At 41.3% G+C, this 277,500-nt stretch overlaps 8 protein-coding genes across 11 annotated transcripts in view; 5 read left to right on the forward strand and 3 right to left on the reverse strand.

Moving 5' to 3' along the window:
- Positions 1-26,824: 26,824 nt before the first annotated feature.
- Positions 26,825-48,126, reverse strand: zbtb10 (zinc finger and BTB domain containing 10). 2 transcript variants are annotated; one of them, XM_034124727.1, is made up of 5 exons: positions 47,197-48,125; positions 39,876-40,905; positions 35,379-35,444; positions 31,325-31,500; positions 26,825-29,869 (listed from the first exon to the last, which is right to left on the reverse strand). In XM_034124727.1, the coding sequence occupies exons 1-5, from the start codon at positions 47,866-47,868 to the stop codon at positions 29,588-29,590; spliced, it is 2,226 nt and encodes a 741-aa protein (XP_033980618.1). In that variant the 5' UTR covers positions 47,869-48,125; the 3' UTR covers positions 26,825-29,587. The 2 variants fall into 2 exon arrangements, with proteins under 2 accessions (XP_033980618.1, XP_033980619.1); XM_034124728.1 differs by lacking the exon at positions 35,379-35,444 and having other exon boundaries at positions 47,197-48,126.
- Positions 48,127-50,229: 2,103 nt separating this feature from the next.
- On the forward strand, positions 50,230-68,409 carry tpd52 (tumor protein D52). The gene is given in 7 exon segments (XM_034124485.1): positions 50,230-50,384; positions 61,343-61,470; positions 62,276-62,424; positions 62,936-63,037; positions 65,535-65,586; positions 66,137-66,224; positions 66,227-68,409. Coding segments are annotated over 7 exon segments (576 nt in total). The 5' UTR covers positions 50,230-50,365; the 3' UTR covers positions 66,265-68,409.
- An 11,762-nt stretch (positions 68,410-80,171) lies between these two features.
- On the reverse strand, positions 80,172-121,948 carry znf704 (zinc finger protein 704). Of its 2 annotated transcripts, none has more exons than XM_034124487.1 (9): positions 121,201-121,948; positions 116,126-116,313; positions 88,114-88,220; positions 86,444-86,718; positions 83,021-83,121; positions 82,028-82,322; positions 81,293-81,427; positions 81,115-81,206; positions 80,172-80,452 (listed from the first exon to the last, which is right to left on the reverse strand). In XM_034124487.1, exons 1-9 carry the CDS (start codon positions 121,459-121,461, stop codon positions 80,338-80,340), a joined length of 1,569 nt encoding a protein of 522 aa, XP_033980378.1. In that variant the 5' UTR covers positions 121,462-121,948; the 3' UTR covers positions 80,172-80,337. The 2 variants fall into 2 exon arrangements, with proteins under 2 accessions (XP_033980378.1, XP_033980377.1); XM_034124486.1 differs by having other exon boundaries at positions 86,444-86,721; positions 121,201-121,947.
- Positions 121,949-124,034: 2,086 nt separating this feature from the next.
- Positions 124,035-175,320, reverse strand: pag1 (phosphoprotein membrane anchor with glycosphingolipid microdomains 1). Of its 2 annotated transcripts, none has more exons than XM_034124561.1 (9): positions 175,101-175,320; positions 140,553-140,588; positions 138,828-139,059; positions 137,177-137,234; positions 134,740-134,836; positions 134,220-134,389; positions 133,149-133,580; positions 126,565-126,624; positions 124,035-126,277 (listed from the first exon to the last, which is right to left on the reverse strand). In XM_034124561.1, the coding sequence occupies exons 3-9, from the start codon at positions 139,013-139,015 to the stop codon at positions 125,927-125,929; spliced, it is 1,356 nt and encodes a 451-aa protein (XP_033980452.1). In that variant the 5' UTR covers positions 139,016-139,059; positions 140,553-140,588; positions 175,101-175,320; the 3' UTR covers positions 124,035-125,926. The 2 variants fall into 2 exon arrangements, with proteins under 2 accessions (XP_033980452.1, XP_033980454.1); XM_034124563.1 differs by lacking the exon at positions 175,101-175,320 and adding an exon at positions 143,045-143,326.
- A 6,964-nt stretch (positions 175,321-182,284) lies between these two features.
- Positions 182,285-185,293, forward strand: mrpl53 (mitochondrial ribosomal protein L53). The gene is made up of 3 exons (XM_034124564.1): positions 182,285-182,436; positions 183,796-183,908; positions 185,094-185,293. The coding sequence occupies exons 1-3, from the start codon at positions 182,342-182,344 to the stop codon at positions 185,213-185,215; spliced, it is 330 nt and encodes a 109-aa protein (XP_033980455.1). The 5' UTR covers positions 182,285-182,341; the 3' UTR covers positions 185,216-185,293.
- Positions 185,294-186,620: 1,327 nt separating this feature from the next.
- Positions 186,621-188,198, forward strand: fabp4a (fatty acid binding protein 4a). Its single transcript, XM_034124186.1, has 4 exons — positions 186,621-186,771; positions 186,949-187,124; positions 187,210-187,311; positions 187,918-188,198. Exons 1-4 carry the CDS (start codon positions 186,699-186,701, stop codon positions 187,969-187,971), a joined length of 405 nt encoding a protein of 134 aa, XP_033980077.1. The 5' UTR covers positions 186,621-186,698; the 3' UTR covers positions 187,972-188,198.
- A 16,592-nt stretch (positions 188,199-204,790) lies between these two features.
- fam8a1a (family with sequence similarity 8 member A1a) lies at positions 204,791-208,711 on the forward strand. Its single transcript, XM_034125359.1, has 5 exons — positions 204,791-205,491; positions 205,765-205,885; positions 206,096-206,219; positions 207,217-207,356; positions 207,464-208,711. The coding sequence occupies exons 1-5, from the start codon at positions 205,086-205,088 to the stop codon at positions 207,603-207,605; spliced, it is 933 nt and encodes a 310-aa protein (XP_033981250.1). The 5' UTR covers positions 204,791-205,085; the 3' UTR covers positions 207,606-208,711.
- A 16,539-nt stretch (positions 208,712-225,250) lies between these two features.
- atxn1a (ataxin 1a) overlaps positions 225,251-277,500 on the forward strand; it is an 84,807-nt gene continuing 32,557 nt past the window's right edge. Inside the window, exons 1-2 of the mRNA XM_034124556.1 lie at positions 225,251-225,351; positions 251,384-251,568. The gene's annotated coding sequence lies outside the window, so the exon portion shown is untranslated. The remainder of the gene's footprint in view (positions 225,352-251,383; positions 251,569-277,500) is intronic.

A 277,500-nucleotide genomic window follows, 5' to 3' on the forward strand; every position in this document is an offset into this window, starting at 1 on the left:
ATATGTGCACATTGCTTTTATAAAGAAACAATGCAATGGAGGAGAAAAGAGTAAAAATTCAGGCATGTGTTTTCCTTTTATGATGCAATGTGCTGTATACCACCTACGAGTATGATTAACAATATAAATGTTAATCCATCATCAGTGGATTGTTTGGTGAATGTTAACAGAAACATGTGTTTAAAATAGCGTTGTGTGAAATGTATTATATGGCCATATTTCAGAATGCAACATAACATTTTGTATGGCTGGTCCTATACTTGTTGTGCTATTTGAACATGTTATGCCCTGCCTGGTCTTATCACAAGCTACAAATATAAAATATATATTAGTTAATTGATTCATTATTGTTCGAATATTATTCTTATTACAGCATATTCAACAATATAATCATACGTTTGCATGAACTTTAATTGTAGTTTTTATGGTTCTTTTACAGTGTTTTTCATATCACTGAAAGCATAATATTGTTGTTTGATTGTATTTCTTTATAGACACAGTATCCTTTCTAACATTTGATCTGTATACAGTATGACATTTATTATATTAAAATGTGTGCACACAACCCCTATCTGTCGGTCTGTAAAGCCCCCTGAGACAAATGTGTCATTTGTGATATTCGGCTAAATAAATACAATTTCATTCATTGATTGTTATTTTTCCATGGTTATGTTCTCTGTTCATTCATCTCTCAAAGTTAGGCAATAATAATTGGTAGATTTTTATGGGTGCATTGTCATTTCAATTATTTTATGAATAAATACATGTTTCATTGATATCATATCAGCCTAACCTTTCTGTCATTAAAAAACATGTCTTGACCTAAAAAGGTTTTGCTACATTAAATGATTCTCACAACATGTAAACCAGCTTATGATATTAAAAAAATTGATGAAAAGAGTGTTTAATTTGCAGATGACATCACAACCAAGTCAAATCCAGGTTTGTGGGAAGTCACACACTCACCGGGTTAACGTGTTGTCATTACATCACTCAGAGGCCAACTCAAAACATTAATTAGACAGACTTCCCCGGCTTGTTTGCTTTTGGACTTGTGAGTGACGTGTGTAAGCATTTGTGTGCATGCATGCACGTGTGTATTTGTGCATGCTCTTCTGTGCTTTGTGTGTGGTGGCTAGGATTTCAGTTTGGGTTCGCTCACCAAGTTTGGGCTTCGCTGTTTGTGTGTGTGTGTTTTGTCACAGGGTGGTTAGCGCAGGGCTGATTGCTGTTTATTTGGTCTGTGGGTTGACACAGAGCCTAACAGTCAGGAGCTACTGACAGCTCTGTTTTCATTGGGTCCCTGCGGCCGGACCAACACTAACACTCGGGTCCCGCTCTTCCCTCTGTCCCCCGCACCCCGAGACCCCCACACCAAGCTTCCTGTCTGTGATTCGAAATAACATACAGTAAATCAATATGACTACAACAAGAGATTTTCCTAATTAAAGCCAAAAAATACTGAGAGAGATCTGTTTCAATTAGAAGCTTAAACTGAATAATTTCAGGGATTAAATGTAAAGCTGCTTAGGTAATTGTGTGTAAAACTTTCAGAATAACTTCACAACTACAATTTGATTTGTGCACATTTACTTAAGGTTAACATAAATGGATTGCTGTATATTAGTCAAGTGCAGTGAATGATTGACACTGAAACCAGTTTTTATATCGAAGAAAGAAACTGGGAACAAGCTCTATGTTAATTGACTGTATTCAAATAATAAGCTAGATGATAAAATATTGCAAGATAATAAATAAATAAGATACAAAAAAGATGTTGATTAAAAAAGTCACTTTCAAAAAGCATGTGCCTATAGAGTAAAACAACTAACCAGGTTTGAAAATAAATAAAATGTTCTTCAACTATTTCTTTTTACAGTCTACAAGTGCTGAATTGACCATCGGACCCCTCCCCCCACGACTTGTCGGCCCCTGCACACACTGATGTAAGATAAACACACACACACTCACACATGCTGACATGCTCAAGATGGTAAATGGTACATGAACACTTAGTCAACCATGAAATGTGACCCTGTCTTGGCCTACACACACACACACACACACACACACACACACACACACACACACACACACACACACACACACACACACACACACACACACACACACACACACACACACACACACACACACACACACACACACACACACACACACACACACACACACACACACACACACACACACACACACACACACACCAGTAAAGAGGTCACCGCTTGGCGCTTTACCATCTGGTGGTCAGACCCCCACCACACACACACACTCACACATAATGATATAATAATAACCTGTACTCTCCTCAGCACTGGACTACCAAGGCTGTCTCCTCACCCAGCACTACTACTGACCCTGTTACACACACACACACACACACACACACACACACACAACACACACACACACACACACACACCACACACACACACACACACACACACACACACACACACACACACACACACACACACACACACCCACCCACCCACAGCTGACATCTCCCTTAGCTGAGGAGAGTATTTGGGGAGGAGGGGAGCGGGTGCGGAGATGGGACGGCTGTGAGTGTGTGTGTGTGTGTGTCCCTGCAGTAACGGCTGCTCCCGGCCGTCCACACAGCTGTCTGCAGGACACACTCACACACACTGAGCGGCTGTGAGAGATCCCCCCCACGACTGCTTCCCAGGCCTGTGACGGAGAGAAAGGAAAAGGAGGGGAAATGACTGGAAAGGATTCCACATGACCGTAAACACACACACAAACACACAGACACACTTACACAGCAACAACGACACGTACAACGTTATGCATACATGTACACACACGTTATCTTGCACTGACAAAACTGATCAACGTTGTACTCCACCTGCTCCTGAATGAGCATGCAAAGTTGTTTTTTTAACAAAGTTTTATAAAGTTTTAATAAAGTTTTAATAAAGTTTTAAAAAGTTTGGTATTTGGTCTTTGATATACCTGAGAAACAACGCCAGAACTTATTGTGTGTTAAAACAGCAAAACAAATCTTGTTTAATTACTTTTAGGATTTATTTTTCAGGTTTGGGTCATTATTTCATATTGGTGGCATATCTTGAAACACTACGAAATCTGTATAATGTACGTATGTTGGCAACTCATATCCTTAATGAGTATGTATTTTGAGAGTTTGATGGGCACTGTTGATATTATTTGTTATATTTGTCTTGTTTTTCGTTGGTCTGAAAATACTTCTTGTATTAATGTTACTGTCAGCTTGACCTTTGTCTTTCAGATAACTCTGTCTAACCTGGAAGTTTGTTTAAAACATGTCTCATCATCCATGTTGTACTTTAAAAAGGCAACTTTCCACTGGAGACAACTGTTGGCAGGTAAAGGGAGGAGGTTTGAAGCTGATCTTCCAACTATTTGAATGGTAGGTAACAACCAATTTCAGCTGTTAGGGTTAGGGTTAGGGTTAAACGTGTATTTAGTGCAATTAATGGCAACACAAACAGTACTGAAAAACATTCCTTACAAATGTCATTGATATGTGATTTTGATGTGGTTGTTTTCTTGCTAATATGGTCTTGTTAAAACTGAGCAAGCAATAATGTAAACCATAGGCCGACGCCACACATAAACATTAAAAGAAACCAGTTTTATTTTAACCATCTGGTTTCAGCAGTTTGATTGAATATCTGTATTTGTGCCCTGCTGATATAGTTTTTGTCTGGAGCATGTCGCCAGGATTCACACATTGCACAATTAACCAGGAAAGCAATCATTCTCTCATCTGATCCATTAGCTTTTGTACTCTCTAATTAAGTAGTTACATTTATCTAAAGTGATCAAAACCTTTTGCATATATAATATCGATTTAAAAAATACTCAGTGACAAACTGGGTATATGTCGTTTAGTTATGAGGAACTGTCTGTTTGAGTGTTCTCTGTTTGGACTTGTAATACCTTTCTCAGCAATACCATAAGATTCAATAACACTTAATAATAAATAAATGTCAGCGGCCTCTCGCCCACTCTGTCACCAGGAAATTGTTCATAGCTAACAGGAAACAGGACCACAGTCTCAACAGGAAGAAATGAGCCGCCACTTTTGGTGAAACCGAACCTCATGGGTAGTAATACTTTTAAGAAGCATGTTTCCATTTAACACATTTCATTTCGTAACAGATGTAAAGACGTGTGAAATGGCAACATCAGTGAGTGTTGTCCTAACAAGAAAAACAGATTTGTTCTGTAAATGGTCACATCCCTTTAAAGAGTGTAGGTTTCTCTTCTGGAGATGTTTTGATTACAAAAACGGTGCTATTTTAGTTATTTGTTGAGGGCCTCATGGTATTTCGGACGTGCCATGTGAAAACACGCAGCGGACTCAGGATTATTCCCCATGTTTATGTTTGTATCGGGCACTTTACGCCGTGTTTGTTATCCCTACAGATGGAAATAGACAGAGGCTGGAGTTTCACAGGCACAGGAAAGGCTTTGTTGGCAGCCAGGGCACTGAGCTGTCGCTGAATGTGAAAGAATCTGGAAATCTGCATTCATATAAACTGTAGCCTCAGACTTGCATGGTGATGAGGTTCAGTGGAGAGATATTGGATGCATTCAGTGGGTTTTAATGAGAGACTACTGTAAAAAACAAAGCAAGACGGAGAGAAATAATTAAAGTCACTTGATAGGATGAGGCTCCATGAAAATCAAAGTTGTGACATCCCTTCCATGAGTCCAGACCCCAGATTTAATGCCTGGTGTTCACCGCACATACTTGCTTTGTAGCGTTTTAGCGATTCTCATGAATATTTGGGAGCATATTGTTTAGGCGACAGCGGGTTGCTCCCTGTGTATGTTTGCGTGAGTGCGGTGGTGTGTGTGAGTGAGTACTGTTGTGGTTATTGATGCATACTTCTTATGAGGCACGGCATTACGAGCTGGGCAGAAGTTAAGAGGCTGGTGGTGTGTTTGTTGTGTGCGTCGAGAGTGTGGGAGCGAGACAGAGAGGAGAGACAAAGACACTGAGACAGAAGGAAAACCAGAGAGCGAGAAACACAGAGAGCTAAATTAAAGGTTAGAAGAGAGAAACAAAGAGAGAGACACTCAGGCTAAAACATAACGACTGCATGTGTGTGATTAAGTCAAACAACAGAGGCGTGTGTGTGTGTGTGTGTGTGTGTGTGTGTGTGTGTGTGTGTGTGTGTGTGTGTGTGTGTGTGTGTGTGTGTGTGATCTGGTGGCAACATTGAGTGAACATGGACCGCAGGGAGTCATAAACATAACAACAAGAAACCATGATCATCTGTTGGTGTTGTACATCAGCAACCCTGTCTCCAAAACATTGTGTTTAATTACAACCGTCATGCAACAGATTACATTGACAAAACAATGCTGACTAAATTTTACGTTTTATATTAAGAAAATGAGAAATTATATGTATCCTGCCAAAATACAGGATCTTGTAATGTGATATAGCAGCTGGTAAGAACTTCGCCATTGTTCAACTTCTTTTAAATGTTATTATAAGCTTAGGAAAAGATCATGGTCTAAGTTAAGTAGTCAGAAAAGTGTTAAGAGACGAGACGCATTTCAAAACATTTAAACTTAAGCTTCAATCCTTCCTTAACCCTAACCAAAGCGTTCTGGTGTGATATTACAGTATGCATGTATTTCTTGGGTCGCAGAGGCAGAAACCCTACAGGACATGTATAGTCACATGGGGAGAACATGCTGACTCCAAGGGCCCCAGATGGGATTTGTTGCTTGAGATTTGATCGAGAACCTTGTTTATTTGAAATCTCGATTGATAAATTAACCGAATCTCAAAATAATAGCTTGCTGCTCAGACTCACAACATTGCAGGATGTAAACTAACAGCATTGTACTCATACTGCGTCCGGTAATAAACGACTATTTTGACCATTTATACAATGTAATTGTACTGTGATATTGTTATTAGACTATTATTTGAATAAAGTGGAAATTCAACTTAGTCACAGATTTACCATAACTGGTGTGTGTGTGTGTGTGTGTGTGTGTGTGTGTGTGTGTGTGTGTGTGTGTGTGTGTGTGTGTGTGTGTGTGTGTGTCATGGGTGTGGCAGCAGCTGGATGCTCATACAGGTCTGATGTGTCCCTCATGTCCTTCTGAAGCTGTCGTCATGCTTCCTGTATTTTGGCCACAAGTGCATGATGTCACTTTCTGTGCTTGATAACATGTGTGTGTGTGTGTGTGTGTGTGTGTGTGTGTGTGTGTGTGTGGTGTGTGTGTGGTGTGTGTGTGTGTGTGTGTGTGTGTGTGTGTGTGTGTGTGTGTGTGTGTGTGTGTGTGTGTGTGTGTGTGTGTGTGTGTGTGTGTGTGTGTGTGAGAGAGGGTGTGGACCATGTTGGGGGATCCAGCTGCAGGGCTCCTGACTGTCTGTTCTAGATTAATGTTACCAATACATTCACTAAACAAAGGACCGACATCATTACAAGAGTATTTTCCTTAGTAACCTTTCTTACTCACTGAGGCATTGTTTCACAGGCATTAGGAGATCATTATAATCTTATATGTGAGACTTACCTGGGAAACTGGTATCTGATGTGGTTATTTCCCTCAGTTTGTTAGATTCTTTTTGTATAATTATCTATTTAAACATGTTTTTACATGTATGTCATCGTTTATTATAAGAACCATCGCAGGTTGGTTTGAGTTTAGGTGGAAGATTAGCTATCAAAGGTAAATGTTAAAGGGTTAAGAGGGTATTGTGCATAATTAACTTATCTAATATCAGAGTACACATTAGCCAATATTTGGCAGGTAAAGCCCTAATATAAAGAGCTAATAAATAAATACATGGTTGTGATTGAATATACAAATGTACTTATGTTCTCTATAGCTTTGTTTCAAAGAAAAAGCATATATTGAAATATCCATAATGCATAATGAAAATGTGCTAATTGAAAACGCATAAGAGGTGCATCTTAAATGAAATATATCAGAGCATCAAAAAGTCATTCCACATCATAAGAAAAAGAAAGAGCCGAGTAGAAAACAGGAAGGAAATGACCAAGATCTGATCATAAAGAAAATATGTCATTATTGGAAAAGGATTATTGGAGAACAGTTTCACAAGTATGAAGTCTGTGCAATGTGATTGTCAATGATCATTTTTATTTTCAAGACAATCATCCGACATCCTCAACAGTTTTTCCAAGTATTTCTCTTCCCTTCATCTCTCCATTATTTCTTGTTGTTGTGACCTCGTTTCAGAGACCATGGTTGGCGGCCTGGCTGCTGGGACACGTGGTTCATTGACTGGGAAAGTCTGGCAACACACTGTGCCTTTCCTCTCCTCTTCCAACATTTATTATCTGGACTGGGAGACTCCCAGGACCCTGGAGCCTGTGCTCACATGAACACTGACACACACACACACACACACACACACACACACACACACACACACACACACACACACACACACACACACACACACACACACACACACACACACACACACACACACACACACACACACACACACACACACACACACAGGACTATAAGCAACATTCAGTGTGAGAACTTCAGTAAGGTCTCTTCTCCCGAGTCACACAGATGTTCCTCTTGGCACCTCAGCAGGTTGTGGTGGGGCGGCTCAGGGGCCGTTTCTGGGGTCTGGGGGGCTGCTGAGGGCCAAACAGGGCCCCAGAGTCCCAGAGCCTGGATGAGAGCTTCCTTTGTGGGACACAAAGCATTGTCTGTGCTGGGAAAGGCCATGGGGATGGGAACACCGCCCAGAGCTGGACACTGAGCAGCGATCCGAGCTCTGTGTGAGTGTGTGAGTGTGTGAGTGTGTGAGTGTGTGTGTGTGTGAGTGAGTGTGTGTGAGTGTGTGTGTGTGAGAGAGAGAGAGAGACAGAGATACAAGGAGATTGAGTGTGGTAGAGAGGAAGAGAAAGTGTATTCCCACATAAGACACATCGTGTGTGTGTGTGTGTGTGTGTGTGTGTGTGTGTGTGTGTGTGTGTGTGTGTGTGTGTGTGTGTGTGTGTGTGTGTGTGTGTGTGTGTGTGTGTGTGTGTGTGTGTCACAGACACACTATAGGCGGTTTGTGTTCAATTAAAACACGTACAGTGAGGTTGTGTGAAACCGGTGTAAGGGAACTTTTTTCTCAACAACCAGCTGAGAAGATGACGGCGCTGAGTCACAATTGCTCCTTTTTCCTTCTGAGCCGTTTAATCCACCCTCTGGCATTTTGTTGTCAGGCTTGTACAACATTCATTCATTTAAAGACTTAGTTAAATTGGGATAAACGTTTTTCCGAGCTAGAAAACTTGCAAACTGAGAGGATCAAAGGACATTTGTAACATCGACAAAGACATTCCTGTACACCAATGACGAACTTGGAGAGATTAACTTCACCCATGAAAGAAAATGAATCTAGAGAGAACATTTTTATTCTACAAGTTTGTCAGCTGGTAAAGTAGGTAAAGGAAGGTGCAGATCAGTACAGGCAATCATTAATAATTAATTAAAACGACATTTTATTGATGACCTTAAAGGTAACCTCTTATTATCTTAACACTGCTATTTAATAAGAATCCCTGTTCTTATTACTGCACAATGAGCCTAAACACATTTATTTAGATAATGGTAGTAACTTAAATGTTTTAGAGAAACAACATCGTCAAATTATCCCTCGGTTAAAGCTGTTACCATGGCAACAGACAGTCTAACAAACAGCCCCACCCATCTTTACTTTCAAATATGATAAGATATGGGGCTGATGAAGGACCAGGAAACATGGCCGCTATTTTAAGACTTCAGGGACTGTCGCTTGTGAAGTTAGCAAAAGTTGGTTTGAGCCAAAAGAGTGAAGCTTGCATGTGTGTGTGTGAGCGTGAGTAACGGGGTGGAGTGGGGGGTTTTTAGGGATGGTGGGAATGGATGAGGAATGTCAGAAAGCCAAAGAAGGGGAAAGAATGAAAACAAAAAAGCAAAGAAGTGGTTTATGCCCGCAAAACAAAGATGGAGAGAGGTTTTTTTTATAATTGGCCTTTTCCTTCGGGTCCCAGACTCACTGGCTGAGAGGAGGAGACAGGAGGACAGGGGACAGGGACACACACTCAAACACACTCTCTCGCTCACACACACACACACACACACACACACACACACACACACACACACACACACACACACACACACACACACACACACACACACACACACACACACACACACACACACACACACACACACACACACACACACACACACACACACACACACCAAAGTGCTGAGGACTCCAGGAAGATATTAGGAAACTGAGGTGATGTGGGAACCTCCATCAACCATCACAGTCTAATTACTGTCGCCACAGCTCTGCCAAGCACATTACACCAAAACAAGACACACACACACACACGCACATGCACATGCACACGCGCACGCACACGCACACGCACACGCACACACACACACACACACACACACGATCACTCAAAATGCATACAGTCGCAAGCTATTACAAAAAACTTCTGAAAACACACACACAATGCTGTACTTCAGCACATGTGAACATCAGAGCAGGTTGGCCCCGGGCCCTGAAGCTCTCTGTGGGTAGCTGTGTTTTACATAAGACAAGCGTGACCCTAAGACACCGTGGAGAATGCGTGTGTGTGTGTGTGTGTGTGTGTGTGTGTGTGTGTGTGTGTGTGTGTGTGTGTGTGTGTGTGTGTGTGTGTGTGTGTGTGTGTGTGTGTGTGTGTGTGTGTGTGTGTGTGTGTGTGTGTGTGTGTGTGTGTGTGTGTTTTGCAAACCACCCTGGAAAGCCCCGCTCCTTTAAAGCCATGTGGGTCTGCAAACCCTGCAGAGCTGCCGTCTCATCGTTGATTTAGCTATTTTTAGGACCCCGTTTATTTCAGCGTTTAAGAAAGCAGGAAACCTGAGAGAGTATGTGCGGAGCTTTACTTTCTCACAGGGAGGTTAAAGAAAATGGAATGTTTTGGTTGTGTTCCTGGTGTTGGTTTTGAACAGTTTCCAGTTACGAGGCACATGTACATCAGAATTTACTGTAAGAGAGAAAAGGCATCAACTATTTTTAGTAAAAAACCTGTAAAATGAATGCATGCAGATGTTTAAATAATAAGGCAGCCATTGTTCTATACCTTTCTTTATTCCTAAATTCCTTAAACAGTGGCATTATTCCTATTGATGAAGACATACAAATATGTTCAGTTATAAAAGCAAGACCTAACTTGGAACTGCAGTTATTAGTCAAGGTTACTTAAAAAGGAGCAAAGGACACAATTCTTTGGGGACTATTTTCTTGCGGCAGAATAATAACGTTCCCTGCTGTAGTGAGTAGGCTACATTCAGCCTAATGGTTTCTGTTGGATTGACTCAACACATGTTCATTGCAATGAGGAAAATGTTCACCCAGTGCAACAATGTAGCACAATGCTGTGTTAAAAAAAAATATGGACTAGAGACGACAACGAATGATGTCAATGTGTTTTAAAGGCTTGGTACATTTTATTTTAGGGTTTACTTATTGGAAAAATAGACAAACAACTGGCGGTATGCCTACATTCTCTCCGGCTCTCTCTCTCTCTCTCTCTGTCGCACACACACACACACACACACACACACACACACACACACACACACACACACACACACACACACACACACACACACACACACACACACACACACACACACACACACACACACACACACACACACACACACACACACACACACACAGTCAGTAGACAGTAGTACAGTGGATCTTGTCACTGGGAGGCTGCAGTAGCTCCGGTGGCGGTGTCTGCTTTCCACATGATGAGAGTGTAATCCTTGCAGGTTCCTGCCTGCTGCTTTGTTTTCCCCGCTGTCTGACTCATCCCTCCAACCTGTGGGAAGGAGGGAGAGATGGACTATGTCACTGTCATAACATGGGATTACTGTCTACAATACACTTTCTCAAAGGGATGGGAAAGATGCCCTGCAGTTTCTGTCCTGTCCTCTCAGATTGCTCTTTTGTTTAGGGGCCATTATCACCTTTCCTTTTCCTTTTCCTCCTTCTCTATCCTCTCCTGTCTTCCACAGTTTCCTGGTTTACATTCATATTGTAAATTATAAAGAATAATATATTTTCAGCAAGTAAGAATTTTACGTCTTAATCAGCATTTACCCTGTTTTTTCAATAATCTCCTTTTGTTACCTTGCCAGACTTAGTAGAGATGTAAAGATTATCACATCCTTTAATGTTATAAAAAAAGTCAAGATCACATATTTAAGTTTCTTGGGTGTGCTGTAGTCATACCGGGGACTCAAAGCTTGTGTGACTTATGTAGTTGTTTTTATGTAATGTTATGTTTAACCCTTTTAACTGCTATATGTTGTTAAGAACTCTGGAGATTTCTGACAAGGCATATTATTTTGAAAAAGATTTAGTTGAATGAGAAATGGAGAAAGATAGAGAAGAGAAACCCTCAAAGGATCACATGTTAAATTACATTTAATCTTTGAGCAGGAACAGCCAATCAGAGAATTCTCAAATTCTAGCTTCTTCTACCAAACTATACTTTTTTTGTAATGCTTTAACAACGAATTTATTGATTATAACCAAGTACCATTTGTACAAAATGTCCAAAACATATCTCAGTGTGTGTTTGCTCACCTGTTTATTTGATTTCTTGTTTAATTGCTTTTTTCTTCAACTTAAATTAAACATGTGATATATTTTTAGCAGTTTCACAATAATGGCCTTGATCTTAACTCTCCGAGTGTGCCTATGATTATAAATCAATTTATACAGGTCACCAAGATCAGCCCGTTCCTTGGCTCCCACCGCTCCTGCTTTCTCATTATCTGTGTGAATCCCAGGTCTTATCAGCCAGCACCTGCGCTGCTGCTCAGTAAATCCAGCTGGATCAGAGCTGAACACTGAGGGATTACCCCACAGTTTAGCACTGAAACATTGAGACCTGGACGCCTTCCTGAAGCTGCCTCCACACACGCCAATAAACCCGTTTTGAACCTGCCAGGTTTGACGCGCGGTGTGGCTTGTGTTTTTATTTAATGTTTTATCAAAAGGGTGAAAAAAGCCTGCAGTCATACATCCAGTCCTCACTTGAGTTTCAATAAATTGGCACCTCTAAAATAACTAATTCAAACTGAATCAAACTGATTCAAGATCCTACATGCAATCTAAGTGGAGTTGAGGCGAGGGTTTGCCCTTTGGGTGGAGTACTAACATCAAAAGCTTCACACATATTGCTCTACCGTGTGCCAAAATAGCTTAACAAAGTACACAGAAGAGCTTATAACTCATTTCATACAGCACCAACACCCTGCCGTCCACCTGGCAGGAAACACAATGCCAATAACAAAACATCACCTGCACCTGCGCTGATTATCCAACCAACTTTGTTTCAAAATCCTCCACAACGGATCGGAAGGAGAAGTGAAAAGAGTGTGCCGTGTCAAGCCTGAGTTTGACGTGTGTGTTTGAACTTGGGGGTTTGAAATAGTTTTTCGCCCGAGGAGTGGAGATGTGGCCACCTAAACAAGGTTGGTAAGAAAAACAAATGAAGGTCGGAGTATTTTCATCTGGAAAGAAAAGCAGGAAGCTTCAAATACAGAATGCCAACAGTTCAAAGAGCTGCAGGGAAGGTGGAGAGGGTACACACACACACACGCACACACACACACACACATATACACACACACGCACACACACGCACACACGCACACACACACACACACACACACACACACACACACACACACGCACACGCACACGCACACACACACACACACACTGACACACACACACACCCACACGCACACACACACACACACACACACACAGTATGTCATTGAATTTAAACAAACAGGGGGCCTCATGGACCCGCACAAGGCCATGCTCATGGTTACTGAGGCTACCAGTTGCCTTGCACACACACACACACAGGTTCACATCTTTGCAAGGGTTGGAGCTACTCATTGTTGTGTCACATTCACACACACACTCTGCCAAACACACACATGGCCCCTCGTTGCCTCTCCTGTTTCAGCCGCATGCAAGCAGCAATGCAAGCAGCCACACAGGAGAGGCCTTGTGTGCGAGGGGTCGTAACAACTGCGGCAGTAGCTGCAGGGTGACCTTTAACCCTTGACAGCATGGGAAAGTGGGCGCACTCAGCTGTCAGGACCCCAGTGGGCCAGTTACCCCCCTCACTAATGGTTAATTGATGATTAGACATCAATGAGAAGACACCCACAAGGTTCAGCGAGGAATGCGTAAATGCACGTAAATGGGCAAAGTGGTCACAAACACAGGATGCTAACAAACACACGAACAAACACGCTTCATAATATCATTGTACTGACTTTTGCTGTATAAATGAGTTAGTGTTGAAAAAGACAAAGAGACAAAAAGGGAAAAAGACTCCACTCATTAGTCTAATTGATCTTCCTCTAAACCCCTCCTCCGAAGAGCAACGGTAACCAGGCCTGTAAGCGTAAGCAAGGAGGGCATCAAAAGAGTGTGGGGCTGTTTTCCTTTCCAAAAGACAAAAACACAAAAGCAAAAGTGAAAGGACATGGGTTAAGCATCATCCTAACCTCTTGTAATGTTAGTAGAAACTGCAACAACAACTCTCTAATTATTTCAAGGCTCTCTATCTCCCCCTTTTCTCCAATCTGTCTTCACCCTGCAAAAATAAAGTAAAACAGTTTACATTGACGGCTTCTCAGACACTTCTGGGTAAACCAACCATCCGGCATGTCATGTAACATACCTATCATCATTTTACCAGACCTTTGCTTTTTTAAACAAGGCTAGAAACATTAAAAAAGTTAGTTCAATTAGCTAGCTAGCTAATGCTGATGAAAATCGCCTCTTAGCAAAGTAGGTATCACCAGTTAGAAATGGCAATCTAGTTATCTACCACTGTTATGATTGAAAATGTACAGATTTAGCAACAGTGTGGATAAACAAGCACACTTTTCCATGCACATACAAACATTTAACTAAATACTTAATATAAAAAGTACACACAAACCCACAGTACCACACAAATAAAAACACATACTGTACACACTCACTCAGAACAAACATATTACATTTAAGCCAAACCATGATGTGTTATTAAACCTAACCACGTAGTTTTGTGTTTTACAGTACCATGTGTTTTAAAATGATGGCCATAATCCGGGAGTATGCAGTAAAGACAGCATTGCAATATCACATTTGTATGCGTCTACACACACACACCACATCAGTTCTTCCAGCATTCTCAAACCTAAAAATATTCCTGCCCGTGTCTCTTGGTTCTCACAGTGCTCAGTCACTGCAGGAATGCTAAGTATCCAGGAACCCCCTCGGCCGAGCAGCCAGTGGTTAGGCCCGTGATTTAAAACAGCCCGGGTCGTTCCCATGTCACACGCTGAGAAAGAGAGCATGTGGAGGTACAATATGTGCCACAGGCCCGAGTATTTGTTTTTTAGGTGGAGCAGAGCCGGTCACCTTGGGTAGCTCCAAACCACTTCAAGGGACCGTAATTGTGTGTTTTATGTTTTAGTCCATTAACTACAAATTGTGAGCATTACTGCAAACCGTTTTCCAAAGCCTAGCCTAGGTTTTTGGAGTGACAAATGGGTTTTTCCAACCATCCACTCAGCCACAAGCTTCACTTCATGTCAGCACTATTTACTGCCAGCTTTCAGAAGTGTCAGGCTTAGAAATCAAAACACCAGCAAACACCAGAAAACGGATTATTATACTGTTAACTCTGTTATTTTAATAAGAAATTAAAATGTTAAACAAATAAAATCTCATAATGGCATCAACATGGATGGACAATTTAAAAGAAGTGGTCATATTCAGCATGACGCCTCACATTGGTTTGTGAATGACGAAAAAAGGTGGAGCAAATTTCAACAGAAAATACATTTAAAGGCGACACAAATGTTAAAAGTATTTTTCATGAACTAAAAACACACTGTGAGACAGTCAAAGATGGAAACACTGACAAAACTCAAACGGGACAACGCAGTGGTAGCGAGCTGTCAATCACAGAGTTTGTCTTCACTCTCATCAGGCTGGTTATGATGGGTCAATGAACACACTGCCCTTAAGGATCATCCTCCGATTGTTATAATCCCTCAGACAGCTGCGACCCCGAGACTCACAGATGCCTAGGCGAGAGGAGCAGAGACTGATAAGGAATAGTGTGTGTGTGTTACTGATATGCATGTGAACGTGTACATGTCAGGTGTGTGTGTGTGTGTGTGTGTGTGTGTGTGTGTGTGTGTGTGTGTGTGTGTGTGTGTGTGTGTGTGTGTGTGTGTGTGTGTGTGTGTGTGTGTGTGTGTGTGTGTGTGTGTGTGTGTGTGTGTGTGTGTGTGTGCGTGTGTGTGTGGCGTAAAGGGTTTCGTGCTCTACATCCTTTCCTTGTCAGGTTGGCAGCTGACTGTGATTAATATTTCACAGCTAACAAATGGAGAGCACAGACAGGCCCATGTGCGTGCGTGTGTGTGTACGTGTGTGTGTGTGTGTGTGTGTGTGTGTGTGTGTGTGTGTGTGTGTGTGTGTGTGTGTGTGTGTGTGTGTGTGTGTGTGTGTGCAACCTAGCCATGACAGCAGTATAATTGACACAATTACCCACCCTCCCTAAACATCACACACACCCTGTCAGACACAAGCAAGCGCACCCACACACACACAGACACACACACACACACACACAGACAGCGCTCTACACCTTTCACTGTGTATGTTCACATGTCAAAACTAATAAATGTTCAAACGATCACATGCAGAGGAGTGACCACATTACCCCACCCGCAGTGCCCAGACCAAAGAAAGACACACACACGCACACACACATATTATTTCCTAATGCCATGGTGCTTTAATAAAAATATTGTTCAAAAACAGTGCCGTAAATGTGGTTGTAACACTTGCTTTATAGTAAGCTGAATTGTGCATTAAAGGACAGGACAAAAAGTTCATTTATGATTTAGAAATGACCAAGGATAAGAAGAATGTTATTATCAAATATACACAGTGTGTGTAAACTCAGTTGTAATGCGATGGTATGATGTAACTTTGATATATGCACTGTTGCACTGTTGGTGGAGCCTGTGACCTAAGATTTTCATCGACATAACTAAACTGTAGCTATGTACGTATGACAAATAAAAGCCTTGAACCTTGAACCTTTACAAGTACAGAGTGGAGTTTTTGGCTATTAGCAGCACCTTTATATCAATATTGCATGTGGGTTCCCATAGAGATTTCATTTTTTTTGCATACCCACAAGGACACACATGCACTTGGGGACAATACCTTTCCTGACAAAGGCCCTGACACACCAAACAAACATTAAAAAACTAGTTTTGACAGAGCTAACTCTTGTGTTGGCTCATGTTTGATCATGTTGCACTTGAACACATCACAAACACAATAGCTTATTACCAACTAACATGTAAATTCTGCGGCTTTTTTATTTGTGTGATATTGGTGGCGGACACTTTCGTCAGTGCTGAAAAGTGCTTAAATAGAATTAACTTGTTAAATCCAATCTTGAAGGAGTTTCATTTTTAGGTCTCTTTCTTCTCAAGTAATCTCTTTCTAAGAAGAGGGGCGTCACATGTTTCAAACAGCAGATAGCACATTTTGGAATGAAATGAATGCCAAAGTTAAAACAGTTATCGCTGTTGTTCTACTGTACGTGAAAACATCAAAAATAAAATCTGTATCGCATGTGAAAGTTCTCCCTGATAAATCAGCTTTGATGAGGTCTTTGAAGTGGAGGAGTCGTGGTAATAATGGTGATGATGGTAATTGATAACGGTGACGGGATGGTAAATGGCTGTTCATCGGGGGATAGGAAGTGCTGAATGGAAGCCAGACTGGATGCTGCCCAGCCTCGGGCTGTGTGATAAAAAAAGGGAGGGGTTGAAACGGCGACGATAAGAAAAAGTGGCAATTGTGTGTGTGGTTGTTTTTGTGTCTGCCACTTTGTTTGTGTGAGAGTGTGTGTATGTTTGTACGCCGATAGGAAAGTAGGTGTACACTTCCAGTACTTGATGTTGATGATTAATGTTCTTATGTGTGTACAGGCTGTGGAAACACATTTCCTCGTAGTATAACAATGTATGTGTGATATGTCTTCTGTGTTTTATGCAAGTTAGCGTGTGTCTGTGTGTGTGTGTGTGTGTGTGTGTGTGTGTGTGTGTGTGTGTGTGTGTGTGTGTGTGTGTGTGTGTGTGCGTGCATGCGTGCGTGCGTGCGTGCGTGCAAGTGTGTGTGAGTGAGTGGGACTTAAGGGCTGTAGCAGGTGGTTGAATGGCAGAAAACCAACACACACACTGTCACTCTGAATATAAGGGGGGAAGTCGGGATTAGGGGGAGAACAGAAAAACAGTGTGAGAGAGAGGAATAAGGGCAAGATTATTATAATTTTTTAAACATGTTTGATGCATGGATGGTCAAGAAAGTCGTGAATAATCTTAATAATTGATTAATCTTAACTAATGCCTTACGATATAATACAATTATTGTTTATGCCTTAACAATGCCCCAAAGATATCTCTTCATAATGTGTTTATGGGTTCTTTTTAAACATGACTTTCTTTGACATCTTTGGCAAACAGCAGTATAAGATTATGTTTGTTATGTTTGTATTTTGTGAACATTTCATTTAAATTATTAGTTTACACTTTCAACTTACATGTATTTTTTCTAACTATTTTTTTGTGTATTCTTCCTAATTACCATCAATGTCAGAAGACAGACAGCGTCACATGTTGTTTGGGTTATCAATCCATTTGAAACTAATTAGAATTTGTGAATTTAAGATGTATAAAAAAAAAATGACTTGACATTTAACTTTTTCTGTTTAGAGGAGGAATTGTTTCTGCTTGGATGGAAGTTCACATTCTCTTAAAAAATAAAGATAAACAAAAGAAGTACAAAAAAGGGAGAGGCGACGACAAATAGAAGGGAAACACGACTGGGCAGCTTTATAGCCATGTGTGCGTGTGCGTGTGTGTGTGTGTGTGTGTGTGTGTGTGTGTGTGTGTGTGTGTGTGTGTGTGTGTGTGTGTGTGTGTGTGAAAGAGAGAGATAGAGAGAGAGAGAGAGAGAGAGAGAGAGAGAGAGAGAGAGAGGAGAGAGAGAGAGAGAGAGAGAGAGAGAGAGAGAGAGAGAGAGAGAGAGAGACTGTGCTGCAAGCTAATGGAGCTGGCAGGGCGGAATCAATTACTGACCAGCAAGGATTTTCCCACCAGCTCGGACTGGTGGGAAAACAGGAGCTCCTCAACATGCATCTGTACGTGTGTGTGTGTGTGCGTGCGTGCGTGCGTGCGTGCGTGTGGGTGGGTGTGGGTGTGTGTGTGTGTGGGGTGGGTGTGGGGTGTGGGTGTGGGTGTGTGGGTGTGTGTGTGTCTGAGCATGTTGAGTTGCATGTGTACGTGCGTCTGCTTACGTCATCTTGGTTGCTATCAGTGCACGTCTGCATATGCAAAAATGTAGGAGTGCTTATGTTTACTTCTGTATGTGTGTGTGTGTGTGTGTGTGATTGTGGGTTAGGACAGCTGGCATGGAGGAGACACTGGGAAATGTGCCAGCGGGCCTTCAGAAGAGAAACAAGTTGACTTATGAACGAGTGACTCAGTGTTCAGTATAAACCTTGTTATGTTTTCTGTTTTCTCTGTCTCGACCAGGGAAAAAAACAAACATCATTACATGTGGCTTTTGATTTCATCCGACATTTAACTACTGAAAACCCTCCTGTCATTGTGATTGTCTGGCTGACTTAAACACATAAAGTGTTTTTCAGAACAGCTTATCAACAAAAATGTCTGAATTTGCGTGAGAAAAAGTTTATGTCCATGAAGACTTTTTTTCGGACAGTCTGTGCTTTCTTTTAAAACTAGTCAGGAATAGGTGTGTGTGTGTGTGTGTGTGTGTGTGTGTGTGTGTGTGTGTGTGTGTGTGTGTGTGTGTGTGTGTGTGTCAGCTCTGTGTCTGCCTGTTGTTGGCTGTTCATTTGTCTTATTGTTCTGTTCAATAATCGACTCCACAGGAAGCAGTGCCATGCAGGATAACACTGACCTGAATGAAGGGCTGGGTGACCCAGGGGATAGTGACACACACACACACACACACACACACACACACACACACACACACACACACACACACACACACACACACACACACACACACACACACACACACACACACACACACACACACACAATTGGGAGCCAATAGGGCTGTGCAGCAGTCTCTTGGGTGGGTCTTTTAAAAAACAATCAAGCAGACATCTTGGCTCTTGTCATTGTTGGGTGCTACAGTAACGTCGCCTCTGTGACCAAATACATCTGAAAATAAAATCGTTATACACACTCGCAGGCGCGCACACAATTGTCTTCTGTAACAATTGAAACCATGTGCATGTGTGGGGAGGTGGAGTGGATTGATAAATTATTAACAAGACCAACAACACGACACCTTCAGCCACAGCATGCACACACAGACAGACAGACAGACAGACAGGCACGCACGCACGCACACACGCACACACACACAAACACACCCACACAAACACACACACACACACACACACACACACACACACACACACACACACACACACACACCGTAAATGAGCATTCCTCCTGCCTGGTCTACCACATGCTTTTCAGACAGTACACAAAACACACAAACACACACTTGCATGAATACAACAATAGTATGTGGTGAATGCACACCATTGATTACATGAACACTTTAACATTAAAACTGTATCATTTGCATAATCAGAGGCAAGCACACAAAAAACACACATTTATTTCGACAGAATCACTCCCACATGCTTTCAGCCACTCCCTCTCTCTCTCTCTCTCTCTCACGCTCACTCACACACACACTCCCGGCCTGCCTGATCCCTTGTGATGTTTTCTTTAACGCACTCAAACACAGACACACTCTCACACACACAGCGCTCCCACACTCGCTCACATCTGTTTGGATTTGTTTTCTGTCTGAAGCACCCCCCCCCCCCCCCTCCCCACCTCCTTCACTCAACAACGTTGTTCTTGTCGGTGCATTGGTAGATATTCTTAACATGCTCTCATCATTTGGTCACCTGTTCTTTCAAATTGGCTGTTTCTCCTGCACTTACATTGATATCTTAAAATGGACCTATCATGCTATATTTGAATAATATAGTGTAGGACCATACCTATATAAGGCATATTTATACTTTTTTTTTTTCAAAATACCAAACTGATCATGCATTTTAGCCATGCCTCATTTTGCTCAATTTGACATTTTTTAGCTCTGTTTGTGTAAGGGCAGAACAGCACCATCTACTGGCCTGGCATATGTACTACAGCGTCTCCAGCGCTTTCGAACGGCAATGGCCGTGGCTGTCTCCTCCTGATTGGTGGAGTTGGCCCAATAGCCCTAGTGCCACTGTCCTGACGTCAGGACAGTGTTCAAATCTGGATCAGTTTTTATCAGATCCGTTGCAGTCCCTTTTTTAGAGATTTGGGTATGGAGGAAAATAGAGAGGGTTGTGTTTTCTGACACTTGGTGAGTTCCCTGGAACACCGGGGACACATATTCATGTATAAAAGACGTACAAAAGTGCATTTTGCATGATAGGTCCCCTTTAAAATGGTTGACTATAAACCACCTGGGCCAGTGGCGTAACTATTGACGGTGCAGCCGGTGCAACGCACCGTGGCCCAGAGCCGGCCAGGGGCCCATGCAAAAAAAAAAAAAATTACATTTTTTTTTTGGGGCCCCAATGGCATTGACCGGTTCACCCAGTCTTCAAAGTAACCAAGCAGCCTAAATTAATTTGTAATTTGTCTGTCCAATGACCTTGCACCCTTTCATCTCATGTGATACCTTGCGTGATGAGCGAACCGTTTAATCAACCTGTACTGTACTGTAGCTAGCAGCAGCAAGTTCGGCAGCATTATACAAAATGTAATAGCTTGCATTTATAATGTACAGCAAACCAGTTCCCCCAAGGGCCCCAACCGATAGGGGACTCTATGACGCTATTGAGACCCCCGACGACAAGATCAAAAGCTATATTATAGCAACCGGTCTATGTAGGCCTACCGGCCCATTCCCCAGAGACAAACATCAAGGAAAGAGGTTTAAGCCTCTTCTTAGTTCGCTGTGCCGTTGTCAGGCTGTGGTGGTTTGAGACCAGGGCAGGCTGTTGTTGATAGCCTATACATGTGGCGCTTGGTTGTGTATATCCGTGCGTGTGAGCGCATCAGCGTGCACTTATGTTTGGGGCGATGGGGGGGGGGGCCCAAAACAATATTTGCAGCGGGGCCAATCACAACCTTGTTACGTCACTGACCTGGGCCCTGGTTATAATTGTAATATATAATTAAAACTGGCGATAATAAGCAATGTTGCCCACTAAATTGTTCAAACATGAGAACATTTTGGACAAGGTGGAGGCCATAACTTCTAGTGTATCGATGTGTCTTAAACTATATTGTTTGTTTTATGCTTTGGGAACATTTAGATTATTATTGCATTTATATTATAGGAACATAGCAAGTAACCCAAACAAAAACGTTGGCAGGTGTTCGTGGCAAATTAATAGATTAAGAATTGTGGATAATAACCAACATCAACATTTTAAATCCAAAAATAATAATCTATTCTGCACTAGCTTGATGTGTTTTAAAATATTAAATGAAAAAAAGACATCAATGTCTGTTGCATTTTTGTACCCATGTTGCAGTTTGATTTTACAATAACAAATGAATTATAATAAAATAAGAGAAAATACTATCTTTATAGATAGTAACCGAAATAAAATGAAGCAACAACAAATATTTAGTTTTGTGCAATTATTTTGTATTGATGCTTGAATAATAAAATTAACTTTGTTTATAAAGGTCGCCGTGAAAATGATGCCAAAGTTTAGTCATTCTTAAAAATAATGTATTTAACTGTAAAAAGACAATTATACACAAACAGCAATGATATCGTAAAGATGCAGATTACAAATAACTGTCCGTATTCATGAAGGATCTTTACTAACAAGACATTTCTAACTATTCGGAAAGTGACAGTTAACTCCTCTTTCTCCCTTCTTTGCTCTTAGCTTGCTGGAAGGAAGTGTCATGTCTCATCCAAAACCACACACACATATACAGTATATGGTACACACAAACAAACAAACATTCACACACACACACACACACACACACACACACACACACACACACACACACACACACACACACACACACATCACCAGTGTTCCATAAGCAGACGTCTGAATGGTAGCTATAAGGTGTGTGTGTGTGTGTGTGTGTGTGTGTGTGTGTGTGTGTGTGTGTGTGTGTGTGTGTGTGTGTGTGTGTGGCTGCTGCCGTCAAGCTCCTGGCGTTGACACAGTAAACTGATACTAAAGGGTCTGAGAGGGGAAATGTCTCCCCGCCAGCCACACACACACACACACACACACACACACACACACACACACACACACACACGCACACACACACACACACGCACACACGCACACACACACACACACACACACACACGTATATACACTCACACACACACTCTAGAGGGAGAGGAGAGCACTGGAGGAGCGGCACTCACACGGAGATTGAGTTACAGCTGAATTAGATCTGAGCTGTGGGAACCAGCACCTTCCCCTAGACACACACACACACACACACACACACACACACACACACACACACACACACACACACACACACACACACACACACACACACACACACACACACACACACACACACACACACACACACGCTGTCACTTCTTGACACCATAGACACGCTGGGACACACGCTGAGATGATGCAGTATGTGTATACATTCTCACACACACACACCCCTTATAAACAAACAAACGGTCATGAACAGATGCAGGAAAAGCCTCAGAAAACACACACACACACACACACACACACACACACACACACACACACACACACACACACACACACACACACACACACACACGAATATGACATCAAAGAAATAATCCCACAAATAAATAGCAAGTATGAACACGACATGATAGAGTGTGTTTGTGTGTGTGGCTGGATTAACAGACATAATCATAAACACTGATACTGTAAACAGAACACACACACTCACACACATTTGTGTCACCCATTGACAACAGAGCGAGGGAAGCCCGAGGCGGCAAGTTAATATCTGGTGCAAACACTGCGATGTGTGTGTGTGTGTGTGTGTCTGTGTGTGTGTGTGTGTGTGTGTGTGTGTGTGTGTGTGTGTGTGTGTGTGTGTGTATTGATCGTGTTGGCCTTGACTTGGGGATGGTGGCCCTAAATAAAGCGAGACTGAAAAGAAAGACGACAGAAGAGAGGCCACCACACCGAAAGCCAGTAAACTCTCCACATCTTAATTGCCCTTCCGTTTTCACATGGTAATGCCTTTTCCTTATATGTGCGAGTGTGTGTGTGTATGTGTGTGTGAGTGTGTTTATTTGTGTGCCCCTGCCAGGTTCACACAGCGAAGCCCGCCAGTGTGCCATAAACACACACTCTGTGCCCCTCGCTCCATTGTACACACAGCCGGATGGAGGGATGGATGGAGCGTTTCCACCCCCACATACACCCGTTTTGTTTCATCAACCGACGTTTCCCATCACCCCCTCCTGATCTGCCACTGCTTCGTGGAGTGTTCTGGCATTTTAGACCTCTCTGAGTCAATCTTTTCTCTTGATTCATATGCAGCAATTCTTATGAACTTACAAACAGTCTGAGTGATGTTATGTTTTAACAAACTGAGAGGAATGAAAGCAAAGCTTGGACAGTCCTTGTACTTTTTCTGGGTCAGTGTCAAGCTATGAAATGCTTTTCCTTTTTTTTTGTATTCACACTAAGCATACAGTATAATACTGGGATGTTCTCAACAGTACTTTTTTCCTGCACCCTGCCAGAACACCATTAGAGAAATCTTTATCTTTTATTTATATACTTGAAACATTCTTTTTTAGATACACTGCTCCATTATTTCACTTTGCGTTTTATTATGTTCAACAAGTGATTCTGTATTCGAAGTATGTATGTAACAAGAAACACCATTTTAAAAAGAAGAAATGCACTCGTTTTATAATTCTAGTTTTCTGATTAACAGAAGACATTATGCAACTGTAAAGTAACCTTTACACTACAGCATGTGTCAAATCAATGTAGTTCCCCTTCAAAGGTGGAACACCGATGAAAGATTACTCAGAAACCATCCATCGCTGTGTCACATCAAAGTCAGCTGTCAAGAGCAGTATTAAGCCGCCCCGCCGAGAACACTTTGAGTTTGGGATCTAGATTTGTCTGAACACCAGAGCAGGTCACAGAGGAGATCATCGTGATCAGAGAATAATCTTCTCCATTAATGTTTCCTCTCCCTTTGACCTCTAACCTCTCAGGGCCTTGATATGATGTGAAGGTAAAAATCTCACACACACCCACCCAATGGGGCGCAATTAGGTTCCCCTGTCGACAACTGCAGCTGTGACCACATGATTACCTGTTTTTCCATCATAGGTTCTATAATGTCTCACACGCACTCACGCACGCACACACACACACACACACACACACACACACACACACGGGCGCACACACACATAAATAACCCCCCCTGAACTTCCCCTTGCCACAACCAACACACACACCTACGCTGTGCCGCCATCCGTTTAGCCCCGTCCCCGTGGGCGAGAGCTCCAGGAGCACCAGGGGAGTGAAAGGGGAGTGCAAACAAACTCTCCCCAGGTCCGGGGCTCCGGTTTCAGCCTTCCGTCCGCCGTGGCTGGGGGGCCATGGGAACACGAAGCGCCAGGGGCCCTGTGTCAATAAGGAGCAGTGGTTCAACACAATGGGGGCCTGCCTGCAGACAACACCGCTGACAGACACCCACACAAAAGGGCCTGTGAATGGGAAGGAGGCTCATGCACACGCACACGCACACGCACACACAGACACACACAAGAAAGAATAGAGCAGTGTGTGGTTGCCCACAAGGCCAGTGTTTGATGACTGCTTCTGTGTGTGTACACACACTCCAACACACATGCCCACGCAGACATAAACACTGTGATAATGCCTGAAGTCTGTACAAGGTTTAAACTTACAGCACTGTGTGAACCACAGAGAAACAGTGTGACAAACACACATCAGTAGATTTGACTTTAAATGCATTCTTGGCATTTGTTCTATGGAATTTGTTGCATTCAGTCGTTCCGATAAAATAAGATGGATTGTCACAGAAAAGTGTACCATCAGATACTGATATCGCACTGTGTTTGCTCCTGACTTATTCTGCTCTGCGTGCATGCTTTGAAACAGGAATACCTTATCTGATTTCATGCCATAAATGTGTTTACACGACTACTGGCACAAAGGTTTTAGTGTGTGCCTCTAATGTCAGAACAAAATGGGATGACAAAAATAAAACATTAAAACAAGTTGTATAGCCTTGTGATTTGTGTTATATGTGGCTGTCTCTCCTCTAGCTTATTGTACTCTGCACCAACCAAAAGTATTTGTATTTGTTGTCTAAGCAAGGATTAAATTACTGCTTGTTATTGAGGATTAACACGTTTAAACAAATCACTTTTTGTATTACTAGCATTTAGAAAACATTGCTACAAAATATGTCCAGAGGAATAATTTAAACCCTGCAACCCCAGTGTTAGCAGACCTGTACTTCTTCATTGCATGGATCAGTTGTTCCATCAGTGTTCTCAGTGAATAACTGGGACAGTGCAGGAGCTTTGTGGACTGTGAAGGAAGGATGCAAAGAGAAGTGCTGCCACCTGGTGTCGGCCCAGACAGAAAGTAAAACTGTGTTTTATTCCCGAGTCGGAACAGCAGGTGGCAGCAAATGAAATCCAGAAATGAACTGAGATCACATTCCTTGTAAGGAGGAAGGAGAAAACTCGGAATTAATGTTAATCAGTAAGTGATGTATTTTTAGATGCATGTAACTTTGCAGCGGTCAGTAAATCTCTGAAAACGTCTCGTCAGCAGACTCCCTCTTACTGTGTGCCGTGTGTCACCCTGTTGTTATCCTTTAACCACAGGTGTGTCAGTGTGCAAACTCTTAGTTTACAGTGAAGGACACACTTACCATTAACTTCCTTAAAAGGGGGGTTTCTAAATCTGGCAGAGCTAGTGTTACAGCTGCCAATATTCATGACTGTTGTGTACGTGTAGTATTTAACAGTGCAATATCTTTCTGACCAAACTATATCACTGAAACGTTTTGTTGAAAGGTTATGACATTTAGGTCAATTATGAGCATGAGAGAATTGATGCAAAACCACCATGATACATATCTGCTTATAACCTAATACAAATAATCTGAAAAAAAGTGTAGTCCATGTTGATCACCAAGATTATCACAATGCAAAATGTGGTAAACTGGAGATATTTTTTGTATGCAGAGAGAATTGAGTTTCACTTTGTGCCTGAGCAAATGAGAAAAACTAAGTATAATCTCCTGAGCATGGTCAGATACTTCACAAGGCTGTTATAACAATAACATAATAGTGTTGGATGACATGAAATACAGGCATGTTTTAGGCTGCCTGGTTCCACCTTGTACTAGTTCGGTGAGTTGTGGACTTAATATAATAAAGGTAATGTAACAAAGTGGTAGAAAGTGTGGCTGCTCTGGGTCTTAAATGGAGAAAGAAGTTTGTTTAGACCCATCATCAAAACAGCAAGGTCAAATAATTGCACACAAAGGGTTAAAGCAATATCAAAGTTTTATTCTTAAAATGTAGTATAGAGAGGAACAGTAGTACAATTCAGACAGAAAAAAGGAGAATGTAGTTCCATCTTTGATAAAAACGTAAAAAGAGTAACCTGAATTTGCCGTGTTCGGAGGGCACTGAGGCGCGGCCCGAGTTTTGCATCACTGTTAAAGTTCGAGAGAAATTGAAAAATACAACCTTTAGCAACAGCGTAAAAAAATACAGCTGGGGAAAAAAAACCTCTGCTTAACATCTTTAGTGTTTTTGCTTTTGTTTTCAATGTTTGTTTTTTTGTCCATATAACAAATACAGCATAAAATCTAAAATGATACATCGTTTTGAGTTTCATTCGTTACAGTAAAATCAGTAGAATGGTAAATAGTATCAAAAGAACGAACAAGACAACAGGTTGGTGTGATGAGCAAGCACACGGCGTGAACAGAGAGCGAGCGGCGGAGAAAGGTTCACGGAAATAAAACCGCCACGCAGGGAGGTTCGGAGCTGACCATGTGTTCCATTAAGTAAATCCACTAGTTAAATAATATATTCTTCATATATATATATATTTATCTCATATAATCTCCACATATAGATATATATATATATCCAATATAACTCCTCCCACAGTGATTTGAAGGTAAAAGTGACACGAAGAGGATGAATATCTCTAGGACTTAAAATATATCTTCTTGCACTGAGTAAAGGGAAGTTACACATCTTCTGTATCATTAGCACTTCAGTACATGTTGTAAAATCCACTGCATATGAACAGATAACTGCTGATCCAAGGTTTTAACCCGCAAACAATCCGTGTTTCTTTAGAAAATATGTGCTTAATGAAACAACAAAAGAAGGAAAGGAAACATCTGTGGAAAACAAAATATGCATCTAGGGTAAAGTGAATGATTCTGTAGCATAAAAACATTGAAAAATCTCAACAATTACAGACACGAGCAAGCATTTTCTACACTAAGCAAGTTTTCACCTGGCTTCTCTCATACATTATAGTTCAACAATAATTAAAAACAATTTTGGTTGGACAAATAGAAATTAACAGTCTTGATTGCATTTTGGAGTCAATGTATATATATATATAATATTAAATAACAAAACAAAAATATCTAATAAAAAAAACGTTGCGCATTGGAAGAAGACACAACAGTTTATAAAGTTCCATTCAGACCCGCTTTTTGGGAAGCGAAGAAGCATAAAAAGAAAATTATATTCAGGAACACAAAATAAGTGCATGTCTATGAGGCGCCATAGAGCTTCACTTTTTGTGGAACAAAGTGTTTTTCTACCTGGCAGACCTAAAGAAATAAACAAACTAACATCAAATTAAACCCATGACATTTTTGTATACTTTTAACACATGGAAAATGGAGTTCTTTCAGACATCACACATGATTTTCTACACACTTCGTTCCCCTCACAACCAACGTTCAAGTGATTTCAAAATATATATATATATAAACTGTATTTACTTTATAACTCAGTACCAAATATAAACAAACGTATACAGGTATTGATGTTGATTAGGTCCTCGATTACAAGTACTGCCGGTAGTTCTATAAAATGGTATGTGTGTGTGTGTCTCTTTGTGTGTGCATTAAATAAAAAGCTTAAAAACATGGCAAAGCATACCTGATAGTCGCCGTAGCACAACAGTGTTCTATAGATTAAGCTGATTACATATATGTATAACTGAGTCAGTTTAAGCTTTATGATTATAAACATCATATATAGCCAGTAGGTCCAGTATTCTGCGACAAGCATTACAGCACCAAACGTTTCGTCATTTGGCAAAATTCAAGCTTTAAGTGAAAGTCAAATGCTTTTGTTTAATAATAAAGTGTTACTGTGACGCCGTGATTTGTATAAAGCTAGCAATAACATTTCCCCTTGTACTTTTTTTTCATTCATCTCCCCCCCCCCCCCCAACCTCACGTTGTCTTTTCTTTTTCTTTTTCTTAAGCGTATTCAGTAGTTTTTGCGTCCTGCTAAATCTTGGTGTGCGGTCTGTTTGGCACAATACCACAGCTCTCTTAAATTAATTATAAATATGGCTGTAATACATTAGAGTCACAAAACAGATTTTTTGGTTCCAAGATTTTTGCAGGGAAAGAAAATAAAAAATGTAAAGAATATAATAATATTTAGCGCATCTAAACAAGATCTACAGAGCAAGTTAAACATCTTCCTGTGGACAATAATGCTCTTCTTCTGTCTACAAGCACCGAGCGATATACTTTCAGATTGTGCAGAGAGCCACAGCCACAGCCACAGCCACTCTCTCTGCTCGCAGACAAGAACAGAAATAAAAAATTATCGATAAGACCATAATAACCTCTCTTCATAAATTAAATAATTAACATTTCGCTTTTTTAAATGATTGGCCTACCCCATCTCAAAACTACATCATTACCCTGCCCAAATGCCCCCAACCCAAAACAGGAAATAGAAATACATCACCAAAAACCTGATTTATCATATTATTCGTCGATAGAATCTTTCTCCTGTGGGCTCTCGGCCCAGAGTTGGACACAATTTAACAATAATAAAATCTGTACATCTTGGAGTTCCCACTCTACGAAAGCTTTTCAATTGTTTAAATCCATCTTTTTGTCGTATACTTGCACAATTAAGTAACCTCAAGGTTTGATAGCACTTTGGAGTTGATTGTTTACCAGCTAGTTTACATATATATTATAAACATCAACTTATTTTTAGTTTTGTTTCTCAAGCTTGTTTACATTTTTAGTCCTCTTCCGGGGCAGTGCCAGCGTTGCCCTCACCCCAATTTGATTGGTCGTTGTCGGTGGGCTCCTCCCCATCCAGGTCCTCTCCTTCCTCGCCCTCGAAGTCTTCGTCGCGGGGGAACTCCATGCCCTCCATGCCCTCCTGCGTGGCCTGGTGCGAGTCGGCGCAGTCGGCACAGACGCCGTAGCGCCGCGAGCCGTGACGGATCCCGACGCTCGCCGCCAGCATGAAGATCTTCTTACACACCATGCACTTGTACTTTTTGTCCTTCTTGTGCACCTGTAGGAGAGAAGGGAGCGGGACAGAGAGGGTTGGGGAAAGGAGGTGAGACATTTGAGTTTTTATCACTTTAAAAAAGAAGGTACTTAAAAAGATATGCGAAAAGTCCACAGAATTCCTTTTTAACCACAACAATTATTTGGTATTTACATATCTGTTCATAGAACATTGCTAGTATTTCTGGATCATAATTATGTAATGTTTCATTTCCTCCACTCCTCTAGTGTTAGACAAACAAATACGACAAAGGGAAGGTTCCATTTAAAATACTAATATATATATATATATATATATATATATATATATATATATATATATATATATATATATATATTTTTGAATACTCCTTTTATTGTCATTTTAATACTCTTTTTATTGTCATCGTCAAATACTAAAATATTTTTTGTTTACACGAGTGATTGTGTAGATCAGGGGTGTCAAACTCAAGGCCCGGGGGCCAAATCCGGCCCGCGACTTCATTTTATGTGGCCCCACAAGAGCTTGCAAAGAATATAATATGTTTATTATACGGTTACATGCTACTTTACAGAAGCACGTTGCCCTTAAACGACATGTCCCACAATGCATCTCAAATTTGACTTTTTCTCAGAATTTGACTTTTTTTTTCTTCAAATATGTCTTTTTTCTTAGAATTAGCCTTTTTCTCTTTTTTTTCAAAATGTCACTTCTCTTTTTCAAAATGTCACAATCAATGTTTTTCCAGAATGTGGCTTTTCTTTTAAAATCATATTGTGACATTCTTACTGAAGAGACTTGCAATTATTTGCTCTAGACTTCTGCTTTCAGACGTAGTTAATTATGAAGTTATATTAATTAATGATATAGTCTTAAAGTTACAACCGGCCCTTTGAGTGCAACCATAATGCTGATGTGGCCCGTGATGAAATTGAGTTTGACACCCCTGGTGTAGATGATTTTTCATTGAAGGACACTTTTTGGGGAAAAATAAATACGAATAAATGCATTACCCAAAAAAGTGTTTTTCCCAAATAATAAATGTGGAGCATGATGACGGTTGCAAGTTTGATATTTTTCTACATAGCCAATGTGTTTTGAAAATGTCCCATTAAGCTTATTTTAACATTCAACAGATTACGTTATTATTTTATGCAGAAAACTGCTGCATACAGGCTGTTCTGCCGGTACAACTGGTTTTTGCCTCCTGATTTATAAACACGTAATGTCATATCTTAGACATACTGTAGGTCTCACATCCATTTGTTGTTAAGACATTTTGTGACTCTAAGATACTCCATATATTAGAAAACCAGTATCATTGCATTCAACTTCTCACTCCCTGGAGCCTGACACAAAACATGAGGCGGGGTGCAAAGATGCGAGGGTGGCCTAAGCTCTGTAGCGTTTGGCAGAAAATGGTGGCTGCGCCTCACACGGCGGTGTAAAAGAGAGGGTCCGTTGCATATGTGGACTCACCAGGGAATGTCTCTTGACGTGCTCGCGGCGGGTGAACAGCTTGCCGCAGATGTCACAGCTGAAGGAGCGCACGCCCGAGTGGATGATCAGGTGTCTCTTCAGCGTGCGCCGGTGCTTGGCGATGTAGTTACAGTGGGGGCACTTGAGCTTATTGAGGGCTAGGTGTGAGGACTCGCCTGCGAAGAGAGAGAAAGAAACAAAAACATTCAGACAAAGTGATTTAGAGACTTCATGTCTAAGGATTTTTGATTTAGTGTACATCTTAAAAACGGACAATCAAAAGAAAACATGCTTATATAGACAAAAACGGTTCAATTGCCACACCCACTGAGAGAAAGTATTTGTTCTGCCCTCTTTTTTCTCCTCTTAAAAAAACAATACCCCATTTTACTCCTACACAATAGACTGCTTGGTCACCATATGTATTGAGACCACCATGTCTTCTCTCAACTGACACGTGTTTCTTTACTAAATAAAAAAATATATAAGAAACTCAACCATTGTTAGCTCTTTCAGTTAGATGTATTTCATTGGAAGAACAAACCGGAGATGGAAGAAGACAATCATCATAAAAGCTACATCTGCATCTATAGATCTTCTAATGAGGGAGGGGTGTGTCAGGAACCAATATCCTGTTTATCAAATCACAGAGTTAAGATGCGGTAACCATTACGGAGAATAGGACACCACAAAGGGATGTATCACAAAAAGCCTCTTTAGAAAAAGTTTGCTCAACTGTAGATTCAACAGAATACTGCACAGCTCTGTCACTGTTGCTAAGTAACTGTTCGTAACGATGCTGGAGGTCTCCTTGAGGCAGTGTTACAAAGGATGCAGACACGCATTAGCAGTGAATGTAAAGCAGGTCTGTTGTTGTTCTACATGGACGTAATAATGTCGTTTGGTAGAAGATATTAAAGAATTCATCATTACCAAACCAGTGGTTGTGATGGTAACTGTTTTTAAAAGAGGTTCAACTAATAACGTATTGCCTCATTAAGAATCAGCTTTTTTTATATTATCCATAATGCTGATTATCTAGTGCATTCTGGATGTTCAGTAATATGGGGGAGCACCCGTAACATCAAACCCAATAAAATACAACACCTTTATTTATCAACCATGAAGATCGGCTTCAATAAGATTTAAAGACGAGAGAAACAAGGTATCACATGTTTGTTTTGGTTTTTTTTTCATGTCTAAATGAGACATCAATTTGTCCTCACACAAACACAGATGTTTATGCTAAACAAACTCCTGAGGACAGCTGGGCTGACAAATAAATAAGCAACCTATTGATTCTGAAGAGCCTCCTAACAGAGTGGTAGTGCTTCAGTGTAGAAAATGGGGTGGGGGGGGGGGGGGGGCTTTTGTTTGAGCCAGGGTGAACACAACAGAGGCGTTGTCAGGGCAGGTTGCTAGGGAGAGGAAGGCGGAGGAGGGTTGATGAGAAGCAGGTCACCTGAGTATTTTCCGTGTATGTGTTCTGGATAGAATTATATTTCATAATAATAATAATAATAATAATAATAATAATTAGTAATTGCACTGTGGCTTCGTTTTTTGAGTTTTAGATAGTTTTTTAAGCTTGTTTTTATATTCTAATCTCTTGCATTTTTAATGTCCGTTTTTAAATATCATTTTTTATAAATATCTTGCTGCCCTCAATGTGAAATGCATAAATAAAAATGCCTCGACTTACTTTTAACCTTTAGAGGTTAAGAATACAATAGAATTTTCTTAAGTGTATTTTCCTTTTTACTTTAAGGCCAATAGGCGCTTTCACACCAGAGTACTTTTCCCCCCGAACTAGGCCGATAGGAGGGGAGGGGAGGGGAGGGGGGGATTTGGTTTCACACCAAAAAGGATCTGGAACTAGTCCCTAGTTCGCGCGAACCTTTTCACCTCCAGATAGTCCCTGCTAGAGAGGTGGTACTTTCCTGAGGAGGAAATGGTTCGTGGGTGTGTCGGCCACACTAACAATTTCTGATTGGCTGGGCGAATTGCAAACCACGCCCCGTAAAACTCAGAAAAGTTTTGTGAACCCAAAGCAGAAGAAGAAGTGACGTCAGCGGCTTCATTTGCCTAATCCTCCCTCAGGGACCTCCGGTGAGAACGCGATCTACTAGGACAGTTCGAGGGACCCCGTTTACACGAGGACGATACGGGTTGTATCTGCATAGTTTCTCTTGCGTATAGCCCTTTCGTTTACACGAGGCCGTAACAAAACGATAGAAACGGACCCCGCAAACGATAACGGGTCCCAAGGGGGATAGATCTGCAAACGGAATGCTCTGGGGGGGCAAACGGCTCCGTCTGTACGCCTCTATACGATCATTTTCTGATAACGATGAAATGGAGAATAAACAGAAGGGCAACCATGGCAACCATGCTCCGGGGTCTTCTTCGCTGCTTTTGGTGTATTTTGTGGCGGCAGCAGCGCCACTTACAGGCCCGGCATATGTACTACAGCGTTTCCAGCGTTTCCAGCGGTCTCGTGTGAACGGACACGTTAAATGAATCGAATGCGTGTGAACGGAAGATTTTTTTGAAAACGCATACGTTGCGTAAACGGAAACGTTCCCGTGTAAATGGGGTCTTAAAGAGTTCCGGGGGAACAAGTACCGGGGACAAGTACTGGCTAAGTACTTGGTGTGAAAGCGGCTAATCACCCAGATACTCTTCTACCACAATTAATAATAATTTCTCTTTCATTCCCTATGCATTGTGGGAAGCAAGTGTCCAACAGCACTGCTGTGTGTTTTTTTTTTAAAGCATACATTAACTTTTCGACACTGCAATCTTAACACACTGCATACTCGCATACATACTTATTATCAGTGCGATGTATGGCATTAGGCTGCATAGCTTTGTGTACTTTAGACCAGGGGTTTTCAAAGTGTGGGAAGGTGAGCCTCCCCTCAGAGAACATAAGAACAGCCGCGCCCCCCCTCCCAATTATTATTGCTATTATTATAATTATTATTATTATTGTTGTTGCTATAATGCAGGGGTATTATTATCCAGTGGAATGCCCTTACCTACTGGCCTAGTTAAATCAAATTGGTTACTTATTTTTGTCTGGGCAGTGTAGTTTTACACACCATCTTATTTGACTTTCTCAGGGCAGACCCCCACAAAGAAAAAAATATATGTACACACGTAAGGTCATCATCTTAACAGTTTTTTATGCTCGAGTCATCCGTGAGCAGAGCATCAAGTTGCCTATTACAGCTGAATGCTGCGATTACCATCTTGTTCAGCAAAACGCCTCACAAACGTATTAAGATCCAAAGCTTTAGTGCGTTTTGATTCAATGCTGAGCACAGCCAAACTTGACAGTCTCTTCTCTGTCATTGTAGACCCCAAATACCTTATTCCTTCCGTGTACTTGGGTCCGAATGCTTCTCGTTTTCTGCCGCCCGTTCAATTGAAATCGCCGCCAATCACATTTCCTCGCTCGCGCCAGGGTTACAAGGCTCGCGTCTTGTGCTGCATTGACTTGCACTCGGACATCAGGGATTTTCTCTGATAAATGTCCGATGAGCCACAACTTTTATTTCAAAAACAAAGCTGCCAACTGGGGTGGCCAGACGCTGTCTCCTCTCTCACTTTAGGTAACTTCACTAAAAATCGATCCATGTTGCCGCTCGCATAAAGTTAGCTGAAGTTAACGAGCTAGATTTCACTGTTTCTCTTAATTTTTTTCTCACGCTGCGCCTCCCCTGAAGCTCTCTGGCGCCCCCCAGGGGAGGCGCGCCTCACACTTTGAAAACCGCTGCTTTAGACAACGGCCGGCTACTCCACCACCAGTTTGAAACTAATTAGTATTTTCTGACCTAAATGAATACAATTGACTTCATTCGTACCTGTACAGTTTGTAAAGACATGAGCATGTCATTTTGACACAACAATTAAATAGAAATAACTATTGACTCGACTGCCCACACTCAATTAGGAAGATGCATTTAAGTTAAACATTTCAAGTTGCGTTGAAACTGTTTTTTTAGTTTAGTTTTTTTAAAGTGGTAGTCTAGCGAGTGCGGCGTCTTACCATTCTCCCAGGACTCCCCTTGCTGTAAGTCCTGGATGATGCTATACTGGATCTGATTGGCCAGCTCTGGGAAAGGGGGAGGGGGGGGACAAGAGAAGCGAGAGGGGGAAAGAGAGATGAGAGGTGGGTGAGAGCCTGCATGGGGGGGTTGCACACCTCACAACGCCTTGTGTACACAACTAACCAAACCCCCCACGTGAAACAAAGGAAGTTTCAGTTAACCACATAGGTCAGCACACACAAACACACAGGTCCCTACTATATGTAAAACAGTGTGCTCCCCTGGCCAGAGTACAAACTGATGGTGTAACCAGGGCTCCAGCGGGGAGGGGGTTAGTGAGAGTCTGGCCCTCACACCGGCTCAGCTTACACCCAGCTTTTGAAAGCACTTGTGTGAGAGCACCTGTGTGTGTCCTGTTCCTCCAGCATTTAGAGCCCATTAAAGTGTGTGTCAGTGTGTGTGTGTGTGTCCATTCTACCCAGGTCAATATTTGGAATAGTGAGGACAGTCCCAGTGCATTAGAGTGGATTAGGGAGGGTGGGGAGTGCCCCTGGTAGCTTTGCACCTCGTAGGGATTTGGTAAGTTATTGTGCATTTGTGTGCACGCTTCAACAGCGACTAGTGTGTATGCAAATGCATTTCACCTGCTCTGTGTGCAGCACGCACCCTTTACAACAATCCAACAGTGTTGTTTGGAGAAGACCCAAGAATTTATTGGCTATGAGCTGTGAGGCTCAGCGATGCAAGAGCAGACAGCGATGGCAAAGTACTTATATCCTTCCAACCAGCCTTCACTTTCAGCTGCTATTTTCCACACAACACTAGCTTTCATGTCAATCTGTAAACGATCTACCTCCAATGGTTTCAGACATTTTCCCTGCAGAAAGCAGCATGTATTTCATGGTTGAAGTCTCTTAAACGAGATCATTGTGCTTTTTCTCCCAAATGTTTCAGTTATAAACTGAACATGTTTGGGTTTAGGACAGCAGTTGAATGTAGAAAAACAAACAAACATACAACTCGGACTCAAGAGATTTTTTTTGCCATTTGCCAAGACTATATCCAATTAAGAAACAGCCACCTTATAAAAGAGAAAAATACAAAATACAAATTATTTTAAAGGGAAGATACGCAACAGCAGAGAGATTACCACCATTTGGGCGACTGCGTTTCCATTCTTGGCGCATGACCACACAGATCAAACTGAGGCTAAATGAAACCCAAATGGGTTACATCACTGCGGCAAACTGGGACAGCTAATATTGGTGGATGACTGCTCCTATGGCTCGGTCAAAAATATGCAAGCCAGCCAAGACTAAACGCACAAGAGGGCTGTCTAGTTTTAGATCGAGCATCTCACAACCAGAAGATGATGTTTTGCTATTTAATCATGTGCGCACGCACAACAGTAAACCCTTCGAGTCGCTTCTGCATCATTGCTTTATGGAATAATCTAATAACCCACAGCAGATAAGGCTAACCGTTGGACACGTACTCATTTTTGCTTTGTAAAGCAATATTTCGGTAAAGCGTAACTAATATTTTACATATCATGTGGCACAGATATCTAGAGCGAGTCACATCAAATGAGCACTGTGCAAAACACAAGACTAATCAAGCCTAGAGAGCACAGAGAGGCTGTGGGAACAAAATGAAAGATTTAGCCAATTAATTTATCTCCATAAATGGTAGTCATCGTGTGCGTTCCAGGAGATGTGGAGTAAAACATTGCATTACTATAGTTGGGTGCCCTGACACTACACACACAGTTTACTCCATGACACAGCAGCTTTTCTACCTAGAAATACTACAAAACAAAATGTAGAATATTCTTCACACATACACACACACATAACTGGATCCCTCTCACTCCTACAAAACCACACATGTCCTAGAACCTGAAGGCAGGGCTGGAAAGCTTTAACGCAGAAAAGAAAGACTACATTATTAAAACATTCATACAAATTAATAAGCAGCTTACACATCACACATGGACACGCAAACTATAAATTAAAAACTGTCAACTTAAAAGCTTGACTAAATAGTAAATAGGTCGGCATATTACATATTTGTTCTGATAGTTTCCTCCATCTCACCTTGTCTTAACAAATCGAGAGTAAAAGTGTTAAAGAATTCACTTTCAAAAAGCCAGTCAGTCAGAAATGTGGACAAAAAATGGAAAGAGAAACTGAAAAAAAAACTAGTAACACTTTGCAAAGCCTTTTGTGAACATTCCTTTTAAAAAGGGGAACCTAAAAGCTATATACACAATAGATAGTAGACGGCCCTGAAATAATGTACTTTTTTTGATAAGGTCCAAAAGGGCAAAGGGTCCTCCTGTCACTCTGACATTACACTGCATCAGCAGAATGTGTTTCTGCATCAAATCCTTGATTTTAAGCCCTTATAGAGACTAAATATGCGCAGATCTATTTTGAAACTCTTAACATAGAGTACACTGTATGAATGAATGGTCTGCTGAGCACAAAACTATCATTTAAGGGTAAACAGTTTCCTTGAAACCTTTTACTGTGACTAACAGCCTACTTGAAGTCCTAACCATATCTTTATTTGGAAACATGGTATACATTAAGGAGAGACGTGGAGCTAAACAGCAAAGACACATGAGGAGGAGAAGGTACGCGAGTTAGCACACATGCAGACAAACAGTCTTTAAGTGAGCGTCTCTTTAGGCTATTACAACACCATGGATCACTTTGTGCACACATTAAAAAGAACCATAGGAGGAGTTGGAGGCACTAACAGCCTTCAAGTGCATTTAGGGAGGCCTGGGGGGGGAGAAATGTTTCCCCTGCTTTCTTCATGTCCCTGCATTAGGGAGTCTCTCTCTTTCTCTCATACAAAATGTAGATCTCTCACACTTTCTACACACACCACCTCCCCTCCCCCCGATCCATACCACTTCACTTAATATGTGATATCATTATGGAGCGCCATGCTTAATGGGGCCAACCGAAGGAGAAGGCAGCAGCTATGAGAAGAGATTACTATAAGATAAGAGCGCTACACTGTATGTGGATAGTGATGCATAGATTAAGGTAAAAAAAAAAACAAGGTATCAAAAGGTCAACAGAAAGGGAGAAGATAAACAGGTGCAAAAGTTTTATCAAGAAAGATATTGAGTTTATTGCCAACCACATCATATAAGGTGGTATTTTGAGGATAGTTCCATCCCCTAATCCCGTTAAATATCTACTTTTTGTGATTTTATAGATAAACATTACCCATCTGAACCATAACATAGCTTCAACATCATTGAATTGTACTTAATCTTATCAAATCTTCTTTTCAGCAGCGATGTGGCAACACACCTCTGAGACAAAGCACTCCAGGTGGGCGTCACGTTGCTAAGCCCCCTGCTCTGGGGTGATTAAAGGATCATGGGGGGGGGAGTTACTCAAGTCTTGGCTCTGCACAGCAGGTTAAAAGCTAGATAAGCAACTGTCCTGTTAGGGGTCACGGCAGGGAATGGATGGAAGGGTGAAAATCTATACTTTTGGTGTTGTGATCAATTCTTTGATCATGAAAACTAGTGATCACGCCTGTGTGACCGACGGGTGGCCACAGATTAGCTTTTAGCACGAAATCGATCAAGATGAGTGTGACATGATCACATACGACCCTTACTGGTGATTGATCTTACATATTCAAAGTCATTCAAAGGTGTGATCTTTAAGAGCATAATTATACTACATTTTCCAGGCTTGCAAAAAGAGGATCAAATACTAAAGCCATATGAACTTCAGGGTTAACCTCTTCAGCCCTACTGACCCCCCTCGCCCCCGTAGGTTAATCATTAAATCGCAGGAATTTTTCAAAACCTACCGAATTCCATTTTAAATACAGAATTCAACCAAAGATAGTTTATGTGAGCATCATTTAGCTTCAAGTGAATGTTGGGACAAGGAGAAACTGAATGTCACGGTAATCTTAGTGTTTAGAGGTTAAACTGGTGGTGGGGGGAGGGGGCAGGCAGAAGCATCAAGCTAGTTAGTGATGCTAGCTGACCCAACTGGTTACATTTTCCAACAAGCTTATATTGGTTGATTCCAATTTTTTAGCTGAGTATTTATATAATCTGTCCCTCACAACTTTGTTTTTAAATTTGTTTAGTGTTCCCCAAGCCATTGTCATAAATGTATGAAGTATTGTAGATTCTCTAAACAATGTCCAAACACAATGAATAGACGTGCAAATAAAAGAGAAAGTGAAGCATTCAAATGATGTTTTTCAGGTCAGCCTTCTATCTTTGAAGTACTTAGTTCAGCCCTACAAATGATAATGTCACATTCTGCATGCACCTCCCTACCTTAGAAAGGGAGCTTGTTCCTTTTACCTACAGTGAGTATACAGTGTGACTGAGAGCAATAAGAAATTCATGAGATAACGGTGAAATCTATTTATATATCATAGGGGTAAGGACTGGCCGTTGTGAGGATATGAAGTGTGTTTAGAGCTACAAATGTGTCTCATACCGGCATTCTCGGAGAGGGAGGAGAAGTCCTCTCTCGGGAAGGAGGCAGAGGGCTGGAGGAACATCCCCTCTTCAAATCCCTCTTCAGGCTCTGGAGGAAAGTTGTACACAAAACGGCGTGTGGTGGTCTGTTTTTTCCTCCGCCCGCTTCCTGCCGCTGAATCCGGGGCTTCTCGTTTGATTGATGCGGAGGCTCCTGCAGCGCCACCTGTGACCGGCTCGTTCCAGATGAAGACCTGTCCTCTGGCCGACCGTGGGTCATTGGTCTCTCCTGAATCAGACGAGTTGTCGTTGCGGTGGCTCCAGTTACCAGAGGCTCCGGGGGTCACCAGGGCACAGCCCTCACTCCCAACCACGGTCACCTCTATGTCACTGGACTCCTCCTTTACCCTGCCACCTGTGTCTTCTTCTTCTTCCATTGATTCCTTTCCTTGATTGTTGCTGGCCTTGATCGACAGCTTTGACAGGATGCTTGTGGCCCAGAAGTTGCTCGGCTTGCGGTCCAGGCTTCTCTGTCCGTCTTTGGACACCGTCTGCCTCTTGTTGTAGTCCACCACCACTGAATCAGGAGCCTCCTGCTTGATGCTGATATTCAGGGCATCCTTTATAAAAGCCCTGCATGAATGTACGACCTCTGTCATCTGGAGGTAACTGGCGACAGACATCACCTCAATGGCATTTTGGCTTGTGAGCAGCAGATTCCCAGAGTAGAGAAAGTCCAGGATGACGGAGAAGCCCTGCACGGCAGCAACATCCAGGTGCGTGGTCAAGGCCTGGTCCTGGGCCTCGCTCTTGGTCAGACAGTAGAGGGTTTTGAAGTAGCGGCTGCCCGCAACCAGGATGTTCTTGTGTGCGCGGAACACCTGGCCCGAGACGTTTATGTTTACGTCGCAGAGGATGCCACTTTTGCGTTGCTTGTCCAGCTCCTGGAGCAGCTGGTAACAGTAGGAGTTCTCGTTGGGCTTGAGGCGGTAGTCGTCCTCTGAGCAGCGATTGGAGGGGCTGCCGTTGTCCGAGGGCCTCATTGTCTCCTATTAACATGAAAGAGAAGGAAAAAAGAAAAGAAAAACATATTTAAAACGTGTTCTCACAAATGAGCAAAAGCAAGCACAAACAAACAAACTTGTCCTTGCTGAAATTCTGTCTGTACTATAAACAGGCACAGTCACACACCCTCGGGGCTCGCGGTGTGGCACCTGCCCAGGGTGGGAAACAGGTTCGACAGGCTCTTGTTACGGGGGGGTTGGGGGGGGGGTGGGAAAGAGGCAATGAAAGGTGTGTTGCCGTTTGGCTGGGTAGTATTACCTAGCCCTATAAGCAATTTAATATCAAGTCCTAACCAAAAAATAACGCAATGCCAGATAATATTATAATAAGACTGTAATTGAACGTATAAAAAGGGAAAAGTATTTTCCTTTTGTAGTAAAACTTAGGCTGAGAGAGCACGGATATTTTGATAGGAGGGTAAAAATATTCAGTAAATCAAATGTTTAAAACAACAGTGAAAACTTAAAAAGACAACATACTGTAGTTTTAGGTAGATGGAATATTTTATTCCATTTATGCTTTAATAAAAAACACCTCAACAAGATACCACTTTTGCACCTGCTTTTGTTTAGAAGTCCAAGGCAAAACCAAAATGACATCACCAAGCAAAGTGAAAAGCAAGAGACATCATCGTTCACACATCTCGAAGATCACTCTCCATTAGAATTCCCCTTGAAAATCAACTTTTAATAATTGTATTTCATTAAAAGCAAAAGTGAAGAGTATTATAAATGTTTCAGAAGCATAACCTCCATTTGTAGTAACACTGGAGTTAGATATTTATTTTGTCATCGTAAATGAATACTTCAACGCTGCTTCCAACTCCAGTAGATGTGTAAGAAGACTTTACACACTTTCACCTTCTATATCTTTCTCTTCAATTTGTAAGCTAGATGTAAAACAGGCCATTATTAGTCCTGAAGGAAGGGCCGCCCAGTGTGTAAAGCAGGACACGACGTGGCTGTAGGATGGGAGGGGAACTGGCAGAAGCATAGAACTGCCCTGTAACAGCCCCCCTCCCCCCTCATAGCAGGGCAAAGGGCCAGACTGGTACGGAGCAGAGAAGAGGGGAGTATTTACATGTGTATGCATACTTGTACATATGCACACATACATAATAAACAGCCAAAATATATGCAAACAAAAATCCATATACACCATCCATGTGTAGAACTCTACATTATAGTTTCATACTTCAACACACACACGCAGCAGCATACATCTACGACTCATTTTAGAATTGCACAGCAGATGTCCTAATCCAGAATAATTCACATTGCTCGAGCCTTGCATTTTTGCCCCCGCCTACCACCGTCTCTGCTGCGCACACATGCATGTACACTCACACACAACTACACAGAAACCAAGCTGCCTACACATACACACAGCTGGGGTTTCAGCTCGAGTAATTCAGATTAAATCCATTTCTCTGAGGTCCCCACCCAGCCCCCAGCCCCCACCCCTACTCCCTCCACACTGCAGTGCTTGTCCAGGGCAGCCTGGGCACACAGGATAGTATAGGGGGGCTTATCATCCTCTGCCACAGCTGGAGGGGAGAGATGAAGAGATAGGATGGACTAAAATCAGAGGCAGAATGAGGGAGGGATTGGGAGGGGGGAAAGTGGACATACTTTGCTGGCTAGAAGAAATGAAGGACAGAAATAATAAAAGGACACGAGAGCAGAATTGTAGAATTCTGGCAATGAGTTGATAGAAATAAGTGTGTAAAGAAGATGAGAAATGGTGGCGGTCGTAACGTAAAAGAAAAAGAGCCTGATAACAGGCACAAAGAAAAGCGAGTAAGAGCATGAGGCAGAGATTGAGAGAGCGAGACCTTGAGCCTCGAGAAAAAAGGGCGGAGGAGAAAATGTGGAGCAGAGGGGGACGGAAAACCAGTGCGCTAGAGAGAAGGAGTTGGGTCACCCCATTTTAGCCTTCACAATAGCCCGTGTTCTCCCCGAGGCTCATTGTCCACTCACTGTAGGCCTTTGTGAAAGGTTTCGGCACTCACTCTCTTATTACACAGCAGCTCCCACTCGCAGGCATAGAAAGGAGCCAGAGAGCGTGTGGGTGAGGCGAAGAGGATGGGGAGAGAGGAGAACAATTATTCCATGATATACACATCAAAGCCTCTGGAGAGGCATGGTCATCATGCTGAGTACTGTGGTGGAATAGATTGGTGTGGGGAAGGGCAGGAGTGCTATCACAACAAGAGGTGTTGGATGAGCATCCAATCTAGAATGAATTTAGTTTTTGCTGCTTCGTTTTCGTCCAGTGCTTTTTCTTTTTCATTTGTTGCGAAAAAAAGAGCTCTCCAATTTGCTGAGCAAACCGGCAAATAAAGTTAGAAGATGGGGAGGGTTGAATAGAAGGAAAAAAAAGAGACTATATTTTAGAAATGCAATAAATAAACAAGCGCTTCTCAGACTCCAGAGTACCTTGGAATTTACAGATGTGTTTTATCTTTCCAACTTACTGGCCATCCCACCCCCAAACCCCATGATTCCCCACAGCTTTTATCCATTACACATAGCAAGGCATTGGGCCAGAGAGGTAAGACTCTGCCTGGCAGTTCTGATAGGAGTTGTGTGTCTGTGTTGGAGTCAGTCTAGGACAGCCTGGTACTGGATAAGTTGCTCCATACTGGCCTCATCAGCAGCAGCAGCATCATCATCATCATCCTTTCTCCAGATGTGCCACGTGTGAGCAGGGAGCTTAGAGAACCAGCAGACCGACCCTGCAGAGCAGATGCTGGAGGCAAAACCAGCCTGAGCCAAGAGAGAATGTGGGGACAATATCAACCTCCCCCATTGTGACGTGGCTAGGTTTTTATTTGAGCCAGAATTGGTAGCGGTGGAAGAATGAGAGTGCAAAAAGAATCCAAGAGGGCTCTGGGAAAGAAAAATCCTTTGATCTAGATACATGGACGGTTAAAAATCTACCGTGAATGGCCAATAATAACTGATTTACAGGTGGATTAAACATATCAAGATGGTCATAAAGTCAAGCTTATTGAAGGGCTTGCCTCAGCCAGAGTATTTACAGATCATGTGATACAGCACTGTGCCCATTCAACATAATGAACCACCGGAGCCAGTTTTTGTTTACCTTACATGTTTGCCTCCATCCCCTCATTTGTCTACCCCCAACCACCATCAAGCCAGTCCCATGACCAGCCCAGCCCTGAGGCCATCTCCGCCGGTCTTTCCCCAACTCATCTACTGTATCCTTCCCTAACCCCCCGACCCACCCCTCCTCACCCAAACCAGTCTGTCCCCAGATGCTAGAACAATACTGCAGTGTGTGTTCGGGCCCAAGGTGTGGGAGGGCTGCACTGAGTGTCTCCCGGCCTCCTAACAATGCTCAGACAGAAGAGGCAGAGATGGGGGGGGGGGGAGAAAACGAGGGGAGGGTAGAGTCACTGGCAGTTTCAACATGAAGAATTTCCCCTCTGGCTCCACCCCACCCCATTCCCTTGACCTGTGGCCCCCAATAAACATCCCATCTATCTGTTGAACTCAACACTGCAAAGGGTGGGTCCCCTTTCCTGTTCGGGGTGACTCACTCTTAACAATGAGTCTGATGTTATCTCAACTAAAATGAGAGGTTGTAATGACTTGTGTAGACATTTTTGAATTCCCCCCTGGGATCAACACTTATCTTACACCCCATTTAGACCAACACAGTGATGCAGGTAAAACATTTGTTTGGCCGTCAAACTGAATGAGGCTACGCTGATCAATAGACATGGCTTCAGGAGCCTCATCCTGGTCTGGGTTGACTGTAAGGGTTTGGTTAACAAACATCTTAGAATTGGACATTTAATTTGTTATTGACATTCTCACAAAGAATGATAAAGGGAGACAAGAAAGCAATAGTTGAGTAAGAAACAAAGAGGGGATTTATGGAAAGGCTGTGTGTGGAGAGAACTCCACAAGAAAATATGATTGTAGATTATTGTCTCTGTAGATGGTGGCGACAGGGGATTACTCTGCAACAACCAATGTGGGTTTAACAGAGACAGACACACAAACACACCCTTTTACCAATTTTTGAACAAAAGGAACAAACAGTTACTAGAGAATAAATGCAACTCTTTAAGGTCCCGGATCCGTGATCTCATATTTGATTTACGGGGAAATGCATTACTTTTGTCTTAACCTTTTACCAGTGAACATAGGGAATAATCTGAGCACAAGACAGTGTCGAGAGAACAGCCCCCTTTTACAAGGAGACCCACATTTACCACAGCTGCCCTGGTGTGCTAGGGGTAATCGAGTTAGGTTTAACGAATGCAGCAGAGGCCTGACTAACGTCAGGAATGGGTGAATAGAACAAAACGTTGCCTTATAACACCATAATTCCTCTTTAATGTACTGCCGCACAATGCTACCTTACTAAACACACAGCTGCTATTATTTTCAACAGTACTGTATAAGAGGAGGAGTATGGCTTTACTCAAAAGTCAGTCATTAGAAAAAAAATCTAATCTGAGGAACCCTAAAATATAATTCAATAAAAATCGGAATGAAATTATCTCATATAATGTGGCCTGGGGACTGCATCGTCCCAGCTCTATTCTACTTGAGGAAATGACCTGGATAACCTCTCAGTGCAGTGTCAGGGGTCCTTGTTGCTAGGGAAACGCCACACCAAGCCCCTAATCCACACTTACTGCCCTCCTTACCAATTAGAGATGTGTACAAGTTAGTGGATCACTTTAAGTCATTCTGATTAGTGATAGCGTGTGCAAAACAAGGAACTAAATGTAGTAGTACAATCCGCTCTGCTCACAAATCAGAGTCAAACAGCCCCCCGCTCTTAATTCCCCTGACAGCTCAAACCAATGTCAGGATAGGCAATCGGATGTGGAAATATAGAAGAAACAGAAAGTGATAATACGTTCCAGAATAAGGATTGATGGGAGAAATGCCCTTTGACACCAGATTGTTCGGGCAAATATGCACTCCCAGTTTTTATGAGGTCTCTTAAGGAGTACCATAGAATGTTGGCTACACGGCAATACAAATAATTAACCAATAAAAAGACGTCATGCACATCAATAAAGACATAGTTCACCAAAATGGTGCAGTTGATTTTGATTCTAAGCAAACAAATACTGTCACTAAGTTTATACCTACCTTAAGCTTAGGCTAACCATGTGGTCTTTATATGCCAATTAAGTAAAGAGGGCCACTTTTCCAATACAGTTTTAAGTCTTGTGCATATGTGATGGTGTCTTAATCATAAGATATGCCCCAAAGGTATAACATTAATGCCCATTAATTCACAAATATGTGGATGACAGGGTCAGGTGATGCCATGTCATTCTATTTACTGACATCTATTTTACCCATTCAAGTCTATTCATAAAGGGCCATGCAAGCTGTCAGGCTCCAGGCTACATGATTTACTCTCCTGCTCTTGTCCAGCCCTGCAAGTGACACCATCTATGGATTTTGGGGGGTCATTTTAGCACAATGCCTCTAATTTAGCTCCCCAAAGGGAGGAGGAGGAAGAAGAAGAAATGCGCCAGAGGTCACCCGGGACTGCGAGCCAGCAGAACTGCTTGATGAGAGGCGGAGAGGAGGGGGGTTGGGTAGGGGTGCGGTTCCCCAAAGGCTGCTAGGGTCGAGCCCTTGCCATTTTGTGACCTTTAGCAAGCTAGCAATCAAGGCAGCTGCTGATGAAACAAAAGGGTTTGTTGTACAGTGTGTACAACAAAAACATAAGCGTATAATACCACCAACACTCTCCATTAGCTGTTGCTGACTCTTTAGTGATTTCGAAATGACTCAAAGTTGTTGTTGTGTGACTTGTTATTAATTCTCCATTCTAAGGAAACAGCCTCCAGTGTAGCAGGTGTCAGTGGAGCAGGTTTGTGCGTGTCACTTGACTGATGAGTAGGCAGACACTGACATCCGTGTCACTCACGCTAAAAAGGTGTTTGTGTGTTTCGCCATTCATTAGTAGTCGACATTAACTTCTCCAGGGGCTTTCCACTACAGTGTCTGCCCCTCTACCTCCGGCTGCACAGCGAAGCTTCAAGCGGCTAACCGGCTAGGCTAGTGGTTAGCTCAGGTTAGCAGGCTGACGCTAGCTAATCAGCCGGGAGAAGGGATTGTGAAGCTTAAGTAGTTTCGCCTTCGTTTTGTTTCAGAAGTTGTGAACACTGACGCTAAATACTGTCAAACAACACTTTTTAAGACATATGTTATGAACAATGTATGACAGGTATTTGTTGTCACGCTAAGTCGTCACGGAGCTAACGTTACCTGTTTGGTGGGGTCATTCCTGCCGTGCTCAGAAGACAGGTGATGTCTCAGCAGCAAGGCCCTCTTGTAGTTGCGACTGCCTTTCACAAGCTCGTCGCTGTTTTTAGTGGCAATGTTGTGACACCAAGAACAAGACATGACTCCAGTCTCCTGGCAACATTTTAGCCATGGAAATTCTTGCAACCACGAAGCATGGAATACCGAGTGTTTCTGAAGCAACTTCTGCGGTCTCATCTCTACTCCTGATTTCCTGGAGCCCGGCTCGCCTCCGGTCGCACAGCTTCCCGACTCCGTGCCTTCGTCGTTGTTACCGGCACCGTTCGCCTCTGTCGAGCTGTTCCCCTGCCTGGACCCGTCCTCCGCTTTCACGGAGCAGACACGGTCGTCCACGGCTGCCCAGCTGCCCTCTTCCGGGTCCTCTTCCTCCTCCGCCTCGGGTTCCGTGCTATCGCTGACAGACCCAGCGCCCTCCACTCTCTTCTGCGATGATCCTTTAGCCCCGAGATCCCTGTCCTCCTCTTTATCCGGCCTGTTCCCGTTAAAATGTCGGTCTTGACAGGTCGGGGCCTCCCAGCTGTTACAGTTCCCCCCACCGATACCGCTGGACGCCGTTAACCCAGCTAATCCACTTCCTCGGAAAGCCAGCGACCTGCGGTTTCTCTCACCGGACATTTTTCTTAATATATATTACAATCTTCCCCTTCTCAACAGTATCCCCCTTACGCAAAATATATAGTTGTAAACGATGTATTTTCCGAAAGAGATGGACCGTCGTCGTTTCTTTTCCCCGCTTTGGCCCTCCCGGTGAGAGTATGTAGGTTATGCGGAAATAAATAAAGGTTTTAAACGCATAATGAATTTCAGGGTTCTCGCTGCGTCCGCGCAGGCCCCGCAGAGGTCGAATGGCAACGACTTTCCTCCCCACAATGCACCTCGACCAGAGAAAGGGGGGTTGGCAGAGGGAGGGGGCGGCTTTTAAAGGAAGATGGGGATCTGTTGATCAGCAAGGGGTCTTTGTGTTTAAAGGCTGCACCCATTTCCCGCATGCTTTTAATCTTTTGACTTTGCTTGTCTACTCAGCCCATGAATGCTGACTTGTGTGCCCCACTTACCCCTATGCTTAACGGGGTTACCATGATATTCCTATACTATTCCTATGGGAATACTACAATAACTTTTAGTGTGTCTTTTTCTACTTTGTTGATTTTTGACTGCAATCATAAACAAGATAAAGCATCAACTAAATATATATCAATATACATTTCGATAAAGTAGTTCATGCATATGTGCGAATTTATTGTGATAATTAGTTACAAATACAAATGCTTATTAATGTCCCATTACATCTAGTAATACAATTGTCAAGAATACTACTAAGTGTATGTCACTATGATATCATAATTAAAAAAATGTATTAAACCAATATTCATTTGTTAAATAATGAATAAATAGACAGTCATGATAATATATTGAAAACATGTGACTGTAATAAAGTCATGTGGTGTGTGAGCATGTACATGATGTAGTAGAAACCTCAAGAGACCAGTTAGATATTACAGCTTAGAGTACATTTTGTCATATCAACATGTATCTCAAGTTTCTGTTCCCTGTCATCGGGATCAGGTCCAGCAGGTGGCACTCTTTCATGTGGACACCTCTGTGTGTGTGTGCGTGTGTGTGTGTGTGTGTGTGTGTGTGTGTGTGTGTGTGTGTGTGTGTGTGTGTGTGTGTGTGTGTGTGTGTGTGTGTGTGTGTGTGGGGGGGGGGGGGGGCGGTGTGTGTGTGTGTTTGTAATTCTTGACATAGTTGAGTGTCTAGTTTCAATGCTGTCCAATTAAGGGCTTTACACGCAGTGTGTGAACAAGAGTTGGATTTAACCCAGGTTTTGATTACCAAAAGGTGGGGGTTGCAGCCCACTGTAATGGTTACATTCCCAAGGGTGTAATAAGGCATGTCATGTACAATTAGTATATTTATTTCTTGCTCCAGCTGATACAAGTATTGGCTTTTAACTTGTCATAAGCACAAGAATGAATTTGACAAATTGAGTTTCCATGCTCTGAATGCAACAGTGTCAAACTATTCTCATTTGAAATAAACAAGTAACCCTTGTGATAAGTTTCTGCAACTCTAATGTATTTAGCTCGGTAATACTTCAATTACAATTCTATTATTATTTTTTAAATCACGTTGATTTTGCCTCAATTGCAGGAACAAACTTAATTTTCCAGTTCAGTGTAGTCTCTTTAAGTTATTGCCTTCAAGTTAATGTCTCCATTAAGATGGTCATTTAACATCTTGCCAAGGACAACAGTTGAAAATTAGCCTGCTGGCTAATACTGGCTCATTTACAGCAATGTGGATTAATGTGCACTGTCCTTTAAATAAATAAACAAATAAACAAACAAACAAACAAGATTGACATAGCCACAAGTTTCACTTCAACCCAGTGTCATTGACAATTGCCATAACAATAAATAATTATTAATATATTTGGATTGCAAGCATTGAAATGTCATTAACAAAAATGTATCCAATAACAGTAATTCAACAAAATAATTAGGTATGTAAAAGCTAGATACATATTTATTTGAAAAAGTATCTACAAAAAAAAACGTTATTTTATATAATGTATATATATATATATATATATATATGTTTATATGTAAGCACGTTATTGTAACTTGCACTTTATAAGTATCTTAGATGTACTTTTTATTTTTGTATGATGTTCAATTTGTACACATCTTAATTGTGTTGTTGGAGGGAGCCTGAAATACTAGATATCCATTGCCTGTACATTCAATGTAATTGTTGTGCATATGATCAAATGTACTTCAAAACCATAACCATTCCATATATAAAAACATTTAACTGAGGTATGACAGGTATGCACGTTTAAGTTTGAGTAATACAGTAAAATAAATATCTATATAAAGAAATAATGACGTGTCGCTGTCATACAGCTCTGCCTTGTTGATGGTGTAAAACTTGATCCACGTGCTCGCCTCTGTTTACACTGCTGCGTGATGACGTCACACGGAACCCCACCCCTCACGGCGAGCTGCCTGGCAACATGAGAGAGAGAGCAGGGAGGTCTGCAGCCGATAAGTGAACAACCTGCTCACTCTGGACTCAAAAACTACCAGAAACCACTCCCAGCCGTACAATGGAGGATGCAGAGACAGGTAATGCATTTGCTAAAATATCTCTCAGTAACTATGTTGTCATCTGAAAAAGGTTCCGGTAAACTTTTGTCTTATATGAAAGTTAGCAACTAGCTAACTTTGCGCAGTTACAGTTGGTGCGCTGAGAACATATGCTACTGTTCACTTCAAACTCAAATAAAAATGCATTTCCGTGACAATGTTTGGACTGAAGAAAATAAATATGTTGCATCAATAGAATGACAACGATAACCAGGGATATCACGGAAGTAGAATATTACACAGCATTTGTTTAGGTTACTTCAGTGAAATAAACGAGGAAGTTGTTATTTCCATTAAGGTAAATACTTTTTGGGCCTACTTTTATATACACTAAATGGTGAATTGGGCGTAGTTTTGATACAATCAAAAGTATTCGGTTGAAGATTGTTCTTAGAGTTGATAACACATGTAAGATCTTAAACTTTTACAAGTAGGTTACACCCATTTGAAAGCTTACTACATGTTCTCTAAATCTCCCCACCTTGGTTATACCTGTTCTAGTCAAGCCAAACTGTCTAGAATTTCGAACTTTTTTGAAAATAGCAATGATTGCATAAAGTTGTTTGAAAGTAGCATATTCCCGTCAGTCAATGTTGGAAGGCTGTGAGGCTTAGGGAGGTCAAACAGGCCTAAGCACACGTGTGGGACTGCCAAGCATTTTTAATAAAAAAATAAAAGATGAGGGGAGTGCATGATTCACAGATATGCTGTGACTGCATTGGAGCATTCCTGCGTCCTTTCCTCTCCAACACCTACTGGGACATTTCCAACCCTGCTAGGCAGCCATCTGCTCTGTTATACCTTGGCACAAAACTTAACCATCCTCCAGGTTTGTCTACTTGCATATGATACTCTGTAGTTCAAGAAATTAGACATTTGCAACAAATAGAGCTTTGGTAAGATTCAGTTAATTTGATCATAATCCCTCTTCTCCTGTACTTCCTTTGCTCATACCATGACCTTGTAGTTATTGTGGAAAGAGAGGAGTGACAGAGGTCTATTTGTTCATCCCAAGGGGGTGCCAGGTAAACAAGGCATAGCCTCGACCTCATTTCCCTTCAGCAGAAACATTCTTCAACCCCCTGGAGAAATGTAATTTCCTGATGTCTGCATGCTGTATTTCGTCTTTTTTTCTTTACCTCAAGGTGAAGAATATTGTAAGCACCAAGGAAAGGCTCAGCATATTTGAGATATTGACAGATGTTACCTTCTACTGGTTGATGATGAGGTGCTTTTTAATATCAGACTTAATCAGATGTGTTAGTCTCTGTGCGTGAGCTAGTGGTGACCATAGTAAGAGAAATACTTTGCATTACCATTTCCCTGAAGTAGCTCATAATGTTTTTTATTTTGTTTAGAGGTGTTTCCATCAATGTATTTTTTATAAAATAGTTTCTGAGTCAGTTCAGGATAAGGAGTACTTGTTTGGCTGCTTGTCTTGTGACCATGGTTCCTCTTTGTTAGTGTATGTTTCCTCTGCTCTTCCTATGCGTGCAAAGTTTCCCCTCAACACATTACATTATTTTCCACCGTGTGTGTGTGCATCTTTTCTTTTTGTTTCTCTTAAAGTTGGCATATGTGGCAGTTTTGGCTGTCTTTTATGTAGCAGAAGTACACTTTCCTCCTTCCTTTTTGTCATTGTATTCCTTTTCAATATAATAGGAACTGATTAAGTTCTGCTTTTTATAGTCCTACTCTCATGGCAACAGGAGGTGAAGTTCACTGTATTGTAACACATTTATGCAGGTCTCTATGGTAGCTGGCCTGGCAACATCTGCACCTGCGTCCTTGTTAATGTTTTTCCTTGAAACTGTCACCTGAGAGAAATTCAACCTGCTCAGTTACCAGTAAAAAAAAAGGCACTTGAATGCATTACAGATCTTGTTTTTGTATCTGTTTTTGTTAATTCAGTGTATTACAAACGGTGTTAAGGGGTTCTTCTCCCAAACATTTGTCAGTATTTCAAGTGGCACATAACAACAGCTGATAAGGACGAAAAGGAGCTAGGTTAGCCGGTTTAGGAAGAAAGGAGGTCAGTGCGGATACTGAGTTTGTCTGACTCGCTCTGTCATGTGTCTGCTCTCCTCTGACGGTGTCACCTCTTTCTTTTCCCTGCAATTGAATGGATTTTCTAGTCGTAACTTCAGATCATATAGGTCCTTTTTTTTGCTTGTGTTGGAATTTCTCTGCTTAAGTTGTAGCTGTATAGCACAGTTGAATTTGAGATTGTCTTAAGGAATAGCGTATTTGCTATGGGATATCTTTTCGAAAACGGCATTGATTTTTTTTGTCATTGGTGATGTCTGTATAATTACTGCATTTTTTCTTATACAGAATACCTTATACCTTTTTATATATCAACTATGTTAATTCTGAGGACTTTATGCCAGTGTTCTTGAAATTCCCGTCAAGTTTTTATTCCCTTAAACCTTCAACAGAATATCTCACGCTATACTATTTTCTAGCTTGTCAAGAAAGTCATGATCTGTAGGATCCTGGCTGTAGCATGTGTCTGGTATTTCCTGGCTCCTTGATAGAAGCATTTGCTCTTTTCTCAAATGAGATGTCCAAAAGGCAGACAGCCAGGCTTACCATTCTATCTTGTTTTTCAAAATTAGTAGTCTAATGAGATTGATCATGTGCAGTGGCCAACATTTTTGCCTTATTACATTTCAGTAAGGCACAACTGGATGCTTTCAATTGTGAGGAAGTCTGTGTCATGGATAATATTCCTCCAACCATGTCGGCCTACAGCTGATTTGTTTGTGTTAGCGATGCGTTTCGCTAGAAGAAAATCATATTTTCCTAGATATCTTGAGAATTTGGTCACAATACTGACCAAAAATCAAGTTAGTCAAATGGATGTTTATCCTCTGTCCTGTTTTTAGACATTTTTTAAACATTCTGAAAAGTGCTTTTGCATTTTTACATGATGGAACATGTTGAAACATCATAGCTGTAGTAATACAATAATGTTCATTCAATAAATACTGTTCATGTCAGCATTATAGATCAAAGACAACTCGGCAGCTATCTTTATTTTGTATTTGTTCCATTGTGAGCCATCATTGAACTAAAACATACTCAGCTCTTAGCCTAACCAGAAAACCTACAGTTTGTCAGCAGATCTTTACATTTCCTCTCAAAGATGAAAGGGAAATCCCCGTGTCTGTTTCAAAACTTTGATCTTTGAGATGATAGTTCTTTGAATCAAAGTTGAGCTGAATGTGGTGTATGATTAAAATGTTCCCTATGTTCTATGAGCTATTTATAACCGCCCTTTAAAACTTCAGCACTATGCCTAGCTTACTACTGAGAGAGTGATGAACATCACAGCTATTACAAGACAAGTTGAGGCAAAGATAACTCTTTATAACCAGTGGGCTACACATCATATTTGTGTTAATCATTTCATGCAATAAAATGCAGTCTTAAATAGTATTTGTTACACAACTTGAAGAGAAAACTATAGTAATGGTTCACTCATATAATGCAATTACATTCCTTATCATTTCACTTCTTTTTTATGGAGAATGTTTCATTAACCTGTGAGATTTGGCCGAGCAGAGGTCTCACCTGTCTGGTAGCTCTGGCAGCTCTGGCATCAGACGCAGTATCTTCCAACATGACACTGTAGAGAGAAACTTTGGCCCTCACTGTCAAATGGAGCACAGTGGGTGTAGATTATACATTAACAACTATATACCTTAACTAGGGATGTCCCGATCAGCTTTTTTTGCTCCCGATCCGATTCCGATCATTTGATTTTGACAATCTGCCGATACCGATTTTTCCCGATCCGATCTTTATGCAATGCATTAAGAGAAAAACAAGGTAACAGATAACGGCTGGTCATCCAACGCGATGAATTCAGCTATCTTGGCTGTTATTATTGTTGGCCTTTTCACTGTTCTGGGGCAGTTTCTCTGTCCTTTTTAAAAGTCTCTGAAAGTGTCGGTTGTTTCAGTGCCGTTACCTGAGTGGCCGCTGTGTACTCGTTGTGTTGTTGTTGGTGTTTGTTTCTCAGGTGGCATATTAGATTGGTCGTGTTGAACGTAGCTCTGTTCTTTCCACCACGCGGAACCTCCGCCTTGCAAACATTGCATCTGGCTGTTACACTGCCTTCGCTTTCAATTTTATAATACTTCCAAACTCCTGACATTTTCTCTGGCCCGACTCCCGAGTCACCAGCTGAACGTAGCCTCTTGTTAGCTTACTGCTACTATTAGACACTGCGCCCTGCCCACTCTGTTGCCAGATTTGAGAGAAATAAGCAACCAGGTCTATGAAAACAAGCCCAAAAGAAGCAACACATACATGATGTTGTGTAATTTTAAACCAAAACTAAGGCCTCAGGATGACTTTAAGACGTGAACATGGTCATTTTTGTTTTGTAACATTAAATAAAAATAATAAAAATATTTTATTAAAAAAAATATATATATATATATATATTCCCGATCTCCGATTTTTTTCTCCCGATTCCGATCTTTTGAAAATCACGTGATCGGCTCCGATCCCCGATCACGTGATCGGATCGGGACATCTCTAACCTTAACAGAAGATTTCATTTGTCATTTGGTCCCATTTTTAAAACATTTTTCCATTCAGTGAGGACTTGACATTTTTAAACAAGACCTAAAAATACAAATCTCTGTAATGTTGTCTGTAAACCACCACAGTTTCCAGGGCTTCTGTTCTGCTTTTACTTCTTAACTCGGTTGTTTTTAAGGGAATATTCTTTTAAACAAGGGAGTAGAAATCTCTAATCTAAATAAACCATAATTGGGTAGAATCTACCTTTTGTATTTCCTTTTTTTATTTTATTAAAAATCGTATTAATAGTTTTTGAAAGTGTCCTGAACATGATTAGGGGACTATGCACATGGTATAAGAATAACGCTTAACTAAGGAAAAACGTTTTTTCTTAAATATGTTGGATTTCAATATGTCAGATCTTGTTTTAAGAATGATCCTGACTTAAAAGTTTAACATTTTTAGAGATAAGCTTGCTAACTTTCTTGCCAAGATTTATAAGAGGAGAGTCAATATGAAGTTAAAGCTAGCAGCCGGCTAGCTTAGCTTAGCTTGTTGACGTAGTGCCAGTGTTAAACCATCTTCCATTTACTGTACAGGTCAGTGTCTGTGTTCCCTCTGTGGTGTAGCTACTCTTTCTCCCCCCTTAATGTTTTTTCCCATGATGCACATGTCATGTGAACTTTGTGGGCTCTCTCCCTGGATCCTCAGTCAGCCATGTCTCATGATTCTTGTTTTAGGCCAATCATGTGACAGTGTATGCCATGAATAGTGAGGTAATGGATCTCATGCGGTGCTTCATTAACCAATTGAAAATGGCTGTTTGTGCCTGGTTACAGTCCGTGTGGATGGGTACCCATGTGTTGTTTTTGATGCTATTTTCTTATTTGGTTTATAAATCAAATATATTAAAGAATCCGTTCCAAGAACTTGCTAAAGTTGGATCTAACTTCAAAGATTGTTTTAAAGCAAATTTATGATTGAGAGAGACAGTATTTTTATTTATATGGGTTCATTCATGCAATACCAGACATTTTTCTTTTTAACAATGTCACATGAGTCCAGTGTAAGGACTGTTTAGGAGGGCTGACGTTTGGAATTAATGTTAAGTATTGATTAAGTATTTATTGTGATATAAAACATGTATTTATTTACCATTAAAAACATTGTTTGGAAAAACACAAAAAAGCCATAAAAAAAATGTAAACTAGCACCAATCCTGATTGATTACCTTGAGTGTATGGAAATTATAATAAAGCTTAATTTATAAAAATGATAGATATTACACACAAAAAAACAAATGTTGCTGCCGTTATATTTTCATTCTGAATATTGCATGTTTAAGATGTGTAAACATATTTTTGTGTGAAAAGAGGGCCTATGGGTTAGGGTGCTCTCTTGGTTGTGTTGTACATGTCCGTGTGAGACCATCTGAGAAACAAGAAGAGAGGAACGATGCTGGGGAATATTCACTGTTCTTGGTGCGGGCCTATTTGAGTGCATGCGTGCATGTTGATACTTGATCGTTTGCTTTGAGAGACTGTATGTGTGTCACTTCCTGGGCTGACCTTGCTGAATGGACGCAATGAAGCCTGACTCTGCAGATCAGGGCACAGCACAGTTACATTAGTTAGCCTTGCATGACCCAAATGATCTGGAAAGTACAGAAAAAACATATATTTTTTTGATTAAATCATGCTTTCTACTAGAAACTTCACACAGCTTCACTATACTATCACCCTCAGGGTACTGTTGTGCTCAGAATGTCTTTATCTCCCTCTTAACCTCAAGCTACAATACAGTCTTGATAACATCTACATCCTTTGTCATAAAGTTGGTGCTGGAATGCCACCAGGCTGCTTTTCTACTCCTCTGCAGCCTTTAGGGTACTAGCAGGTGTGTGCACACAATTGCTGGCTTTTGACACTCCCTGAATGTCTTTGAATGCAACGAGACATGACCTATTTGTGCACATTTACTATCTTCGTGCAGCATGAATTCCTTCACAGCTATCTCTCCTTTAGACACATATACGTATGACATGGCACTCTCAGATTTTGCATGGGGGAAAATGTGATTTAATGTATTATGTGGTTTGCTGGTTATAACCTGTGTTGTTTGAGTAAGAAATAATGGCAGTTAAATTATAATGGAGGTTAATTGAATAGAGTTGGTTTAATTTTAGTGAAATAATTATGAGCTACAGTATTTTGAAGATTGAAAAGACTTTTTTTAAATGAAAATCATAGTTGCTGACCTAATATATTTACACACATATAAAGCCACATATACATGTTCTCTTTAGTCCACATAGAGCACTTTTCCTCAAGTAGCGTACACACAATACCAAGTGTAGCCTCTGGCATGCTCTCCCCTCCATTAGCACTGACTAGCATTACTGCTGCTCCAAACCGGACCGGCCAACCCGGATTAGCGCTTTGCCGTAATCTGGGACACTGCAGATTACGCTTTTCATCTAATGCCCACCACACAACATGTGACCAGCCCACACAAATGGGACCTCTTTTATTCCCTCCTTGGATGACAGGCTTGTTGACAGAAAGTGAGTGAGGGAGGGAATCGACAGAGAGACCTGAGAGTTATTGAAACCCGGAGTGTAACGCAATATCTCTGCAGCTCTGCTAACAGTGGCTAACATCTGAAAACGACGCTGATTGTGCAAAAGGATGTTTGAAGGATGGATTGAGCATTGACCTTTGGGATTACGGTGCAGAGGAAGGGTGTGTGTGGAGAGAGTGTGTGTGTTTAACAGCAGCTTGAAGACACAGGTAACTTATTAACAGCAAGGAAGGAGCAGGGAGTTCACTACGCCTCAGCCTGCTGCAGAATGGAAATCCAGCTTCACTGTGCTCTCAACACCTGAAAGCCAATAAAAAACGTGTTCACACACTTGGATATTGCGTTCCCTCACACACACCACAAGAGTGCAGGACGCTGTAAACAGGGAGTGAGCACGCGCCGGGATCACATGCAGACAATCAGCACTCTGCTGGCTCTGCTGTGGTAGTGGTGGGGGTGGCGGTAGGGAGGTGGAAGTCACTCCGACCAACAAACACTCCAGGCTGTAAACATGGAGCCCCTGGAGGAGTACCACTCGCCCTTTGACTTTGAACAAGGAGTGAACGCCAGCTACCTGTACCTCTCGCCGGCCTACAGCAACACGCCGCCCAGCTCGCCAGCTGTCAGGACCAGAGGTAATCACAAGGAGATGGAGAGGCCGGCGGGCGGAGGATGTGAGGACTTTATATGTGTGTGTGTTTGTGTGTGTGTGCTGGACAAACACTGGTTTGGTTAATTGGTTGCGAAGCATTTTGGGGAACAGAAAGCTGTGTGTGTGATATTTTTGCTTTCTTCCAATTACCGTTTATCTCGTTTAGTTTTAAGACTTCCAGACTGTTTTATTAAAAATAATTAAATTAAATGATTTGAACTTATTTCAATTGGTTGTTGTTGTATGGATCTGATTATTTCATTACACAACTCTCGCTCCAAGGCTGTCTCAACACCTTGTACTGTTTCTTTAATTTGATTTAAAAATGACTTATTATTGTTTGTGAAACCTAGAAACAAGGATAATTTAATGTCATTACAGTTCATCAGAAACATCTTTATGACAAATAGGATGTGTCATTTAGTTTGAAGTGTTTTTGCCACACATTCAATTTTTTATTTTTTTTTGTAATTGACTATGGAGGTACAATGTAGGAGATCTGATCAGGGACATGTTTATATTTTATATTTTACTAACTTAACTCTTTCAATCTTTTCATACTTTACTTGAATAGTAAGACCACTTTAATGAACAGAAACACAGAATGTTAACGAGGGTGAAAAAAAATTGACATTTATTTGCACTGCTTATTAGTGTCAAAAGTCACTTGATCACAATTGCAAACTACTAATTACGATTAGACCCAAGAGCTTGTAACTTGCATGTGCTGACAGTTTGTCAAATCTTTCTTTCAGACATGTTTCAGCTTTATAACTTTACATTTATTTCTCATTAGTTGTTATGCATCTGATATCTACAGAGAATTAGGTGGTCATTGGTTAGAGCATATTAGTGTAGGGGCAGCATGTGTTTGAGTCTGCAGTTTGTTAAAGGAGCCAAACTTCTGCCTTCACCCACATACAAACTCCCCTCTTCCTCTCTCATCGTGCGTCTGCTTTGATCCCAAACTCTCTGCGCTAACTGATGGACACACACCTACACGGCGTACATTTGCTGCTCAGCTACCTCCACACTCGCACATACAGATCTTGCATTGCTGCCTGAAGAAATATATTTCAACATTGTAAATGGGAGGTATTCAGAAAGGTGTTTTTTAGTAAAAGAGGACAGAGGGAAAGTGAATTACATCATTCAGTCACTGTAGTGTGCATCTGTACATTAGGTGTGTGTGTAAAGCCTCTGCTGTATCATCAGTGATGGGAGGAGAGGGCAAATGTAAGACGTGAGAAAGAGATATGAAGGCTTGAGGTAGGGCTGCTCGATTATGGCAAAAATCATAATCTCGATTATTTGGGTCAATAATTGATATCACGATTATTAAAAACGATTATCCATTTACTTTGAAAACACCCATTTATTGAAAAAAAAAATGTGAACAGTATGTTTTTAACAGTTGATTACCCTGAACTTTAAGTATAATTCAACTGAAAAACCAAAAAAAAAAAAAAAAAAAATCGTTTTATTTAGATTATGTTGTTTTCATAATCGTTGCAAGCCAAAATCGTAATTGCGATTAAAATACGATTAATTGAGCAGCCCTACAGTAGCTTGAGGGCAGATGATGTGTGATGCTTCAGAGGAACAGCGGGGGGTGGGTTGGGGGTTTTCATCCCTCTGTTAATTAAACAGTAAAGCCCATCTCTATTTCCTCTGTAAACGATTTACTGATTTGTAGTCAGGTCCCATGCATGTTTTAACTTGTAAATGTTTTCCCTTGAGACATATTTAATCATCTCTTCGTATTCCCACGGTATTAATTAATGTTAGAACGAGTAATGGCACAGCCCAGTCCTAAGATCCTGTTTGCTGTGAGGAAATGTCTCTGTATTCTTTGTTGGAATATCATTTAGCTTCTGGTATTTCTGTCTCAGTTGTAATATTTAAGAACTGGGTGGTTTGAGGAGTGATATCAAATAGAGAAAGGGTGTTTCCAATGAGGAGTGAGATGGAGGATTGGAGGAGATTATATAGGGTTTTGTTAAGGGGGGAGAAAAGTAATAAACAGTCAAGGATCATAGGATGGAAAGAGCACACTGACATTTGTAATCATGGAGGGTTGTGAAAAACATCCTTACATCCTAATATTTTGTTACTGCTGTTTATCTTATACGTCTCCTTGTATGAAGATGTTGTTACCTTAACCCATTTCCTCTCTTATTGCTAACCTTTGCTAACCATCGGCTGGCTAGTAGCCTAACATATTTTACAGACATACACGAGAGTTTTATCAATCTTCTTTCTAACTCTTGGCAAGAAAGTGAACAAGCATACAGCTAAAATGACCAGAAAAATATGTTTTTGTAGGTAACTGACAAATTAAACCATGTTATTTAGCGCCCTACAGTATTCAAAGGAGCAACCCAAATGTTCTTTTTAGTATAGTGTTACTTGTGGTTTCAAAAGTTAAATAACAATAACAAGGCCAAGGGTTTAATGAAATGTACTTTCAAGTCTATTTTGGCCTTACTTCAGGCTGTACTGCATCTGGTAATAGCACAGTATAGTCCCAGTTCTTTTCTCTAGCAGGTCCTTTTTTCACAATGATTTATTCAACTCCACGGTTTCCCCTTTATCTTATACACCTTCCTATTTCTGTCTTTGTTTCTGTGTGTTGCCTTCAACAGTGAATTAAAAAAAATATGAAGAAAGAGAAAATGGACTCCAGAGAGGCATGTTTGTGTATTCCCCGCTCATCTCTGACCCATTATATCCTCACCTGGCAATAGATCTGAACCGTCTCTGCTCTCTCCCGCTGTCTGAGCCCAGGATGGCTCCATCTAGAAAAGTCTTTGTATTATTGATGCAAAGCGGCTCCTACTGGGCATCTACATGAAGGATGAGTGTTCACTGTATACTGTATGTGTGAGGAGTGAACATATGACTGTGTGAGAGGGAGGAGGTGTGGCTGTGCAGTAGAAGTTAAACCTGTTCCCTCTTTGATACCACCCATCATCAAACAGCAACTGTAGCATCCTTTACTTTCCTTAAGCTTATTTTCTCCTCCTCGTCCTCCAGGGGAACAGCATGTCAGCTGAGCAGGGTTTGACAACCAACATCAGCCCCCACCACCTGTTCGCTGTCATGTTGCCAAGAGACTCGCCAGAGAGAGTTACGGATGGATCTAATATCTTCTTATTTGACCTCCCAGGTTCCCAGCTACATCCAGTCTCCGTCCCTGAGGTGGGAGAAGATGCAGTGACGTCTGTCGGCCCCTCTTCCCCTCCCCCAGGCATGACAGAAGAGGAGCAGCAGGAGCTACAAGAAGAGTTGGTCAAGGTCAGGAGGGATCAGGGATTACAGAAGTCTTGGTTCATGGAGTCAAGATCAGGTGTTGGACCCGATCCAGATAGTGGAGAGGAGTTTTAAAAGCAGGCTCCATTATGTTCACCACAGCCTTCCATAGCAACAAGATGCTTATTTCAGTTCCCTGGAGCGGCTCAAACCACTTACCTTGCTTCAGATGATTGATGTGTAATTCCCATGACAGCCAATGTTTCCAGCAGCTCTTTTGTAATGGTGGCATCTTGTTTGCTGTGATTCAACAGGAAGGAGAAAATGGAGTACATAAGTTAAACTCTCTTAAATCAAAGAACCTGAGCTGTATGTGCCTTTTTTTTTAAAAGAGCTGCCACATTTTGAGCAGCTTCAACTTACTGGGAAACAAACTAACTTGATGCTTCCTGACCGATCAATCAATTATTTGATCCATGAAATGTCAGAAAAAAAACAAATCCCAGCAACCAAGTTGACATCTTACAATGTCATGTTTTATTAGACTAACAGTCCAAATCAAATAATCTACAATGTTAAACATGAAAAAGGAGAACATTTACAAATTGAGGAAGCTGAATTCATTTAAATCTTAATTTTAATTGTGTATCCAAATAGTTGCTTATTTATCTCAACATATTGTCTCTATTTGGAAATAAACAGTTGATAATATTTCACCTTCACTCTCTTTATTTGGTTAAATGAATATAGACAAGGTTAAACATACCGTGTACATCTAAACTTCAAAAAGGTATACGTTAATGTCTCCGTGTGTGTGTGTGTGTGTGTGTGTGTGTGTGTGTGTGTGCAGGTTGAGGATGAGATCCAGACTCTGTCCCAGGTGCTGGCAGCTAAGGAGAAGCAGCTGGCGGACATTAAGAGGCAGCTGGGCATCACACCTCTCAACGAGCTGAAACAGAACTTCACCAAAACCTGGCAGGATGTCACCACCTCCATCGCGTGAGTGCCCACCCACCACACCACAGCATGCTGCCGTCTGACCTTACAGCACACTAATATTTCACTAGATACATTTCACATGGTACCGAGCTCTTCCCTTTAGAATATAGGCAATAGCATCTCTCATGAGATAGCTCTGGTAGTAGCTTGTCCTCTGACCTCATGACACACAGCTCTATTATACAGCATTTCTTCAACATATACATCTTCTTTGATCATGTTTTATTCATTTCCGCACTGAATGTCTTGAATACATGGTTTTAATCTGTCAGCGCTGTTGAGAGGAGGCTCTTTCTCCTCTGAACAATAACGAAAAGGATGTCAGTGCTTTTGACAAGCTGCCTGTAGCACATGTGAAACCGTTTGATGGGTTTCAAATGAGAGGAAACGGAAAAAAGACATTGAGGTTTAGTTCACATCTTGACGCTTCTTTTCAGTCTTTGATCTCTGTGTCTCTTCTAATCACTTTCACATCTTCTCGTTTTGCTTCCCATTCTCTCCTCTCTCTCAGCTATAAGAGGACCTCTGAAACTCTGTCCCAGGCGGGTCTGAAGGCCACGGCGGCGTTCTCCAACATGGGCTCAGCCATCACCCGGAAGCTGGAGGATGTCAGGTGAGTCAGACAGGAGACTTCAGAGAGAATATAAAAGGGAATAAAATGTGTAAAGCACCATATCTCTGAGGGACAGCAGTATCTTTGATGAATCGCCCAGGGATCTCAAAGTGCTGGTTAGATGGACTGTTAGAATCAGCCTTAATATACTAACGTCTTCTTTAGTTTCTTTCCTATAGTCCAGCGGGATTGCAAGTGGGCCGCCAAATAATTTGCAAAACATTATGATTTGTGTGGAAACAATTCATTATTAAGATTTTCTTTTATCCTTTCTCTTTCTTGATCCTCCTTAGCAACGGTCATTACAGTCCTTGACAGCGGTCTGTTCTACTGGATTAACAACGTGTCACGTGTTCTAAATTGACCAATCAGAACTTTATTTAGCCTCCGTATTGTTTATGGTTGAATGTAGGCCGCGAACATTTTTTTTTATTCGTAAATTGGCCCTGAGTTGAAAAAGGTTGGGAACCGCTGTAGTCCAATTAGTTTGCACATTTCTTTCAGCATGTCATCAACCAAATTCTACCGACTAGCCTGAAATAGAGTCATATCTACGCATAAATGTAGAGGTTATTAGGTGTGTTTGTGCATACAGTACATAGCCAATGTATGGGGATAGATTAAATAGATACACTTTCTGTCCTTAAATCCTACTTTCAAACTACCTTCTTCAATATCTACCAATAAACATGATATTTTCTGGTAAAACAAGGCTTAAAAAAACAGCAACAGATTGCTCCATTAGAGATAGAGCTCCAGATATAGCCTTCACCCCCCAATCCTAATCTGTCTTCTCCCCTGTCATCCTCCTTCTCTGGGGATTACTGAGCTGCAAATAAGATTATTAGCCCCTCAAAGCAGCAGTGTGCGGAGAAATGCAGCCTCACGGATGAGCCTCCACACAGAGACCGTTTTGGGGGGTGGGGTAGTGAGGATCGACCTGACAGGGGTCAAAGAGGGGGGATGTGTGAGTGTGTAAGGGAGAGTGTGTGTGTTTGTCGACAAGATATCCCCCCTGTAATACACAGGATTAGCACACACCCACTGTGTTAATACACAATCAATCTTAATGGGATAAAGCAGGATTTATAGGATTAATGCACTTAGAATACTCACTGATTGAACATATAGAAGATGAATGTTCTGCATGTTGTGTTTGAACATGCAAGCCTGTCTTTCTCTCATTGTGTACTATTTTAAAATGACTACTAACGCCCCCTTTCTTCTCCATTATGCTGTCGGATAGTATGCGCTCATTGCAACACTCAGCTAGTATGCCTGTCATGAGGTAAGAGGAAGTTTGTGTTGATGTGACAGGCACACAGTGGAGCCCTCTGAACTATAACTGTTGAATTAAATATGATCCAGGAAAAGGCTGCACTGTGTGTTTTTGCAGGACTACAGGAAATAGACACTTGTTTGGCTTTGGATCAGTATTTCCATTTTATAAAAAGGTCCTAAGTATGTAAGTTGAGTTTGTCAAAGACGACCAATGCTAATATCTACCATGAGCTATCTAGCTGCAGCTTTTATAATCTTAGCTAGACAGACCTCTCTTTTGTCCAGTTGACAGCAGCCTTGCAAAAATGTTGTCAAAAATATGGAGATAAAAGGTATCTTTGAAACCCAAGGCAGCATCCGTTAGCTGCTTGTTTAGACGTCCGCATTCAGGAAGACGCTCGGTCCAGTGTACTATATATTCCTTTCTGACCAAATTTTGAACTCAAAATTCCAGATATGAGTGAATTTGATGAAGTGTAGGTCTAAATGTGTCAGATTAGAGTGTACATCATTTTCATATTCAATGAATTTATGGATTACCTGAACAATTGATTAAATAATGAATTGTTTAGTCTATAAAATGTATTTCAAACTATTTAAGGAGTGTCTTCAAATAGTTTGTTTTGTCTGACCAACAAATACATTTAGTTTTCTGTCAAAGAAGACTAAACATGTTCATATTTGAGAGGTTATAAACACTGAATCTAGTCAGTTATCCATATAGTAGCTGATAGCCTAACGATAGACAAATGTATAATTCATTTCAGCACTATGCGAGATTAAACAAAGTAATCCAATCATGCAAAGCATTCTGACCACAAAAATATCACAGAACATTAGCATCCATCATGTTTCTACAGCTCTCCCTCTAAGGTCTGCCTAGATTTATTAAAGTTGTATGAAACAACATTTCAAATGCTACAAATCGATATTTATGTTGACTACTCTCATGGTTGTGTTTTCATGGAAATCAACACCTCTTGGCATCTTTCCGTAGAGCACAAATGGGTCACTTTAAAATCCTACATTGTCTGTATTTAGTATCAGATTACATGACCTCTAAAGGTGTGTTATCCTGCTCCTTCTTCCTTCTGAAGAGGTGACTTGTTCATATTTTTGCTGAAATTGTATTGATTGAGAATATAAGCATGTCAGATTTATCCAAATACTGTAGGTTGGTCTGTGATTTTGTGGTTTTGTGTCTTTTATTTGACAGGAATGCAGCACCAACCTTCAAGTCCTTTGAGGAGAAAGTGGAGACTTTGAAGGTAACATTTTCTTTTTTTCAGACACGCCTTACAAAACATTGGCAGCTGAACTAATGACTATAAGGACTTATAGTATTTAACGGGAATGTAAACAGGACATTTCACTAATTTAGTTTCATTATATTTGTGTGGAAATGTGTGTTGCCTTTTAGCAGCTTAATGAAGTCTTATAGACATGGTCAGATGCTTTGTATATTAACTGAAAACATAACCATTTCAATCAGTATGTAATAAATCTATGAATAGCTTTATCTAATAATCCCAAAGTGGAATCCAGCAAACTGAAACACTTATACAGCAATATTTAGCTAGCGTTAGCCACTTTAAGCTACTGTTTTAGACCCCCAAATGACGCTAAGGCAGCAGAATACCTCAGTCTATTAAACTACATGATTGTAAAAGGATTATGTTATTATTTTTATTTAAATCGATGTATTTCAATCTTAGCCCCCAGATAAGGCTACTTAGTGACAACAATTTGTTTGTGTGTATGTATTACTTTGAGTTACTGAATAATTCTTCCTTGTTTTTCCTCCTCCCTCTTCCGCAGACTAAGATCAGTCCCCCAGCCTCCTCCAGTAGCCAAGGCGAGCAGGAGGGCCCCTCCAATGAGTCTGTGCTCGGTGTGCCTGAAGGCTCGCCCCCCCAGGAGACTCCAATGAACTGAGACCTGCCTGACCTCCCAGCCACCCCTCCTCACTTGACCCCATCACCCCTGGACCGACAACACTCGCCCCCTAAACTCTTTGTGTGCCAGTCTCCCTTTTATTGGAAACAAGTGACTTACCACAGCCTGTGATCTAATTGTCTGATCTCTTTGTTTGACACGTGCGCTCTCTTGTTATCTTGTGTGGAAACTGAAAGCATGGGATGGGTGCAGGCATGGGGTCTCGTGTCGACCAGACGTATTTGAGTCTAATCTGGCTCGCTGTGGGAGAAATACTCCCTGCTGTAGGACTTCTCCTTTTCTCCCTATTTATCTGCCTTTGTCTTACCAGCAACACTCAAATGCCAAACATGTTTGTTTTTCTTTGTCAAATTAACACTGTTTAACATGTTTTTGAGTGTAAAAAACACAAATATAGAAATATTACAAAATTGACAAGAGAAAGATTTATTCCAAAAAAGACATTATTATAAGCACTTGTTTTGTCTGACTCCATTTTGTGGCTGTTTTTGGTTTACCATGGGTTACCATTTTGGGGCCTAGATCATTTCCATTTTCTTTGTTAAACTTAGGACAACGCACAATCATAAATTAGTCTAACACTAGTGTCATATAGGTACCTTTTGTATACTTTACCCCACAGTACTGAGCCAACAATACTGTGTGTCACGACTGCAGCCACCAACTACAAAGCTGGTATTTCAAAACACACTTCAGAATTAAAACCTTTCCTTTTTCCATTGTTAAGAGTCCGTCAGAAAATGGTCTCCACGCTCATATAGTTACAGGAAAACAGCCAAGATCAGCAAAACAGCAGCAGAGCAAACACAGTCGAGGTTCAGCCTTGACCCGAGGTGAGAGTGAAATAAATGTGTCTCTTCCAGAGCCAGAGTCAATATTTAAACACTAGTCCATTGTTTCTGCCTGGGAGGCAACACCTAGTCTCTCCCCTTTCTGTCGATAAGCAAGGCAGAGACTCCTGTGGCAGTTTTATTGTTTACTTTTATAGAAGTATTGAACTAAATGTCGCTTAGTGTTCAAGTTTGACATTGTTATTTTAGCCATGGTAGCAGAATGGCTCTATAAATGGTAATGCAGGCTGTTTGGTTAGTCCAACACTGAAATATCTTAATGATTGGAGGAATGTCATAAAATATTTTACTAAGTCATTCATGCCCTTTTGGGGGTCCCTTAACTTTTAGTTCTTGCACCATCACACTCTCCAATCCTTTGGTTCATGACAAGTCATTGTATGCAAATTAGCAAGCTAACGTTGCTATTTAGCCAACCTGACCTGCTAGCATGGCTGAAATCTTGTTACCCCATTTTATTTTTAGATAAATGTTCAAATTCTGCTTTTGTTTCAGAGTCTGAAAACTATACAGGATTAAAAACAGTATTTTTTGAAAATGCTGCTTTCAAACAGACCAAAAAACCTTTTCTAATTGTTTCAATATGGTTATATCAGCAGTAGCCTTAATCACATAACATTTTTCTTGAGTTGGCTTTAAATCTCATACTGCTTTAGATGATTAAATATTATAATCTATTTCACTAAATAGTTACACTCAAAATAGTTTTTTAATATGCACAAGGCTTTTGATGAAGGTAAAATAAAACTTGAAAGGCAAACGGAGCCGGTCTGAACACAGCCAAGGTTTCCTCTGATATACAGATGGAGGACACAAACATTTCTAACACTTCTCCTGTTACGATGGGGCAGGACCAGCCTGGTACAAATCTTCCCCTGCTGTTGTTCAATCGCAAAACATGAATGTGAATCAACTCTCCCATTTAATCATTAGTGTAGCAGTTGGCATAAGAAACTAGATCAGTGTCCCAGGAAAACGCCAAATACGGGCCGAGGGATTTCTGCTGTTAAGATCTTGTTTTCGCCAACCATCACACAAATGTGTTTGCTATTCTGAGTGGACAGTAATGGATTTTTAACAGTACAGTATCTCCTGTCCTCATGTAACATCCCTTTCAAGCCATGACCTGGTTCCCTGAGAGATTCAGTTACAGCCTTTTATCTCAGGCATGAGGGTTTTATTTGCATTTAGTCATACAAACAGTGACGCACATGATTTGTTTGTTCTTTAATTGGAACCATGGAGTGAAAACATGCACTCTAATTAAAAATACCTCTGAAGAAACCTTGTTCTGAGTCTTTGTAACAATAAAGGTGCAAATGGGGATTTATTTACATGCAAGGGAAGTTCCTCAAATGCAACATGCCACTGCTTTTGAAGGATGTGACATTCTTTTTAACAAATCAGTGTGTCTATCAGGAAACACATCAGAATGAATTCACAGAAGGTCCAAACATGTGACTGTATGCCTTTGAGGACAAAACAAACCTCTACAGCTGCAGAGCCACATTTGAACACAAGAGGGCAGCCAAGAACAAAGACAACCCCAGATGCCTTTATTTTTCTCCATCCAAAACCACACCAGATTGACTCCATGCTGCTGAACTGACTCATAGTCATAATAACTGCTCAATATTATATTTAGTAGATATTTGATAAACTTTAACTTTGGTTGTTGCTCAATAAGTCATTAACACGTTAATAAAGAAACATTCAGGGGTTTTAACGACTTATATCAGCGTATTGTAAAAGAAAAGTGAGTAGGGAAAATGTCCTATTTAGAGTGGCTTAAAAAAAAAGTCAGTGTCCAGTGGGTTGCTGAAGTATTTCCTTATTCAACAAGTAATATTTCATCTGTCAAGTAAACAATTATAAAAGACCTCATATCTTGGTTGTGGAGGCAGGTGGACCCACATGCATAGGCAACAGGAAGGAAGAAGGAAAATAATGATGTATGTACTACACTCGGAAAAAGGCAAAATAGTTACAGCTGGCTCGAAAGATGAAGAGGAACACTTTGACCACGAAATGAAACAGAGGACACCTGCTAAATATACTGGGACAGGAGGGTGAGAGGGGCAGGTGAGAGCTGGAACTCATCAGGGCGGAGCACGCAATCACAAAGGCGGTAGAAAGGTCAAAAGGCAGGAGGTAAAACAAGACCTGACATATAACGAGAGGAAAAAGTAAAACAGGAAACAAACTAAGCCAATGACAATTTACCCATTATCATTATCTTCAGTTCAATATTTGTTAAATATTGGGAAATGTCTCCCTTTTCATCCAGAACTACATTGAGACAATACTTAAATGTCTTCTATTATTTTAGACAAAAGCTAAATCACAAGAAATCTGATATTGTACTTTAAAAGAAATATTGCATATGCACTTTTTTTTACTTTTGAGAGAATTTTTTCGCATAATGTTAAGGAGCAAAGCGCTCTTTGAACTCAGCAGAGAAGAGAGAAGACACAGTGACAGTGGATACCAAACAGCTGCCAAAGAATCTTTATTCAGTTATAACCAGATGCCTCCAGTCTTCCAGTCACACAGAGATAACTCTGGAAAAGGTCTTCACTGTAAACAGAGTCAAAAACAACAACAGCAATTTGTCAGAAAACACTATTAATAACAAGAACAATGGCAGTTTCTACACACACACACACATATCGGATAAGAAAAGAATAACTGGTACGGGAGGTAACAGTCAGTGTGTTTTCGAAAAATCTTAATATAATCATAGAATCCATTTCAATATATCGTGGAAAAGAATATAAGAAAACATCATTGTTGCAATAGAGTATATTTGTGATATAACAGATATATATTGCAGGTGCTTGTGTGGTGTGTAAACAATAAAGTCCCATGAATGTGTGACAACTGTCAGTGTAGTATGATGGAGCAGGCCTTGTTTTAAATGTGCAGAGAGAGAACATTCAGTTCAAACATGGCTTAGTTTGTTTGTGAGTTTAGAAGGCAAAACAACTTGAACAAAATATAAAAAGTATCCTGAAAGACTTCCCAACATCCCTGGCAGTGAGGGTATATCATTCTTACGTCTGCTATATGAAGCTACAACAAGCGCACAGCTAGCTTAGCTTAGCACAATTACTTGAATCAAGGGGAAACCTAACCTTTTCTAACCAGCCCCTTCAGAGCTCACAAATAAATACATTATATTTCACAAAACGTGAGTGTTGTTTTAGGGGGGTTAGTGTCTGACTTTAGCATGCCCAGGAATGTTTAACTTCAAGTGTTTGTGCTTGGTTAAGCTAATCATGCTACTAGTGATAGCATCACGGTCATATTCAGAAAAATAGACAAGAAACACAGTTCAGCTTAAATGAGGTGAAAGGTAGATTTGGTTACAGACCAGTTGTACAGACAGAGCCAGACTAGCTGACACCATTTTAAATCTTTATGCTAACCAGAATGTAGCGTCATATTTTAAGATTTAAACATGAGAGTGGAATAAATCTTAACAACTAACACATCAATACAAATAGACTTAAAATAACGTTTTAGAAGTGCTGGCAAGCCATTTTTTGTTACCTTCTGACAGAGCCAGGCTAGCTGTTTTCCCCAGTTTCCATTCTCCATGCTAGGCTTAGCTCATATAGCTATAGCATACGAGAGCGGAATCAATCTTTTTGATGGAACTCTCGGCAAGAATGCCATATTTCCAAAATGAAACACTATTAAACACGCTTCCTGTATACATAACTCTCTTTATCTTGTGTTTCCAGATCAAAAACACTTGATTAAATCTGGTCCATATGGGCCTCTTTCTTTCTCCGTGCCCGCCACATTTCTTTGAACCTCCTGCGCCCTCAAAGCAAAGGGAAGCTATTAATTTCATGGACAGCAGCGATTCTTATCAACTGAGGTCTGAGGTCACAGATGGAGCCTTCGCACATTTGCTGTTTTTCATCGCCCTCATCAATTATTCAATGTCTTGGACACAGACGGACACTCTGGCTCTTCTGCACCTCAACCTGCTGCTCGAATGCCTCAGCAGAGCAGACAGACAAAGTCATTAATGCCATACACATCTCTACAATCATTGCATCATGTGAAATGTCAGTGAACTTCAACCAGATGCAATGTGAATCCATGTTTCGCATCATAAACTCCTCACATTTCATTTTGGTCATCTGATGGAGGGCAAAGCTCTGCAGACGCAAGCGTTTATGATAATGAAGCACACACACTTGGACTGGTCTGAAAAAAGCAGCATGGGGAGGTTTTATTATGTCAATGTACTAGTTGATAATGCATGAGGTATGACAGCTTGCACATTGAAACGTGCATTTATGGCCGCAGGAATGGCTTGATCTCAGAGTAGAGGTGAACACACACATGCTCCGTAATCTTCTATTCTTACACACACACAAACAAACGGACAAACAGTGGAGGTGTTAGTGCTACATTGAGCAGATGGGATATTCCTTGGGCGGTCATGTGAAACACACACTTCATCATCTCTTGCTGTACACACACACACACATTTGATGCCATGAGTTTGACCCAGCAGCCTCTCAGCAGTGAGTTCTTCACATCATCACAGGATTAGACCTAAAGCTACGGGGACATATGTTGAGCAACAGGAGCACATATTGCCCGATGACATGATCTAACATAGTTGGCTTTCACACCTCTTTCCCTCATATTGTGTATCTGTGTATGTGTGTGTGTGTGTGTGTGTGTGTGTGTGTGTGTGTGTGTGTGTGTGTGTGTGTGTGTGTGTGCGCACCTTGGTTAGCTTATGCATGAGTGCAGTAACAGAAGTTCTTCCCAAAAGGTATTTATGAAAAATAAAACATAGGCGACAATGTTTGCAGCTGAGATATTTAGTTGCATATCGAAATGCTTGCTTTATAAATTCCACTTGATAAATGATGCAGGGTGACATTAATGTTGCAGTTGGAAGGTGGATTAGAAAAGGAAAGAGCCGTGCTAATTTAGAAAAACATCCGGCATCTTCAAGCTTTTTTAGCGCTGAATGATAAATGTTGTCTCATTCATCCTGCAGCCATGAATACATACTGTTACTCTTGATGACCCAGAGGAAATACACTCTTCTAGCTCATCCCGTAGTCATTTTCTCCACATAAATATAAAACAAGCAGAGTGGTGAGGAGAGGCTTTGGGAGACAAGTAATTCATATCAGAGTTGACAGTGTTTGAAGTATCAGAGCACTCTTGTGTCATTAATAATTTTGCAGCCTTCAGCAAAATGCAATTTTCTCCGAACTTGTTTTTTTAGGATGAGATGTTTGAGGTAATTGATACTAATTGGAGGAGACGCATTCAGTGAGATCAGACCAGAATATATTGCTTTTGTTTTGTATGAAAGAGTCAGCCCGCACATCTGCAAACAGTTTTTAATACTTTCTCTTCTTGTCTTGCACTGACCCGGACCCCACATAAAAAGGCTAACTTTTATAGGAATAATTGACATTTTGGGAAACATGCTTATTTGTTATCTTGCTGAGAGTTTAACACAATGATAGGTTTGATTATTGTTTGACTCAGAACATTAACTTGATTGAGGCGCCGCCAACATCCCCGAGCTAAGAAATTGTTCCGCAAAAAACCCTGCACATAAAAGCAAATTGTAGTTTTTACAATTGTTTTTTTGCACTGATTACCCAAACAAGATATTTTGTGTGAATAACATGCATTTAAGGTTTTGTATGGAGAGTTTCCCTATTTTCGCTAGTCTTTATGCTAAGCTAAACAGCTGATGGCTGTGGTTTTCTATTTGGCAAAGTGGTATCAATCTTCTTATTTATCTCTCAGCAAGTTGCATGCTAAAAATGTGCTTATATATCTCGATGGTGAAATATTCCTTTGACATTTCCTCAATACTTTTGATGCACCAAAAGCTGACACTGCCTATGAAAGGACATCCTGAGCTTCACCTCAGCAAAGAAATAGTGGGCTACCCCCCAAAGAAAACAACCTGTTAATGTCTGATAATGTAGTGTCAACATTTTACAACCAACTGTGTCACCAAATGTGCGGTCCATGAACAGATCTGGAGAATGTGTTGCATCTACAATTTAAGTGTACAGTCTGGAAACACTTATAAAACATTTACATTTAGAGGCTTCAAGAGGATATAAAACGCAACATACTGTGCCGGCCACATCAGGGTGGAGAGCAGCCTCAAGTCTTGAACAAGCCTGTGGTTACCTCCAAGCGGGGATAGGCCACAACAAGGTTAACATATTATACATGTGGTTTAAGAAATACACTTCTTATTGTATAAGTACCACATGGTTTTGGCCTCATCCGATTAGACACAGATGGAAAATATCATCTTTTTAAAGCTCCCGGTGTGTTTTCAGCAGAGGGTTTGGGATGCAGCTGGAGGAAGAACAACTGAGACCTCACACTTCAGACCTCTTCATAACTCCAGCTGGATCTGTTCCCCTCTCTCAAAGCGAGGCTTTAGTGCGCAGCCTCCTCTAGTGATCCGTCTTCCAGAAGCATCCGCCTCTACTCTCCCGGGACCGGCTAACTGTTAATACACACACACGAGGATGGAGAGAGCTTCACTGTGACTGTAACAAATTGACCCATGCCAGCAGGGAATCACAGGTACTTCTGACTCTTTTGAACAAATGAGAAAACACGAGATGTTTCTCTCTGTATCGTAAGTTTGTAAAAGCAAAATCTAGTTTGCTGATGAAATTAAATTAAAGAACATTGAGGCAAGCCCGGCTGCTCCCAACCCATCATGTACGCCGAAGCACAAATAGAGCCCATTTATATAAAGACATGTATTTGCATGCACATGCAGTATTACAAATACAGTTAGACCAGAGTATGTAGTATATATCCTGTTTGAAAAAAGAGAGTAAAAATCCAGTGCGACAGTCATCGAGTTATTAAGGTCTACATGATTGTAATAAGTACAAAACAGCCAATGAGATGATGCAGTTTAAAGAGTATTCTGTTCAAACTGAAAGAGCTGTAAAATATTCTTAAATGTTGATATTCTGAATAATACGAATTCAGGCTGAGAAAGCAGGTTACTTTGGAAATCCTTAAAAACGGATCATCTCACTGACTGTTTCACAGGCTGTTTGCTAAGTGAGGCGTCCTTGATTTCCTAAACATTTCTACTACAACAGCAATTGTTCACATCGACATACACTAACCTACAAGCCCTTGTAAGTAAGGGAGAGAGGAAGTGTTGTTAGGGAAAACAAAGAGAAGTAGTAACAAGTGAAAAAAAACATCATACATTTGGATCCAAAAATACAAGTAACAGCAAATAGTAGAAAAGTCATATTTGCAACAACTTTCTAGATCCGAGGCCAAAGGGGCCCCTGAACGCAACTCACAGGACATTTCTTTGTATCACAAATCTTTGAATTATAGGTATAGAAAGCAGACCAGCCAGCACCAGAAACATCCATCATCGTCGCTGTGGCCCTAGAGACACTTTAAAATCACACCTCCACACAGTTTCTAAACACCTGGAGAGGTCCACTCTAGAAACTCTACGCTCATCAAGGCACATTCAGGACTCCTATATTCCTCCAGAGATGACCCTAATGGGGTCAAAGCAGCTCCTGGAAACACAACCCAAGGACTTCTTATTCATGTTTGAGGGGAAGCCCCCAAAGAAACGGTGTTTACAGAAGCATCCACTGTTCAACCCTCCTCCTCATTCACAATCCTGAATGAAAGATGGAGGGTCCCTCCTCTTTTTATTGACAGCACCACCGGCCTACCCGCATGGTTGCCATAGAAACTAACAGTTAATGGGATGTTTGACTTCACACTGCTACTAAATCCATACTCAGGGTCATGCAAGGCAACGCTTTGACTGCTCAGGTGAACTCCACTCATTTCTTTAATAACAAAGTACAATTGAATACTAATCCAGTCATTCTCACATAGCGTCTGACTGCCAGCTGCTGCAGATACTGTTGGGTGGTGTTTTTCTGCAGAACACAGGAGGGTCTGTGTGCAGGCGCTGCAGGGCAACAGATAACAACTCTGTGGGCATCTGCAGACATGTTTTATCGGCCGCTACAAGTGCATGGCTAATCTGCAACCGCAGAGCTGAGGGGGCCACCTGACTGAAGGGAAACCCTTCACTCTAATTTCAACTAGCAAATACAAATGGAAATGAGAAGATTTTTTTAGTATTCAATTCAGGGATGTCACATCAATATACTGATACTATAGCTTGGATATACTGTGCTGCAGCTTCATCTGTATATATTGTAGATTATATTGAGCTATACTTGGATGATATAAGGTGTAATAAGTGTCAGCCTCCTGTCAAAAACAAGTCTCGTCATGTATGAAATATTGATCTCAGTAAGGATCAGCTGCATACATCATGAATGCTTATAAAACTGTCAACATATGAACTGCAGTTAAAGCCATCACTGCTCAGAAGCTACGCTGGACAATAACATGCATGGACATATCGTGTGTGTGTGTGTGTATCGGGACATAAACATTGAGGGTCCCTCATAACTCACAAGAGTTGATTTTTATGTCGTCCGTAAGCAGAATAATGCTATCTTGTTTTATTCAGTCTATAAATCATGGCAGAACGCTCAGCCCTTTATTAGGCGGCAGAGGAGGGGGTAAACACAGCAGAGAACAAAAGCCAGAGCAGCGGCTCAATATGAAGGGAGACACAAAAGAAGTGCTCATAAGTATTCATATCACTCGCACTAGAGCAACAAGACCGCCTATTGTGGCTCTTTGATGCCACAGTTTTAATTCTGCTGTGCGAACACATGTTTATGTAATGCTGTGTTTAGATGCTCTCTCCCAGGTTGCAAGCTCACTTCTACTCTAATGTGAATAAGTTAGATGATCAGATCAGAAGCATGACGCCATATGGCCTGTTTGGCATCATTAGGGTAAAATATAAGAGTCATTATCCTTCTTCGTTTTGCCCAAAAGGAAGTCAATTATCCAATATCTAAAACATTTCACAACATGTTCATCTGTCTGGTGCAAATGGACAGTGATGTCAGTTCAAATGACCATTTCCTGCTTTTATGAGCAGTTTTTACGAGTTTGTGTTGCTCTTAAAAGCTATATTGCCATGTTTAATGTTTGTGGGAAGTTCAGTTTGTATATTAGCTGATGAAACCATTTCAACTTTGGGCCTATTAACTCACTCCTTCTGAAGCTTTCGACAGTGTCAGATGCTTTTCATCACTAGAGCGTATGCTTAGTTCTTATCAAATCAAAGAAACATGCACAATTTTAACAATTCCTTGACAAATGATGCCATGAATGAAGACTGTATGATATGGGCGAAAGCTAAATGGACCTAAGGCTGATGTTTGTCGTTTGGGGAAGAGCAATTTTTGAAGCAATATAATAAAATAAATTACCATTTTCATGTTCTTTGCTCTTACCTACATGACTGAGGTCAACAAATAGGGAAAGAGCAATGAGCACTGGTCACCAAAATAAAAGCATGAACACTGATGAAGACGCAGGTGAGAAAAAACAGAGGGTTGGGGGCGACCCTCCCACTAAATGGTGTCTGGACACTTTGTAGGCTTGAGGCATGGTGTTTTTATTTTCATGTTCTACAGTATAACATTGTGTACAACAAATGGAGTTAGTATGACCAGAGGACAACATGGGAGAAACAGAATGGGATATAGCACCTCCATTTCTCCACGTCCGTGTCCACAGCACCAAAATGCAAAAGGTATGCAAAGACAGACCTGGGCTGAGAATCTGTGAACGAACCCTCAATGCGGCGGCCATCTTTGAGCCATTGGTGATGAATGGACCCAAAGATGTTCTCAGTACAACAATGGACAGTCCAAAAACAAATCCCATAGTTTCAACAGAGATGGTAAGGTTTGAGAAATATGGCAGTAACTCTCTTTTGGAGGGTTTGGATTGACCCCAAACAAGGGTGTGAGATTAGCTTATATTGTCCAACTCTTACTACAAGCCATGAGATGGTGACAGCATATTTTAAAGTGAGCTGCCTAGAGATGCGGCCATTACAAATATCCAGCCTGAACCTCTGGATAACTGCTGTCGGGACTTGTTCCTGGACAGAATCTGATTGGCTGCCAGATTTTTCCACAGTTCAATGGAGGAGACGGTCCTAACACAAACATGAAGCACCACCGTGATGGAGAAAGAGCAGTGGGAAGTGCATGGAGTTAAAACAAAAAAACCGACATCAGCCACATCCAGCCAATGGCGGCCTCACCAACAAAAAACATCTTTAAACTCAAAAGCGTTGGTTTGTCAGCTGACAGAAACGCCACGGGCCGTTTGACAAAGGTGTGTGGAGCTCCTTGGGAGGAGCGAGAGTAACGCTGGAGGGTGGGGGGGGGGTGGGGGGGGGGGGGGGGGGGGGGGGGGGGGGGGGGGGGGGGGACAGGGCACAGTGCTCCAGTGGCAGCTACTTTGCCTGGGGCTCCTTCACATCCATACACAGGAGTGTGTCACTGCACACATGAGTGCAAACACACCCGAGATGTCAATCAAACTAATTGCAAGCGGGCCTGCATGGCAGCCAGAGAGGTGAATTGGAAATAAGATTTTAATCAACTGTGGATTTCGACCGCTTAGCAGCAGCGGCAGCAGGGGGGGGGGGGCTACAGGCTGCAGGTGGGTCACCCTGCCTGGGCTTCCCCCTAACGATAAAAAAAAACATGAAAACAAAATTCATAAACAGTATATGTAATCATTTATATATATATATGGAAAAAATATAAAACAAACAGCGAAACCAATGTCTTGTTTTGCTTTTGAAAATGTCAACATGTTTTTTCTTTTATATATAGATTTGTCTTTTCTTAAACGATAATACGTTCACAAAATACAATGGCAAAGCAGTTTGGAGATAATCTAAATATGTCTAACTGAAACATCAATGTAATAATAACATAGAAGAAGCACAATGATTTTTTTCAAGAGTGACTTAAGGCTATCCCTAAATTCAAAACAATAGTAGCCAGACAGGTTGACCGGCACATTTCCTCACATTGTCATACTTGAACCTGTCTTGTTCATAAGGTGGCAAATGTAATGACCGAGGTAACGGGTCATACACATGGAGCTTAGAGAAAATACAAGAATGACATGTATACATGAACACACAAAAACAAATAGAGACCAAATAGAAACGGCTGAGCAAACATAACAGAGCTACCATTTTACCATCAGGTGGGAAAAGACTGCACTGTGAAATGGGCGAGCGAGCGAGTTTATAGCTGGTGTTGGTTTCCAATCATTCTGGGGGAAAAAAGAATCTGTGTGTGACAGAACTGCCAATAAAGATTTGAGCATGCATTTGAGAAAATATTCAATAATGAAGAGAGTAAATGCAGAATCAGTATCACATATATAGTATATGTGTCTGTTCGTAGAAACAACATTTCAATCTATTTCAGTACACTGTAATAAAGTAGAGCGCGGCCCCGGGTGAAAAAGAGTTGGTCCATTATCACTACAGAGTGAACATCTGTAAACCTTTTTGGGCTTTGACAATTTATTTCCTGCCTGAGCCAACAAGGAGGCGGAAACTCAAATGAACACATTCAAAAGACAAATCAGACATTTTTACCTTTCCCACTCTCGACTTCTCAGTAACAATATTACGTGGCGGACTCTCCTAACAGCTGGAGTCAAAGCTTTGCTTGCATGTTGCCAAGTGAATAAAGTGTGCAGTGCACATTGAACAACAAGGAGTGACCTTATAAATAATTTCTCCAAAACTCTTAGAGCAAATAATGGGGGTAACCATATTCTGTGTGATCAAATGTTTGCTTTTAGTTGCTCTTATTTTCTTTTAGAAGTTGTAAATGAAAAGGGCTCGTGGAAGATAGTAACATTTTCACCTCAATAGCACCAAGTGCCCCGTGTCACACATACAGTGCAAGTGCCTCACTTTTGGTTTTCAGCCCTCCCCCTTTGGTTAACAGATGATCAAGATGCGCCTCTGCGGCGTCCGTAAACACAAAGATATGTTGTTTCCTTTAGGAAGGTGTAAAGGTTGGCTGAGGAGGAGGGCAGTCTGTCTCTCTGTGTGTGGTCAAAGGTGTTTATCTGTTTGTGGCCTCGCACGCTGACTCCATGCTTCCAGTGCTGTCAGGAAGCTTTTTTTAACACACTTTCTGCAGGTGGTAGGTAAACAGTCTTGGTTTTGCCCAAAAAAAGACATCAACAACAATAAACATGGTGAACACCTCAACAAAAACAAAGAAACAGAGAATAAGATACAGGAGTTTTTGGTTGCCAAGTGAAAGAGAGAAGCTATTGAGACTGTGCTGTTCTGTATAACTCCATGTGTCAGCTGCTGGTTGTTGCTTTCTTTAGAATCACATCCCTGATAAAGCAAAGGAAATGAATCAACTGGATCAAAAGTGACATAGAAAACTGATTGAGTGTGAATACCTGTGTTTGTTTGTGTGTGTGTGAACGCATGGTCCATCTGCTTTCCCTGACTGTCAATCCTATCTTTTTTTGCATTGCTCATTCACCATGTGTGTGTCTCTCTTCCTCTCTTCCTCTCCACATGTCAGCCGGCCCTCTCGGCTCGGTCGTACATTCCCAGCGGCTGTCAGGAGCGAAGAGCAGGTGAGGAGCCGGTAGAGAGGCTGGGATGTCGGTGATAAAAGATCCCCTCAAAAGGTCCAGAAATAAAAGAAGACACGAACAAGTCTAAGGGAGAACAAAAACTGCGAGCTTTACCGCCATGCTTTCACGTTCTTCAAAAATGGCAGCAAAGAGGCCCAATCTTCTTTTGGATAAAAAAGTGAAGATTCTTTTCTTTTACTAAAACACACTCCTTCTTTGACTTTCCATTTAAAAACCAGAGCTTTACAAAACATAGAAAGATGCAACACTGAACCCAACATAAAAAACAGGAAACATCGTTAGATTTATATTTTCTTTAAACTGTTTAGCTGCATTGGGGTTTCCCAAAACTGGGAATGGTGGGAATGGCGAGGACGGAAATGTGAAAGGTGACTCCGCTTTGGTCCCTTCCCCAGCTGGAGTTCAGTTGAGCTTAGGGGGGAGGGGGGGGGCGGGGTGGGGCACAGGGGCAGAGCCAGAGTTTGACGGACAGTTGCGATTTTGAGCTGAAGAAAACCAAATGCATGCAAAACGATGCCCCTCCCCCTTTTCTCTGGCCAAAGGCAGCCGTGCACGTTGGCGTGGCGCTTTGCTGTTGGTGAGGAACGTTCAGTCGGTGAATCTCTGGCAGGCTTTCTTCCAGCGGCAGGCGGTGCACCACATGTCGCGGTTCTCCATCCCGTACACCTTACGGCACTTCTTCCCCTCACCGCGCACCTTCCGACTGAGAGGGAGAAGTGGATACATTATAAATCATCATCTGTTTAAATGATCAAGTGCACTATCATTCAAAAGACCAGTGGTAAAAAAAACATTCCTTTTTAAAACATTGAAATCAAATTGTTAGAATACTAAAATACACTCTTTTGTGCTTTTTCGTTAAGAGCAACATGAGATGATCACTCCCTTTGTACAGAGCCAGGCTAACTGTGTCCATCTGTTTCAAGTCTTTATGCTAAGCTAAGCTAACCAGTTGCTTGCTGCATGAGAGTTGTCATCACACTTCTTATGTGACTCAAGAAAGCATATAATAGTTGCATTTCTCAAAATGTCAAACTATTCTCCTATGTTTTGCCTTTTCTAATTGCAGCTAAACGCCCGTCAACAAACAACAAGGTTGTGATGTGTTAAAAAGGAAACAACACATAAATCATACAATCTAGAGTGGATTTGGATCAGAGGCTGAACCGAGCTGATTCATCAAGACTTCTTTTTAATTAAGAGTCATTGAGCTGAGAGTAAATATGTTAGATTATTTTCACTCAGTAAGGTTGAAATAGAGAATTAGCTTAGGTATGCGTTGTCTATGGTCATATTTATTATGAGCTTTCGGATTGTTTGGCTTTAAAGCTAAAAAAGGAAATGTCAGGTAAGAGGATCGGGTACCTGAGAGCGGTGGTGGCTCTGGGCGGGGACGAGAGGACGGCGATGGTTTGGGAGCGCTGTTCACCGAAGCCCTGGCTCTTACTGGGGGACACCTGGAGGGGGCAGAAAAAAATGATGTATTATAAGAGTCCAAATGTAACTGTGCATGTGGCTGAGAATAAATGTTTAAGTTACTCACCGTGGAGCCGGTGAAAGTGACGGGCGGTGACTGCCAGGAGATGCTGAAGTTGGAGCTGTTGGTGGGGGTGAAGCTGGTGCAGGCCGACCCGCTGGAGTTACTGTTGCTGGACGGGATGGACACTGGAGCTGTGGCCTGAGGGGGGAGGACAAAGGAGGAAATGGTGAGATTTTCTACCTAAAACGATCTATTAGCAGCATTTTATATGGCCTATCAGAAGCCTTCCTCATTCTCAATGTCATGATCTGTCTGTTTTATTTTGAAAAGTCTTCCCCCCCTGTGTTAGGTCTGTTTCTACTGTCTCTGTGTTCTCCCTCCCCCTGTTTGATTACCTGATTCTGTTCCCCTGGCGATGCTCCTGCCCAGCTGTGTCCTTGTGATTATTTCTGCATGTATTTAAGTTCTGTTTGTCTGTCAGTGTTTGTCGGATCCTTGTTTGTTGTATGTCATTTTTGGAGAGTTTTGTTCTGTTTTTGTCTATTGAAGAGATTAGTTACGTTTGGCTTCCCTTACCCTGCACTCTTCTTCAGGATTGATTTATAAAAAAAATATTTACTTTTGCCAAGATACTTTGTGTCCTGCACTTGGGTCCTACCTGCTCTGCTCCCAACCCTGATCTTGTTGTGCCCTTTCACGATCAACTAATTGTGAGCGTTTTAACCCAGATCCATGTTAAAATTCTATATTGTCATTGTCACATCTCTTGGTGTGATACTCCCTCTGCTCTCCACTCACCTGGTAGGCGTGGTCCGTGTGGATGAGGTAGAGAGCACTGGGCGCAGAGCGGCTGAGGGGGGTGGTTCCTCCGGGGTGAGGCTCCTTGGCGTCAGAGGACTGCGGAGGTCTGTGGGAGTCCGACAGCTGGTTGAATGACGGGAGAGGAGAGGGGGGAGGAGGAACAGGGGAGAGGATGGACGGGGACACGGGGGACAGGCTGCTCAGCCCGTCCGCCACCGAGTCCGTGTTGAGCTTGATCTCCGAGTAGTAGAAGTCCTCTTCTCCGTCACTGCAGTCCGAGTCACAGTTACGCCTGCAGACAGAGAGAGGGAGGGTGGGGGGTGGAGAGGGGCAATGAAACATATTGATAAAACAAGACAGTTTTATTTGTAAAGGACGTTTAATACAAAGAGGCAGACTCAAGGTGCTATACAGAGAGAAAACAACGACGTTTCACTGGCAATGGTTGCAGCTTTCCAAAGTTAAATTAAAGCAGAATATCCTTTGAATGCTAATAACTGCTCATGTCCAACACAACTTGTCAAAGCATCACACAACCGCTGAGCTCTCTTCAACATTAATGTCAGTTTTCCAAAAACACAATCATCTGCAGTTAATGAGTGTAGATCCTCAGTTTAATTGAATGTCAGTGTAAATGTGTGATTCCTCCGATATCATTGTTCTCCGCCTCCACCCTCACTCCCAGAGCTCAAAGTGTTACCGTGGTGATAATCCATCAGCCATTAATCTGCTGTTTTGACAATGAAGCTGGCTTGGGTAGTGGAGTGTAGTTTAGGGAGGCAATGTGTGTGTGTGTGTGTGTGTGTGTGTGTGTGTGTGTGTGTGTGTGTGTGTGTGTGTGTGTGTGTGTGTGTGTGTGTGTGTGTGTGTGTGTGTGTGTGTGTGTGTGTGTGTGTGTGTGTGTGGTGTGTGTGTGTGTGTGTGTGTGTGTGTGTGTGTGTGTGTGTGTGTGTGTGTGTGTGTGTGTGTGTGTGTGTGTGTGTGTCTCACCCCAGGTGGATGGTGCGGATGTGTCTCTGGATGCCCGCGGCGGTACTCAGCACTTTGCCACAGTTCTTCCACAGGCACTTGAACATCACCTTCATTGAGTTCTGAAACAGGAAACAGTACAGTTACAGTGAAAAACACAGCAGCTCATAAAGGGGTACGTGTTGACAGAAATATGTGGTGCGTAGAGCAACAGTTGCTAACTTACACAGTATAACATCTGGGTTTGTATGTGGCTATACTATTGACTTTATAACAACATTCCTATCATCTCAAGGAGTCAAACATGTGCAGATTGACTCCTTGACTTGAGGATATTTTCTCCTGATATATGCATATACTCACTCAATCATTTAATTAAATCTATGTATACACTACAGGAGGTGTGATAGAGGTGGTATTTCCCTCCAGGGTTGGTCAACCACCCTAAAGTACATCATTATAATTATATTTCCTCCTCATTATCAGGCATATAGGAAAAAAGCTTCTCAAGTAACTGCATAACAGCATTGCTGAAAATACATTTGTCTCACCTACTGGAGGTTATAAGCAGTCAGTTAATTATTATATAAGATCTTTAAAATGGCAGCATCTGTGACACGTGACATATGATGAAAACTATGGCTATCATAGTCGGTGTTATCCTGTCATACGCTAATGTACAGTTAATGAAATGTATGACTGTAGCTCCATCAAAAAGCTTTAAGTGACACATATCAGCTCAATTGCATTTTATCCAAGCTTAAACTGATTGTTCTATTATTAAAAAAAGTGGATTCTTTTTTTGTTATGCTGTCAAACTTCACTTTAGTAAAAGCAGTACATTTTGACTTGATACTAACACAAATAAATACAAATAAAACTGTTCTCCTTCATCTTGGTTATAGATGTATTTTTTCTTTGTGTGGAGCTAGTCTGAAAACACATTTTTCTAGGAGCTGAGTAAGGAAGAAAGACAGTAGATTTCTCTCTGGTTGTGAGCTGGCGGGCTACCGTATCATTTTCTCTGTGTACTGTAATTACAGCGCAGGCGTCCTAAGAGACTGTATATTGTTTTGAATGGAGTGATAAGCCCCATGTGCTTCTCCCTCCTGCCTCCCCGCTCTGAGCCATTATAAATGGTCTCATAGGCCTGTCCATCAAACTATTGTTAAGGAGGCTGATTTCATTTGGACAATATGTTTTTTTTCTTTCTTAAATTTTCCTCCTCTTTTCAGAAACACACGCATATCAACAATTCTCTGTCTCCCCCTCCTCCCCCCCCCCCCCCATGTGCATTGTTTTGTCTCCGGGTAACAAAGTCTGTTATTGTGTGGTGGTGAGTGTGAGTTATTCCCTTTAAAAGAAGCATTTCATAGTTAATTAAATAGTGACATCCAAATGTGTTGCCTTGCCAAGAGAGAAGAGAGAGCACCAGAGGAGTGTGTTGATCATTTAATGTGAAACCTTGGCATTGCACAAAGAGCATGTGTGTGTGTGTGTGTGTGTGTGCGTGTGTTTATGTAAGTCATCGACATCGTTATCCAATTATTAAGAAATCTTTTTTTGTCTCATTCTCAGTTCAGTTATTCCTATTAGTCCCCTTTAATTCTTTATCCATAACCTTTCTTTGGCTCTGATTTGCTCTCCTTTCCACTTTGAAATGTCTCTCTCTCTCTCTCTCTCTCTCTCTCTCTCTCTCTCTCTCTCTCTCTCTCGTTGGTCGTCTTTGTGATAAGTCCCCAATTACTACAGTACGATGTTGAGCTCACCCCAGGGTCTATATCGATTTTTAGTCAAGACGTGAGGACAGCAGGATCTTTGTGTTTGCTGTGGCGGGTATTAAAATCATTACTGCCGTTATGGAGCGGCTGCACGTGAAGGCTAAGAAGTCATTATGAAGGGCAAATGTCCAGAGAGGACACACACTCACACACACTGACAGTACGAGGAGAGAGGGCGGTCGAAACATGGGCGAGAGCAGGAGAGGAAGTGGGGGAAGGAAGGAGGAGTGAGAAGGAAAGGAGGGATAGATAGATGGATGATACTGACAGAAAACGACCAACCGGCAAGTAGGAGTGCTGAGAAGCAGAGAGAGAGATAAAGAGGGAGAGCAAAGCAATATACATCTGAAAAAATAATGAGTGACACTGAGCTGTCAGTGGTGTGTAGAAATGAGACGAGGCAAAATGATGAGTGAGAAAAAAAACAATGTGTGTGTGTGTGTTGTGTTTAGGGGCAACAAGGACGAAACCACCGCTGGAGCAGAAAGGCTGAGCGTCCTTTCCTGTCCCATTTTCATCTCTGCCAATCAGTCAGAGAGTCTAACCTCAGAGGTTATTATCAGTGTGTGGAAGGAGGGAATCAAGCAGCTAGTGTACATCTGACATCTTCTTATTTAGAGATCTGCCTGCTATCAGGAGAGCTGCTGCCTTTCTCTTCTAAACCCCTTAATATGTGACTCCGCTCTGAAAGAAAAGGAAATTCTTGCAGTACTCTTGCGACTTTTTATAATCCTTCTAAGGCGCATAAGGTCATGATCACAGAGCAATTTCTTATTTCCTAGAAACTACGAGGGCTCAGGAATTGACTGGGCAATTTAATTGGAGCTTTCGGGCCTGAGAGGAAATGGCTTTTCAAAATAACTCTTTGAAAAGCTGCTTAGACCTTGTCCATAACAAGATGGCTTTATCTTAAAATGCATCTTTCTCTCTGCTTTGGCCTTTCTTCCACAATAAACTATTACTCACACTGAATCTTTCAATCCCCAGACTAAATAATAAAGAAACACTGGTTTTGGTGAGTACAGAGGGACAGAGCTTATCTGCTTAACATAGGATGGGGCTGTTATGAAGTTATGAAGAACTTTCGGTTGGATTGAACTCACTGTGATCATTTGATACGTAAACATAGTTGATCAATCTGTGTCTGTTGACTAATTGTACAACTATGTTTCGTGTGGAGTGTTTCAGAAAAGACTAAACTAAGCTTATAACAGTGATTTGTTTGACGTCTCACTGCTTCAGTGCTGGTTAATACGTGGCATTCAAACTGATTCAATTCTTATTTTGTAACAGAAACAAAAAAACATGTCAATAAGCAGAACTAAATCCAGATTTTGGCTGTGAATAGGCGACAAAACAACGTTTTAACCAGCTGAGTTTTGGTGGAGAAAGCTGTTCCGCTTTATACCAGACGATGGCCATCATGACCAATTTAATGTTTGTCAAACAAAAGAAGAGATGAAACTGTTTTCTTACTGTCTGATGTTTCAAATGTTCTTAAATATGAGCAATAAACACATTTCTTCTTGTGTTTGCCTATTTGTTTTTTAATAGTAAAAATGCCTTTATCTATTTGTCGATGGAGATTAGTTTTTAGCGCTAAGAAAGAGAACTGGCCTTTTCTTCCCAGCCTTTTAACTTAGATGTTGTCTGCAGTATTCACCTTGCGCTTGCGAGGGATGGGCTCATCGAAGAGCAGGCTGCTGCCGTCCTGATCGTCCAGGCTGGGGTCTTCAGGCCCCGCGGGGCCGTTCCCCACACCCCCCAGGCTGGGCACACGGAAAGGCTTGAAGCTGTCTGCGGAGAGCGGGGGTGAGGGTGTGGAGGGGTTGGACTGGTCACTGGGGGCAGACCAGCTCCAGTAGCCCCCAGAGGAGCTGTTACTGGAGGGGGTGAAGGGGCCAGCGGAGCCGTTGTCTTTCCACGAACCACTCAGACCTTCTAAACAGAGGGGGGGGGGGGGGGACAGGGGGGGGGGGACAGGAAGTAATGTAAATCCTGAGAGGAAATCAAACAGCAAATCTAACTGCTTTATTCATATTTGTAGATGATACATTCACAGAACCTGTGTGATAGACTGTCAGTGATCAAGTCATTCAATTAAGTTCAGACAGCTTTATTTGCACTTCACACAAAGAGCCTACCAGAACTCCTGCTGTGTGCGACACTAGAAAAAAAGAAAAGTTACTTGGTTCCGCCGAGACACTTCCAAGGTCTTGTTTTTCCAGATCAAAGACATTTTTCTTTTGAATATCAGCAACAAAATACATTTCACTTTGTAAAGGTTGAGGCTGGGGGAAACTTTAAAGTGTGTACTTTAGTGTGTGTGAGAAAGTTAGGTGTTTGTTTAGATGGATGTTAGTCAAAGAGAATAAGAGTATATAGTTTGATAGGCTTGGTGAAGATAAGAATGCTTCTCTGATCTGCTCTTTTTTCTTTTGTTATTTTTATATTAGAAAACATCTTTCAATGAGAGTTAGAAGGCAACTGAACAATCACACTGTATGTTGGATTATGGGTGAACCATGATGCTAGGCATGGTACACGATACATGAGAACTAACTGTGTGTACCGATGTAAATGCACATTGTATGATATCTAGCTTGTATACATTGGTGTGACATGTGTATGACTACATTAAGATAAAAGAGTACAGTTGGTATTTAAAATCCACTTTGTGCATGATGTATGTGATGTACATTTAACATCTGACTGCCTGTGTGTGTGTGTGTGTGTGTGTGTGGTGTGTGTGTGTGTGTGTGTGTGTGTGTGTGTGTGTGTGTGTGTGTGTGTGTGTGTGTGTGTGTGTGCGCGTGTGCGTGTGCGTGTGTGTGTGTGTGTGACTGTGACTGTGATAACATGTGCATGGTGGTTGGAGGGTTGGCTGCATGGTTGAATGTTCAGTGGTTACACAGACTAACTGAGCGGTTGCATGTGATTGCAGTTAAGGGGCACTTTGGATTCCCGCCACCGTGTAGGGTGGCAGAGATCCAGATTCTTTGTGCTTTTTTTGTACATTTCCACAACTCATTGATGAGAGAATCCTATGGCACAGCAGGTGGCAGTCATTTATCAATCTAAGCGTCTACTCTACATGCATTCACATGATAACAGCTGTGGGGGAATGAGAAGTCAGCGTACGGCAAAACATGCTAATAAAAGAATTTGGCTGCGCTACTTTTTTCATGGGGTCATAAAGGTCTGGTACGAAAGAAATGACACATCAAAGCCAAAGATGTATTTGAAGCTGTGAAGTTTAAATCATATTGTATTCGTCAAAACTCAAAAAGATGTCTCCCACTTATTGGGCGAGTTAACAGCTGAGAAACTCACCGTTGACTTTGAAAGGCGGACTCCTGACCAGCGGGCTGGTGGAGAGACTCGTCAACACCATGGCAGCGGTCACCTTGTCCATGTCCACCTCCTCCTCCTCCGACCGTCTGTGAACACAGGAGAAAAAGAGTTAGATATTACTGAGCATCTTCTGCCACCAACCTCAGAGTCAATTGAAGCAACTTTGTACTACTGGCGGATAAATAGCAGCTATTTTTCCTTATCGCACTAATACATAATAACCATAACCTATTTTATTGTGCATGCCCAATATAAATGATGTAGCTAAAGAACACGGTGTGTGTCTTCTTTTCCCTCCAGATGTTTTCAGACAAAGCCAGGCCACTCTGCTTTGCATTTTGGTGCGATGACTGTCTCGGCTGCTAATTGCATTTACGTTTTTTTTTCAGTTAGTTGTGTTGCCTCAGAGGAGCACTGTAACTCTGCAGTTAAAGTTAAGGACAGACTCAAAGTTAGCATTAATCAATAATTTCCTTGTGAATACATTTTACATTTTAACACTAATGGGAGAGCTATTAAAAGTGTATTAACTTGCATTTACGTTTTTTTTCTTATTTGATTTTCTTTGAGGGAGACTGGCGCAATTGACCAGACACTATTGGTCAAATCAACAGCCAACAGCTGAAATGCTGCTGTATACAAATATATTTTTGAAACTAATCTAGACTGATGTGGGTCTTACTTTCAAACCCTAAAGCCTGTGCAATTAACACAAGCTCAGTGGCTGTACAGTACACACAGCAGCCAATCCATACAACAGGCTAAACACACACTGCACACATATTTGTCTCTTCTAATTGGCAAGAGGCAAACGTGCACTAGAAGTAGGTGTCTTAATCCTCCCGCATGTATTCCTCAGAGAGGCAATCCCTGTGTGTGTGTGTGTGTGTGTGTGTTTCCTGAGTAAGTAAGACTTTGATAGTGTGTAAAGCCACATGATCAAAGTCAGTATGTTACAATGATGAAATCTCCTGCTGCCTTGGAAAAACATGACATCAGCCATCATTTATTTTTCAGACTTATTCTGCATCTTAATTGGTATAAATCCAGTACAGGCAACACATATATTGAAATAAACAACCTATTTTTGACTTTCATAATACCTGCCAAACCAAAATAAAAGAACTTTTAGAAGTGATTGAATAAAGGATTGTACAAGTTATGTGAAATCTGTGAGATGATGCAACAGTCAGCACTTGTGTCTGTGTACAGTTCAGGGCACACTGTTCATATTCATGCATTTTCTCTGCTATCTGATCTCAGTTTCATGCACAGGCGAGCAAAAAGAAATCCAGCCCAAATGATAATTCAATCCTTAGAGTTCAGTACAAAATCTACATTAGATAATGTTCCTCTTACATGTGGGCTATTTATCAGTGTAGATTGTTTTGGTGTTAGTTGCCAACAGTGGTAAATATCGTCTAGCTTGTCTCTATATAATTGCATAACATGGATATTGGCTTGTGGTGCAACTCACATTTAAACAATCTAGATGGATACATATCACTACAGGTAAGAGGAAAAATCTGGATTTTCTTTTTGAAGTTAATTGTCCCTTTCAATGTAACTAAATTAAAAGTAATACAATTATATAAAAACTAGGAAAGTGGCCAGAAAAGTAACCAGTGATGAGGACCACAGGTTTTGTCACAATAGGGCTTCAGTTGTGATCACTACAGTCACTGCATCAGTACTGTAATGCAGTAAAAACAACATATGACCGCATGCTAAAACATGCAAAAGGCTTCAGAGTCATGTTCAGTTTAATTTCTGGTAAACCATCCCACTGTAAAGCATGAAAGACATGTAATGACTTTCACTTGGTCAACAATTCGCACCCTTACAGGATGTGACCAAAGCAAACAGTACGACCACAAGCTACAGGAGAGGCTTTACAACAGCAACAGTGTTAAACGTGGTGAGAGGCCGGAAGTGACTCTCCATGTTTATTTTTAGAACGGCTTTCAGGCACAGATGCTCCCCGTCCAAGATGACCGGGGTTAAGCAAATCTGAGGGGAGAGAAAGAAAATCCCCAAATCCACATGTGACACTAAAATAACACAGATGTGTTTAAGATGGCTTGGAGGACTCAAAGCTGACAAGCGTTATTACACAAACCAGTGACTAATGAGGCATTTCTGACTCGAAGAGGACACATGATTACGTTTTCTGTGGAGATGAAGATAAAACTAATTGTACTGCCGTATTTTTTATGAAACAGGTTTCGTCTAAAACAAACTGAATTTAGCCATGCTCCTATGAGAAACCTCCCTTTTAACAAAGTCTCTTAAGCAAAAGGACGGATTTTTTTTTTCTCTCTCTTTAACCGCTCCTTGGCACAAGTTGACACCCCTTTTAGATGTTGATACATACTTACTTGTTATTTTCACCACAAATGATTTGTTCTTATTGTGAAAATGTTCATTGTTTGTTTTTTAATGAGTAGCTTGCAGAGCTGACATGTTGAAAGCTCGGCCAAACAGCCAGTCGCCTTTAATTAAATGGAGACTGTTTGTGAGACAATATTTATTACAAATGGGTTTATCTGTGGTCTTGACATTTGAAGTAACCCAGTTACGTTGCAGCTCAATGGAGCAGTTAGTTGTGTTGCCTCAGAGGAGCACTGTAACTCTGCAGTTAAAGTTAAGAACAGACTCAAAGTTAGCATTAATCAATAATTTCCTTGTGAATACATTTTACATTTTAACACTAATGGGAGAGCTATTAAAAGTGTATTAACTTAGGAGGGAGAGGAGTGTTTTCCCAATGGTTTTGAGAGCGAACAAAGAAAGAGCCCCCGCCTCCATTAGCTGATGTGTAATTTATTACCCTTTCCACTGTTGAATATGATGTCATTACAGCCTCTACATAAATCAAGAAACGAAGCTGCACACAAAACTGCCACTTTCACACATAACCCCCCACCCAACGTCGCCGTAAAAACCACTTCCTGGTCACCTTGGGAGGCCGTCATGTGACTTTAGATATTATCTCCATGGCAACAGTGACTGACAATAATTACTGGGTGCTTTGTCTGTCTGGAAATATGAAATAGTAAATCTTAGAAAAACACATTAGGAGGAATAGCAATTAAGATGTGATGTATGAGAGGGAGAGGAAGATAGAGTGGGAAGGGGTATTCCCCCAAATCACATTTCACATTAGTGGTCTTCTTATCAAAGTTAGTTTGGGCCAAGTGCTTATTAGAGCTAATTACCACACGCCAAGAGTGTGTGTGTGTGTGTGTGTGTGTGTGTGTGTGTGTGTGTGTGTGTGTGTGTGTGTGTGTGTGTGTGTGTGTGTGTGTGTGTGTTGGAGAGACGCATGATAAGAGGCATGATACACGCGACACAGGGGACATAGGGACAGCTAATGGATGGGTAAGTGAATTCTGATAAATGAGTTTCATATGTTAGCTTGTTTGTGTGTCGCTGCATGTGACACAGCGTGTGTGTGTTTTGATATTCTTACTTCACTAACTAGCAATAAAACATCTTCCAATAGCGGACCCCTGAGGCTTTGTAAATGCAACATGATCGTGTTTGTTTAGCTCCATCAGAAGAAAGCCAGAGAGCAAGCGAAGAGCTTGTTTGCTAATGCACATTACATGAAACAGATCCATATCGTTTTATCTTGCTGCTGGCTATTCATAAATGGATCATTAGTTTATCTTCAAAGGCCAAACTAAATATTATTGTAGATGTATTCTCATTTTAAAATTGAAACCTAAAAAGGCCAATTACCTTTCTTCTTTATTTATCATATATTTTGTTCAAGCATCAACAATGTACACCTGGCATTCACAGAGCATTCAATTATATCAACTTTTTCAATAAATACAGCAATAATGCACCATCCACACTTTTATGGAGATACACATGGTGCTATGGACATTTGGAAAATAGGTTTTCAATTAAAAACGTTAATACAAATATTAAAAGGCAATTATAGCTGCAATTGATGTATAACTTTCCCTGTTGATTAATCAGCCTATTATTTCTCCTTTAATTTATTCATTTTTTTGACTTAGATACGAAATGAATGCAAGCAAAGGTGGGACTGAGCAGGTAAACATGGGCTTTTCTCAATTACTGTAACTATGTAGAAGCTACAACTTAGTACCTTTAGTGATAAAATCATGAACACATTTTGAACACAGCAAAATACAAAACTACAGGAGTTAAGATTAGATAGACGAATAGGGATTCATTCATGTGGGGGAATATGAAGATACAAGTAAAACAACAGCTCCCTCTTCAGGGGTTCTGATGAGCTTAGTGGGAGATATGGATGTTTGCCAGCCTGCCAACGAAGGTGTGTGTGTGTGTGTGTGTGTGTGTGTGTGTGTGTGTGTGTGTGTGTGTGTGTGTGTGTGTGTGTGTGTGTTGTGTGTGTGTGTTGAGGGGGGGGGGGGGGCAGATGTGCTCCATTTTCTTTTAGGTACCACAAGTGAATTTAACAAAACAAAGAGCCTGCATGTGATCGAGAAAGACAGAAGGACGGCAGGGTGTGTGTGTGATTGTCTGTGTGTGTGTGTGTGTGTGTGTCTGTGTGTGTGTGTGTGTGTGTGTGTGATTGTCTGTGTGTGTGTGAGTGTGTGTATGTGGTAAAGTCTTCACCACCATTATAGGGGACAAGCAGGTTCAAGTTTCAAACTAAACACTGGGCAGGCAGTGAGACAATAACAGGGGTTCAAGTTACTGTGGTTGGTTTGACAGGTAGATGTGAGCCAATGAAATGTTGGACTGTTTCTTTATTTTTCATCACATTTTAACTTCAGTTAAAAAAAAGAAACAAGGTGAAATGATAACTTCTTTAAAAGAAAGAAAATGGAAACCTCTTTCTTTACAAATGTTTTTTCTGGATGGTAAATACATACATAACTTCTGTCTCTGTTTCTAAGACATGAGAGGCGCCAACTCATATCCTTACCCAGGAATACAACACTTAAAGTCCCACATTGACTATTTCCAAATATAAATGCCTAAAAAAAGAATTTAAAGATTCCCTAGACTACAGTGAAGTGAAACCACAGCACATATCTTGCCAGTACAATAACTTAAAACTACTTTCCTGGAAAACATTTGGCTGAAGACACCTTTCATCATACCTCCACTTAAAGCAAATGAGCGAACTCCTGTTACATTCTTGACAAGTTTAGATACAACACAGTTGATGATTCACATGGAGCCAGACACAATGCAATAAACTGTTTTCATTGTGTACTCTTTCTAACAAACTCCTGCTTCAAACTTAATGGGCCAAGGTTACACTTCATGCACACACATGCACAACTCCCTTGCAGCTATAGTAAGTCACCCAAAACGTATCAATCAGTTTGAATGAAGGCAGCAGAAAGGTGTGGTGCAGGAATTTCCCTGAAACAAGAGTCCAGCGCTGCACCCCCCTCTCTCCCACACTCCTCTATCTGTACTCCGTCCTCGCGCTCCTCTTCCTCCCTTCAGGCCTGCTGGACTGACTTTAAACTCTCTCTGCCTCTCTCCCCCTTGCCTCCCACACTTTGAGCTTCTTCCACTTGTGTTGCTGCAGAACCACACTGTGAGCAAAGTGAGCATGAAAGACAGAAAAGGGGAGTGTTGTGTCGGTTTGTGTGTGTGTGTGTGTGTGTGTGTGTGTGTGTGTGTGTGTGTGTGTGTGTGTGTGTGTGTGTGTGTGTTGGCCTGTCTCTTTGATGCTGAGTGGATGCTCGTTTATTACAGCCACTGGACTATGACGCCTATTTCCTCCTCAATAAGCTACTATAGTATAAATCATAAATCTCCTCCTGTATCATGTGCTTATCTGATCTCTTCCTCTCTCCCACACACTCAACACACACACGAAAGGCATCTGCATATGACACGCGGCGAACATGCATGAAGGGCACAGCTTTTGATTGGCAGATGTGTGAGAGGGGACACACAGGAATATTCTTTGACATGCTTGTGTGCATCACTCAGGCTCTAGAGATGTTACAGATAACAGCCCCTTTGTTGGAAAACACACATCATAAAAAAACAGCCTTTCTATAAAACTGGAGAAATACACAAAAGGCATATTATAGTGTTGTCTTTTTAATTTCCTGTGGATTGTGAATGTGTGAAGTCGAGGCCTACACCTATGACCGATGGAGTGTATGTGAGGTTTGCACAGGTGCTGATGACAGCCTCAGGCATTGTGTTTGAATCATTGTAAAGTCAGGCACATGGGTTATAAGAAAGGTACCTTTTATGGTAACATTAGGAGATTATTAATATATACATTTAAAATAAATAATCTGGCTTTGGTGCGCTGGTGCCAATAGCCAAATCCTTATTTTCAAACTAAGAAAAAATGGCTGCTGTTAGTATAAACTGGCACTATATACAGTAGCATGATACACTGCTGGGAAATGCAGTGCCTTTATCCGGCCTTTATCCACAATGAGTATCTCAACTGTTTATAAAATGCTAAAAAGTGTTGTACATATACATGTACTTTTCTTCTAGCGACACCAAGAGGATGCTATAAGCTTAACTAAGATGGTGAACATGGTAAACCTTATACTGTACCTGCCAAACAGCAGCTAGCAAGCAGCTAGCATGAGGGTCAAAGCACCACTTTGAATAGGGCTGAACAATTTGGAAAATCTAACTGATGACATGTCATTGCAATTGGATCCTCATTCTATTAAGAATGACCATGCTGTCATATTTAACAGGTGAGGAATTGTACCAGGATGTAAAATATGAAACATCCCTGCAGCACCATAGCACTTCAGAAAGTTATTTTCCCTTTAACAAATATCGCTTCTCCTGTAATTTGGTTATCTGACTTGTCCATGTTGCGATTTGAGAACATTTCTGGTTAATTGTTAAGCCCCACTGCTGGCATGGCTGTTCCTCAACTGCACATCTGCATCTAAGTGACAAACCTCCATCTGATTCACGGCAACTTGAGATTTACAATGAAATGTAGCATGGATTCGTTTTCCTCCACAGCTGAAAAATAAATAAAAAATCTCCCCCTTTTCTTAGAAATGTCCAGATACCCACATTTACCAAACACAACACATAAGTTGGAGAATCTATTTGACAATGCCGGGCACGTTTGTCGGACATAATTGGAGCAAGATAAGTTCTCTTTTAGTGTGAAATCTCACTTTATTTTATTTGAAAAATGCAGTTATTCAGTAGATAAACCTCATTCATGATTGACTAAAAGTGTTCTAATGTTGGACACACAGATGGTCATGGTTGTTTGGCTGACATTGTTACAAACATGAAGCAGTGGACAGTTGGAGAAAACTATTTGATATATTGCCAGAAAAGTTTTAAATAAAGTAACCATTAAGATGGAAGATTATGTGTTTTCTAATGATTTGCCTACATTTCTTCCTCCTCTAAAATGATGGCAAATGCAAAGGTCTAACAGAGTAACATCTCAATGTAAACAATTGGGCTTTACACGATATTAACTACACAAACAAGATGAAACTAGCTGCCTTCTTGGTGTCTCCTCTGTTTAGAAATGAAAACAACAACATAACAAAGAAGAAAACGCCATGGAGAGTTCACTTTCTTTGAAGACTGTGTTAATGAAGACATCATCATTAGTGGTTGCTAAATCTTAAAGCTACAAGATCAAAGGCCTAAACAGGACCGCGTTCAAGAAATTGCTTTGTACAATTAATATGAATCAAACCTAGAGAACAGAGACTATTGTGCCGACATTATAAGAAACAAGGCATTAGTCAAATGTTCTTATTGAACTAACAAGAGGCCACGCAAAGGGTTTTTTGTTTTCATTTTAGGGTCCATGAAATATCCAATAGTTACAATTATTTCCCATCTTGTTACTGTTCTGTAAAAAACAAGTCAACATGTGAACCACCCACCCATTTTAAAAGCCAAGAACATCCTGTGCATGATCCACTTTTGTCAGCAGTACAGAGGTCATGTATAAGGTAGGTCATATAGTATAGAATAGAGAAGATGATGAAGACAACAATAATTGCTGAGAGCACTGTGTCTAATCATCGGCATTTGCTCCAAGCTAATTAGCCGATTATGCATTAGCATGTTTAGCTGTCTGTCTACAAACACACACAGTCACAAACACGGCTATTTACAGATACATATTTAAGCTTGAGTAATTGACAGTACGTGCAGACGAAAACAGATACACAGTGTCTTCTAGTTCCCTTTTTTAGGGCGACAAACAGACTCTCAGACAGGCACACCATTCTTAGTGAACGCCCTCTGGTAAGAGAAAAACAGGGCGTGGCGTACATTTGCCGGGCATGGAGCCAGAGACCCTATGTGTGGCGCATGTGTGTTTTACTTCTTCATGTGTCTGCAGACAGACAGACACAGCTGTACAGTATCTGCACATATATCCACGTTTTACCCAGCCTTTGTCCTGACCTGAATCTAATGAGTGGAGGAGATACGCTGGAAATGGATGAATAAGTTGACTCTGACCTTCTGACACACTCTCTCTCTCTTACCATTTTCTCAGCTCTCATTCATCTACCATGTGTGTTTTTCAGACTCTCTCTCTTTCAGTAACGTAGATCTCCAGTATCAGCCCCCCCTCTGTGTTGCTCTTAGCCTAGTTTCCACACACACACACACACACACACACACAACACACACACACACAACACACACACACACCACACACACACACACACACACACACACACACACCACACACACACACACACACCACACACCACACACACACACACACAACACACAACCACACACACACACCACACACACAGCCACACACACACACACACCCACACAACCACACACAACAACAACACATCACACACCACACACACACAACACACACACACAGCACACACACACACACACACACACACACACCACACACACCACACACACACACACACACACACAACACACACCACACACCACACACACACACACACACCCACACACCAACACACACACACACACACTTCCGATTGTGTGAACCAAAATCAAAACAATAACAACCCTCAACATCTGCAGATGCTGTGGGCTCACGTGACCGAAGCCACCGGCTCCCATTGTTTACAGGGGGGGACGGGAGAGAAGGGGGGGGGGGGCTGGGGGGTGTAGGTGACAAATCTGTAGTTCAGGCAAACTGCTGCCTTGTTGATATTAAGGGCTCTATGATGGTGGGGGTCTGTTGTTTGTTGTGTGAAACAATACTTCCACTTAGATGAACAATTAGCTAAACAAATGCCAATTTAAATGTGTTTGAAAAGCCTGTAGGTTAAGTTCCCTCCCCCATTGTTGATTGAAATGTAATGTGTTTACCATCATATGAACCATAAAATCTGTGAACTGCTCTAAAATACTCACAGGCAAAGTCACCAAGTCCTTGGGGATACGATGCTATTTGTTAAAACTAAGCATCCTTAGGGTGTTCTGCGTATACATGTATGTTGTGGATCGCAAAACCTTTTATAAGGGAAGCTACACAAGAATCTTTATTACTTTATTCTCATAAAAAAATACTAAACATCACAGAGGGGCTGTTTGAAAGATTTGACTCCAAGCTTGCCAACCTCTACATACAAAATGTCAATATTGCATCAGTTTCTACCTTTTCTCTCACTGTTCTAATAAAAAAACATAAAAAGAGGGAATCAACACTGATTTGTTTATGACACTGTGTCCAGCTTTAGTATGAATGTATAACCTTTGAAGTTGATCATTAACGGATCCTGACAAATGTGAGCCAGACTGCGTAGTGACATGTCTATTGTTTGGATGCAAGGCTGGTTAAGGTGCCGTTTACACGAGGACAAAACGGCTTGTATCTGCATAGTTTCTCTTGCGTATAGCCCTATTATTTACATGAGGCCGATAGAAACGGACCACACAAACGATAACGGGTCCCAAGGTGGATAGATTTGCAAACGAAACTCTCTGGGGGGTCAAACGAGTCCGTGTAATCGCCTCTATACGAATATTTCCTGAAAAAATAACGATAGCCCCACCTCTCCTGCTCACTGCTGTAGCATGGCCAGTAGCCATCTGTAACGATCAACTATCAATAATAGCTGTGTTAATTAAACGCACAAGGGGTTCTTGAATGAAATAATATTATAAAAGGCAAACCAGAATTGTTAACACCCAATATACTCCTTAAACAAAATAAACAGAGTCAGATTTCATGCATTGATCCATTATATTGACAATTTTCCAGCCAAACAACACAAACAAAATTAAACAGTCCGCTCTGCGATACACCAAAATTGTTTTTACTGCCTAATCCAGGCCATTATTGTTCATTGCTCCTGCGCCCGTCGGCGGCAAAAAGAGAAATGTTTGTAGGCCTATTCAGGCTATAATCCACACAAAAAAAGGAAACACGAGGACCGGCGTGTCCCAGAGGAGCGATCTCACCCGGTGTTTGTAGAGAATATCTCTCTTTCTGAGCGCGTCCTCTCCACGGAGACGTGCTTCTTGGTCGGTCGATGCAATATCCACAGATTCGGTTTCTTTCAGTTAACTTCCCCTTTGCATTTATCCATATATTTACATGCTGAGGAAATGACTATATCCCGCTGAATACCAGCAATCGCCACACACACTTCCTCCTGTCAGTAGCTACTGCTAGTGCTACTGCTACTGACCATGCTACAGATGTTAGTGCAAAATCTACAGCTCCTCTACCACAACCATCAGCAACAAGTGGACATGGAGAATTACATGAACTACATGTTGCTAAATCCACCGCGGGGCATAAACAGAAGGGTAGCCATGGCAACATTGCTGCGGGGCTGCTCCGGAGTCTTCTTCGCTGCTTTTGCTGTATTTTGTGGCGGAAGTTACAGCGCCACTTACAGTCCCGGCATATGTACTACAGCGTGTCCAGCGTTTCCAGCGGTCTCGTTTGAACAGACACGTTAAATGAAACGAATGCATGTGAACGGAAGACTTTTTTGAAAACGCATACTGTGCATAAACGCAAACGTTCCCGTGTGCACAACGCCTAAGTGTATGAGAGATCATGTATGTGTTTGTATAGAGAAATTGCTGCAGGGTGAGGAAGCATGTCTTCAGTGAGTGTATGGGGGTGTGTGTCAGGTTGATGTATATAAGCCCTGATTCCTTCTCATTTTACACCCATGCAGACAGTTAACCCCTAGAGCGACAGAGATGGAGGGAAATGATCATCCCTCTCTCCACTGCACTTAACCTTTTAATGTGGCTCTTGATTGACACACACATGCATGCTTCAGCGGTGTGGCCTAGTTTTGCACTATAGGTCGGGAGTCCTACAGTATATACGGTCTACCCTTTGGGCTTGGGGATGAACACACACACTTGGTGGTTATGCCCTAGATTGGTGCTATAGGTTGGAGGTGCCGTTTATGTACCAACCTCAGGGCCACACACACACACACACACACACACACACACACACACACACACACACACACACACACACACACACACACACACACACACACACACACACACACACACACACACACACACACACACACACCACACACACACACACACACACACACACACACACACACACACACACACACACACCACACATCACACACACACACACACACACACACACACACACACACACACACATCACACACACACACCACACACACACACACACACACACACACACACACACACACACACACACACACACACACACACACACACACACACACACACACACACACACACACACACACACACACACACACACACACACACACACACACACACACACACACCAATATTAGTGACAGGTGAGGTGAGTGAACAAATTCAATTGCACATTCATCAACTTCAGTCTCAAACTGCCACATGTAATGGTTTGGGTGTATTTCTGCCAATACTATGTCCCAAGAAAACGTCGTTTAATGCATCTTGTACTGATTTTATGATTATGTATTATTGCTGCATTATATTCTAACGCCTCACAAATCGTTTTTTTAGTTAAGATACATGCCTAGCTGTTTTAGCACTGTTACGTTTTGATGTTCATTTTTTTGTATTTATCTTTTGTGTCTTGATGTACTGAACTAGTCCCCTGTGACTGTGCTATCGCTGCATCTCTGAATCACATAAGTTCTTAACAAACACGTTTTAAGATGAATAACAAATACAATGTTGTTGTCTCTTTAAAGGCAAAGCTGTACATCAGCAGCTTTAAAAAGCAGCAATTTTGATCTGTTTGCTACTTGAACTTTTGCACTCCGCCTCTGTGCAGCACAATAAAAAACAACTGTATTGGATGTCCTGATAGCCCCGGGGATTTAAGATGTTCATGTTCAGGCAGTTTTCTGCAGAACTCGTTCTCATAAAGCCAAAAAGTCCACACAAAAAAACAGCACAGATTTGGAAGTGAACAATGTGACAACAATGAAACAATACTGTCACAACCCTGAGGCAGTGCTCAAAAGATAAATGCTCATAGTTCTAAAGATACGTACAACAATAGGAGTAATAGGTGTAATGATGGAGACTCATTTAAAATGCAAAGCGTGATGATGAGGGAGATGGAAGAAAGAAGAGTAGTAGAAGATTGGTGCACACACACACACACACGGGCTTTCCCTGAATTGATGTATGCCGTAATGAGCAGAGGGAATACACAGGAGCTCACTGCTCCAAGCTACTCATTTGGCCTCATGTGTGTGCATTTTACTTGGTGTGTGTGTTTGTGTGTGTGTATATATATATATATGGGTATGGGTGTGTGTGTGTGTGTGTGTGTGTGTGTGTGTGTGTGTGTGTGTCTGTGTGTGTCTGTGTGTGTCTGTGTGTGTATGTGTGTGTATGTGTGTGTGTGTGTGTGTGGTGTGTGTGTGTGTGTGTGTGTGTGTATATGTGTGTGTGTGTGTGTTGGGGTAAATGTGTCACTTTCTGTGAGATGTTTATGTTTCTGCATGCAGGTACCTGCAGGTACCTGTGTGTACGTGTCAGGGGGTCGCCCTATGATGCGTACAAAGGCACCAACTATGAGAGTCATGACGACCTTTAGAGCATCTGACTGTTAAAGCCTCCCACCCCCGATCCCCTTTGCATCCCGTTTCTTTTGCTCCAATGCCCCTCTCCACCCTTCTCTGTTCGACCTGTTTGTTCTCCACCCCTACCTCCATTTCTCTTTCCATCAACAATGTTCATCACTATGATATAGTGCAGAAGAAAACAAAAGGAAGGTTCATGAAATGCTAACTGTGCACGATCTTCTCTTTTCAGGTCTCTCCTCCATCCATCTCCACTTTCCCCGCCACCCTTTAAGGATTGGGGGAAGCTGCTCCTCCAGCTACCTTTCACCCCATCAGCGTGTGTGTGTTTATTAGTGTTTAGTAGCAAGTGCAGTGGTGATGATGGGGGTCGTAAGAGCAGCACGAGTTAGCCCCGAGTGCTCTTTTCTCTCCACCTGCCCTTTATATACACACACACACACACACACACACACACACACACACACACACACACACACACACACACACACACACACACACACACACACACACACACACACACACACACACACACACACACACACACACACACACACACACACACACACACACACACACACACACACACACACACACACACACACACACACACACACACACACACACACACACACACACACACACACACACACACACACACACACACACACACACACACACACACCTTGATTATAAACACCTTGGCTGTAACCACAGACGGACACACACCCACACTTCCTTACATACCTCTAGCCTCTCAGCTCCCAAGAGAGCGATACACAGTGGAGGAAGGGGCCTCTTTCCAAATTACACCTCGTGGGGGGTGGGGGGGGCTGGGGTAAATGTGTGTCAGTGTGTGTGTGTGCGTGTTTGCTGAAGGTGCTCATAAAAGCCCCGGAGATTGAGCTGATGGAGGGCATTATAAAAGGCCTATCAGCCGGTCCAATCGCCCCACACAGCCTCAGGCAGGACAAAGGATCTGCTCGCCACTTCAACATTTACCTAAAGGCCTTTAACTCACACACCCCTCCCCCTTCACTCTTACCCCCTTCTCCTTCTTCCTCCTTCCTCTTCCTCCCATTTGTGCGCTTGTTAACCTCGACTTGACCCGGAAAAGTTAACGGAGATGTCGTTTGACAGCGATGCCCTTCTTCACAGGTGAGAGTTAGGAATATTCACTCCTACTGTACATCTGCAGTTATTAAAGGTTGCAGCCACACTGCAGATGCACCCTTTAAACCCACTGGGACCTTAATAGTTGTTGCTAAAGGACAGAAAATGACTCATTAGTGGTCAGAAAATCAATACAAGCCACACATGTGTTTTGGTTGACCTTTATGTTGAGGTTTTCTTCAGTGATGGAAATTGTTTTGGAGAAAAAAAAATAACAGAGAGACAAAAGGAAGAGTGACAGAGAGAGAGGGAGGAAGGGAGAAAAAGGGTGTTTGGGGGAAGGTCTCCATCAGGCGGGTTTAATCTCTGATTAATGTACTGCTGTGTGGTATGAGGATGTGACTCCAAGCATGAAGACACAACCATGATAAAAAAAAAAAACATCCTCCCTCCCCCTCAACCATGTCAGCAAGTCACACAAAGAGTCCTCCGCTCCATTATCCCACATTAAGAACACATACTGAGGCATCCATATAAGACAAATGCTTTTAGCAATAGTTTTTGAAAACACTTTCTTGTATAAAGAGCACTGTCTTCAACTGTCTAAGCTTTTGTTTATGCAAATCTGGAATCATTTTTAGGACTCTTACAACATATTGCCTCCTAAGAAGCGAGCTGCACAAAATGGATAGTTGAGGCTGCAGCCTCACAATAGGTACTACATTTAATGTGGAAAGGAAAAATGCTTTAGCTGCTGTGAGTACTAGGTAACAGCCAAAGGTAACCTACAGTGCGTTACCATGCACTTATAGTAGGTAGCCAGGTTACTCAGAGAAACAAGGTTACGCTGGTAATGGGAGACCGTGTTAACTTGCACTATAGTAACCTGCTTACTGTAAGGTTAAAAACCAGACCTTCCCAGCCCTCAACCCGAGCTTATTTTGTAAGCGTGGCTTGCTATTTTTAACTTTATTAGAGATAGGTGTGTGTGAGTATGAGTGTGTGTATACAAAAGGTAGGATTTACAAATGTGCATCAGTCAACAAGGACCTATTTAGACCTCCAGAGGCTGCTTTGTGTTAGTTTCATTCTTATAAATGATCTTAAATATGAGTCTGCAGAGCTTTGTGTGATATCGCCCATCCGCCAAATTCAACTAACAAAAGTATTTTTGCCTCAAATTAAAAGCAGAACAGAAATAACAACACATAAACATGTGCAAACCAAAAGCTGTCCTTTGCTGCGCGCTAACACAGGTGAGACAACGGATTGATGTAAAGTTTCTGCCAGCTTGTGATTTAGGCAATGCTGCATTGAAAAACAAAACAAACTGGGACTGTCATAAATATGAAAAACAAGTGAGTCGAGGATGTGTCTTTGCTTTCTATCTGTGTGAGATATCATAATCATCTGTAAATGTGTGATTGCGCATCCATCATTAATCATTAACCCTTCCTGTGGGGTTAACTGCAAATGATTGGCATATTTGCATACATAATTGGAAATGCCAATGTGTTGGTGTCTTTAGCGGGTATAGATTGTGTATGCATGTTCAGTAAACTGCATGTTAATTTCAGTTTATATTATTAATTACAGCTATTTTCTACACAGCTGGAATTCCCATGTGAAAACAGCCAACTAAGCAATTAGACAGTAGTGAAATCTGTGGAGTGTGGACACATTGTACACAGTTGTTTGTCAGAGAAAGTTCAGATAAACAACTTGTACTCGCCTCACTGTGGTTGCAGCTACTGATTTCATAGGCTAGTGTGAGTTAGCCACACTAGCCTATTTTACAGTGCCAGCAGCAGGCAAACATCTCTCTCTTGTCAGTCAGAGGAAAAACGCAGCCACACACACACTCACACACAAAGCAGGCAGCAGAGAGAGGAGACAAAGGAAGAGAGGGAGGGCTCGAGTGTGGGAGGGTGGAAGAGACAGATCATGGGGAAAACGAAGGGGGAAATGAGCGGGAAAGCAGAGATGGAGAGAGCAAGAGACAATACAGCCAGCCAGGGGAGGTGAAAGAAAGAGGGATAGAAAGAGAGAGAAAAAGGTGAGGAATGGAAAATGAAAATCGGAAAGCAACATTGGACAAGCTCAATCTGACATCTGGGGAAATGGGGCGATGGAAAGAAGGTGGACAGTGAGAGAGAATAATGTACTGTATGTGAGGGAGACTATAGTGAAGATCAGTGAGACATGATCTCCTACCACAATGAGACACTCTAAATGTTAACTTTAACCAACATGCAACATGACATAAGTCAGCAGAGGATTTAAAAACAATGACTCCCTTGAATAGGCCATTACTGAAAGAAAGTGTTGAGTAAAAGAAGTATTTTGTTTTACTCCACCAACCCTGCTGACAAAGACCTACTACAGAGAAGCTGAGGGAAGCACCCATGTTTACATAGATGTCAGTGGGAGGTCATGAATTATGCATGCTATATGGAGCGGTATGGCTGTGTAACGTGGTTAGTGTGTATGTGAGTGTCTGGGCATGTAATGTTTGCAGACCTAAACTCCAGAACATTATTTTGTGTGTGTGTGTGTAATGGGGGTGTTATGTTTCCCCTCCATCAAAGCTGTGAGACTGCAAGAGAGAAAATAAGGGAGAGAGAGAGAGAGTGGTAGAGGGAGAGAAGCCCCTGGTAAAAACATCCATTTGTTGCTAATAGTGAGGTTATGCTGCCAATGCTACCACAATAAACACACATGTAAAATAAAATACACACAAAGTTCTGCAGGCCTTGCGTTTGGCAGAACATCCCAGCCGACCCAAACCCCTGAAATCAACACACACACACACACACACACACACACACACACACACACACACACACACACACACACACACACACACACACACACACACACACACACACACACACACACACACACACACACACACACACACACACACACACACACACACACACACACACACACACACACACACACACACACACACACACACACACACACACACACACACACACACACACACACACACACACACACACACACACACACACACACACACACACACACACACACACACACACACACACACACACACACACACACACACACACACACACACACACACACACACACACACACACACACACACACACACACACACACTTCAGTGTGTGGAACCAAAATCAAAACAATAACAACCTTCAACGTCTGCAGATGCTGTGGGCTTACGTGACCGAAGCCACCCGGCTCCAATTGTTTACAGGGAGGGACGGGAGAGAAGGGGGGGGGGGGGGGGCTGCTGGGGGGTGTAGGTGACAAATCTGTAGTTCAGGCAAACTGCTGCCTTGTTGATATTAAGGGCTCTATGATGGTGGGGGTTGTGTGTTTGTGTGTGTTGAGGAAAAACAGGAGATGGTCTGAACAACCTCTTCAAAATGGGGGTTGAGGGGGCCAACTGTACCAGCCGTCTTCTGAATTCCCGTATACACACACACACATACACACAACCCCCAAAGCTAAAAGTTCCACTGCTGACTGTTTTTACCCCCGTACAAGCTGTCTACAGCAACAAGGGACAACCTGAAGATAAGAAGAACACTGAATTAGGCCTTTGTGTGTGTGTGTCTGTGTGTGTGTGTGTGTGTGTGTGTGTGTGTGTGTGTGTGTGTGTGTGTGTGTGTGTGTGTGTGTGTGTGTGTGTGTGTGTGTGTGTAGTAAGTGACCGTGCCACTGCTAGCCAGTTTGCAGGTGAAGCTAGCTGATGACAAATGTCTTTGAAGAACAAAGGACAACAGAGAGAGAGACAAAGAAAAAGTGAAAAAGAGTATAACACAAAACCCCTACTGAGTCGAGATGCAACAATCGAACCTTTATCTGATATAAAAGGTCGGGCAGTGCGTGGCAAGAGAGACAGTTATGATTTGGTACGTTTATGAAACAGCTCGGGTCGACCATTTTAAGTTTCGACAATTTTAGCAGAACAAAGGGAGGTTTATGCAGCCCAAGGCTTTTAAATGTCATAATGATGATGAAGGGAAGTCACAAGAGCCAAAGCAACAATAATGATAAACAGAAAGGCAGAGTTGAGAACAGCCAACAGGCAACATCAGGGATCACATGATTGGCTAAGAATGAGAGTGAGCATGTGGTTCACTTTTTCAAATATAAAGCCTTCAATACAGCTAAAGCCAACTCATTTGCAGCACACTTTAAAGTGTGAAGAAATGAAGATGGGAAAGGCTATCTCTGTTTTTTTTAACTGTATTAACCAAGTGTGTGATCTGGAAACTCAACAGATGATGGATACACTTTTTTTTGTGCCTGTCCTTCTTATTTACATTTCTGGTCTTCTGTCTAGTCTCAGCTTTAGATCTTATGTGAGACACCAAAGACCCCCAGAGCCCCTTATTGGATTATGAAGTAAAAGGATACTTTACTGTCCTGTTCAGTAAGAATGTATGCAGATCGGTGCCAGCAGATGGCTCTTGGATGTCAGACTTACAAATGGCTAACTTTCAATTACCTTTATCGCTCCCTCCTTACAACATAAGGCCTTTTTGTTGGGGAAGACATCTGTGTGATAGTTTTCACTAATTGTCAGGCTTGTGCATTGGACTCAACAGTGTGTGGCAGAATTCAGAGGATGCCAACTGTTGAAATGGCGCGGATCAAATAGCTTTCTTGTAAGCTAGATGCTATTCATGGCATTAAACGTGTTTCTGGCCCACAAATGAACAGTGAAGTAAGCAGATCTGTGCCGAGAGGTCCTTTGATGTGGCACCATCATCACTTTAAGTTTGTATGAGTGCCGCTAGTGGGAAAAATGATCTTCTCTCTTGGAGGTGAAATGACATGCCTCTGCGGTAAATACATTATAGCCTCTCCCGCAGTGTAAATCTCGTTTATACATCTGTTAGTCCAGAAGGTGGATGCATACCACATCTGGGAATTAACAGAAGTGTGGGGCATGCCGTTGATTTATACACGAGTTAAGATCATATGAAGAACCGGTTTAGACTTCTAATTTTAACACTAGCATTTCTGGGGTTATGACTGTTTAATGTACATCGATATGCTTTTATAGAATATCCGTAATAAAGATCCAGACAGCAATTTCTTTCAAGGTGTTCTTTGAAAACGTTGAAGGGGCGGTTTCAGGATCCAAGGTCAATTTTCAAGCTGGATGACATTTTCTCCTGTCCTTCCACACTGGTAATTGGCAGGTAATTGGTGTCCTTTAAGTATCAATGACTCGACTGTCATTACACTAGTGCAGCAGACACTATTGACAGGATCCAAGGCGGTCAAAACATTACTTGAGGGAAGATGTAAGATTTTTCTGAGACACCTGGGATCTAACCTGATATGACACAAGCAAGCTCTCAGCATGTGAGATGGATAAAATGCCACACTGGCAGAGCTGATAGTATGAAATCACAACATCCATAACACGAGTATGTTAATGTGACAGCAAATACATATAGGGGAACATATGCATACAAGGTCTACTGAACAAGCAACGCTAAACTATTTGACAGTCAGAGCTTTATAGCTTATTTCCTCGTTTTGTTCCATGTCTTTCACTCACATCTGGAGCATCCTTTGGGAGGAATCACATCGTTTCCTTTGAAAATGTGTTTCTGTACTTGTATCAGACAAGTTACTGAAGCACACAAAACTTGCTTTTTATAGTGCACCTTCTTGGAAATCGGTCCAGCGCTTTGATTAAACGTACATTTAAGTGGCCCCACATCGCATATATGTGGTGTGCAGCTTAAGGGAGGAACTGATAAGTTCTGTTGTTGAATGGCCTGTCTTTGAATTTAATTTCCCATTTATCTTCTAGGATTATGACAAAGAATAATTAATGTTCTCATGCAAATGGTCATGAACAAAGAAAGAAAGTCATTAAAACATCTGGTCTTTAAAGCAATCTTAAAATGGCAAGTTGGAGTTGTTTAAAATGATGGCTGGCACACATGTACTCAAACACACATACACACGTGCACGCATGTCACATGAGGGCACCTCTCCGTACCTTCTCCCCCCCCCCTCCCCAGTGACGTGGAGCCCACTCTGCTAAACCACGATTAAATTGATGAGCGACACTCAAATTAAAACGGGGCTACAATTATGACACCCTCATGCCGTGCTCTTAATTAGTACATCTCCATTTTAATTAATAACGCCTGTCAGTCTGACAGATATCAATAATTCAAAACAGGCAGGTCAATGGAGCTTTAAAATTGATGGCCGTAATTAGAAATAATGTGGGGAGGAGGTAGTTCTGCAGGGCTGGGTTTGTTTTTTAATAGGTTACACTTGAGAAGCATGTCCCCCCCCCCCCCCCCCCCATTGTGTCACAACGTCTTTGCCCCAAACCAAAACTTTGCTATGGGTTCAAGGTAGAATTAACACTAAATGATGGCAGGAGGAGGTACACTATTAATCAACTTGCTATCATGCTGTACATTCTGTATTTTTGTGATTTTCTACTTTAGAACAAGCACAAATGGTAAAAGTCGTTTTTTCTTTGGTTATAGGTAAACAACATTATAAAATAGCTTGAACACAAATGGCCGATTAGCAGCTGCTTTATGGAGAAACAAGTGAATTGACTTTCTTTTTATAGACAAAAAAAAACACTCATCTATATAAAGTTCTGTAAACATAGTTACAGGAGTGTAGGTGTTTTTCAGTCACTATATTGCTTAGAAAAGCGCACTAACTGTGTGATTACTGGTGAAAACTTACATTTAACTCACATTATCCTAATCATTTCAAGAGCTGAATTCAACCCAGTATCTGCTGCTGATTAAACTGCCCGGTTTAACTCTCACTGAGGAGAATGGATGTCCGGTTCACTAATTCCACTCCACATTAGTGTTTCTGTTCAGACACGATGTGTGACACTTGACTCTGCCGTTAATTAGTGCCACCATATTGTGGATGATCATAATGCATGTTGGTCGATACAATCAATTAGAGCTTTTTTGTGTTCCTGCAGCACTCTGAGCCATTAGTCCATTAAAGCCGGGGACTATGGATTAGTCCGCAGCAGCTGAGGGCCACAGAGCCCACTACCACATAAACATTGACTTTGAGGCCTCGTGAGAAGCATTATAGCTAGCAGGCAGGCAATGAGTGAAAAAACAACAACTCTACAGACAGTACAACATTGATGTGGGGCAAATTAGCATAATGGTGACATTCCCTGTGAAGATTGATTCTTCAGTTAATGTTTGCCATCGCTGCAGTCAGGCAGACACATTTTGTCACACTCCCTCGACGGCAATAAAGAGTGTTCAAACTCCTGAGAAGCAGCGTTATGTTCATTTACAACATCAATAACTGCAAATAGATTGTGGCTGATGGATTCAAATGAGTGTTACACATGATGCTGACGAGTCGATTTCATAGTGTAAAAAATATCAGCATACAACTTCTCGGGTGTCAAATACGTTATTTGGATCAACTTTAAACTGAAAGCTTTTTTATCTTTCACTTCTTGATGTTGTAATTAGCATGCCACAATGAACGTTAGTAGCTCTGAAGTCTTTTGCTGTTAAATTTAATGTAAATCCTGGATTGAGATCACAACAAGGTGCAAATACACAACTTTGTCCCGGTCCAGTGATTTGGCAAACGATCGCAGTGCATTGAGGCTGACCGTCTACTAATCCATAGTTAAGCATTCCCCCCGCACACACTCACTGATATTCAACACGCTTAATTAAAGAACCAATTTGCATAAACACACAATTCCACTCCTGCAGCATCACAGGTGGTCGCTTTCTCAGGAGCCAGAACCCGTCTGATGAACAGGGGCAGAACTCGATGTGGCTGTATTGACAAAAAAGAGGCCTTTGTCTTTGATTAGTGTATGTGCAATACATCTAAAGCTGAGCTAGCAGCAGGGTGGGTTGGGCCCATGAATAATCAACACAGAGATTAGAAGTTCAGTACAATCAACTGAGGTGGTTTTCAAGCCTTGAACAAAGCAAACACCAGTGAATTCTGTAACTACAGAGCAAGAAGAGAGAGAGAGAGAGAGCCAATAAAAACAGATATTTAAATAATTCACTCAGGTTTCTGGTTAATAAGATGCTAGGAGTCGCAATGACGGCGAACAAGGTGCTTTTATCTCATTTGCTTTTCTCCTGTGCATCTCAAGATCTCATTTTGTCGCATTATACTGGGACACTAAAGATGGGAAATGGGAGGTTAGAGACGGGATCTGATATTACAATGGTGCGCATGATAACCCTGACGGAAATGAGATAATGTTACTCTAATTTTTGCATGTTTGCACAGGTTACCTGATACTCTCAGAATTGATTTTAAGATTTAGCTGATGCCTTTTAAAACATGAATGCACCTGGTGCCAAGATAGGATCGCAGACACCTAAAGCTCAGATGAGCCTGGCTCACGATGCCTACTGGCTGTGCTTAAGCCGAGATTAAAAACAACATCAGGCTTTTCCCATCAGGCCTCGCAGACAATGAGACAACCTGTTGTGATGAGAGTGTGTGGCTAAATCTATACATTACTTTAAATCCCCTCCAATTTCATCTTGATCCAGGTTGAAGGTTTCTCTGTTGACCTTATCGATCACTTTGCAAAGTGCTTTGAAGAGATTGTTTTGAAAAAAAAAAGGTATTTATGGTAGATTTTGCACACAGAACAAAGAAAACAGTGTTGGAGTGAACCATGACAAATGTCAACTAGGCCACACACACACACACACACACACACACACACACACACACACACACACACACACACACACACACACACACACACACACACACACACACACACACACACACACACACACACACACACACACACACACACACACACACACACACACACACACTACACACACACACACACACACACACACACACACACACACACACACACACACACACACACACACCACACACACACACACACACACACACACACACCACACACACACACACACACACACACACCACACACACACACACACACACACACACACACACACACACACACACACACACACACACACACACACACACACACACACACACACACACACACAGAGTTTTGATTGAGACAAATCCCACTAAGTTTAGATTTTTTGTGGGAACCCGTAGTGGTTAGAAAACAAGAACCCTCCATTACACGTGTTGAGCAATATCCTCTGTATATAAATACAAGCACATTTCTGGTTGATATTTTTAGCTGTGTGGAGTTAGGCCAATCTGAGTTAAACTGAATATTGGACAGAACACATTTGGTTTGGTCGCGTAAATTGTAGCAGGAAAACCTCAATGTTCAATCACATAATCGTATACTGAGTCTGGGTGAGCGAGACAGTGAATGAGAGGGAGAAAGAGAGACCACGAGAGCCGTCTTTTCAGATGGAAATCGCATGGTTTCTGAACTCCCCTGGCATCCAAACAAGTAAAACTGTTTTCTTTGGCAAACGCTCAGCATCTCTCTCACTCTTTCCCTCCCTCTTTCTCTCTGTCCCTCACTCTCTGCAGAACCCACACTCCTCTCATGCACACGCCCCATCCTCCCCTCCCTACTCTAATTTCGAAACTCAAACTACCTCCTTTAACCACAAACACACTTTGAAAAAGCAGTAATATCAGTTAAAGTGTTCCCCTAATGTAAGAAATGACCACAGCAAAACAATGAGTAGAAGAGAACCCAAAAGATTCTGAAGCCATGTTGCTTTACCTAAAGAAAAACAATCATTTGAGCTTCGCTTCGGGGCTCTTTTTGCTCAGGATGGGAAGTCTTTGGGTCTGTTCCATGTCTGAGTTGGCTGAAGCACGCGGCTCTGAGTGTGGAGCACATGGTTGGCTCAGTACTGTGAACGGCATGCTCTAAAACTCACTGATAAACAATCAATTGAACAACAATAACAACCAGTTATGTTTTGGCATCAAATTAGATTATGAAGTCCGTCACACAAGCTTTAATATTCCCTTTTTCAAAATAGCATCCACTTCCATAACTCTGGATAAATGTGGTTTCATGCTAAAAAAAAAGGGATGGCTGACTGCTGGTGGTTCGAAGAGGAGATTTGAATCCTCAGATCTGTAGTTTTGAGGTTTTGTGATAATAAGCAGAGCACTCTCTTGAGTTCCCCTTCGGTTGTACTTCACTTCCCCTGCTAGCAATTAGTCTCCAGAATGCTATTTGTCAAAAGCCAAGCCATTTCGTTTCCACTGGTCTGCCCCCTCCAGCTCTAGTTACAATTGACTGTTTCCTGTATAGAGAAAACTCTTAGGAGGAAGGAGCAGCTGGCTAAACCAGAAAGTGAGTATAGAAGTCTGAATAGAGAGAATAAGACAATAAACAATAGTGTAAACAAATCACATATCTGTCACAGGGATCAATTCCTGCCTCATTATTTCACGACACAGCACATTTTGAAACATTTCACAAAGGAAACCATTGCTTTTGGACGATTGGGAGTTGGGGCAATGCAGAAAATCGGTCAATCATGGAACGACGGCTATTGATTTTCCGAGCAAGATCTGATGAAATGCGGGTGGAGTAAAAGTGCTGTAAACAAATACGACGAAGGAGGTTACTCGATAAAGTAATGAGAGCTGGACTGGCTGTCAGAGCCGTAAAATGTAGCTTCACAAAACCCCCGAGGTGTAACATCTTAATGGAACATTGTCATTTTCCCCTCTATTTTCCCAATGATTGCAGACGAGACAGCGGGTACTTCAGTGACTCCCAGTGAGGTAGGGACCTATTGTATCTGGGTTGTAAGGGACCTGGAGAGCCATCAAACAGCCAGACGTTTTCATGGTAAATCACCAGCAGAGAGGGAACTTCTGAGAGTGCAATTAACAACCTCAAGGTCAGACTCCTCTGGAGAGTTCGAAAAAAAAAAATCCTCAGGCTTTCTCTCTCTTTCTTCTCCCTTGCTGTTATACTCTGAGCTATAGACTCATACACATGCTCCCTCCATCTTTACCCTCTTGACCTCGTGTTACTCCCTCCACCAGCGCTCCAAGCCTCCTCCCTCTCCCGTTCACCCTCCTTGTCTCCATTACGGATAAACGTTACTCTGTGGTCGGGGGCGACACCATTTCTCCCCCCCGTGCCAGAGATGGGATGAAAATCGGTCGCAGGTGTACAGGATGAGAGATATGGGTCTTAATCTGAAGGCAATACTGCCGCTGTGCACTGAGAAGGTCACTATAGGGATATTTGAGAAAGGAGCTCGGGGTTTACTTGCTCTTAAAACATGGTGAGAATTAACTTTTCCATGTTCCTGATTATGTGAGCACACTTGGGCAAATTGGGCTAAACGTTTTCTTTTTCAAGTCTTGTTTTACAAGGGGTTTGATTTAGTACTTGACAAAGCACAATAGATCATTGGAGTTTGAGCACCAGGCTTTGAAGTGCTACACAAAATAATGAGATGTCAAGCACAGGCTGTTGGCCAGAAATAGGACTCCTTATTAACACATAACTATGACTTTAAGAAGAGATGAAGTGGCTGAACTTTAACTATGAATATATTTGAAAGAATGTCAAATGTAATAGAGTTACGTTGAGCTCTTAATGTCTACAGAAACCTGAAGACATTTTTTATTACTGAAACTAAAGGGGGCACACTTACAAACTCTGTACTTTGATCGTGATTAAAACAGATAAGTGCCGTCCAAGATGTTTTTAATTGTTGCAAGGGCATTTATGTTACACATAACCTCAACATACCTTTTCTTTCTTACGTGGCAAGAGATGACTCAATGCCTCAGGTAGACCGACAAAGGAGAAAAGCGTGTGTAGGCAGAGCGCACCATTGAAACACTGACAGTTTCTCAGCTGGAATTCCACACCATAGAATGTTTCCAAAAGCTTTGGCTGTTTTCTTATAATGCTGTTAGTTTAGGTACAGGATAACAATCCGAAATTTAAATTAATTTTTTTCCCTGGTTGTTTGTGTTGGGGGTTTTGGCTGGCAACTCTCACACTAATGACATTTAATAAAAAAATGAAAACAAAAAAGAACCTGGCACTTTGCTGTTGGGATTTTGTCGAGAGAGACCACTTAAGTGTTTCTGAAATATTGTGTGTGTGCCTGTTAATAAGTGGGAATATGTCAAGGGTTTTAAAGGTTGTTTGTCCTATGCTGCATTTAATTGGATTCAGGCAGACACCGGACAATGTGTTAGTGAGAGGGAATATAAGTTGAGTCCGGCAGAGAATACCGCCACCGTTAACGGTAAATGTATTGTTGTTCAAAATAACTTTTAACTTTGGAGCAGCAACATCCAAATGATATGACCAGCGCTTGAAATCCAACCAAGCTATTGCAAGTAGCTACATGCACTAAACATGAAATCATTTTATTGAATATATTTTATTCCATTCTTTAAAACATATATTTGATCACCATAGCAACATGTCGTAAGGCATGTTTCTTCATCTGACCTGATCTATAAGGCTTTCTTGGTGTCAGGTGGTCTCATTAGGAGGATAAATAGGAACTTGCTTTATAAAGTGATCGTCCCTGAGCCGAGGCAACAAGCTGAACTTGTGCAAGGGCAGTGACATGATCAATAAGCCATTCCACAATAACCATATAAATATCAATATTATGGCAATCCCCATGCAAGGATCTAATTAGAGTGGGACTGGTGTAAAACTTCTGTCTAATCCATGTGATGGATTCAATTTAAAAAGAGATTCTTTACTCTTAATGGGAACCAAGAGAGGGTCAAATCAATGATTCATAAGTAAATAACTATTAAATGTGAAGCAGGGCTCAGGATTTGGTGATAAAGCTGCTCAAATGGGGGGATTTTACTGTACTTTACAGCAAGTAGACATCGATTAGACTCCTCCAGCAGCATCAGGATAAGTAATAGGGAGTGATGTTCGATACCAGCACGGAGCTTTACAAGGTATCAGTGTTTCTCATTTAATAGTGAAAAGAGTGCTGTTTCTTTATTATATGGCTCTTTGCTGCCTTGGACTGCTTCCTATTAATGTTTAATTGCCCCATGTGGACGAGCTTCAGTGTGGAATATGCTGACCAGTTTACAATAACATTTGTGTGTGTCTGTGTGTGTGTGTGTGTGTATGGTCTGAAGAGACTCGCTTAACGCGTGAGAATATAGCTCATGCATTATAACATAATAACTGTTTGTATTGGGTTTGGTTTACATGAAAACGATAGCTGTTCTCCCACACACATATCAATTATAATTCTTAGTGTGTCTTTTTTGGCTATAGGGCTACAGTTTGTCTCACTGTTTTTGTTACAGAGCAGGAAAGACATGCTAGAGGCTAGCGAGGCAAGTTACTATATTGGTTGAATCTCATGGCCTTGAGTTTACAATTTAGGAAACCACCAGAGGCATGCCATTTAAATAACCATAACCATAATTGCCTCAGCCAGCAAAGGAAACAGCATATGATTCCTCTGAACATTTACATTCTGCAGAAAACCCCTCAATATTTAGGACAGGGACACGACCTACTACATTTCGGAATAACAATATATCCATTCCAACATACGGACATCACTGATGTGCAGAGTCAAATGTACAGTGGCATATGATTAAATATATATGGAATGGAATAAAAGTGGCTTCCTGTCAAATTACATTGCATTCTCTGATACAAATGGCTTCAAGGATGACACAAAAAGATGGGATGTCAGACCATATAAACTCTGTTCTATTTACGAGATGACATGTCTATGTCGTAAACCTTCAGTGAACTTTGCATGTGTGATCCCAAGCCAAACTCCCTCAAAGTCAGGAATCAGACTCTCAGTGTCAGAGAACTGCCATGCTTGTTAACGTGCACGCGCTCACACACAGGCACACTGGCCTACCTGGCATGAGGGACATCGATGCTGGAGGACACCACTTTGCGTTTCTGCTCCAGCAGGGACACTGATCGGGTGTCGGGGTCCCGGCCAACGCGCTTTCCGTCCGCCATCCGCTGATCCTCCACTGCCTCGGGGCTGAGGGAGCCGCCCTCACCCTGGTGACTCTCTGGAGCTCCGTTACTGAAGCAGTGCTGGAGAGGGATGCAAAGAGTAGAGAGTCAGTACTTGGGCAGAGACCTGTCTTCAGTTCTTATGATGAAGCTGATCTAGGAATTTACCATGAGAAACACATTTTCTGAATTGAAAAATGCCTTATTTTGTAACGCCCGACGTGATAACCATGCCGTGCATTTCTGCTGCAGTTAAGAGAGACTGAGAAATACTGCCCAAATATTACTAAACTGCATGAAAACAATAGATGTATCATTTTCAACACAGTAGCCATTTGGGGGTTGTGCTCTCAGTGTTCTAAGCGTATGAGCCACATTTTAAGATTTTATTCTTTACATTTCAAACGAAGGAGTACACTGTCCAACATTTTCAAGCATTTTGGGCCTAAAAAAAGCTTTTCCAAAATAGATTGGATTCACTCGAAAATGCAGATGTCAGCTAAAACAAGGTTTTTTTCTTAATTCCTAGACGTCTTGGATATGGCAAGATACTGTTGGCAATTCTCATAAAACTCCATTCTCATAAAAAAACAAAAAATGAAATGGCATCCTTAACTTTAGCTCAATATAAGCTACAGGACATACAGCCAATCTGGTTTGTAAATTACAAATACAATGTAATAAAGTTCAAGGTAATGATGTTAAAAGGGGGGAGCAAGAACTTTTAACTTATAATAATATAAACACAAACATACTTATACACAAAACTAAATATTTCTGCGCCACACACACTGAGCAACATAAACTACTCCATGACACACACACACACTCAATCACGATATATCATCATTTCTCCCATCTGAAAACGCCCACCTGTAGCAATGTAAAAAAACAGCCCAAAATCATCTCTTCTTCTTACACAACAGCAGCAAATGGCCTGTTTTGGCACATGAATACCTGCATGCACCTACACACACACCAACGCACACATTACTGTAGGTAACTAAAGCCATCAGGCTCCTCGAAACACACTGAGAAAACAGCCAGTGACACACACGGCTGCCCATGCCACTAGAGCGTTGAGGAGTAAGACATGCAGACCAGTGTGTGTGTGTGTGTGTGTGTGTGTGTGTGTGTGTGTGTGTGTGTGTGTGTGTGTGTGTGTGTGTGTGAAGATCATTATCTCGTAGCACTGTAACACGATTAGGGTTGACGGTGGAAAAGGCAGCGGCACCCTAGTGCATAACTCGCACACATATGTACAGGAGAACTATTTACTTCGATTAATGACGTAAAAAAGCAGGGGATGGAGTATCACTCATAGAGACCGGTCACACCAACAATACGCTCCGTGAAAACACAGACTTGAGTAAAACAACAAGATGGATTACAGCAGCTCGGGAAGATTAGGCGTTGTGTGTATGTCGAGTGTACTTCTCGGATAGAACCAACAGCAATTCCTTCCTTTCACCAGGCTTATGAATGATGGCATTTCACGGAGCCAGGAAATTGTGAGGCATGCCAAATCGGTTGTGAAATGTGAGGCGCATGTGTGAGGCTGCTGGTGTAAATGTGCATGTGTGTGTGTGTGTGTGTGTGTGTGCACGTACCGAAAAATACCCCGAGTGTCCTTCATATCTGCCCTCTTTATCTCTAATTCATTTTCTTTCTTCAAATCACAACAAAACACACACAGACATGCACACACACACAGAATCTCATAACCTACTTGCTTTAGGCCGTTTTGGACAGTTTAAAGCGGCCACCCTTTATGGGTCAAAGGTCATAATGAAGCAGGCTGACACGGATCATAAATTGAATCCCATGTGGCGACATTGTCTTTGAGCTCATATGGTTCTTTGTTGGTACGAAGAATTTGTATCCGCTATTCTTTTGCCAATACTAGGATTAGGAATCAATAAAGTCTTAAAGACATTAATGAAGATTATATGTTCAAACATTACACATGACTTAGTCTAGGTCAGATTTGTTGTTTATATATCGGAATTGCGAGTTGAAGAGTTGCAATTTTTATTTAAACTTACATAACAACTTTTGGTGCCAAATGTACTCAGCTCAGCTAATATGCTAATGAACATTGATTTCATGAGTTCCCCAAAGAAAAGTACCATAGAATGATTATGTCATTTTATGAAGCAATATTAAGTATTCTACTTATGTATTATCTTTAGGGCTGACACCATTTTGTATTATTGATTAATATGCCTGTTATTTCAAGATGTTATCAATGTATTATTTGGCGTATAATATGTAAACAAATTGGGAAAAATCTGTTTCCTATTGTTTAACGTGACGTTTTTAGATGTTTGTTTTGTCAGTCCGGAATACAAAACCAATTCAGTTTAACACTGTGTAAAACAGAGGATACCATGAAAGATGGTATAGTGAAAACTGCATTTTCTTCATTAAAGATTACTAAGGATTAATTGTTTATGAAAATAGTTAGCACATATTAATAATATTGCAGGACTTTGACAACTAGCAACTCCATTATTCCATCTGATGTTTTAAAGTTAAATTAAAAACCATTTCAGAATCAGAATCAGAATACCTTTATTAGTCCCATGGAGGGGAAATGTGCGTAGTTACAGCAGGAAAAAGAGCCACTGACAGCTTAATGTTGCATATGTTAAATATGTGACATGCATTTAAAAAAAAGTACTACGTTATGATATAATTAAAAATATATATATAATAACAAATAAAAAGTTACATAATTTAAAAAAAATACACATCCTGTGATAAATTGAAAGTGCAATGTCTGTCAGAACAATAAAAAAAACGTTTGATTCAGCCATTACTCTTGGTGTTAGAAAGCAAGTTATTCTGCGTGCAGTACTAAAATATGACTATATTTTTTTATTCAATGAGGGAGGAACATAGATGAAATAAGATAAAAGGCATTGAGAAAGCGGGAATAAAGATGTGTGTTCATAGCACTCTCACACATACATAAACACAAACACCTCCTCTACCCTTAGATTACTCATACATCAGCACAGGAGACTTGCGGACTTGACCCTGTGGCCGTTGCGCTTCATGCTGATGCTGTTCAGCCAACCAATAAGCTCAGCCGACGCCGGCTTGCCCGTCTAGGATCACCGCTCTAGAACAAAGAGTCACTCAGCTCCTGTCAACAAGCCTTCTTCATTGACTCCCACGTTGCCGTACGATTAACGTAAACAACAGCAAGGACAACAAAAGCGTCCAGCAAAACAAAAACAAGTTTCGCCTCTTTGTTATCAGTGAGGCATCTGTGTAACATTTCTCAGACACTTGCACAAACCAACAAGTGGCATCCTGTCCCTCTTAGAACAGGGGGGGGCATTTGTTTGCCATACCGGGCAATGTGCCAAGCATCCAGATTCTTTGGAGCATGCCACCCGTTGTCAACCTGGGGGTGCCTGCATTATTGTCCGTACAGCTGTTGCTCAAACAGGGCGGCATGCCCACAAAAACAACCCCAACTCCAAAATCTAAAGTAGTCAGCCCTACCTGATTAAACATTCAAATACATAGGGGGGAAGCACATCAATGCACATTAAAAGCCACACAGATGCACATGTGAATACACACCCGCCCCTCCTCCTCATTTTATGGCTTGTTTTCTACCTCAGTGGGAATTAAGTGCTGAAAGAGACTTGACCATTGTGCTGGCTTCACTCTCCGCGTCAGCTGCACTCCTCCTGCCTGCACCAGGGACTTTATTGACGGTATTGTGCAACAGCTTTTGTGAGTGCAGCACAGAATACACAAAAATGTGCAAATGACAAAACAATAGAACCCAAGTTTAGACTGCATATCCCATCACTCAAAGCTATGACATGTGTCCATATGGACAGAGCTGTTGCATTTGTCTTTGTTTTACCATGAACACTTTAAAGATGAACTACTATTTCATTTAGGATTGATGTCAGAGTTGCTGCTGTATCTGTAGATGCACACCCTCCCTATAGCTCACATAAAGGAAATGTGAGCAGTCCAGCATGTGTGGTCACAAAGAGCAGCCTGTAAGTTCATCAATAACACACATGAATGCAAGGAGGCACAACACCACACCAAAACTAAATAAACCAAAATGCATCCGTAAACAAGCCATGATTTGGTCACATGCATTCCTCAGTAACTGCCTCACTGTAAAAAACAAAACACACACACACTACACTCACACCCATACACAAACACTACACACATGCCAGAAACAGTGTTTTTATTCCTGGATTGCCTCACACAATGTTTTTCTGAGAGAGTATGTGACACCAAAGCAGACAAGTTGGAAATGAAGGCAATTAGGTCACTGCTAATTAGGAACCCATATCAGGAATTTTTTTTAGACATCATCAAAACTTCAAATTCTGTCTCTAATTTCAAAGCCAACTCTATCTATTTTTAACAGGTGTTAAAGAATAATAACTCTGGTGTGCACAAAGCCATATATATTCAACTTGGTGACAAGCTGCATCATATTTGAATGAAAATGTCAAAAATATCATAAATATTTGAATGCAAACGTGCAATTAAATGCATGATTTCCCAAATTGTCTGCATTAAATGTTATATATAAATCATAAGCCTCTGTGCAAAAGCCCCGGACATCAGTCCAAAACGCTGCAGTCAGAGCGTGTTTGTTTGCCTCGGCTTACCCACCCACTAGCCCACATAAACATTGCGCAGGCCCTATCAAGGCCTTTGTCCCATATCTCTGGTGTCGCCAAATGTCATGACAGTCCGTTATTTGATGCAATATGCAACTGATTTTGCATAATTTACATTCTGAATCATGCTGTTTTTGTCCAAACTGGTTATATTTGACATCAGTGAAAGCAGCAGCAGCGCCAGTGACACCGTTATCCGCTCCGTGCAGGAAGCGGTTAATGCTGCAAAAAAAAAACGCACAACAAAAACAGTGAAGGCGCTTTTTTGCCGGCCGGGGCGCTACTCACACACCTTCAAGCTGGACTTGAGCGGTCCTTTGGCTGCAGTGTTGTTGAAGCCCGCGGCTATCTCTTCCTCGGAGAACTCCTTGAGGCTCCCGTCCTGCAGGAGCACGGTGTAGACGCTGCACCGGGATCCTGCGGTCGACACGTCTCTGTTTTCCTGCTTGACAGCCTGGACCACTCCTGTCACCGGGGCACCGTCCCCCGTCGGACTCGGCGCATAAACACGGCTGCCGAGGATCGACCGCTTCACCAAACGCCTCGTATGCATGTTTAAAAGTGTCCCACTGAATTCGGAGCCGGTGAACCGGTGAATTTAAAGCATGAGACGTCGAATTATAACCGGTAAACAACGTCGAGAAAAACACGAAACCGCAACTGGTATACTATCCAACAGCCCTGGTAAAATGTTAGAAAGCGGCCACATACTCAGAGGGCGAAGACTCTCAACAGCGTCTTAAATGCACCTTACTCAAAAGCACCGAAAACTGTAAGAGAACTTAGAATTAGCACCCGACAAAAGCCGACAACACAACACGATTCATTCGCCGTTAAACAACCTCCACAGCCAACCGGCTACCAACCTTCCTCTCTTCGACCTGTTTGTTTTCCCCACTGCTCAGTCCCTGCGAGCTCGTGGTGTGGCGGGAAAACACGGACTCAAAACTCCACGCAGGACACGACGTTACGTTTGTACACGATTTAACAAATATGTGGTTTATTCGTGAATTTACGACATGGACACTGAATAACAGAAGCAAACACATCGAATACAATCCCTTCTCCGTAGCCTTATCCACTGACTTTCTTACGTAGATGCTGTTACCGGTCGAAAACACGGCGGTTACGTGACTCCGGATCCGGCTACTGTGAGCTCCAGTCCGGGCTTTGCTCCGACCGAGCAGAGCCTTTACCGGCGGAATGCTGCCTGTAAACATGTGCGGTCCGGCGGCCAAGGCGGGCTGCTATTGGTCGATACAGCACACGCCTCCACAGGCCCCCCCACCGCTCCCCCCGATCCGCCAACAGAAGGTAATGCAAGCCGGGAGGATGCTCAATTCAAAACAATGACGCAAGGATGGAGAGGAAACGAGAGGGGAGGCGGTAAGACAGAAGGAAAGAAAGGGAAAAAAGGGGAATTTAGGCTTTCGGAAAGGAAAACTTTGACCAGACAGACAGGCTTTATGCAGTAACCTAGTTGTGAAACGCATGTAGCCTACTTTTCAAGTCCCATGGGATTTCTAAATTATTATGATCTGGTTTTGGGATATAAGTAATGGCCTGCAGTGGGATCTTCGAGGGGAGTTTAAAACAACAGGTTTATTTATTTCTCATGAGGTCGTCATTACCTAACAAGTGAGTTTTATTCTACTCAAGGTCCTGGGTGTAAACATGTGCCAAAATCCACCGCCCTGCACATTTACACAGGCAAGAGCCAACCAAATCTTTGCCAACCCCATCAGATAATTTAGACAAACAATGCTTTAAAGTGCTTGAAGCAAAAATGTATCAAATGCAAATGTATAATGTGGAGGTCAATCTTTCCAGATGTACTGTTTATCTTATTTCAATCTTTTTTTGAACAGGCACACTCTGAAGACTAATTATAATATGTAGACCTGTTGTTGGCTACCTTGTTTGTATGTTCTCATTAATATACCATTACGTGTAAACTGTAATACATGTATTTAATGCCATTGGGTAATGCTAAATATAAGCCATCAGTAATATTGCTCTTTTAACTGAGCTTTTCATCTCATCACAACAACACTCACAGGCAGCTCACACTAATGTAAGCTACACCCTGGACACATTAAGAAATAGTGTGATCTCACAACGTGACCTATTTTTTTTTTGCTCTCCGAGACAGACATGTATATGTTATGGAAATGTTTCTTCTCATTAGAAAGTTCAGTGTTCAGTAAGTGATGAATCAAATTTAGCAGGAGACTAATTATTTCATCCTGATCATTTCCCATTGTGGCAGAGAGAATACAAACCCATGTTACTTACAAATGGCCTCATTAATGTCAACTGTAATCTTTTAAGAAAATCATATGCAGCCTACAATCTTTCTACATGACAGCGCCCCCATTGAATAAAGGACACAATGACACTTTTTATTATATATATATATTTTAATAGAACAATTCATGTCATAAAATATTTACATGCAGAAAATGGACAGAGGGGAGTGACAGATATGAACATCATTTTTCAAAACAGACTGTGCCCTGTGGTCAAAGGCAGGTGTAACTATACAGTCGTCTGATGGTTGCAGGGGAAAAAATGATCTCATTACGGGAGTAGTCGAGAGGAGGGAGAGGCAGCAGGGGGGCATCTCTGAACCTCCACCACTCCCCAATTCCCTGAAGGGAGTGTCTCTGTGTTTGTAGGACCAAGATAGACAGCAAGAGAAAATGAGTGATTTTAGTTAATTGTCTATTAAGCCTGAGTGCGTATGTGTGTGTGTTGCCCTAGTATGATTTGGCTCTAAAACCCCCCTTTGACAGATAATTTCCTTTTAAGGTCATTCATAGCATTTTGTGAATTTCATTATATCTCACCCTCATACACAGCCAAATCACTTGGTATGAAGATCATACTCCATTTTGGGAGTGTTAATGGCATGATAATTATAATTTTTTTACGGGCTTCATTCACTCATTTTCATGTGATTTGCATTTTAAATCATCTTTAACTGTAGCATTGCTATAGGGATGTTAAAGCATTTCCCATTTCTGATATAACGTATTAATCCAATATCAGTCTGGGTGGGCTAGCTGTCTGTCCAAACCACAAACAAGCTCTTACATGTATAATAAAACATGAACTAAATCTGCAGATGCTTTAATGTTTTAATATTTTCATTCGGGTGGAAACAGACGACACCAATTATTTTCTGCAAAGACGGAAGATACTGTAGCAGTAAAATAGATATTTACAGCAAAGAAAAATTGGCCCTGTTAAATTTGAAAACAAACACCAAACAACAGTTATGACACATTAATTCATTTTTTTAAATAAAGTACCACACTCACTGTTTCTCAAAATGCATGTACCAAAACATTGTACCATATTTATCATATTCGATTGGTTACTACTTCTCAACACTCAGAAGCTATTTGGCAAATTGAGTTACTATAAGATAAAAAAAAAGCCTTTGTTTTCCTTTAAACAAGGCAGACATCGATCAGTGCTCTTAACAGACTTATTTCAAAAATAATAACACTCTGGACATTGTACAAATAGGTAAAAACTCACATAAAACATCCAGCGAATAACAGTTGGTTAAAATAGTGCTCTAAATATATACAAGCCTTGGTTGGCATGTCGTCAGTACAAGCTACAAACAGAAAGATATGTTTTTTTTTTATCATAGTGCTACTTAGTTAAAAAGCTTTAGATATTCAAATTGTGCAGAATGTAGCAAGATTGTGATGATGCTTTTGAATATATAAATGCAGTACCATGATATTAAACCTTGTGCTTAAAATCATCAGGGATGCCAACTGAAGGCTGTATACTGTACCAAGAGCAGGCTCAATAGACTAACAAAACAGTACAGTTGATCAATACATTTGCATCAATAAAGCACGTTTTTGTGTCATTTTAAAAACTCTTTTCAATTCGTTTTGAGCCTTGTGCAAAATGACAAAAAATGAAATATCTACTCATCATACGTATTGTTTTAAAAAGAAAGATTCCTTCAAAACAAAGAAGTCGGGGTCAAATGTACCTTTACAACTGTTGTGACTTTACAACCTCCTTTCATCTAATATCATTCAAAATTCTAGAAACTTCCAGAAAACCCTTTTTTACTTTGCGCTCCCAGACTCTGTAACATTTCACAATCACACAACAATACGCATCTTCAAATAAATATGAAATTCACACAAAAAAGGTTGCCATTGGCTGGGATACGTCTAAAATGCTTTCAAATATGTATCGGGACACCTCAAGCTCATTTGAGATCACTTTCCTTTCCTCATCAAAAAGTCTTCATTTCTATTGAGTGCCGTAATCTATGGACTTGTTTTAACTAACCATGTGGTCACAGATACTTCTGGCTTTTGCTTTGAATGCCTAAAACATGAATTTCAAGCAGAGAATGCAAAGCTGCTGAACCTGACAAAGAATAGAAACACGTCTGACACCTCAATATAACATGACACTGAGTCACCTAGAAGAAAGCCGCTAGCAGCTGCAGAGGAGAAACCATGATGCCTTCATATGTACAGTAAGTGCATGACTTTTCATGATTATATGGCACTGAATTATTGGATTTCTTTTTGTTATATCACAGGCACTGATAGTGTCCTCTTCCTATCCTTAAAAAAAACATGTGTGTGTTGTGATTTGATATTCATTTGATATTTTCACACAAATGTGGTTTAATGTGCCCACGATATGCACTGTCAGAAAGACAAAAGATGAATTCAATGATGCACTCATCCACATGATTAACAACCGATGACTGAGGCACTACTGTTAATTTCCTATGAGGCCTACCAGTACCAATGACATTCACCGTGGCTGATACATTAAAAGTTCACTTGTGATAAACCGTACCCGAGCTGTAAAGAGGACGCTGATGTATTGTTGATGGATGCTGTGGTGCACCATTGTCTGCCATTTCCCCCAGAGCATGCACCAGTAGCATGCTTCGTAGCAGGTTCAAAGCACTGCAGTGACGTCTGTGAGGAAGTTTCTCCCACGGTGAAGAGGGGGAAAACTTAGAGGCGGGACGTTTCCCGGCTTAGCCCCATCTCTCCGACACTCTCGTAGTCAGGCTCTGGCTGTGCAGCGTCTGAACCATCCGCCCTGTGGTCATCATCCGAGCTACTAGTCTTTGGGATGCGGATGGTTTCGTAGCCAGGGTCTGTGCTGTCCATGCCGGGGTCTTCATCCTGCTCGGGCTCATCGGGCTGGGCGTAGATATCTCGGACATTGGCGTAGAGGTCACTGGAGGAAGAGGCGGGGACGAGACCTTTGAGCTCTGCGATGCTGCTGTAGTCGTGCTCTTTGTCTTCCTCGCTCACACTTTCGTCACAGTTTGTTTTGTCGACTGTGGAGTACACCGCTGACTGAAAGACAAAGAATAGATACCTGTGAGTTGCCCCTACTTTGTAAAAAAATTGCCATACCTAATTTATTGAGATAACAGGAATGTGGACATAAAATAAACTGATGCTTTTGTACCAAAAACATCCCCGCTAGGTTTTCCCCTCATAGCGTATTGTCTGATGTTGCATGACTCTTTAACCAGTGTTTTTTTGTTTTTCTTTCATCTTTTTGGTGCTTGGAGAATTCACAGCTGTCTCGGGAGAGGAGACGGCAGTTTTGGGAATAAGGGAGTGAAACACACACTTACCTCATTGTCTGACAGGTTGTGGTTGCTGAACCCAGGCTCAGGAGAGAGAGGGGATTGTAACTGGAGCAGAAAAGAACAAAAAGATAGATTTAGATACGGATCAAAGTGTATGAAAAAGTCTGTGCTTCCTTCTCCTAAAGGTTGCTGTTGGGGACATTTGAGGGGTTGTCCCACATATTTTTTAGGAGCTTGGGGGCATCTTCATGTTGTTAAATGTTTGGTTTTAAAGTTATCTAGATTTGACTTGAAATGAAATTGATATGTGGTTGCACTTCTTATTGATCTGCATTACTAAAACATGCTGGCAAACTAGTTTAAAAAAAAAAAAAAAATCTCTTTAAAGTGGACCTATCATGCTATATTTGAATAATATAGTGTAGGACCATACCTATATAAGGCATATTTATACTTTTTTTTTTCAAAATACCAAACAGATCATGCATTTTAGCCATGCCTCATTTCGCTCAATTTGAAAAATGTTAGCTCTGTTTTTGCAAGGGTTGATTCTGTGAGCAACAGCACCATCTACTGGCCTGGCATATGTACTACAGCGTCTCCAGCGCTTTCTAACGGCAATGCCGTGGTTGTCTCCTCCTGATTGGTGGAGTTGGCCCAATAGCCGTAGCGCCACCGTCCTGACGTCAGGACAGTGTTCAAATCTGGATCAGTTTTGATCAGATCCGTTGCAGCCCCTTTTTTAGAGATTTGGGTATGGAGGAAAATAGAGAGGGTTGTGTTTTCTGACACTTGGTGAGTTCCCTGGAACACCGGGGACACATATTCATGTATAAAAGACGTACAAAAGTGCATTTTGCATGATAGGTCCCCTTTAAATAATCAAAGAAGGCGCTTGCTGGTGAACTTCTAATCTAGACGAACCCAAGCAGAAACAAGCTTTGTATTTTCTGTTTCTTCTTTGATTCATATGAAGCTAATGTTGTATATAAACACCCAGTCATTAAGACAATTATTGAGTACAAGTCAATATTCAGTGACTGAGAGTGTGATGCTTTTGTGCACTGCCTTCATCCGCTCTGCCTTATGATCGATGAGGGAGCCATTAATCAACAAAGCACATCTGACAACAGCAGCAAACACCTCGGAGTCTAACGAGAACCTCAATATCGCTGCTAGTGCTGACTAAATAGCTCATAAAACGTGAATATTCCACACTTCTCAGAGTGGAAAACATTGATCTTGGTGCTCTTCTTCTGACTATATGCGGGGAATCAACTCTGAATTATAAAGTCCTTAGCTGTATGTATCAAGGTTAATACTAATTTATTTATAAAAAGGTAAAGCTGTTCACTTGTTGAGGCACAATGCAATTCTTGTCAAGGGCACATTGCCACACAATCATTGCTTGAGTACTAAATGAAAAACAGAGCACAGAGATCATCCATCAAAGTGTAGTAGTAACATCATGCAGATACATGTTTCTGCATGACTTTCTTTTCAAACTTAAATCAATAAGATTACTTTACGGATAATGCATGATTGGACACATGATTACTTTTATAGATTAAATAAACGCCGGCAGATGCCTTTTTCATTTTTCAATTAGCCAACCAATTAGGCACAGTGCCCTGAAGGAGTGTGTATGAAACATAGACGCAGGTGACCCAACCACTGCGGATCTGATTGCGTCTAACAGTATTTGTTCATCTAATTTACAGCCCGCTGGCTTTCAAGTATCAGTGCAAATTGAAGAGAAATGTTCATTTAGTTGGTCACAGTTAGCACAGTATTTCATCTAGGTTTTAAGCAGTGTTCAAAACGTTGTTTCAAACATATTAAACTAATATAAAGACACATGTATTTATATTATAACAGAGTATGGTTGTGTGTTACATTGAGACATTGCATATGAGACACCATTGGATTGTGTGTGTGAGACAGGATTATGACAATGTGTTTATGTGTGCGTCATAGTGACATCCAAGTATGACAGTAAGCCAATTACAGCGGCCTGGGAAGAAGGACGACTCAGGTGTCAATGTGTATATCACGCCGACACAATTACATACGAATAAATCAACTGAGATTATCCGCATTTCCCTGTCTTGCTCATTCAGGATCATTAACAACTCCAAACAAAACTTAAATATAACATCTATAAACCACAATAACTCATATGATCTTTATCTATCACACATATATGACATACTCCTCTATTTAACAATAGTGATTCCCTTAAGCGATCAGCAGCCTGACAGTGCTGACTATTGCAGTTTACCTGGGCCGTGTCCCCAGCGTAAATCTCAGGAGCCCACTGGCGGGGTCAAATTCATTTCCTGCACCTCACATGTGCCCACCGGCGAGTCGGCGACACACAGGAAAATGAGTGCAAACAAGTGTTACTGCTGTTCAATATCTGTACAACTGCACAGGGTCAGAGAGGCTGTGAATGAAAGGTCACATTCTAAGAGGGCGTGTGTGTTTTTGTTTAAGTAGAAACCAGGTGTATGTATGGAAAAATGTGTGTATATGAGAACGCCTGCTTCTGTGTTTATCAGCATTTACAGAGCTGCTACCGGAGGGCATTCCACTCAGACATTTACATGCAGGCACCCAAGCATTTATACAGATGTCTGTGTGTGTGTGGGGGGGGGGGGGGGGGGAGTGCGTGTGTGTGTGTGTGTGTGTGTGTGTGTGTGTGTGTGTGTGTGTGTGTGTGTGTGTGTGTGTGTGTGTGTGTGTGTGTGTGTGTGTGTGTGAGACAGAGAAAGTTTCTTTAGCCCATATCATCCATCATGAAGCGAGACTAACTGTCATAGTGATAGTGTCCAGCTGGCACCCACTAGCCTCAGACACACACACACACACACACACACACACACACACACACACACACACACACACACACACACACTTGACAAGACAAATCACCGATGGCTTCTGGTCATACATGAGCATAAACCACGGGGAGCCGGGAACATTTAGGGTTATCCTTAAATCAGCCCCAGGGAGTCCATGTGTAGCAGAATTATGTAAAAACACACATGTCGTGTGTGTGTGTGTGTGTGTGTGTGTGTGTGTGTGTGTGTGTGTGTGTGTGTGTGTGTGTGTGTGTGTGTGTGTGTGTGTGTGTGTGTGTGTGTGTGTGTGTGTGTGTAATGTGGGGGGAAGGAGAGACGCAACAGAATTCATGCTGACTAGACAAGGTGCATATGGGTGCATCTTTAAATGAGTACATTTTTGACGTGTCTGTGTGTGTGTGTGTGTGGCTTTGGTTTGGAGATGTATCGTAGCTAAGTAGATCTCACTTTCATGATAGATTTGGGGGTCAGAAGAGGAGGGTCTCGCCTGCTGTCCAATTAAGAAGAAGTGATTAAAATACTGGCAACAGCAGAGACAAAGGAGAGAGAACAGAGATACTGAATAAAAAAAAATGAGAAGAGAAATAAAGTGGAGTGGAGGAGAGAAAGGATAGTTCCTGTTAAACAAGTCATCAATCAGGTCTCTAAAGTAGTGATTATTATGGTGTGGTCCGGGGCCCTCTGCCAGGGGGGCTCTTAAAAGAGGTTTTGTTATTTAAACTATTGGGGTTTACTTTGACCCAATGCGAATATTTCAACAAATAATATTACATTTTTAAATCCTTCATAGTTAATTCTATAGAAGAAGACTATTCAATAATAAAAGAATTAGGCTTTGTTAAAATATTCCAAGGGACATACATGAGGGGGGCCACGACTCCCAGGTATATTTTCTACATTGTAAAGGGTCCTTGGCTGAATTATTTTTAGACCCCCTGAACAAAACCACTTTATTTGAAGGTAAAACAAAGTGACAGTGATACCTGTTTTGCTGGTTAAAATACCTACTACGGTAAGCACAATTGGTCAAAGGTGAACCAGGTAGCCAGTCTGTTTACTGGGATGCTTGGTGTTCTATGAGGCTGCACTAAATGCTAACCACAGCATGCTAACAGGCCTACAATGACAGTGGTAACATGCCTATGTAAGCCATTTTAGTTTAGCTTGTTAGAGTGCCAATATTCACTTATTAGCACCAAACATAAAAAAAACTTGCTGAGGCTGATGGGGAGATCAAATGGTTTGCAGGACACTTTGAAAATGTTGATAGCATTTTAAAAACCATTACAGTTTTTCCTGAGTGTGACATTGATGTGTGTGTACTTAAAATTCATGGCAATCCACCCGATAGTTGTTGAGACATTCCACTAATACAGTTTCAAAGTCATGGTAGTGCTACGGGAAAAGTCATGAAATCAAGTGATTAGGATTTGTCCACTGGGCACTGTAGATATCGGTACCAAACAAATCCATCAAAAACAGACATTGTCATTGTATGCCCTCCCATACACCATGATTATCCTTTAAACTAGCAGTAGAAGTGAACGTACTGTAAAGCAGAGGGAAACAGACCCTACAGAGGAAGAAGGAGTAGAGAGTATCTGCCACATGCAGCTTTCTGGCAGATTGACTTATCAGCTTCTAACAGTCTGATGCAATTCTTCCTGAGCTGAGAGAGTGTGTCAGCGTGTGTGTTTGTTTCTTTGTCTGTGTGCTTCTCTGATGGATCTCCACATGTGGAAGGCAGCATGCTGAGAGCAGCAGCAGCTCTGCTCTGTGTGGAGCATGACTCTGAACCATTTCTCCTCTCTTCTTTCACCCCCCAACTCCCTTTTCTCCTATTCTCCCTTTACATCTCCACTCTCACCCCCTTTCTTCCCTCACATACTCCTATCTACTACAGATGGCTTCATTTCTATGCCGCGGTGGGAATCTTTTTTATTTCTCACTGCCTTCTCACTCTTGACTCTCTTTCTCTCTCACCCTTTATGCCTCCAGGACCTCTCAGCCCTTTCTGAGTCTTATCTCCCATCATCTCTCACTATCTCTATTTCATCTATTACTCTCTCCTGCATTTCCCACTCCAGTTTCCATTTTCCATTCTTCTCTTCTCCCATCACTGCTACACCATTTCCTCTCACATTTTCTAGCCTCAGTCTGTCACTCGCCTGAAGCAGCACTGAGAAGGCAGTTTAGCAGATGATAATTGCTCTCGTGATACATCTCATAATCTTCTTTATTGCTCATGGTCTCTCTCTCAAGCCAATTACTTTGATCTTTTACACAGGGGTTCAACACACCTCGGGTTCATACGGGGGTTCTTTGTGTTATTAGGGTGGGGATAACTTGTGGTGTCCGATAATGAGAGAAAGGAAACCTAGGTACATTCAGAGCTCAGACACTGAGTGATGTACAGTACATACAGGATGCCTGTTATTTCGCAGATAAAACTTCATCATATGCCTATAAGGAGTAATTCAATTCTAAATGTTTTGGTCATTTAAAAAATCTATTTCCCGTTGCATTTTAAATTACTGCTTTTCTTCTTCTTTGCTCTTTTAAATTAGGTTTTCTTTGTTCCATTAAATTAGCATTTTAAAGTCCCCTATTATAATGTTTTTCATTACTTTATTATAAGTCTCAAATATATACAAAACATGTCTCTGAAGTGTTTGGCTCGAAATACCAAACAGATCATGTATTGTAGCATCCCATAATCCCCTCTGTTTCAGCCCTGTTTCAAAAGTGCTGATTCTCTGTCTTTTACTTTAGATGAAAATAAAGAGCCACTCCCCACGCCCCTCTGAGAGATATTTGGTTAAAAAGAACACAATGGCCGCTTTCACACCAAGTATTTTGCCGTACTTAGTTCCCAGCACTTAGTTCCCAGCACTTAGTACCCCCATGGAACTAAGAGCCGATCGCGTTCACACCGGAATAAGTTCCCTGAGGGAAGATTACGCAAATGAAGCCGCTGACGTCACTTCTTCTTCTTCTGCTTTGGGTTTACTGGCAGGCCGCAAACAACTTCACGGCGTATACTGCCACCCGAAGTCCCCGGCCGGAAGTCCCCGGAGTTGGGGACTGGCTTCTACTGAAGCCTTCCGAGTAAATCGCCAGAACGCCGACACCTCCTCATCACTCCACCGCTCCAATGTTTTTTTGTGTTGCCATACGTTATTCTCTCTCCGTTGGTGCGCGGGGCTAATGCTAATGCTAATGCTAATGCCAGCAATTACAATGGCGGCTTCAAAAAACTTTTCCGAGTTTTACGGGGCGTGGTTTGCAATTCGCCCAGCCAATCAGAAATTGGAACTTTTTTCTCCCATGAAAGTACCACCTCTCTAGCAGGCACTAAATAGGGGGTAAAAGTTCTCATGAACTAAGTTCTCTTTTTGGTGTGAACGCAAAATCCCAGGAACTATTGGAACTAAACGGGAAAAGTACGGGGAAAAGTACTCCGGTGTGAAAGCGCCTATTGGTGCTCTAGGAGGAGATTCAGGTGATAAGGTGGGGGGTGTTACCTTGGTTGGTTATTGGCTAATGGTTACACAAGCCAAAAAATCGTTATGACATCATAAAGTGACCAAAATCTGATCAGCTCACAGGTTTTTATATAAATGGATCAGGACAAAAAGTGAGATCATCTTTTTTCCTGAAACTTTCAGAATCTCTTTGCACAGAGGGGACACATGTTTATGTATAAAAGACATGAAAAAGTGGATTTTGCATAATAGGTGTCCTTTAAGCTGCACATCTCCTCACCTCTCCATTGTGCAGCCCAGCGCCGGTCATCCCATTCATCACCACTGGCTGGTTGTCATTTTCATCCAGAACCTTCTCTGGTACCGGGGGGGGTAAGTCCTCCTCTGGTTCCTCTACAGGCCTGTGGGGGGGCAGGCTGGCGTTATCAGAGCGCCGTTTGGCCTCCAGGTCTGCGCTGTGGCGGCTCTTCTTATTCAGGTCCACGGAGGCGTACTCCACCCCAGCGCATAGGGGCCCCCGCTCAGGAGTGCAGGGGCTCAGGTGGCCGTTGAGAATTGCGGGGGGGTGAGTGGTAGGTTTGTCTGAGCTCAGCTGGATGGTACCGTTGGGGAGGCCCAGCTGTGGGGGGGGCTCTTTGAGTTCCTTCACCGTCTCGTACAGGGAGTCTTCCACGCTGACGTCACGTGACGACACCGCCATCTCCTTCACCACCTGGAGGTCAGAAACAAATAGAGCAACAACTGTTAAGATAAGATATATTTTATAGATCACAGTTCAGGAAATTATTTAAAATTCTTCATCAATTAATAACTTATTAATATGTATTAGTCGCCTGATCGTTTGGTCGATTAGTCTAGAAATAATTGCCATTTAATTTGTTTGTTTTTTAATCGTTTGCGTAGTTTTTCATCCAAAATTACAGAAAATGCTGTAGTCGGTCTCTCAAATATGGAGATTCCTTGCTTTTCTGGGAATAATATCGAAATTAAACTAAATATCTTCTGGTTTTGGACTGACAAAAAAGACCTTTGCACTTTGAGAATTCTCCATTATTTTCCAACGTTTGAAACACCTAATAATTAATCGATTAATCTAGAGAATAATTGGCAGTTGGATCGATCATTATTTTGTTTCAGCCCTGGATTTATGAATTGAGTTCGATCCAAATAAATTAATCTACCTTGTGAGAAAAATCAAATCGAATTCTCTCTGTGTTTTGACCCTGAGCTCAATCAATCAAACGATCAATCATCAGCCGATCAGCGCTTTAATCTTCTGAAACAGCCACATTCAAGCCGAGTGCAAGTAACAGCATGATTCTGCTGTAGTGAGGTGACTTTAAACATTGACCTCATAGGTGCAGTCCCCTGAGGCCGGGGGTCCCTCCCCAATAAGGCCATTGTTGGGAGGAATGCTGGGAAGCTCACGGTCCTGAGGACACTTAGAGGACCTGAGCTCTGATTGGCTGGAGAGCATCTCCTCTGATGGCTGGGGACTGTTGTCCTGTGTGTCTGAGAGGACTGGTGGGACAGAGAAAAAAAAGAGAACGAGTGAATAAAAAGCTTCTCGTTTGGTGACTAAATGTGTTTTCTTTTACTGATATTTAGTTAACATACAGGAGAAAATGACAGAGAAAGATTACACATAAATAGCCATAAAAAACAACAGCTGAGGTTAAAAATGAACCAAAGCTGAGAGTCAACAAAGACGTTGCACAACACCAGCTGCTAAGCAAATGTTAATGTTATGGAGCTAAATTAAAAATGATGATTAAGGATAGCAGTGACTAACATCAATATCATAGAGTTAAAAAACGTCATGAACAACGGAGAAATGATATGCCACGCTAAAGCTAACTGTCTTGACTTACTTGTACCGCTGGTTAAAGGACCATTGTGAGAGCTACTGACGGCCAAGTCCGTCGCAGGACTGTCTGCTGATTGGCTGATCGTGTCTTTCTCTGACACCTGCACAAAATGGAGAAGATGATTGTCATTGCAGGGCAGAATGAGCGGACCAAAGTGAAAGAATGTCAAGTTTATTTCGGTTTCACATCACACCAAATGAAAGTGTGCTGAGTAGAAGTCAGTCATAGAAGGTATTTTGTTGGGGAACCTGTGTAGCTCTGATTATAATTTTTGTCTGGCTTCCCTTTTTAATAATGTCTGCTTTTTTATAGCGTCCTCTCACATGCCTTGTTACTTTAAGCACATTATCAGTATAGTACACATGCTTCATTAAATGTGGAGTATTTTTACCCACCTACAGTACAAAAGACATTTAGAGAACACTAACCATTTTTGTAACAAAGAAAACTGATGTATGCATTATGGAGGCACAATATGTATTCCTATCTCAATTGATAATTGTAATTGGGCTTATGAAAAACAACAGTTTATAAACCTTCTATATACACATCTAGCTTTATATTTTTGCTGTCACTTTTGTTCATTAATAAGAGACACTGAAACATAGTCAGAATGACGGAGGAGGGTAAACTGACAGGCATTAGCAGTGTTGCATGTGTAAAAAAGATAAACCAAAAAGGACGATTTTTTGAGGAAATTGAGCGATTTGATTCTGTATATTCTCTTCCCTCCCTTTTGCAGGAAAGTCAAAGCTGCAGAACAACAACCCTGCAGTTGGCAGGGATTCCGTTTTGCTCAAGGACACTTCAGCAGAGTCGTTTTTTTTACATTGAGCTTTTAAACCATGTCCTCCAGTTGAAGGCTGTTTCTCGTTGGATCACAAGGCAAAATCAGCAAAGTGAGCTGCAAATAAACTACACGAATCAACACACATGCACTTTAAAAAATAAACCTTTTAGTCTGCCTCAGGGAAAGGTATCCCTTCATCACTCAATAGTTAGAGCTGAGGGAAAAACTGTGACATTGTATTATCGCAGCAAGTCACGATTCTCTTTGTTAAGGTTGTTGTTTTCCTCCTGTGTGAGCAGTATGCTGTGAATTAGAAGCTCTATAACACCACCTATTGGTCGATTACTCTCATAACTACTGGGGTCCATGATGTCATCTTTTAACTATTTTATGACCCTAATGTCTCTATATTTTTTGTTTTTTCCATGACAAAGGGTGGGAAATAGTTAAAAGATGATGTCATAGTCTCAGCATCTTTCAGGTCCCATCTTTTGTCTGACAGTTTTTACAAAAGTAGTGCCAAAGACATATCCAAATATCACAGGAATTAACTTGTTTTGTGAGGGCACGACAATCCATGAATTTTCTCGAATCTTTTGTATGTATGGGATCTTTCTGTAATCACACACACGCGCACACGCGCACACGCACACACACACACACACACACACACACACACACACACACACACACACACACACACACACACACACACACACACACACACACACACACACACACACACACACACACACACACACACACACACACACACACACACACTCTTATCCTGTCACTTCCGTAAGTGAATGCCGGGCATTTGTCACACTTAAATGTTGCTTGGTTACTGAAGCAGAGTATTATGGGAGTTGGTAATAACTATCTGTGACATGATGTTCGAGAGGACATAGTGAGTACATTATGAGTAGTGCGAACATAGAAAGGGCAAAGGTCAACTGTACAAATAATGAATATTCAGTTTTCTAAATTGTTTTATTGAATTGACTAAAGAAAAATACGTCCATACCTCAATAATATAACTAAAGTATTCTAGAACGATAGCTTCAAAAACATTAATGGTTACTAATGATGATGATTGTTATGCATATGTGAGAGAATGTGTGAAGGTGTACGTGTGTGAATATGCGTGTTAATGTTCACACGCATGTAATTATTCATCTGCCTGACACACTGCAGCAGTCAGACTCAAAACACACAGCTGTTCCCCTCTGCTTCTCACGTCACATATAAACACCCACACAGAAAAAAATGCATCAAAAACAGAAAAAACAAAACTTCATGAAAAATGTGTGTTATTTGTCAAATCTGCCCTCTATGATGCTTCAACCTTGCCTTTAAAATCTGCCTTTAATTTTCGTTAAAGGAGTAGTTTGACATTTTGGGATATTTCCTAGTCTTTGGTGGTTTCCTGGGACTAAACAGGTGCATTTTAGAGAAGTAAGTTGGCTGATTGTGTTACTACTTTACCGAGCAGGGCTAGCTGATTAGCGTCTTTTTGATGTAGCTTCTAATGTAGTTTGTCAAGAAAGCAAATAGGTGAATCCATTAAAAGGCCAAAACGTATTACTTTAACATCTACTGTTCATGCATGCACTACTATTGCAAGCCTTAACCTGAAGTTCAACTCACTCCATTCATGAGGTTCTGGTGGTCTCCTGCTGAATGTCCACTGACCGCCTTCTTCTGCCTAGAAAGAGAACAGAATGAAAAGATGAGAATTTTCTTAATGAGGGATAGGTGTCGAGTAATGGCAGAACACAGAGGACACTAGGCAGCCCTGAAAGTGATATTTGTAATGTTAGACTCATAGTTTGCATGAATCTAAAGGAACATTTAAATGAAGCTGTTCATTTCCTCGGGTCAGTTTCAGGTCTGGGTGTTATTCACTGTTCTGACTCATGGCTTGACTTTTTGAACAAAATGTAAATTGTCCTTGGAAACATTTCTTATTTTCTTTCCCTGGACCCTCAATGAAATACTCTTATCTCCTTCCATAGGCACTACACGTGACATTATCGTCTTCACATCCTTGTTTATATATTAACAATAGGGCTGTCAAGTTAACGCGTTAATAACGCGTTAACGCAAAAAAAAATTAACGCCACTAATTATTTTAACGCGATTAACGCATGTGTATTTTTTGTCCTCGGCCGCCGTAGTTTCAGAGCGCATCGAGTGTAAAATACCATCGACAAGCTGATGCTGACAGCCCCGCTCCTGCCGCCCGCTTGTGGCAGACCACACTTCCACGCTCACTGGCAGGCCCGGAATGGCCATCGGGAGGACCGGGAGGGAGTGTGTATGTGTGGCGCGACTCGCGCGAGCGAGGCACACCTTACGTGTTGTTGTTGTTAGCATCTGGTGCTAGCTAGCTGCGCTAACGGATATAAGGAGCTGTTTCAATGACATTTCGCCGACAACTGCGCCGAGCACTTGACTTTATGCAGGGCGAATATTTGTAATGTTCAGAGGTTGTTGTGTTTAATATTCATGAGAATATTTGTCATTGTTCAAATGATAATAAACAAACATATAAAGCATATTTGTCCACTCATATGTTGATAAGAGTATTAAAAACTTGAAAGATATCCCTCTAAGGTACATTTAGAACAGATAAAAAATGTACGATTAATTTGCGATTAATCGCGATTAACTATGGACAATCATGCGATTAATCGCAATTAAATATTTTAATCGACTGACAGCCCTAATTAACAAACATATCTGGGACTTTGTCTCTTTTCACATCTCGTAATGTTAACCATGGCACTTTTAAACATCACAGCACTTATTTTAATTCAAAAATAATATACATATTTTTTAAGTATATTCTAGATTTTATTTTGTATTTAACTTATGTTATGCACCAACATAACAAGGTTAATACCTTGAATTTGATAACCTCCTTGGCAATAAACCAGATTCTGATTCTAAATTCGAGCACTGACTCATTATTGTTGCATTAAAGCCATAACGCCTCTGAGGACTTTCAGTAATGTAACTCAGCAGAAGTGCTCCTAATGGTTGCTGCAGCACCTATAATGATGACTGTAGCTAAGAATACCCTCTAGGGTATTTGTGCTATTTTCAACACGACAATGCACAGCTGCCATTTTCCACCAAGAGTGGATTCTGCCTAAATAGTTGACTGCATATGAAACCAGTCGGCCATTCCTAATGGTTTCTAACAATACCACTACAATCATTATATTGGTGAATGCTGTTAATGTATATGTGTGTGTGTGTGTAAATGTGTGTGTGCATGTGTGTGTGTGCTCACCCCTGGCAGCTAGCACACAGCAGCAGCATCACAGAGACCAGCAGCAGGGTGGCGAGGGTGCTCAGGGTGACAACCAGGACCAGCTGCCCGCTGCCCAGCCACGACGCCACCCCGGTAGCAGCTGCGGCCCCCGACCCCACGACCCCCGCCTCCGGCCCCCACCACACTCCACTCAGCACCGGAGCCATGACGCATCACACTGTGGGAGGAGAGGACATCGGACAGGTACCGGCTGGGGAGACAGAACACATATGACAGACATGTTCAAATGTGTAATTTGATTTCTTTGAACACCCACAAAACTAAACTTTTTACCAGCTCGCCTCAACAGAACATTTAGTTTGAGATAAACAGTAACAGCTTTGAGCAGATGGATCTTGTCTAAACCCCACATTAAATTCCATTACGTGGGATTAAAAAGGCAGCAAAACAATCCGTGTGTTTTAACTGCGTCAGCACATCCTAAATGACTTTGTGATTCGAATCCGTCCAATTGTGAAACATTTATTTTGGTGCAGCTGCTTTATTGCATGAAACTTCAATTTGCATCTACAGCCAGTGAAACCCTGTCCCTGCTATTTGGATCAGATGACTCTTTAACATTAACTGATAAAGATCTAAGTACAATAGCTGCCCACTGCTCCTAGTACTAGGATGGGTTAAAAGCAGAGGTCAGTGTTGTGTGTGCATGTATGACCAATAAAGAGGGTTTCATCCTCCGATTCTATCTTCTATGTTTAATAATAATGCCATATCTTCTGTTATGTGCAGCCTTGGCCAGCAGGGGGCAGCACAGAGCAGAGTCAGACTGCAGTGCAGGCTGGGATCTGCTCAGTCTGCTGCAGTGGCCCTCACACCCGAGCCTCCACCACTTGTGTCTGGTCTCTGCGCAGTGCATAAGCAACCTCATCACGTCTCTGTCTGACAACCTAAGTTGGGTCTCGGTGAGCTGATGTTATCACGGCTGATTTATGGGGCTGTGTGGTGTTGCGGTGGCACACGTTGAGGGGAGGCAGTGGCAGCACGGATGAGCTTTTTTGCTACTCTTAGTCGTATAAAAACTCAGTGGTTTCAGTAATGTGCATGTGATAGGGGGCAGACATTGAGGAGCAAGAGTAAAAGAATGATTCAAGAGAAAAGGTGACATGCAGATTGATTGACAGTGCATCTATCCAGCTGCTCTTATTTGCATGGCCTTCTATTTCAATCAGCTGACAGGCAGTTACAGCAGATCTGTCAAGGAATTCGATGACAGTGACAAAAATGTGTCAATCTATTGTTTCCTTGTGGCATTTGTTACCTTTAATTGGCAGTTTAGAAATAAGGAATAGAGATGGGAGGGGTTTGACATGCAAGACACCTTTGTGGGAACATGGCATGAACAGTTTTGACTCAGCTACCAATGTGCTCCCTCATCTCATGTTGTTCTGCCGTGTGTATGAGCCAAACGTGTGTGTGAGAGAACAGTGTATTTAGCGCCCGTGGTGAAAAACTGTGTCTCTCTGCTCATGCTAATGCGACCGGGGAGAGTGGGGCTTTTTGCTCTCCTCGGATTCTAGCAGTGAGGAAGTTTTGCAGCTAATGAGACGGAGCTGCAGAAAAAAACAATTTTAACTTTTTCAGAGGGACACAGAGGAATTCCTGTTTCTGTTGAAATACTGATTTGTTTTTCTCCAGAATGAATATACACCGCGGCTCATGTTGCAGTGGAGAACACAACCTTACCTTGACACCTGGGATGATTGGTCAGTTCGGCCTCGCCTGGAAGAGAGGAGATAAAAATGAGAAGGGGTGGATTAATGTTTGGTGCAAGCTGAATATTATCCTTGGAAGGAGGGAGGGGGGGGGGGGGGGCTGTTGTGTGTGTAAGTGTGTGTGCACATGCATGAAAGTACACTGGGCAAGTGTGTGTGGGAGAGCAGCCAGGGACTCGTGAGTATGTTTGTGTTTTTTAATACCCATATCAAATAAATATTGGACAACAGGCTGCCTGCAAGCTTTCAGAATCTCTCTCACACACACACACACCTTAAGCCATGTACTGCATCCTCAATATTCTCTCCCACACACACAATGTCCACTTTATTGACCAGTCTGCCCAAGTAACTGAGAGGATAATAACCAGGTGACATCATCTCCAAATTGTATCATATAACACATGATGGTATTGACTGTGCTCTCCGTTTCCACACACACACACACACACACACACACACACACACACACACACACACACACACACACACACACACACACACACACACACACACACACACACACACCACACACACACACACACACACACACACACACACACACACACACACACACACACACACACACACACACACACACACACACACACACACACACACACACACACACACACACACACACACACACACACAGAGTCCACAAGCGTATTGTTAAACCTCTGGATCTTCACTTTTTGTACATTCAGATACTTTCTAAAACCTTCATGACCTTCATCTCACAATTTGCTGTCATCAGGTCTTCCAGCTTTATCACGACTAACATGTGATCGTTTATTTTTCTCGTCTGTGGGGCTCGTGTCCAGGTGTCACTATCTGCCACTTTGTGCCAGCTTGTGTGCGTCTCTGCTGGCACTTAAACCAGAATAATTACCGGCTGCCACAGCACTGTGTCTCCATGGCAACATTCCTTCTTCCCATCAGCGCTATTTATGGTGGTCGAGAGAAAATCTAAATCCACAGAGATGTTTTGAATGCAACTCATACTGAGGTGCTGTGGTCTTGGTTTGAGGGTACACATGTTTTTAGAAGATGATGGAGTACAAGTGGCTAAACTTCAATAATTTCAAGAAAATTATCTCAACTCAGGGTCCAACATGTTGCTATGTAGTCATTCAGTTGTCATGGTGATAGTTTAGTTGTTATCATGTGAGCAAAGTATGGTTATTAATTAATGTGATAACAGGTGGTGGTATAGGTGGGATATCTTAACCGCTTGCCATTATGCTAACTTATGCTTCCTCACATCCCTCTATGACCCTGAAAGCGTTCCCCTCAGCATTCAAGGATGTTCTCCGAATCTCTAAAACACACCTTGACACCAAAATGAAGAGAAAGAGGGGCTTCTGAACGAGCTAAAACAGAGGAGAAACCAGTGTATCTAACAGGAAAGCTGGAGGTCTTTGATCAAGTAGCTTAACATCAACACAGAACGTTATAATTAATGAATGTCACTTAAGACTAACATTATGAAACCAAGTGTTTATCATTTAGCAGCTCTGGGTCCTCTGTCCTTGCATAGAGAAGACACAAGGACACCAGACACGAGGAAGGGAAGTGAGGAGACACGTTGGCATGATGAAAAGCACTCTAGTTTGCTCACTAGTGTCAGAAACAGCTTTGGAAACAAAAAGTCTGACCTTGTGGTGAAACTTTGATTTTGTCAGGACCTTCTATGTTACAACAGTTGAGTTGAGTTTAGTATTTATTATTTCATAACACTGCAAAAAGCGTTGTTACATTTATAATGACATGAACAAATAGAAAAGGGGGCTCTCTTTGCATACGTGAAGATGCAACAAGTAGTGATGATATCTCATTTAATATGAAAAGTCAACTCTGCCACATTAAAAAAAAACTCCACCATCTCTACTTCAGTGGTATGAAGAACCTGTTAAGTAGAAACCCAGATCCAGCTCTGGATAACATTGCTGACATATTTCCCAGTAGAAAATATGTGTGGCGTGAACTACAAATACTCTCCTCTGAGAACACACTCCATTCCTAAAAACAACTTGATAAACACCACTTAAAAACAGTTCTGAGTATCTTTTTCACTGTGGAAAACTCCTCACAGAGCATGTGATACGAGATACCCAGCCAAGGACTACAACTGCTCTCTCTTATGCTGTCATTCTCTTTCTCCCGGCGCTTTCAGCCTCTGATGAAAGAAATCAGGAGCTCTGGAAGAGAGACAATCGGTGTGGCTGTCTTGTGTTTCATGCCATAGAAAATAACCGCCAGGAAAAGCCATTTGAGAAGGAATGTGTTTTGGGGGGGAAAAAAAGGCAGAAATCCAAATTCTACCCTCATCCAGCTGTACACACACACACATACACACAGACTAAGGACTAACCACCATAACCTTCCATGCAAGAAAGTAGAGCCAAGGACGGAGTCAAGGAATCCAAAGTGATCCCTGCAGCTCTACAGGCAGAACCCTACCTGAGAAGCAGTGAAGCGAAGCAGTCAGAAAGAGCCGCTCGTATGTGTTGGACAACAGTGAAAGGAAGAAAGAGAGTCTGAACATCCAAAGGGAAGAACAGAGCTCCACTTTCTGTGGACGCTTGTGTCTGCGTGACACCTCCCTCTGCAGGGTCCTCTGGGTGCACACAGACAGGGAAGGTTTACAGCTGGATGGCTGCGGAGAAATGAGCCCCAGGAAGCTTCTCAGAGGAGAGCCAGAGGCATTTCCACAATAATAAATAATCCAGTTTTTCTGGGAGAAACTTTCTTTAAGCAGCCTTGCTTGTATGGAGCTGCAGGAAGATCTGAGTAACATTTCTGAGACTATTGTAGGAGCCACATTTGAAGTATTTTTCTGTGTTTGTTACGGTACATGTTTTTGAGTCACGATAGGTGGTGGGCGTGTCATTGAATTTGTGTGGTGACGTTTGCGGTTATATCCGGTTGCTTTTACCTGCGCACTTTGTGATAGATGGAGGGGGAGTGAGCTGGAGAAGGACCATTTTTGTTGACCGCACGCACGCACGCATAAAAGAATATACGCATATGGATTGGACTATTGAATGTTTGCTTTGGAAATAAAAGATCAAACGCATACTGTTGGAAAGACTACGTTTTTGCGCGTCCACAGTGTTTTTTCTCTTGTTTAGTCCCTCGCTGCACTTTGTTTGGAATATTACTGCCGCAATAACTATTATTAATGAGTAAGGGGGAAAGATGACTAGAGTTCATTCCATAAGCACATTTACTTGCACAGAGCTGTTGTGTAAGCAGGATTTATTGTTGCAAAAGCATTGTAAGCAAATAAAAGGCTTCTTTAGCTGAGGTTATGTGGTCTCTCAGGCAATAATGCATGCACATTCAAATGAAACCACTTATATACAATATTTAGCTCTGCATTGTCAAAGCACAACCCAACAGACCTTGTGAACACAAACAACAACACAGAACCCTGCAAGGTCTTTCCAACCCATTAAAGCAGAAAAACAACTTCTTCGTATAACAAATCCCTATGAATAAAGACAAATCAAATTCAATGCACAAACAGTCCTTGAAAAATGGCTTGTGGGGGTTTTGCGTTGGTCATTATGAAAACAATCTACATGGATGCATCACATAATAGACACACCACTGACCATCTTGTGTCCTAGACCGGAGGGCCATTTGGATGATGGGGGTTGGAGAAATGGGGGAGGGGAGAAGAAGGATAGGGGGACTGTTGCCAAGAGAGAGGAGAGAACGGGAGATAAAGAGAGAGGGGGGTGGGGGGGGGGGTCATGAAGATGTTCAGAAAACATAAAGCAACCAAATAAAAACAGACAACAATGAAGAAGGAGAGGGACACAGGGGAAACACCACACACACACACACACACACACACACACACACACACACACACACACACACACACACACACACACACACACACACCACACACACACACACACACACACACAACACACACACCACACTACACACACACACACACTACACACACACACACACACACACACACACACACCACACACACACTACACACACACACACACACACACACACACACACACACACACACACACACACACACACACACACACACACACACACACCACACACACACACCCCCCCTTGATGAAATATAGCTTCCCACAGGCTGCAGTGCAAGAGGGACCCTGCCCTGACTGAGACAATACAATACAATCACACACACACATCCGTGCACACAAAAACATCCAGAGGCACGGCCATATCTGCTCATCTGAGTGCCTTGTTACAAATAAAGAAACCCACAAGTTTCAGTTCATAAATCTGTCTGTGTGTGCGTGTGTGTGTGTGTGAAGCCCGAGGCCGAGCATTGTGTGTCTAATTTACTAATCACTGTCTGTGTCTGCATGTGTGTACTCGTGTGTCTGGGAGCTTGTTGCGAGCAGGAAAACAGGTGCCTCTGATCAAGGGACATCATTTGTGTTGCCACGGCAACGCTGCCCATCCTAAGGGTTAAATGGTTTTAGCGTGAGAAATTGATCCATCCTCCCTAAATGGGGAAATTGAAACTGCATAATTCAGCAAGCCGCTTAGTTCCCTCCCTCCCTCTCTTGTGTCACAGAGATGTGTGTTTTTATCTTCATCCAGTTGCAGGATGGGCTCCTCTCTATTGCAACAGACAGGAGCTATATTTGTTAGCAGCTGCAAGCATTTATATTGATCTCCATCTGGGGACCTGTTATAAAGAAATATGAAGCATTTTCCCGCCGAGAAGAATCCCTTTTTTGAAGTTTTTCATAATTGAAAGACATTCAGAGAGATCCAACAGCTGCTTCATTCTTTAACATGTGGTTGTGTTTTCCTTTTCCTTTTCTCGCACGCATATCAAAACATTCGGTTGGTGAACTCTATCCTCCAGTCCAGCCGCTGTGATAAGTCATTCAGAAATTTCAAAGGACGGCATGGTGGTCTCGTGGTTCACCGAAGAATTCAACCTTCTCTTTTCCTGAATCCTTTCCCAGCTGCAAAGCCTCAGAAACAGAAACATGTGTCTTATGTCCTTAACATTTAAGCTCTCTTCTCCTTAAACATGTCTCTGTCCTGTCCTGACCTCGCAGACCAATCACTGTCCACTGAGGGTCTGTGGGTTGGTCTAAACAAGTGTGTGTGTGTGTGTGTGTGTGTGTGTGTGTGTGTGTGTGTGAAATCTGCCTCCAGTTAATGTCACACGGCCCCATGGGAAAAGAAACATGTCCCGTCTTCCGTCCCCTGATGTCGAGGACACTGATGGCCGTGAAGCCTTGGGTTGCCTGCAGATGTTTTTCCGCACAGAAACGCTACTGAACCAGAAACTACTGTATTCAAATTGGATGCACACAAGGCTTCAACTCAGCTGCTCTACCGCCTCCAGCAATTGCTTCTCCAACAACAGTTTGTAAAATCCGAAGCTCTGAATATCAGGATATTTCGTGACAAATAAAGGATGGTAACTCTGTTTAAAAAATGTATATATGTGTGGTATGAATTGCCATTTCCCCCCTCTTTTTCCTGCTTTATCTACCCTCTCTTTTTTGTCCATGCCCAAGGCTGTTGCTCTGCATTTAAATCATTTGGACCTGATTCTGTGAGCGTTTGTTCAACTAAGCTCAACAGTGTGTGACTGTGTGAGGCGCTGACACACTCTGCAGAGAGAATACTCACTCTCTCAGCCACACACACTTAAAGCCTTTCGATTTCAGTTCCTCCTTCCCTCTTCTTTCTCTCTTTCGTGAAAAATGGCTTTCTCATGCTAGCTTAGTGGCGTCTTCCTTACACATGACAAATCTTTCAATTTCAACTCTATTTCACAGACCCTCCTCAAGAACAGGAAGTACTGTGGGTGTTAAGAGCTTCACCCATCAGTAAAAACACGAGTGTCTGCAACTCCCAAAACCACGACTGCCCTCTTGATTTGACAAGCAAAAACGGTTGCTTAGCAAGCAAACATCTGCAAAATTGAAATATAACAAACTCAAATCCCACACAAGACATTTAGTTATTCACCACATCCTGACATAGCACTTTTACCCCCCTCACTACAGCAATCTCAAAATGATTAGCTTTATGACGGCGGTTGCTGCTCGGCTAATAATAAAATGCTGAAACAAAGCAGACCTCAGTAATTGTTCGCTAGAAAAATGTTCCGTATGCGTTCCCTTGGAGCCGGGGCCTAACAAACCAGCTAGGCATGTCATCCGAATATGTAAATAGAAGCGCGGGGCGTGAAAAAAAGAGATGGATTGTGGTACTGATTTCAGGGTTTGTCACATGCTTTGTAGGTGACCTTCTCTGCAAACACTTTGAAGTGTTTGAACTGTTGAACTCTGGGAATTTGAGGATGAAGAGCATGGACAAGGCTGCAAGTGAGCGGGCTAACAAAGGTGTGTGTGTGTGTGCGTGTGCGTGTGTGTGTCAGATTGTGTGTCTGAGCATGTGTGCGTTTGTTTGTCAGTGCGTCATTTTGACTCCTGCTCTCCAGCTAAATTGATACTGAACTTAAAAAGAGACGGACCTATTATCTTAAAAGAAAGTACTAACAAATGCGCGCGCGCGCACACACACACACACACACACACACACACACACACACACACACACACACACACACACACACCACACACACACCAACACACACACACACACAACACACACACACACACAGCACACACACACACACACACACACACACACACACACACACCACACACACACACACACACACACACACACACACACACACACACACACCACACACTACACACACACACACACACACACACACACACACACACACACACACACACACACACACACACCACACACACACACACACACACACACACACACACACACACACACACACACACACACACCATTTCATTGTCACCTTGAGATGAAGATTATTAGAGTGAAAGGGGAGTAGATATGACCACATCATTATTCGGTGGCTTTGGCCTTTCTGTGTTGAATATCTGTCAAGATAAAGGGATTATCAGGGTGGATGGAAGAGGATGAAGGATGTTGTGTGTATGTGCAAGGTAATTCATACTAAAAGCTGTTAATGTAATGCAACAGATGTCTGGAGACGCTTGATCTTGTTCTTGCAAACATGCACCAATAAACATAAACAACATAATCATTTAGAGAAAAAGACACACCCCTGAGCTGTGGAGGCTGCGCAGCATCACCGCTGCTCTGGAAATTGCTGCACAGCACTTCATTTATCTCTTCCTGTTACACCAGCCTTTTGGACAAAAGGCACAGGGCAACAGGCGGAATTGATAGAGGTGTGTGTGTGTGTGTGCGTGCGTGTGTGCAGATGAGCAACTCAAATGGAAATGTGATCCGTCTTTACAAGGCTCTAACCACAGCAGGGGTGGCTTTATTAGACGACCCAGACGGGGCGAGTGGCGGGGGGTCCGAATCCCTTTGTACCCTCTTTAAAGTCGCACCATATCACATCATGGCCGTGCTTGAGAGGGAACACAAGTCTGGTTTTGCTCTTGTGTGTGTTATTCTGAGGAGGGGTTAAGGAGAGAGGATAGATGAAAAAGTGAAGGAGTGGATGGAGGCTGAGGCGTGCTGATGAGGCTTCTGACCTTTCAGCGAGAGCCATCTTTCAGACAAATACTCCTACTGGCTGGGATGGTTTAATATCACACACATACTGAGCATCTTCCTCACTATGTTACATGGTTGATGTACTTCTTCCCCTCACATTTCACTCCCAGTTTCCTCTAGTTTTGTCATCTATTTAGTATTTTTCCTTAAATTGTATCTCTGTTCTTCTCCTTTTTCTCTTCTTAGCCATCTAATCTGTCACTATGTTCCCTCTCTTCCTCTCTCTCCATGCCCTAAAACCTGCTCTCAGTCCCTTCAGAGTCTTGTCCCTCTCCACACCGTAACATATTCAACATGTCTGCCACCTCATAAAGATATGGTAAAATATGGAAGCCTGCAACGTCCACCCCGTCCAGTAGCTGGGGGTGGGGTGGACGTTTGGCGTGGTCGTGGGGGTTTGCAGCCAAACTTACATGGCAACCTCTCTTAGAGCAAGAAGGAGGGGGGAGGTTGTTGCAAGACATGGCAACCTTCAGACAGCAATCTTCAGATTTCTGGTTTAATCCGTCCAGCGCACGCCTGAGCAACTCCAGTAGATTGCAAGAGGTAGATACGGCTCTGCCTCCACCTTTCTCACAATTCAATTTGATTTCTCATTTCACAAGCCGGAGCTTATTCTATGGCAGTAAGTAGAAAGGGCGTTCAGCGGAGAAGAGGCACTCCAGGGTCAGAGTGGAGGAATAAAAACAGCACTGTATTTGGAGACAATGTACACAAGTTGTTGATTTTGTTACCGTTTTAAAGGAATAGTTCAACGTATTGGGATTTAATAAGGCATAATAGCACTTGTAGCTCATTAATCAACACATTATATCTAAATTGGGTTTTTTGGATTATTTATGGCCGGGCACAGTGACTTCCTGGATTATTGTCAGCACTATCAGGTTGCCAGGTTAAGACTTTACAAAGTCACTACGACATGCCAGGACAAGGCAAGCACAGACACCTATAAAAACACAACATGTGACATTTACCCTTTATAATAATGATATAATGTGTTAACTAGTGAGCTTTAGAGTTGCTGGTAGTTTGACTTTGCTACTTTTAGACACATTACAGACTAGCTGTAATGTGTGTATCCTGAACTTCCTGACGGGCAGACCCCAGGCAGTGCGGGTGGGAAACATCACATCCTCCACCCTGATTCTCAACACCGGTGCCCCTCAAGGCTGCGTGCTCAGCCCTCTCCTCTACTCCCTGTTCACCCACGACTGCGTGGCCACACACAGCTCCAACACCATCGTGAAGTTTGCTGATGACACGACCGTCATCGGCCAGATCACAGACGATGACGAGACGGCGTACAGAGAGGAGGTCGAAAACCTGACATCTTGGTGCCAGGATAACAACCTCCATCTCAACATCAGCAAAACAAAGGAGCTGATTGTGGATTACAGGAAGCAGCAGGGAGAGGGACACGCCCCCATCGCCATCAATGGGACTACGGTGGAGAGAGTCAAAAGCTTCAGGTTCCTTGGGGTCCACATAACTGAGGACCTGACATGGTCTCTTCACACCACCACCATCACCAAGAAAGCCCGACAGCGGCTCTTCTTCCTCCGCAGGTTGAGGAGGTTCAAAATGGACTCCAGGATACTCTGCAACTTCTAGAGGTGCACGATCGAGAGTATCCTGACTGGCAGCATGACGGCCTAGTACGGCAGCTGCACCGACCTCGATCGTAAGGCTTTACAGAGGGTGGTGAAAACTGCACAGCACATCACCAGGACGGAGCTGCCATAGATGGAGGACCTTTACTCCCAGCGGCTCAGGAAGAAATCACTACGGATTATCAAAGACCCCCATCACCCCAGCCACAAACTGTTCTTTCTGTTGCCGTCTGGCAGACGGTACCGCAGCATCCTGGCAAGGACAAGAAGATTCGGAGACAGTTTCTTCCCGCGGGCAGTGAGACTGTTAAACAATTGAACTGTTGAAACAACTTCAAACATTCATCTGCTACTCAGTAGTATGTATCTAATACCTAATATATATATATCATTCCAATAACTTGTATATAGACTCGTACTGCACTATTCCACATCATCACTTTATTTTATTTTAGAACTATTATTCTTTTTGTATTGCTCTTGCTCTTATTGTTATTATGTTATTGTGTTGCATTGTTGGAGAAGCCTGTGACATAAGATTTTCAACTACATAATTACTCTGTAGCTATGTCAGATTGACAATAAAGAACCTTGAACCTTGAACCTTGAGCTGTCCTATTGTTTTAATCTTTAAGCTTAGCTAACCGGCTGCTGGTAGTAGATTCATATTTAGTGCATACAGTAGACACAAAAACGGTATTAATCTTCCCATGTAACTCTCAGCAAGAATGCAAGCATGTGAGTCATTGAAAATTCCAGCTCACACTCAAAGAAGGCATGCTCCACTATCAACCACACCTATCACCTGTTGTCATTAGCGATGCAACAAACACGCACTGCAGATGTCTCGTTAAATCACTACCAGAGACACAAACTGCATAATATTTTCCCCTTTCTAAAAACTGCTTGCTATATTCAACAGTGACATGAACTAGAAGGCCAAATCATGTATAATAGATATATAACACTGTAGAATATTTATTTACAAAGCTCGGTGGCTGCCACAGCCCTTCTTAAATCAGTTAATGGGGGCGGCTCAGTGTGTCCCACGGGAGTGCTGAAAACCAAATGAACCAACTGAATGTGCAACAGAGCAGCAAACAGAACGCCTGCTGGTGGCGGAAAATCTGCTGTCAGTCACACACACACACGTACGCTATTATTTACGCACGCACACTCGGGAGTTTAGGCACACAAATGCGGCGAGAAATGGACATGCACGTGCACAGACTCATCCGAATAGAAATGAACCAATTAGCAGGCATCAGACAATCAGCATGAGAGAGAAATGGAGGGAGAAAGAAGGCGGCAGCAGAGAGGAAAATGCAACTGAGACACCTTCACACTCTGACACCTTTAAGGAAGCTCATGTGGCCAGAGGCAAATCCATTTTGACACAGAGAGTGGGTAATGTGGTGAGATGTGTGGGGTGACACTGATATTATTCACAGAGAGAAACAGAGGAGGAAAAGGTAAAGGGAGTACAGACACAAAGAGAGGAGGATGGGTCAGTTGAACATTCATCTTTGACACAGGAGAGCGCTGATGACCAGGAGGAACGTCCTCTAACCTTCAACAAGTGATATTATTGTGGCCATGGCAACACAAGTCCCAGAGGCCTTCATCAATATATGACTTGAAATCTTGTTGTTTTTGTTACTTAATAAAACCGTTAACATGGGCACCGGTTGCTCTGTGGGCCGATTTAGCTAGCAAGATAGAGTTGTGTAGTTGGTCCACTTGACTTTGTGGCAGTCTGCATCATAACCTCCCATTCCGCACATATGCAACTTTTCATAAAGTCGACCGTGATCAATATCACTATGTCATCTAATCAATCACAGCCTGGATAGGTCGGGTCACTGAAAAACATTTTCAACAGCAAACTTTCATAATGTTGGACTCATTGTTTTATTTTGTTGGTTGATTATTCACAACTTTTCTTGCGAAGGCTATAATTAAGGATACAATACAATACAGCTTTATTTATAAAGCACTTTAAAACCTCCAGACCAAAGTGCTGTACAGTCAAATAACAAAAACATACAAATAAATCACACAGCACAGCTCACACACCATAAAACAATAGACAATTTAAAAGCAATAAAAGCAACAATGTTAACATAGAACGGAACGTGGAACAAGTATTAATGTTTGGTGTGCATTGTGTACGGTGTAATCGGTTTTGGGGGGGCGGTGATCTAAAAGTCAATTTGTTGTTTTATCTATAAGGGACATAGCTTTAGCCATATACTTGCCTTTAATTTGTTTTCCTTTACCCGCTTGTACACCATCATTCGGGCACACACACACACACACACACATCTGATCTCTAACCTAACACACTCTTCCACAGTGCCCATCGAAAATCAAGAGCCATTATGTTCCAACATTGGTAAATTACCTCTCAATGTGCCTGACTGCAAACTCATATCAGGCCATTAGCAAAGCCCTGGATACTTAACACAAACTGCACAACACACACACACACTCCACCACGCTCTGACCTCTCTGGTGCTGGTGATGGGGATTTTTCCTGTTCAGATCACCAAGGGTGAGATGTTTAATGCAACATATGACATCATGTTATAGTGATAATGACTTGTCTTTATGGCTCTGTTACTTAAGGACTTCCTGAAGGTCTATCAGTGCAATATCAATTATCGTGGCTATCGGAGCAGACAGGATGTTGCACAGAGTATCGGCAAATATTTCTCAAAGGGAAACGGACATGGTGTCTTTAAATAGATGCCGAGTGAACAAAACAACCTCCTGATGTTGTACAATGTCACCATCTCTTATCAGCTCTCCTGCTGACTTTTCTCTGCTGTTAACTATCCAACAAAACTATAATGAGGATAATCTTTTTAAAAGAGCACAAACCCCAGCTCAACTTTGTGTGACTGTTGCTTCTGCAGATTAGCAACCAGTTTACCACCATCGGACACCGCAAGACGCATGACATCATCTCTTGAGGAGGAATTAATTGTGTGAACAGAGCCAGAGAAAAGATTGCTGACTTTGTCACTAAGCTGCTTGGGCACACAAATGACATGTGCAATCCCCTCATTTCCTCCAACCAAAATGTTTCCTAGAAATGTCCATTGGAGGGCTTAGTTATGAAAATGTTTAGGTACTCAGGATGCAGTGCTAGGGGGCCACAGGATGATGCATTCAGGGGCATACCGTACACAGGAGCATTCCACTCCCACTTTCAATTCCAACAGGAGCACGGTCAAGGTTAGAGAGTCCACCAGGATGTGTTTGTTTGTAAGGGAGTGAAGTTCTTCTGGGGGCAAGCTCTGGTGTGAGGACAGTTGCCAATTGTACTCCAGTGAGAAGTCTAAAAATATCCTAAACACACACACACACATTTCTGAGGCATATAAGCTAGGGAACAGAGGATAGAGAGCGGGATTCCCTTGAGGAATCAGTGGAATGTAAACAGGCCACACACACACACACACACACACACACACACACACACACACACACACACACACACACACACACACACACACACACACACACACACACACACACACACACACACACACACACACACACACACACACACACACACACACACACACACACACACACACACACACACACACACACACACACACACACACACACACACACACACACACACACACACACACACACACACACACACACACACACACACACACACACACACACACACACACACACACACACACACACACACACACACACACACACACACACACACACACACACTTAATCAGAGGCCGTGAGATGACAACCTCATCTGGAAAAAGATGCCCCAGAGAACAGCACAGTTTGTTGGGAATGTCCTCTTGGTTGACCCTCTCTGTCCTCAGACTGTCCTCAAAAAAAGCCCAAATGAGAGGCTACAGTAATGCTGCTGCATGCTGGGAAATCTGTCAACTTTCAGCCTTTTGTTTTGTACGAAACGTCCCGAAATGTAACAGAATTCTGAGTAAACTGATGCAGCTGCACTCAACCGTACTGGTGACATAAGCGCCTCAAGCTAAACCAAGGGTAGTAAGATTTAATGAAAAAGTCAGACAGTATTATTCTTATTATCCCTGTGAGCGCACGCATACACGCCCAAACACAATACTATCTTAATCCTATGTATGGCTCAGATAAATGACATTAGTCCTTCTCCATTTATTTAAAACCCTCTGGGTCACACACACCCCAATTTCTACAATCCTCAATATGTGTATATGTGTATGTCACGTACCCATGATGCATTGCAGCTGCTTTTAAACAACTTAAATCACTTGTAGCAGAGCTAAGCTTTGGGGTAGTGGGGTGGTCAGTGGCATTCATTTTACATGGGGGTTTTAATAATGCACATTAAGTTGCCAAACCCCTGCTGTCTTTAACACTTTCTCAGCCATAGGACGCCATTGTTTTGTTATTAGGCCTCTGGCCCACATAACCAGCTGCTCTGGAAATGACTTTCTGGGTCGCTGGGGGATTACTGTATGGCTAACACTGCAGCGTTCTGTCCTGGGGGCCACAAATGGGTCAAACTCTGCCTCATTTGAGAAGCAGCAAAACACCCAGTGGTAACCTTGAAGGCTCTTTCTTTGGAATCTGAAATCCACAAGGGGCTTCTGAAATCCACAAGGGGCTCTTTGCACTTCATTAGTAAGAGCACGTCTAGACAAGTAAAAGTAAACAGAAGCTAATTTCCTGTGTTTTGGCTTCTCCTGGTCTTGTCTTGTAGTTAGTCTTGCTGCTTAGCTTCGTAGAGTTAGCCTTCCTCCTGCGTGTGGCTAGCTAGCATGCTATTGTTCTGCTGACAGGCATCTAATAAACTGCTGGTTGCACCCCATGTTCCTGTGGCGAAAGTAGCCACAACTTCCACAAATAAAGCCCCCGAGGAGTTTGAAGTCGTCTGCCTTTGAAAGGATTCTTATTGTTTGAAGTTCTTTTTTTAGAAGGGAGTGAAAAATGCATTTAGCCTTTCAAGTCCACGCTTAACAGGGTGTTTTCTTTGCAAAGATTGGCCATGAAGATGCTGATTTGTTTTCAAAAACCTCAAGGGTGAAAGGAAAGGCACGTCTAATAGAATATAAAAGCCACACAAGATCACACTATTTCTTGATAGCTATAGTGAAAGTAATTGTAACATATTATAGTGGATTTAAGGTGGAAATACAAGTGGCTTCCTCAGGAATCTAAAATAGGAGTATATCTGGAAAGAATATATATCAGAACTGAAGCTTTTTAGGAGGTTCATTTGATCATTTCTAACTACCTTTCCTGTCTATAAAATACAACTTGGCTTCAAAAGCACCTTCCCCATCGATCCTCTAACTTCCTTCATTAAAAGGAAAGGACAGTTGATGTGATAATATAATTCATCTTATGGCTGTTGTAATGGCTTTATGTTTCCCTGTATGGTTATGAGGGCCCATTAAATCTGACCAGACTGCAACAGTCAAAGAGCCGAGCTGAGAGGCCTTTCCCTTTCATGTGAAGACACGTTAGGGTGAAGAAAGTTGTACCGGATGTTGGGAGTGAGTCCAAAAGGCCCCCACCTTATCCTCTAAGTTTGCTTGAGGAAATGAGGGAGATAGAGTGGAAGTGAAGTAGAAGAAGACGTGAATGGACTGCTGAGGCACAACAAGCTGCTGGGAGACTCAATTAAGACCCCTGAAAAAATATATATGCACCTTTGGGGGACAAATATAAAACTCTATAAACTGTAATAGAACATTATTGACCTTAAATAATTGGTGTTAGATTCTCGACAGTTCAAACTAAACAAAGAGGTGCTTATTATCCAACTCAGTGACTCAACTTTATCAACGTCTCGAGCTGATGAGCCATGATGATTCAATAATGATCTCCATAGCCTGATTATGGGATTTGTTGAGTAGAGAATTACATAGATTTTTCTTTTAAATGAGGCGCAAAAGCAAGGACAGGAAGTGTGTAAAAGGTGTGATATGGGACATATGTTACAACCTGGACTCACACCCGCTACCCACATGGTGTTCATTAGTGAACTGACCCATAAAGAGGAACTGCTGACAGGGCTGCCAGGATTCAGTCGTACAGTATTCTTCATGGTACTAAAACACAGAGAGATCGATTTGGACGTGTAGGCCAATTACCCGTTTACATGCTCTTAATTTGTTTGTGTACAATACAAACGTATATCGAATTATTGTCTGGGCTTAAAAGTGCCACTTGTTCTGACTGATAACTCTATTTTATAATGGCCATTGGTCTTGTAATGACCCGCTAAACACTACAAACTACTCCACGTATACCAACATTTGTTAAAAACAGCTCTTCAAATGTGACGATTTGCCGTCTTAGTATCATTATTTATTGACAACCATTTAGCTGTCAGACAAAATGTGATTTGAAAGCATCACTTATGGCTTTGATGACTCATGGTGAACATCTGTTATTATGTTAGACTGTCCATGAACTAAATTATTAATCCGAGGAGCAAATTAATAATTTATTAATTTGGTTGTAGCCCTACAAACATTGATCGCTTTGTCCCTCCACAACCGATTCATGCAACTGTGTGAGAGAGTGTAAACGGTGCCAGAGTGTGTGTTGTATGACCGACACCCGATGATAAAGAAATGCTTGTTAACATCCCTCCCTCCTGATGTTCGGGGCTCGGACACCCTCCCCAGGTCTTGTTATCGCTCGGAGGGCCGTGTCGCACTAAAGCAGCGTGTCCTAATAATAGGCTGTACAGATGCCAAAGCATAACGGTGCCCTCAGAACCACTCAGGGACGCCTCGCTGGATTTAAAACAACCTTGAAGTGTGTCGTAAGAGCGCATACGAGTTGACACATTCACACAAAGAAATGACAGACGCATTACAGGTCGATTATCCCTGATGACTGGTTAGATTTGTACTTCAATGGAGTGTGTCTGGGGTGTGTGTTTGGCCTTATGTCAACAACTAATATGCTGCAATCATGTTGTCAGTGAGATGGAAACAAAAAGAGCTGAATGGGTTGTTGTGACGGTTAGAAGTCACCGTCAATATCTACTACTAATCTTATAATGATTGTATACTAAAGGTCCAGTAACCCTTAAGTCATTATAGGCTTGAACCCCATATTAACCCTTTACAAACTTGTCACTAAACACGCTGCGGTTTTAGATAACAATATTAGTTGGATGGAGTTTACTCAAAAAGTTTGTCTGCATACATTTGGTGAGATATGACTTCCTGTCAGTGTGTGCATTTGCAGGAAGTGGCAGCTAGACTGTGACTAAAGTGGTACCGGCTGCTGGGAATGCAACAGAAGCGAGTCACTGGCAGGAACTGAGCGATTTCCATACAGTACACAGAGTCTCACTCACTCTTTAACACACAAAAACACACACACTATGTAAAGGGAGAGCTGTGTGTGTGTGTGTGTGTGTCGGGTCCTCCCGCGCATTTGTTGTAATTCTCCCATAATCCTTTACTCTGCGAAATGACACAGCTGCCAGACACATCCTCTTTGTTGGCGCCTCCACTCCTTTCCTCTCTTTCTGACACACACACACACACACACACACACACACATCCCAAAGGCGCATCGTGATTATTTATGCAATAGTCATAATAAATGAAATTCTATTAAAAGGATTTAATCGACTTTAGAGCACAAACATGCATTCATCACCATGACGACTCGATAATTGAAAACAAACAAGGCCATTCATAACGTACTATCTACTAATTGTGACAGAATAAAAATCCCTGTGTGTGTGTGCGAGGAGGAAGATGAAAAAGGGTGCTTGCTTCCTGTTTGCGAGGACAGAACACACCCTGCTTATGCAGCAGTTTTATTAACAGACACATTTTCACAAGCACACAAACTTTGCTTCCTTATTCCCAAATCATGGGGCATGAGACTTGTTTCTATAAATCTCCTGAAAGAAGTCTCTGCCTATATATTCATTAAAGTACACCAGGCTTCATGAAAGGGGGGATGCTGAGGGAATCAGGATACAGAGCGCCCACATACTGAGCACTTTGGTGATGCCAGTCGGCCCGTCCTTCCTCTAGCAAACCCTGTAACCCAGGGCGACAGGGCCGTGACGATGCACAGACAGAACAGAACTCAGTGGTTCTCCATTTGCTTGTTCCCAGGAGGCTGATAATGCTGAGCTCTTAGTTATGTGCACACAAACAGACATGCATGGACAAATACATATATTTATGGAGGTACAATAAGGCTATCATACCTTCGCTATTGCCTCATGATATATTTTCTTAGCTTTGAAAACGCCATGTTCGCATATGCAAGTGACAATGCAGGAGGTGCAAAGTCAACTCTAACATGTCATGCAACAACCTTTTTGCTACTCAATACTAAGAATCCCTGTATTTTTGACATGGCAATATACAGTTTATCCCATAAAACAGAAATCTTGCAATGTAATGCTTTGCAAATTTCGTGCAGTCCTTGCACACAAAAGAATAAATGTAAGAATGAGGGCAACGTCAGTACAACCCTGTAAACACTTGTATTCATACGAAGACAAACACTCTTTTCCTCTATGCTATTATCTAAGTGATTGAGTTACTGGAAAGCCAATATGCTACGTCGCATTGAGAAAAAGGAAATCGATGCTGTTACACTATCCATGCAATTCATCACCAGCTAACAATTCAGAAAGATGTTGCGAGCCATTCGACAAATACAAGCCAAAAGACAGAGCACGAAGAGCAACAAAGTAGTAGCACACTTCTGTGGACGTGTTGAGGTGAGTGAATCAATTCAACCGCACCCCAATATTCATGGAGAACTCCACAGAAGGAGAAGTAGTGTTACAGGCAGCGTACACAAAGTGACTTGGATTCAACAGAACTGTGATGTGCTTTCCTGCAAATTCTTGTTGACTGAATCTGTGCGTGCTCGGCTGAAAATGTCAAGTTGGTGAAGCACAAGCGGGATAACTCTGCTGGAAGAGATGAGCGCGCTATATGCTAACTTACAGCCATCAATGGATGCAAGATGACAAGGCAGAAAAAAAGAAGTGGTAAAAAAAGCTCGGAGTGAACCGGCGGTGCAGACATCAGATCAAACGGGATGTGAAGTTTCTGGAACAGTGATGATATTGCTGGAAAAACACCACAGGGGGCTTTAGGTTGCAATCTCTGCATAGCTTCTGTTTACTGATTCAATACAGAATCACACACATTAACCCACTGCTTTGTGTTGGAAATCTCCAGAAGTTTCCCACCACATCTCTGCAAATCTGCCACGCAGGGGTGTCATCGTCCGCCTGTAGAGTTTATGTTGCTCAAGCTAGCGATTATAGCGTTAATTCTGAGACTATTGTGTGTGGAACAGGCAATGCAGAGTCATTAGGGGTGTTTCTTTCAGCGTACAGCATGCTTAATGAGAGGGCACGGACACGCTGTCCGAGTGATTAGTTACTGCAAAGGCTGAGGGCCAACACCGAGTCCTGTGTGTACGTGCACAAAAGCAGGGTTTCTTTTACATTTGGAGGGGAAAGGGGATGGTCTATGTGTGTGTAAAACTGAGACTGACACCAGAAAACAGATTAAGTTTAAATAATCTGTTTTGATGCTGTGTATACATCATGAGAATCCCCTTTTTACATCATGTTAAACTGCTAAAAAAGCTACATTTACTGGAAGGAGAGCTGAAAACTAAAGGGCACAGAGCCAGAGATCTGTATTCAAAAGCCAAACCCTATAAGCTTTGTTTTATTATTTTCACGAGGCATTGTGTGGCTGAGAGGAGCCTAAAAATAACCTTCATAACATGGTTGAAAAGAAGCTAATCCCCCCCCCCAGCCTCATTTGATACTCTGAGTCACGCTTTTAATTTAATGCTTTACGACCGCGTGTGTTTATTGCCACGAGTCAGGGTATGTGTGTGCATCATAACAAGGAGAGGGGAAAGTGTTTGTGGGGAGGGATGGGAGAAGAGGAAACTGATGAATACAGTGAGGTGCTGCTGTGGAATTCCCCCAGCCTGCGTCGCCCTGCCTCAGCACTGCAGCAAACACTGCGCACTGATTTTGTCTTTCCTATGAAACAGACACAAGAGGAATGAATAGGGTTGTTTTTATTTAGACATAAAAACAGGCTTCATCAGAGCGTGTTTTATTGCTTCTGACAACTTGAGAGAAAAACAACTCTCTGAACATTTATTCGAAACAGAGCATCAATGCAGAGAAGAAAAGAAATTCAAACTCGTACAAACAGCAACACTTGTAGGCATGGATTCAGGTTATGTTTAAATCCTTTTTGGTCCAAATGAACCATGATAATCTTCAGTATACATTTAAGTGCAAGTCATATATTTGAAAGGGTTTATTAATCAATAGATTGACTGACAGAAGATGAGAAACTACTTTGGTTTGGATTTCTGCTTCTCAAATGTGAGATTTGATATTAAATATATCTGGGTTTTCGACATGTTATCAAGAAATGACCTGCAAATTAATCTATCATGAACATAATAACATGGTTGCAGCATTAGCATTTGAACAGTTACCATAGCAATGCTTCTTGCTAAATGCTGCTAAGTGCCCACAAGAAAAACTGCTTACATGTTTAGCAGCTGTAATTTCATGTCTACCATCTAAGTTTGGTAATTTGGCATGATAACATTTTCTAAATAGTATTTAGTGATAAACAAAAGCTTTGGAGAAATGTATAAGTTGACATGATGAAGTACTTTTTCAAAATCCATGGAAAGACCAGAGTTTTTACAGTTCAGCCTCAGGGGAACATGAATGGTATGATATCATTTATAAAACCATTTTGAGACATTTTACAAGGAAACATTGGAAAACATTGGAAAAGATTGTTATGTCTAGTGAACCAGCATCGAGCAGGTCTGATAACAACTTGGATTTCCTGCTGTCACTTATAGTCTGTCTGAGATCCATTTGCTATTGGCTCATTTTCCCAAATTCCTCCTCCTCCCGTTTCCCATCCTCCTCTCCATCCTCACATTCCTTCATTCCTCTGGATTCATGTATGTGTAAACCTGCACCTAAAAGTAGCGCCTTTAATAAAGTTCAACTGTTATCCCCTCACATTCTCGGAGGATTACTTCACGTTTGAATTTCTGCTTCACGTCTGCCCCGAGTACAAGGAGGAATAGTTGATTGTTGAAACAGCGGATTATGAAAGGAAATGTCCCGGAGAGTTAAAGCCCTGACTCCAAGATTAGTCGTCTCTCCTTGCTTCACGCTAAATTGTCAACGTGAGAGAAGACACTGACTGGAAAGCACTTTTCTTCACTTCACTACACAGGGTTCCACTTTTTCTCATCTTGTCTTTTACTCTCCTATTTTCCATTTCCCTCGCCTCTTGGTGCTTTCTCGCTGCTCTTTTCATCTTCTCCCCTCCCTTTCATTCTGCTATTTCCTTTAACCTTTTTGCGCCTCCCATCGTTTCCTCTCCTCAGTTTTTCGTAGAAAGCTCAGGGGCCTGGCTCCGGTTCAAAACCTTTTTATGTCGCTGTTAGCCGCGGCACCCTGCTGTGGTGGGTCGCGCCGTTTTCTTTTCAAGCTCACAACTCTCTCTTTTAAAAACTATCCCCCTCTCTCTGGCCTTGGCCTCACTTCCTTTAGCAGAAGCTGGAAGGTGAACCACTTTCATCTTTCCCTCCCTCCCTCTTTCTTGTGTCAAAACTCCCACTCCTTCCTTCTAAAGCAAAGGTGCTGCTTCCGCAACACAATTTAAGCTTTGTAGACATTTTTCAAACTAATCCCCGAGCCAAGTGTGTACTTTTCACAACCTCACTGAGCTGTGTCATAAAGAAGATTCTACAAGCATAAGATAAACATTTGACAAAGCTCGGTGTGGATGCATGCGGTCGTGGTTTAACAGCACAACACGACCTCTAATGATATTTAATTTGTCTTTATTTAAAATATGACTTACATGATGATCAAAATGATTGACTGAGGGGTTTAACTCTGCTGTATTTAAGGCTGGTTATTGGGTGAGCATTTGCTACACTAGTGATTATACATTAACTTCAGTTCCGATAACAAAACACATTTGCATTCTTAATTGAGGAATATAAACATATGCTTCCCTGTATGAACATGTTTGCTTCCCTTTATAAACACATTATCTTCCCTTTATAAACATGTTTTCTTCCCTGTATGAACACATTATCTTCCCTATATAAACATGTTTTCTTCCGTGTAAATAGATAACTGCTTCCCTTTATGAACATGTTGTCTTCCCTTTATATATATATATAACTGCTTCGCGTTATTCTTTAAAACGATGTCAGTGTTCTCAAATGTCAAATGCTGTCTTTTCACCAGCACTTACTTCCCCTATAAAACCATTCTCTTGCATTCTTTGAAAATAGGTATTCATTCTAGCGTATGCCTTCACTAACATCCCTCTATTAACCAATGATAACTTGTTGCGACCTGAATAAAATGGTTGCATTCAAGTCAAAATGATCCTTTTAATGGGTCCTCCAATAAATCAAACGGAATATAGCACCATTTTGTCGATGTGCAGCATAGAGGGACACTGTTTACTTTAGGGAACGTGCCCAATCCCTTAACGTTTCATGAGGGAATCTAAGAAAAACATCAGGGACCAACTGTCCAGGAACAGAAAGGCCTCTAACTCGCCTCGACAATCGACTCTTTGTTCCTCCACTTGGCTCCAACATCTTTTCCCCAATTCTATTTACTCACTCATTCAAAACTCTGTCTGATAAATTCTCTGTCTGTCACTCTCTCTGCGTATCTCTCCCTTTCTTTTAGGTTTTGCCATTGTCTGCTCCTTGATACTGAAGCATTTACCAGCAGCCAGACGAGGCAAACAAGCAGCCTATTCAAAGAGCTCAGCAGCGACAGAGGAGGAGGAGGATGGAGGGAGGGAAACACAAGGAGAAGGAGAGTAAAATCCCTAGATGACGTGGGGATATTAGTAAGCAATCCAGTCATTTCAGAGAAAACACAACATTTGTAAACAACCCTAATGGCTATAATTGGATCCTTCTCAAGCTTTCCAACAATGAAATGTTGCAAATGGTTGCATTAGGACACACACACACACACACACACACACACACACACACACACACACACACACACACACACACACACACACACACACACACACACACACACACACACACACACACACACACACACACACACACACACACACACACACACACACACACACACACACACACACACACACACACACACACACACACACACACACACACACACACACACACACACACACACACACACACACACACACACACACACACACACACACACACACACACACACCACACACACACACACACACACACACACACACACACACACACACACACACACACTCCATTACCAAATACTGTCCCTTCTGTAAACAGTCGTTTGCAATTAGGCTAAAGGCTACTCTCTGGAGGAAAATGGATAAAAGTGGATGCTCATTTCCTGTGCAGCAGCCAGATAAGAGCTTCAAAAACAATCACACAGAGATAGAAATCAAACCTGATCACTTCCTTCATGTTAAAGTGTGGGCAAAGAGATCACTGAGAACAAACAAACAAACGGGAAGTTAAATGATCTTTCATTGTTTGACAATCGTTGGCAGATTAGCTGGTTCCTTATTGAAAGAGGTACAACAAAATGACAAAGCATTGTGGGATCCTGAACTTCTTGACGGGCAGACCCCAGGCAGTGCGGGTGGGAAACATCACATCCTCCACCCTGATTCTCAACACCGGTGCCCCTCAAGGCTGCGTGCTCAGCCCTCTCCTCTACTCCCTGTTCACCCACGACTGCGTGGCCACACACAGCTCCAACACCATCGTGAAGTTTGCTGATGACACGACCGTCATCGGCCAGATCACAGACGATGACGAGACGGCGTACAGAGAGGAGGTCGAAAACCTGACATCTTGGTGCCAGGATAACAACCTCCATCTCAACATCAGCAAAACAAAGGAGCTGATTGTGGATTACAGGAAGCATCAGGGAGAGGGACACGCCCCCATCGCCATCAATGGGACTACGGTGGAGAGTCAAAAGCTTCAGGTTCCTTGGGTCCACATCACTGAGGACCTGACATGGTCTCTTCACACCACCACCATCACCAAGAAAGCTCGACAGCGGCTCTTCTTCCTCCGCAGGTTGAGGAGGTTCAAAATGGATTCCAGGATACTCTGCAACTTCTACAGGTGCACGATAGAGAGTATCCTCACTGGCAGCATGACGGCCTGGTACGGCAGCTGCACCGACCTCGATCGTAAGGCTTTACAGAGGGTGGTGAAAACTGCACAGCACATCACCAGGACGGAGCTGCCATCCATGGAGGACCTTTACTCCCAGCGGCTCAGGAAGAAATCACTACGGATTATCAAAGACCCCCATCACCCCAGCCACAAACTGTTCTTTCTGTTGCCGTCTGGCAGACGTTACCGCAGCATCCTGGCAAGGACAAGAAGATTCGGAGACAGTTTCTTCCCGCGGGCAGTGAGACTGTTAAAAAATTGAACTGTTGAAACAACTTCAAAACATTAATCTGCTACTCAGTATTATGTATCTAATACCTAATATATATATATCATTCCAATAACTTGTATATAGACTTGTACTGCACTATTCCACATCATCACTTTATTATAACTATTTTTCTTTTTGTATTGCTCTTGCTCTTATTGTTATTATGTTATTATGTTGCATTGTTGGAGAAGCCTGTGACATAAGATTTTCAACTACATAATTACTCTGTAGCTATGTCAGATTGACAATAAAGAACCTTGAACCTTGAACCTTGATTGGTAGCTTCAGAAAACCCCTTACCTAATGTTTTTCATATATGAGGAAGTGTTCTCCGTTATCAACCCACAAAGACAACATATTTTATAAAAGGCACCTTCAGTGATGGCCTAAATACCCACAAAGGAGGTCTTCGGAGGTCTGTTAGATGTACTGAAACAGAAGCAACACACATATTGAAATCAATCAAGTTATTGTGGTGACAATTTTACGTTTTTTCAAAAACAATTCACATTTCTAACCCTGCATGTAGTTCCTATATCGAGCCTTAAGAACCACATCATTTGCTGTTCCCCACCTATTGTTTTGACCATGCCTCTTATGCTCAACCAATTAGTCAATTAACAGATTAATAAGAAAGATAATATAGTATACCCATTTAAGCTATATATCAAGCAAAAGGGACACATATATTTGTTGTTTCAAGCATTCTAAGGCCCCAGCCACACAAGGACGATAACGGTCATATCCGCTACAGTTCTCTATCATATAGATAGTTCGGCCACACGAGGCCGACATGGAAACGCATGAAACGATAACGGGTCCCAAGGTGGGTAGATCTGTAAACTAAACGCTCTGGGGGGGCAAACGGCTCTGTGTTTACGCCTATACGATCATTTCCTGATAACGTTGAAGCAATAGCCCCGCCTCTCCCACCTCTCCTGCTCAGAGATCAGCTGCTGGGCTGTCAGAAGAGGGGGAGGAAAAGAGAGGCTCCGTTTTTTATTATTATATTATAATAATATCAATTTGTTTTAGAGCTCAATAAATAACAAAAAAGACCTCTGACCAGCACTTTTCTAATTTTGTCCGGAAAATTTAAACTTTAACGGACATGTTGACCGGCGAAAAAAAATCTAACTGAAACTCTGCTGCACGGTCCCCTTGTCCCTTGGAAGAGGCGGAGAGGTGGGTGTTTGTCATCTGCTGGTGGACTACCGGAGAGATTTACAGCAGGAGCAAACGCTTGCCTCGGGGAGGGAGAAAAAGAGCCAGAGCGTCCACAGCGGAGAATAAACAGAAGGGCAACCATGCGCGGGAAGTCTTCTTCGCTGCTTTTGTGGCAGGACTACAGCGCCACTTACAGGCCCGGTATATGTACTACAGCGCTTTCGAGCGGTCTCGTGTGAACGGACACGTTTCTGGTGCCTATTGCGTGTGGACAGAAGACTTTTTTGATATCGATTTTGGTCCGTTTGCGTTATCGTCCTCGTGTGGCTCCAGCCTAAATTAATTAATGCTATTTTTTTCTTTGCTATGTCATTTCTTAATTGAATATATTTGAGTTTTGGCATATTGTTCAGGAAAAAAAAAGGTGTTTGAAGATGTTTACCTTAGGCTGCAGCCACACGAGGACGATAACGGAAAAGCACCGAAATCGTTATCAAAAAAGTCTTCCGTCCACACGCAATAGGCACCAGAAACGTGTCCGTCCACACGAGACAGCTCGAACCGCTGGAGACGCTGTAGTACATATGCCGGGCCTGTAAGTGGCGCTGTACTTCTGCCACAAAATACACCAAAATCAGTGAAGAAGACTTCTCACGCATGCATGGTTGCCATGGTTGCCCTTCTGTTTATTCTCCGCGCTGGATTTAGCAGCAGAGGCGGGGTTTCGCCGGTCAACATGTCCGTTAAAGTTTAAATCTTCTGGACAAAATTAGAAAAGTGCTGATCAAAAGGTCTTCTTTGTTATTTATTGAGCTTTAAAACAAATGAATAACAACTCTATATAATAATATAAGAATAATACACGGAGGACGGAGCCTCTCTTTTCCTCTCCCGTCAGTATCCGTGGTCTCATGCAGCTGGCTGATCCAGTAATGAGTGACCCGACAGTAAAAATGTAGGTAGTTTGAGAGGTAATTAAAATAGCTACGGGTGATGATCTAACTTGAAGTGTGTGTTTTGTTCCGCTCATCGCTCCATCACAGCGGGCGGAGCTGCAGGTTATCATGCAGAGCTGCGCGTCTCCTCTCCTGTCCGATTAGACTTCACTCGCGTTTATGTCCATATCGATCAAATCTAGCTGGAAGCTCCTGCTGGGTGCACTGTCCTGCGAGATACCGGGACCTGGCTCGAAACACTGAGGCTATTGCGTCATTGTTATCAGGAAATGATCGTTATAGGGCGTAAACACGGAGCCGTTTGGCCCCCCAGAGCGTTTCGTCCGCAGATCTACCCACCTTGGGACCCGTTATCGTTTTCTGGGTTTCCATGTCGGCCTCGTGTGGCCGAACCGTCTATCTGATAGAGAACTGTAGCAGATACGAGCGTTATCGTCCTCGTGTGGCTGCAGCCTTACAATGTAACATGTGAGTATGATTCTGGCCCTTTGGCTTTTACTGTGCACTGTGTGTTTCACTCCATACACACTTTTCTAAACTCAACTCATCCAAAAACAGACCAAAACTAACCTAAAATCCAATATTTGATCCTAGGAGCTCTAAATTTCACTCCATACCCAACATATATTTAGTAAACTGTCTATTCTTCAACTTTCTTTTGCCACCCTTACTACACTGATGAGTACTACACCCTGACTGTGTACTTTCTAGCTTATACTTTTGCATTTCATCAGAGTGCACATATAGCAGAGCATGTACCCACACCTTGTTTGTCTAACAGCTTATATTAATACGCCGGTGCCTGTAAAGATAACACGGGCATTTCCTATTATGAGCCTGCTTGGGAAAAGGGAAGAGGGAGGTACGCTTTCATTGTAAGCAGGACAGACTGTCTCTGCGTGAATGTGTGTGTGTGTGTGTGTGTGTGTGTGTGTGTGTGTGTGTGTGTGTGTGTGTCCCAGAGTGCCTCTGCTCAAGATCAATGCCACTGGCAAGGATGCAGGAGAAAGAAATAAATAGAGAAGCTGGCAGGAGAGTGTGAGGGGAAAGTGTGCAGGAGAGATAGGTGATAAATATAGAAAGAGGAATGGAGAGGAGACAAATAAGAGGGGAAATGTGAATAAGCGAGACATGGTGACAGTTAGAGAGGAGGGGGATTTGAATGTTAGGCAAGATGAAGAGGAGTGACAAGTAGAGGAATAAGAAAAGGCGGTGGAAGGGGGGCGAAGAAAAATAACATGGAATAAACCAAGAAATAAGGCCAAGGAGACAAAGAAAGTGGGCAAAAAAAGGGGAAATGACACCGATAGCTAGAGAGAAGATGGTGTCAGCCAGCCTGGGGTCCTTGGTGATGGATGGAAGCCAATCCATGGCCGTACCATCCATCATCTGCACAGAGAAATGGCAAACAACCGCCCTGTGGAGCATAAAACCTCCACACACTATCACCTGATATGAGAATGTCCCTGGCCGCTATATCCAATTTATATGGAATGAAAGTAGCACGTGATCATGGTACACACACACACTTCAGTGCATGCATGTTTAACAAATGCTCAACACAGACGCACGCATGCAGAAAACCAACCAACAGTTGTGTCTTTGTCTTTTGATCGCGCCCCCAATGACCCTCATTCAGCTCCAGTGATAAACTCTCCATGAACAGATATTCTTTTTCTCTCCAAACACATGATGTCAAACACCTGACCTCATAAACACATGACGACCCTATTAACATTGACAGAACACTGACTCACTGTTTGGACACATAACAAGACAAACGTGCAAAAAGAAATTATTCTTTCCTCCTCTTTTTCACAAAATTGCTTTTGTAGAGAGGAAAACACAGATAGAGATTCAGACAGGGACGAATGCGTGTATCAGCATCAGGCCACACAGTCCAACCAAATGGAGACAGAAAACAGAAAAACAGATCTTACACAAAGAAACAGATATTATTTTCAAAAAGAAAAAACACAAAAGGCTGCACAGAATACAAATAAGGCTCACTGTGTGTGCAGAAATTGGTGTGTCCTGTATTTGTGTGAGTGAGAATAATGTGTGTGTGTGCAACCTCCCTGCAGTGCTTTAGCCAGCAGAGTGTGAGATGAGGATCCTCCCCTTGGGTGACATTATAGCATACCACCCCTGCAGTGTGTGTGTGTGTGTGTGTGTGTGTGTGTGTGTGTGTGTGTGTGTGTGTGTGTGTGTGTGTGTGTGTGTGTGTGTGTGTGTGTGTGTGTGTGTGTGTGTGTGTGTGTGTGTGTGTGTGTGTGTGTGTGTGTGTGTGTGTGTGTGTGTGTGTGTGCTGAATCAGCAGCACTTTACACCAAGGAGATGGGACAGTCTATGCACACTCTGCTCCCTCTCCCGTGTGTTCTGTCCATCACCTCGCCTCACCCCGCACACACCCTGCATGCTGCTGATCATTTGGCTGTTTGTTTCTTAAGGACAAATGCACAGCACATTCCTGGCACTTTAAGGTTTTAATTTTTGTTTGCATTGAAGGCCTTTATAAAATAAAAAAGCCCACCTCCCAAACAGCTACTGTTAAGAGAGGATGTTGCTATTTCTCCCCTCACAGTCCTTGGCATCACTCCATTTGACTTTAAGAGAAACAGGCAACAATAACAGCAGCTAGCCTTCGATGATAGCAGTGAGGACGCAGTTCAACACCAGAGTCCAACTCAGACCTGGTTTCATAGACTGCATGGAATCTGTTGACTTTTAACAAAGATGTGTGGCCAGTGTTAAATGTTTTCTGTATAGTATGATTATTCTCTTTCTGCTTGACAGAGAATAATCATCAATACCACACTGTGTGGCAAATATGAAGCTAAAGGACTCGCAATGCACTCGACTTGTCTCATGATAGATTTGACCATCGGGGGGGTGAATACATAACAACTAATGTTACCAACCATTTCCTGTGGAAGAGGGACTCTGATTTCCCATTAGAATTACCTGAGGCAATCTCAGTTAATCACATTCAAGCAATGTTTGTTTGCCTCGAACACACACTCCTCTCTCTCTCTCTCTCTCTCCCTCTCACAGCAGCAGAGAACTGAGGTATTTTTCTGTGCTGTCGCAGAGTCCGCACGCAACACAAACTGCAGAATAGTGGAACACATGAATAAAAGCTAGAACACCCTGTTATCCTTGAGAAAATTGCTTAGGGCCGCTTTGAAGTGATGAAAGTGTCTGTGTGTGTGTGTCTGTGTGTGTGTGTGTGTTTCTGGGCAGGATCAGGCAGGATTTCAGAAACTGTACGTCAAGACAAACAAGTCTGCCGTTAACAATGTGTGACGTGTTGCGCCCAGACACACACACATACAAGTTTTTTGCATTCCTGAGCTCTTGGCTTACCTAATGGAGTCAGCTGTTTCTTGTCTCAAAGGTGTTGCCTCTCAAAGTGAGACATGTATATATAAACACACACTCACACACACATACAAGGTTACAAAAAGGCCATATCACTTTCTTTCGTTCGCCAAACAAGAGATGCATCATGGTTTAAAGTTTTGATCAATCATTTATTAACCAGTGTAATTTTTAACAGTTTAGCTCAGTGGAACATTGGGTAGTTCCCCTTTCTTCAAATAAGCATTTCCTGATACTGAGGTGTAACAATTATTTGTTATCACTCTCTCAGCATGTAATGGTTGTACTGTGGGAATTTGCATTTCGGAGCCAAATGCAGCTCTAAACATGTTGAAGGTCCATAAGCACCGTCAAGTGCACCCTTTGAAGATAGCGCACTTGTGTCCCACTCCGATGCTGAAATAACTACTACAAATGGGATTTCAAAACGCGTAACAAGTGCCCTTTACGCTGTACAGAACAAATACAAAATCAATTCTCCGAGGTTCGAGGAGGCCGAAAGGAGCAGCAGTGAAAACCCGACTGATCAATAACCCCCTTTTTGTTATTAGAACTGCTGTCTCATGTTTTATTCTTTTCATCTGTCAACATTTCAGCTAATAGCTTTTCTCCATACTTCACACGCTGACTGAGCCCTCTAATCTTCACAAGCAGATGAGACAAGACATTCTTCACAACCACTCCTAATGTGGCTGGAGAGAATAAGCTCAAAGTTAATGACCATGTCGCCACCAGTAGTTAGTTATCTTGCATTATGAAATGAAAGACCTCATATAGAAAAATTGCAGATCAATGATAGTGGATAAATGAGCAACATTGCATGTGGTCGTACTAAATGACAGTGCTGGATAGGAAAGATGAAAACTGCCTCAAGTGATGATAAATGATAGGAAATACAGTGTATTCATCACAACAACTGAATACACTGTATTTCTAAAAGTTAAAGCTACACTGAAGCACTTTGAATGTATATAATTGGTGTGAATGTACAGGGGTGGGAACATAGACTTTGAACGTGTCAGTTCAGCCCATGAAGCTGCATATATTTAATGTTAGCATCAGAGGCTAACACGTATCAGCCCTCCGAGTCATCCCCCAACCACAGCTTGCGATGGCTGAATGGCCTGTCCGCAAACTTCTTAAACATTTCCTCTTTTTTAGCCAAACCATGAAAGGTGATAACCCACACCCCCCAAAAGTTAGAAGCAACTGAGTATGGTCAAAACTATGTAATAAAAGCAGGCTCTAGTCTTACTCAACTATTCAGTCATTTTGGTCTTAGTCACATAAGATCTGTTATTTGATTGTATCGTTTTTTCATTCTGAATGACTTTTTTCCAGGAAACGTATGTGCACATTTCTGGTAAACACAAGTGGAGCTAATTAAATATGTGTAATTTTTTGTAGAAGAAGAATTGCTTATGTCAATGACAGCCCTTATAGGTATTACATTACATTTCATTTCATTTGGCTGACACCTTCATCCAAAGCAATTTATAATTTGTGAAAATAAAAAGTCAGAACATTAAGAAACATGCAAGTGCTCTTCAAAAAAAGCCAAACCATTGTAAGTGCTGGTGCATTTTTTGTTTCAAATTGGCTAAACCCTTTAAGTGCTATCATTTATTTTTGTGTGAGTTGGGTTTTAAGTAGAGGCCAACTTGTCCCTGAAAGAGTTTACAAATGAATATGTAATATTCAGAGCACTTCAAGGGTGTTTCAGTACCACAGAGGTTACCTTAAAACATAGAAATTCAATTCTCTCAAAATCCCATCCTGCCCGGCACAGCAGGAACTCCATCTGAAAGGAAAAATAATTTCACTCGGCCCCTCTATTTTTCTCGTTCACAGATCAATTGAAGAGAAATTGCTCTTTCTAAAACAGCAGATAACAGTATTTTTATTGAATCCGGCTCAATCTGGAGCAAGCTTGACATTTGACAAACACTCTTTGGTACTCAAAGCTACACGCAGACTCAATCCTCCACCTAACTCCCGAGGTGTGTGTCTCAGATGGACAGGGGTGTCAAACAGGGCGTGCGGGGTAATTGCAAAACCTGGGGTGCAGCGCTAAACGCTTCACTGTTTGCCTACCAATGACGGGGATGGGGTGGTTTGCTTAGTGAAGCCTAAGTGAGTGTGAAATGTGTGGAGTCTGCCTAACGACATCTTGACAGCCTATGATGAAACTCTACTACTCACAGCAGCCAGACAGAGTGCGATTATACTTCATCCTTTCAGCGGCAGGACCTTCAGGCAGCAGCATAGCAGCATCTCTGTGTTCTCTATCAGTCCACACACATTATGACAGTTTTAATGAGCGCAGACTTACACGCATCTGTTTAGCTCCCTCTGAATAGGGAACAGTTCTGCTCATGCAAATGACTTTCTACGAAGTCATTCGACCACAAGGAGCCGTGACTCAAATGATCAAGAGTTGAACACACCTGCTGAGATGAGAGAAGCTCTAAAATACTTGTGATTTGGGAAATACCCTTATTTCAGAAAAGGAGAGCAAAGAGACTGGTACTCGGTTAGATGTATATATTGACTGTTATGCTTTTATTTATGTCTTTATTGTGTGCATATGTATAAATGTGTCTGTTGATTGTGTCTATATATATGTTATGTATATACATATTTGTATCTGTATTTGTATTTTTTATTCCTCTGGATTGTGGGAAACGGTATTTCTAATTCTCTGTCTGCACACACAAACTGAACGATTGACAATAAAGTTGACTTTGACTTTGAAATGGTACAAAATATGCAAACCAGTGCCTCTAAAACTTGCTAATTATTACTTTATTCCTCTTCTGTTTAATCTGAGTTGTGGTTTTATCAAAAGGTTATGTGCTGGACTGGACTCTGTGACTTCCTGGAGTCTCCAAACGGTTGCTTTATAACCTAAAGGTGAAAAAAAAAAAAAAAATCTCTTCTGGCTGCAGCATCCCATTGAACAGAAATATACAGTCTGTTTAATGGGATTACATTTCCCCTATGCAAGTGAGAAGATTTGAAGTATCATAAATGAGAAGATGAATGGGTAGCTTCATAGAAAGAGTAAGCATTACCCCAACATGTTGTGCCTGCATAGAAACCTTGATAATGGACATGAGGCAGACACCTGGCTTACCTTTCAGCAGGTAACATTTTTGAACAAAACACCATATAAGCACATAAGCAGCGTGTTCAGATCCAGCTGGCTCAGTGTGGATCTCTGAGGCTAAACCCTGCTATCCAAGCTGGATGGGAAAGTGTTTGGACAGCTTGAGTGTGATGATCCTTTCAATTGTGTGAACAAAAGGCTCCCAAAACAAACTCTCACTCTTGGACCTGAACTGGTGCAGTTTGGTAAACTCATCAGAGAATGCTCGTGGCCCCATTTGCTTCTCACTCATCTCCATCCTTTACGTGCAACAGCTGCACATACCCATCCCTGTCTGCATCCAAATACCAGCATTAGCAGCAGGCTAGGAATACTCCGAAGTTCAAACTGTCACAAAGCATTTGCCATGCTGCTGTCCTCTTACATTTGCCACCAGACAGTCAATCTCTTATGGAGTGACAGAGATTTAGTCATACAGACACGCAGCTCTGTCTCTTTGACATGTGTGTTGGAGGCTGCAAAAGCCTGCCAGCTTCTTTCTTAAAGGAGCAGTAAGAAAACTAAAATGATTAGCATTTTAGGATCACTTTGTTTCCGTGTTGGACCTAAACACCAGGGAGTATTTCAAGAACTCTAATTTTAGACCTGGTTAATACATTTAGGATTCATAAAACACCTTCTGCTAGTGTTGGCAGACCGGTGGATATTTATTAACCATGGTTCCGTTAAAAGATGTCAGGGGAAAAACCGATTTCACTAATGTTTAGCGTAGATCACAAGGAAGTGCAGTGAAAGCAAAGGGAAGCTAAAACAAAGTGCACATTAGTTTGCTGAGGCAAATGTCAACTTCTGTGAAAGCCAGTCTGCTGCAGGGTAGATGGCCTGCCAACTGCATCTATTCAACAACAGACACCAACACAGACTGAGAGGGGGGGGGGGGGGCTTTATGTGTGAGGGTTGGGGGTAAAACCAAGGACCAGGAGAACTGACAGAGTGTGAAGAAGGTTGTTTATTTATTCTGAGATGTGCAGAGAGGATATTCTGATTTATAATTACAGAGAGAAATGGTTGCAGAATAGTGTGTGTGCCTCCGCTTCACCGCGCATCACATATACAGTATGTATGTATGTGTGTGTGTGTGTGTGTGTGTGTGTGTGTGTGTGTGTGTGTACTGCCTGCCAGCTCCACGCTACAGAGGCCATGTACTTGTCAGTGTCAATGAGGACAATGTATGTTTGAGGTTATCCAGGGGGCTTAGCACACACATGACCGCACATGCAGTATATGGTGTGTGTGTGTGTGTGTGTGTGTGTGTGTGTGTGTGTGTGTGTGTGTGTGTGTGTGTGTGTGTGTGTGTGTGTGTGTGTGTTGTCAATCTGTCATCAGGGGGAAGTTCATTTGGATCTCCAAAACAAGTACAGGCGTATCTCACTCACATGAAGATCGAATAGTTTCCCACATACAGTATGTTCTGGTGAGGCTTACATTTTTTTTGAAGAATGCCAACCATAGCTGACTTCCATTATGGATAGAAAAAAAACATACTATAAGAAAGGAGGTAAATAATGAGATAATAGACATTTTAACTCGCACCACGCCTGATATAAATCAACTAATATCATGAATCAAGGCTTGTGTTATAGAAGTGTGAAGGTAGCACCAAGGTTATAGATAAATATAAAAAACAATTCATTATTTTCTAATGAAGACCAGGCTTAGGAGGGTTAGGAAAAGGCGGAGGGTAAACACTTCAACAATTTTAACCAAAACCAAATGTCAACATTTTGAAGAAGAACGTAGCGGTTCTTAGATATAAAATTGGAAATGTGAGCAGCATCTACAGCACTGTTTATTATGAACAGGACACACTCATGTTTTGATTGAAGCCAACAAGTCCCTGTTCCAGCTTTTCTGTCACCGCTACTCACATTAGGTTTCACTGCGAGAAGAGAGGCTGCCGCAGTCACAACTACACTACTCTCTCTATCACTCAAGTTTCCCTCCACACACACACACACACATAATACCAGAACAGCTGCAGCAGTGATATGAAAAATAAACAACAAAAAGAAAATAACTCAACTTTAACACAGAGGTGTGAAGATATGAAACGAGCGCTTACCAGAGAAACAGGGCTATCCCAAAATCTGCATTCAGCGGCTGGTTGGCAGAAAGTGGTTGGGTTTGTTTGGTGCGTGTGTATCCTTCGTCTGCAGCTTCCGGTGCTACATTAAAGACATGAGAGCTGTTTTCTGGAGAGGTTCACACAGGAGGCAGCGGTGTGACTCGTTGCTCAGCCTGCGCTCGGAGCTGTTCATTTCAGTCTGCTCCGCTCTGAGCCCCGCCAGGCAGCAGGACGCTGCTGCTGGGAGGAGGAGTGTAGAGAGCCGCCGCGGTGCGAAGCTTCATGGGTAATGTAGTTCACGAGTACTAAAGCTTAACTGGCTCTTGGAATATTTACTGCAAAGCCAATTTTAATAGGAAATTACCTTTACGCACACTAATATGAATAACAATATACAAAATGTAACAAAGCTGAACGTAAGATGCATGAATATATTCAACACATTAGGAGATTAAAATATATATTAAAGAAAATATTGTGTGGGCAGGGGAAAAAATATGAACCATTAAACAGGCACATGCTTGTAAGATTTCTTGATGTTTGTCTCTGGGGAATGGGCCGATAGGCCATATATATCTATGGGTAGGCCTACATGGACCGGTTGCTATAATATAGCTTCTGATCTTGGCGTCGGGGGTCTCAATAGCGCCATAGAGTCCCCTATCGGTTGGGGCCCTTGGGGGAACAGTTGGACCACCGCCGGGCACAGCCAAATCCAGCCTCTCCTCCTGGCTGGCTGGAGAAGAAGGTTGCACAGCCACGGATACAGCTTCACTTGTGGAGCTAGATGGCAATGATGGTGCATGGTGGTGAGGCAGGTGAGCTCAGCGTCCACATGGCGGCGTGCGTTGAAGCTTGCAGGTGGGCGTGTCTGAAACTCGACCAACAACCAATCACATGAATCTCCCGCCCCGGACACAAGGGCACGCGGTTTGATTGGCTAGAGCAGGGCTTCTCAAACTCCGGACCAAGGTCCGGATCCGGACCGAACTGCAAATCAATCCGGACCGAACCCTGTGTCCCATTATAATCTTTTTTTTTTTTTAATTATAAAAAAAAAAAAAAAAAAAAAAATCTGATTCTGATAAATTAATGTACATCATCATGTACGCGCGTCTTGTGTCTGACGCGTTGTCAGAATGAACGTGCATATATATTTACTTGTGTGTGTGAGCGTGACACGCATAGCAGACCGCAAGTTAACCGCAAGTTTACCTTGACTTTCTAATGCTTCTAATCAGTGGCGGCCGGTGGTCTTTTTTTTTGGTGGGGCTCTTGACGTACCGTAAGTGACCTACCCGGGGGGTCCGGGGGGTTTCCCCCCGGAATTTTTTTTCGAGAAATGACCCCTTAAATGATGACTTCTGGTGATGTTAGAGGGGGGGGGAAAGGAGAAATCGAGGCTTAAAAATATGAGAAGACTGATCAATACCTCCATAATCTTCAGTGTGGAAAATATTATTTATCAACCTGAACATCTACTACTTTACCAGGAATTTGTGTTCTCAGAACTAGTCTTTTTTCTTTCTTAAAACTGTTCATGTTTTATGAACCAACACCTTCACCAAGTAGCTTTACAGTGAACTGCATGTGAGATATAAAATTAATAGCATCTTTACAGTAGCATTAATTATAAATATTTAAGTGGTTCAATACAAGTCACTACAGCATTTCAAACTGAACTGTGAATAAATGCAATTTAAAAAAAATAACCACAGCACAAAATGTCATAAATTGTGTTTTTTCTTTGTTTCTCTGAGGATTATTTACAAACAGGCTTATTTACATATAGCAATAACTCAGAAATAAAAAAGCTACATCGTCTAACACGAACAACCACTTAGCATAATGATAATATATGTGTTATGTACAATGTAACTGGCAAGGCTAGAGCAAGAAAGAACATAAAGTTTGCAAAAGGTTTAAATAACTTCAAGTATCTGTCTTCAGATTACGTGGAGGTTTTAGTCCGATGGGAAGCAGATTTTAAGCGACACCGAAGATAAACCAAAAATGTGGTGGAGCTGCAAACCGTGTAGTGTTGCTGGGACAGAACAGGAGCTATAACCGTTGGAAAATACATCACAGACAATGCAACAAACGTGGAGACAGAACAATCACTTCTGTGATAAATGCCCACTTATTAATAAACTTCTAACAACCATGGGAAACCTCCTCTCTACATATAAAGTGATATCCAAGCATGGGAAACAAAAGACAGCATTTACCTGTTTGCATCCAGCTAGCCAAGCCTTTTTTGTGTACCAGCTACTTGCGAAGCCTCGTGTATACGTTTTGTCTTTTTCACGAGATTGCTGCGATATATTCAAATCGGGTTGGTCCGGTCCAAGGTCTTTAAGCAACAATTTATCTGCCAAACTTCTCCTTTCGAAAGGATTGGAGATTAGCTCTTGAACAGAATTAGGCGGGGACCGAGGTCCGGAGACTCCACCTGCACACGAAGCCATCCTCATCAACTACTGCGTCAACCGGATACGAGTCACTGTCCAAACTACTCACAGACTGCACTGGGCGCTGACATTGGCGCCCGGTGACCGTCATCTTTGACGACGCTGATTGGCTGAAATTATATTTTCGCGGCATAGTTTACACGTTACAGATAGCAACAGTCAGCTGCTAGTGGCTGCTGCTGCACTGGTTGAAGGCTCCTCTCTTAGCGCCCAGACGAGAGAAGGTGCATGGGCAAGGCCAGGCAGGAAACATGTGACTTATCAGTAACTTTAGACATCGTAACACAATTTTAAACGAGATTTTATTGTAGATTATACATTTTACTGATACCAATTATATAATATTTACCTTGTTCATTAAAAATAAAAATAAAAATATATATTTTTTTTTAAACATATATATTTTTTTTAATTTTAATTTTATTTATTTATTTTTTTTTTTTTTTTCAATATGGGAAGAGGTGGGGCGGCGCCCCTAGCGCCCCTATGGACCGGACGCCACTGCTTCTAATGCCTTTTTTGCCGAGGTTCAAAGCATTGACTACAGACAAACAGTGCCATTTCTCCCACTAGTTCAAGCCACCATACTGTATGTATGTATTGAATGTGTGTGTGTATACAGGGGCGCCGTTTACCGACAGGCAAGGCAGGCAAGTGCTTGGACCAGAAGGGGTCCCCCAAAGAAGGTAGATTAAGAAGGTCCACAGCAACGACAACATGAAACACCCTTTAATGTACTGCAATGACATGTCGGGCCCCATGCATAGAGCGCCAAGAAACTGCTTCTTAATTTCAGTTTCGTTTCTCCACACGGGGGGGGGGGGGGGGGGGGGGGGTGGGGGGGGGGGGGGGGGGGGGGGGGGACTTTACTGGCATTGATCCGGACCAGTGACCTTGTATAAAGTTCACAACTGGACCTTTAATAAAAAAGTTTGAGTACCCCTGGGCTAGAGCTTGTACTGGCATATGATTTGATTGGCTGACGCTTCCGTTGAAGCTTCAAAAGTTGAACATTGCTCAACTTTTGAAGCGAGCAACGCGACCAACGCGTAGCGACGCTCCCACAATGCAGTTCGGCGAAGCGTGACGTCACCCCATTCAAAGTGAATGGGCAGAAGCGTTGAAGCTTCAACGCACGCCGCCGTGTGGACGGGCCTCCGGCTCTGGCTGCCGCTGCACGTCAACATTGCTAACGTTAGTGCTCGATTTCGAGGACGATGTATGACAAAAACAACTGTCTAATTTCGTCAGTTTAGCTGTTACATCTCCTTGTTCTCTCTTGTCCTTTCTCTTTTGAGCGCCGCTCTTGTGCTTTGGTTTGCTGTACTTTATAAATGCAAGCTATTACATTTATTATAATGCTGCCGAACTTGCTGCTGCTAGCTACAGTACAGTACAGGTTGATTAAACGGTTCGCTCGTCACGCAAGGTATCACATGACATGAAAGGGAGCAAGTTCATTGGACAGACAAATTACAAATTTTTTTTTTTTTGTTTTTTTTGTTTTTGCATGGGCCCCTGGCCGGCTCTGGGCCCCGGTGCGTTGCACCGGTTGCACCGGCTGCATCGTCGATAGTAGTTACGCCACTCAGTTCACCTTATGAGCCAATAATAATAAACTAATAGGATACAAGATAAAGTAAAATTGTCAATAGTAAGAGGAAATAAAGCAAGAATAGACAAATAATGTAATCATCAAAGCATCATTTTAACTATAGTATACACTGTAAGAGTCTAAAGGTTTGTGTTTTGCAGTCCATATTGTCAAGCCTCGAGGCTATATTTAGTTTACAGGTTTTTAATAAAAACTGATTTAACCATTAACCAGTTATTTAAAGCCTTTGTTGTTCATGTGCTGTATACTTATCACCAAAATATTGTATAAAACGTTCTCAAAATTAAATGAAAAAACATTGTTGATGCTTGTTGTTTACAAAGCATGGGGATTTTCAACAGGACGATCTTTTAGTTCCACTTTTAATGATTCCATGTTTAAAAACATCTCAAAGGTAGATTAAAGTAAAACAGCAGATGTTACGTGCCTATTAGTCTAAGAAGTCATTGATATGTATTATTCAAATTCCTCAGGACACCCTAAGGACTTCTGGGAGTCCCCTAGGGAGACATAACTTGTATTGAGACTGGTGTAATGAATAAAGAAATACCAAGCCTACTAGATCACTGTTTGTCTTGAGGGGGAAATACCTTTTCTCCAACAGTTAATAGACTGCTATTTCCCAAGAAACCCCCTGAGTGTTCACACATTGTTGAATGAATTCTCTTCCAGGAGCAGCTCCATGATTGACAATAATAGCTACTATAATCACACCTTAACTGGATGTTACCCAAAGTGTGAAAAGCAGAGGGTATATGACCTCTTTGTGAGACATAACATCATCATGTTATCTGACACTTAATAATGACATACACCAAATAGTAGAAGTAATAATGACAGAGTCCAGCAGCATTAAACAGGACAGTTTTTTTTTTAAACACTAGTGCCTCCTTGTAGGATCATTAAAATGAAAAGGACATTTTGTGAGTTATTTTTGTACTCAGGCAGAGAACTTGATAAATGAAATCCTGCACTAAGACAATACCTCTATTTTCTTTGAGGTCAAACATCCCCTTGAGCATTCATTGTTCCTGAGCGCTCTTTCCCCTACTTTCTGACTGCTGTACTTACAGCACAACTACATCATAAGTGTGACTGTGTATCTGTGTGTTGGGTGTGGGGAGTGTATAGGAAATGCTTTTGCCTCTCAGAAGCTGTATGTCTAAATTTAGAGGCCCGTGCCGCCACTGTCCAACTGTCAGACGCTGCGTCGGACTGTCGGCCGCTCAGGAAAGAGACTGGAGGCGTGTTGAAGTTAGGATGAATCGAACTAACTGGGGTGGGCTGATCTGAGAATAACACATTTGTTCTGCACACGCCCTGAAAACAGAGTGGCTATAAATACCCAGCTATACTGGAAGGAAGCGTAAATCTAGTGTAAAAATGTGTTTTTTTACCAAATGGGCAGATTAGGTGAGAGTCTGAAGTGTATTTAAACTTTAAACGTGACCACTTTGACCAAACTTAATTGGTTTATTCAGGAAATATACTGAACTTACTTAATTTATGTATTTATTCATGCTGACATGAAATACACACAGTTATAGTCTTCACTGTGAAACGTCTGATGTGACAACCTTCCCTTGAGAAAATGACAAATTGTTGTTTTGATGTCATGCAGCAAACTCCCACATTACACACACGCTCATTTATTTTTTAGAAACAATTCATGCCATGATTACATTTGACTTAAGTGCCAACACATTCAGAATTGAAAGCATTACCATTTCCGACATGTTTTTTATACCCTGTCAGGCTTTTGACCTCTTTTCATCTGCAGAGTGCAGGAAGCAGCAGTAGTGGCAGAGCATTCCCGTCCTGCCTGTCTATTTGATTATGAAAAGTGTCTGTTTGATTGTCTATTTGGAGAGCAGCACCTCCTTAATTGACTTAGTGCAGTGACAGACCCCCACTTGTTTTCTCTTGACATAATTCTTCTTTGTGACATCGTTTGTCAGATGTTTGCAGGAAGGTGCCAAAGTCAGTTTCCCTGTGAGTTTGCTAATGAGCTTTGTCATATGGTTGTGAACGAGATGGAGCTGTTTACATACTGTCAGCCTATACACACAAAGGCTGTTAATCTACACGTGTGTTATTAAACTATTATTAAGTGCTTAAGTGCTCTGGCAGTGAAATAAACAGGCTAATCAGATTTTCTAAGTAAACGATACTGTATATGAACTGTGTTTCAAAAAAAGTACTTTTTTCTAACTTTTACTTCAGTAAAAGTACCAAAAGAATTACATTAGTATCAAAGGTAAAGTACTTATTCTGCACAATGTCCTGCTTTAATATAACAATATTATATTATTGGATTATAATTATTGAAACATTAATGTGTTCATCACTTTAACTACCCCTGGGAATCAATAAAGTCTTAATGATATAATATTATAATTGATTTTTTGATAATATGTTGTACCACTTATCTAAAACAGGAATTTGACTTAAGTTATCAGATAAATGTAGTGTCGTGTATTAGAGTTGAAGCATTAAGTAGCAGTACAGTAAGTAAGTACAGATGTTATTAGAAGTTCATTTCCCCCACTGCTAAATAGAAACCTGACACTGAAGAGAGCAGGAATGTGGTTGTAGATCATTGACACCTGCAGAATTCCAATAGCAGTCTTATATTTAAAGAACAAAACATCAAGCCTCAGACTTACTGTAACAACACCTTTTCTAGACCCCGTGTTGGAAATGCATTTACACTTTAGGGGTGCAGAATTACAATCCATACATTTCCCACCTCCCTTCACATAATGGTGTATATTATACACCGACTTTCAAAGAGCAAGTACAAGATGCAAATCAAATGTGGTCAAATATTTTTGAAGGATTGTATGAAAGCAAAACATTTAATATGGTGGAGATTAAGATTCAAATTCATAAAAAACTGACAATTCAACTGATGAACAGGCATGAATTTTAACCCCCAAATCATCAATATGATCACATATTCCTACATGTATTTGGCCTGTATAGCTTATTTATGTCTATGTGTGTCTATTAGTGACATTTGTGTACCCTTTTTGTATGAATTCTCAGTAAACTATGTCACACTGGTGAGTTATTTATCCTCTTGCGCCCTCTAGCGACAGTCGTCAGCAGCACCAACCTCTGCTGAGGTCAGAGGTCACACAACAGAAAACATGGCGGCTTCCAGTAAAGTGACCGTGGTGTTGAAAGCTGTGAAGAAGATAACAGTCCAGTTTTGTCCATTTGAATCAAATGTCGGGTCAACACGGTAAGAGTTGTTTGTTAAATGTCTCGTTGTGTCGTAGGGTCGTTTTGTGTGACTGCACTGTGGTTTAAAGCCGTAATTTGACAATGAGGCGACTGTCTGTTCAGACAGCAGTCACCACCAGAAGATATGATTATGGTTTTAGGACGCATTTTATTTAGTTTAAAACGTGTTCTTGTCAAACAAGAATGCTTGAAAGAGATTGTGTGGGTGCAAAGTTAAATACGAACGACATAAGGATTTCCTTGTTTTCCTACTGCACGTTACCCTAGCTACAATTTCAATTATTTACTTTTATTATAGTTCAGCTAAAACTGTTTTATATATTATCCGCCAAACTAAATTACATAGTATGAGTTAGTCTAAATGCCTTTAATTTTTCAGTTAATCTGGTTGACTAGACATGTTTTTAGGACTGTGTGTGCGTGTATAGACGAAACGATGGTATATAGATTAATTGATTGGCATCTTCCTGAGTTTCCTATTGGATTTGTTTCCCATTTGAAGGCGGGACTAATTACACCTTTTGCATTTTTATTGGTAGAAATAGAGCTGTGACCCATCAATGCTTGGGTTTACCTTAACTCTGAGCAGAGGTGTATTAATCCAGAATAACTGAAAACACCTTTGCATGTGTTTAGAGGCAAAGATGTGTTTTCAACATATTCTGACTGATCAGACTTCCCATGATAACCTTTAGCTAAGCAATGTTTGAATTTTAGGAGATGACCAAACTTCACCAACCAATACAAATAATAAATGTGCACCCCTCCCACACAAATGGTGCAACAAATCAATAGGAGGGTCAGGGTGATGTCAGTCTGCACACTCCCACACAGGAACAAATCAACATCAGCCAAATGGTGGTAAAAGAAAATGCAACTGGCAAAATGTTGGTTGAAAAATCTACTGAGTGGCTCATTACATTTGAAACATTCACTAGCAATGTGGCTGGTGCAAGGAACAAATATGTTTCACCCTGCTCCAACAGGGTCATGAGATGGGGCCTAATCAAGCTAAATAAGTGACATCATCTGTGACGGTTAGGGTGTGTGTAAGGCCATTATTCAGCAATGTTGGTATTGGTGAATGGTGTTTTACTCATACATGTAAGCCACATGTAATTAACCATTTTGTCTATAATCTGTAATGTGGTAGAGGACAAAACATTCAGAAATGTTAATTAAGTATGTGGCAATATTACATTGTAGAAAAAGGCACTTTGTGTTGAAGTGCAAAGTAGAACAAAATGGAAAGTTGGATACAAGAACTTCAAATTGTACATTATAAATGTATTAAGTACCGTCTATCATTACTGTATTATTGTATAATTAATCTGAGATATGCCGGTCTGTCCTGCAGGATGTTTCTGTGCATGATGAGCGCACATAAGGTCCGAGCTACCAACCTGAACAGTGAGGTGATCTCCACAGTGAAGCATGACAGGTCTGAACCTGTAGTGGAAATCACTTACTGTGAGTATTACCTGCCTGCCTTCATGTGTGGGACAATATATGTAATGGTGTGGTTCTATGAAGCAGTGTTACTTTGGCTGTTGAGTTTTGCATTTGCAGTACATATTCCAGGCATTGTTTAATCCACTAAAGATGTGTAGAGACATATAGGCTGATTGTTTTACTTGCATTATGGAAATGATGGAGACAAATTATAATATCCTCAGATTTGTTATTGGAAAAAAATCAGCGTTCTTTTGAATTGCATTTTCTCTGAATCAGAAACACTGTATTTATCCCCATGGGGAAATTAGATTTACTAACAGTTGCTGTATTTTAGAATAAAACTAAATATATAAAGAATCAACAAGAAGAATGAAAACATGCTCATAAATCACAACAACAATAAACATGTTTCTTATTAAATTATTTACTGTAGTTTTATAATATTTACAACAATAATTAAGGCATACAAATAGTTAATTGCTCAAAATGTACAGTGTAATATAGTAATAATGTCATATACGTGTTGCACGGTTGAATAATTAATGTACTTTACTACTTCAAGTAGTTAGAAGACACTACAGAAACTGTAGGATTATTCTACATAAGAAGTTGACTTGAGGTAGTGCTTGAAGACAACATTTTTACTTGATTTGAAGTTATAGTGGGTGGGTGGGCTCTTAGAAAATATTTGAACTAGGTTTTTGTGGAGAGGTGATCTTTAAATAAATGAACTTTACCCAGTAAAAAAACACTGTGGTTTTTCAAATGTATTTAACTTTTATAAAGTTAGGAGAGTCCCATTGATATTAACAATCTCTTTTTCAAAGTAAATCTGAACATTTAAAGAGGCATATTTGTTGTGGTCTCCTGGTGGATGTTTTTGAAAAGTCAGGGTGTATCATCATGGTAACTACAGCTCAGCACATACAGCACAGCGCCTACAGCTAAGTGTGTGTTTTAGTCTTGGAATTTCCTGCTGATGTTGTTACTACATGATACTTACTCACACACAATGAGTCAAGTACTTATCACAAGTCAAAATGTCTGCCATAGGTCAGCAGGACTGTGTGCGGATGTTGCCCATTGTGTGTTACTCGACTTCTGCTCAGAGTTAGATGTTCACCTTTTTTACTCCTTATACAGAGAGATTTGTAAATGTGTCATTATGGGTCATTTAAATGTCTTTGTCTCTCTCTACAGTGGACGGAGATAAGCTGATTTTGAAGGGAGCGAAGCTGAACAGCAGCGAGATGCTGAGTGCGTTTCAGTCGATGTGCGAAGCCAAGGAACTACAGGCAAAACTCGCAGCAGCAAAGAAATAATAATGATATGTGTTGAATTGATCTGTGATCTTTGTATATTCCTGGATGTTAAATATTAAAGTATTTCATATAAATGTGTTCTGTTGTGGTTTGACCTTTGATTTACTGACACTACACTGCATTGATGTAATGTGATGGACAGGCATGATACTGAGTCACTCCTCTTCCTCTTATGAATCCAAGTTCCTCCACCATCTAAGCATCAAATTCTTGATCTTCTATGCGGACATAATCAACTTCACTGCTATGACATTTAAAAAAAGTATTGCACCTTCTTCTCAAGAGAACATATTTGACATTATCCCCATCAGCTATGCTTATTTTCGATATTAAAGACATCAATTGAAATGCTTTAACTGCTAAAAAATGTGCTGTGATCAGTGCAGAGTCATGGTGTATCATTGCTAATGTGCCATTTTCCTGATAAAAGAGATCATTCCAGCGTTTGAGAGTACATTATGCAAGCTCCAACCTTTGACACAGCAGGCTTAAATGTAATTTGGCACAGATTTAAACACAGCCCCAGTGAAAAGAAAAAAAACCCAGGCACAGATAACTGAAAACCTGCCCCCTCTGCTTGTCAGCCTCTGTACCATTAGCATATGTAACATACTAGTTATTCTTTGTGGATGAATTCTGACATTCACAGTTTTCACGTAACAAGTATTTTTATCAGTTCCTCTGAGAGCTAAAAACATGCTCCTGATGGTGGTTTGATGTCTTCTATGACACTGCCATCTAAAATGTGTGTGCCCCCTAATTAGTTATCCTCCATAAAATGTTTTATAAATTGTAACTAATGGCTTCAATAGTAAATAATGTATTAATGCATTACAGATCAGTCATGGGTTAAGAGGTTATGAATGAATCCCACTTGCCTGTATTTGCTACATTTAAATGCAAATAATCCATCAATAAACGCTAATGGGGTAAAGCAATTAAATCCACAATATTTATTTAAATGTATTATGGAATGAAGGGTTTTAACCATCAAGTCTGCAGCTGCAAATAATAATCCGTTTTAATGTATAGATTTTGGTGTAGATTGTCAGCAGCTCGCATTTAGCAAACTCTTGGAAATTAATTTCAAGTTTAATGACTTCAATTTCATTTATAAAAAATGTATAAATTATTAAGGCTGAGGGGACATGTTCTTGCATCCTTCATTGAAATGACAATATATTTCGATTTTTGTGGTGACAGGTGCCCATTTAGCTCAGAATTTAAAGTAAAAAAACATGAATACGTTTCAGCTTTTGAATTGTGTACACCCTTTTATGAGAAAGCCCATGAAGTTTCACATGCTAGTACCAAGAAGGGCTGGAAACGCTCTATTAAGTGACGTAGCAGGATGTGATTGGCTCATTCTGTGTCATTTGATGTCGGTCTGGCCCTTTAAAAAGGACTCTATTCCCACACTGGAAGAGACTTGAACCCAGAGTCACTTCACTGGTTATTGTCGAGGATATCAGAAGCTGCAAAAATGGTTGAGAAATTTGTTGGGACGTGGAAGATGATTTCCAGCGATAACTTTGATGACTACATGAAAGCAATCGGTAGGAGAATATATTTAAGATTAATGATGGAAAACCACTTTCAGGGTGTCAGCTGTTAAACTATAAACTGTAACTTATGCAAAACATGTCAGATATATTTTATATAGTTGTATTTTCTTTTAAAACCATTAAGCCTTCAGTGTGTTATCTTTAATGCATTTTTCTGATCTTGTGCAGGTGTGGGATTTGCGACCCGGCAGGTGGGGAATCGCACCAAACCCAACTTGGTAGTGAGCGTGGACGATCAAGGGTTTGTATGCTTGAAGTCTCAGAGCACTTTCAAAACCACTGAGATCAAGTTCAAGCTAAACGAGCCATTCGAAGAGACGACCGCAGACGATAGGAAGACCAGGGTTAGTTATTGTGGTTTGAAAAAAAAATAATCACAGTCCGAGTCTGTGCTGGAGGTAACGGCTTGTCTCTGTTTGTGTCCTGCAGACCGTGGTGACTCTGGAGAACGGGAAACTTGTGCAGAAACAGAGCTGGGATGGCAAAGAGACAAATATCGAGAGGGAGATCGAAGATGGGAAATTGGTAGCGGTAAGGGTTATTTTTTTTCTCATTAGCCTACTTCATATGGAAAATCAAACTTGGTAATCTGGTAGAAATCTAGCAACAAAATGCCGTTATAAATCCGTGCAATAGTCTGTAAATGTACCTCATCAATCATGATCACAAGTATTTAACAGTTGTTATAATGTTATGTATTTATTTAATCAAGATTGTATGTTTTGATTTTGTTTATAAAGTTTTAATGTGGTGCTCTACGAATATATTATTCATATCCACTTGAGAATAAGAGAAAACATGTATTTGAGAGTAATTAAAATGTTATTACAGGAAATCCTGTGACAGAGAGGGGAGCCATTCAATTGAATACTATAAAGTGTATATTATATTTATATAGAAAGAGTGCAGTTAGGCTTTATTACAGGGGAATAAGACAATATTATAAAGGATAAAGTTTCATTTAAATAACCACAGACACACTTTGGGAATATACTGTAGATTAACTGTGTACAGACACATTTGATAGAGTTGGATAGCTGCAGCATACATTTTTCTTCTCCTCTTCACCTTCTTTACAACTACTGCACCTCTTTTGGATCATCGGACCACACCTGATCTCCCTTTTTTCTCCCACAGAAATGCATTATGGGTGATGTGATCGCAGTGAGGACATACGTGATGGAGGCATGATTGGCTCCCTTCAGCCCACTCGTTGGATGCATTGCTGGATGACAGGCTCAGTTCAATGAGCGTTATACCAAACTAAAGTAAAGGCGTGTTCTGCTCTTACTACTCTTTATCTTCACTGTTTTTGCCAAAAATAAATGCCTGTGCATCTGTTCTCCAACATGACACATTTGGTTTCATTTGGAATTGTTGTGGTGATTTGAATAAAAATCAATGAAAATTTCTCAAAATTGCGTCTCAGTGAGTTCATTGTTAATTTCTGATGGTTGTGTATAAGTCAGGTTCTCTGCTGTTTTTAGAACAGCCTATCGTCCAAATTCAATTATGAGATTATTGAAAGCATTCCAATCATCAGGGCATGCTGAGGAATGTTTCACAAAAAAGTGTTCTAATGGGAGCCTAATCTGACAAGCTGATTTCCTGACTTTAATGGTTTATTCACATGCCCGGTGAATATTACTGTGATTATTCCACATCACTTTTTCCACTTTGGCTTGTACAATCCTTTCATGCTTCCTTATTTTGGTCAGTTTCAAAAAGATCCAAAACATATCCTATTTAAAGGTCAATAAGTCAGCCATCCTCATGATATATGATGCATGTTGGCAGGGGTTCCTTGAGGAATGTGAAGCCTTTTTAGAAGTATTGAGAGCATCATGCAGAGAGGTCAGTGATGAAAGTATCCCCTCTTCCTTTTTAGGAGGTCGAACATTTCCCATTGCTCATATGCTGGCAGCTGTGGAGAAACTAAAAAACATTATGGGTCGTCCCTACAGACGTCTCCACCCTTTGGCCACGGCTCAAGTCTCTGTGTTTTACGAGGGGGGGATTGTTCCAGAACCGACGGACACTTTCCCATGACAGGAAAAGGGAGATGATAGCCCCGATTGGATCTAATGGCAAAAACAGCTGAAACAGGTGCTATTGTGAGCCAACGCTCTTGTTCCCTTCAGCGTGGACAATGGCACCGGGAGTAGAGGACGCACAGTGTTTGAACTTTTGGAGCGGTTCCAAGTCAATGAACATACCCCATGAGGACAACTACTAGAGGTCAACAGAGCAAAGTTGTATTTGTGTGTCATTGGCCATGTTTTACTGTCTCAAAGACATTACACTTCAACATCTTAAGTGCCAGTTGTTAACTCGTTTCTCAACCTTTTAGCCTGCAATTTCCTTTAACACTTAACGCAGCTCCCTAGTGGCCCCAAAAGCCCCAGGTTCAATGTTTATTTTTGTACCTTTTCTTGAACATTAAACTTGGTAATCTGGTAGTAAAAATGCCTTATATTAATGTATGCAATAGTCTGTAAAGTACCTCATAAATCATGTGCATCCTCGTATTTTTTACCCGTTTTGTTAAATGTTATTTATTTATTTAACGTTTTACAGTTGATTTGTTGATGAAGTTTTAATCGGCTGCTATATGGGAATATAATGTTCAAGCGCAATTTCCTTTAACGCTTAACTCAGTTCCCTAGTCGCCCAAAAAGCCCCAGGTTCACTGTGTTCATTGGCTTTTATGTAATTTAATCTCTATTTAATTTGGGAACTTTGTAGCACAATAAGTACAATATCTTATCCCTTGCAGCTGTTTCATGTAGAGGAAATATGACAGAATCCTTTAATAAGATATTGTGCGTATATCCCTATACAAGATATTGTTTTGTAAAATAACTACTTACAGAACATCTGGGCTCAGGTACCGTTCTAGTAAAAGAGTTTTGGTTGGTTAGGTCTTTCAAACATGATGAGGCTGCCATATACCAAGTAATGCAGTGTGTGCACATAACTTGGGAAATACATGAACATGCCACAAACTCTCAAAACATCGTAAAATGGGAATCTCTTTTGTCTCAGTGCGACATGAGGATATGGAACCATGGTGAAGGTCATTAAAAGGAAAATATAAGACAATGCTTGTGTGTTTGCTGGACCATGAATCATCTTGCAGAGCCTTGAATGAGACTCTAAGAGTAGATGCACGTTTCCTTCTGCCGGGTGAAACGGTTGGGGGTTTAGTTCGGTATAAAAAAAACGTTTCTCTCATGAAACCATTTACAACATGGCATGTCGATTATCTTTAGGAACCGGGGTCAGGATTCCAGGGAAGTGACAATGACGTTGAGTTTTGCAAATGTATTTTGGTTGCGCTTTGAGCACCACAAGCATTGTGCCATCTGGTCCCATTATATTTTCTATATGTTTTAGATGTTGTGTCAACTATGCATTTGATACATACAAAAGGATTTGAAAAAAACATTGATAGTTTTCCCTGATACTTGTTGCCTATGTAAGGTAAACCTTGCTGCTTTCATACATACTGTGAACACTCTGAAATCCATGATTTAATGATGTTTAAATTCATTTGAAGAGCTTCTTCTTTTATTGTGCTTTATAAACGACTCTGAAAACCTGATCATTTTCCCACAGCAAAAGGGAAAAGATCACATCTGCTACGGATTGACTTACAGGTGCAGTGCTTGTGATCCGCAGGCGTCTCCGTCACTTTGTTTAGATAACTGCGGGGAATCCGACAGATCTCCTCCTCCTTGTTTTATCTCCTCCATCTTGATTTGATGCTCCGTGTTGTTTCTTAATTGATGGAGCTTTAAACTTCTAGACAACTGGTGGAAATATCAGATTCCAGATCCAAATATAACATTCTGCAAGTATAGTTTTTCCACAAGATGCATCTTCAATATTTCCATAAATAGGGGTCAGTATAAAAAGCATCGACCTATAGACATTTACAGTCAGAGGTTTGCTCCAAACATGTGAAATAATACTCGCCTAGCTTAAGGCCAAACAGGATAGAAGGCGAGGTATTCCTCTGGAGAGGAAAGGTCTTGATCTTCCTCCGCTGTCCTTAGTTGGCGGAGGTGAACTTGACATCAGTGGTTGCAGAGAGCAAATTAGGAAACAGTTCAGGAAGGAGCTTGATAGTGAGAAGCCTGCTGAGAGTTAGCTGGAAGAGAAAGACAGCTGAAAGCCAATATAAACTTCCCAAACATTTATTGTAAAGTTATATACAACATAACAGGTATATGAATACATTTGTGTTTATGTTCACGCTGAAAGTAACTCACACTTCTCATACAATGTCAACTACTGCATTCCCCCTAGAAAGTGCGTATGTCTGCATACGTTTGAGTGTGTGTGTCTGTGTGTTCTCATGCCTGATAGACAAAGGTATCTTGTTGACACTGGGGTTGTTTTGTGTCAGGAAAGATTGTCTCGGACTTTAGAAGAATTAACTCACATCCTTTGCAAAACATCTGGAAAGCTCCACTTGAGCTGCAGCGTTGACACCCTTCCTCTGCTTGTCTTCTGCTTGTCCTTAACTTAAACTCTGTCAAAGGTTTAGGGTTAGGGTCAACACCTTTCATGTATAAGTGGATCAACAGGGATGAAAACACATGATGTATGAGCATTTTGTCAACATCACAACTTAATATAACTTTCCTTTAGAAATGCATTCTAGTGATACAATCTATGGAAAATGTATTTGTTATTTCAGTCAAGAGTGATTTACTTTGTTTATTCATTTTATTTGGCATGGCTTCAGGAATAACTGCTTCCATTGTTTGATATTTTCTAAATGCGTTCATTCTCTTTCACTCTTTCTTTAAATCAGGGATAAAAGGTTGCGGCACGATGAGTAGGAACTTATGTGTAGACTACAGTGTCTTGGGCGGTATGGTATGTACAGTATTTTCAGTCACAATCATTTCTATAAAGGACTGAACCAAATTTGGGATTGTTTAACAAACATAATTTAAAGAAAAAACAGGAGTCAGGGACCTGTTTCTATCTGAGGAAATGAGGGGATTAAGACAGAGTTTTAAAATGTGAGAGATCATTTCCTTACATGATGGGACACATAGGTTATTCAATGATGCAGTTAGCAAGATAGGGAGTTTTTCAATAAATCGGGAAAAAGTCAAAATCAGGACAGGTAGCTAGCTAGAATTGATATGTTTCCAATATTTCTTTCTACCTTAAAACATTAACGATCTGAACAGGTGTTGTGCTTTTTCTCAACCATTTCACTTAACAGCCAAAGCCAAAAACAAACACCCATAAACTCTACTATAAAGACACAGTAAGTTGGATTTGTGCATTGTGGTTTATAATCATAGTATTAAAAGTTGGCCCCTCCTCCCTGGTTCAACTGGGTTGTAGAGCTCGGCAGTCGGTGAAAGCCAACTCAAGAACTTGGTCGCTATGATTCCTCTGCAGATACAGACAGTGGGTCATAAATTATGATTGAGAGAGATGTCTTTGTTTTCTTTTTCTTTTGTATGTCTGCAAACAGTGATGACACACACAAAAAGGTTTGGACTTTAACTTGCAACAACTTGACGTCAGCTTTCTCATGGGATCTTAATGTTGAGTCTGAAACACTGTCAGGGAAATTAAAAAACAACACGGCCAAAAATCCAACTCCCGTGTGTTTTTCCACTTAGAGGGTGGAGAAGACCTTGGGATCAACCCCCACCTTGGGATCAACCCCCACCTAGAAACATCTCACAGACTGTGGGAGGGATTTCTGTGAAGTACATACCTCCCCATTCACTTAAACATTGAGCACACATCAGGTTCACCTCAATCCTCTCCACAGGAACGATGCTGACCTGAGATCAGTCTCCAAGGGCAACAGCTGGGTAGAACTATGTCAGTTGAGGCCCCAAAGAACTGTCGGGGAGCCCGGTTGCTAAGCAACAAGCTTTCTTTCCCCTTTACCTCGCAATCCAGTTTTACTTAAGAGCTAACTCTGATTTCATCAACACGTCTGTGGATGTTTTGAAAGCTGTGCTTCTGAACAGATGCATTCTGTTCTACTAGCTCCCCAAAACACAACGAGAGACATATCTGGGATTCCAGGAGAGGGTCTCTGTTTTGGATCCAAGATAGCAGTGTAGACCTTTGATCAGATCAACACTTTTCGAATTAGCAATTACTTGTTTTTGTACACTTCTTTCGCACACTAGCAGTCATTTGTGCCTTCTGCATCTGATGGACACAATTAGTATTTTTCCTTTGCATTTTTATCAGAGCAGAGTGTAACAGACAAGGAAAAATGTTCACTTCTCTTTTCTCTTTGGCCCCCGCACAGAGAGGTCAGAGGTCACAGGCTGAGATAAAGATTTTTGGGATTGCTTTGCTTAAAACCTTTACCTCAACTCAATGGATCTCAAGATTGAGGATGAATATTCCTTAAATGTTATTCCTAGTAAAGCTCGCAAACTATTGGCTAGTAGAAGGGGTGTGTGGATGAGGACATAGAGCATTGCCTTTGAGGACAGCATACATAATCAGTGTTTTTCAAGCCTTCGCAGCAGGAGTTCCTGTCAAAGCTAAGCTTAGACCTTGCAAGTGATTGTATAGCTCAGAGGAAGGATGCTGGGAGTCTTTAAAGTGAGGCTATACAAACCAGAGCCAAAACAATGGCTTTTCCCAAGAGAGCACTGCAACTACAACTCTGCACTAATCATGTTAACGCATGTTTACCTGCCTGCTTTCAGTCCATGTGCATTTCTGTTCAACAGCAGATAAATATATCAGACAATAAAAAGTCAGTACGTACGTTTTCTGTTTTTCTGTTCTGAAAGGCCACAAGTGTTGTGGGTTTCTAGGTGGGGGTTGTGTCTGTTTCGAATGACCACAGTGTGACAGGACATGTGATCTTTAATCTGCACGGGTTTATGGTGATTGGCTGAGTGAGGAATGGGGTGAAATCAGTGTGTGTGCATTCTCAAGCTTGAATATATGTGTGTCTGTATGAAACCAGATGGGCAGTAACATATTGTAGATTGAGTGTTTTTTCACCTCAAGCATTCTTTGTGTTCAACCCTCAGGAAGAACTCTGCGACTCAGTTCCATGCAGAGCGGTTTATTTTATGGACACAGCATGAATAGCGTGAACAGAACTTCTGTGAGCGAAACAAACTCGAAAGACACTAAAGAGTCAAATCCGTGTAACTGTGAGAGGTGGATGCATGTTCGGCCCAAATGAAGTTGCAGATTAGAAAACTAATTTGGCTGTGCATTAATGCGATTTCTTGATATGTTGATTCACAGGAATTATACATCTTATCATTATAATCAAAACATGAAACGCAAATGAGATTAACCTTACAATTGAAAATCTTCTTGGGGTGTTTAAAAAACGTTGATGTTAAAAACTTAGTTACTGATTTTGCATGACCAACTAAAGAGGTGGTTTCAGTCATCATTGTCTGAAGATTGTAATCCCACATGATGAACCATTCACCCCAATTGGCCAACAATACAGCAGACTGCCTGATAGTAAACACAGAGCAAAGGATCTAAATGGATGGACTAGAGAAAAAGTAAGGCTTTGTTATGGTTTATATACCATACATATCTACGCACACACACACACAGACACATTGACCTTCTGTTGTAGGTGGTAAGGCTAAATGGAGTTGGTATTTTAAAGGTCAGACTAAGTTGTTTGTCTGCCCTGGGTTCAATGGTTTATCAAGCAACGTAACTGCAGACAGAGGCAGAGAAGGTTTAGACACATGAGAAATTGAAAATCGGACATTATACCTCTGAACTGGGGGTGTCGCGATACACTGGTATTGGTGATAACTGTGATAATGAAATGTTTATGTCACGTAATATTATAATAATATCATGTAAACAATCCAGCGTATTATTTTGTGTATACTTGTCGGTTCTTTTGAGGATGTATTCCAGTTACAAATACGCCTTAACATGTTTGATAGGATCAAACAAACCCAGGCAAAGTTGGTCTGTCAAAAGCCTCTATTTTAAATCCAAATTCCACATCTTGCTTTAGCCACAGAGCGTTAAGGGAATGGTATAAGTTAAAACTATAATAAAGCATGTCACTGCTGCTTGTTTACAAATTGAATCTTGTCATCCAATATGTGCAGACAGGACTTGGCTATGGAAACTTTTACTGAAAAAGACAATAGGCCATCAGGAAAGTTGGCCTGATGGATGCTTTAAGACGTGCTGTAGGCAACAGGCACTTCCCCACAATGCACCGGGGAGATAAACCAAGCCTCAGATAGGGCCAAGCAAAGCGGAAGCCATTAGTCACAGGCTGACCTTTTTACAAGTGGTTTGTCAACAGGCCTTTACAAGAATAAACCCAACAGCAAACCTCTCTGAGCCTGTGAGATTTATTCAAATGTAAACTATATGCCAAGGAGCATACTGTATGGATTGTCATGTGTTTGCCAGTGTATACAGCACTCCAATAACAACTATGAAGCAGCCAAGGCTATAAGTATTTTATGGGACAGGAGAGATTTTCTTGGTTAAACTGTATAACCATAAATCTGAGGTCTATGGGTTTACAGCTGTTTGAGTGGACGTCCGTGTGAAACTCGCAGAGTAAGAACTCAGCTGCCTTCCCTGCAATGCACAGCTGCACGTTACACAAACATGTACCCTCTGTGGATCAACTCCTTTGTTAGCTCTTTGACTTGTCAGGCATTTTTGATTGAGAAAAAGCAGAAGGGAAAGTGGAGCATGTGACTATTAAAAGACAAAATCCTGACACCAGTGTGTAGTGACATAAGAGATGGTGCTGGGGAGATGGATTGCACTGGCTTTAGACATAACTCATTTTTTGGTCAGTAGTAGTAGTTTTCGAAACAGCTTTGTTGCTCCAAATTCAGCAGAAAGAAAACGTCATTAAAGAAACTCTTAAACTACACTTACTCTGCCAATATACAACACAAATCAACGTTCAATATTATCCTCACATATCTTGCATTAGTATTATAAATAGCACTGTGGTAAAAGGGAAATATCATTCAATATTTTAACCAAAGATGTAATAGAAGATACATTGGCAAAATATAAGCAGGAAGTCGAAAATGTAAGCGCTTGTGTTTTTGTGGCTGAAACGAACACAATATTTTGTCATCTTATGAAGTTGATATGTGAGCAGACATGGAGCAACATTAGCATCGATTTGAAGTAGTGTTTGTATCCTTTTAACAATTATAAGTCCTGTCCTCTCAGCAGTGTTTTTGTCTCACTGTCTATTGGGGGTTATATCTGGCTATTTAGCCATGAAAGGAAATATTAAATACGGGGGTCATAAAACCAAAACAATGAGCTGAAACGCACTGTACAGCTGAGTGTAACTGCAGAGTGAATAGATTATTCTCAGTGGAATGGCTAAAAAATTGAGGCGCCTAACATTTTATAAATATATATCATTAAGGTGGAAGGAAAGAAGCACAGATTTCTAAGAAAGAGCAGGGTTGGTACTGTTTCATGAACAAACCTCTCACCTCTCACCTCTCACCACAGTGTGCCAGCAGGGGAAAGTTGAACATGTGCTTAGACGTTGAAGCGGCAGGAAATAAAGAGAATTAGGTGAAGGATAAGGAGACGAGGAGGGGGATGAGGGGAATTTGCTGGAAGCAGGAGCCGGTGGGAGAGCCGTTGTACTCCCAGTCTCCCCTTGGGTGTTCCTGTCAGGGCTCCAGGGAAGCAGACATAATTCACTTAATTAGTTCTCTGTTACTCATATGAGGCAAAGTTACAAAATCTCAGAGAAGTTGTTCTCCTCTCTGGGCCAAAGGTAGCATGGACTTCCCTCTGCTGTCTCAGCAAATGAAGTCGTTGTTTCCTCTCAGTACTTTGTTCCTCTCACATACAGTACAGACATACTTTTCAAATACAAGCTTAAATTGCAGTAAAGCGACAACTGTGTAAACATTATAGACTCTTTGATCCCTCCATGAAATCAATGACTTAATGTGATGAATCCTATTTGAGACTGTAAAACTACTTGAAGCATGCGATTATAAATCACAAATTCTTGACTATGGCATGTTGCTCTCATTAAAGCTTGTCCTACATCATTACCTAAACAGTCTGAGTAATGTAAAGATAAATCACATGACAGCTCCCCTCACTACTCCCTCAAAACAAGACACGAGTGGCCCCTCTCCTCACATTCTCTGGGCGACTGATGAATGCTTTGTTCATTTCTTTAACCTGCGACCCACTAGACTCATTCTGACTGGGCTAAACCACTGTGCTTTAACCTTTATGTGTGCACTGAGAGCTTAAACCAGTGCGAGGTTGTACAAGGCAACATGCCAGTACAAAACTCAAATCTGCAGAAACATAAATCTGGAGTTCCCACATGAACAAGAGAGGAATATTTCCCACTCTGCTTTTTGACAAACTTATCTGAATGATGAATTGAAGATCCAAATAAATTAGCTTTTTGTAGAGAGTTAAAATCCTTGTTGGCCAAGACCTGTGATATGAAGTTATCTTTGAGAGCTTAATGTAAACTGGCTAAATTCCACATTTTACCCACTGTAAATAGTAAGCCTGCTAAAAGCAGAATGTTTTTCCATTCAAGGACACAACTATGTCAGAAGACAGCATAACTACTAGAATTTGGAAAAGAGACAAACATTACAGCAAATGTAATTCCTAAAGTGCTTTTCTTAGCAGTTATTAGGTGACCTTGTTCCATAGGAATGTTTCAAGCATCTTGTACAGACACAGCAACCTTTTTCACAAGAACTGTATAAACTGTGGGAACCGTGTCCCCCTCCCACTCAGCGTTGTGCACAGAGTTTGTAAGGGGCAATGGCAAAGATCAAATAAATTGAAAGAATCAAATCAAATCAAATCAAGTTTTATTTATAAAGCACATTTAAAAGCGATTTTTGGTCGAGCCAAAGTGCTGTACATGTAATAAAAACACATTACTACAATCACAATAAAAGACAATAAATTACAACAGATATATATAAAAAATAAAAATAAAATAAAAAAATAAAAAATAAAATAAAACACAAGGAAAAGTCAGGAGTCGTGCTCCGCTCTAACTAGAAGGCCAGAGAGAAGAAGTGTGTTTTTAGTAGGGATGTTAAGATTCACCGATTCGCATCGGTGCACCGGCATAAACGTTCAAGATGCGAGTGCACCGGTTGAAAGAGTGCACATCGGCTACAGTTTGGGTTGAGGCCGGAGGCCGAGAGTCTCAGTTATCAACACACATGGAAGTCGAGGAGAAAGAGAAACACAGCGCACCGAAAAATACCTACAAATCAAACGTTTGGCAACACTTCGGATTTTTCAAGAAAGACGGTCAACTTCAAAAATCGCTCGCAAATTGTAAACGATGCCGTGCCGCTTTAAAGTACACAAGTAGTACGAGGAACTTAGCGATGCACATAAAGAGGCGACATGGGGTCTGCGGCTGAAAAGAGAAACCTGAAAGTTAGACATATGAGTTAAACCACTCAGTGAGGTGTTCTGTCAGTGAGAGTGGTGTTTAGTTTACAACAGCCTGTGACTGCCAATAATAGTTTAAATGTCTTCCTTACTGTAAGCAGTTATGAAAGACCTGTTTGTGAAAGGTTATTTGTATTCTTTATTGTTCATATAGAAACCACACCACTGCTTTCTGCTCACTGGTGAGTTAGCCTATGGATGAGTGTTAAGCACATCAGGCTGGCAGTTGTATGTGCATTGCACTATGGTAGTTGTTATTTGCACATTGTTAATCATGGGCAATGCATCCTTAAATTGTTTAACTGTGAGGTGTTATACAATTGTACTTTACTCTGGAGAGTTTTTTAAGGTAAAAAGGGTAACAAAGAAACAGCATGATGGGATGCGCAGTACTAGTAGAGAGAACCAAATATGTAAAGCACTTTTTTGTTAATCTATGATTTGCTGCAGATAAGGAATAAAAGAAAAATCCTCTGTCGTACCATATTGAAGTATCATTATTTTGCATCGTGTTGAATCGCATCGTATCGCCCCGTATCGCATAATGTTGAATCAAATCGTATCGAACTGTATCGCAACAGGGGTGAATCGTATCGTATCGCATCGCCTGGTGTTTCAAATGTATGGTTAATGTATCGTATCGTTGGCAACGTATCGAGATGCGCATCGCATCGGCCTTAGTGATGGAGATGCACATCCCTAGTTTTTAGTGTAGATTTAAAAACCCCTAGCGTCTGGGCCGACCTCACATGGAGGGGCAGAGTGTTCCAGAGCCTAGGGCCAGCTGCTGCGAAGGCTCGGTGCCCTCGGGTTTTAAGCCTGGTCTTGGGCACTACCAGCAGCAGCTGGTCAGCAGACCTTAAAGCTCTGGCTGGGGTGTAGCGCTGGAGGAGTTCAGCTATATAGGCCGGAGCCAGCCCATTTAGTGCTTTAAAAACAAATAAAAGGATTTTAAAATCAATTCTGAACCGAACTGGAAGCCAGTGTAGTGAGGCCAGAATTGGGGTGATGTGGTCACGAAAGAAGGGGCCTGTCTTTAACGCACACTGTAATCGTGCATCAGCAAAGCAATTACACTGCAACCATGATAGAAAGAAACATTTTCCTTTTGACATCAAAGAAAAATTTGCCTGCAAAATGTCCCATCACAAGCCAGTACAGATGAGAAAAGGGATGTTGTGTGACTCTATAGTAAACTTAAACTCAATAGAAGTGCATGTGCAGTGTGCCAACAGGATACAAATGGTTACAAATGTTTCAATACAAGGCAGTTCGGAGCAATGCCACTGTGTACACTGTACTGACTGTACTTTTCACCTGTGTTGACTCTAAAGAGAGATTAGATAAGTTAACCTTACAGCCAATAAGGCACACACTGTGACTTTATTTCATGGGGATTCTGCATGTCAAATTTGGCATTTCGCCTACTTTATATTTATTTCAATCTTGTATACTTTCATAAGTAGTTTAAGAGTAACAACTGAGATGTAGTTTAGGAAATCAAATTCAACAAATGTTTTTTAACTGCTGTCATTTTTTGGGATTGGACAACACTTTTTTATCAAGCGGTTGGGAAATGGCATATTTATGAGTCAATCATATTTCACACCTTTAACTTATTTGAGAAAGTTCCTATAGCCATCAGAAGTGATGGAGTAATTCATTGTGGAAATACAGAAGAGTCAAAATGTAATGAATCTCACAAATAATGACTGTCACTTTAAAACTGTGCAGCAGTAGTTGAATCTACTCAGTTACTTTTTACATCTGGGTGAAACATTGCCACAAGAATCGACTCGACCAAGCTCCCTTCAGTATTCTCCCAGCCTACACACTAACTCTCACAGACAAACACACACACACACCTCCACAGCAGTAATCCCAACAGGTTGTTGGGTTCTATGGGGGTCAGCGTTTGCCAGACGCAGCTTTTATTTGGGCCTGATTACTTTTGGGCACAGTCATCGTATGGCCTCTGTCGACAGGGATCACGTTCATTGGAGTCGGATTGGTGTCCGCATCACTGGCTCCATTCACAGGGCCAGGCACAATCATTTAGGACTGGCAGACCTAACACCTAACCCACAGAGTTTGCTGACCAGCCCCGTCAGCAAATACATTCTCCCCACCCCTCACCCTTTTAGTTATCAGAGAGGAGGGGTAGTAAAATGAGAGAAAGGGGGAGAAAAAAGAGATAGATAGAAGTAAGAGAGTGTAAGATGTGAATGAGCAGCACCTATTTTTTAGAATTTTAGATTCATGGGGAAGTGTGTGTGCGTGTGTGTGTGTGTGTGTGTGTGTGTGTGTGTGTGTGTGTGTGTGTGTGGTGTGTGTGTGTGTGTGTGTGTGTGTGTGTGTGTGTGTGTGTGTGTGTGTGTGTGTGTGTGTGTGCGTGTGTGCATGTGTGTTCATCTGTCTGACTTTTACCGAGACTTATGGGTGGCAGACCAGTGGATGACCCCGATGGCCCCTGTGGCAGACTGCTGACATGTCATTGCACTCAGGTGTTTGGGATCTCCAAATGTCTGACTGCAGACTGAAACTCAACCCTCCTACTGCAGCATCAGGACTAAAACCACCAGACTCAGGGACAGTTTCATCCCACAGGCCAGAAGACTATTAAACACCTGAACTTTGAAACAACATCCATAACATTCATCTGGCTGCTACTTAGAAATTACTTGTCAAATATATCATATTCCAATCACTTGTATATAGACTCTTATTGCACTATTTCACTTTTTACTATTTTACTATTTTTCTTTTTGTATTTACTTGCACAATTTTTTCTGTGTATCTGTTTTATTGTGTTGCACTGTCGGAGGAGCCTGTGACCTAAGGGGGGGTAGGACACGTTCGATTCCTGTTTTGGTTAGTGTGCCCTGCCACTCCAACATCCAATCACACCTTGAGGACTAATCACGTAGTCCCAAACGATAGCTGAGGATTCTGGGTAGTGTAGTGTCTTCTGCCATCCTAAACTCCGAAAAAATATTTGTTTCTCCGAATCGAAGGGGAAAAATACAAAAGCATTGTACACAATTTAAACCAATCAATATTGTGTAATTAACAAGGATAATCTGGTGTTTTTGAGTTGATGAGTATTGCAGATATCACTGTAAAATCAATCGACAGTAAAGAGAATACTTACTTCCGGGTGTAAAATCCTCCGTTATCCAATGGGAATGGACGCTCATATTGCCTTTAAATGCCACCGACATGGACCGATGCGGTGCTTCCCTGAGCGTCAAATACCGCTGCCGATGGGAATACATTGCAATCAGTTGAAAGCTCTTTGCGTCCGTTTATGAAGCTGAAGGAGACTCGGCGCGTCACAACTGCACGCCATAGGACCCTGACCAAGCGTCGCTCCTGGACGTTCAGGGAGTGAGACTGTGTTGGCTTGGCTGGGCGGATTGCAAACCACGCCCCGTAAAACTCCCAAAAAGTTGTGTGAAGCCGCCATTTTATTATCCTTGCATTAGCATTATTAGCATTAGCATTAGCCCAGCGCACAAACGCAGAGAGACTTTCTTATGGCAACACAAAAGAAAACATGGGAGCGGTGGAGATGAGGAGGTGTCGGCGTTCTGGCGATTTACTCGGAAGGCTTCAGTAGAAACTGCTGGGAGTCCCAGCAGCTTCTACTGGCCCCAACTCCGGGGACTTCCGGCCGGGGACTTCGGGTGGCAGTATACGCCGTGAAGTTGTTTGCGGCCTGCCAAAGCAGAAGAAGAAGAAGTGACGTCAGCGGTAGGGGTGGGCGATACCACAAAATCTGGATTCGATCCGATACCAAGTATTTCAGGGCCAGTATCGCCGATACCGATATCGATACCGATACTTTTTAAAATGAAAAGCGTCTTATGTACTTTCATATAGGGGAGACCTGCATGACATGATTTTTGAGCTGAAAGCATCATAGACTAAATCTGAATTCATTTTCATGAATAAAGACAGGACAGTTTTTATAGACAAATAAACGTTTTATTTTTGCAAATTTAAAGTGCAAACATGAAAAATAACAATACAAAGTGGCCAGAGTAGCGAACTGCCTTCTTGCACACATCACAGTTCGCTAAGTTTTCATTGTCAGTTGTGAAATAGCTCCACAAAACGCTCCTCTTTCTCTCAGCCATCATGCGCGTGTGTGTGTGTCGCACTCGCGAGTCGCTGGCTGCTGCTGTCCTGCCCTGCTGGCTGCTGTCAGTCAGCTTGATAATCGGCGTTCAGGCAGGGAGCGCGCTGCGCGTGCGCGAGCCTCGAGGAGAGGAGGACAGCAGTGGAGAGAGAAGAAAAGAGCGCATATATTTGTGTTCGTCTGCACATACTGTAGTTTTTGATGAAATTGACGAATAGAGGAGAGGGGGAAAAAAAGTATAAAAGTATCGATCCTATTGGCTCTAGTATCGATATTTTGAAACGTAACGTAATATCGGAAGTATCGATATTTTGGGATCGATCCGCCCACCCCTAGTCAGCGGCTTAATTTGCCTAATCCTTCCCCAGGAACTTATTCCGGTGTGAACGCGATCTGTACTTAGTTCATGAGAACTAAAGAGTTCTCATGAACTAAGTTCTCATGAACCTTTGTGGGAAAAGTACTGCGGTGTGAATGCGCCTAAGGGAGCACGTCTGTAACCCGACACCGTTGCAATGAATCGACATCTGACCAATCACGGCTTTGATACGGCCACTAGTGCAGGTGAAGAGATGTCGGCGAAAAGACAGTTTCAGTCCGACGCAAGCAAGAGGGAAAAACAAACAAAACATGAAGAAACTAGAGCATCACTCGAAGGTGGGTTATTGTATCAGTCAAATGTACAACTTGCGAATGTTGTATAAGTCAAATGTTAAACCTTTGCCATATTAAAACATCAGCTGCAATTCACGACATGAAGAAGGCAGTCTCTGCATAGCATATAGGCTAATGGAGATGCAGTTATTTCCAGCATTCTTTATTTACCATTCATTCAAATATGTTATGCCTGTTATCTGCTAATGTACAGGAGGAAGAGTGATACACTGTCTATCTAGTTGGCTTACATAACAGTTAAAGTTTACAGCCTAAAAAACATGGAGCATTTTTCCCCCTTTTATTCATTTTTATGTCAATTTGCACATTTCATGGTGATGCTCAGCCTCTCCCCTTAACTCCTAACAGTCATCATCATGTCAACCACAACACATAGAAATACTGATAGAAATGTGTGTGTAGTTGTTGATACATTGCTGACAGAGGGAACTACATTTGAATACAGATTTAAGAAATATCAGTTTTTGAGCATGTCATTATCATGTTTTGTCTTGACTATATTACAACTATATTATAATCAAAATAATATAGTATATATATTATTGAATTGATTATGATTATTATTATTAGTAGAAGTAGTTTATTTGCATTAATTATATTTTAATCTTTTTGAGGCTAGTATTTGGCAGGAAATGCAGACGTATTCACCTGTAAACGCATACTGAACGACATAGCCTACATGCACATTTACCATTTACCTCACTGTATAAAAAAGTAACTGTGTTGATAATAATAATAAACAGGAATTATATTTGCAAAGGACTTTGTTTCCAAAAGAAAGTTTTTCACTCCTGTCGGTTGGGGGGGGGGGGGGGGGGGGGGGGGCCTCATCTCACAATGTCGCTTGGGGCCCCAAGTTGGCCAAGGACGGCCCTGCCTGGGAGGTACTATTGGAATGGTCAAAAATGCATTAGCATTAAAAATATATTTGGAAAATATTTTCAGAAGTGTACCAATGAATCAAATATATAACGTCTTTATGTATATTATAGAAAAAGTGGGGCTATTCGGGTGGGTGTATTCGTTTTGTTATAATGTTGTATCAGCTGGCCTCTGCTGCTCTCTTGTGGTGCAACTTGGAAGTTTTGTTGTTTGAGTAGGGACTATGAGGAACAACATTTATATTTTTACAGTATATTTGACATGTTGGTCAAAGAGTTTTGAGACAGAGTGTAGAGCCATTCACTGCAATACATAATGAAAACATTTGAAAATCAAAAACAGTTGAATTTCCCTTTAGTAGCCTACCTATACATATCTAACAAACACAACACTCTTATCATAATTGCTCTTATGGTGAGAGTTTATGGTTTTATAATCAACACCTTTTTCTATTTTCTTTTTGAATCACCTATGTAGAACCTACTAAACCTGTTCAGTCCTGGACAGCTTGTGTGTTTCTGTATATGAGATAACTAACAACTATTCAAAGGAATACAAAGCTTCAAATTATATCTAATAAGAGACATGCTGGTTTTGCCTAAATGGTTGGACATCATTATGAATATAAAAACAAAAGCTTGTATTACACTTGTTACCAAAATGAAACAGTCAAAATTAATATGAACACTTTTCCCAAAAAAATGGTGTAATAAAAAGTAGTTGATTGCAGTTACTACGAGCTAAAAAGTAAAAGATGGGCCCAGTGAAATATACAGGAGGCCCCTTTAAATGGATTATACCATTTTTGACAGAGGGGGGTTGTTATTGCGAAATACCACACGAGTATTGTATATCGCTAATATCTGCTGCACAGACAAGGTAGACATTTTAATTTAAAAGGATTCGTTGTTGTTTATTTTAACGGACTGAAATGTTAAACAAGGAAACCAATCTGCAGAGTAACAGGCATCGTTGAGCGGTCCCGGAAATCCCTGTATTTACAAACACTCTTAGCTAGCGCTGCTGTATTTGTATCCAGCTGGGAGCTAATGCGAGGAGCTAAGGAGATACTACCTGACGGCGTAAAGACGCTTTTTTAGATATCTTCCTGTCAAATAAGGCGAGACTGTGAAGTGGGACAGGCATGCTTGAGACTACTACAGCGGGTGAAAACCGCCTTGACGGCCCTGAAAGTGACGCGAAGCAGCCTCCGAGCACCGCAACAACGGAATACTGCGCAAAGTTGCAGCAGTGGATGTGGCAGTATCACTGGGGTTATTCCAATTGGCAAAGCTGGGTGTCTCTGTCTGCCTTCCCCTTCCCTCCTCCGGGCTGTTTCCCTCCGCCGGGGACATGCCCTCAGACACCGGGTACAACTGCTTCGACATCCGCCGGTGCGCAGCTAGGCTTTGACACGCTAAACCGGTACAGTTACCCCTATCCCCTCAATTTCCCCGCATCCTACCCCCACCTAGCTGGTGCCCACACGGAGCAGACAGCCGCTGATGCCCGGACAGCCCAGCAGCAGAATGGGAGTCCTCCTCAGCCAGGTATGGATCATGTTTGTCCGGGAGGTTTCTGTGGTAGTGAAAGGCCTACGTCAGCCGAAAAGCTGTTTAGACTCCAGTAGTGTGTGGGCTTTATTTTGTGCAAGCTAGGTCATGAGTCTGTGGGAAGCAGGCTTAAGTTAATTACTAAGTAAACAAGCTTAAAGTCTTTCCCAAGTCTTTCTCATTTAACCTCTGACACATTCTTGAGATCTAGTCATATTAATGCGTCTGTATATAAGATATGCTTATGTTTTTTGTATGTTCTTCATACAGGACGGGAGTACATCATCCCCTCTCCTCTCCAGAGGTTCCTGGCTGAGACTGTGGATTTCTTTATCCTGTTTTGTGTGAAGGCCACCATTGTGCTGTGGATCATGCATCTGAGTGGGATGAAGTGAGTGAAACTGTTATGCTCTGTTCAGGGTAAACAGACCTTTCAAAGGTTGAACAAATAAACAACTAAACTCGGCTAACCGGGCTGTGGTGTAGCTGTGGTTCAGTTATGCAAAGTACACATTTTGCATCCATGCTTTGGTGCCAAGGTGTTTCAACATTCCACAGGTGATCCATCCTCACTCAGGCATACTTTCTCTTGTGTTTAAAGGGACATTACCAAGTTCATTACCCACTTCATTGTGGAGGAGATCGATGAGAACACGTCCATGGAGGACCTGCAGAAGATGATGGCTGTAGCTCTGGTCTACAGGCTGCTGGTGTGCTTCTATGAGGTGAGTCATATCATATGATCACATGGATGTAACATGCAAAAATATTTAAGCTAGATGAAAAATGGCAAGCAGGAAAGTTCATGTTAACATCTAAGAATGCATGGACATTTGAACTCGTTAGTAAAAGTTGTGTTTTGTTAGTTTAGATAGAAGATGTCGTATCATCATTATTGATAAGTGTTGATTTATGCCCCAAATTACATACACATACATCTTTTTGTGAATTTAGTAACATCTTTCAATTATACAGGGAGGGAAAGTGAATGTTAAAAAATCTGTTGGTGGTCTTTAATGGTACTTACTTAAGTATTTATAACCAATGTCTTTTTAATGTTAAAGTTTCAAGGCTTTTATTGTCATGTGTGCTACAGTGTAGTTATGACAATGGAAATCTTAGGTCACAGGCTCCTCCAACAGAGCAACATAATAACACGGATAAAATAGTGCAAGTAAATAAAATGAAATATAATAGAAACAGAATATAATAGAAACAGTGCAGAATAGTCTATATACAGTAATTGGAATATTGATATATGACACACTACCAATTCTCATTCAGTATGAGCTCCATCCCAGCTCAAACATGCTCTTGTTTGATGAGAAGAGTCTGCCCCAGCCTTCACAACACAACATTAGCTCCTACAGAGCACAGTGATGCAACGTTGTGCGCATAGTTGCCTGAGATGAAGTCATGTCTCCCGTCTCTTGTTCGACTCTGCATCAGTGGCTTGTTTTCCCAGGTGGGAGCCCGCCTTGGGACATTAAGACACCTCAGCTCAGATTAATGCCATCTGGCAGGGTTCGTTTGTGTCGACCTGAAAATATATTTCTGGCATTTTTCCTCTGCAGCATGATATCATTAATACCTTCAGCACTTTACTGCTGTACAGTTTATTGTATCAGCATGGTCAAGCGCCTTTGTGGTTTTTAACAATGTCTCACATAAATATGCATCCTGTTTTTAAATGTATTAATGGTGTCCTTCTTTTCCAATCAGACCATCTGTGTTTGGGGAGCTGGTGGTGCCACACCAGGGAAGTTCCTGCTGGGCCTGCGCGTGGTGACGTGTGACAACTCCACTTTGGTCCGACCCAGCCGAGTCCTTGTAGTCCCGGCCTCTAATGTCTCCCTCTCTGCGTGAGTGGCCAAAGTTTTAATCCACTGTCGTGTCTAAAATCACAAACCAATGTCTCTGTAGAGCATCTCTGTGGGGTTTCTGAATCTTTGTCTTGTTCCTTTCACAGCTCTGCAGTGCGGGCACTTAATAAGAACTTCTCCATCGCCTTCCTCTTTCCCGTCTTCATCACCCTCCTCTTCTTCCAGCACAACAGGACTGTGTATGACATTGTGGCAGGGACCATTGTGGTCAAGCGCAGAGGCAGATAGCCTCTCCTCAGGCAGCAGACTCTCTCATACTGACAGGTGCAGAGTGTCTTAAGTTTAAACCAGTTACAAATGAACTTACTTTGAAAAAAGCAATGCATTAGCCCATTTCTTCACTGGATAAAACAAGGACTTAAACTGCACTTTGATATTGGATGCATGCAGGTTTCGACCTGGTTCTTGAATTCAAAAGAATCTTTTAAACCACGGAATCAGCAAATAAGATGTCAGAAACTCTTTAAAGTATTGTAATTTTTGATAAGTGCAAAACAAGTTAATACTGATATTTATGTTTGTGTTTGATTTAATTATTCATAATCTAAAAGAAGTGTATGAAATCAGAATAATTTAAAAACATACTTCAATGGATCAAGCATTACTTGGTTATTGTTCTTTTCTTCAAGGTGATAATGTTGAATTTAAATGTTTGGTTTGCTAAGGATTTCTTCTGTTATATTGTGATTATTCTTAAGCACTCCGACTGAAGAAAAGTAACGCCAGGCTTATTTGTATCCATTTTCTGTGCCTATGGATATTTTGATGAAGAAGTATTGTTTTGTTATTCAAAATAATGTTTTAGTCCCTTGTGTATGAGGTTCAAACACGAGAAAGTGTGTTTGTGTATTCCCTGCTCATATTTCTGTCTTCAGACTTGTAAATCTTGTGACTCAGGGCAACTGTTTAGCATCAGATCGAATGCCACGGCACATGTCAGATTCCTAATGATGAATAATGTAAAACTTATGTTATCAGAGATTATTAACCATTTATTCATATGCCATAATGTTGGCTAAGCAGACCAGTTTAGAGTTTACTTAAACCTGCAGTATGGCGACTTATTTACAAACTGGTACATGATTAATGCAAAGTGTTAAGGCTGCGACCACTTTTTATTCATGGTCTCAAATACCAATATCTTCACTTTTGAGAGACTCACTCAAATATATCGATGAAACTAAACATTTTGCACATAATATCTCAATTTACTAGGCACATTTTGATGAAACTTAAAAAAAACAACCACATGCTGATCTAGCATTGACAGAATAACACTGTTTACCACTAAGGAGGGCGATGTTGAAGATTAAATAAAAATATTTGTAAGCTTCTTTAAGATTCTCATTGAAGGAATTGTGTCCCCTTGCATTAGTGAACATTTATTTGTATTGTATTTAATGGATGTGCTCCATAAGGGGGAACATGTTTCAAAGCAGAAGTGATTGAGTGATAATACTGCAGTGTCTACTGAATCAGTTTAAAGCAGAAAGTGGGTATAAGGGATGGTCATCATTGCCTATAGGATGAAGTTTTGGAGGTCGTACTGTAAAAATAGGGCTGATTTAGGCAAAAAATGGCCAGGATTTTCAGAATACATTAAGAAATCTATTTTCTTTGTCTCATGCCTGAGAATGTGGGCGATAGAGCTACTGTGCTATATAATTACAGGATTAAAGGGATTAGTTTTTACTTAAAGACCTGTAAAGGACATTACACGCTCTGGTACAACGGTAACGTGGTGTGCACTTTAATGTCAACATTTGACTTTCAACCTGGAGGCATCTTTAAACTGAAGAACCAACCAACTCACAATTAAAAACGCAACTCAACTCCACTATAGGGATGTCATTTTATCTGAAGTAGGAATAATATATTGTATTTTTGTAATGGGGTCACCTTTTGAGTACGTTATTTTATGTTGAAAAGTGAATTCCATATCTAAGTTAAAAGCAGTTTGTAGGAATGACTGTTCTCCACAGTTGCCGTATCGCTTCTTGCCACATGAGGGCGACATTAGACAACACAGATCAGATTATGTGGCCCAGATAGTCTGTGGAAAGTGCCTGCAGTTAGTAGATGTTGCCATTATTTGAGATGATAAGATAACAGAAGATGTTTTTGCACATCATCTTAAGGGTAAAAAGCACAGCCTGTGTTTCATAACTGATACACTTTTATTATAACTGCGGGCACACCCACATGCTGACTTGCAATAATGTGTTTTTGCAGTACCTGCCTTCCTGTCTGTTTGTCACTCCACGGTTTCATCAGCCACTGCTAATGATGTCAACATATTGTTTTCACACATTGCTGACAGACTTCCATTTTTAATCCTTAAAAAACAGCATATGCTTTTCTGACACCTCCAACCATTTTTTTGTTGCTGACATCTGCAAACCATAGACTGTATAAAAAGACATTTTCTTTATACTCTGTCTATGCTGTAAACTAAAGTCATTACTGGGGAACAAATGTCAGTGTATGGGTTTATTTCAGGCTACAGGTCACGCAAGGTGGTTTACTTGGGTGAAAAATTATGCTACTTCTTGACAATGCCTACATAGTAGTGTAAAAACATTGCTTTATCAACTTCATGTTACACTGAGATTGTGGGGTTTATTCTGTTACAGCTTGTAGTAAAGCCAAGTCTACAAAATAATCAATAAGGATTATGGATTAGCTTTTTTATACGTGGATTGGATCTTGTGTTGTAGTATATAGTGCTTTGATAACTTTTATACCATCAAATCCATTGATTTAGCACCTCTAGACATACCATATTTTTGGGAAATGTGACCACTTGTTATGGTATAACAACTGAACTGACTTCTCAAGGATTCAAGGCTTTTATTGTCATTCGTACTACATAGCTACAGTGTAGTTATCTCAATGAAAATCTTAGGTCCCAGGCTCCTCCAACAGTGCAACACAATAAAACAGATGAAATAGTGCAAGTAAATACAATAAAATAGAATAGAAGTAGTGCCATAAGAGTCTATATACAAGTGATACATCATTTGTAAGTTGCAAACGGGTGAATGTTATGGATGTTCTTAGTTCAGGTTTAACAGTCTCTCCCATGTTGTGTTGTATTTGATTAAAGTTAAAAGAGAATTAATAAGGTTACTCATGTTACAAGTTGTCATTTAGAAACTATTTAGGAAACATGAACAAATGCATTACTGCAGTTTCACAATTCTTTTGAGCAAGTGCAAAAGCAAAGTGCTGTGGAGTTGAATTTTTATGAGCCGGGTTCTTTTAAGATTAGCCAGGGGCACATTTTGTCTTTAGGTCCCAGTAGGAAGACACAGCGGCTCTCTTCAGAATGGTAGGTTTTTAAATAGCAACCATTAATCCTTATGAATTAGTAATTAACACCAGTCTCTTGCCAACTTTCTCACTTTGACGTGCACAAAAATGATACAAAAGACACAAATTAGAGCCACCGTGTGAGACTATCTAACAGCTCTATTCTTTTAATTAAAGGGGACCTATCATGCAAAATGCACTTTTGTACGTCTTTTATACATGAATATGTGTCCCCGGTGTGTCAGGGAACTCACCAAGTGTCAGAAAACACAACCCTCTCTCTTTTCCTCCATACCCAAATCTCTAAAAACGGGGCTGCAACGGAGCTGATACAGATTTGAAATTGTTCTGACGTCAGAAACAGGGAGCTCCGCCTATATGGGCAACTCTCCACCTATCAGGGGAATGGGGGGTTGGGCCACGGCCACGGCCATTGCCGCTCAAAAGCGCTGGAGACGCTGTAGTACATATGGCAGGCCTGTAAGTGGCGCTGTAGTCTGCCACAAAAGCAGTGAAGAAGACTTCTCACAGAATCAGCCCTTGCAAAAACAGGGCTGGAAAAGAGCAAATAGAGCGAAATGAGGCATGGCTAAAATGCATGATCTGTTTGGTATTTTGAAAAAAAAACTTCACAGACATGTTTTATATAGGTATGGCCCTACAATATATTATTCAAATATAGCATGATAGGTCCACTTTAAAGTTTGTTTAAGTTTTTTTTTACATTATGTCATGGATTCACTTTGTGGTTCAAATGTTTCCAAAACTCTGACCTTCAGCATCATTTAATCCTTTCTCCTGCGGTCACATGTGTGGTCTGATGCAAATGATGAGTATTATGCAGTGACTGAATTACAAATGTGTTACATCTTCCATTGTTTATAGCTTGTAGAACTTAGATGTGGATATTAAAAGGTATTAAAGTCCTTAAATGGCTTTGAGGCAAGAAAGGGGGAAGAAAACCTATGCAAACATTTTGTCATCCATTGTGCATGATTTTAAAAGTTCATCACAGCATTTTGTCCTTCAGTAGCAAGTTTTTGTGCTGAGAGTCAGGAGTTGTTCTCTGTGCCAGGGAACTGAGAGAGGCTTAGCAATAATTACGCCTCGAGTGGCTCTAATACAAATTTCACAGGGAGACAGAGAGAAGAGAGAAAGCAACACAAGTGTGAGATGCCGAAAAGGGATTACGAGAGAGACAAAAGCCCAAGAGGAAAGAAAGGATTGGAAAAGGGAGTTTGAAATGAGAAGAGAGGGAGAGTGAAAATGGGAAGAGAAGTGAGGAGGAAAAAGAGAGAAAGAATGAGAGCGAGCGAGTGAGGCTGAGGGACACCATGCTTGAAAATTCTCTCTGATCTTTGAGCCGTGGGACCAGAGGCGATGGAATACCCTGCAGAACTCTATTAAAATTCATCCAGCTTCACTAAAGCTCTCAGTTATTATACAAGAGATGCCCTGCCCAGCGCAGCTTTCTCTGTTTGCTCTCCGTCGCAAACACACACAGAACACGAGCAGGCAGAAAACAAACAAGACGGCAATCCAAACACACATTTAACCAACGCTGTGTTCAGTCATACAGTAGACACAAATAAAGACACTTGAAGACAGGTGACCTTTCCTTTAAACTTTATTTAGTGCAGTTTACATATTAATATACACGTTTTATTTAATCAGAGCTGGAGCACTTTTCTTTATAGAATGCCCATTTTTATCAACTTGTTAAAGTCAGCATTTATTTTAGAAGACTATTGTTTTTTTTGAAAATGAAAGCCGCATTAACAGATTATCGTAGCACTTGAGGGCAGCAGAAACAAGCTACAAACACAACATTGACACATTGTAACATTATAAAGTTGATGCACTGAACATTTTAGCATCAGATTCAGTTGTACATAAACTTTGGCACCGGCCTTTCCTTTTAGCTCTTTTGGTACCACCTTCTGTCCTGAGGGAAATATCTGACTATTTAGCCACTAAATGTTCTGCTTTCTACAACAGCTAGCTGCTAATGTGTGTCTGCTGTTTGGTGCTGGGAAAGTGCAGTGGGTTAATCACAGCTATTTTGCTAAAAAATAGCTGCCTTTGTCTCGTAATGATTAGAGTGCTGAGAGTGAACCATGAAGCTCACTACTTTACAACAGATTCCTCAACGTCTGGCTCTGTTTCCATGTTGCCGTTATAGCAGCCAAGGTTTTTCTGAACTCTGGCCTCTAAGGGTCAGTGGGTCAGTTTGGAGCTTGCACCTATACCCACATGGGCCACAGTAACATTTGTTTTAGGTTGGACTTTTGACATACATTCTGATCTGGATGTAGCGGTCAGTGGACGGTTAGCACATATTTGAGCCTTCGGTGTTATCCACAGTGTTTCATTTAGGGACCATCAATGAATTACCCCTTGAATGACACAAAACCAGTGTTATTTCCAATACCTACATGTATCCGTGCCAATATAAGTCAATAGGTCACATGACATGGCAGCGATTGAACAGCATAATTCTTCAGAAATATAATAATGGAGAGGAACTAAAATCTGATTAAAGGGGTTTGTCTTATTTGTTCATATACTCTCTGGTTTGGAAAAGGAGTCACCTGGTCACTTGACATAGGTATAAACTATTGAAAAAATCTGGAATTATCATCTTTTAAAATATTTTTGTAAAATATATTCATGACACAAGAGCGATAAAAAGTGTGTGTTACACAAGACAGCATAATAATAAAGATAAGCATCATTTTCACTACTATGGGAAAGTTATCACAGGGGTATTGAATTTCTGTCAAATATCCAACTTAAAACGTATTCACTGCGGTCACATAAGGTATGATGCCGAAGAGGAGGGGTATACATATTTAAATGAAGTGTGTGAATAATACATTTTCGATTTCAAGCTTTTAAAACTTATACAAGTAAAAAAGTATTACACTAATTAAATCGCTTCGAGGTAGGAAGGGTAAAAAATACTTTACAAACAGTTTGTCCTCCTTGTGCATGAATTTAACATTTCCTCACAGCATTTTCTGCTTCAGTAGCACGCTTTTATGTAAAACCAGGGAGTGAGAATACTATACTATGTCACAACTTTCAGTTTGACTCCATTTGATGTTTAATGGCGAATTTTATAGAGGGCCGCTCCCCCCTAAAGGAATTTCATTTTGGCCTTGGGATGCTCTCCAAGGCAGCACAGGGGTTAATAGCCAACAAGAGACCTTTGTACTTGAACCACTTGTTTGTGTGTCTGTGTGTTTCCCAGTGTGTGAATATGTCACTCAGTATTCTTGTGTCTTCTCAGGAAAGAGTGCATGGCAGCAGCAGGCTGAGCTGTTTGGGATGCTCTCTGATTTACAGACATAGTGGATGGTGAGAGAGAATGAGAACATGAGGAAGGGCTGGAGTGTGTGAGGGAAAATAAGGAATATTTCATGTGCATGTTTATGTAATTTGTGCAAAAACTGAGGAATAGTAAAGTGTCACAGTACTAAGAGAGGAAGGATAGCTGAAGCCAAGGAAGCTTAACAGCAAATATAACAGATATGTATGTAGCCTTAGCACATTTTAATACACCACTCCTCCCTTGTGTTAGTGAATATTAGATTACCTCCAAAGACAAACCCAGATATTCTCTGTATTGCCCAGCAGAGGGAGTTCCCTTTTAGTTTACTGCTTGTCTCTTTACACCCCTGAGCAGGCTCTTCATTGGCTCTCAATAGCTGAAGCACCTCAGCCAATCGGCTCGCTTCTGGGCCACAAACATCTGAAGTAGTAATAATGTGGAATGTGCTGGCTCGGCATGAGCTGTCAACTGGAGCATGTAGTACTATACTATATGAGGAGAGAGGGTGGAGACGAGCAGAGAGGAGGAGGAAGTGGTAAGCACCCGGTGACAGCGCACTAGTACAATTGTGCACTGTGTTAATGTGTGTGTATGGTTGTGTGTGTTTGAGTGTGTAAAAAGCGGTACTGCCAGCTGTTCAGCATTGCCTAACATCCACAAATGTGCTCCACCCTCAGTGCCTCTCCCTTGTGAATTCACACACACACACACACACACACACACACACACACACACACACACACACACACACACACACACACACACACACACACACACACACACACACACACACACACACACACACACTTTTCTCACATGTCCCCTCTTGCACAGCTTGTAGTCAGACTTGTGAATGATTACTCTCAACTTATATATCTCTCTATACAGACGTGTTGATTGCTGTGTGTGATTAATACCAACATACTGTACATACTGTACTGAGCCGTGCATTTAATCCCTAGACTGACTGTACAACACATGTGTGTCCTCTGTGAGGCTGTGTTGATACACAGCAGCAGGTTGTATGCTTGAATGAGAGGTTTAGGACTCAGGGCCGTGACAGGCAGCAGTAACCCAGGATTAGTGCCTCTTCAGTGAGTGCACAGCAGATCCCCCACCTTGTTCCCCCTGATGGAGGTATGCTCTCACAGACTCACAGATCTAAAATAACCCTTTACAGACTACTGATGTCAGCTAACTGTACTGTAGATGTAGCAGGCAGCAAGTAGGTGTGCCAAGGTTTTCAGTACATTCAGTTTTTTTGTATTAACTGTTACATTTGAGTTGCCTCAAAATGTTTTTCTATGCACTTAGTTTGACCCTGTTGTGCAGCCGCCTAAAAAGAAGAAGATTGGAACAGCTTTAATGCAAGACTCAAGGCTTCAAAACATTAGCCCACAAACAGGTTAGGAGAATAAATACACAGAAGAGAACCAGAGTAAGTCACAGTTCCTGCTTCAAGCTGCAGACGATTGTACAAAGCTGCTGTTTGTTCTTCAAACAGTCTGAATTTGATCAGGATGAAAACAAGCATTTGATCGGCCATTTTGCTCCTCAATGTTAGCACCAGTTACAGCGGGAAAAATGTCGGAGTAGCCGTGCAGATAGTTTTGATATCTTAACTGATCCCTTTCCTCCTGACATGTTCTATAATGGTAATGTACAGTATGTCCTGACATGTCAAGTGTGTTTCCCATGTGGCAGAGTAACAATCTGACGGGTCATAATCTGGCCTGGTGATTGACAACATGTGTTAATGGGTCAGCTACTGGAGGTCTGCTATTAATAGAATGAAAAGCAAGCACACTTTAAAACACAGGCACGCACACACATACATACATGCATGCATAACTGCACACTATGCACTGGTCAAGATACAACGTAAGATAGTTGTTGTGTAATTCAGGTGTTAAATATTAAGTCTTCTTTTTAAAATAACATACATTAGACTTGAGAAATGCAATAAAGAGAGGGTTTAATAATGATCAAAACAGAAAGCTGGCAAAGTAGCAGTAACATCCAGGATATCAGCTTCCAATGAAGCCATACAATTTTAAATAGTAAAGGTGGAAAATAAAAAGTGTGCAGGTAGATTTTCAAGGTTTTTCATTGTCCTTGATGGATAGGTCTCAGAAGAGCTATTGAATGCATTCTGTGTCTGATCTTTTTCACTTTTAGCTATTTCCTATTTGCTCTTTAAATAGCAGTATTTCCTTCACTACACGTAACAGTAATCCCCTTCAGTGTGAATCATAAAGATTTGTATTCTGTCTGCCATCAACCAGAGTTTGGGCTTTTTTTTGGTCCCTATAGCTTCTTGTCACACATTGTTCGTTTCAGGGCACATTATTTACAACACGGAAAGTACACTTCACACTCGATATCTTGGTACATCATTTCATAATCAGCTGACGTATAAGGAGGTGGATATTAAGAATACTGGAATGTGAAGAAATGTGTCCTTTGGCACCTTTAAAAACCTAGGGTACAAAGTGCAAAGCTCATCAAATACTAACAATAAGAAGCATCATAAGTCACATTTAGCCTTGTTTGATACACGGCCAATTACATTTATAGTGTGTGGGAAACCCCTCCTTTTCACAGTATTGAGTCATTCCTCAGCACACTCAAATACACACAGCCATACATGTACACACAAAAGGAAACTATCAGCTTCAGTACATGACGCATGCTACATGGAAATCCAGTCAGTTTAAGCTTGTGTCAAGTTGCTGGGGCATTTGTAGGACAAAGTATTCTCTGTATTTTGTTCTTCAAGCTTTATATCAAATAAAGCCTGCAGTGGATACTGAAAGCAGCTAATGATCCATGGTCAGGCCAGCTAGTATACTTAAAAGAGTCTGCATAATTGAAAATCCTGAGAACTAAGGAAATGAAAGAGGGAGTGATCTATAAATAGATGTTGTTTGAATAGAAGAGAGCAGACAGAAAACACTGCCAAAATAGCAGCAATTTGAATCCTTTTGAATATTCTGAAACAGCTCATTCTTTATGTGCGTCAATATTAATCCACAAGGCTCTGTGTGTCTAACAATTTACTTAAAGTACTATTGTGAGGACATCATCTATATTTTATTATTCCCTTCATCCAGGGCTAAAATCCTTGTGCTCTCCATGTTAACAACACACATTGGAGGCGGGCCATCAGCTGATGCACATCAGGAGGTCGAGGGAAGGCTCCCAGGAATACCAGTCTTGTCTCACTTAATATCCACTGAAATTAGAAACTGACTGGGAGTATGATGCTGAGATAGAGCAGACATACAGGCAATGACCAGGTAGTGCTTGTTATCTACAACAAAGCAAATAATGTCAAATTAAATGTGGAAAGATGTTGAATATAAAATGCACTTCCAGGAAAATGCTTATTTGTGAAGAAATGCATCTGCTAAGTTATGTGAGTGAAGCTTTGGCTTTTGATGGTTGCAGATGTTACCTTAATGTGTTGCAGTGTTACACAATATCTCAATGTACAACAGAACCTGACACATTTGTATGTTGTAAGAAAATATATACCGAAACAGGTTTTAGGGGAGAGTGTCACTTTACACTCAGCCAGTGAACGTCTGCATTTACTTCAATAGGAAATTATTACCACGCCAAAAGTAACTTGTAACATTTTCCCACATTTTACTGTTATATATTAATCCACACAGATAAGTGCACACAAACAGCTTCACTGTCATCCAGCGTAAGCAAACGGTGAGCAAACATCCTCAGGAACTCCATACCGGGACTTCCTCCGACTATGAAAACTATAGAGAAAGAGAGACACACAAGAATGGTGATTAATTGATGGAGAGTTTGTACAAGCATAATTGTATTGGGCCTCTCGTGGCCAGGCATTGAGGGACGCAGTGTGTTGATGAGAAAGCTATTTTATTGATTCAAGCTTTTAAAAGGCTTTTGAAATCGAGCGTCTAGACGATCTGGCCTTGCGGATGTTTACGTCCAATTGAACTTGAGTACAACAGACTGATAACTGTAGTGGCAGAATGAAAGAGGGAAGGACATTAAATAACAGATGAGGTTTTTTTCTCTTTATAAGTTGCATCACACTCACGCATTTTCATTTCACTATACCAAGCACATTCTGAAGTCTTATTGAATGAGATGAAAAGACCCTACTGCAAGGTTCCTAATGTATAGAACTGAAAACTCATAAAGCTGTGGATGTGAAAACCTAAGCACTTTAAAACCTGCACTGACTGCAGTGAAATGACATTGGTTCATAAGAGACAACATAACTGAAACAAATTGATGAAAGAAAATTAAAGAAATAACATGAATGATGCAGAAAGAGACGACCTGTACAAGAAAAAAAGCACCTTTTAAAATAGTGCATTTAGTTTTTCTCTAATGGATAAACAATTAAGACATAATGGGTTAATGAGTAAGGTTTACCTATAAACAGAGCCAGGCTTGTTTGTTTACCCCTGTTTGCAGTCTTTATGCTAAGGTAAGCTAACAGCTGATCGAGCTACATATTTACTTTACTGTAGGTGTTATTGATCCCCTCATCAATCTGTTGTTGTTGAAGTTGTCTATTTTCCCATATATGTGTCACCTGAATTCAAGGATCTTCACTTTCTTTACATCAAAGCGATGATGGGTCCCGAACCTTTTTGAATACTCAAAATAGATTCAACTTTTTTCTTCAGATTCGTAGTTGAGTGTGATTGTACTTTATTCCTCTCATAATGCTCAGTACACTTCATTTACCAAAATGGTGATCCTTTAATTGAACAGCTGTTCCTAAAGTACCCCTCGAGGCAAAAGGCCTGCTCCGAAGCCTATATTTCTGAGAGGTGAGAAGAAGCGTACGCAACCTCATTAGATGGGAATGTGGGCAAAAAGTCTTGAGATACATGGGGGAGCTAAGAAAGGGAGAGCTAGAGGGAGGTGGCAGGAGGACATTGTGGACACAGAGGTGGGACACAGTGGAAGGTGCTAATGATGGCGGTCACAGGGTGAAGCCACAGAGGCAGCATTGATCGATGACTGCGACGCATTGTAATCGATGCATGTGGTAAGACAGGCCATTTGCACCATTCTGCTCCTCCCGCTCCACTTGTCCTCTAAAAGCATGTTCAATAAGTGGGTCCCCAACTTCATTATTGCTGAATCTGTTCATTATTAGCTTTTCAACAATATTTAGATCCTTTAAGATGTCGCAATATGGTGAAAATAACCATCCCATCTCTTGAAATGTGCTCAAGTTCATCTGGATATATTTGTACAACCAGAGAGCAGATGTCCTTGTGTGCCATGAATAGCTGCCAGGAAATTCCCATTCTGTCTGACTCTGACTACCTGACAACTTTCCCTTCCCTTCTTGCTTTCATCTGCCTGCCTGGTTTTTAACTCCTGACATTCTCCATAAGACCATGTTGCAACCAGAAACTCCTCTAGTCTGAGCCCAGCTTTACCTTACTACCTCTGATATCATGCTTCAATCCAGTCTATGTTAGTTCTGACAGAATCCAATGTTTTATTTACATTCATATAAAATGAATAAAACCCATCACATTGTGGATTGTAGGCAAGTTAATGAAAGGAAAAGCTCACCATTTTGAGACCGCTGTTTAGCCCTCTGACTTTATCTATAAAGTATATGTTTCTGACTTCAGTTGGATGGATAACACTGTCTGTCTCCAGGAAGTCACAGCTCATGGCCAAAACAATGTCTGGCAGACAACAACACAATTCGATTCTTACTGAGCTTTACAGGTACTTGAAGTCCCCTTTTTATAACCTTTTAGACAGAGCCACACTGGTTGTGTCCCCATGTTTCTAGTATTGACGCTAAGTTGCTTACTGTTTCTTTATATTTACTGTACATATTCATAAAATAGTGGTATCTGTCTTCTCATTTAACTGTTAAATGTCAGCCTAACCCCTTTAGAAATCCATTGATGAGCAACATTAATGTTCTCTCAACTTTCAAACTGATTTACAAATGAAAATGATTTTAGTATGCTTACTATGTTTGGAGAAAAGTGGGACAAACCTAGTTGAACATATGCTCAGGTGACATGAACAGATGGATCAAAGGGATACTCTGCTCTACTTCTTGTATTCACTCAAATACATCTGTCATTTTCTCCCTCGTCCTTTCACACAGTCACATTATCATATAGCCAAAAAAAGTGCACCCATGCAGGCAGGGTGTAAAGCTCATCTATTATCCAGCTGACTCCTCTCTGACCCCGCGATGATGAGTGTGTACGATGAAGCCTGTCCTTATATCACTCACGACTGGTGTAGGCGTGTGTGTTTGTGTACACTGGGGTGTTTGTGTTTTTATGAAAGTGTGTTGGAGAGCCTCCCTTGCCTGGTCAATAATTAAAGTTGCTGCTTTGTAGGAGGAGAGTGGCGTGGGCATAACCCACATTTCATCTAGCCCTATTAGGCAGAAAGGAAGGCAGAGGACCAACCTCATTTATGATACATGAGGGTTGGGGTTGTTTTTATTTGGGGGGAAGCAGGGTTGAACACAGTCATAACATTTAAAAAATGCAGACACTGTATCTGGGAGAATCACAACACAGGTGAAAAGGGGAATTCAATATTTCTATCAAAATGATTTGCAGTTTAAACAGGAAGTGGAAAGGGTAAAACAACAATTCAGAATATTAGAAGAATAACTGTCTGTGTCTCGGTAATACTGCAGTATCATCTACAAAGGCAGCAGTCTAATAATAAGTTATTGGAGCCAATTATTTTTCCATACAGAGGAGATACACATACACACAACACTCTCTTTTCACCCATCTAAAGTTATGTTTTATCAAAGCAAGAATATAATGCTGTTTCTGATCTCCTTCAATAGCAACATTCACACGTTAGATTTCCCTGTATGCATGTGGAGGAGCAGAAAAACACTGCCTGCATGCATGGTATGTGTGTGTGCAGTCTTGACTTTGAAGTATATGTTTCTCCTTTCCAATTAGGTCTGAACTTTTTACACAGATCACATTAAGACACTCCAGATTACTTCCCAAAATCTGCCTACCCAAGACAGCGTGATTGAATTGGCTGCTGTTAATACACAGATTAGGAAACTCTCTTTGCATCCTAATCCTCCCCGCTCGTTTTCCCTTGTCGTGGAATGGGGAAGGTGTGTGAGAACAGGTTAGCCGATAGCAGGCATTCACTGTATAGGATTAAACTTGCAAGGGCAACTTTAAGCCTGTGTAATTTGGTTGTTAGAGAGGTGGTGTGAAAGTGGTGGTATATTAGGCAGCTTGTGATTGTTATATACTGTACTGAATAAGATGATGCAGAAGCTGGATTTGAGTTATTTTAATGTTAGGTTTACAACGTGCAGCTCAGATGCAACAACATCACTATAACAATATATACACAATGGGTGAAGGATATTGGAAATAAAATAAATTGGGAACCTGACTGCAAGAAATAAAAAAGTCAATATACTTTGTGTTCTTTAATAAATCAAGATGAACAAAAATTCAGGGAATTCTGACTGTTTCGCAGTGTTGTGAAGTTAGCAGTGACTTTGGCGTAACCCATTGCTCAAATAATAGATCAAATAATGAAAAAAATCAAATAAAAATTGAATATAAAAAGAACTGCAAATGCGCACCGTGTCAGCTCACACTTAAACTCAACGTGTTGACAGTGTGAATGAAAACTACAAAAATGAGCAAATATGTTAGTTAGAATTATTGGATAATGGTTCAAATAGCTCAAATTGTTGGGCAAATAGTTATAATACTTAGCTGAAACTAATGCTAAACATTAAACATTAAGGTAATGCATGAGCAGCTAAAATAAATAGCGACCTTGAGAGGTACATTATTTTTTATCTGACAGGGGTGTATGGGAAAAATAAAAGAAAGTTGGTATTAACTGTTATGTTTCACAGTATATCAGCATTTCAAAGTTGAGTCCCCTTTCTGTTATAAAGTAGAACTGTGGATAATGTGGATGTCTTAAGTAGTTATTACTTGTATCATGTCAAAGTGTTCGACATGATGCAGTCTAGCCCTGGAACTTGTAAACACTTCCACATTTCAACAAAAGAGGGAGCAGTGAGGAAACACACCGTCCCCTGAACTTCAGCAGACACTGAAGCCTTTAAATCTGAAGTGACAGCTACTTTCAAAGCATGAGTGTTCCTCTTAAACTATGAAATACTTTTTCGCAGAAGATTTGAAGAGATGCTATTTCCATGCCTTTGCCTGAACAGGTAAATCAGAAAATTCACATACAATTGAATAAAAAAGCAATAAAAGCACCTGAAGAGCTGGGCTGCTCAATTGAGTGAACTGTGTGAAGTGGCATGCACTTCAGACACTGCGCTACTTTGTTCATAAAATCTCTTAAAATCCCTGAAGGGTTGCTTCCAAAGGCGAGTGATTCTTAATTATTTATATACGTTAGTGCATGTTTTAGGTTCAGTGTGTTATTTATTCATATCCCAGGTGAGGTGTCAAATCCCTTGTTTGTGTATACTTGTCAGTTAAGTGGATGTCTCCTATTTAGTTTTCTATTTAATATTAAACTTGGCACCCTTTCTCACAAAAGAAAGCTTTCAAATCACTGAGGTTTCGAAAAATGCATTTATATTTCAGATCTAAGTCATTTGATCTCACATACAGCCATACAGGTATGCAGGTATACCAGGGCTCTACCCATACATGCCCACCTGGTACACTTTGTTGTATACTACTCACATCTCCTACAAAGAACACAGATACATCTCTAGGGAGTAACCCAACCCTCGAAGAATCTGCTCCTCTTTTGAAAGCAGGGTTATTCATTACTCAAGCACGCCATAACTACACACACTTACGCACAACTATGCATTATCATTGTACCGTGAATGTTGGAACTCATTCAAATGAATGCTTTGCCAAACAGGAAATTACCTACTTAACTTTTCCTACTGTACATGTACAGTACCTCTGTAGGTCCTATGCAAGAAGTCTCACCTGGAGCTTTCCATGCGATTCATCCACCCACTGTGTAGTGAGTAGGTGTACACCTGTGGGTACATGCACAGACGAAAGGGAGAGCGATCCAAGACTGGAACGAGTACATGCTTGTGTGTATGCAAATGAGTGAATGCATGCACTTCTGTGCGCTAACAAGACTTGAAGCAGTACGACTGAATTCTAAATTGACATGACATTTAGTGCATGTACTGTTTCCTCTTGAATTCTGACTTGATACATATGCTGTGTGGGTAAGTCATGCTGTGTACAATGTGAAATTGACACTACAGGAAGCACTAAAGATACTCTAGTATCAACCAACCTGTACACAGACTGCATAATAAATGGTTGTTGCTAACTGAAACTATTCATTCTTGTGGGCATTCAAATATCAAGGTCTGACTATACACCAGCAGACGGTGTCTCTTCATTTCTATGCATCCAGGCCATGAATGTAATGCTAGCCTCCTGGCACACAGGGCAGCCTACCTCTCTGTCTCTTTGTATGGCGTACATGTGACAAGGGCACAATAGAACGCGGGACAATAGGCCACTTATTGACTGACTGGCTGGGAGTGGGATACATCCCAGATCGTCTGTCACTCTGCAGCCTCGTGCACCCGACGGCTCATTCAGTGTCAGGTTGCACTCTCCTGTGTCCAAGAGGCGAAGGCTGCCATATTGGAAATCTGGGAGAGGTCACAGGGGTCAAGATAAAATACACTAAAAATAGAAGGGGGGGTTAACTAAGTATTTGAATTCTCCTTAACTGTTGAATTTCAATGTTGTGGCTGATTTTGTATCATATAGGAATGTAAAATGAATAGATACACCAATTGTCAAATGTTTGAACCACAAAAAGCCAATTTAATTTAGCAGCTTAATGTGATTTAGCAACAACTAAATCATGTTATGAGTAAAAGTATTTCGTCAACATGTTTTCTAGTATTCCTAGATTGGGTGTGCTGTTAGTGTGTGTATGTGTGTGTGTGTGTGTGTGTGTGTGTGTGTGTGTGTGTGTGTGTGTGTATGTGTGTGTGTGTGTGTGTGTGTAAAAGCAGTCACTATCAGCTGCTGAGATTTTCCACCTTGTCACTGTCAGCTGACTATTAGTCATTGCTCTCAGCTAAACTGATTCTCCCTAGGATCTTGAGCCTTCTACCTCAGATGACTGCCAGGACCTGCAGGCCTTTTGACAGCTTCTTGAGAATTCAAAGTAAAGATGGTATGGTGTCCCCAGCATGTGATATTAAACATAAGGTTAAGCTCATGGGATAAACAATAGCCACCAGTGATGCAAACATTATATTATCAAATACATCTTTAATACTCACTTTATCAATTGCAATACTAGCAATAATAGGAAATAAAAATACTCAATTATAAGTGATAATCCATGTGTAAAAATCTCTTTAAATTTGATTAAAAACTTCAAAGGTATTGCAGGGAAAAACAAACTTAATTGAATGTGTTGTGCGGCAGGATTATCCTGTGATTGTTATAGCATTACGAGTTACATTATTAGGTTGTCATAAGTAATGCATAAACATGGATTTAATCAAAAATGTTTGGGTTTACTGTATGCACTTCCTGGACTCAACATATGCAACTACAGCTGTAAAAAATAGTGGAGTAAAAATAACAATAATGCAATTAAATGCAGTATAAAAAGTATCAAAAGATTACTAAAGTAAAATACAAATACCCCAAACGTGTAGCCACCTTATACATTCTTAAACGTTTAGTGATGTGGTCAAAAGTTGAAGTTCATTATTTTAACTAATGAGGGTTATTGCAGCTTACTCTTTTGAGGGATGTTTAGCTAAGGAAACACACCAGCTAAACCAATGATTTACACTTTTATAAATTAAATAAAAAATGAAAAAAAACATGCAGTTTCTGGAATTTGCTATGCTGCTATAAATATATCCAAATACACTCACTACACTTACTTACTTACACTGAACATGGCATATGTAGCCTACTGTGCATTCTCACGCCCTAGTACTGTCAGTGAACTTGTAATTCAGTCTCTGTTTGCAGAGCTCCGAGCCCTCTCATATTTTTGCATGAGTAGCTTACAAACTGGCCCCAACCCCCCCCCCCCCCCCCCCCCCCCCCCCCCCCCCCCCCCCCCCCTCTCTCTCTCTCTCTCTCTCTCTCTCTCTCTCTCTCTCTCTCTCTCTCTCTGTCTCTCTCTCTCTGAAGGTGGGGGCAGAGAGCTATTAGCTGTGCGCTGCAAACATCATTAGGAGGGGAGACGCTTTCCACCGCCAGCGCCGGAGCAGAGCAGGGGAGCCCTGGCAACAAGGAGAGACACAAACTCAGCAGCCCGTTACACCCTACAGTAAGTCACACAAAACTCTTCATTCACTACTCCTTTGACCAAGCTGTCATTGCTTTCGCCATGCCACTTTTTCTCTCTTTGGAGCTGTGAAGAGAAAATGGCTGGAAGAACTGGGCAGGGTGGCGCTGACGCTTTGGTTTACTTCAAAGCCTCGGAAAATGTTTACTTCGCCCTCTGACCTATTTTTAAGTGACCAAACAGCACGGGGGCATGCGCGCTTTGGGTTTATGTACTTGTCATTTCGGGACTTACATGCAAAGTAGTGTTTAAGTGGGGCGAAAGAGAGCGGAGGTTTGGCTGGATTCTGACCGAGCGAGGAGCGCGTTCGCCGGCAGAGCTGGTGTTGGGCAGCCGCTGTACTTTCAGTAACTGCGCCACTCGACCTCGGCTCAAACATTTGCTCTTTGTAGGATGTTTTGTAACGCTTATCATTGACATACACTGCTAAATAAGGTTGCTTCGTGTCGTATAGGTGTTATGTTTAACTATTTTCTTACTGACAATGACTGTCAAAGGCAAGCATTACATTTTTATCTACGTTTCACCATCGCGGAAGTGTTCTCTCTACACGAAAAGAGACTAAGAACAACTAACCACACTCGCATAATTTGTCCAGTGTTTGCGAAAATGTTGTTACATATTTTTGTTTCATGTTTAGACCGTTTATAAGGATTGTTGCGTATGTTATATCTACTACTCAGTGTTTTACATTGCCAGCTGGTTGTAAAGGACATAGGGTTTGTGATTGCTGGACTACCCGTGATGTCATTCATCCTAGCTTGGACCATTATATAACGGGACTGTAGGGAAGCCTGTGATAGCAGGCTATTTTTACTCTGTTTACACCTCGGAGTTGCACTCAGGGTAGGCTATGATTCCCAAGTGATAGCCTAGGTTTTCACTCGCATTATGAATTTAATATGAAATCCAAATGAGACCAAGTGACAAATGTAGAGCTGCTAAAGATGAAAAGGTGCAGTTCTATTGGCAGCTGCATTTACTCTTTGAAGAGTTCTCCTTTACTGGTGAAAATGCAACTTTTTGCTATGTGAAGAATTTATTTTTCACAGTTTTAATTGTTGCTTATGTTTTTCATGTTTGAAGCATGTCCTATAACCTATTGAGTTGCCTTCCCTTAAACACTTATCAATCATCCTAAAACAACTGTGCCCTTTTGGCATGAACAATTCTGAACACATTTATTTAATATCAAGCACAACAGTTCCAATCTTGAATCTTGAAACAAATCCAAAAATATCAATTAACAATATCTCGAAGACCTCCTTATGGTATTCCTCAGGGATGCATAATGGGGTCCTTCTGGCTGTATCATCTCTCAATCATTAGTCTTTGACTCTCTGGTCATCAGCAATTGTATTGGCAAGAATCTGGCAATCTGGAGTGTATCTTTATTTTCATACACCCCTAACGGTTAGACAACAAGGAATCCCCAAATTTCTCCCATATATTTCCATCATACCATTTACTATCCCTCTTACTTCTGTGATCTGCTTCCAACAACACATGGAACCATAATCTCAAAAACAAAAAGTGTTGGCTATGCCTTTTTTGTAAAATGTTGCATAATAAACTAATACAAGTATTACTTGCCAATGAAGAAGCTGCATGCATGGATACATTTCATGAAAATATTATATTTCTCAATTTTTTTTAATTCAATAAATAGATGTGTTTGTGGTGTACTGTGCATACAGTAAATAGCTGAGACTAGGGAATATACTGCAATTATATATTTGTTTTAAAGGTGGGGTATGTAATTTATTTCAGAAACACTTTTTGTTATATTCCATGGAATGCTCTTAACATCCCGATAGCAATGAATATATTAAATGCTTTGACAATAAATACATAAAAAAATGTCATCTGTGGAAGCCGTAGCGCTGTAAAAAGCACGACCAATCATCTGAGCCGGCCCGGCTAAAATAACTGGATGGCCTACCTGCCTGTCAGCCTTCCATCTGTGCACAAACTTATCTTGTGCCCTCATTGGTCATGTGCGCGTTTGTGTGTGTTGGAGGAGGGGCTCTGTAAGGAAGTCTGAAGGAAGGGGCAGATTTTTTCCGGTTGTGTACTTTCAAATTCTAGCGCACTCAAGCTGGTTTCTCCAAAATTACATACCCCACCTTTAAGTATAGCAACAGTTGAATGGGGAAAAGGAACTGATGCAGAATATTTAAACTTCAGTTGAAATCTTCTTTTAGTCTGTTAACATAACTAAGCATGTTAAACATTCACATACAAATTGGTTGTGCTAATGAGTTGACATTGTTAATAGATTGGGTTTACATGTAGCTCAGGTTACATATATATTCACATATACTGTAAGCTGTGTTGTGTGAAAAGCTATTAATGAAGAAATGTGTGTAGTGCATAGGCACTCTAGGTTGAATGGTTCATTGCTTAAGACTGAAGAAGAAAGGGCTTTGATTGAGTCTATAAGAGGATATGATGGTGAACCTAAAGGCTTTGTGATAGGAATAAATGAATTGTCCCCATAGTGCCTTATCGTGCGGTCATGCCACTGTGAATGAGGCATGCTGTTCCACCCACTCACTCACCCACCCACCTGAGACACACACACACACACACACACACACACACACACACACACACACACACACACACACACACACACACACACACACACACACACACACCTTTGATTCCAGCCGCCACTCACTTTCAAATGGTAATGAGAGGCAATTAGAAGCCAATGTGTCCTAATCACAAGCCATTTAACTGAGCTCGGTTGTCTGAGTCATATGTGCACACGGACCCAAATCCTCTAACACACGCGAACGAGAGAGAGAACATATATATGCATTTAGTGACAGAAATGCTTCAACCTGCAAGTACAGGCAGAGTGAATGATGGGTATGGATCAACCAATAGCTGCAAAAGGTGTTTGTGTGTGTCCTTATATATTGGTAGACACATTAATTTGAATTACAGGTTTTACTCTTAACCCTTTGTTTTTGAGAATATCTTTTACAAGTTGCATACCACAGGCAGAGGTGTCATTCACTTATTTTCCTCTGAGATATTTGGAGTTGCATGCATGAGTAAACATTCTCACTGTAGATTTTGGCTTGCCCTGAACCTCTGCCAGATCAAGGTGTAGTACAGGTAAAACAACAAAAGCTGCTGTGCACTGAGGCGTGCAAAAGCTTCTGGTGGTGTTTAGTCGCTCTGAAAGACAATAGTAACCAGAGAAAATATTTTATTAATGATCCTCCATCAAATGAGAGACTCTTAAATACATCACCACATCAATAAGAAGTTCATCAGCTCTTATGTGTAGCCAAACCACAGCCCTAACACAACGTAGACACTTGTTATAATTACTTGTTGTATTTAAGAAGACAAACACATTCAGACACATCGAAAGAAAATGTGTTTTAAGCAAGCTAAAACGTTGAGCATATTGATTAGATATTGCTTTCCTGTTTCCTTTCTCGCTTATTTCTCTCCCTGGTAAATATTTTCTACCACTTTTACACCAAACAAGTGCTTGATGCGTGATAATGAAAATGATGTCACACATGCCTGCAGTCACAGGTGAATCCCTGTTCCTCAGTCTTCTTTTACCAAAGCTGGAAAGAGGAACAGCTGTGTGGGCAGGTGTAGGTGTGAGAAAAAATGATTTTGAAATAGTAAAGAGGGGGGGGGGCAGATCAAGAGATTGAGCTCTCTGGTTGAACCATGCAGTGCGCTTAGACCTTTTCAGCTTTTCCTTTCATCCTCCTCTATTCATGAGTGCACTGAGTACACATGCATGCACACAGGAGAAAGGACACCCTCACACACACAGAATACTGCTTTTAAAGGGGATCAATGAGAGTTTTTTGTATTTTGTGTGAAAGAACATTCCGCTGTGTGGGATGATGTATGCCTTTATCGCTTAGTGCACAGTCTTGTGTTTCTTAGACTGATTTCTATACAGAACAGCAATAACAATTCAACTGAGATGGCAGGCACTTGAATCGGCAATTTATCTGTGCAGAGTGGAAACACGTCGTTGGTGATGTAAGGGTCAACGACTATCACCGAACTTCACCACTGCGCTTGTTGAAGTCCCGCTAATATCTCGTAATTGGATCGAAACGTTCATTTTAACATTCAAAGTGAGTCACTTGCCTGTTTATCACTTCACAGGACTTGTAGATCTATATCTTGTGTGTGAACATTAGAGTGAATTGTGTGCATTTGCTGGCTTTGTGATCCTGTTTCCATGCTTACAATCATTATTTTTGAAGTGGCAGAATAATCAATACCAATCTTCTGAATGACCAAGGCAAACCCCAGAGTCTGAATGAGAGAGAGAGATGGACTAAAGCCATTCTACAAACTTGTGTTACATTGTCGGGTCGATAAGCCTCTGCATGGCTCAATAACCATGTGAAAAAGGGAAGCTGGCTTTGGGACTTAGTTCAGCTGTGTGTTGGCTTTGGCTCCGTAATGGCTGCCAGTGTAGCTGACATGATATACAGCTGTCTATTTGCCAGGGAGGTTGCTGTGAAAGACTACAGTGAACTTGTATAATGTGTAAATGATGATGATTAGTGGGCAGATAACAAGCTTTGAGGCTACACATTTGAGTTCCTGCATCAAATTGAATCTGAGGAACTCATCAAATGGGTTAAAATCCTCCGAGCTGCTTCGTAAACCGTCTCTAGAAAGAAGATTGCTGTGCCTGCCTGGGCTTTACATCAAGTGTGATACCTGATGTAAGCCATCATGCAATAGTTAATTCAGTGTGGTGCTCCTGTGATCTCTCTGCCTTGATTCATATTTGATTACATTCCAACCACAGCCTGACTGAGAGGAAATACTTTTTAAGCATCGGCCTTCTGAGGGCCAAGTTAAATGAGGGAGAACCTAACTGATAACAGCTGTTTAATCATATTATATAGTGCATAATAGAGCAGTGACCCTGAGCTCTCTCAACTGTGACTCAGAAAATGATAAAGCCACATCATTTATTTTGTTGGAGGGGGGGGGGGGTTATGGAATGTTGTTTGGTTGCTAAAATTATGAATCTCCTACTTGAAAAAGGTTTTGTGTCTCATGTACAATGTTGCCTTTTTTCTCCATGTACCAATGCCTTCTTGAAAGTTTTATTCAGTTTCTCTTGTCTCCTCTCTCTCTTCTCCTCTCCTCTCCTTTCCTCTCTCCTTTCCTCTTTTCCTATCTTCTCTTCTCTCCTCTCCTTTCCTCTCTCCTTTCCTCTTTTCCTATCTTCTCTTCTCTCCTCTTCTCTTCTCTTCTGCTAGCCTAGTCTTCTCTGCCTTATCCTTATCGGAGGCAGTAGAGGATTACAGTGTGGAGTTGACACTGACTGACTGACTGGCTGTCAGACAGCTCCTGCAGACTCTTCTCTTCCCCGTAGAGCTCCAGGCCCGGGACAAGGATAAGCTGACAACCTGGGACCCAGCCAGATAGATAGTGATGAGAAAGGGAGATGAAAGGAGAATAGTAGGAATCGGGGTCATGTACATATATTGGAGCACAGATGTAAAGATTTCCATTACCCAAACATCAGCATCACATTCATAGGTATGTCCTTGTAAAGATTATGATAAAAGTTTTACAGCGACTCAAATTGCTGCTGATTTTTAGAGGATAATCTTGATGTACAATGGACCAAATTAGGTGAGGTAATTCTATATTTTTGCTCAATCGACACAAACTTGCAACATAAAGTATAACTAACTTTATGCATATGAGCCAAGCGGCAAACTCTGGGGCAGAGCCGGAAAGCCCATAAGGAAGTGCCACAAACTGCAGTTCATCTATTGGCCGGTAGAAGCAGGCTGCAGAAAGGAGCAATTTCCATAGACCACAGTGGGGCGGACAGTACGTGGTATTTTATACTGTGTATATATAACCTATTTATTGTGTTAAATCATGCCCTAACACAAGTGTTCTTAATACACAAGAGAAACAAGGTGTTCAGACAAACAAACTAAAATAAGTATAAAACAGCAGAAAATACTCATGATACCCTAGAGTTCTGTTTACTGTAAGTACAGTAAAAGTACTTAGTTATAATTAAGTACACAAATGACATCAGCCATCTCTTAAGAGAGCTAAAGGTGACCTGTGCAGCAACACATTTCAATACATATTTGTCAATACTAAGAGCTGCTAGATTGTGCTGCTGTAATGGAATATGTATGCAAGGAGAATACAAATATACCATGTGGTCCAGCTGGAGTTTCATATGCCTCCTGATCCCTGCCTCTGTCCCTCTTTCTGACGCTTCATCTTTATTCCTCGCATACATGTCTTCTTCTTCACTAATGTCTTCATCTCCTCGTGGCTTGCTCCTGCTCTGACCCTCCTGGTCTGTTCAGTGTACTCTCTTTTCCTTTTCCTCTTTCTGTTCATCCTGATTACTTCTCAGATATGTCTTTTTGTTGTTGTTGAATCACTCCAGCTACTCTGGCCTGCAAGAGTCTACTTGTGAACAGCACTGGTACAAATGCTTGTATAACTTTACACGTTAGGGCCATGTAGCTAATAAGTAGCATAGCCTATAATAAATATAGTATAGTATAAAAGTATTTATCAAACGCACACAGGCAGCTCTGTTTAGATCCAGTTTGACGGTAAAGGATGTATCCTGGTTTCATTTAGCTTGCCTCATTGCTGTGATGTGGATTTAATAGTACCGCATAGTTTAGCAAATAAAGTGATCGATCTCCCAGCTACCGCTGTCTGCGTAATATTTTGTAACGTAACGTCTCAAACAGCGACCGTCTGTTAAACGCTATCGATGCAAACGGCAGCGTTTTATTCATATTTTGTTTCAAGCTCTCGTCCTTAGTAAAAACAAAACTAGTGGAAGGGGAAATGCTCCCAGGGGAAGCTGATCCACCTTGAGCTCGCTCCCTCTCTGCAGGTGTGAGCTGCGATCTGTGTGAACGACTCCGCCTACTAAGGACTTCTCAGCAACTCTGCAGAAACCTATGGGTGACGTCACGGACACTACGTCCATTTATATATACAGTCTATAATATGAGCTGAAGAGGACCCTCCAGGTACATATGCCCTAAAATAAAAAAACGAGGTTTAAACTTTGTTCTTTATGTACGTCTATTTTTTACCAGTAGGCCTACCACTTCAATTGTTAAAAGTGAAAAATGGGTGTGAGGCGAGGGTATCAACAATGACTTAAGTGTGAGCCAGGATGTTAGGCATTGAGAAGGAGAGGAATTCAATAACAGGAAAATGACCAGTGATAGAAACAATCCCTGGAATACCAAAACCCACCCTTCACTAATGTTGTTCTTGGCACAAGCTTGCCTTTCATCACTACTGTTTACTCCTTAGGATGCTGATGTCAAGACACAGCACATGGTAGTACAATGCATAAAATGTAATTGAGTCTTCCCACGTGCAATAAAGTCCTGGTGTCTGTCCAATCTATCTTTCAATGCATTGGTTTCTGATTGGATTTGAGTCCCACATGGTTATTGGCTTGCATGGGTTGGCACTAGAGGAAAAATATGAAAAACAGCATCTGTAAGGCTGAAAATATTTCCTCCTTGAAATGACTTTGGTGTGGTTAGAATAGAGCAAGTTTCTTAATGTCGGTCTGTCTGGCTCTCTGTCTAGCTGTCTAGTAGTTGTGGCTTGGCCTGTTCATATTTTTTACTGGAAGGCCATAGATCAGTCTCATCTGTTTGGACATGTGGCTGACTGACTCGCAGGCTGCTTGGGTGGCTATTATTCCTGTCCCTTCTTTTAGCATTGCACTGTACTAAGCTCCTGACATTGGAACAGTGTTATTTGGGGAGGTGTGCAGAAACACTGACAGAGAGAACACCTGGTGAGCCATGAGCCCATCAGCAATTACAGTGTCAGGACCTCTTTAGAAAGTGTCTCTTTTTCTTTCACCATCCACCCACTAGAGTCTTTAATATGTGTCCTGCTTCTACTGCTTGGTGAGCACATCCTGTCCCTTAAAAGTAACAGGATTGTGTACATAGTTGGCTGAGGAGAGGCAACTTAATTGGCGCTATAAATTACACAAGCATGTTCTAAGATGGTGGCATCACTCCTGCTTTGACTAGAGTTACAAAAGCTGCAAGACACGACTGGACAAATATAGCAAAACATACCTAATGGAGTAGTGTTATGCATGGCACTGCATCGATGAAATAAGGACAATTCGATATCTTTCCACACACCGATCAAAAATGACATGGCTAATTTCAAGACAATAGTCACCTTAAACACATCTGATATCACTTTGCTTATTCTCCATGTTTTATAATGAAGTTCACTCCCTTACTTGGGATCCAGTTTCAACTATTATTTGTTAGATTTGACTTGCTTGAAGAAGCTCTGGCCATCGTTTTTCGAGGCAGACAATAATATTACCAAATAAATTCCCCCCCCAAAAATTGCCCCAAAAAGCAAAATGATGCATTTAGCCAATAGCAGAGAGCTGATATATCGCCCCAAACCTAGCACAGCATGTATTTGCTATTGCCTGTATCCATAGTGAATTTAGATGTACTGTCCCAGAGGGATATTTGTAGTATGTTGCTGTGTATACGTGGCATTAAGGTAGATATTTCAGTGTAGCGCTGAGCTTCAGTCTGCAATGTTCAAAACAACAGATGAAGCCAGAAATGTAGGTGTAGTCATGGACTCTGACCTGAGTTTTCAACAGTCACATTAAAACAATAACTTATGTCACAGCAGGATTTGGAAAAACGTGTCCATGCTTTTATCTTCAGTAGACTCGACTACTGTAATGGTGTCTTCACAGGTCTCACTAAAACATCTATTAGAAAGCTGCAGCTAATTCAGAACGCCGCTGCTCGAGTCCTTACTAACACTAAGAAAGTGGATCACATCACTCCTGTTCTGAAGTCTTTACACTGGCTTCTACTGGCTTTTAAATTAGTGTTTTTAAATGTCATTTTATAATATGTTTCTTAATGTCTTTCATTTTTGTAAAGCACTTTGAATTGCCTTGTGTTGAAATGTGCTATATAAATAAACTTGCCTTGCCTTGTGTGCATGTGTGTGTGCCTGCCGCAGCTCAGACTTGTGTTTTTGCCAGTGTGTTCATCCGCGAGTGTGTAGCAGGGGTCGGGTGATAAGCTACAACACAGATAAATGAGGTTAATGTGAGGTTTCACTGTGGCCTGGCCAGCACTGCCTCTCTGACACTGTCATGTACTTTCAAATGCCACAGTGGGGAGGGAACTTGGCTGCAAAATGGCTCAGTGTCATACCAGCCCTGGATGTGCACATTGTTCAGAAAATATTACTCAGTCACAATGTAAAACCCTCTTACAGACAGAATACTCATTGGCAGGCTCATACACAACATACTCAATTTACAGACATTCATTTGCATCAACATACAACACAAAAACCACACTCTTGGTGCAGCTGTGTGTATTCTAGTGTACATATGTATTGCAGGGATTTGCCCACGGAAAATACCTGTGGTAGGAGAATAAAGTTGACCTAATGGGAAATGACTAGGCATCCTCATCAGACCAAAATAACCCAGTTTTCTTTTTTTTCATGCATTCCATAACCGTAATGGCTCTGATGGGAACTTATAAACTTCCCAGATGTCAGATTTTCATAAGCCATAGTGAGAGTATCAGGGTTTTTTGAAGTCATCAGAACTAATAAGTATTTTTTACACACATCTCACCTCAGGAGAAACTACAGGTCTCATTTGCTTACCCATCCAGAAAGAACACTTATGGGTAGTAACTTCAAAAACACAAATTCCCAAATACGCATTGAACCAAATATGAATGTACTGTGTGCAGTTCTTCTGCTGTTTGATGGTCTAACTGTCTGCTAGAGTAACAAAGCTAGCTTTGATGTGGATGATTCACCCTGTATTTAAAGTATTTATCTATCCAAACCATTATTGTAACAGTGTGTGAAGATTTCTTTTTTATATTTGAATAGTTTCTTCTTAGTTGAATGGCACATGTTTCAGATGGTGTTTTTGTTTGATTAACAGTGTGGGTATTGTGAAGACCATAGTTCGATGAGAGCTCTGTGGATTAAGTGACTGGACTTTTATTGTCGGTTGTTGATGTTAATTCTTTGCTCGCTGCATTTTCCCTCTGATAGCATGCCCCATTAATGTCACAATAGTGCAACTCAGAATAAAAAACGGGGAGTTTCCCCGCCACATTTACTACATTGTTTGGTCTCTAATGTGTTCTATAAGTTTTAGTGTACAATATATCCCACAGCACTTAAAGATAACATCCTGCATCAATACAGATTCAGGATGAGCTCCTATTACGCCGGCCTGTCAGATGTTAACCACTATTGTGACAAAAAACAACTCTACGCCTCCTATCAAACAGTTCACCGCCAATTAGCCTCAAAACTCAACCGCCGACACTCTTTTTGGAGGAAAATATGCTTTTTTTCCTCCCTTTCTTTCACCCCAGTGCTTTGTTTTGTGAGGCGAGTGCCCAGTCAGCTTGGTCTAGTGCTACATAACGTGCCATTAGCTCTGCTAGCAAGGTGCCCCCACACTACCTCTTGCGAGCCTGCCTGCGATGGATATCTGAGTGCATTTGCAACCTGACAGGACACGCTACCTCCTACCCTTTTAGGAGGCACTTGATGGCTACCATTTAAACTAACTAAAGCAAGAGCACTTGTGTGCCGGAAGGGGGAAAGAGAATTTGTGTGTGCATGTGGGGACATTATGAGTTGGAGTATGCAATATTCATAATATTTTGTGACATTAAATATGAACAAAATACAGCTGTCAAAACTGCCATTGCTAATTTAGCACACGTGGACTTACTGTATATAATTTCAGAGGAGTGTACTGAACAAATACTCAAACTACTTCCTTCAGATACTACACCAACAGTGTAGTGTTTGATTATACTATGGATCAATTGTACTGTAGCTTACTTCAGTATCTGGAGACTCCTCTTTCTTGAATTATCTGATTTGAAGGTGAAAGTGTATACATTTTGTGTTTTCTGCCAGAGGTGCAAGAATACAGTCCTTAATACACTATTATTTACCTCTTATAATATACCTTTCTGCAACTTAAATTTAACTAAGCAATCCTGAGCTCAGGTCTGGGCTGGACGTGATTGATCGTTCATTTCTACCCCACTGTTGATGAAAGTAGAGGCTATTTAGTAGATTGCCTTGTGTAAGATCCTCTGATTCACCTTGATAAATTCAAAGTGAGGTAAATTAAAAAGTTGTTTGCTTTGGTTGTAAGGTTAAATGCACACCACGTGAGATACTATCTTACATACCAAACAGGAGAGAGCGTTCATAATGTGCAGCTGATCCACAAGGCCGCCCTATTTGTTGAAGAATGATGATAAAGTCTGCTCTTTTCTTGGACATCAGACAATGTGAAGAAAACGCAGTGGCCGCACACACACACACACACACACACACACACACACACACACACACACACACACACACACACACACAGATTGAGTCAAACTGACCTGAACTCCATGACCTTTTTTCCTAGAACCACATTGACCCTGAACCATGCGATTCACTGTGACACTGAACATCAGCTCACATGTTCTACTACTCTCCTAGTTGATTAACAGTCAACTAGTTTTACTGCTGCATATAAATCATTTTCTAATGCAATATTAACAAACTATTCTGTCAATTAGAATGTTTCTTTTAGAGCTTTAGCCAGATTACACATCCTCCCCATGATCCAGGCATTGTTTACTAATGGGTACACTTCTCTTTGTGTGCATCACACACATTTTTTAAGTGTGAATACACACCGCTCTATACAGCAGGACATGACTGAATGTTGGTAACTATGCAAGGTAGTGTTTCAACAAGGTGTTGCTCAATGAGGATACAAAGCCTGAGCCATTGTCTCGCAGCTCGATCATAAGTGCTGACCGCTCATGTTTATTTGGTCGTCCTGGTAATGACCATGTATTGATGGTGAGGGAAATTCATTAGTCATGAATACCTCAGAAAAGGCTTGTGAAATACTGCTCTGTGTCCAATGCAGTCAGTATTTAGGACTTGGTTTTATGGCATCAGCAATCATATTATCCGGTGTATGTGTGCTTGATTGTGTGTTTTAGTGGGACTAACTTCCTATCTGCTGACCAGCAACAAGTCTAGGCTTCATCACCATGACCCACAGAGGCTATCTGTATTACATAAAAGCTTTTCTTGGAAGTGATGTTAAACAGAAGCACCCATTTTTAGCTGAATGCATCCAAAAGTTCAAAGATTCACATTGCAAGAAGTTTCAAACCGCAAATCACAACATAGAAACTCAAACCTCCTTTCATAAACACCTCACGGTCTGATTCCCAGAAACCTGTCACAAGGCTGCTAAGAAGCTGCTGGATTTGCAGGTTTCAATTTGAATTTTTTGCAAAGGTTTCTCTGTGTGTTTGCCGAGAGCAAAACATGATTAGTTTCCACCAATAGTAACACAGCTCAGTCCCCTCTGGTTCAGCTTTGGAGAGGAGATTTGGAGGGTTTATATTGTTGTTGTTTACTTATAATCTTTTAAAACTGAGGCACAGTTTCATAATGCCTCGTAAAAGTAGTACGCTTGTGTCCTGTGCGCATTTATATGCTTTTTTGTTTGTAAGACCCACGTAAATGAAAGAAAAAGGTTTTGAACAGATGTGGCGCAGCTCAGGCTGTCTGGTTTTCATAGAGAATTACCTTCGGCTGCGCACAGTAAAGAATTGTAACTTGTAACAGTGAGCATTTAATCCATAGTACAACTCATGTCATTTGCTTTACCTTGACATATGTTAAAATATTATTTTTTGCTTAAGCTTTGACCCAGTTTTCTCCATGAGAGACAAAAAGGAAAAACTAAAAAAAACAACTACAGATTGGATTTCTGACAGTACATTTAGGTCATATGGTATATCTTGCAAATGCCAATTTTGTTCCAATGCAAGTACTGCAGTATTTCTTTGGCATCGCTTCCTGTAAATCCATGAAACTGAATCTAGCAGAAGTCATTTCAGCCATGTCTCCCTGACCAAGCTGCTGTGAGTCATTGTAGATTTCCAGGCTGATTCTCAACATTTGTGTTGTGACTCAGTGTGAGCTGGAGCTGGCTAAAATATGTCTGAGCAGGATGGTTGTTAACTTTGTATTTTGGCAAAGAAAAAAAACGAATTTAATTTATGTGCCAAAATACGATTATAACTGATATTATAAATCGATCAGATTCTTGATCATGATCATAAACAACGTGTGACACAACATTACTTACCTATAGAAGTAGAAACGGCACTGTATATCTGAAATCAAATTGTGAATACCAGGGATTAATGTTGACTTTTATCTCATTTTTGTTAGATATCTAAAAAAAAAAGATTTATTTATTTGCTTGGACAGATATCGTGTTTGCAGTTCAGTGTACTGCAAATACAAGCTGAATTCTCTAAGAGCTATTTTTGGTGCCAAAAAAAGTTTGCAGATGTTTTCTGGGAAAAGGTCACAAACTGTCCAGACGATCCCTCAACGGCGAATATAAAAGTTACACAACGTCATACTGATGCAAGAGCTAAAAAATGTCTGACTATGGTATTTCTAAATAATATCTCAGTAAGTAGACTTTTGAAATTGTGCATCAACAGCAAGACGATCATCATGACCCCTTATCTGATTTTAATGAGGCATCCAATTCCCCTGGATACAGATTTATTTAAGTCCTTTAAATTGATCCTTTAATTTGCACTCAGCTAGAAAGCTTTGTATAAGCTACTCTTGCAATATGCAATAATAAACTGTGAAAACGTTTATATTAACAACTAGCCACTTTACATTAAAAGCTGATACATCACATGCAGTTCAAATGACTTCATACTTCAGCTGTTTTTGTCCATGTTACTTTAAAGGAAACCTATCATGCTATATTTAAATGATGTACAAAAGTGCATTTTGCATGATAGGTCCCCTTTAAGTCATGTTGTGGTCCCCCACTCAGTCCATGCTGAAGTACAGAAAATGTTTGGGGTGTTACAGAATGCTGTTACATAAATAATAATGGCAGCCATCCTGCTAAGTGCAAAACACCAGGAAAACATTAACTCAGCGGGTAGTTGAATGAGAGGGAGAGGCTGATATTGAAAATAATTTAGTCATCTTTTTGTGGCCAGCGCCAATAACGGGTTGCCTCTTGTGCTTTCATCCCCCATGCTGCTTCATCGAGGGGATCACTTAATAATTGAACTATTGCTATGTGGATCTGTGAGTGTGTGTGTAGCTCTGTACACCTACTGGACATAGAGCTTGTAGGACGTTAGTGTGTGTGTGTGTGTGTGTTTGAGGTGGGCTGAAAGGAACTGCAGTCATTTCACAGAGCTAGAACTGTGCGCCTGCCCCACTTTCAGCCTTTTAATCATGTATAGACACTCGGGGCACTGCTCTGTGTGTGTGTGTAGGCACATGTGTGTGTGTGTGTGTGTGTGTGTACTGTATGTGTAATAATATGTGAGCGTGAGAGAGGGGTTCGGTACAGTATGTGTCAGAGATTGCACTTAGAACTCCCTGAACTGTGAGAGTGTGTGAGTGTTTTCTCTCTCATGCACATGTGTTTCTTTTCTGTACTCAGAGATTCAGAGTTGCTCACAGTGTCACTGTCCTCATTTCAACCTTTTCACTGCAACTGGTTTTCTTGGCGGTTATGCACTGGATTGTATGCTTTTTAAAAATAAATACATTTTTTGAGATTATGATACAAAGAGTGACGGATATAAAACCTACATTTGATATTTATATACATCATGTTATTGTAAAGGATATTTAAATAATGATTATTTCTGCTTTGAGATAGATGCATTTTTGTTGTTGAGAGAATACAAGTGACATACAAAGGTGTTAACAATTCTTACTGTATTAGTAGCTAAAATGCATTCTTAATTCATTCTTAAATCTCAAATACATTTTGCTCACAATCTCTGTGTCATTGTGTCTGTGTGTGTTTGTGTGAGCATTTCTTTAGTCGGACCGTCACATTATAGTCTCAGTATGACCTTGTAGCAGTGTGTAGCCCCACGAGGCCCATCCCTGTGACTAACACCCATCTCAACATGCTGCCACAAGCAGCTGCTCTACTGTACTCCTAAAGAACACAATATAATATACAGCTGCTTCAGCACGCCGTATGTTGTATGTGATATATAGAGGATTATTATAGATGCATTGCATTTCATATCTTGTATCAGATATTTTTTTTCAATTTCAAGTGATACCATGTCTCAGTGATAACCGTTTTCCCCTCAAGGTAGCTTTCATCTTTAAAAATAGAGCAGTGTTAGTCCCCTCAGTAGGCACTGAAAGAGCACTTTAGGACAGGGGTAGCTCCTTTTTAGATGCACTTTGTTTGTGGGTATATTATGCATTTATAAATGTTAAAATGATGTGTGGTTTGGCTCAGTGGGGATCCCTTTATTCCTATTTCTTCCTTTGCGCAACATATAAACAAACCTTTTGTACATTTTCTTCCATGTGTCGATGGTCATGGGAAGAAAAGGTAAACAATGCTGACATTTGATCAAACTAATTTGACTAAGACATGCATTAATCACCTAAAAAAACTCCATAGCGCTCTCTTTTTAAAGAATTAAATGCCTTTATCATAAGTGCATAGTCATGTTAGACCTAAAAACTCTGCATAATGGAGTCAAAGCAAGTAGTATTTGTTATCTTTCTCTACAATCTGCCTGGGATATTTGCATTCTCTCGTGGATCTTCTGTGCAGAGAGAGGAGAGGTCACAGTAGATGTGTCTGAGCCTTGCTGTACATCTCCAGCCTGACATCCATTGACAGTGTAGCTCACTATGGAATGCTAACAGGCAGACAGGGTGTGGCTACGCTACGTTAGCCGCTCTCACCCTGCGACCTTGGTTACACAACCGAGCGTCACTCTTTGTAGGAGTGACAGGAAAGAGCGCTTTATGCCATGTCATGTCAGCTGCCTGACACCACAGTCACATGACCTTAAGTCACACAATACAATACAATACAGGTTTATTGAAAATTGCTTTGAAACCTCCAGACCAAAGTGCTGTACAGAGAAATAGATACATAAAATAATCACACAGCTCAGCCCACAAACCACAAAATAAGGGAAATTACAAACCAACTGTACCGGCCTGAAATGCCTCATTACTCTCTTACTCAGAATTCTTAAAAGGCCAGTTTTTATATATTTATTCCCCTGATATTTGTTGATGACTTGGCATCCACCAAGGGCATAGTATACAAACACACACCTTCCCACATGTACACACACAGCACCAGCAGTCAAGGTTAAACAAAGATAACCAGACTTTATTTGGGTTAAGGGCAGTGCAGCGTGTTGGACGTGAGCCACACACACACACACACACACACACACACACACACACACACACACACACACGCACACACACACAAAATATTTATGGCTTGTTTGACAACTATGCTTGCTGTGAGTGTGCGTGTTTATAGTGTGCGTGTGTAGGACAGAGGGACAGCAGGCAGGGAACCAATAGGGTTAGGCCTAACCCTAACCACACACACACACACACACACACACACACACACACACACACACACACACACACACACACCTACCTGTCAGTGTTGGCGTCTGCTCGGTCCTCCTTCTCTGTTCCTTTGTCCTCTCTGTCCTGGTCATCAGACCTCGTATAGCAGGGTCTCCAGGGACAGCTGGTGTGAGCACCTGCACTCTGTGTGTGCATCTTTATGTGTGTGCTAATGTACATTCGTGGGGTTGGGAGGGGGGGGGGGGGGGGGGGGGTACCTGCAGTGTCCTGGCCGAGTGTGTGTGAGTGCGTGTCTGTACGGTGTGTTAAGTGTGTGCATGTGAGCACCTGTGCTGCCAGCAGGATCTGCCACAGCCGCGGTGCTGGATGACGTATGCCTGGTGACTTCCTAAGGTCGTGCTGTGAACCCCGTAATAACTGCTATCTGCTTAAAGCCCACTCACCTCCGTGTGCAGAGAAGGGGAATGAAGTATTTGGTGCATTCAAGATACATGAAAGATGCAAACTTCTAATGTTTATTTTCCTCCTGACTTAATTCTTCTCACAATATTTGAAAGCAACTTGTTCAGAACGCAAAATCCTTTTCATTTTCTTAATTTCTGGCCTATTGCTGAACCTGAAATAGCATCGTCTAATCTTCCCTATATGCTGTCTAATCAATTTGATTTGCCTTCAAACAAAGAAGACTTTTTTCGTTTTGGGCTGAATGGGTAATGGAAGTTTTGAGATAAGCCCATCTCCTTGCTGATACATTGCTGGCATGATTGTGCCAACATATCGAAACGTATGTCAACAATACTTATACTAATATTAAGGTAATTTAACTAATTTACCATCAGAACAATGATGTTATAATGTAATCTAAGATATGTTGCCCTATGTGCAATGCCATGTCCGCCTGACTGAGTGACATGAACATCTGTTTTCTGTGGTTTCATAGCCTGCATGTAGGTTTTCTATATGTCTGCTCACTATGAAAAAACAAAACGATCCCATCCCCCTATCTGGTTGATCTTTTATAGAAGAAAAAGTTTGCCACCACAATTGCAGTTTTTTTTTTTGTCCCTAACCAATGAACTTGACTTATATAAGGTGGGGTAGGTAAGTTTGAGAAACCGGCTCGAGATACACTTTTTGTTATATTCCATGGAATGCTCTTAACATCCCGATAGCAATGAATATCTTAAATGCTTTGACAAAAAATCCATAAAAAAATGTCATCTGTGGAAGCCGTAGTACTGTAAAAAGCACGACCAATCATTTTAGCCGGCCCGGCTAAAATAACTGGATGGCCTACCTGCCTGTCAGCCTTCCATCTGTGCACAAACTTATCTCGTGCCCTCATTGGTCATGTGCGCGTTCGTGTGTGTTGGAGGAGGGGCTCTGTAAGGAAGTGGCAGATTTTTTCCGGCTGTGTATTTTCAAATTCTTGCGCACTCAAGCTGGTTTCTCCAAAATTACCTACCCTACCTTTATATAAGCAATCAAGCCATCATAAATTAAACGCTTTCTCCCACAGTTAAAAGCATGACTGACAAGAAAAAGGAAATAGGTTGACTTGTCATTTAGCGCTTTGACAGGAATGAAATTGTGGGGGCGAGTGGGACTAGAAGTTTGTGTCAAGCAGTTAAATGGGGTCTCATGACACCTCTCTTACAGCAACAGCTTGTATCCCCTCGCTGTTATGCGGAGGTACAACATGTGTGTGTACAGAGACATCCGGCCATTATACCTGCCGTCTTCACTGTCAGATTACTGCTGGAAAGTAAATACTTTATATTTAGATGTTTGGTTCATTTTATTTTGTGTTTTCTTTCCGAGTTGATGCTCATGAAGTTGGTCTGCAAAGTGTGTGTGTTAAAATAACAGAGGGATGATATGAAAAGAAGACAATTAGCTTCCCATACAACAGTTTCCTAGGTAGTGTGTGTGATGATAGACGGAGAAAAGACTAGAAACATGATCAAAAGCATAATTACTATGCAGGCGTGGGCGGCATATCTTCTGAATGTTTGGAAAAAAGGAAGTGGGAGAACCCAGTTTGTGAGCACACGTGTGTACCACTTAAAAGATGTGATTCTGTGTTTGTGTGTGTGCGAGTGTGTTCCCTGCGGGCCCCCCTCCCAGCGTATCCCCCGTATCCCAATGGGGGAATCTTAGGGGGGCAATCAAAGACACGCTCCCCGCGACTCCTGCATCTCCGGGCTAACGCGCCCCGACTGAGGAATGCTGAGTAATTCCCTCAGGTGGTAGCGGAGCGCTCTGATGTTCTGCGTTTGGTGCACTCTGTCAGTCTCACTAACACATGTTGGCCCCTCCACACACGTGTGTGTGTTCAGAGGGTAAATACTGTACATACATGCACACTTACAGAAGAGCAATGGAGGACTTCCTTCATCTGTCGCTCACTCTGTTTCTTCATGTTTTTATCCCACACACACTTCTTCTCTGCGGCACACAGCGTGGAGTGTGTGTGTGAGTTCTGTGTTTTATTCCCTCCGCTTGCATCCCTGTCACGTGTCACCGTGGTGTTGTTGTGTGTTGCCCAGGAGAATTCTAGTACAAGAGAGGAAGGATGGTGAAAGGAGGAAAGAATATGAGATCTTAGGAGATGAAAGAGGATGAGTACCTACAAAGGATGAGGAGGAGAAGTCATGAGATAAGAAGGATGTTTGATTTGATTTAAACCTCAAATCCTCTGCTTTACGGGTGTATCAACTGCAAACATTAACACTGAAGAAATGCATTCAAATTATAGCTTTCACGGAATAAGGAAATCTAAAGGTACATATTTTTGGAACATTTCAAGTGCGACCTTGATAGTTTTGTTGAGTTGACTTTGTAAAATCCTTCGTGAAGTTACTAGATCACATCATGGCATTAAACAGCTGTTGTTATTTCATAAGAAGTTTAATGACATCAGGAGAAGCTCAATTAAAGTCCCGCAGGGGGGTCTCAAAGTGAGCAAGCTAAACCTCTGCAGTCGTTTTCCCAGTGTCGTCTTAATTCTGTGCACACTGACAAAAAAGGAGCAAGAGAGGTTTTTAATCTTAGTTTTTCTTTGTACGCCAGTCTGCTTTATCTAAGATGTGTTCATTGTCTCTTTAAGCTGCCCTACTATCTCTGCTGTATGGGCTGTGTATGTACGTGTACTGTATGCATGGGAGTGTGGACGTGTGTGTGTTTATCAGCAGGGTGAAGCGTGATCGTCATGTACACAGAAGCACATTTGGGGCGGTTTTAAGAGAGCTGAAGTTTGACCTGCATGATAATGGCAATGGTTAGTGAGTGAGTTACATAACTAGGAGGTAGTTTGTGATTTTGCTGCGTTGCATTTTCTGTGTTGACCTTCCTTTTCTCTCTTTTCCTCGCATACTTTTCTCAAGTTTTAATGTATGATGAGCTTTAACAACATATTGGCTCACAGAAAGGTATTGCCAAAGCTGTTGCGCATTATTAATTTAGATAATAATGAGGCCTGGTTTTGCTAAAACATTTGTCTTCAACAATACTGACGAAACTGTTTAAAACCTGTGATACATTTCCAGATTGAACAAGAATAACACAAATTGAGGGTAGTGCTAATAACTTTATAATATTAAGTAATATGTTTTAGATTTATAGGGTAAATTAGTTCAGCACATGTGAGGTATTTTTTAAATGTTGTCTTTCATTTTTATTAATCTTTAATCTTGTGTGAATATGTGCTGTCCTGTTTTTCAATCTCACCCTGTTGCTGTTTAAACTACTGAATTTCCCCATGGGGATTGATAAACAACCATCTTATCTTATCTTATATGTGTTCATTGCTCATTTTATGTTCCTAAGTTATGTCATTTTTAATGGCTTGATGACATTGTGCTTTTTGGAGAGTCTCAGATGCATGAATCAGCATTTTATACAAACATTGTTCATTGATGGAGTCGCTTTAATAGCTCATACATGGCTGTTGTTGGTCTCTGACGTAGATGCAGGCCGGTGCACACACGGTTGTGTTCGACTAACCAAGCTATTGTTGGCCGGTCTGATGCTGGTCTTGTTGTGTGCAGCCAGGGAACCCAGAGCCTGCAGAGCACTCCAAGAACTTTGCAACGCTGCACTTTCCTCAGTCCTTGGACGCCGACACTTATGATACATTTTCAACCAGAAAAACAGCCCGTTAGTTGCAGTGAATCTTTTGCAGGAAAGCCAAGTCATAGAAAGTTTCAGTGGAATTCCCTTCTGAGGACAGTTGCCTTCTGGTGCATTTGTTCTGTTTATGAAAAAAAATGTCTCATCTACAAACAAAGATACAAATAAAGAACAAAGGCAGCACAAGGAAGGACATGCTTATGAAGCCAAACAAGCCCACAAGGGAGCATGGACTGCCCTCTGAGCCTCCTGTGAAACATTTGAACTAATTGAATCTCATAAATAGAAGCAAAAAGCTAATAATGTGCGGATAAATACACTGATTTGACATGAAAATTGACAGAGATATTTAAGTTTAGTATAAAAGACAGTAATAATACAAGCCCTAAATACCAAGGGACTTGTTTCATGTGTAACTCTGTCTTGTAGTGTGGATATTGAGAGAAGCATTAGCCAGACGAGCTAGGCCAGGGTGCAATACTGCAAGAGATACTGCTCCCTTTTTACACACACGCACGCACGCACGCACACACGCACGCACACACGCACACAATTTATGGCTTGTTTGACAACTATGCTTGCTGTGAGTGTGCGCGTTTATAGTGTGCGTGTGTAGGACAGCAGGCAGGGAACCAATAGAAAAGCAGTATGAAAAGGGCTGGGCATGGTTTCATAGGTGCACATGGACACACACACACACACACTGGCTGCCAGTTTTATTGAGTGTGTGGTGTGACAGACAGGGAACTGAATCCTAGGCTGCCGAGTAGGAGGAAAAATATTTGGTAAAATGTCAACGGTAAAACCTGGTGAAACCAGGTGAAAGCTTTGTCCCTGTATTGTTTCAAACTTGATATATTTTAATTTATGAGAGGAGGCAGTTTAGTAGACTGCACTGTATAATATATTGCATAACGAGGGGTAAGAGGTAATGATTTTATGGGTGGTTAAAGCAGGTAAATGACTTCCAGAATGACTATTTCTTCGTGCATTTCATTGGTTCGTGTGGTGCCTAATTGTCTGTGCTAGGCGTTAGCCTGTGGGCAGAGTATGTGTTTGGTGTGTGTGTGAGAGTATCTTTGTGTCAATTAGTTTGTGTGTGTCTTTCTCTCTCTGTCTGCGGCTAGTCTCACATGTCCTTCCTCATATTTCATGTGTCCATTTATGAATGTATGTTCGAAAAACCTCTCGATGTTATTGACTGTTTTATACCATACTGGATAGTGGACCCCTCACTCCTCTAAAAAGGCTGTCAGGGGCCACTAGTGGTCAACAACTGCAGAAGCAAAAGCTATTTCTAGCAAGGCTAAATAAATGCCTTACCTTTCTACACATTTTAGCCTTGTTCATTGCTCAAATCTGCCATCCAAAGTGCTCTCTTGAACCAGAGTGTCTGCAGATGAATCCCTCCCCTCATATGTTCTGATCCACCAAAGCATTGCCCTATACTGTAAGAGATATATTCATCTCTATTTGTGTAATCATCGTTTCCATCTTGACTGTAAGGGAGGGACAGTGCTGTGACACTGATAAGAGTGGATACGTTTACAATGCTAATAAAGTTTTTAATCTAACCCAGGGCTCTCCAACACGTCGATCGCGAGCTACCGGTAGCTCGCGGGCAGCTTTTCAGTAGCTCGCCGCTCGATTATCGATTATTGCGTAGTAAGGTTGCTTATTGATTTTTCGGCCGCGGCTGGACAATAACGTTTTTTTATTTTAGAATTGTTTCTGTCACACGAATATCAAATGGTCGGTGACGCAGAGATCTAGGAACAGACGTGACAGCAGCACAGCGACACCACACACGGAGCAGTCTGCTTTCTCCACCAACACCAGTCCAGAACCAACAGCAGAATGACCCGCTCTGAATCAGGCCCTGTCGCTGCGGCTCAGAGACACACAGGGAGGGATTTGTGTTTTTTGAAAAACACTCGTTATCGTCATGTCAGGTTTTTGGTGGATTTAATCAAGTCTTGGATTGCAGAGTATGAATGTCCTCTTGCTATTTTCAGTTGATAAATACTTGTGTAAAGTTTGTGAAGGCAGGAATAAAGCTTCCGCGATCACCGTCTCCTCTCCGTTCCTCCAAACCCCGCCCCCTCCCTGAAAATAATGAGTGACAGGCTGATAGTGACCCGATAGAAACTTTATTATTCACTTAATCACTGATTGAGATATGATGAAGCTAACCTAATCTCATACATTCATGGGATTTATGTAACAGTAAGACAGAGAATGTAAGTGTGCACCCACATGCACTATTTTTGTTTTTATAATACTGTTGTAAATACTCCTGTTGTCTGCTGTGTTCAGACTTAAGTCATGTGTGTGATGCCACATTCAGGACATTCAGTGTCTTTTTTTTAACAGAAGACCGTAGCTAGAAGCTGCAGCTAGACTGCAGAAGCATTAGTCTTTTGTTTTTGAGGATGGAACCATTTTCACACACAGATATAGGGAGGCTAGACCTATACAATTGATTTATTATGGTTTATAATTTAATGTCAAGACGAAGAAGAAGAAGAAAAAGATGGCTGAACAACTGTTCAGTGTCAATCCTGTGGAGATCTCCAAAATAATGTTCAGCTTAAGTCTCAGCAAAACTCACAACATTTCTGGAGCCTTGTAGACCCCGAAAACTATAGAACATTCACCAAGCAGCACTGAAAATGTCTGCTTTATTTGGTTCTGTTCTACATACCTTTGTGAAGCAGCTTTTTCTGACATGAATGAAATCTAAATACAGAACAAGACTGACTGAAGAACATTTAAATGACTCTATTAGAGTGAACCTAATGGGTACACTCCAGCATACACCTGTATGGTGGACTGCCAGTGCCATTCATCTCACTAACAAAAGAGTGAAATGCTTGTAAGGTGGTGATTAAGGACACTTATGTGAATGTTAAGTGATGTACTTATTACGTGGGCCATAATAATATGTGAGAAATCTTCGTTTTCTTGGACCTTGATGTGAAGTTAAGATTTTTGATAAGCTTTAGGTATTGCAATTTCACACGTGTACAAAAGTATAGCTTAATTCAACTGATGAGGGCTATGTGAATAAATGTAAGCGATGTGATGCAAGTAGCTCTTGGCCACTTTCATTTTTTGAAAGTAGCTCTCAGATGAAGAAAGGTTGGAGACCCCTGATCTAACCAATACTATTTTAAGCCATTTTGTACACAGAAACTGAAACACGTGTTGCTATATTGACCAAAATGGAAAAGTTTAGAAAGCTTGCATTGATAATATTGTGTACTTATTTTTCAATTTTCTTTTCTTCAGATATTTCCTGATTTAAATCATTTTCAATGATTGCATTTTAAATATTTAACTCAAAGTTGAGCATGTTTAAAGCAACATCAACTTAAATGGGTGATGAGTTTCATTTGAATTCACATTCAGGTAACATCCTGTACAGCATGACGGTCACAAGTCAGAGAGCATGAAGCAGACGGTATGCTGATCTTGTGAATGACAACACTCTCTCAAATACACACAGCTTATTGTACATAGACTTTTTAATAACAAAATGTTAGATAATTACTGTGCCTTCTCTGCTAAAGCTGAGTTATCAAAGTATTCATCTTGTGTGTTCAAGTCTTTTGTTGTACTTTCTGTTTTGTTAGTGTGTGTATGAGTTTTTATCCTGTATGTATTTATTTGTAGACAAGATGTTATATAGGTTTCACATGTGAGTGTGTGTTTATTGAGTTTGTCTGAACTTGGTACAAACAAGATAAAGTGTGCTTTAGTATCATGCCTGTCCCCAGGGCCTCGTTGTCACATGACCTCATTTTGTGTTGCCAAGACGATACCTTGTGTCAGGGTTCAACCTAATGCTCCGATCTGGCCCGTGACCTTGGTACGTGTCTTTGTCGCTATGGTAACAGCCTCCGGGGCTACTGTAAGTGAGACGAGTACGCTTGACGCTCGCATGGAGCATTTAGTTCTGTGCTTGTGCATTAAATGAGGCACTTTGCTACATTTATTTACCAAGAGAAGATTAACTCGCTCCATTACAGGAACACCCTGCAACAAGGTCATAAAAATAGATTTACACCTGCGTGACACATGATACCAGAGTCTTATGCTCCAAGCTACTGCAAAATAACTGCAGTAGTTTGATATGAAGAGCTTTGCATTGTAGTTGTAAACAGAAGATTAGTGAAACTCTTAAGTGTTTAACTCACTTCTTAAATAGTATTTATGTTCTTTAATTATGATAATACAGAGTAGAAAAAAGAGAAGTGGGGTACTGTTGTAAGAGAAGTGTTGTTACAGGACACAAATACATTGTATTTATGAGTTTATTATTATGGTCAACTAACAGTTTATATAAAAGAGCTTTATAAAACTGCATTGAATCAGTGTGTCACATGTTTATCTGTGCTTTTAAGGAAAAAACATTAACCATTTTAGCTCAGAATTCAATTTAACATGAATTCTCCATCAGGCTAAGACCCAAACAAAAGAAAAACCAACAACAACATTTTGTTTCTAGAACAATACTAGTTTGCTTTCCATTTAATCATATTAGCTCTCAGTTTACCAGAGGCATTTGGTCAAAAGGAGACATTGTCCTCACCAGACAGTTAACAAAGTTCATGAAAGAAACCTTAATGCCTCCTAATGTTTTTCTTTTTTCTTTCTGAGGAGGACACACGCCTCAAAGCAGTGTCTCATGTGGGTAAACAAAGCGTGGTTGCCATGCCGATGGGGCGTCGATATATAAATAGCATGGGTGTTTGTTCTGAATAATCTTGAGAGAGAGAAAGAGGCAGGGAGTTGCAGGGAGACGGTGATAACTACGGTTCAAAATCTAAAAGTACAGACAATTACAGACGCACATGCATTATAACAGACCTGTAAGAAAAAAAAGATTTCGTCCACTATCAGATACTAATATACAGATGTTATTTTTAAACCTTGTGCTCTGGGGGACTCTGTCAGGTCAAGCCTATGTTGGCAATTAATGTGCATCCAAAAGGATTCTCTTATTTAGAGAATTAAGAGAATGTTGGTATAGCTAAATGTTGCAAAAAGCACACCCATTGATGTTGCTTTTAAGTTTTTCATCAATGTCAGTGTTGAAATATTAATAAACCATCTTGGTAACATTATAGAGCTAACTGAACAGATGAATAAATTCTTCATTTGGAAAATAACATTTGGCTAAAGGTTAAGCTGATGATTGTTATTACATAGCAGGGGGTTCTGCTTATTATGCAGTGATAATTGAGCTACTGTAGAAAAATAAAAAGCCATATCAGGAACACTTAGAAAATGGTGTTAATGTTTCCGCTGTGTCTCCCTGTAGGGAATGGTGACAGCGCCTGCAGACAGACAGACGTGGACAGACAGGCACCCGGAGCGCTGCCCTCCCATTGGTGGAGAGATCCAGACTTCACAGCAGGAAGTGCAGCTCCAGTCGGTTGTCAGCTCTCCACTGAGCAGCAGGCTCCACCTCCTCCACCCAGGAAGCTGTGCCCCCCCCCCGCTCAGGTAGGGAGAAAGCAGAAAGAGTCCAACCCATACTATGTGTTTGTTTCAGATCAGATAATCACATAAACGTTTGGTTAGTTTGTTCAAACTAACAATCAAACTCTGCATTCACATCACAAACAAACCGCGCCACAGTGGAGCTTTTGTGATAACAAAACATAAAACCTATCAGCTGATTTTAAACAGTATTTACATAGTGGTCATATAAGCTTGCATAAGAGATTGAAATACTAATGCAAGATCATTTGGTAACCAGGCATTTCCATAATCATTTCATTTCCCTGATCAATCAGACTGCCAATAGGAGTTTTAACTTTGCTGACCGATCATATTTCTATTTTTTTGTCAAAAAGCTATGGAATCAAGTGACCACAGAGTGATTATGCAATGAGTACAAGACGCTTCTCTTTCAGCTGTTTCTACATTTTTATAAATGTTTTTATTACATACAAGCTCTAGTTGTAGTGTTACGAAAGTACTTTCTTTTCATGAGCTGTTTCATGTGACACCAGATAGGATAAAAACATGAGATGCAGCGAGGTGTTGCATGACATGCTGTGGATGAGCAGAATAACAGATGTGAAAGGGACTGTAGATCAGCAGACTTAACTGACTTTTCTTCACAACAATAAGAGGCATTATCACATTGTTTTCAGATGATCCACTGACAAGAGAAAGAGAACATTATTAGATTGGTAAACCCAGCTGTGTTATTTTATCTGCTTTAGATCTGCAAAGAAGACGGAAAAATAATTGCCATGGATTAATCATTAAAACATATTTTTCATGCAAAAGGCAGATGTTTTCATCCCTTTCCCATATGGAGATATCCTGCTTTTCTTTGCTTTACAGTATATCATGAAACCCAAACTCTCTCGGTGTTGTACTGACAAAAAAAAATACATTTAAAGACTTCACCTTTGACTTGACAAACAGGGATGGACACATTTCACAGTTATTTGACATTTTATAGAACCAATGATCGTCATATTAATCCATAATTTAATATAGTTCTGGCTGCAGTTAGCTGTCAGTGTTGGAGTTGTAACATAGCATAGTCAGAAGAACTGATGTGCTTATGTGTGTTTGTGTTTATGTGTTTTCCTGTAGAAGATAAACTTGTCTGGGCCTGTCTGAGCTCCCCCCCCCTCTCTTCCTCCATGTGATTTGTCTGATTGTATCCTTTGCTTTCCTGACCTTCCCACTGATGTCTTCTCTCCCTCTAAACTCCCTCCATTTCACTGTCTCTATCCTCTCTTTATCTGAGCTGCCTCCTCTCTTCCTCCTCTCTGTTTCCTCACCCTCCACACGTCAGCCCTTTATCTCCGTCTCACCAGCTGTGTGCTGCAGCTCTCCTATGGGGGAGAGTAGACTGAATAGAGGGGCTTACTGAGGACACTGAGAAAGCCAATCCCTGCCTTTTCGTCTCCTCTCTCGTGTCCTTTCCTCTGCCCTAAGACTCGGCTGTGACCAATCCCGTGTCCTCTGCTTTCTGCTGCTCGTTGTGCCTTCAGCGTCTCAGATTTTGAAGTATTTCAAGACAGGATGTGAGGTAAAGATATTTCACAAAAACAGAAAATACAGACTGGATGTTTTTACACATTTCCATGAATTTACAGATATTCAGAAGATGAATTGGTTCAAATAAATCACTAAACTCAAAGAGAAGTGTCTTTGGAGTCTCTTACGAGTTGCAGCTGCTTTTGACGAAACAGTATTTTGTTTATACCCTTCAGAAATATACGGTTACACTTGACTCACCAACAGCATCATTAGATTTGCCGCCAGCGTGCCTGGGGACTTATCTTCATAACTATACAAATATGTTTTGAAGTACAGACTAATTAGTTTATTAAATTCATTTTGTACCAAATCAGAGAGGGGAGGTGTACATTTTCTTCTGAGAGAAAATGTAAAGGAAAGGTAATGTACAGATGAAAGAAGGGAGATAAATAAATGACATTTCAGAATATAAAGTAGTCTTATACATTTTGTTTTGTTTCTTTCTCACTCACAAAGATCCTACCTTTCCTTGCCCTCCGTCTCTCCTCCCCGTCTCCTCCTTTATTCACCCGTCACTCTTGCAGAATGGTGATTACACATTTACACTCCCTGCTTCTTTCTGCCTTCATTCGCTTTTGTAAATGTACCGTTGACAGTTGCTTTTCTCTGAGCAGAACGCCTCAGAAATGAGCAGATGGAGGGCTGACAGTCAAACAATGACGCTGGGCGGTAAGTCCCCGTGATCAACACATGTCAGAAAATGGCTGTTAATGGAGGGACCATATACAGTCTGTCAGCCTTCTCTATAGGGGATGGATCCATATTTGTCTAAGTGCCTGTTGAAGATGTAGAGTCAGAATACAATCACTTAAGCCTTAACAAAAGCATCAGGATGTTTGGCATGTGCCTTATGTTCTATCCTCATGGCTTACAATAAGTTAAACTGTAGAATAAGCTTATGTTACAAGAGACAGAGCTCACTGCATGTCATACATATTACACTTTCCTTATGAATGTGAGTAAAGATTATTTTTAACTTTAGGGAAAGAACTATTTTACTTTTTGTGTAAAGCACGGCAATACAAAGATTATCCAGAAGACTATTTATCTTATATTTGTTCATCTCACAATGTCTATACTTAAGAGAAAATGACATGTCAATATTGTATTATTGACATATGGTTGTAGACTGGGATTGCTGTTTTCAGCCGCATTTGAACAAATATGACTATTTTAAAGAATGGGGTGATTAAACAAATAGAATTTAAATGGTGGTTAAATGTGCAATTATGATAATTTAGTGTAAGTTAGTTGAGTTATTTAATAGTCAGTAACCGGTTTGCCCAGCCATTTCAAATGATTTACACAAATGTCTGGGAATATGTTACTAAGTGTACTGGTCCATACATTCTTAATCATATATGACTTTCCAGGAAAAAACGATTACATTTGGGACCAAAATGTCCAATTGCTACACTCAAAAAGTGAATGCCTACAATTGTTACCAAATTATATATTTCTATCCAAGAAAATTGAAGCAATTAATAACTAGATGCTTCTTGATTTCATTGTGTTTTATTAAGTCAGTTGTCAACTCTACTGTACAGGATTCATAGAAATAAGAGACACCATCAGGCTTCTGTTTGCTTTCACATTGATCTGCTCATTAAGTCTCTTTCATTACTCCTTGACTGTTACTTTAAATTCAGTCCCCAGGGCTCATTTGCAAAATATGCTTTGCTTTTGATTTTGTTATCGCGTAAGTCAAGGAGAAAGAGTCAACTTTTTAAAGTGTTGAAGTGGAAATCTGACAGCTTTTTTATAGATTCAATCAATTTTCAGGGATTGATTTTTTTGTTTCATTTGTAACTGAAATGGCTCCTACAGTGGCTCTCATGGTTCGACTGAATGCAGCCCGCAGCAACGGCTCACAGTAATCATAAAAGATGTCAAATTACCAATTAACCCAGCATTGCTCTCTATAATAAAGCTTCAGGAGCTTTTAGATGTTCGACAACGCCAGAGGGTGTCAGTCCTTGAACAAATGCTCAATATAAAGTAAACTGAGCCTGTCCCTGTTGTTGGGCTTTAGACTGCACTCCTTTGGTTGCTGAATAACACCAGATAAGGTTAACGTTAATAACATTTAAATGTCAGGCATACAGAAAATTAATTAAAAGTCTCATAGGTTTCCTGTAGTTACTGTAAGAACCTGTTACATTCTGTTCAAAGTGTGGCCTTCAGTGTGTGTGTGTGTGTGTGTGTGTGTGTGTGTGTGTGTGTGTGTGTGTGTGTGTGTGTGTGTGTGTGTGTGTGTGTGTGTGTGTGTGTGTGTGTGTGTGTGTGTGTGTGTGTGTGTGTGTGTGTGTGTGTGTGTGTGTGTGTGTGTGTGTGTGTGTGTGTGTGTGTGTGTGTGTGTGTGTGTGTGTGTGTGTGTGTGTGTGTGTGTGTGGTGTGTGTGTGTGTGTGTGTGTGTGTGTGTGTGTGTGTGTGTGTGTGTGTGTGTGTGTGTGTGTGTGTGTGTGTGTGTGTGTGTGTGTGTGTGTGTGTGGTGTGTGTGTGTGTGTGTGTGTGTGTGTGTGTGTGTGTGTGTGTGTGTGTGTGTGTGTGTGTGTGTGTGTGTGTGTGTGTGTGTGTGTGTGTGTGTGTGTGTGTGTGTGTGTGTGTGTGTGTGTGTGTGTGTGTGTGTGTGTGTGTGTGTGTGTGTCCTTCTCTATTTTCTTGTAATAGCTGCGCTATGCTTTATTTGATCTGGGCCCCCGCAACACACACACGCACCTGCCAACTTGCTACGGCAGCTGCCCCAGAACCAAGGAGGTAGAGAAAGGGGGAAGGAGGAGAGAAAGTAAAATACATGAAGGTAGGCGAGGGAAGAAAAGAGACAGTTTATAGAAGAGTAACAGAGACAAGAGTAGTAACTTGCATCTTAAAATAAAGTATTATCTTCTGAAGGGGTTCTGGCCACAGAGAAGAAGTAATTACATCAGGACACATTCACTCATTGATTCATCTCCTGTCCTCTGTCGCCGTCCCCCTCCCGAGTCTTTCTCTCGGTCTCACTTCTGTCCCGCCGTCTTTACTCATGGTGCCACCCCCCTCCACACACCCTCTAACACACACCTACTGTTTCTGCACAGTCAGCAATTACTTAAATACCTTGCTCAGTTCATCCAGACTGCTGTTTTTATTTCTTGAATTACTTAGATGAAAAGAGAGGGATAGAGAGTAGAGGAGGAAGATAAACAAAGAGCGGGGGAAATAAATAATGGACCGGAGACTGCCTATTGTGTGTGCTCTGGAAAACAACAACTTAACAAGAGTACTTTGGAACAAATCAATTAAAGTGTTTTCAATCAAGGCCATTCTGTCAAAATGTTTTAGACATTTTACAAAATGGTGTAAATGTTAGTATGTAGGAAATTGTTTTAGATAGAAGACGATACAATAAAAGGACATGTTCTTGCGATATTTTATATCAAGCAACCTTATATGTGTGCAGACCTAAACTTAAGATAACTGTAGCATAAACCTTTTTGAAATGCTCCTCAGCACAGCAGCACAATACATCTTCTGTTTTTCTCTACCGCTCGACAAAGCAGTTATGTCATAGTATTGATAAAAACAGCTTTCTTTTATCATGGTTGATACAATCATAAAAGGGAACATCATAAAGGGCTCTTTATGTTCTGAGAACCACAGAACAAAAATCAATTTAAGTATAATAACTCTTTTTAACCGGACATTTCTGCAGCAGGTTCCTTAATGTTTCATACGGCCGCCGTGTGTTTACAAAAGGGGGGATGAGGAAGTCAGGCCTAATAATCATACAGGGGGTCTAATGGCTTCCCTCATAGGAGCTAATCAGTGTGTCGGCTTTGCTGTGTGTTTCATTACTCTGATAAACATCCCTGTGTGTACGGTGCCTTTCTGCGAGGCTGTGAATCTGTGTTTGCCTGTCAGCATGTTTGTTGTGTTAATACGGCATATACCTTCCTCTATATGTGTCTGCATCTGCATGTGTGCAGAGTGTAAAGTGAGTGGGCGAATGTATGTTAGAGACACAGCCTTCAGTAGTTTCAGTGCGCCACAACATGCTGAATGCAGATGTAAGGGAAATGTGAAATGTCATGTGGAGCTGTGGGGTATCGACTGGAATTCGGCCAGCAGCATCGGAAAAACATGTTGCTGTAGGTCATTACTAATGAGCCGTACATGTGCTGGAACATTGCGTGTTTGTGTGCGGGAATTTTGTTGGTCTTGTGTTTTGTGGTGTACGCTTTTTGTGGGTGACTTAAAGGTCTCCTATTATACTGTTTTTCATCAATATATTATAGGTCTCAGATATATACAAAACATGTCTCTGAAGTGTTTGGCTCGAAATACCAAACAGATCATGTATTGTAGCATCCCATAATCCCCTCTGTTTCAGCCCTGTTCCAAAAGGGCTGATTCTGTGTCTTTTACTTCAGATTAAAATAAGGTGCCACTCCCAACGACCCTCTGCGAGATATTTGGTTAAAAAGAACACAATGGTGCTCTAGGAGGAGATTCAGGTGATAAGGTGGGCGGGTGTTAGCTTGGTTGGTTATTGGCTAATGGTTACACAAGCCAAACAAATCGTTATGGCATCATAAAGTGGCAAAAATCTGGTCAGCTCATTTTCAGACAGGTTTTTATATAAATGGATCAGGACAAAAAGAGAGAGAATCTTTTTTCCATGTTTAGGTATAAAAGACATGATTTTGCATAATAGGGGACCTTTAATGTATCTTTGCATTTACTTCTTGTGTATATATATATATATCCTTTATTTAACCAGGTAAAAGAATCATTGAGATTAAAATCTCTTTTCCAAGAGTGACCTGACCTGTACATTTGTATTTAAGAGCTGGATAAAGTGCGTGTTTTAAAGGGCCCTTGTCATGGCCATTTCCACTGATCATAATTCCATTGTTGAGGTCTACTAGAATAGATTTATATTGTGCATTTTTCCAAACTCACATTGGTTTCTCATACAGCATCTCTGTAAACTACGTGTATTCACTGAATTTCACTCTCTGCCTTTAACGGCTCGTTGTAGCTCCAATAGCTCCAGCCCCCACCCCACATCCGTGGAGGTGTTGTTTCCTTGTTTAGGATACACAGCGAAACACAGCCAAACTCATCCTGAGCACACACAAAGTCACAGCCGAAGTAAAAACAATAAGTGTGGCTTGATAAACGCTGTGAGAATGGGTCTGCAGAGAGAATTTCGCCGCGATCCCAACTGTCTGTTATCAGCCTGCACAGGTAGGAGAAATCAGCAGAGCTGCCTGCACTGAGTGTGTGTGTGTGTGTGTGAGGAAGTCCGTGGATTGGTCAATTTGGACCAATCAGCGGGGCCTTAACGTAACGGCTCCGCGGATTGGTCCGTTTGGTTCCGGGTACCGCATGACGTTAAGCCGTACCCGGAAGAAACATTGGACAATGACGTATCAGTGACGAATCTCCAACGAGGCGTTTTGGGGAGGTATTTTCTGAGTTAGTTTTACTCGCTACAGGGTGTACTTTGAGGGTTTGTGACTCTGCACACCGTTTACATGCATAAAAACCTTCATAACACACAAGGGGACGGGTAATAACTGGAAAAGCATGACATGGGCCCTTTAAGGACTTAAGAAATGTGTGTGTGAGTATTTCTGCTCTGTGTGGGTGCCATTATTCACATAAGCTTGCTTGTCTGCTTTCAGGACGATTAATCCACCGTCCTTCATAACTCCGACCCACTTTTGTTGCTCTTTCTTTGTTTGCTCGTGATTCCCTCTCTGCTTTATAGCATTAAGCAATGAGTAATGATGACTGACATCATCTCTGGCTTGGCTAGCGCCGACTAATTGGCCAGAGCGATCTGATTGCATTAGCTGTTATTCCTTCAGGGTATTCCCTGTCCTCCGCCCCCGCTTTGAAATATATCCCTCATTGTTTTCATAGAGCAACTTATTGCTTTGGTGTGGCATTTTTATCGGTTTCATTGTATTCAAAGTAGGATTTCACCGGTTGGTTGTAAAATTTGCACCTTTGATTTATGGTCTGTGCGTTCTGACCTGAAAAGTAACTAATATGAAATGCTTGCTGTAGAGCCTTGACTGGTCTTAATAATTGCTATCATCTAAAATGCACGTCTCAGGAAACCTCAAGGATATTAGAAACACGCTACAGGGACACTAATATACCACTGAAATGTCTCTGGTTATTGTATAGCTGCTCTGGAAAGAAAGCAATAAAGATTGAAAAATGAAGTTGCGCTTTAGATTTACTAACAGCCACGAGAGGCTTTTTCCCCACCACTCAACTCTCCCTGTCTCCTCGCTCCTCTTTCCTTTCAGAGCCACCTTTCCAAGTGAGGTAAAATGATTAAAGTAATGGATGCCCCCACACACACACACACTCCAACCATTCCCCTGCTCTCCTTCACACTCACTACTCTGTACGCTCTGTTCTGTACATTAGCGCAGCCCCGGGGATGCCCTCGTTCACCGCGGCTTAATGCAATCCCACCTCTAGTGTAAGTGCACGGAGAGAGAGACAATGGAGAAGAGAAATTGGGGAAGAACTGAAGGGGGACTGGTGGGTGGAAACTGGCGGGAGTGAACACATCAGAGGATGATAATTACCTCCAGATAGCACCGAGAAGTCATGCATAGGAGATCATTTACAGGTTTTCCTGTCAGTCGAGTTACCTGTGTAATTTCACGGCACAGAGGTCATCTATTACAATCCTGGAACTACTCATTTCCTGTCAATTCTTTACTGATGTTTTTCAAGTCTGTTACACATGGAACGTCATGTTACACTTTAATTGGCTGAAATGTTTATATGAATAGTAATTGGTAAAGTTTTGAACAGTTTGGAGTTGGAAATACTTTTTTTCATTGTACTGTACAGTATCCTCATAGGTCAAATTTCTAGAAAAAATAACCAAAGTTATGCATTTTACATTTAAAATGGTGACATGAAAAAAAGCTAACCTCAGCTGAAAAGAAACAATAAAGGTGGCACTTATCCTCAGATGATTTTATGGATCATACGGCAGGGGTTCATGGCGACAAACACTTTTCCTCCAGGAGCAGTCAAACTCAGTTCAGCAACTTGAGCTTTTAGTGAGATGAATGGGAATGGCCTTTGTGGGGCCTGGGAAGTCCTTATGCTGAGACCTATAGAAAGCTTATTGCTTTTACTACACAGCTGTATGATAAAGTGCCGTCTTTCTGACCACCCACAGACTGTTTGCTCTCCACCCTGTGTGATTCTCCGGCTCTGTGTCTCCCCCCCCCCCCCCCGGTTATCTTTTTCTCTTTTTCACATCTTTGTCAGATTTAGCTTCAGTCTTCTCCCTTTCAGCTGACTGTGTCTTTATTCCAGCTGTTCTCCGCATGGCTCTCTCTAACTCCTTGTTGTGACTTTGCAGCGCTCTCCTCTTGTCTCCCCCTCTTTTAATAGTTAGCAGCACTGTGACATTAGCAGCCTCGGCTGTTTCATGCTATTTAAATGTCCTCTTCTTAGGTTGTGAGCACGGCTGAGCAGACACTGAGAGATTCTTCTAATTGGCAACGGTGTTAGTCACGTTCATGCAGGTGTAATTCGGTATTAAACTCAAGCAGTTAGCTCCGATCCCTGCCTCTGAACCTCTGTGATCAAAACTTTGAAAAAAACTTTAAAGTTGGCTTGACAAAAGGCAAGGAGATAAAAAAAAAAAAAAACGTTCTATTAAGACAGTATAAGAGAGTGATGTACAAACCCTGTCTAACAGCCAAGCAATGTTATTTACATTATTTTCTGGATATTTTAAGTTCTGTGTAGTTCTTCTAAGAGCTGAACTTTCTCTTTTCTGTAAAACTAAAGTTTTCCTGCGTGGTTAGCCGTCTGAAAATATCTCACCATTATTCTTGTTCTGCATAGTGCTGTATGTACCAAGCCTTCATGCCATCACATATTTTTACGAGCGGCCTGTTCTACAGTGCTGATGGATGTCCACTTACGAGTGTCTCGATATACTCTCCTCTAATGCTCCTGTCCTCGATCCTGTTATGTGTGGAGAGGTGTGGGCTAATGGCCCATTGAGACAAACTAGTTTCTCTTCACTTGGGGGAACAGAGTGAACTTGGGGCTGATATTGCACCCTGTGGCTTCCTCAATGGCATAACAATAGCAGAGGGGCTTCGGCTGAGGGATTTTAATGGAATCATCCAGGGTGATAGCCGGCAGACATTATTCAACACGGCTAACTGGGAGATTTTCAAACTCACAGCATTTGTTGGCACACTCATACAAATTCCTAAAGGATATATTTCCATTCGTTACAATGTTTTATTATGAATTATTATTTTTTATAAATAAAATGTCACAAAGATCTTGAATAAAATGCTGATTACAGTAGCTTGTGTTGACCAACTAACAGTCCAAAAGCAAAGTAAGTACATCATATGTGATAATGACAAATAAAAACAGCATATCTTCTTATTTGAGATGTTTGGGATTGTTTCTTAAAAATGTTCTCATAATGGTAAATAATTTACCATTAAACAAAGACTTTTGTGATGATCGACTTATCAATTGATAGGATACTCATTTCAGCAGTACACATGACCCGCGAGTTATCTTCCCAAGTCAAAGTGTACAGTAACTGTTGCTCGAAACAATTTACATGACCTCAAGAAATTCTTCACTTGGCATCATTAGCACAATCACACAAATAAATCATCCGCGTCCTTTCCATATTTTGTATCATCTCTCGTTGAAAGTTGTTTTTGTTGGACTGAAAACCCCAGACCTTTCATGAGAGCATCTTTACATCAGGGCCTCTCTCAGCAATAATTCAGTAGTGGTCTGGTGGGACTTCATACCGTGTTGTGATAGCCTTAGATAGGGAACGTGCTGTACACATCACAGAGCAGCACAATGCCATGAGCCTGCCACTGTACATCACAGTAAGCTGTGTTGACTGGTGCGTGAGAGCTTACATAATCACACACATGGAGGGAGGATACATCTGCCACCATGTCACATTCATAAATACGTGTTAAAGAAGGGTTTGGGTACATAACAAAAGAACAGTCAATCAAAAGCGTGTCTAAATCAGACTACCATTAATACTGTATAAAGCTTGTTGTCACCGTTTCTGTGCAAAGCAAAAAACAACACAATTATTTAAACATCATTCTAAGCATAATTAAATGGATTTTGATAGGTTGTATCCAAAATAATTGTAAGCATTAGTATAAAAGATAATGAGAGCGTAGCAGACTATAGTAATTAAATTAGTTGGTTATGAACGTGCTGCAGGAGGTAAATACTCTCCTGTCTTGATTGTGCTTAGACACCACGCAGAATTCTCTCACCACGACTCGAGAATAACCTCTGAGCTGTTTGAAGGTGTGTGTGTGTGTGTGTGTGTGTGTGTGTGTGTGTGTGTGTGTGTGTGTGTGTGTGTGTGTGTGTGTGTGTGTGTGTGTGTGTGTGTGTGTGTGTGTGTGTGTGTGTGTGTGTGTGTGTGTGTGTGTGTGTGTGTGTGTGTGTGTGTGTGTGTGTGTGTGTGTGTGTGTGTGTGTGTGTGTGTGTGTGTGTGTGTGTGTGTGTGTGTGTGTGTGTGTGTGTGTGTGTGTGTGTGTGTGTGTGTGTGTGTGTGTGTGTGTGTGTGTGTGTGTGTGTGTGTGTGTGTGTGTGTGTGTGTGTGTGTGTGTGTGTGTGTGTGTGTGTGTGTGTGTGTGTGTGTGTGTGTGTGTGTGTGTGTGTGTGTGTGTGTGTGGATTACATAACAGATACGCCTCACCGTGAATGACAGCAGAAGACACACACGTAAATCAATACAAATATGTGTCGTAGCTGCACACACACACACACACACACACTCCTCCTCTTGCTTTATGCCTTTAGCGTTGCTTGCTCTCTCTTGTCATTCCATCTCTTTTGTGCAATTGATCCGCCTGTTTAGTCTCATACAGTACAACCTTTACCCACAAATGTGTTAGACTCTTCTGCTCGTTATCGTCAGCTGCTTGACATTTCAAGTAATTGCTTTCAGGGAACAGCGTACAAGAAGTATCTTTGTTGCATTTTGGACGAAAACTGCTCAATTCATGGAAGGTGTTATGCGTTATAGTGCATGCACATCATCCTATCACATCTCTGTCAAATGAAATAAAGAAAATAAGTTATTCCACAGTAAATGTAGATGTAATGCAGTCTGCTTCTCAGCCCTTTCCCCTCTCCTCTCACTGCACCAGCCCTACTAATGAATCTACATTACTCCTTTAATAGAAGTCCATGTACGCCAGACTCTAAAGCTGCACTCAGACACCCATGCACACACACTCACACTATAACCATGGATCTTTCTGTGAGCTCTTGCACACACACTTCCAGAGAAAGCGAGAGTACAGAGGGTTTGCGAGCGAGGATGACGTGCGATGTGTTGAGGACACACGGGTCCAGTTTGGGCACTGATTCTATTCTAAATGAAGTTTGTGAATTATTGAAACGCCTGTCCTCTTTCTCTGCTCCCTCTTCATCTCTCGCGCCTCTCTCCCTCTTTAGAACTCATTTTTCTCTCCATTCCTCTTTCTCACACACTCTTCTCTTCCTTCCTTCGCTTCCCTCTTTTATTCTCCTCTATTAGATAAGCGGTCAGATTGATTTGTAGACCACTGGTTCACTGTGCGTGTGCATTTGTGTGATTTGAGTGATGTTGGTTAATCCAGTGTTGTCCTTGGGGAAGGATTTGGCCCATATTACAACCTGCTTTTCCTGTGTCTAAAACCTCTTGTGTATTGAGACATTATTTACTGCTGTGCATCGTCACTGGAGTATTCTTTCACAACGCTTCACCCCGCTCTGCAAAAAGCAAATACCGAAGGCGATTTAAAAAGTGCTTTAGTATTTAATTACAGTATGCTGGAAAATGGTCTACTCTATCTCGATGCAAACATGTTACACTATCATGATTATTTCTAGAGGACAGAGCACCTTCGATGTTATTTGGTGTTGATAAGAGATGCACCAATCCAAAAAGATATAAGATATGCAGCCAATACTGATTCAAATAGCTGGATTGGGTATAGGTGACAATGGGGTCAATCTGTTGAATCGTTATGGTATTGGATCTGCACTCGATAATGTCAGATACCTAGTGCCAAGGTATCGTTATCGCTGCTGCCTTGCCGGGAACCCTTGCTTGGTGCGTCCGTAGCGTTGATATATTTTTTATTTCAGAGCATCTTGTGTTTCCTACTAACATAAATGGCCAGCTTTGCCAGTAAAGGGAACTTAAAATAAATGTTTACTTACTAAGTCAGAATTACTACATCACAAAAAATGTCTTCAAAAGGTCAACTTATTTAACTGTTTTATAATTTTAAACAAGACCTTCATAAGCAGATTAAGACAGTCTTCATGGAATGTTAGCACCTCTTGTCCACAATGGTTAAATGGAAATCACATGTGTGTTATCGCTTCCCTCAATGAGTTAATAAGAAAACAATCTACAACACTGTCTCTTTGTATAAATAATGGACCACATCTAAAAACAAATGTACAGAAGTGGCTTATAAAACATGCTCCAAGCTGACTCTACTTCAGAGTGAACTATTGACTTTTCTCACCAGAGTATCAAATTCATAAACAAAGGGTTGTTTCAAACTTTGACTCACACTGTTTGAATACCAAGAAGGAGAGAGTTGGTAATGTGAGACTGAAGGCATAATTAAATACAGTATGCTGCCTGTAAAACACACATACTGTACATGCAGTCTATCCCAACAGACTCATCACAGGTCAGATTACTACACCATATACCACCCACTAATGACTGATCAGCTGTTACAGACAAGTAGGAACCAGTGGGAAAATACTTGAACACATATCCCCCCCCCCCCCCTCGATTTGTCGTTTATCACCCAGGGCTTATCGCTGACAGCGGCTGTGCCCTCTCATGCCCCCCCCTGCCTGTCACACAGACCTCAGATAAACGTCCCAGAGAGAGGATGGATGTGAGAGGGACGACTGGCTGTTAGTTGAGCTTTTTGTTTGTATAGATTTTGGTCTCATGTATCAAAATTCTGGAGCCAATTGAATTTAATATTCGAGTGGGGTAGATGTTTAATGTTGGCAGGGAGACAGGCGTCAATCCTGTTTCAGTGACAGGACTTGATGACTGGAGCACTAATAACCACTCTTCAGGGAATGTGTGCTATGTTGAGCATGTCAAATGGCAACGGTTGTGTCTTGATGTTCCAGCTTTCAAAGAAAAAAAAAAGACAGATTTGACAGCCAAGATGGATACGAAGGAAGGTTTGCACTCAGATAATTTATGAGTGACGTTTCGTTGATTACATTCTAGTAAAAAAACATGGTCCAGCTACTTAAATATGATAGGAAACTGAATATATTTGACTGTTTTAGCACAACATAAAGTGATTTGCTGACATCAACTTTAAGAAAGATCAATTTTTTATTTTGTTTAGGACTTTATTTACAACATTCTTTTATTGATTCATCAAAAAAAAGTAGTTGATTGGTAAAACAATTACTAGCTGCAGTGCTAAGTATCACTAAACCTCTACCTTTTGAGGCAATGTGAAGATTTGTGTCTTAACAAAAATCATAGAAACCAAATTGAAGACCAACAGAGTCTTGACTTTTTCTCTGGATTGCTGCTATGAAACAAGTGTTCTTATCCCTCTCCATCTCTATCCTTCATGTCTTTTCTGTTTCTCCAAAACGGCTTCCTCTGTCTTCTCTGCTCTTTAGTATTGATATGAGCTGTCATTGGTCCAGTTATTTATGAGGCCCCTCCCTGGTATTTTTCCATTGGCCCGGTCTCCACAGTAAAGATCTTCTCTAGTCAAATCTAATCCAAGAGAGCCTGATTTTCAATTGTGAGACCATAACAGAATGTGCCTTTCAACAGATATGAAAACATGAATGGTATGTTTCCAGCTTTTGTACACGTATGCATGTTCTACAGCCTGTTATCTTTCTATTTCTTGCTTTTTCTAGTTTTTTTCCCTTGCTCTTTCACTCCCTCCCATGTAGGATTGCAGCCAAAGACTCTTTCCCATAACCTCTTCAGACCTGTGTGTGTATGACTGTGTGTGTCTCTGCACAGAGGCTTTAAATAAGAGCAGATTGAAAGGCATGCACACGTGTATATACACACACTTGAACACACATGTACAGTACAGATCACATTACACAGGCCCCGGGGACTCGTGTAAGAACTATTTCCTGTTTGGGGCTAGGGAGAAAGGGGAAATAGTGAGGATGAAACATGACGTAACGGCAGTGGTGGTCTTCCTGTGTGCTGAACTCAGGCCTGGGTGTTGCCCAGACTTTAGTTTCCATGATCAGTAACTGGCCATGTGTACACTTACCATGAGCTCAATGAATTCAGGAATCCATGAATGATTATAACTCTTGAATTATGAACTGTGAACTTGGCCTGCCTCTAATGAACAGCTTGTCCTCGGCTCAAGACACTCATTCACTTACTGGCATTTCATTCATCTGAAGAGTGCTTGTGTGACTTCTACTAAATGACTGCCAAAGCTCAGTACCAGTGAAAATGTGACCATGGTGGAGAAGTGCTAAATATAAAAAGTAGTTAACAAAAAAGTGCTTGATCAGACACTTCAATGTTGTTATTTATTATAATATATTGTATGTTGCGTACATTATTGCCGCCATTTTCATTTGTGAAAGATCTGGAAAAGCTGCTTTTGCTAAGTCAACACTTACTGTAACATATGTATTGTGGAGTTGGGTTTATTTCTATACATTTAAAAGGGCTGGAGACAAACACAGTTTTATTCAAAATGTTTAACATGGCAGGAAGAATATCTTATTGGTCAGGATATTTCAAAGATCTAACATAACCCTAAATTAGAACATACAAGTTGTTATTCGTGTGTAGAGCTTTTTATAGTTTAACCGTGCCTTTTATTTGCATTGTTATCTGTTAAATATAAAATCTTACACCTGAACTGTGGATTTAAAAAAAAAAACATGCATTTTTATTATTGTTACAGCTTTATAAACCGCGAAAACCTAACCTATTTCTTTTTTTAAATGCTCTGATTTCCTGTCCAGGTCTCTAACCACACTGGTTCCCATAAAACTTGGATTGGAAAGTAGTGGAAAGTTAAACTTATTTACTCTAATAAACCCAAGGAACACTCAAGCCTTTAGAGCAGGGCTCTCCAACACGTCGATCGCGAGCTACCGGTAGCTCGCGGGCAGCTTTTCAGTAGCTCGCCGCTCGATTATCGATTATTGCGTAGTAAGGTTGCTTATTGATTTTTCGGCCGCGGCTGGACAATAACGTTTTTTTATTTTAGAATTGTTTCTGTCACACGAATATCAAATGGTCGGTGACGCAGAGATCTAGGAACAGACGTGACAGCAGCACAGCGACACCACACACGGAGCAGTCTGCTTTCTCCACCAACACCAGTCCAGAACCAACAGCAGAATGACCCGCTCTGAATCAGGCCCTGTCGCTGCGGCTCAGAGACACACAGGGAGGGATTTGTGTTTTTCAAAAACACTCGTTATCGTCATGTCAGGTTTTTGGTGGATTTAATCAAGTCTTGGATTGCAGAGTATGAATGTCCTCTTGCTATTTTCAGTTGATAAATACTTGTGTAAAGTTTGTGAAGGCAGGAATAAAGCTTCCGCGATCACCGTCTCCTCTCCGTTCCTCCAAACCCCGCCCCCTCCCTGAAAATAATGAGTGACAGGCTGATAGTGACCCGATAGAAACTTTATTATTCACTTAATCACTGATTGAGATATGATGAAGCTAACCTAATCTCATACATTCATGGGATTTATGTAACAGTAAGACAGAGAATGTAAGTGTGCACCCAAATGCACTATTTTTGTTTTTATAATACTGTTGTAAATACTCCTGTTGTCTGCTGTGTTCAGACTTAAGTCATGTGTGTGATGCCACATTCAGGACATTCAGTGTCTTTTTTTTAACAGAAGACCGTAGCTAGAAGCTGCAGCTAGACTGCAGAAGCATTAGTCTTTTGTTTTTGAGGATGGAACCATTTTCACACACAGATATAGGGAGGCTAGACCTATACAATTGATTTATTATGGTTTATAATTTAATGTCAAGACGAAGAAGAAGAAGAAAAAGATGGCTGAACAACTGTTCAGTGTCAATCCTGTGGAGATCTCCAAAATAATGTTCAGCTTAAGTCTCAGCAAAACTCACAACATTTCTGGAGCCTTGTAGACCCCGAAAACTATAGAACATTCACCAAGCAGCACTGAAAATGTCTGCTTTATTTGGTTCTGTTCTACATACCTTTGTGAAGCAGCTTTTTCTGACATGAATGAAATCTAAATACAGAACAAGACTGACTGAAGAACATTTAAATGACTCTATTAGAGTGAACCTAATGGGTACACTCCAGCATACACCTGTATGGTGGACTGCCAGTGCCATTCATCTCACTAACAAAAGAGTGAAATGCTTGTAAGGTGGTGATTAAGGACACTTATGTGAATGTTAAGTGATGTACTTATTACGTGGGCCATAATAATATGTGAGAAATCTTCGTTTTCTTGGACCTTGATGTGAAGTTAAGATTTTTGATAAGCTTTAGGTATTGCAATTTCACACGTGTACAAAAGTATAGCTTAATTCAACTGATGAGGGCTATGTGAATAAATGTAAGCGATGTGATGCAAGTAGCTCTTGGCCACTTTCATTTTTTGAAAGTAGCTCTCAGATGAAGAAAGGTTGGAGACCCCTGCTTTAGAGTGTCAGAAACAGTTTCACATTCAGGAAATCATTTGATTATTAATGAGTTATAGGTGATGGGATCCCTTATTCCAGCGGGCAGGATGTGCGCACCGGTGACTTCCTCTTGAGGTGTGAAGTCTGCTAAGAACAGAGGCAAGGTAGCACCTCGCTAACTGTGAGGCTCTAAAGGCCGCTACACACCCACCTGAGACCAAAGAACGCGTACCGAAGGCGTCCCGACTTTTACGTCAGCTACGTCGCCTGCGTCGGCTACGCCGCCCGCCTGCGCCGGCCGCCTACGCCACCCGCCTACGCCACCCGCCTACGCCGCCCGCCTACGAACACACCGCAAATACTTCAGTCGACGAGTGGCAATAAATGGGGCGAAGCCTTGCGAGCTAGTTCAGGCAGTCAACTCCAGCACCAATGATACATTAACACGTGACGCACCTCGACCCTCTTACAACCAACCAAACACATTCTCCTAAACATGCCGCTCTATTTAAGCTGCCAGGTCTTCCTGCCTCTGGCTCGCTATGCTGCTGCTGCCACTGCTGCGTTCACTTGCCACTGCTGCGTTCACTTGCTACTGCTGCGTTCATGTTCCTGCTGCTGCGTTCACTTGCTATTGCTGCGTTCATGTTCATGTTTCTGCTGCTGTGTTTCATGTTGCTGCTGCTTGCCTGACCCACCACCACCCCAGCTCCACCCCAGCTTCCACCTGTAGGCTCGGGGGATAGTTATCTAATCATCACTCAATGTTCTTTGTAAATCTGTGGAGTGATGAGGCCCGAGCCTAGACGCCAAACTCAAACTATATGCTTCTATAATAAACATATTAAAGGAACACGTGAGTTGTCTGACTGAACTGCCCTTACCAGCAGGCAGCGGTAGTGTGAACAACCAATCAGAGTGATTGCTTGGGCCGACTTTCTCCGTGGGAGGCCGCGGGAGGTGTGAAAAGGTGCCGTAAAGAGACGACGGTGCGGGACACACCAACCTGAGTAGGGCGCAGCAAATGCTCGACTGCCTCTGACGGCCTCTGACTCCCAAAATCGGGTTGGTGTGTAGCCAGCTTTACACGTTCACCTTCAAACATTGAAACACACTCATGCATTTACTTAAACATGATATGCAAATCCGTCAATCTGTGAAAACACAAGTGAAAAAAAGTAAACCAAAGAACACTTTAGTGTCGTAGTTTGAGATGTAAAATACTATACATACAGTAGGGTTACTTATCACTAAAAGCTTTGATATTTAAAAGTAGTCAGTAACAGCAGGTGCACATTGTTCCCTAATGTTTCTGTACACAACATGAATGCAGTAGAGGATAGTTATTTCTAATGTAACAAAATCATTGCTTTACTGTCGTCTTAATGTAGACAAGTTGATCTAATTAAGACATGTTCCAGCCTTGATTTGCACTGAGAAGTCTACTAACTTTGTTGTACACTAACTAGTTACAGAACAGTAGCAGCAGGGATGGCAAATAATGAAGTCTGTGCTAATTAAAAAACAGTTGATACATACAGTGTATTGTCAATGCCTGCTATCACAGTTTGTTTGACTCTGATGTATGCAGTGAAAAAAAAGGTAATCTTAAAATAGACTGGAAAGCCATGCTTTTCCTCTCCATAGCAACAGATAACTATTGAGCGTTGGCTTGTAAATGCTGGAGTGGATTCTCTCAGCATCCTATTTACTGTGTGTGTGTGAGTGTAACTAACAGTGAAACTTTGGCTCCTGCTAAGCCAGGTAATGATGTCTGGACTTCCTGTTGTCTGCTGTCAAACCCTCAGAGGACAATGTTGGCCTCATAGGATGAAGAATCCCAGTATATGTGAACAATTGTCAATGCAAGTAGACTATTTTGACTTATTTGTAGCTTTTATTACAATAAACAACATAGAACCAGTCTTTAAATACTGAGTAAACATGCATTATACAGGATCGCATTAAATGATCCCCCTTTAATTTCGTCATGTCATTGCTCCTAGTACTAGACTCCTGGTACTAGGATGGGTTAAATGCAGAGGCCAAATTTCACTGTGTGTGCTGTGTGCTCTGCATGTGTGACCATTACAAGAGGGTTTCATCCCTCCCAATTCTTCTATGTACATGAACCCGGGAACCTGACTACTGTAGATGACGCTGGAGCTATTTGCAGCTGCAGGGTAGACACAAACACAAACTCACAAAAGCAGATTCACACATGCAGTGTGTAGTGTCAGGCCTGGCAGGGGTTGCATCTCTCCAGATGGCGGGAGCCGCCCACACACTGCCAGTTGTTATACAATACGTATTGTATAACAGCAGAGAGCAACAGGCCCCCTCCCTGTGCGTGGAGAAGCAACACACTCAGTCATTCAGAAAGGGAAGATGTTGATGGTTTGCTCGCACTGTATGAGCCTCTCTGCCAACCAGCCTGTTAGTCACCGGGCTCTTCACTGATCCAGGTGTCAGTCAGTGAGCCCCCATGCCATTCATGATTTCAGTCAGCAAACTTTCACTGAACCAGATGATGACAGATGTTCAATAACTGGACAGCCAGCCGGTGAGATAGATAATCAATTTGTCTTTCTGCATGTCACCCAGCTGTGCAGTGAGTCAGACAGCTGTGTCAGACAGACACACATATTCACTCAGTTACTAAGCTTTATCCATAACGCTATCCATTTGCAGTGAGACAAACACGTTTTTTATTTTATTTGGTATGATAAAAAAACACACACATACTGTATATATATATCTTTCTTTCTTTCTTTTTTACTGACCTTTGTTAGCAAGCATTACACCTGTATTGCCTTTATTGAACGATTTAGTCCAGTCACTCAAACATAGTAAGTCACCATGCGAGCGCACAAGCATGAACTCACATTTGTTAAAGTCAGAGTGAAAAATGACTGTCTCTGGTTAAAGGGGACCTATCATGCTAAATGCACTTTTGTACGTCTTTTATACATGAATATGTGTGCCCGGTGTGTCAGGGAACTCACCAAGTGTCAGAAAACACAACCCTCTCTCTTTTCCTCCATACCCAAATCTCTAAAAACGGGGCTGCAACGGAGCCGATACAGATTTGAAATTGTTCTGACGTCAGAAACAGGGAGCTCCGCCTATATGGGCAACTCTCCACCTATCAGGGGAATGGGGGGTTGGGCCACGGCCACGGCCATTGCCGCTCGAAAGCGCTGGAGACGCTGTAGTACATATGCCAGGCCTGTAAGTGGCGCTGTAGTCTGCCACAAAAGCAGCGAAGAAGACTTCTCACAGAATCAGCCCTTGCAAAAACAGGGCTGGAAAAGAGCAAATAGAGCGAAATGAGGCATGGCTAAAATGCATGATCTGTTTGGTATTTAAAAAAAACAACTTCACAGACATGTTTTATATAGGTATGGCCCTGCAATATATTATTAAAATATAGCATGATAGGTCCACTTTAAATTGTGTCTCTTTATTTTTACTTTATTTTGACTAGCACTGAAAAGACTGATACTATCTTTAGTATATCGTATTTGTGTGTTTTGTTTCACAGATTGTTGGATCAAGTTAGGGTAAGGCTTTATTACGTAAGAAGAGTAGGCACAATGAGCTTTACTTGTGTTTCCATCTGGAAAAAGGTTACTTTTAGATAATTTTTGATATACGAAAACAATAAAACTAATTGAATGTATAAAGTTAGATAGTGTGTGCCGTGGTCTTGTCAGTGAATCTATCAGCAGCACACAGAAACCTGGACAGGATGAGCTAACTCTCCGTTGCTCACTTGCTCGTGCTTTTGTCTATTTTTCTGTCAGTCTTTGACTCACCTGTGTGCTTTGGCTTATCTGTTTTATCTACGCTTCCCTTTGTTAACCTTCTGTCTGTCTGTGCCTCTCATGTCTTTCTTTCCATAACCATGTAAAAGGGCCATCCTCATCATATACTACGATCTTTCTCTTTCTCCATCTCTATCTCGCTTCCTCAAGCTTACTTTGTCTTGCTTCGTTTTAATTTCCATCTTTCTTTCTCCTGCCTGAGGAGTCGTATTGAAAAGATATTATAAAAGCTCTTTGAGAGTCAAGCAGTGTGCCCCTGCAATCATATGACTTCATTACAGTATCTCCACACTGACACGTACACACGACTGCATTCATTACACACACAGAGCTGCAGTTAACACACATTAACTGTGTGTGTACTCCAGCTTGTGGATGTAAAGTGTGTGTCTCTGTGTGTGTAATGAAGCGAGCCCCGAGCACCATGTGATGATGTAATGAGACAGTGAGCAGAGAGCGAAATGCGGAATCCCACACACACACACACACACACACACACACACACACACACACACACACACACACACACACACACACACACACACACACACACCTCACCTACCTACCAAATGACAGACAGTGAAGGAAGCCTGGTTAGATGGAAGGTGTGATGGGCAGATACATGGGGTGAAGGACAGTGAGGGTGAAGGACAGTGAGGGTGAAGGACAGTGAGGGTGAAGGACAGTGAGGGTGAAGGACAGTGAGGGTGGAGGCAGGAAAGGGATGGAGGGAAGAAGTTGTGAGGAAGGACGATGGGAGACGTGAAAAGGGAGTGATTGGAAAAAGAGGAGGAGAGGGAGTCATTTATGCTGAGGGGGAGAAATGAAAGGAAACATTTAGACTAGAGCTCAGTGGGGGGAGTTTAAATGAGAACGAAGAAGATGACGCTGTTCTCTTTCAACATCTGTAGAAAAATGCTTGTACATTAGGTCATATTATTTGTTAAAGTAACTAGACTTTAGAAAATTAACAACATTTGTCGGTGAAGATGGGAGAGATTAATGTTGTCTTTGATGTTTTTTTCTTACTTAGGAAAGGGAGTAGGAAAGAATTGAGAAAGGAATGTCCTGTAGTGTAGGATGCAAGTGGAGATGGTGAAAGAAACGGGGGATGTTACAGAAAGGGAGTGAAAAAGAGGAAGTGGAAAGAGGGATATAAAAAGACAGACTTTTACGGGGCATTAATGTTGTGTTGACTTTTCATGCAGAGGATGAGTGATACTGCCTGGGCGTGCATTATGTTTATGAAGTCAATAAAATACACTTACCCAAAGAAGAGGACAGAATGTACACTCACACACTCTCTCACACACACACACACACATGTCTAAAGGCTCATGGCAGCAAGCCATAATGACCTTCCATCAGCCCGTGCCCAGTCATAGTAATGATGTCATCTCACACACACACACACACACACACACACACACACACACACACACGCACACGCGCACACGCACACTCCAATACATTACACGTTGTCAGTCTATTACAACACTAACCAGGTTCTCTAAAAGGTTTTACAAAGTATTTATTTTTTATTAAAGTCACGCACGGTGGATGTGGTTTCAAATAGCGAATAGTTGTGATGTATAGGCAAGCATAAAATGTCACAAGAACACATTTCTTTTTGCAGCAGACAGTTTGATTAGTCACGGTAGGAGAAGCACAGGTCTTACTAATAACATTAATAATGTCCCAGTGTGACGGTGAGCCAACACTCACAATATAAAAGTGAAGCAGCTAAATGGAATTGAGCCAGTATCGATTTTATGATTTCCTACTGTGACATGTCAAAAGACCTTTTGTAGCTTCACATACTCACATAAAGATTTAAGAGAAGCTGGCTGGCATTTCTGTGAACATGTCTGTGTGAAAGGTACCATGACTTATTAAGCTTTTGATGTGGAATGGTGATAGAAAATGTTTGCTAGCATCAGTAGTATTCCTAGAAGCAGTATATATTTGTAATATGATAATTCTGCTACAGGGGAGAGTTTATATACTCTGCAATTAGGTGGAAAATACATGTGGGTATATTAGTATGGCCAGACATAGTTGGAAAATATCTGATATCATTTCAGGGATCCCTAATGTACTGTCAGTGATGTCAAACCACTCAACAACATACAGCAGGAAACAAATGCTCCCTCTAGATCAGTTGGAGTGCTGATGTGTGTGTGTGTGTGTGTGTCTGTGTGCTGACATCAATGCATGTGTGTGTTTATGCACAGTGCCCATGTAAATGTAGCAACTCCTCAAAAACAGCTGGGTTATTAATAGACGTGGCTCAGTGTGTGACTGCCGTAAGAAACCCACACTCTTAAAGGAATATGACGCCCTTTATTGATGTAAGAAAAACATAGTAGACAGGTTTCTGTTCCCGCTGTTTGTACTATTTTAGTAAGCATACTCTTTTATACACAGGCAGGTTTTTGAAATCTGCTGCCGCCAGAAACATAAAACATCCTAGCATCTTCAGTTTTGTTTACATGTGTGCAGTAACTTCCAAGACGTGCTGCACATCTACATACTTGTTGCCATCGAAAATCAGAGTGCGCACAGACGCTAACGCTCTGTCAGTTAACCAATTGAGCGTAGAATTGAGCTGCGTGTAAAACATCATTCGAGTGCTCATTTGACAAGTGGATTCAGTGTTTGCAACAGGCGCACATGAGTAAACTGAGTCTGGGGGGGGGGGGGGGAAGACAGAGAAAGACGACGACAAAGACAAAATGAGGGTGGGTGAAAAAAACGAAAGAGAAACACAGTTAACAAGGCGTGCAGTAATATTATTTCCCCAGACCAAGCAGCCCTACACGGCAAATAATGAGTCCAACTTTATCAGCCGTGCAGATTGGCGATAAAGCCGTGTACTGCACACAGTTTTAGCTGCCGACACATCCTCCATGCAGTGAGAAGAAAAACTGAGATGTTAGTGATGGCTGTGAATATTTTACCAGGGCAAAGGTGAGGAGAACAAAAATCAACCTTTATGGGCTGTCTGGGGAGTGCAGGTTTCTTTTTCACACTACCTTTATTACTGTAATGTTTCGTTGAAGAATAACAGAAATGACTTTGATCATAACAATGTAAGTAAAGATGTCATTGGCACGAGTTCATGGTTGCAATCATTGACAAGAGCAGTGTTATTTGAATCTGAATGCTATTAACATTAGATTGATTACATCATAGTGTGAGTTTAGGGCTTTTATCTGCTTTGATTTGTGCTAACTGCACATGATGTATGCTGTTTTTGCAAACATATTTGACTAGTAGCCTGCAGCGTTTCTCCCTACACATGTCTCTAATACAGTTTGTCTAATTCCTTCCTCTTTTCCTTTTGTGTTTTTGTTCTCCGTCTTACTCAGCCTCCTACTCTGCCTTCATCTGTCTGTCAGAGTTTCTAGTGTATCATTACTTTGGTTCAGAGGAGGGTAGCACAGAGCTTGTCTCCCAGCAGGGTGTACTAGTGTGTATTTGTGTGCGTCCCACCTGTGTTGGTAGCAGCGTCTCAGGAGTGCAACATTAGCCTTTGAAGATCTTAGAAAAAGTGAAAGAGAGACGAGTTTCTTTTATCACACTCTGCCTCTACTGTGGTTCTTCTTTTGTGTTGCGTCTCTTTCTTTTATTCATTCTCTCTGTTAACACCCCACCCTGATATGCCACTGGAATTTTTTTTTATCTCTTTCTTTTTTCTTAAATCTCTCTTGGGTTCAAAGATACTCTGTTTTCGCTTTGCAGTGGCGCTGGCGCAGCGTCTGAGTTTAACTACTTTTGATATTCTCTCTTTCTGTGCAGATAGAAAACCAGTTTGGCTACCAGCCGCTTTATTAGGCACTGATTGATCAAATGTGACCCACCACACAACAGACAATCTGGATTTACACTCCAGCTGACAGACAGATATACAGTAAAAGGTAAAAGCAGACACACAAGTTTTAGACTAACCTATGAGATGGTCAGTCTAACATCGAGGCTGCCCCATTTACAAATTGGGCCACAATCAGCGTGGGATTCCATATTATTACCTACTAGATTTTTCTTTTTGTAATATATGTTCTCAGTGGAAATAAAAAACCCTTACCTTGGCGGTGAATGTTTTATTCATTGAGCCATACGGTGACTACCTGAGGCTTGCCACTTTCGATGTTTCTACCATATTCTCAGCAGTTACCGTTTTTACAATTCCAACCACGTATAGCTTACCGTCAGATCACTTCTATAATCATCAAAGCATCTTTCTTGTTTCCCTGCTCCTCAAAGACGTAAGAATGAGTGTATGTTTAAAGTATTGTTAATAGAGCTGCAGTATGATGTGTGCTTGCCATTATGTTTGGTCTCAGAATCTGTTCTCAATAGGCTAAAATAATGCATGATCCCTCCTGACTGTAGGCATGAAGACATTTTTTTTTTGTATCACTTCCTGTAAGCCTTTCAGACTTCTCCTTGTGATTTTAAATCCGCTGAAGAGCCTGATTAGTTCTGGCTGCTCAGGTGACATCAAAGCAGACAGACCTGTGATTTCTTTCTTTTCGTTACGCAACGTTAGTATTGTGTCTCCTGCCTTTGCTTCTCAATGAGTGGTCATCTGAGAAGCCTGTCGGTGTGTATGTGTGAGATTGGTAACCTGATACGGCTTGTGAGAGAGATTGAACTGACTATCTCCTTACAAGTCAGTCAAAGTTGCTGTAATACCGAGCACTGACCCTCATTAATGCCCCCCCCACAGGAACAAGGAAGGTAACTATTATTATTAATTATTATTTATTACATTATAGATTTTATTTTTATACTCCTGGAAATAATTACTGCATT

Source organism: Trematomus bernacchii, unplaced genomic scaffold (assembly GCF_902827165.1).
Source record: "Trematomus bernacchii unplaced genomic scaffold, fTreBer1.1, whole genome shotgun sequence".
Classification (NCBI taxonomy): domain Eukaryota; kingdom Metazoa; phylum Chordata; class Actinopteri; order Perciformes; family Nototheniidae; genus Trematomus; species Trematomus bernacchii.

Bases quoted from the DNA above. Each gene is read 5' to 3' on its own strand.
- zbtb10 (XM_034124727.1), bottom strand. From the start codon at position 47,868: ATGTCCGGTGAGAGAAACCGCAGGTCGCTGGCTTTCCGAGGAAGTGGA. The intron at 40,906-47,196 runs GTAACGTTAGCT...TCATGTTAATAG, and splicing joins GGAATGACCCCACCAAACAG to GAGACAATGAGGCCCTCGGA. The intron at 29,870-31,324 runs GTGAGTCCACAT...TCTCTCCTACAG, and splicing joins ACGTCAAGAGACATTCCCTG to GTGCACAAGAAGGACAAAAA.
- znf704 (XM_034124486.1), bottom strand. From the start codon at position 121,461: ATGCATACGAGGCGTTTGGTGAAGCGGTCGATCCTCGGCAGCCGTGTT. The intron at 82,323-83,020 runs GTGAGACACACA...CTCTGTCTGCAG, and splicing joins ATCCGCACCATCCACCTGGG to GCGTAACTGTGACTCGGACT. The intron at 81,207-81,292 runs GTGAGTAACTTA...TGCCCCCTCCAG, and splicing joins TCACTTTCACCGGCTCCACG to GTGTCCCCCAGTAAGAGCCA.
- pag1 (XM_034124561.1), bottom strand. From the start codon at position 139,015: ATGGCTCCGGTGCTGAGTGGAGTGTGGTGGGGGCCGGAGGCGGGGGTC. The intron at 137,235-138,827 runs GTGAGCACACAC...TTCTCTTTCTAG, and splicing joins CTGTGTGCTAGCTGCCAGGG to GCAGAAGAAGGCGGTCAGTG. The intron at 134,837-137,176 runs GTGAGTTGAACT...CATTTTGTGCAG, and splicing joins ACCAGAACCTCATGAATGGA to GTGTCAGAGAAAGACACGAT.
- mrpl53 (XM_034124564.1), top strand. From the start codon at position 182,342: ATGGCGGCTTCCAGTAAAGTGACCGTGGTGTTGAAAGCTGTGAAGAAG. The intron at 182,437-183,795 runs GTAAGAGTTGTT...TCTGTCCTGCAG, and splicing joins TCAAATGTCGGGTCAACACG to GATGTTTCTGTGCATGATGA. The intron at 183,909-185,093 runs GTGAGTATTACC...CTCTCTCTACAG, and splicing joins TGTAGTGGAAATCACTTACT to TGGACGGAGATAAGCTGATT.
- fabp4a (XM_034124186.1), top strand. From the start codon at position 186,699: ATGGTTGAGAAATTTGTTGGGACGTGGAAGATGATTTCCAGCGATAAC. The intron at 186,772-186,948 runs GTAGGAGAATAT...GATCTTGTGCAG, and splicing joins TGACTACATGAAAGCAATCG to GTGTGGGATTTGCGACCCGG. The intron at 187,312-187,917 runs GTAAGGGTTATT...TTTCTCCCACAG, and splicing joins AAGATGGGAAATTGGTAGCG to AAATGCATTATGGGTGATGT.
- fam8a1a (XM_034125359.1), top strand. From the start codon at position 205,086: ATGCTTGAGACTACTACAGCGGGTGAAAACCGCCTTGACGGCCCTGAA. The intron at 205,886-206,095 runs GTGAGTGAAACT...TTGTGTTTAAAG, and splicing joins ATGCATCTGAGTGGGATGAA to GGACATTACCAAGTTCATTA. The intron at 206,220-207,216 runs GTGAGTCATATC...TTTTCCAATCAG, and splicing joins TGCTGGTGTGCTTCTATGAG to ACCATCTGTGTTTGGGGAGC.